The 259072-nt window shown below is 41.6% G+C and overlaps 5 protein-coding genes and 1 long non-coding RNA gene across 28 annotated transcripts; 3 read left to right on the top strand and 3 right to left on the bottom strand.

Moving 5' to 3' along the window:
• The first annotated feature begins 1993 nt into the window (after nucleotides 1-1993).
• Nucleotides 1994-3142, top strand: NEUROD2 (neuronal differentiation 2). The gene has a single exon (XM_046674444.1). The coding sequence runs from the start codon at nucleotides 1994-1996 to the stop codon at nucleotides 3140-3142; it is 1149 nt and encodes a 382-aa protein (XP_046530400.1).
• Nucleotides 3143-27901: 24759 nt separating this feature from the next.
• Nucleotides 27902-31548, bottom strand: LOC124247496 (uncharacterized). Its single transcript, XR_006890751.1, has 3 exons — nucleotides 29807-31548; nucleotides 28783-28885; nucleotides 27902-27954 (listed from the first exon to the last, which is right to left on the bottom strand). It is a non-coding gene; the product is annotated as an uncharacterized LOC124247496 (long non-coding RNA).
• Nucleotides 31549-31887: 339 nt separating this feature from the next.
• On the bottom strand, nucleotides 31888-102484 carry CDK12 (cyclin dependent kinase 12). Of its 15 annotated transcripts, none has more exons than XM_046674702.1 (20): nucleotides 100858-102484; nucleotides 96031-96918; nucleotides 89198-89374; nucleotides 88255-88394; nucleotides 87014-87184; nucleotides 83596-83785; nucleotides 78888-78944; nucleotides 78408-78509; nucleotides 74289-74366; nucleotides 73168-73284; nucleotides 72562-72693; nucleotides 70635-70846; nucleotides 69255-69707; nucleotides 64771-65188; nucleotides 52991-53096; nucleotides 52362-52505; nucleotides 48618-48717; nucleotides 45973-46173; nucleotides 35925-45473; nucleotides 31888-34125 (listed from the first exon to the last, which is right to left on the bottom strand). In XM_046674702.1, the coding sequence occupies exons 1-15, from the start codon at nucleotides 101904-101906 to the stop codon at nucleotides 52997-52999; spliced, it is 4284 nt and encodes a 1427-aa protein (XP_046530658.1). In that variant the 5' UTR covers nucleotides 101907-102484; the 3' UTR covers nucleotides 31888-34125; nucleotides 35925-45473; nucleotides 45973-46173; nucleotides 48618-48717; nucleotides 52362-52505; nucleotides 52991-52996. The 15 variants fall into 15 exon arrangements, with proteins under 15 accessions (XP_046530658.1, XP_046530659.1, XP_046530662.1 ...); XM_046674703.1 differs by lacking the exon at nucleotides 31888-34125 and having other exon boundaries at nucleotides 35884-36019; nucleotides 44733-45473; XM_046674706.1 differs by lacking the exon at nucleotides 31888-34125 and having other exon boundaries at nucleotides 35884-36019; nucleotides 44733-44780.
• Nucleotides 102485-108361: 5877 nt separating this feature from the next.
• MED1 (mediator complex subunit 1) lies at nucleotides 108362-129919 on the top strand. Its single transcript, XM_046675492.1, has 17 exons — nucleotides 108362-108581; nucleotides 110581-110687; nucleotides 112822-112900; nucleotides 114933-114987; nucleotides 115092-115224; nucleotides 115929-115957; nucleotides 118152-118223; nucleotides 119015-119089; nucleotides 119617-119690; nucleotides 120306-120395; nucleotides 121145-121256; nucleotides 121766-121890; nucleotides 122415-122533; nucleotides 123314-123515; nucleotides 124958-125053; nucleotides 125172-125277; nucleotides 126428-129919. The coding sequence occupies exons 1-17, from the start codon at nucleotides 108557-108559 to the stop codon at nucleotides 129672-129674; spliced, it is 4746 nt and encodes a 1581-aa protein (XP_046531448.1). The 5' UTR covers nucleotides 108362-108556; the 3' UTR covers nucleotides 129675-129919.
• Nucleotides 129920-133791: 3872 nt separating this feature from the next.
• On the top strand, nucleotides 133792-236280 carry FBXL20 (F-box and leucine rich repeat protein 20). Of its 4 annotated transcripts, XM_046675495.1 has the most exons (16): nucleotides 134855-135123; nucleotides 184667-184728; nucleotides 191109-191173; nucleotides 202216-202270; nucleotides 205077-205151; nucleotides 206442-206536; nucleotides 207152-207220; nucleotides 219999-220094; nucleotides 222001-222127; nucleotides 223375-223449; nucleotides 226178-226308; nucleotides 229114-229174; nucleotides 230085-230129; nucleotides 232060-232116; nucleotides 233287-233499; nucleotides 235296-236280. In XM_046675495.1, coding segments are annotated over exons 3-16 (1209 nt in total). In that variant the 5' UTR covers nucleotides 134855-135123; nucleotides 184667-184728; nucleotides 191109-191171; the 3' UTR covers nucleotides 235404-236280. The 4 variants fall into 4 exon arrangements, with proteins under 4 accessions (XP_046531449.1, XP_046531451.1, XP_046531450.1 ...); XM_046675493.1 differs by lacking the exons at nucleotides 134855-135123; nucleotides 191109-191173 and adding an exon at nucleotides 133792-134281; XM_046675494.1 differs by lacking the exon at nucleotides 191109-191173.
• An 8629-nt stretch (nucleotides 236281-244909) lies between these two features.
• Nucleotides 244910-254128, bottom strand: LOC124246491 (transcription factor CP2-like protein 1). Of its 6 annotated transcripts, none has more exons than XM_046674662.1 (16): nucleotides 253998-254128; nucleotides 253352-253503; nucleotides 253158-253231; nucleotides 252313-252418; nucleotides 252098-252204; nucleotides 249339-249491; nucleotides 248989-249099; nucleotides 248376-248473; nucleotides 248067-248121; nucleotides 247694-247787; nucleotides 247266-247356; nucleotides 246727-246809; nucleotides 246064-246209; nucleotides 245868-245919; nucleotides 245388-245440; nucleotides 244910-245262 (listed from the first exon to the last, which is right to left on the bottom strand). In XM_046674662.1, exons 1-15 carry the CDS (start codon nucleotides 254078-254080, stop codon nucleotides 245403-245405), a joined length of 1443 nt encoding a protein of 480 aa, XP_046530618.1. In that variant the 5' UTR covers nucleotides 254081-254128; the 3' UTR covers nucleotides 244910-245262; nucleotides 245388-245402. The 6 variants fall into 6 exon arrangements, 3 of the variants coding, with proteins under 3 accessions (XP_046530618.1, XP_046530617.1, XP_046530619.1); XR_006890509.1 differs by lacking the exon at nucleotides 245388-245440 and having other exon boundaries at nucleotides 244915-245038; nucleotides 245117-245262; XR_006890510.1 differs by lacking the exon at nucleotides 245388-245440 and having other exon boundaries at nucleotides 244915-245035; nucleotides 245117-245262.
• Between the last annotated feature and the right edge of the window lie 4944 nt (nucleotides 254129-259072).

The following is a 259072-nucleotide window of genomic DNA, read 5'->3' as shown; positions in this document are numbered from 1 at the left end:
TTTTCTCTGTCTTTCCCTTGGTTTGAATTTCGTGCAGCCACATATGTTGTGTGTGCGTGAGAGTGGGTGGGGGAGGGGCAGACAGGGATGAGGGATGGCATGGTGCCAACATCTACCTATGGGGCTTGGGCCAGGGATGCCCCCCACGCCCACCCTGGGAGGGGGCCTCAGCTGTCCCTTTGTGGCTGAGGAGGTTCTGGGGGCTGGGAGCAAGCATAGAGGTCCCTTCTCTAGACCCGAGGGTCTGGTCCCTGACCTACCTTTGGGGCCTGCAAGGGAGGAAATGGACAGAGCAGAACCCTGCAGGGAGCACAGAATTGGGGGCCACCACAAACCCCCAATTTCCAGCCTTGCCACCTCATTGTTCCCATGTGGGGGGCTCTATATCCAAGGGGGGCAATTCTTCCCACCTCCCTCTCAATCCCTGCTTTCCCTGCGTTGGGCAGGGAGGGGAGGGCGGCAGAGATATTTATTTATTTCCTTTATTTATTTAATTTTTTTTTTTTTTTTTTTTTTGGGGTAGAGAGTGACAGATGGCGGCGGGTCCCGGGGGAGCCGGCTCTCCCCCAATGCAGACGCATGCCAATCACCGTCTCTCATGTGATAGCTGCTGCCCGTGACGTGCCAAGCCCATATGGCCTGGCATAGAGGCTGGTACCCCGCCTGGTAGAGATGCCACACTCGCTCCGCGGTTCGCATGGCGCTCTGAAGACGCCGGCGCCCGCCGCCTTGAGGAGCCGCTGCCCCCGCTCCCTGAAGATGGGGGAACAATGAAATAAGCGAGAAGATTCCTCTTCTCCCCCCTCTCTCTCTTGCCCCCCTCCCCCCCCTCCCCTCCCCTCTCCCCTTGACTCCTCTCCGAGGTAAGTTGTCCGAAAGGGAGCTATATCTGACCTGCCGGTTATGTTTGGGGGGCTGCTTCGGGCGACAGGAAGGTCCCCAAATCCTTTCTTCCTGGGACGATGCCCCCTCATGGGGTGGGCATCGGAGGCGCCCCGGGTTCCCTCTCCCCCAGGGGCTGCAGCTCAGGGGGCTGCGGAGGGAGGCGTCTCTGCCTGCGATGGGCTTGGGGAGGAGGGGAAGAAGGATCATGGAGGGGGGTGGGGTGGTGAAGAGGCTGAGATGGGAACCCCCCATAGTTGTCCCAGAGGAACCTGCGACCTTTCCCCACTACCAAAAGAAAGAGAAGCAAACAAACAAATTTGGATTTTTTCCCGTCAATCCCGAAATACAACGAGATCTGAAGAGCCGTGTGGGAGGGAGGCAGTTTAAAGAGGGGAAGGGGGCCCCTAGCCGCAGGGGAGACGGACGGGTCTCGCTTCTCTCGGTCTCCTCCCCACGCCCGGGCTCCTCAGTCCTCGCCGCCTGGAGCCGGCTCCGGGAGCTGGGGACGCAACGGCTGGAGGAGACCATCCTCCCGCCGCTGGAATTGGGGCTGCGGGGGTGGGGGCCGAGCCGGGGGCGGCGTGCGGCCAAGTTGCAAATTGGATTAGGGAGCGTGGGGGTGAGAGCCACGGGAGCGGCGGGGCAGCCGGGCCGAGGGGCCCGGGCCGCCAGAGCCGCCGAGCGGGGCAGCTGTCCCCACCGGCGGCCGCCCAGCCTTCTTCCACCGCCGGGAGAGAACAGGCATTCAGGGCGAGCGCGCCGCCTCCCCAGGCAAAGAAATCTGTTCCCTACAGCCCCTGTTCAGTCCCTGTCCTGACCTAGAGAAAACCCAAGCGTGGGGAGCGGCCCCTCGTTCAGGCGAGGGGCGGAGCTGGGGCCCAGCGCTGGGGAAAGGGCCTGGGCCGAGATCCCGGGCGGCCGGGACAGGGCTGGGCCGGCTGGCTCTGGGTGGGGCAGGCGGAGGAGGTGGGCATCCGGGCCGCCTGGGGAGGAACCTGCACCAGACTTGGGGTTGGAGGTGGGTTGGGGGGAGGGCGGCAAGACCTCAGCGCGCCCCTTACTCTGCTATCTGTCTTCCCTTCCCGCCCGCGGGGCGCCCTCAGGCACCATGCTGACCCGCCTGTTCAGCGAGCCCGGTCTCCTCTCGGACGTGCCCAAGTTCGCCAGCTGGGGCGACGGCGACGACGACGAGCCGAGGAGCGACAAGGGCGACGCGCCGCCGCCGCCGCCGCCGCCGCCGGGGCCCGGGGCTCCGGGGCCCGCCCGGGCCGCCAAGCCAGTACCTCTCCGTGCAGACGAGGTGCCGGAGGCCGCGCTGGCCGAGGTCAAGGAGGAAGGCGAGCTGGGGGGCGAGGAGGAGGAGGAAGAGGAAGAGGAGGAAGGGCTGGACGAGGCAGAGGGCGAGCGGCCCAAGAAGCGCGGGCCGAAGAAGCGCAAGATGACCAAGGCGCGCCTGGAGCGCTCCAAGCTGCGGCGGCAGAAGGCGAACGCGCGGGAGCGCAACCGCATGCACGACCTGAACGCGGCGCTGGACAACCTGCGGAAGGTGGTGCCCTGCTACTCCAAGACACAGAAGCTGTCCAAGATCGAGACGCTGCGCCTAGCCAAGAACTACATCTGGGCGCTTTCGGAGATCCTGCGCTCCGGCAAGCGGCCCGACCTGGTGTCCTACGTGCAGACGCTGTGCAAGGGTCTGTCGCAGCCCACCACCAACCTGGTGGCCGGCTGCCTGCAGCTCAACTCGCGCAACTTCCTCACAGAGCAGGGCGCCGACGGCACGGGCCGCTTCCACGGTTCGGGCGGCCCGTTCGCCATGCACCCCTACCCGTACCCGTGCTCGCGCCTGGCGGGCGCGCAGTGCCAGGCGGCGGGCGGCCTGGGCGGCGGCGCGGCGCACGCCCTGCGGACCCACGGCTACTGCGCCGCCTACGAGACGCTGTATGCGGCGGCGGGCGGCGGCGGCGCGAGCCCGGACTACAACAGCTCCGAGTACGAGGGCCCGCTCAGCCCCCCACTCTGTCTCAATGGCAACTTCTCCCTCAAGCAGGACTCGTCCCCCGACCACGAGAAGAGCTACCACTACTCTATGCACTACTCGGCGCTGCCCGGCTCGCGGCCCACGGGTCACGGGCTGGTCTTCGGCTCGTCGGCTGTGCGCGGGGGCGTCCACTCGGAGAATCTCTTGTCTTACGATATGCACCTTCACCACGACCGGGGCCCCATGTACGAGGAGCTCAACGCGTTTTTCCATAACTGAGACCTCGCGCCCGCCCCTTTCTTTTTCTTTTGCCTTTGCCCGCACCCCTGCCCCCAGCCCCCCTCATCCCGAGCGCGGGGGCACCCCCACCTACTCTGGCGCCGGGCGCGGGGAGCAGGCCGCCGGTCCTGCGGCTCTCCTGGGCAGCTCGGCCCTCCTACCTGTGGGTGGCCGATCCCAGGGGCCTCGCTTCCCCCAGGGGACTCGCCTTCTCTCTCCCCAAGGAGTTCCCTCCTCCTCTTTCCCAGGGAGTACTTCTCCAGGGACCCCTCTTCGGGCACTCCCTGGAGACACCGCCCCTCCTTCCCAATCCCTACACTTAGGTTTCCTCCTCCCCTTCCTCCCTGAAGGCCCAAAGGCGTTGGTAAGGGGGCAGCTGAGCTGTGGGATACTGTTTTCCTCCTCTCCTTATTATTATTTTTAAAACAGACACCGAGCTGCCAAGGCAGAGAGGAGCAGGGCGCCCCCTCTTTCTTGAAGAGGGCGGAAGTCAGGGCGCCCGAGCCCGGACCTAGAACGCCCTCACCCCTAACCCCTAGTCTCAGCGTTTTGTGATTTTAATTTTGGCGGGAGGGAATGTGGATTGAGAGGAAAGAGAGAAGCCAAGACAATTTGTAACTAGAATCCGTTTTCCCTTTTCCTTTTTTTAAACAAACAAACATACATACAAAAAACAAAAAAAAAAAAGCTAAGAGGCGACGGAGGCCGAACGCAGAGTCCGGATCGCAGAAAAAAACGCAGTAAGAACTTTTAGAAGCAATAAAAGGCAAAAAATACTACTACCAATAATAAAAAGACACAAATATCTATGCAAGGAGGTTCTGACTGAGCCTAGCGGCCCGGCCCGGCCCCGGGATGCCCCTCCCGGCCCGCGGGGCCGTGCCGCCCAGGCGCGGATCTGTGCACTTTGGTGAAGTGGGGGCCGGCGCCGCCCCCTCCCCTCCCCAGGTTCTTACAATCAGTGACTCCGAGATTTGGGGCCCCAGTGCCACTGCCCTCCCCCGCCCCGTCCCCGTTGTGCGTCATGCTGTTTTTTAAAATCCTGTTTCCAAATTTGTATGGAATGGCAAACTGTTGGGGGGGTCGGTTTGGGGAGGGAGGGTTTGCATGAGAGACACACACACGCACACCACACCGCACGCACACGCAGGCCCGGCGCGGGCGTCCCGGGGCCGAGGGAAGAGAGCTCGCCAGCCCCCACCTCCCCGCAGGCACCTCTACCCCTTTTTGGGGTAAAGGTGGAGACCGAGACCTGGGGGCAGCCCCGCCCCTGCCCGACTGTGCCTCGGTGGGTGCCAGGCGCCCGGCGATTTCCGGTGGCTGGAGAGGGAGTTTTTGTCGAGGCATCCTCTCGGTTCTGGCGGACAGGTGGGCGAGGAGAGGGCTGAGGGCTCCTTCTGGAGTTTTCCCAAAAAAGGGGCAAAAGGAAAACCTCTCCGCACCGGAAGCAGGAGATCAGGCGTCCAAATACACGATGCAAAGATGCAAACCCACAGGCGACACACCCACACACTCACCCACACACTCACACGCAATTTTACCTTCCTCTTGTAGCGAAGATGAAACTCCCGTCGGACACCCGAAGTGCATTGCGTGTTTCTGTTCAGTTTAATGACGATTAATAAATATTTATGTAAATGAGATGCAAAGCCGGTCCGGTTTCTCACGGTGGCCTCATTTCATTCCATTTCATTCGGGGGATTGAGCTGGGGCTGGGGGTGATGGAGACACAGAGTCAAGTGACTGTGCAGAGGCCAGGCAGAGGGACCCTGGACACTCCTGGGTGGGAGTCCCACCCTACAAACCCCCTCACACACACCCACTGGGCACCAAAACAGCTACACTTGCCGCCCCTCCCAGACCTTACACAGACTCACACACGCCCCCAGCACAAAGCAATGAACTAATCTCCTTATACTCCTTCAGTTCCCAAAGATGCACACGCACCTCCTTTGAAAACAAAATATCTTTCCATCACTGAAAAATGGCCAAATTGGGAGCAGCCGGTCATTTTACAACCTTCTGCTCACTGTTGCAAAAAATAAGTGTGTAGAGATAAAGAGACAACCATTTGAGCTAGACAGGGATATTTTTAAATAAAAAAAAAAACTATAAGGTCATGAGAATGAAATATTAATGGAGGTAGTCTTTTCGGTCTTAAATTTGTGTTTCAGTGGACTCGGGAAATGGCCTCAGGAAGGTTGAAATTTGTAGGGGTGTTGATGAGATTGGAGGAACACCCCAGAGCTCTATGAGGGGGCCTGAGTCTAGGCACCCGCCCCATAGAACGGAGCTTGGCTTCGCCCTGAGCTTCCGCCGACAGGGCAGCGGGAACCTCTTTGGTCCACCGGGACAGCCTCCTTCCTGTCTGGTGCAGCTCCGGACAGAGGGAAGACCTCAGCCTAGAGAGGCTCAAGAAGGGCACCACAGAGGAGCCTATTCTGTCCAAGCAGCTTCCCACCGCAGAGTAGCTTTACTATTCTCTTTCTCTGAGCCTCAGGGGCAGAGGCAGCTATGAACTGACCTCCCTGAAAGGACGCCCCTCTCAGACACCAGTGTCCACCGGACTCCTGGAATATTTGGAGAGAAGTCTGAGTCCCAAAGACCCCCAACCCAAAACCTGAACACACTTAGAAGTACCGGACTCGGTTGTTTCTGATGCTGCTTACTTAAATTATTTCGAAAACACTTTTGCTCACTAAAGTAGAGATGAGGATGGTACTCGTGCGGTTGGGGCTTGAGGTCAGGCGTGCTAAGGCTTTTAAAGGTTGGATCCAAGATCCCCAAATTAAAGTGCTCTGACAAAAGCGGGAAAGGGGAGGGTAGTTGAAGAAGGAAGCCCTAAATGCGAAAGGGTGGATCGGATTATACTGCCTGGCCTTGAGCTCAGTGGCTCCCGTAAGTGACCACCCCCAAACCCTCTCTGTCTCCCCACTAGAGAGGAGACCCTCCCTCGCCCACCGCAGGACAGCCCCGGAAGGAGCCGGCCCGGGACTGGAGCTGTCCGCTCCCAGGTGCTGACTCTCGGCCAGCCTCGCGCCTTCCAGAGGGAGGCCACGCGCGTCTGGCCCTGGAGAGCCGGGCGCAGCGTGAGGCCCTTTCCAACGTCCTGCCGGAATTCTGGGGCAGATTTCTCCCGCAGTTTTCGGAGAATTTCAGTGGAATCCTTTCAAAATTTCACCTCCTCTGAAATTCTCATTTCATTGCCTCTCTAGAGTGAAATTAAATACTGGGCCCTTCATTGCCAGGATTCACCTCTGTCAGTGGTCTAAGGGGTCTTATAGACCTCTGAATCACTCCTATTCCTAATCCTTCCCCATTTCTTGCGTGGAATATGGAGCTACGCCCTCATTACAGACCCAAATCTGGAGTCTGGTCTGCTCATGGCGTAGGACAAGGCCTGGCAGTGACAGCCGGAGAGAAAAGGAACTCGGCATCCATCCCGAGGAGTGAGTCTTATCCTGCCCTGGGAGCAAGGTTAATTGGGCTTTTCCCCCATTCAGTCAGCTTCCCAGAACCCTCTCTGAGGTCTAGGCTGGGCGACATCCAGGTGGCCTGTGTGTGAGGCCGGGAGTAAAAGACCCTTCCACGTGGCTCCCCTGGCTAGACCACAGACTCCTACACTTTTTTCTTATGGCTACTCCACGCAGCTCCATTCTGTTTTTGAAGCCGATTCCAGCCCCTTTTGAAAGATGTTGATGACTCTTGGGCCACTGCTTTCGTGGCCACCTTGGGCTGGTGGGGGGAGCCTAGGCTCCTTCTGGAGCGGAGATGCAGAGATCCGGAGTGCCTCCACCTCAGCTTCTCATGAAACCCGGCGTCCACAGGAGTCTCCCCTTTCCCAATTCCTGACCCTTCCCCCACACTCCCTGCGCTCTGGCTGCACTCTATCCTCCAATTGCCCCCTCCTCAACACTCAACTTCCCTGACGAGATGGCGAGATGAGCAGGAGAAGAAGATGCGCGCAGACACGCGGCCCCAAACTCCCCCTCGCAGGTCTTTTCCTCTCGCTTGCTCTCCCGCTTGTGCGCACACACACAGAGAAGCTCCAGCAACAGAAGGAGGTGTGTGTGGGGAGGTATATGGATAAAAGGGGCCAGAGCAGTGGGAGGGAGGGGGCAGCGGGGGGAGTCGCAAAGAGGATGCCCTCCTTGCCCTAGCCTGAGCAGCAGGATCTCCAAGCACACACCAGCCGGCTCAGCTCAACCCCTGGTCTGCCAAACCTGAAGGCTGGAGCTGGGATCAATCAGAAGGGTGTCTTCCCCTTGATCTTCTGGCCACCAGCCAAAGCTCAACATTTGGAAATGACACGGAAACAGAGATGTCTCTGAGTCCAGGCCATTTGTCCCTCAGAAGGAAAGGGAGGAGAAGCCGTTGCTGTTTTTCCCTCTCTGCTTAACCCCATTCCAGCCAGGATCTAGATGGTGAGCCCCTGACCCCCAGTGAACCTCCAGTGAATGTCCAGCTCTGATTTCATCACTCAGAGGGACAGCCCAATAAACCACTGAGTACAATCCAGGGAAACTGAACCCCATGGGAGTCAGCGAAAGGGAAACCCTGACACTTCCTAGACTGCACTCGGTTGTATTTTCTTCTCCCTTTTTCCCTTTTATGGGAAAATCCACAAGTCCGTGGATGCAATCATCTCCCACAGAGGTCAGAGATTTTGCTCCCTCTTAGGTGACCTTTACTTCCTCCTCCTTCCCAAAATCTTTAACCTGAAGTTGCCTGCTCCTCAGAGGAATCTGTTGATTTGAGGGGGCGTTGAGACTGAAGGATAGCTCTAGATTCCACAGTTTAGTTCTCAAGGAAGGTGGGAAGAAAGAGATAGCTCAGGCCAGGTCTGACCAGCCTTGGCCTCGACCTCCACTCCCAGTTCCCCCATGTGACAACAGGTTCAACCCAGGACTCTACACCTGACCTGCTCCTAGGGGCTCAAAGGAGAAAGCTTCTTTTTGAGAGGTGTGGGAGGGGGGAATGAGCCTCAGCTGTCACAACAGACTCCCCAGCTCACAGCCCAAGACACCGTTAATTTTCTGTCTTTAGGGCTGGGGTACCCAGGCACTGGCCACAGGCCCAGAGGGGAGGTGAAGACCCGGACTGTGAGAAACCTTGAAACCCTGCTCCTCTCCCAAATCCTGAAGCAGCCTCTGCCTTTCTGTTCTGCATCTTAAAAAATTCCAGACAAAGTTTTCTTGGGTGAAAAAAGGCAAGAAAGGGCACAGACAGCTTGTGAGGTCTGTTCTGCTCTCTGAAACTTTCTCTATCCTAAAGAACTGGTATAGGAGTGCCCACCTGCCAGGGAGTGCCAGCTTGAGAAGGCCAGGCCAAGGTTGGGCTCAGAGGCTGGAGGGCAATGGGTTTCTGGGGGACATGCCAGGGGCGGTGGCGCCTCACCCCCCTAGTGTGGGGAAAGGAGGCTGGGGCACTCAGAGGGGAGAGGGCAAGGGAACCCTTAGATCCTGGCTGAGCCAAGGGAGCTGGGGCACTGTGATGGATGGAGACGCTGCCCAGATGTTCGCTGGGGTGTGCCTCTGGCGTTGCCAACTCCCCAGCCCACTCCAGCACAGGAGCACAGCCTGGTCTCACAGGGCAGACTGGGGCGGACAGGATTTCACACCCAAAGTTTGTGCCTGGTGTTGGGTTATTCGAACCTTTCCCTGGGCTTCGCTCCACTTGTCTATGTCTCATTACTCTTTTTGGAATTAACTGAATTAGGAACGGGTCTTTCCGGGGCGCTTTCACCTGGCGCCCCAGGCTGCGCTGGCCAGGAGGCCAAGGCTAAGAGGTCAAGTCCCGTCGGGCCAAGGGAGCCCTCAATCCTCTTTGGGGACCCGCATGCCAGCTCCTACTCTCAGCCAAGTCTTCGCCAAGGGCACAGCTGGGCGGGGTCTGGGCAGTCCGCCCGGCTTGGGACATCTGTTCTCGCCAGTCGCATTAAAGGCAAGGAGTGGGGTGGGGGGGGGGGGGGCTCAGAACCATCCCCTCAATCCCTAGCCGATGCCTGCTTTCTCGACCGCAGGCGGAGGCAGCAGCGGACACCGGACTCGCATAGTTTTTTCTTTCCCCTTGGGAAAAACGAGAGAATTGGTGTGGGCAAGTGGGGCTTTCTCTCTTGCCTTCATCTTTCCCGCTCCCCAATCAGATACCACATGGGGACTCATTCCTGGAGGACAGCAGGGTGCTCCTGCCCTGCCGGAGCTGCCCAGGAGTCCCCGGAGGCGCTGGCGCCCGGGATACCGCGGAGGCTGCGGGCCGGCCGGATGCGGAACGGATCCCGCTTGCAGCGAACTCGCGCTCGCCTGGGCTCGGAGGCCGAGGCCGGGGCGCCGCGCAAGGGGAGGGTTAAAAACAACTCAATTAATATATCGAAAACATTTGGGTGTATACTAGGGAAAGGGCAGTGCTTTTTGAAAAATCTAAGAACCGCAAAACCCCTAAGCAAAACCAAACCAAAATCCTTAACTACTGATCATTTTGCAGAAAAAAGACAGAAAAATCCCTCAGACACTTCGTCCTTGGTGCCGCCACGAAAAAGCTCCCGCCTGGCCAAGCCAGGCGCCTGGACACCCCTTCACCACCCCAGTGCCCTGGCTCCGAGCCCAGGTCGCCCCCTGCCCACCCTTCACTCGCGCGTCGGTCCCAGTCTGTGCCACTCAGCCGGTGCCCGGTGCCCGGTGCCAGGCGCGGGGGGAAGGCGGGGAGGAGCCGAGGCTCCAGCTTAAATTCCATGGCATCTGTTCATTATTATACAGTGAGGATTTTTATATGGACAGCTAAATTAAAGACAGATTTTTGCCAGAATTGCAGATCCCATAAAAATGATGACACAGGATGGGGGCTTTTTCTTTAAAAAAAAAAAAAATTAAAAAACACAACCCAACAAACCGCAAACCAAACCCCTCTGTGCCCTCTCCTCCGACGTTAGCAGGTTTCCTTGCCCCCTTTGCCCACCTCTTCTTCTTCCACTGGCTCAAGCTGCCCAGGGAGAACCAAGCCCCAGTGGCTCTTCATGCCCAGCCTGCCCACAGATGCCCAGTGACCAACCAGCTCGCTCCCACAGCCACTGGGGCGGGCAGAGGCCGGATGGCCAGGTCAGGTGTGGAGGGTCAGGATGGGAACTGGAGCTGGGAGGGAAGGCCAGAAAGGGGTAGGAGTCAGGGGGCTTGAACTTTCCACATACCTAATTCAAAGGGCAGGCTGCGTTTTTGGCTGGTTGCCAAGGCTTAGGGCAGCGGGTGAGGACCAGGTATGTGAAGCCCTCCATTACGGCACCGGCACCGGACAGGACAGCTCCCACTTCCCCCTCTCTAATGGAGAGGGTGGTACAAGGTTTGGGCACTGAGCACAATCTGCTGAGGAGCGGGAGTTCAGGAATTTTGAATTTCGGAGATTCTAGAATGCTGGAACTTGCACCTTGGTGGTATTCTAGAACTTTCAGGGATTCAGAAATTTGGGGTCCTGTGTGAGGGAGCAGACTTTCCAGACTTCGGTGGCTTTGTTGTCACCACTCATATTTGAGGTTCAGGGATGATGTCAAGGGGCCCTGGGGGAGAGTGAAAAAGACTGGGCAGGCAAACAGGGGAGGATGGAAGGAGCGAGGGACACTCTCCGGGGTTCAGATGTGTCCCCCCCAAATTAGTAGGAGCCTTTCTTATTTTTCTTTCATTAAAAAAATTTTTTTTCAGGGAAGAAAAATAAATATCTGTGGAGTTCTTTGTCCTCCAGACAATTGCTCTGTCTGTGTCTGTCTGTAACTCTGTCTGTGTGGCTGTCTGCTCCTCTCCCTCAGATTCGGAGCTGACAGAATTCATATCAGAAGAGTGAACGCAGGGACATCTGTGTGCGGAATGACTGTGCCTACTCGAACCTGCCAATCGCTCCTGGCACGAGCTGGGTAACAAATGCCTGTTACCTCGGAATGCTGGCGGGTGGGGGTGGGGTGGGGGAGGGCGCCTGGCACCACCCTGGCTGCCAAGCCCTGCCAAGGCCCTCTCCTGCCCTCAGTGGGTCCCGCCCCTTTCCCCAAGTTGGAGGTCCACGGAATTGGATTGTTCATTAATTAGCAGTGATTAAAAAATTTGGGTGTCTCAGCCTGGGCCGACTCGGTGTCCTTGGCCTCCCTAATCTCGATCCCCACTCCCCTCCTGCCCTTCCTCCACGTTTTCCGGATTAACTCCGGGTTTCTGCTGAGGGCAGGCAGGCGGCCAGTTGGGGGTGGGGTGGCTCACGGAATGCAGGGAAAGGGGTCTCTGGAGGGAAGAATTCCACTGAAGTTGCCAGGAGGAGTTTCTGTCACAAAGTGTGAGGGTCTGTGTGGAGGGTTTGCATAGACGCGGCTGGCGGGATGGTTTCGGGGCTGGGCAGAGACACAGAGCAAGAGAGAGACCGGAGATCGCGGACAGAGACAGAAGAGCGTTAAGGCTGAGGAGGCGCGGAAGAAGGGAAGGAAAGGGAGAAGGCAAGAGGCTGGGGCAGTGCCGACCCGGTTCTCTCCGAGCCAGGTGCCTACGGGTTTCGGTCCAGCCGGCTGCCACGACCCCGCGGGCCTCCCTCGCCTCTTGGCCAAGGCATCCGGCCGCGCTCCCTGATCCATCAGAGCGTTCTGCTATCTGGGGTGGGGGAGGGGGAGGGCGCCACGCCACAGCCGGTGCCAGCTGGGGGCGGGGGGAGTTATTGCGAGGAGGGGCGGAGAGCACATCTAAAATTCCGAGACATCTGTTCACCCAGGGAGGAGACGTAGGGCGCAAGAAGGCTGGGCGCCTCCACCCCTCCAGCTCTCCGCGCAGTTCCAGGGGCGGGACTCCCACACCCCCCCCCACACACTCCCCGCCATCCCGTGTCCCTACCCTCAACCACTAACGCTGGCCTGCGGAGGGGAGAGGAAGGGGCACCAAACTTGGGGACTGGCTTAGGGGGTGTGGAATGCGCAAGCTGCTGTCCTACTGGTGGATCCTCAGAAGGGGAGAGTCAGGGCTCAGGGGAGGGCTGTGTAGGGCAGAGTTCCTGAAAGGGAGGGTGTGGAGGGATGTCTGTCAGAATAGATCTCCCTAGAGCACCCACAGACACCCCCCCATACGCATACACACAGGCTCAGCCATCATGTGCACTCATACACACTCCGTATAAATCCTCCCATTCCTGTGAATACACATAACTAGCCCCCTTCACACTCGATCACTTATTCACTCATTTATTATTTTACTGGATACTTGGTCCGTGCTGGGCCTGGGCTAGATACTGGGGAGATACCTTCCTACCCACCAGGAGCTGTGAGCACATTCAGACACCCAAGTGCACAGGCCCACACACTGCCCTCACACTCACACAGACTCTGTTCTTAATGGGAGTGGGACCTGGAAGGAGAACCCAGGACAGGGTCTAGGAGCCCCAACAGGGGGCTCTGGACCCACTTCCCCAGGGGAACCCAGGACAGGGTCTAGGAGCCCCAACAGGGGGCTCTGGACCCACTGCCAGCCACTTGTCATGTTCTTACCTACTCCTCACTGGTGGGGGTCCCTGTCCCCAGGTTTTGCCTGAACAAGCTCCAACCCCACTTCCCACCAAGCCTTGATGGCCACCTCTCTCTTTGCCATGCCCTGGCCTGGCACCTGCCCTTCCACTAGGGCTGCCCTGGCTGGGCCGACAGAGGCCAGGCCTCTCAGCTGGGAAATGTCCATGTGGTTGCTACTTAAAAACTGATTTATGAGGCCGTGGCGGCAGTGGAGGCTTGGCCTGCGGTCCTGGTAGTAATCAAGGGCATATGCCCATCTCGCCTGGCACTGCCCAGCTTGTGAGCCCAGCCCTGGCCTCTGCTCTCCTCCTGGGAAGAGAGAGGCATAAAAGGTACCAAGTGTCCTTTCTTTTCAAGTCCTCTCTCTCCTCCTCCACTCTCTTCCTTTTCCTCCTCCTCCTCTTCTTCCTTTTCCTCTCTCCCTCCTCCCTTTATCCCTCCTCCTTCCCTCCCTCCCTTTCTCTTCCTTCTCTCCCAAGTGGCACGGACCAGCCTGTGTGCCGGGCTGGCGCTCACAGCTGCAGCCCATCTGCTATGATTGAATGGTGACAGTGATGAGACAGGAGCTGGGGGGAATGGGAGGACATGGGGGCTGCCCTGCCACCCCTCACCCCTCCTTGTGCCAGCCCCCACATGCCTCCTTGACCTCCAGAATGAGACTATCCATTTTGCCTGTGCAGGGTGGGGAAATCTGACCCCACTAAGTAGTGAGGGAATGCCTTTCCTTCCAACTAGATTCCTGAGAAGAAGGGGACAAGAAAGGAGCAGAAGCATAGGTAGAAAAAAGGGAAGGGATTGGAGTTGGAAGAACAATCTGGAAGAAATGAACCACATGTCCACATCTATATGCAATAGGAGGGCATGGTGTCCCATGTATGCATGATATATGGCTGGAGCTATCTGAATACAGTGGAAAGATACAGGCCCCAGTGGGGACAGGGACCCTGAACTGAACAGGATGGAGTGCTGAGACTCCGATCTGGGTAGGGAGGCACTGATCTAGGCCTGGAGCACAGCTTTTTCAGGAATCCAGAAAAACATCCTTGACAGCCCCTCCTGGTTGGTACACTGTTCCCTAGACCTTGATACTTTCCTTACCATAGGATTCACCCCAGAAAGTGTCCTGGCTCCCTCTCTTCAGGAATAAACTTGAAGAGCTAGGAAATCATGGTCCTCCATGCTGCCCAAAGGTAGAACCTAGGTTGAGCCTGAGGCTGTAACAAAAGGTCTAGTTAAACATGAATAAAGATTTCCCATTTGATCCCAGTGCAAGATCAAGATATAACAATAGCAACAACATGGAAGCTAACATATATTTGGAGCTTATTATGTATCAGTAACTAACTTAAGCATTATATGTTAGCTGATAATCATCTCAACCACCCTATGAAGTTGGGACTCTCATTATATCTATGCTACAGACAAGAACACTGGGACACACATGCCCAGCTTTTATCCCAGGCCTGGCTTCTTCTCTCTTGGTAGGAAAAAGAGAGAATAATTAGAAGATCAAAAAATTTTTAGAAGATCCACTGTCCTTTCTTTTCCACTTACTCCTCTCCTAATGCATCCCTTCTTCCTCTGCCTGCTCTTCACCCTCAACCCAGTCTCCACTCTCTGTTGAACACCCACATATGTGGCTTTCTCTTCCTGCCACTGCCCACATGCAAATAGATGGAAACAGCTCCAAGAAGGCACCCACTCTCCCCATCCCACCCGTGAGGAAACTGCACACACAGACTTGGCTACATCTGACCCCACCTTCTTTGCTAGGGCAGCTCCTTCTCACATATGTATTCCTGGCCCATGAGGTCTTTCTGCTTGAAGCTCTGGGTGGAGGATGCCATTGTGAATAGCTGCAAGACTAGGTTAGACTTCCAATCTAATCTGGGCCCCAGGGAAGCTCAAGGGAAGCAATATGCTCCACCTGGCATACTTCCTCTGCCCTTTCTCTGGGTCTGTCTGGGTCACTCATGCCCCGTTTCACTCCTGCCATCTGCATCTCCACCCACTTCCTCTTTCTACAATCTCTTTCCTCTTCCCTTCCTTTTTCATCCTGTCATCCATCTCCACAATTCTTTCTCCTCCCCTTTCCTCCCCTTCCTCTTCCTTGTCTTCCCCTTCATACCCTCTTGCCTAGTTATGCCCTTTGGTCCTTGAAAATCCCCCTCCAACCAGGAAAGTGGGCGTTACTCATGTTCCATAAATTTCACAACTAAGGGGCTGCTGGTGGGGGTTCCATCCCTACTAGGCAATCCCACCAGAGGGAAGTTTTTGTCTCAAGAGAGGGAGATAGAAACCCATAATCCGATCTTGTGGATAAGCATTAAGCAGTCACTAAATCCCTGCAATCCCCGGAACAAATCCAGATCAACATTGTTGTCCACTTGCCCAGCACAAATTGGGATAAGAAATCCAAATTGGGGAGCTATTTGCAGGGTCGTTATCAGGCTTTCCTGGTGTCTGTATCCTTCCCTTACTATTTTAAGATCTTCCAGGGCAAGGAGGCACTTGGAAAGGGACAAATGGAGGCCACAGAAACCACATATCTAGGGTCCCTCGCCTGCCATGGTAATCTTACCAAAATCTTTCCATTCTTGGTCCTAAAGGGGAAAGGCCAATAAATCCTTGAGCCTGAGCCTGCACTTCGGCAGGGATAGGGAGCTGAGATCACCTTTCATCCTCACTTCCCTCTCCTAGTCCCAGTGTTCAGGCATTCCTTGGTTCCCCTGGAATCCTCTCAACTCTACCCCTTTCCGTTATCTGTGGATTTTTCCCTCCCTTCTCATCTGTCTCCTCCACTCCTTCTTTCTTGTCCACCCTTCATCCCAGGTCTCCTCCCATCTCTTGCCTGTCTCTTCCTTCTTTAAGGAGGACGGTCTGGTTTCAGCACCACGGACAGAGACATCAGGTGGGTTTGCCTAACTGGCTGGACCGAAACCTATGGAGATCTGCGCAAGTGGTGAATGCCCAAGAGTGTCTTTGGGCGTATGTGAGTGTGTATGTAAGTGTACCCGAGCCTATGTGAACGTGTCTATCTGTGCCTCTCTGGGGCACACGCCTGTGGGAGTCTCTGGGTGCATCTGTGTGTTTGTCTGTGCCGTGTCCCCGCCTGCTCCCTGTGTCCCTGGCTGAGAAAGGGGACGGGATGGGGACGCTCCGTTCTGGAAGTGGGGGAGGCAGCGGGTGGCTTAGTATCCCAGCCGGGCCTGGGGGCGTCATCCTTGCCTAGACGCGCGCCAGGCACCATGTGGCATGTGTGCCAGCCGGCACAGGCTGAGGGCATTCTGCCCGGCATGGTGGTGGAGGGGGGAGGAGGTAGGGGATGCAGGGAGCTGGAGACAGGCAAGAAGAGGTGGGGAGCTGAGCTCAGAGCTCAACTCTGGGGCCAGGCCATTTCCACTCACAGGCACATGCATGAGTAAATGCACAAGTTACTTACCTGTGTGAGGGCCAAGACAACCAGATAACCATTACCGCCCCCCCACCCCCCAACACACACACACATATCCTGAGGGGAATGCACAGAAGGCAGGCTCATTCTGGCTTGCACACACATGCAAATCACCTCGCCCTTTGCACACCAGTTCCTGCACATATGTACACACACACATACACAAACACCTAAGCCATTCTCAGAGGATGGGGGAAGCAAGAATCACCCCTTTGAATTACAGAACAGGACCCCTCATTACATGGGTGGGCACTTCCCTCCTATGATACCAGGCAACCACTCTAAGGGTCTGGTAGCTCCTACAAAAATTGTTCCTTCCTGAAGAAACAGGGAGATTTCCCTGTTCCACAGGCCCTGGGGTTGTCATCAGAGTTGTCTGCTCTCTGCACCCAGGCAAGTCTGGGAGGATAACGCTGCCTCTGTGCTTCATCTAGGAAAAAATAAGTAAGGGGAAAGGGAAAGGCATCCAAGTGGCTCCTCCCTTCCATCACCCATGCAGTCCTCATCCCCCCAGAGAGTCTGGTATACTGGAGAGAGTCCCATATTTCTCACCCCAGTCTCAATACTAACTGGCTGTGTGACCCTCGGCAGGTTATTTCTCAGTGAGATTTAAATATGACAATTTATATAAAGGGCTTAGCTCAAGAGAGTCATCCTTAAGTTCTCACTATTAGTATTGTTATATTAATACTATGAAAAGAGTGGTTAGCAGGATCAGATGAAATAATGTAGTCAAAGCTTCCAGCACAGTGTCTGGCCCACAGTGTGTGCTCAATGAATATGAGTATAGTGTGAATTTAGTGGTGGAATTTCAGGAGTTTAGGCAGTTAAAGGGAGCTGGGACTGACAGAATTATCTCTGCAAACTCAAGAGGCATGCATTTCCAAGTTCAGCAGAGGAATGGAAGTTAGACATCCAAAAAAGCTGAAGAACAAGCTAGGAAACAACAGAGTAGAGTGGTGAAAGGGGACCACCTTGTGATGGGGCATCCAGATCTTCATCCTTTAGGGCCAAGGAAGCCCCTAGAGGGTCTCCATTCCAAGTCCGAACTCTTTATCCACATGTCTTCCCAACCATTTCTTTTCTTGGCTTCCCCATTTCAATAAATGGCAGTACCCAGTTAGTTGCTCAAACCAGAAATCTGGGAGTCGTCTTTGAGTTCTCCCTACCTCTCACTCTCTTTATAGACTCTCACCAAGAACCACTGATTCTCACTCCCATATATACCCCAAGTCCAGGCTCTTCTCTCCTTCATCAATGCTTCCCCCTAAGCCAGGTCACATCATCTCTCATCTGGGTCTCTGCTGTAGCTTCCCATTTTGCCCTTCTCTGATCCATTCTCCCACAGCAGCTAGGGTAATTTTTTTTTTTTTATTAAGATTATGATAGCTAACAACCTTGTGAAATTTCAGTTGTACATTATTGTTAGTCATGTTGTAGGTACACCACTTCACCCTTTGTGCCCTCCCCCCACCTCCCCTTTCCCCTGGTAACCACTGATCAGTTCTCTTTGTCTATATGTTAACTTCCACCTATGAGTGGAGTCATACAGAGTTCGTCTTTCTCTGTCTGGCTTATTTCACTTAACATAATACCCTCAAGGTCCATCCATGTTGTTGTGAATGGGACGACTTTGTCCTTTTTTATGGCTGAGCAGTATTCCATTGTATATATATACCATATCTTTTTATCTAATCATCAGTTGCTGGGCACTTAGGTTGGTTCCATGTCTTGGCTATTGTGAATAATGCAGCTAGGGTAATTTAAAAAAAATATAAGGTGGGCCTTTCACTCTTTGGATTAAAACTCTGCAGTGGCTTCCTTAGCACATAGATTAAATCCAAACTCCTTACGAGCTGGAGCTGGTCCCTGCCTCCCTCCCCAGGATCATTTTCTGCCTCTCTCTCTCCATGCCCCAGCTCACTGGTCTTTCTTTTCACTCTGCAAACACTAAGGTCACCTTTCCAACCTGGGCGCTGGGCTGCTTTCTTGGTCCAACCAATCCTCTCACCTCCCTCCCACTCTTTTCTTGTCTGGCTCCTTTTCTTGGCTTGGCTCCTTCAAGTCTTAGTTTTTTCCCCTCACCCCCATGAGAAACTTTTCCGATGCCTTAATCCAAAGGTATCCATCAGTTATTCTCTAGTTCAGCCTTCTGTTTTTCCTTTAAAGCACTTTACTTAATTGTTGACTTATTTTTTGTCCACCTCTCCTGCTGGTCTGTAAGCTCTCTGAGGGCAGGGACCACAGCACTTGTTCTGTCCCCACAGTAAACTCTGGGCCCAACATGAAGTAGTTACTTAGTCAATGTATTCGAATGGCTGAATTGATGAGTAGTTTGACACCTTAGAAGAGGGAGGGGAAAGGCAAGCACATCCTATACTCTGGACTCCAATCTGCCCCATTAGGGGTCTGTCTCATCTCTCTCTCTTCCTCTCAGGAGGCCTGTCTCCCAGCAGCCTCCTAATTATATTTTACCTGACTAAGAATCTTTTCGTTAAATGTAATTGAAAAATACACCTTTCAAATCATTGTATTAACCTAGCATCCACTCTGAGGCGTAAATAAAGGCTTCCTAGAATCTCCCATTGGCTTGGGGAAAACTGGCTAGGAGATCATCCTTTGCCAACTCCAAATGTGTAGGCACCATCCCTCCTGTCCCCAGAGAAGGTGGAGGCACAGGACCCAGGCTGCCTGCAGTTCAGGCTCAGGGGAAGGAGCATATTCCCCCACTTCTCTCCCCATTGTTGGACTCAGACAGCTGGGAGCAATGCCCAGACGCCAGCCCAGCACTCTCTCTGGGGCCTATGGTCTGCAATATTTCCCTTCCTCATTCCCTCCTGGGCTCCTGCTTCAGAGCTGTCTCAGGTAGGTCAGGAAGAAAGGAGAAAGAAAAGGAACAAATGTTCTCCCAGCACCTTAAATGAGTCAGGTCTGTCCTAATCAGTCTTTGCAGCTCCCTGAAGACAGGCTGAGGAAACTGATGCTGCAGAAAGTTCTGCAATATGGTAGGATTGGAATTCAAATTAAAAGGCCAGGGTCTTAGAACCTAACTAATAATATTGCCTCCTTGCAGAGTCCTGGTGCTGCCCTTGGTGACTGGTGCTCGCCAGCCAGCCCGGCTCTGTTTCCAGGACTCTAGTTCTTCAACTCCTCTGGCTTCCTAAGCCCAAAACTCTGGAGTAATCCTTGACAATGCTCTTTTACTCCCTACACCTGATTGAAAAGCAAATCTGTCTGCTCTGCCTTCAAAATCAATCCAGAATCTGAGCACTTCTCATGGCCCCCCTGCTATCGCCCTGGCCCAAGTCGCTGTCCCCTTTCTCCTGGATGACTACAGCTTCCGCCCTTGGTCCCCCTCAGTCTATTTTTGGTGCAGCAGCCAGGTGATTTTTTTTGAAAGACAGCTTTATTTTGATAAAATTCACTCATTTAGAGCGTATAACTCAATGGTTTTTTAGCATATTCGAAGAGCTGTGTGACCATCACCACAATCAATTTTAAAGATTTTCACCATCCTGAAAAGAAACTCATACTCATTAGCACTCACTCCCCATTTCCCCAAACCCCCTAGGCAACCGAAACAAAACATTACCTTCTCTAAGAAGCTTTTCCTGGCTACCCCATCCAAAACTGCACCTTCTTTCCCCATCCTTCTTTGCTTTATTTTTCTCCTTAGTACATATTGCTACCTAACTTGCTATGTATGTTATGCATTTATTATGTCTATTGTCTAGTTTCCTCACCCCACATTCATACACAAGCTCCCTGCAGGTGGGGGCTTTATTTATAGTAGCACTCAGAGCACCTAGGACAAGACCAGGGACATAGTAGATGATCAATAAACAAATGTTGCATGAACAAATGAATGAATGCACTCAATAATAAAGGTATTGAGATCAAGGATCTCAAAAGTGGCATCCATGCTCTAGGGAAAGGCAATGAAGACCATCCTGGGGTCCAGCTCTTGGATGCCTGGATTTCTCTCCCTTTTCCCTCTTGGTCTTCTTTTCTTTCCTGCTTCAGACACATGTTTCACACATCTCCACCTCATGGGCAACCCTTAACACCAGCTCCCTAACCTGTAGACTTGTCCCTCCTCCTTCTCTCCTCCTGCGCTGACCAGCCCCTGACTCTTCCCCACTCAGTTTTCAGACTTCACCCTGGAGAACATCCAATGGATGGTCTTTGGCAGGCTATTGGGAGGATGACCAGTCTCACTACTGGAGTCCTCCATGAGTGACGGTGCTCCCTTATTGTGCATACAATCTGGGCTAGGCCCTGAGCTGGGTGCTTAGACCAGCAGTGTCAGACAGAACTTTCTGCAAGGATGGAAATGTTCTGTTTCTGTTTGTTCAGTGTGGTAGTCACTAGCTAGTAAGAGATTATCAAGCATTTGAAATGTGGCTAAATGTGACAGAGGAAATGAATTTTAAATTTTATTTAATTTTAATTAATTTAAATTTAAAAAGCCACATGTGGCTAGCGGCTCCCAACTGGGCGATACAGGTTTAGACACGTTATTATATTTAATCTTTACAATTACCCTGGGGAGTATGTACGATTATCCCCATTTTACAGATGAAGAAGAGTGGCTAATCATGAGAATCCAGGTTTGTTGGTTTCTAGAATCTTCTGAGGAACTGTTTCAGGGCCTGGGGTAGGAGTTACATATGTGAGGAGGGCATGGAATGACAGTCAATCATTTTTTCATTCAACAAGACTTCATTGAAACGGCTAACGGCTGGGGATATGCCCACAAATCTTTTATCGAATAACTCCCGGGACACATTTTTATTCCCATTTGACAGATGGGAAAGTTGAGACTCAGATTCAGCAACTACCTGGTCTTCCTGCTTCTTCCCTTGCCTCTCCTGCCCCCTCCCCCAGCTTCAGTCTCTTCTCCCTATTGGAGTTACAGTGATCTTTTTAAACATTTGTCTGATCATGTTTTCCCTCTGCTGGAAATTTGGCCAGGGCTCCTCATTTCACTCCCAGAGAAAACCAAAGTCTGTATCAAAGCCCATGGGACCCTGTACAGTCTGTACCTCCCTCCGTTCCCGCTCAGACCTTGCCTGCGACGGGTCTCCCTCAACCCCTCCAGGCCCCTTCAGGCCCAAGCCTGCCTTATAGCCTGTTTGTTGGCTGCTCCCTGATACCCACACTGTCAATTTCTTCACCTCCTGCAGGTCTTAGCTCAAATGCTACCCTTCCAAATGAGGCCTACACTGACCCCATACTTAAAATAGCAACCTCCACCCCCCAATCTAGATCACTTTTTCATGAACTTTTGCCCCATAGCACTTATTACCTTCTAACATAAATATAATTTACTGTTAAGTTATGTCTGTCTCCCAGCTAGAATGTAAGTTCCTTGAAGGCAAGGATCTCTTTCCGAAATATCCCAGAGCCTCACATGGTGCCTGGCACATAGTAGGATATCAATGAAAATATGTCAAATAAATGAGCAAACTCACCGCAGGTACTTCTGCCTTTGCAGCAAAGAAGGCTCAGATTCTAACTTGAACCCCTTTGTTTCCAAAGCCCAAGTTTTTTCCCTCAAAACCATCTGTCTCTTGCATATTCTCTGCAGCCCTCTCCCCAAGTTCCCTCTCTCAGGGTGACGTTGGGCTGACCAGGACTTCTCTGCCCCAGCAATGTCTAGCCCAGGCAGGGATATGAGTTCCTTTATATACCCTCAGCATGATGCTGAGGAATTCACTAAAACTTGGAGACCCTCCTTCCTTCAAGCCAGGAGCCCTGGGTCTGTTTTTCAGGCTGTGGCTCCAGCAGGTCTCCTCCTCCCACCCCAGACACTGCTGTTCCTTCCTCTCTCTGCTGAGGGGAGGCTGAGCCAGACGGCCTGGTCATCTCCTCCTTTTAGTGGGATGCCCTGGAACCTAGCCACCCCCACCCCACCTCTGGGTATGCAGTAACATAAAGGTGAGTAGGCACAATACTCCCCCATCCCCGGACCCCACGAGGAAGGTGACGAGATATGTCCTCATAGTGGGATGCAGGAGCAGGGGCTCTTTCTTGAAACTGGCAACTTGGGTTGTTTGTGACTATTAGGAAGGATAGGAGTTAGATAGCAGGAGGGACTTCTCAAAAGTTAGGAAATTAAGTAAAGGTATGAAGCTTCTTCTCCATTCAAGGGCTAAGAGAATTAAATGCACTCATCTTCTTGCATGCCCTCCTGTACATCTTCCTGAATGGTCAGTAACAGGTAAAAATGACTGCCAGCTCTCCCCTCAGAGCTCCACAGCTCATCCCTCTCCAACTTCTCTTCTCCTCCACTCCCTCTCATCCCCTTTTCTACCTCCCTCAGTTTGAGGTAACTTGCTGGGGCCAAAGTGGAGGGCCAGCTCCATACGTATCCCAGGGAATATTAAGCCATGTCAAGAGAGAAGAGCTGACCTCTGATGTGTGGCCCAACCGCCCTCTGGCAGTAAGGTGGAAGGAAAGGCTAGGGCTTCAGGCCAGTCCCAGCTCTGCCTGATCACAGCTGTGTAGTCCAGAGAAGGTGGTCAACCTCTCTGAGCCTCAGCTTTCTCATCTATAAATGAGGCTAACAGTATCTGGCCTACAGGATTGTATGAGTTGGACATGGCTTATGAGAAGTTCCTGGCACAAGGTGGGCCCTTAATAGTTAGTGTTATTATGATTATTATTACTTAGGCTTCAGGAGGCCCTCTCTTTCAGCCCCATAGATGAGGGAGGCCCTTTCCCCGCATCGTTCTCCATCTGGACCAGAACAATGGTTTCCTAACTGGGTTCCCTGCCTCCAGTCTCATTGCTCCAATCTAACCTCTCTTTTTTTTCTAAGACTCAATCCAAATCCATCACTCCCTGCTGAAAATTCCTCCAAAGTCCCCCACTGCCTACCAGGACACAGCAATCAGAGTGATTAAGAGTTTGGGCTCTGGGGTCAGACCTGGGTTTGATGCTTAGCTCTGTTGCTTTCTAGCTATGTCTCTTGGGCAAGTTACCTAATAACCCTGAGCCTCAGATTACTCATCTGAAAAATAGGATAACAGCACCCGCTTTGTGTGGTTATTATAATGAAGAAACAAGGCACTTGATATAAAGCATCTGGTACATGGAAGATGCTGGCTCTACCTATTATTATGACAACATGAAAAAGTCATAACTCCTGAGCATGGCATGCAAGGCTGTCTATAAAAGTTAGACAATAGGAAAGACTTCCCAATTTTGAGAGCAGGATTGTCAGAACAAAGCACCTGACCTGCCTGTCCAACCTTGTTTCCTGCTACCCTCCACAAGAACCCCATGTTTTGGTTGGCACTCACCATTCCCCACGTTGAGACTTCTTTCTGAGCCTTTGCACACAGTTCTCACTGCCTAGAACACTCTTTCTCTCCTTGCCCACCTGGTAAACTCCTACTCATCAGTTAAGACCTAATTCAAGCCCACTGTCCTCTGCAAAGCTTTCGCAGATGCCAGAGCAGGTTGATCACTTCTTGGTGCTCCAACATTCCAGTCCTTACCTCTGCTTCGCTTCAGGTTAAGAGCCACAGGCCCGGGGCCGGCCCCGTGGCCAAGCAGTTAAGCTCGCGTGCTCTGCTTTGGCGGCCCAAGGTTTCACCAGTTCAAATCCTGGGCGCGGACATGGTACCGGTCATCAAGCCACGCTGAGGTGGCATCCCACATGCCACAACTAGAGGGACTCACAACTAAAAATACACAACTATGTACCGGGGTGATTTGGGGAGAAAAAGGAAAAATAAAATCTTTTTTTAAAAAAAAGAGCCACAGGCCTTAGGACCAGGCTGCCTGGGTTGGAATTCTAGCTCTATCACTTCCTAGCTGGGTGACCTCAGGCAAGTAACTTTACCTGTCTGCGCCTCAGTTTCCTGATCTGGAAAGTGGGGTAAGGATAATAGTATCTATCTGATAAGGTGTGAGGAGTAAATGAGTTACTATGTGTCAAAGAATTTGCTCCCACACTTGGCACAGAGTAAGTACCCAGTAAGGGTAAGCTGCCATAATTATTATTCTAATTTCTCTTGCCTTTCGGGGCAGGGCTTGGTCTACATGACTGTTTCCGCCACTAGGCTGTGAGCTCGGAGGCTAGGGGCTGGAGCTGATTCACAGGCTGGTGCAGAGAGGACACTTGGCACCTCCACCGGGATGGACAGTCATGAAGACTCTCTTTTATCAAGAGCTTTCTTATTTGTTCCTTAGGATAAACCTATGAGCTGGGTACAAATGTTCTTCCCATTTTACAGATGAGAAAATTGAGGCCCAGAGGTAAATGCCTTAGGACCCTAGTAAGCAAGCAAGTAGCAGAGCCAAGTTCCAACCTGGACCCAGCTGACTCCAATCAACCCCTCTGGGCCTCGGTTTCCCCATCTGTAAAATGGGATGATAGCTGTTCTTCCTCTCAGGTTTACTTTGTGGATTAACATTTGTAAATATGAGAGATATTGAGGAAGAATGGGGTTTGCGTCCCCCATGTAAACTGGGCAATGTTTGTCTAGGATAAAAATAAGAATTTTTCTGGGGGTGAAACTGAGGAGTAGCTGAGACTTAGCCCCAAAGCCCCAGTTCACCCCTCTCTCCAGGGTTTGTCTGGAGCCTGGGGCCAATTCAGCAACCTCCTCCCTTTTCTGGGCCCATTGCCAGCCCCTCCGCCCCTTCCCCCTCACCCATTGCCACTAGAAGACAATGGTGGGCAGGCCCAGCCTTTGTGAGAGGGGTCAGGCCAGTTAATCTTGGGCTGCGCTGGGGAGGGGGACCATGGGAAGGGAGAGAGGGCTGCATGTGTGGACAGACAACAGAGGGCTTGTGAGAGTTGAGGGGACATTGGAGGCAAGGGGCCTGAGGAGTAAAAGCTTGAAACAGGCTTTGGGGAGCGTTTCCTCTGAATGTAGATTTGAGCTCCTATTAAACTTGCCAAAAATTTGTGTTAGCTAATGGATTCTTAATTCTGTCTAAAATGAGAGAGGGAAAATTATGCCATTCATCTTGTATTGGTTTGAAATTACATCTGACACCTAATCGATCATACTGTGGAACATTAACTCTTTGGAAGAGACCCAACTTTTCCTCTCTCCCTCGCTTTCCAGCGCTCTCGAGCCACCCCCCATTCCCTGATTCCTTCTTTTGTATTTCATTAACTAAGCAAGGCTCTGGCTGTCTCTGGGGGTGAGGAGTGGGAGTTAGGGAAAGGGTTCATTTGAATAGAAGGAGATAACCAGGCTCCCCAGTCTTTTGCCCAAGACCAGAGCCCCTGCTTCCAACCTTCAATTGACCTCCTCTCTCTTCCTGCTTTTTCCTATGCATTCTGAGATCTGCAAATGCAGAATGGAAGGCATTGGGGTGTGGGGTGACCTCAGAGCCACCTTGGGGGCACCAGGGAGAGGCGGGGAGCCAGGCAAGGCTGAGCTAGCACCTGGGGCTGGGGTAGGGGCCATGGCGGGGAGCTCACCTGTGACTTGCCTGGCAGATGGGTGAGGAGGAGGAGGGCAGATGACAATAGATTTGCCTCTGGGGATCCTGATGAGCTCTGACTGAAAACCCCAACCCCAGACCTGCTTTTCCAGGAGGAGGACTTTCTGGCAGCAGGGAGAACCCACTGGAGGCCGACAGACCTGGGCTAGGATCCTGGCTTCACTCCTGACAAGCTGTGTGACCTTGGGCAAGTTATGTAATGCCTCTGAGTCTCAGTTTCCTTCTCTGTCAAAGCAGGATAATAACCCTGGCACAGGGCTGGGTTGAGGACTGGAGGAGATAATCCAGGTAAAACTGGGACAGAGCTCATCGCCTTGCACACAGTAGGTGCCCAGTAAAGGTGATAGACTCCAGATCAGCACTCCCCCGCCCTTCGTCTGCTGCATCTCCCCTTCCCTTCCCCCTACCTTCTTCTCTCCCACCTCCAACTCCCTGCCCCTCCCCCAGGGCAAACCTGGGGCTGAGAAGCCAGAAGGTCAGGTCAGGCCATGAGGGCCAGTCAACGTCTCCTCCTAAGAGGACACCCGAAGGAGGCCTGGCCCCTGGCCTCTGCAGGGTTCTCAGCCCTGTTCCTTTCTCGAGCCCCCCTGTCTCCTCCAGAAGTTGTAGGGGTTGCCTCCCACATGAAGAGCTCTCTCAGCAACCCCCACTCTGTCTGGAAGGTGGGGTCTCCTGAGGAAGGGCAGCTCTAGGAGGTGGGGCCGGGAGGAGAGGCACTCCAGTTGGGAGAGAGCCACTTGTTTTTACTCAGTCATCTCTGACCTCTGTCTGTGGATTCCAAAGGGCTCCTGTCCCCAACTTGGGCACCCCATATTTTACCAGGGAGAGGTGGATTGGGCTGGGAGTGTGGCCTTTGTCCCTCAAGAGCAAGGGAGGGCAAAGGGAACCAGGTGGGTGTGAGAGAGGGGAGGGGGCAGGGACATCACCCCCAGTTCTATTCCCCAGGAGGCACCATGGCTTCTAGTTTAGGTTGACTTTGGGCACTGTGGGAAGAGAAGATTCCAGGGCCCTCCAGCTGTATGTGAAGGGGGTCATCATGGAAGGAATGTGGCATGCAGCTGGCCTCTGGTGCAGGACAGCATGGGGAGAGGGACTGAGGTGCCTCTTTCATGGAAATCTGGGCAGTCTCTGGACCCTCTCAGTACAGATATCATTCTCAATAAGCACCCACAAATATCTGAATGAACGAATGTGCAGGTGAAGGGCTCAGGCTGGTTTAAGTGACCAGTTAAGGTCACACAAAGAATCATTAACACCTATTAAGTATCTGCACCAAGTGCAGCAAAGAGTCATCTAGAATGCCCCAACTGTATTCTTGGGCCTTGTGGAGGAGCCCCCAACATGGGGACTAAGAATGACGAGGAAATCTCATCCATTACCCTCATTTTACAGAGGAACCCAGGACTCAGAAAAGGGGTCTAACTGACCAGGGCCACAGGGTGAGGCAGGGCAGCTGACGATGTGAGCCTTTGGCTCTCAATCCAGTGCTCTTCTCCACCCACATCACGAATCTGAAGGGACATTTTCTAGGCCACTTGTCCCGTCCCAGCAGAGACTACACCGTTTCCAGGGTGTGGGCTGGAGTTTTGGGAGGAGGTGAGGGCTGCTAAGAGAGGCTTTCCCTGAAGAGAGAAGAGCAGAGGGGGTTGGAGAGGTTTCTTAACTCCCTCTCCCACCCCAACACACATACACATACAAACACACAGCGGCAAGAATTTTATTTCCAAATGTCCCTTCTCTGGGGAGCTCGCTGTTTCCCTGGAGACGCCTGATGGAGATGCCCCTTCCTGCCAGCCTCCCTGGCAGCCACTAGGCGGCTGTGGCTCCCTCTTCTGCCTAGAAACGCCACAGAGAGGGTCCCACGTGGTTTGTATTAATAGGAAATGCAGCCCAGGCCTACAGGCACTGAAGATGGAGCAGGCCAGGTCAGTGGGTAGACTGATGTTGCTGCTCACAGGGGTGCATTAATCAAGGGCCTAGATACATGTGCTGACCTGTCTCTGGTCACCAGAGGAAAAAAATCCTCCCTGACATCTTTTTTCCTAAACTTGGGAATGTTTTTGTGTTTTTACCTTTAATATGAAAGTAATGCATGACTGTTATAAAGACAATTCCAACAAAATCGAATGAACAAAATCCCCAGACTCAAATTTTTAATTTTTATTTATTTACTTTTTTGGTAAGGAAGATTGGCCCTGAGCTAACATCTGTTGTCAATCTTCCTTTTTTTCTTTCTCCCCAAAGCCCCAGTACACAGCTGTATATCATAGCTGTATGTCATTCTAGTTCTTCCATGTGGGATACCACCTCAGCATGGCTTGATGAGTGGTGTGTAGGTCCGTGCCCAGGATCCGAACAGGTGAACACTGGGTGCTGAAGCAGAGCATGTGAACTTAACCACTATGCCACTGGGCCAGCCCCATCAGACTCAAATTTTAAGATGTCTTTTCCCATAGGAAAGCAATTAGCCTCTGGGTGAAGAGTCCAGGGCAAGAGTCTGCTGTGTTCAGGAAGGAGGGGGGAAGCATCATGACAATGTGGAATGTTCTAGAATCTGGGAGGTCCTCCTGAAGCAAATACCCTAGTATTGGAGAGGCTGACATGTCTGTCTGTCTGTTTTCTCCCCAGAAGATTAGCAGCTTCAGAGTGGAGTTCTTCCCACGCACTCTGTGTTATTTCCACATTCCCACCTGCTGGGTGTACCATGCTGCCCCAGTGTGGTCACCCAGGAAATACAGGTTGGAAGAATAAATTAATAAACTCACAGATGAGGAAACAGACACAGAGATAGACACTGAGTTGCCAGGGCATGTTCACAGACATGATTGCCATGGGTCTGGAAAAACTGGCCTCAAATTCTCCAGCAGCTCCCTCTTTCCCAGGGCTAAGGAGAGCTAAAGGTTGGAGTTAGCCAAAAGGACTAAGCCTATATAAGTCTAGCCCTTGGACAGGACAAGGCAGAGGCACTAGAGGGAGACTGTCAAGGCTTGTAGGAATAGCCGCTCCGCCCCCCCCCCCCCCCCCCCACCGAGGAATAGGAGTGGTGGAGAGCCTGATGTGAATTTAGAAATTAAATCCATGCTGTGCCAATGAGACGGAGAGCAGTTTTGCCCTCTACCCTGACAAGGAAGCAACTCCAGCTGGAGAGTTCCAGGTCATCTTCCAGTAAAGAAGGGATTTAAGCATATGGAAGAGACTTACCTCCTTCAAAGAAAGAGGAGGGATCCACACAACACAGCAGCAGAGATGGAAGCCAGCCCCTCATCTCCCTTTCTCCTTCTTGCCAGAGAATTTAGGTAGGGTCCTGCCATCAACACATTATCGAATTTAGCCATTGACAACTGTCAGGAAGGTCTTAACCCCATTTTACAGATGAATAAACCAAGCCTAAGAAAGGTAAAATGACTTGCCCAGATCACAGACCAAATAGCAGAATAAGAAGACACTCTCATCTCAGGTCTGGCCCCTAGATACTCTTTCCACTGAGCATCACCTCAGCACTTGGTTTCCGGGAGCAGGGGAGGGGTGGGGGTGGGGAAGGGGGGTGGCGGGGCATGATTTCGTGGCCAGACCACCCCATGCTAGATTTGGGGATAGGTTCTCTAACTCACAGAAGCCCCTGACCTTCCGTTGAGCTCAGATCCTTGCCCTGTCCTGTGATTTTGGACAGACCCTGTCTCTGCTTCACCTGAGAACTGTACTTAAGGCGCCCAGGAAAGCATGAGATAAGACACTTGCCACTCGGTCCAGACCCACGTGATCAGTGCTCCTCAAAGATGTCGCTTTTCCCATTTTGCCAAGGCTTATTCTTCTCCCTCAGTTCTCAGTCCATCACTGTGCTCCCTCCCCATCCCAAATGCTCCATATCCTTCTGGGGAAGGCGCAAAACCTTTGCTGAAGGCAGGCCCAGAGACCAGCGGCGATGGGGCCCAGTGAGGGCACCTTGGGCAGGAGCACCAAGCCAGACATCCCGCTCCTCCTTGGGGCCCTCCCCGCCCACCGGGGCCGGGGGGCGGTGCGGCAAAGGCCTGGCTAGCCCTCCCTCGTCACCCCGGCCGACTGCAGCAGGACACCGAGGGGCCAGCAGCCCAAGGAGCGGCTGGGGGCGAGGGCCAGTAAGGGGCCCGCAGATGCCGCTCGGCCCCCCTTCCTTGGCCGGGGCCCCCACGGTGTCGGGGAGCAGGAGGAATCAATCAGGATAATGAAGCCACAGCCTGCCACGCACGGCGGGGGCACTGAGGAGCCGGGGCCGGTGCCAAGTCCGCCAGACGGTTCGGAGGAGCCGAGCCCGGCGCGGCCCGGCGGCGGAGACGGAGACGGCGGCGGCGGCGGAAGCCCGAAGCCGGCCCGCGGAGGCCGGACGCAGCTCCGCGCAGATCCCTGGCAACCGGGCCTTGGCAACCGGGACGCCCGAGAGGAATCTTAAAGCTGCAGCGCCTTCTTTCCTCGCCGCTGCCGCCTCCTGGACCCCAGGAGAAATGGTAGCGCCCAGAAGGGTTAGTGGTGGGAGTCAGGCTCTGTGCCTCTCGAGACTTGGGGGTCCAACTCAGACCCTCACTCGTTTACTTATCAAAAATAGATGGAGCCTAGGCTAGATACTGGGCAGGGGAACGGGCAGTGATTAAAAAATGAACAAGGGCCTGCCAAGAGGAGTTCACAGTCTAGCGCGCAAGGCTGACCAGACTGGCTGAGGTGAGCACAGCCCTGTGAAATCCAGGAAGAAGGGGCATCGACTGGAGAGCTGAGGAGCTGTTACAAAATATTTCTGCAGAACCTGCCTTGCTCCAGGCCGTGGGTTGGATGCTTCTTCCCTGGACTGTGTTATTCCCCCAACAGCTCTGTGAGATGGGTATTATTATTATCATCATTATTGTCATTATCGATTCTGTTTTAAAGATGAAGAATTAGTGGCCCAGAGAGGTGAAGGGACTTAGCCAAAATCTCGTTTTATGTTTTGGACAATCTAGGACTGGGTCACAGGACTTCTGACTCAGGTCAGCTTTCAATATAGCATGATCTCTAGAAGGTTAATCTGAGTGAGGACTTCCCAATACAAATCGTGTAAGAAGTGAGAAGAAAAGGGTAGCTGAAAGAAGAGATGGCTACTTCTCCCTTCTGCTGCCCACTACCCTGATCCCGTCTCCCCTGTCCTCATGAGCAGGTCTGTATGTGGGCAGAGGGCTAGAAGAGGTGACCTCCAGAGGTCCCTCTGGTTCTGTGATTTGATATCTCCTGCCTGAAGTGCAGGCACTGTGCCACCCTCCTGGGCAGCAGTAGTTGGCAGGAGGATGCAAACTGGAGGAGATTCCAGGTTTCTGAAACAAGAGGTCAGGGGTGGTGGGGGAAGATTAGAGGGGTAGTCAGGGGGCTTTGGCAAAAGAAAGCCTGAGTCAATATCATTAAGAAGGCTGGACCTCATTTTCCTTCCCTTGTCCACCTATCTTTCTGTTTCTGCACATCCATTCAGGTAAGAGATTTGTGCCAGGGCCTGGGGTAGGATCAGAGACTGTTGGTGAAGCAAAAATCATGCTGGCTTTGGAGCCAAGCTCATCTGGTTTCAAATCCTGGCTCTGTCACTTATCAGCTATGTGAACTTAGGCAGGTGACTCAATCCCCTTGAGACTCATTCAGTTTCCTCATTTGTAGGGTAGAGGCAATAATATCTACCTTTCAGTGTTATTGCAAGACTTAAATGCAGTGAGAAAAATGTATTTGGGTGTCTGGCACATGGTAAATGCTTAATAAATGGTAAATTTGAAGATGTCTTTACTTATTTTGGTAGTCTGATAACAGCTCCCAAAGAGATGTCCACATCCTAATCCCTGAAACCTGTAAATGTGACCTTATGTGGAAAAAGAGTCTTTGCAGATGGGATTAAGAATCTTGAGATGGGGAGATTATCCTGGCTCATCTGGGTGGGCTCTAAATGCCACCACACGTGTCCTTATAAGAGAGAGGCAGGGCCTGGCCCAGTGGCACAGCAGTTAAGTGCGCACGTTCTGCTTCGGCGGCCCGGGGTTCGCTGGTTTGGATCCCGGGTGTGGACATGGCACTGCTTGGCAGGCCATGCTGTGGTAGGCGTCCCACATATAAAGTAGAGGAAGATGGGCACGGATGTTAGCTCAGGGCCAGTCTTCCTCAGCAAAAAGAGGAGGCTTGGCAGCAGATGTTAGCTCAGGGCTAATCTTCCTCCAAAAAAAAAAAAAAGAAAGGCAGAGGGAGATTATACACACACAGAAGACTGGAAGGCGATGTGAAGACAGAGGCAGAAATGGGAGTGATGCGGCCACAAGCAAAGGAATGCCAGCAGCCACTAGAAGCTGAAAGAACAGATTCTCCCCTAGAGCCTCCCGAGCGAGCACAGTCCTGCCGACACCTGGATTCTGGCCCAGTGAAACTCATGTTGAACTACTGGCCCCCAGAAATGTGAGAGAATAAACTGTTGTTTTAAGCTGCCAAGGCTGTGGTAATTTGTTATGGCAGCCTTTGGAAACTAATAAATATACTTACATCAGAGATTCCATCTTGAGCAAAACCCAGAACCTGCCCTCTAGGAGTTCACAGTCTAGTGGGAAATGAGAGAAGTAAACAGCGCATAGGGATGCCCAGAAGGTGGAAGGGTAAGGTAGGTAAGGCTGTTCGAGTTGGAGTTAGCCAGGTGAGGGGCTAAAGCAGAAAGGGCATTCCAAGCAGAAGAAACAGTGTGGGTAAAGACAAGGAGTAGGAGAGGACAGCGCCTGCAGGAAACTGCCCACGTTTGGCATGACAGGTGCATGGGGATATGGGGGTGGTATGACACAACTGCTGAGGTGGGCAGCAGGGGCAAAGAGCCAAGTAGCTTCCACCCCAGAATGGAATCAATCCCTTCACCCTGGGCTGGCATTGGGCTCCAGATCAGAGAACCCTAGACTGTCAGTACTGACAGTACTTAGAGACCATCCAGTCCAGTCCTGCCATTTCACACATAGAGAAATTGAGGCTCATAGAGAGTAAGGCCGTCCAGGAAATAAGCTAGAACCAGATGGCTGCACTCTGGCCTCCCTCTTGAGCCTGGGTGTCCCATATCTGAAGGTCTCAGAGACGCTGCCTGGTAGTCCCTCTGTAGCCCACTTCCAAAAAGCATAGGCCCTGTGGTCTCAAAACAAAGAGGGGGTCATTTGCATATCATTTGCATACCACTAATTAGATGAGAGAGGCAAATTCACTCAGCCCCTTCTCTTCATGTCCCCCATCGTATCTCACTCCCATCAAGTTCTTCCTCATCCACCTCTTGACCTCAGCAACTCCTCCCATAATTCCAGCCCAGGTCCCACACCTCAAGGCCCCTTACCTAGCCCCAGACCAACCCCTACTGTGTTAAGTGTTTGGTCCTGCTTGGAAAAAGTACCTAGTGGGTCTTTAGTATATCTAGTCTGGTGGAGGATCTTAGAGCAGATTACAGTGGAAAGGGTGGTGATGGGCTTTCCAGCTTGAGGTTTTCTCTGAGAATGGGGAGTGGTGAGCTCTGCCTCCCTGTAGCCCAGGAGCCATCTGAATGGTGCTATGGAGTGGAGGAGGAGGGTGCTCCTTAGGGATCTGGTGGGCAGGTGCCAGCTGCATGCCCCAGGCCTGCCCCAAGCCTCTTGGCTGGCAGCCACACCAGTCTGTGGAGAAGCTGGCTCCTTCCTTGAGGGAGGGGGAATCCTGGAGAAGGTCAGGGAGCATCCCTTGGCCTGGCAGCCTAACATGGGTAAGGTTGAGGTTACCATGCAAGTTACTGTGGATCCTCCAATGGGGACAGCACATCCAGATTCTTGGGGCTATCAACCCAGCCCAGAAAATTGTGAGGCACTGTGCTAAACTAAGCATAGTGTTTCCTAGAGGGTAGGCACTTGAGAAGTGTTTCCTGATAATGGGGGGTCACCTATCTCCTGGAGACAGGTAAAGATGAAAGGGGGTCACAGAGAAGCACATATTCTGCCTCTCTCACCTCCTATTAGCCCCCTCTTTCCTCTGAACCAAGGCTATGCCAGGTGAGAGGTGAGATGAGGTGAGATGTCTCATCTCTCTCCCAGGTGAGATGTCTGAACCTGTCATCTGATAATCACCAGAGAAGGCACCACACTGTAGCCAAGACAGGTGCACAGGATGAGCGCAGGTGCCCTCCACCCCTATCCTGGCAGAGTTGCTGTCTGGCTCTGTCACTGCTACGGTTGACTCCAGGTAGCTGCCAGGAGCTGGGGAATGCTGGTGTATTAGGATTTATGGGAAAAACCTGGGGCACAGCTCAGGCTAGCAACTTGCAGAAACCAGCTTGTTCTGGTTAGGACAGTGGCCTGAATATAGGAGGAAAGACTGGCCTGCATATGTGAATAATTCCTCTCCATGCCTGGGTGATGTGCAAGCTGTGTGTATACGTGCTACAGGGGGCCTCAGCAAGCATCCTGACCTGCACACACAGCTGTGTGCACATATCCCATTGTGCACTAGTGTATGTTGCACATGAGTGTCTTCATGGAGTTCCACCTTCCCTCTTCTCTTCTCTGGGCCTTCTCTTCTTGTTTCCTGGTAAAATGGGAAGTGGAGTAGGAATGTCAGTTTCACCATCCCCAGCCCTGCTCCCTTGTGTAGAGGGTCTCTGCTTCCATTTGCCCGTGACAGCAAGCAGTGGATCCCTTCTTGGTCCTGAGTTGGGGGATCCCAGCTCTTTACTGGCCTAGATGACTCCATCTTGCACCAATTCCTCTACCCTGGTAGCTCCCTCTTCCCCCAACTTAGGCAGTGTCCCATGCCACTTCATCTAGTGTCCAAGTCAAGGGGAGAGATGGGAAGAAGAGGGGGGATGCTATGGGAGTGGGAGTAGGAAGGGTGGATCAGATACTGTTTGGCTTTGCCCAGGTCCCTCAGGAGCACTGCTGCTCATTTAAAATTCCGATTTAAAGCTGAGCGGCTCTTTAAATTTCCACATTAGCATGCCGCCCTGATGCCAGGCCAAGATGTTGGGATGGATTTGGCAGGAACGCCTCCAACAGCAGCAAGCAGCAGCATTTGCCAGCAATAAAACAACGCATGAATAAAAGAAGGCCGGCTTGGCAGCAGCAGCAGCCCAGGTAGCTGGGTAAACCCAGGAGGGGCCCTCGTATTCTGGGGCTCAGAGGCATGAAGGTCGGTGCAGGGGCATGTGCAAATGTAGGCCTCTGTGGCTGTCTTGGCCCTCACCCTCAATCTGTGCCTGCAGTGGAATCTGGGGTGAGGCCCCAGGCAGGAATGGGGTTTCTTCCCTGTGCCTGTCTCATTCCCCTCCTCCCAGGGTTATCTTCTTGGAGGGGACAGATGTTGCTTTTGATGAGGATACAAGGACTTGGCCCACAGCCTGAGCTGTCCTACTTCATTAGGGGCCCAGAGAACAGGTGGGGTCAGAGAGAACAACACTGCCTAGAGTGGCTTCCAGATCCATGACCCCAGGTGCCTGGGTGCTGAGGGGCACTGTCAGGATAAGGGGACTGGGTGAGAGGCCACAGTGAGGACTAGGTATTGGTGCTAAGCTGTGTGGGAGAGATGCTCCGGGCTGGGTGGTTGGCTAGAATGGGGAGTGGCCAAGGAGAGCAAGGGGCTGCTGGGCCTGGCGTAACTTTAACTTCCTCAGACTCAGGAATACTGATTGAGGTCAGATGGCAAGGGCAGCAAAGAGGTCAGATAAAGCCCTGGGCTGAAGGCTGGTAACCACCCAGAGGTCATTTTGTCTACTCCTTCCCAGGGTCTAGAGTGTGCAGCCTCAAGTCCTTTGGGGATCCTGTGTCCCTCTGCTCCGATCACCTGGCTGAGGCTCATCAGCAGCCTCCCAGACATTTCAAGAAACAAGCAGCTTGTCCTGCTCTTACCATCTATCCCTCCCACTTGGTCAAACCAGCCCCTTCCCTGAAGTCAAGGGGAAGGGGACAGAAGGAAACAGAAGGGTGGCAGCAGATGGTCTCTGCAGTCTCAGCTAAGGCAGAAAAGAGGAATTTTCTGCAGAGCACCCTTCTCCAATGGAACTCCTCCCCTCCAGCTCACGAGTGATTTCAGGCCCCAATATGGGGAGAAGTTGTTGAAACTTTGAATTCTTTCATTACCTGGAGAAGCCGGAGAGAAGATAGGCAGGGCCAGGCTCTGGCAGGGCAGGCCCCTTATCTTGGAACTTGGGCTAGTCCTGTCCTGATGGCTTTTCCAGGGAGAATGAGGTGGCCTGACCTCGTAGGTACCCTGTTCTCTGGTCCACACATTGGGGTTGAGTCAGTTCTTGGGTGAGGGAGTGGCTAAGAAGCTGAGTTTAGCCCAGAGAGGTGTTCTTTTGTCATTTATTCATTCATTCAACAAATATTTACCAAACAGCTGCTTTATGCTAGGCACTGTGCTGGGCACTGGGAGCACACTGATGAACACGGTCAGATGTGGTCACTGTCCTTGTGCAACTTTCCATCTGGTGGGAGAAATAGAATCATTATTCAAATGACTGCACATATAAGTGTGAAATAACTGTGCTAAGTGCTCTGAAATAAGGATATATAGTACCATAAAAGTGTATAATTAGGGGACTTGGCTAAGTCTAAGAAGTTGAGGATGAGCTTGCAAAGGAGACAAAGAAAGAGCAGCTAGAGCGGTGGAAGAATTGGCAATGATATCATAGAATCAAAGGAGGAGGTGGTCAGCTGTGCTGAGAGATGCTAAGATTCATGAGACACCTATTCACCCTGACTCCTCACCTGCTAGTTGAGTACAGGTATGAAAAGGCTCTGGCATCATGCCTGGCTCACAGTTGGTGCTCTGTAAGGTTAGCTCCCTTTCCCCCCTCCCCAGGCTGAGCCTCCCTCCAGGGACCCCAGATTTCTGGAGCAAAGGAACTGCCTAGGCTCAGCCTCCTCTGTCAACTTAGGCCCCAAACCTTAGCCATCCAGTCCTCATTCAGGGACTCTGGGCCTCTCCTGCCTCTCCACATTAGTCCCTTCACATGGAGCCCTACCATTCCCTAACCTACTTCCTCCTTTGCATTGGTCTTCCATGAAGAGGGGTTGAAGTCTAGACTTGGAGAAGGATGCAATTCTGGCTCTGCTTCTGGGGCCAAGTCTGAGAAGGGAAGAGAGTTGGAATCCTCAGCAGTTCCCAAAGCTGCCTGGGGTGAATCTAAGTGTCTTAGGTAGGGAGAGGGAGTAGTGGGGAGATAGGGAGGGGGCTGCCCACCCAAGGCGGCGTAGAGCCCAGAGCCTTTTCCATCACAGACATCCCATCTGTCTCCTACAGAAGGCTCGGGTTGGAGGAGGTGCCGAGAAGCAGGGTATGGAGGGTGAAATCGTACAGTCTGTGAGCTAGCACGATGGCAGTGAAGGTGCTGACTGGGGAGAAGGGTAGCAGGTCAGGGTGGGGTGTCAGCAGGGAGAACTAGAGGTCAGAGGTTGGGACTGGAGGTGGGGAAGATTATAGGGACATTGCTACTCTCCCTAGACAGCTTTGTGCTTGATCAGGTCTGGAGTTTTCTAGTAGAGAGCTCAGAAGAACTCCCTCCCTGTGACTGAAAAACTTTGGAAGACACCCACACCTTGCTGGACACACACTGACACAGCCCCTCTTCCTGGATACCAACATCTAGATACTAGGAAACTGGGCATCCTCAGAGGGATGGGCCTCCCACATATAGAAATATGAGAGGGCTCTAGACTTGAAGTGGTCAGCAAGGAGGGGCAGGGCAGAGTATGGGGAATGGAAAATGCTAGCCCAGGAAGCAGCTCTGTTAGGTCTACTCCAGGTCCAGGAGAGCACCCTTGGGAATCCCTGTAGACATTCCCTCCCCACATTCCAAGTTCTAAATTTTTTCTCTCTACCTATACTTAAGAGAGTATGATTCCACAGCTTCCCTACCTACTCCAGTCTTTTCTCCCACTCTTCCCTGTTTGGAAGTTCTTCCTCAGGTGTAACTTTATTTCTTCAGGCTACAGCTTAATCCTCTAAAAGTCCTCTAAAACATGTGCCAAAGGAACCCAAGACAGGCCTTCAGTTATTAAATATAAATAGACAGAGGAGGGAAACTGAATATGGAGAGACAGATATTATATCTCAGTCCCTGCAAGTTATTAGGAAGAAGGCACTAGTGGTTGCTAAGCAACAGGTCTCCATAGAGGACAGATACTGTGTGGAAAAAGTCTCCTCTGACTGAATATTGGGGTGAGAGGGTAGGGAAGGTGGGGGTCAAAGGGCTATGGACTGACAAGCAGGGCTGCTGGGAATGGTTGGTTTGTCCTCCAAGACCATCCCTATGCCCCAGGCCTTGGTAAACTCCACCTTTATAGCCTTCAGGATTGGTAGAAAGAGGAAGGCCTCAGGCACGCCTCCCATCCTGCCAGGAGGCGGGAACCTGGTTTCCATAGCAACCCAGAAACAATCCTGGCCTTGTTTGCTTCTGGCTTCTCTGTAACCCCCTCAGGGAGCACTGATTGCCACAGATACCTTTCTCTGACCCCCAACTTCTGATTTAAGGGGGAGGGCCCTAGAAATGTTAGGGGTAGGAGTGCTACAAAGCTAGTCTCATTTGGCCCTAAAGTGACCTATTAAGACTCTAAATGGGGAGTTACTTTTAGGGGAAAGGGCTTCCAGGTGTCCTCTGACCTCTGCACCTCTTATGGGGCTGCAAAAAGCTGGGCCAAAGGGTGGCATCAGATGCAAATTCTGGGCCCAGGCTTGCTTTCTAAAGGGCTACTACAGACTAGGGTTGGAGGTCAGGAAAAACGTAGAGGCAGGATCTTTTGTGCCCCTTGGCCACCCAGAACACCATCCTCCTTGACCCTAAGTCCACCGACGTCAAGACCCGAGAATGGAGATATAGAACATTAACGTATGTCAAGTATAAGTGAGTGGCACCGAGGGGCATAATCTGTTTTTCTAATATGACCACAAGCAGAGTGTTAGAAGAATTAGGCCGACAGCTGCTGGTTCCTCCCCCACTTCTACCCTCCCTCCTCGCTCTCCCTCTCCCTTCCTCTTCGGCGTTTGCACACACCAATTGCAGCCAAGCCCTGCTCGCGATTTCTCTTAATCTTCCTCCGCCATCCTGCGTTCTTTCCGCAGGCGGTGCTGCGAAGCCGGCAGAGCCTCGCGTCACACCTTACTGCTCTCTGAGATTGCTCCACAGAGAGCTCAAGGAGATGGCAATTCGGCGCTGATGCCGGCTGGCAGCAGTTGGGAGAGGGGAAGGAGGAGAGTGAGGGAGGAGGGGAAGGGGTAAAAAGTTGGCACCGATACCAAGTTTTTCCCTAGAGAGACATGGGGGGGAGGGTGCGCGAGAAGAAGAAAGAAAATGACACAGAGAAAAAGAAACAAGGAATAAGAGGCAGAGTGAGACAGAGAGAGACAGAGAGAGAGACAGAATTAAAGTTCTCTCAGATATCCACATCCACACGTTGGCATCCCTAGCCCACCGCACTCATGACCCTCTCAAGATCACACCATCTAGTTAGGTTCCCATCCACCCCTCTGCCTCACTCACACACTCACACACACACACACACACACACACACACACACTCCCAGCCAACCTGGAAGTCAAAGCGGCCCAGGCATGTTGTGTGTATTCAAGCAAGTGTGTGTGTGTGTGTGTGTGTATGCCTGTATGTTGTCTCTGTTTTGGATCGCAGTAGAATGCAGTATGTAAATGAGATGGTTATTACCGCAATGTTCATCAAGCTGAGCCGAGAAGACATTAATAGCCTGATGAATATGCATGTGAATTTGTTAATTAAGTTAATTATTCTGCTGAAAATGCATTCGTCTTCCAAGGACATTTTCCCAATGATTTTTACATGCTCTAGCCATTAGTCATGCTATATTTTATCAGGGAAATGAGTTTGCTTAAGTTGTAAAAAAAAAAAAAAAAAAAAGAGAGAGAGAGAGAAGAGAAATAGAGAAAGAAAGAGGAAAAAAAAAACAGAGGAAAGAAGAAAACATATTGAAGTTGAGAATGGGAAGGCATCTGAGGCCGGCCTGAAGTTTGAGGCCCAGCTGGGCTTTTGAAGCCTGCCCTCGATTTTTATGGGTATCTCACTCTACAATTTTTTGCCCTTTTTTTGATGACAAACTTTTTTTTTCCAGTGCCAAATTTCCAACACATTAATTAATTGTTGTAGCCAATTAACTGTAGTTGTGCAAATGAGTTTAGCACTAATTACCATGCAGTGCCTGTAATCACATAAAAAACTTGCTGAGAGAGAGAGTAGAAGAGAAAGGAGGAATGGGAAAGGAGTGGTGGCAGAAGAGGAGGGGACCTAGACTAGAGGGGCAGTCAAGGAAAGGGAGTAAGTGGGGGGTCCTGAGATTTCCTGGTTAGGAACCATCTTGGCTCCAAGGGAAGGTAGCTTTCTTCTAGCCACACTTAGGACCTCTGGCAGTCAGGAAATCTCAGTAGGCATAAGAGTTGGTAAAGAGTGGTTTCTCTTTGTCTAAGAATTTCCAACAAAAAGACATTCAGAATGGATATCTCTGGTTGTTTCAACAATGCAATGTAGTCCCTATAAATTGTGAAGGCCTCGGTATTTATTCTCCATGACTGGAATTACTGGGTAAGCATGGTGCGTCCCACTGGGAGAAGATATGCCATTTCTGATGAGCCAAAAGAGATGGAGAAGAGTGATACATGCTCTTGGCCTGGTTCTAAAGCTGTAAGTAGATGGGGAAAATTGTTATGAGTCCACAGCCACTGGAATAGGCCAAGGGAGCAATGGTAACATCAACTATAAAGGAGCTGGTTCCAGCAGGAGGTGGGAGGAGGCAGCCTTTGACCAGACACAGCTCCCAGGAGAGGAGCCAAACCTTCTCTCTTGCAAGTTGGCATCTCTACCATCCATCATGTCTGAGCCAACTCTAGGTTTCCACCTGTCAGCTTCAACCAGTGCCCAGAGGCTGAGGGACAGACCAAACAATTTCTCCAGCTCCTTCTGACTTAGCTGTCCATGACTTCAGTTGGAGGGAAAGTGCAGTGGTAGTCAGCAGTAAGTGTTGGTCTAGCATTTTTGCTTCTACTCTGCTTGCCCCTTGTACCATGTTCCTGACACTGAGCCTGCCCAAGGTTTATGTGTGTGTGTTAATGACCTGTAGTCCCCCTTGCCTCCCCAAAAAAGTGCTACTATCTCCCTTTTCCATCCAGAATAGAGAGCTCACTTGTTGTTATGGGCCTCAATTTCTTCAGACCTCATTAGAGACACATTCAACTTCACATTTTCAAGGACAGCCTTGACTACTCATTCTCTGATAGACACCTAAAGGCTAGCTCCTCCCTTTCTCATTCCAGGTCCCAGGTCTGTGGGCAGATTGCTCATGGGCTCCATCCACTTTAGCCTTGTTCTTCCCTGGCAAGGGGGAAACAATTTCAAAGGCTCATACCGTGTTGCCCCCTGTTCCATGACACTGTTTATCTTCTAACCTATGAACCAAAGTTAGCTGTGAGGACCTCAATTGACCCAGGCTGCTCCAGTATTCTTCCTGCCCCAACATCTCTCTTCTGGTTCCACCCACACCCTCTTCCCAGCAACCTTAAGCAAGGTCTGAGAAGGCCTGGTTTAGTGGAAGAGCCCTATTATCCTGGGTTCCAGGCTCTTTGCCATTTAACAGCATGTAATTGCGAGAAAATCATTTACTGTGAGCCTCAATTTTCCTCATCTATAAAGTGGATATAATCATAGTGCCATGCTTGAAGAGTTAATAAGCTTAATAATTGTGAATATGAAACACTCAACACACCACATAAAATGAGCTACTTCATTAATTGCTAGTGAATACAAAGGGAGAGTACAGTGTCCTTTAACAGGTGAATGGTTAAACAAACTGTGGTACATTCATACCATGGCATAAATAAAAAGACTGAACCATTGATACATACAAAAACTTGGATGAATCTTCAGGGAATTATGCTGAAAGAAGCCAAGCCTAAAAAGTTACATAGTATATGACTTCATTTTTGAAACAACAGAATTTTAGAAGTGGAGGATAGATTAGTGGTTCTCAAGGGTTAAGGAGGGGTGAGATGGGCATGATTATAAAAGGGCAACATGAGGAATCTTTGTGGTGTTAAAACTGTTCAGGTTTTTTTTCCTGCTTTTTCTCCTCAAATCCCCCCAGTACATAGTTGTATATTTTAGTTGTGGGTCCTTCTACTTGTGGCATGTGGGGCACCACCTCAGTGTGGCCTAATGAGACGTGCCACGTCCATGGCCAGGATCCAAACTGGTGAAACCCGGGGCCGCCAAAGTGGAGCATGTGAACTTAACCACTCGGCCACGGGGCCAGCCCCTGTTCAATTATCTTGACTGTAGTGGTAGATATACGAATTTACACAGATAATAAAACTGCATAGAACTTAATACACACACAAGAACAAGTAAAACTGGAAATCTGAATAAGACTGGTGGATTGTATCAACGTCAATGTTTTGGTTGTGATATTATACTATAGTTTTGTAAAATGTTACCATTGGGTGAAAGTAGATAAAATGTACATGGAATCTCTCTGTATTATTTCTTACAACTGCATGTGAATCTACAATTACTTCAATTAAAAAAAAGCTATGATAGATTATTAATGTCTCTGTTGGGTATAGGAGAGAGAAGGGGCTGCCCTTGTGTTTCCATTGCAGAATTCCAAAGAGGAAGATTAAAAAATATTATTCTCATTAGGGTTCATCAATAAAATGATCATAACTATAGAGAGGGGAGGATATCTGTATCTGTTGACCCAATAATTCCACTTCTTAGAATTTACTATAAAAAATGCATGAACTTTTATATCTTAAGATGTTCATTGTGATATTATTTCAATAAAAATATCTAAATGATTAAAAATAGGAGATGAGCGTTATAAATCACAGCATATCTAGGTGATGAAACACTTTACAGACTTTAAACATACTTAAAAAAAATACACCTAGCACAATGCCTGGCACATATTAGACACTCAATAAATGATAGTTCGCTTCACTTTACTGTCATGTTCTGGGTATCAAAAGAGCAAATGTAGGTAAATGTACTTGACAAACTGTAAAGTGCCTGGCAAATGCAAGGTGTTGCTATCCTAATGGCTGTCTCTCCCCAGCTCCATCTTAGATGAAGCTGTACTTCCAGGTAGAAGAACACTGCCTAAGGTGCTCCTGGCTTGAGAGGCATGGGAATGACGGAACTGACTTCTTGGGGAGTCTGAGTCAAGAGATTGGGGCTACTTCCTTTCCAGGAGACTGGCACCCCCCCCCCCACATCATGAAGAAAAGTATGGACATTCTCCCCAGTATATGCACATAAACACATTTGGCCTACAATTTCAGGGGACTCATGGAGTCTTTGAAGCAATTTCAGCCCTGCTGACTGCATAAAAGTAATAGACTATTGCATCAATGGTTGACTAAGCACCCACTGAGTATGAGGCACTGTCCTAGGTGCTCTATACACATTATTTCACTAAATTCTCTCTACAACCTTAAGAGATTGTTTATCTGCATTTCACAGACAAGGAAATTAGGGCTCAAAAAGGTTAAGTGACTTACCAAGGTAGCACAGCTGATAAATGGCAGTGCTGGGACTAGAACCCAAGGCTGTCTGCTTCCAAAACTTGCGATCTAACCACCACACATACATTTAGAAGGGCTGAGGAGGGGTGCACTGTGTGGAAACTGCACAGGGACCTACATCTGGAGGAGCCCCAGAAAAGTAACCCTGTTTTTCCAGTGCCCCTTAGGTAGACTTAAACACATCCCAGGCAGAAGAAAAATCTCTGATGAGAAGTAGGCCCATTCTGAAGTCTTACAGCCCATGAGTAAGTTTTTCCATATGTCTAAGCTCTATCCTTTCTGGTAAAATCTGATCCCTTTTCCTCTTGTTTCCAGTGGGGATGGTGAATATATGATATGGTTCCTCTCCATGAAAAGTCCTACGTCAGGAGGGGAGAGAGGAGCTTCCCCAGTTCTGTTGAGACACTGACTAGGATGCCTCAGTCCCCTTGGTCTCTTGGATCTGCCCTAAGGTATCAAACCAAAAGATGAGCAGGAGAAAATGGACCAGGAAGAAAAGCAGAAAGGAGTAGCCTAACCAGACCAAGAAGACCAGCTTAAAGGATGGCCTGAGTGTCTCTCAGGACCTGTTTTGGGATCAGGGTGAATTTGAGTTTTTCCCACTAGGCTCAGCAGCCAGGTTCATGTTTGACATCTACCTGTGGAGATCTAGCTATGGAGATCTGGCCAGCATCCCTCATGCCACAGCCTCTTGTTTGTCTCAATATGACATCTCTATAGAAAGGAGGGGGCTGGGGGTTCTGCCCCTCTGTATTTACTCCTCTTGTTTCAATACTACCTTGATGTACTTGCCCAGGACCAAGCAGCCCAAATAGGGGACTCAGAGGTGCCCAGGGAAGAGAATTATGTTGTGAGGAGGATGCTGGGATCCCAAGGCTAGGTCCAAAGTTCTTTTCTCTCAACAGGAGACCCAGGAGGGCAACTGGGACCTGAGTCTGGACACACAGATTGGGGAGGGGAGATGTCTTCTCCCTCCTTCCCTCCCTGCTCCACACTATTCTACCCTGCTGGGGCTACCACTGCTCACTTTGGCTTCCCTCACCCCACCTATCCTATGGACAGGAGAGGGTTAAAGGCATGGTATGGGCAAGCTATAAATTTCCCATCAGTGTGGGGAGAGTAGGCCTGTTGGCAGGGAGGGGGTTGGGCTGGGGGGAGGGGGAGCTGGGAAAAAGCCAGGAGGTTGTCTCTAGGTAACAATAAACACTGCAAGCAAGGAGCAGCTGTTACACTTACTCTCTCTGCATCACAATGCTGAAATAACACTAATAAACCAGTGTGCCCAATGCACAGGCATACACGCATTTAGGGCTGGGCCCCAATGCACCCCCTAGGGCTGCCCTCTGCTTCAGGTCAGTGTCCTTGGTGCTGGTGGACATACTAGTCTTGGCCTGGTGGTACTTGTGGGGAGGAGGAGGACTGATGAGTCAGAGTGGCATTCTCAGAGTCAGAGGGTTGGGAGAGGCTGGGGATTCTAGGTTCAGATCCTGATGGCATCACTGGTGGAGAGTTCAAATGGGGTAACTCTTGGCTAGGAATTGGAAGCAAAGGAGGAGAATGAGAGATACAAAAGTGTAGGGAACAGACAACTACTTACCATGTCTTCTCAGATTGGAGGGGATAAGGTGCCCAGGAGTGGAGTTGGCTGAAGGGAGGTAGAAAAAAAGAGGGGCCAAGGAGGTTTGAGAAAGAGGAGGAGCATATGGTATTGAGGAGTGATTCTTCTCTCTCTCCTGGGGCTGAACTCCCCACATCTGCCTACACCCCACCTGGTGCACCCAGGCTCCCCCTCATAGCACCACTTTTATACGAGAGCCAGGTGATGTGTTGGTTCAGTTCAGGACTGAACTCTATTACGGGTGTTCCAGCAAGGTCCTTTGGGCTCCTAATGCTGCAAGGGAGAGCTGGGGGAGTGCAGCTGGTCCCATCTCTCTACATGAAGAGCAGTTTGTCTGTCCCTTTCTCCAACCAAAACTGTCTGTGGATCTCCAGGAGCAGAGAGACCCTCACACCAGCTGGAGAGCAGAGCCACAAGCAATGAAAAGAATAGAAATAGGCAATTGAAAACTCAGGCTATCAGAGAACCCCCTTCCTCTTAGTAAATCCTTCTCTGACGTTACAGGAAGGGTATTTATTATTATGTATCCAGATACATTGGTATCCAAGATCCCTGTTTCCTTTTGCTGAAACAACGAGGCCCCTGGGACTGTGGTTGGAGGCATGAATGGTTCTCTTGGTCCACCTTCTGGTCCCTTTCTGCTGGTGTGATCTCACACACAGTATCCTATCATCCCCCTAATTCAGAAAGGATGGAGAAGATGCACATTGCCAACCTGACCTGTAAGGGAAGAGGAAATTAGCACCTTTGGAGATCTACGGTGTCTGTTTCCAAGGAAGCGAGTACTGAGGTTACCAAGTGGTAACCTTTTCAGGTTCTTGTCTTGTAACAATGCTTTTTTGAAAAAAAAATTCCTAAGTCACGTGGTATCAGCTGGGTACCTAGAGCTCTGGACAAGTAGTGAGGGCAGGGAGGAGTAGCTGTGTCTGCCTAGAAAACTCCTGGGAAGGTGCCCAGCAGTGCTGAGCCACCCCAGCACATGTGCATGCCCAGAACTCTCTGTGCAGCCAATGGATACAGTAAGGCAAGAATAACTGGCCTCTCCTATTCTTTCCTTACTGGGAATCCTCTCACTGGGAATGCTCAGCTTCTCCTGTTCTCTTCTCTCCCATTTCCTTCCCTTCTTTCTAGGGTCTTTTCTTGCCCCACAATCTAGATGAGAGACCTTCATCCACAGAGCTGAGAGTCAGGGAGAAATGGGGTAAAAGAGAGCTCTTACAGGCCTGGACCTCTTTCCTTTCTGTTGCTTTCATGAGCCGCCCCCATTGCTATGAGTCACCAGAATCTTGAGCTCAGCTGAGCTGCCAGCAGCCTTCTTCCTCCCGCCTCCTCCAGCCAGGCAGATATGCACCCAAAGGGCCCTGGAGCCCACTGTCTTCCTACTTGCAGGGCCAGAGCTCCCTCCTTCATCTCTAGGAATCTGCAACATGAAAACATTGAGATGAGTGAGCAAAGGAGTGCAAGAGACCCCAGCACGTGCTCTGTCCTGGAGCAGAAAGCCGGCTGCCTGCACGGCAGAGCAGGATCGCCAGCCAGGAGAGCTGGCACACTTGGGCACACAGCCTTGTCAGCATGTGAGAGGGGGCGTGGGAGAGAACTGGGTAAAGAGGCTGTTTCAGGAGCAGGCATCTCCTCCTGGCTCCCTCTCTGGTCAATGTTTCTTCTCCTTAGCCTCTCTCCTGGATGGACATCATGGCACTGCCACCTCTGAGATGTTTTCTTCCCCTCCTTCATGGCTTAGGGAGCTAGATAGGGCACGTGCATAACAACTTTCAAGGTGTTAAAACAGGAAGTTCAGAGATACAGATCTCTCACCAGCCAGTGGGACACACTGAGAGAGAAAGAGGAAGGGATCCCATAAGAGTAAAAGCTAAACCCTGGGCCAATGCTGAGCTCCTCAACAATTCCTTTTTTTCCAGAGTGCAGGAGATTCTGGGGACTGCTACCTCTGCCTTCCACTTACTTCAAGTCTATCCCTCTTTCCCTGCAAAGGCTCAAGGTTTCTTCTGGACTCCAGAGCAAGCTCTAGGCTCTGACTCCAGGTCTGTAGATCTGACACTTTTAGAGTGTGCCACATACCACTAGAGTGTAAGGCAGGGCTGGTGGGGATTGGAGGAAGGGAGGCCCTGTTCCCTAGAGAAACATCCAGAATCTAGATTGAATCCTTTAAGGGCCTTTTTGCCCTTCCAGTATGCCTCCAATGTTGGACTAGGAGGAGACAAAGGGTGTGAAAGAGGGCCTACAGAAAGCCTGACACCCCCTCCCCTTCTTCTTCACTGCATGCTCTTCTCTGCTGCTCTGTATTTCAGAGGAGAAACAGCAGCTCTGTAAATAGGAGCCATCTAATAAATCCCCCAAACAATACTTAATATGAATGGCCTGCTCTATGTTAGGCAGCCAGACACACAGGTGGGACTTCAGGCCTCAGTTCCCAAATTTTCCCTGTCTTCTCCCCACTTTCAGGCTTCTCTTGATCTCCCTTGACAAGAGAATTTTCCTTTTCAACTCCCTGGCACAGCTCTCTTCTGCTACCCCTCCCCCTGCAGGCCCTTGGAAACAGGGTGGGGAGCTAGATGAATTCTTTCCAGACTGTCTTGGTGAAATGAGAAGGGGCCCTTCTCATTTTTTTGGCAGTAAAGAAGACAGAGAATCAGACAGCCAAGGAGATGACCTTGAGGGTCTAAGGAGAAGGCAGGTTGAGGCTGGGAGGCACTAAAAGAGGCATATCCTACTCTTCCATAGGGCCTCTGGGCATATAAAACAGGGGTACTAACGGCTGGCCCTGTTGCCTAGTGGTTAAATTCGGCGCACTCCTCTTCAGCAGCCTGGGTTCGGTTCCCTGGCGCGGACCTACACCACTCATTTGTCAGTGGCCATGCTATGGCAGCGACCCACATACAAAATAGATGAAGACTGGCACAGATGTTAGTTCAGGGTGAATCTTCCTCAGCAAACAAACAAACAAAAAAACAAATGGGGTGCTAAGACAGAAGAGCAGACAACTCTGGGAGAAGGAGAAAGGTGTTGGGGCTTGAAGAGCATGACAAAGTTTCTACCCACACTGCTTTCCAAGCTCTGTGCCCATCCTTGCCCTGATCCCAACTTACTCTCATGAAATACAGAAAAAAAAAATGTTAAATTTTTTGAGGAAGGAAGAAGATGCCAGGAAACACCACCTTGGGTAACCTGGTGAGAAAGCCCCTCTTCTCCTTTATTCTTGCGCTCCTTAAACCAGTGTCTGAACAGTGAAGGAAACAGGGAGGTGGAGATAGGGACAGCTGGTAACATGCCCTTCTCTCTAGTGTGCACTAACACCACACAGAGCCAGATGGGGCCTGACTAGAGTTCTGGGGCCATGGCACCACAGGAATACAGGGGCATTTCTGACTCAGCATTCAGAGCCTTGAGTTTCATTGTATCTCTGTTCTCAGCTTAGACATAGGACAAGAAGTAAAAGACCACTCTTTGCTACATTTTTTGGCATAATTTCTCTAGCAGCTTATATTGCAACAGGGAAACTTGTAATAAGATCTCAAAAAAAGCTTAATATTTAGTCATCATTGGGGGATTTATTTCTTAGTTAAGGAACCAGGGTAGTTGGTGCATGTCCTTCCCTGTGGACCTTACAGAATATGGTAGAATCCCATGGGAGTTGGGGGGCTGTGGGGGATCTATCTGCTTGGAAGCAAGGGAATAAATGAGATGACCCCTGGAACAGGCTGTATGAGGGCAATGCCCCCCCAGTAAGCACCTGCCTGACTCCCCTGAGTTGCTTCCAAGACTCGGGGACCAGAGACACAAGAGAGAGTAACATCCCACCAACCCTCTTCCCTTAACTTTCCTCTCCAAATCCTACCTACCTACCTTTCCCTGTGTTCCCAGGAACTCTTCAAATCCAGAAACACAAAGCAACTCCAGGACAGGATTCAACTGTTTTCCTTTCTTAAGGTCTCCATTTCCACATCTGTAAAATGAAGCGTTCAGCAAGAGGAGCTCCAAGCTCTCTTCCTTGCAACAGTAAGGTTCTATGATTCATACCTGAAAGGCACCAGGCCTCATTTGCATGCCGTTCTGCATGTAATCGCAACGGCACTTATTTTATGTCTAAACATACAGAAATATCTCTGGACTCTGCCCTTCTCTTCCCTCTTCCACAGTCTCTGGTTCTACAGTCCCTAGCTCTTGTCCTCTCTCTTCAAGAACCTCAATGCTCTGTCTCCAACTTCCATTCACATTTTTACAGGACTCACTGAGATAAGCCCAACTGGACAAAACCCTAGGAGCAAGAAAACAGCCTTACCTAATATTCTGGCTGCAATTTTGGGCCCTAGACCAGAGTCAATCGGTACAGTTCCATCCTTTTTGAAGGTCCTAGCAGTTCGGGGGAAATCCTGGCACCTCTCTCCAGTGCTTCCCCTCCTCCTCCACCTCGCTATTCTCCATGCCAGAACGCAAAGTGGCCAGTGATTGATGGGCCTGGGTTCCCGGTAACCGCACCCAGTGGCCCAATCCTCCTCCCTTACCCAATCCCTCCCCTGTCCCTATTCAGAGATCAGATTGTCTCATGTTGGTCCCTGAGGTCCCATTAATTAAAAATACATCCAATTAAATGGCAGGTGAAAACGTGCTATTGGAGCTCTCCACCCCCCTGCCCCAGCTTGGTATCCCCAATCCCCCCACCCCCCCGCACTTTTAAGGCTCAGCTGTGCTTTGAGCTGAGAAAAAAAAGAGAAGAAGAAAGAGGGAGAGAGAAGAGTAAGACATAGGGGTAGGGATATGAAGGGGGGGACTATTTGAATCTCTGCCAGGGTAGCATGTGCCAGCCTGGGAGGGTGGCACTGTGCCCTGGTGTCTAATTTCTGGAGGTGTGAGTAGGTTCAGTCAGCTGGGTACCCACCTCCATTTCCCTTAAAGGAGCAGAGGGAAATCAGAGGGTGTGGCTAGCTGTGCTGCCCTCATTCTGGGCTTGGTGTGTGAAAGGCAGAAATGTAAATGGTAGAGAGCCCTTAGGAGAGAGTGTGATGTTCAGGGGTTGGGAGAAGCTGAGGCTTCCATTCTTGGTATACCCCTGCTCTTCCCCAAACTGCAAAAAAGATAAAGAAGGGCCGGCTGGGACCCAGGTGGCAGGGCATGGCAATGCTCCCAAGCCAGACTGTGCCTACCCCTGCCCACAGGAAAGCTAGGAAAAGAACGGAAGGAGAGAGGAAGGAAGGAACCATAATTTGGATGGGAACAGATGGGTCAGATAGGATAAAATATACAAGGATAGATGTTTGTGTAGACACTACATCCCCCAGCACCTTATAGGTAAGAGGGTCTGGAAGGACCTGTCCTGTTTCCCCTTACTCTAGGCAAAAAGCAGCAGCAGTAGTGTGAAGTCACCTCAACCTGGATACCTGGCAGGCTGTGAGTAGGGCATCTCCCTTGATGGGCGCTGATCACACTCATTCTCCTCCACACTTGTGGTGTCCCCAGCATTTTGTCAGGTAAGGCATCTGCCCCACCTCCCTCTGCCCCTTGTGAAGCCCTCTGGCCCCAAGCAATGCAAAGCTAATGGGCACGAGAGCTGTTGGGAGAGGAGCTAGGAAAGAAGAGATGACCAAGGGTGCTCTCAGAACCTAGGTGAGAGGGGGGGATTGCTAACCCAGGGCCCCCACCTGGTCTCCTTGGCAGCCTCAATACCTCCTCACTTCACTTTAACGCTAATTGGAGATTTTAATCTGCACTGCTGCTCTGCTCAGGGTGCTAGGGGGGAGCGCCAGCTGTGCAGTAATTCCAGCAGCACCGACTGTTTAATCAAGCTGTCCTCCTGGGGAGGGGCCCTCGGGCATGGGGGTAGGAGGGAGGAGGAGAACCTCTGTTATCTCCCTTAGCCTGTTCAACGTGCAAAGGTTTCTTGAAGACTGAGGATCAGTTGTGGGATACCTCATCTCCCTAAGGACCCCATGGCCACTTGGACCTCTGGCAGAGCCATTACACAGTATGAGGTCAGAATGAGGCTCATGGGCCAAAGAGCCTCACTCCCCATCCTGCTTTCTGACATCTTTTTTTGGCTCAGAGTCCTGGGGTGTCCTCCAGCCACTCAGGCTGCAAACATCCACTAGACCATCTGGAGCTCTGCAGGTTTGTGCAAGGGAGGTGATGGGGGCATAGAAGGCTGAACTTTCCCACTCTCAGTCTTCTCAGACCTCTCCCCAACACTATCTCACTAATGAAGATACTTTTAAGAGAAATAAGAGATTTCTGAGATTTGTAAATTGTAAGAGACTTTTTTCTCTGAAAAGCACAGGTACCCCCACCCTCTGAACTGGAAAGTGACTGTCTTGAAAGCAGGGGGAGAGTGGGGTGGACAGCTGGAGCCTCCTACATCTTGAGGGAAAGAAGCACCTGTGCAAGGTGTTCAGTGTCTAGAGTTAGGGGGCTTCTCAAGTTCAGCTGGGAACATACTGACTTGTCAGGCCACTAGGGCAGAGTCTTCAGAGTCTCAGGCCATTTTTAAGAAAGAACAAGTGGTGCTAACTATTATTCTGGCTTCTGAGGCCCCAGCTCTCAGGCTCTCTCAAAGTGTTTCTGACCCCTGTCTTAGGGAAAAGGTGCCCTGGTTGCCCAAACTCTGTCCGCTAAGGGGCAGGAGTTTAAATTGGTCAGCAGCACCCTCGTGTGGCAGAAACCAAGACTGCAGCTGGCCAAGTGGGCCAGCTTCCTTGAGGAATCAGAAATCCAGGTTGACAGACAGGTGGGCAGGGTTATAAATGTTGGTGCTTTCTGTGCCATCAAGGTACCCCATGCATACTTACTGCTCAACTACTTCCAGGAACATTTCTGTTTTCTAACACCTGCCCAGCCCTCCATCCACCCCATCCTAACTCCAACTCAAGGTATGTGCCTACCAGGGGAAGGAAGCACCTTACCCAGAGCTGGCACTTATTTAGGCCTGCTGCTTGTGCTGTCTGGATTGCATGGGTGAAATGCACTGTTGAGAGAGGAGGCCTAACATCAGAAGGGTAAGCTGATGTTACCTCCAATGGCAGGAGAGGCTCTGGCACCCCAGCTAACTCTCTATAGGTGCCAAACAAGAGCTTCTATCTGAGCTCGAGACAGAGTACCACCTTGTGGTGGGTTCTGCCCTATGGCAATCCATTCTCCACTTCCTGGGGGGTCTGGGAATGAACAGGGACAGATTCTCAGAGCCTGACATCCTTGTCCTTGGGAATGGACAGCAGATAAAACACCTTTCCCTCAAAAGATCCAGGTACTCCCCAAGGATTCCAGGCCATTGGACAGAATGCATGTCTGGGACTTTAGACTTCTAGCCCCAAGAGAAGGGCTGCCTGTCATTAGACCCTTTCCCCAGTCAAATACTATCTTTTTACTGGTTCCTTCTTCCCACACCCACTAAATGGGGGAAATAGTTCTGAACTATAGAGAGGGGATGGAGATTTAACATAAGGGAGGTCTTGCTAAAGATTAGAGCTGGAAGTCACCAAGGCAGAGAGCTGAGTCACCATGGCCTTCCCCTTGTTGGAGATATTTACCAAAGAAAGAAATACTCCCAGAGAGAAATATGACCCTCTTTGGGGTTGGTGGGGAGGGAGAGGAGCATACTACCTGGCAACAAGAAGAGTAGGGCTGGGCAATAGAGGCTGGTAACCTGCCTGATTCTGGGCATTGAGGATGGAGAGAAGCAGGCTTGTAGGCCTCTATTTCTGGTGTCTCGCACAGTGTTTGTACAGATAGGATCTCCCATCAAACCTGGAAAGGAAGCGGAAAAGCTGATGAGAGGTAGTAAGAAGGGATAGCACTGCCCTACCCTGACTCAGAAGAAAAGGAGAGAAAACAGCTTCTTGGGGAAGAAGAAGGCAGGGCTGTGTGTGTGTATGAGGTGGTGGGTAAGTGGGGCACCTGCTGTAGAGGAGAGGCTGAGAGTAACTGATATCAGCATCCCACTGGGGAGGACTGTCCATTAGCACAGCTGGCCAAGAGGAAAGAACAAGAATGAAATGACCACCAATGCAAATAAAGGGGGTTACCCACTCTATCCAGGAGGGAGAAATTGTTAATGAGAAGGTAGAACACCATAATGGGTCAAACAAAAAGATAAGAAAACTCCTCTGAAGATCTTTGGGAATAAGAAACTTCCCTGAGACTCTGTGTGCATGTGCATGTGCGTGTGTGTGTGTGTGTGTTTATCCTTACAGAAGCAAGCTAGAGGTCTCTGATTAGCCTTAGGTCCATACCTGGCTTTAGAGTCTGTGAAAGAGTGAACTTGTCAGGGCTCCGGATGCCAGGTGGCTGATGGACATCAAATTCCTCAGAGGCCATCCCTCCTGCTGCTGCTGCCACCTGTAAAGGAAAATGACAGGTTACACTATACATGAGACAAGGGACCAGACACCAGAGGATTTTTGGTCTTTGACCCAGGGAGCATGGCCTTGATAGATAACAGTGATAGTGATGGTCACCACTCTTCTCATTCCCTCAAACCTGAATTCATGAAGCTCAGAAGGGTTCAGAGGAAGCTTAGGTATGCTCCCAGAGAGAGTTATAACTGTTCTAAGACTCCTACCTCCAGGCAACCAGCTCCCAGTCTGATAAAATAAAAACCATATTTCCAATACTTAAGAGATAAGTTAGGAATTCAACAAAAATAGAAGCTCTGAAACCCAAAATTATAAAGGGTAATGAAGGTTCAAGGTTAATGCAAAGTTAATGCAAGGTGACTCAGAGGAGGCCATCTAGTTTTAGATTAGATCACCAGCTTGAATTCGAGGCTCGCTTGTCCAAAACAGCTTCTTCAAGAAGGGCTTGAGGAAAAAAAAAAAGTGCCTATGAGACAGAAAGCAGGTTTGAGGGGCAGCAGACGATACAATTTGGGAAAGTAAGTCTATCACACATTCCCTAGGTAGAGATGAATTTGTGTGGGGACCAACTCCACATTTCCCCTACGCTATCAATTAGAGTGTGATGGAGAAAATGTAAAGGAGATGCATTGAGATCTATTTCTTTGTCATCAGCAGACAATGCTCATTTTGCAGATTCCCTGCCCCTCTAACCCAGACCGATAACTTTTCCTCTAAGCTGCCCAGTGGTGCCTTCTCCCTCCAAGATTCTGCTTCCAGTTTATGGACTCTTCAGCATTCCTCTCTCTGCTCATTGGCTCTCAGACTCATATGTGTAGAAAATAAGCATTGGAAGTATTGAACTGTAGATACATCTGAGAAAGGTCCAAAGAAGGGAAGGGAGTCTCAGCACCAGAGTAAGATGACTTCAGAACCTGCTGTGCATGTCAGCTCACTGAGCACACTACTTAGGGCTTAGGTCCCTGTGGAACACCACACCACCTTCCTTTTGCCTCATCAAGAGAAAACCGACAACTCAAAATGAAAAAAACAGGAATAGGAGTAGAGGGTTCCCCCACCCCAATTTCCTGTAATCTCAGAAAATATCTCATTTTACTCAGAGTTCTGTACTCCTTTCTCTAATTAAGAGACTCCTCTCAGTTTCCCAGCAGGTGAGATGTGTTTTCTTTCTCCCTTCCTTCTAATTTTGCTTCAGTATAGCTGCATTGTAAAGCAAAGGAGCCTGAGTTGAGATTTAGGGTAAATTCCTCACATTTTCTCTAGGATTTTTTTCTGCTATCCAACCCCCAGAGGTGGTGTCAAAGTGCTCCTCGTACTTGGGGGATAACTGAGGGCATCAGGATCTTTGGCTGTGGCGGCCACTTGCTTCCCAATGAACCAGAACTATTGACTCTAAATAAAAATTACACTTGTACAATTTGCATGTCATTGAAAAATTAGTCTTTGAAGTAAAAATATATAAAGCTTCTTAGTTTTTCAACTAACGGTTTTTAAATCTACCTTTCCTGCTCAATCTGTCCCTCCTCCCTCAAAATCTCACAGTCCTACCTTCCTTGCCTGAGGAAGCTCAGGGCTCTTAGGAGTTGGTGATCTTAAAGTTAGGGGCTCCGTACTCATGAAGGTTAAGATTCTGGCCTCTTAGAGTCTGGTCTTGGATGGCCTCCACTAACTCACTCACTGTGAGACTGTGGGCAAGGCACTTCCCTTCCCTAAGCCTCAGTTTCCTGCTCTGTAAAGTAAGAGGCTGAATTAGGTGACCTCTAGGGTCCCTTTCTAGGTCTGAACACTTAACGATTCTATAAAAGGAGAAGACCCAAGTGCCTTCCCATCAGGAAGTTAGACTTTCCTGTCCTTCATACCTTCTCTTTGGGCCACTGCAGAAAGAAGCATCCCTGTAGATGCCTGCCTTTCTCATGCTGGCCTAACTAAAGGGACAAACAAGAGAGTCCCAGTAGGAGGCTTTCCTTTAAGTGCCAAACTCCTTCTATTACGAAGAAAAGATATTAAGAAGGTGATCTAACTCTAACCCTGAATCTTGATAAAGGAGATAGGAGACAAGGCAAGTATGGGGCAGAAAAAGAGTATGATAAGCTATGCCCCCCCTACACACACCTTAGACTATTTAAGAGTCTGAGCATACACTTGGCTTTCCCTTAGAGAGCTCCATATAAGTAGTGGCTGCTTATCCAATACAACTGTGTGTGAATGGGAGAAGCAAGCAAGGACATGTGTAAACACATCCAGAGCATCAACATAAGTGTCCAATCAACGCACACATACTCACTCCTGTTCTTTCCTACTTTAGGCCTCTACATGCCTTGTAAGAAGCTATGGTGGGAGGGGACACTACATTCCAGTCTTCCCGCTCCTCAACGACAGAAAGGAAGAGGCAGAGACAGGAGCTACTTGGCTTCCTATAAATTGTTTTGTCCTTCCTCACAGCTGCAATCAGAAGCTAAGGGCTCCCGCAGGCCTTGTTCTGATCTGCTGCAGGCGATGGAGGGTTTTTGAAACGGAGAGGACTTGGCTGCAGCCCCGTTTCAGCTGCCATTGGGGCAGGCTAATGGGCTCATTCGGGAAGACCCCCACCTGCCACACTAAAGAGTCCCCCGCCGACCCCCTCCCCAGTCCCAACCCAATTAATAAATGGGGGCTCCCACTTTATGGCTCTGGGAGCAGGAACCAGAGATACAAATGACCCCCAGGGAGGAAGAGAAAAAGGCCTTCCAAGAATCAAGCCAGAGAATTGTGCATCCACAGGCACACGCTGCCACAGGCTAGTCATATCCCATTTTCAAAGCATTAAAGGGGAAGAAATTGGCAAAAAACTGTATTTTCCTTCCCAGATCTGGAGTGGGATAGCATTCTTGAAGTCTGTGGGTACACCCCAGCAATAAACTTTCACCTGGTTCTCCAACCTGAAAAGGGCAGAGTGCAAGTGCCCATCTGGGCACACAGCACATGCTCCACTATTTTCCAGGGGCAATGCCCCCTCCTAGACTCTCCAATACTGAACACAGACACATCCCATCAAGTGGTTTTACATTTCTACTTCTTAAAAACAAAGCAGCTATCTCTTTCCAAGATCTCATCACCATCAACAGCATACATACGTCCTGGGGCCATCATCTTCAGGCTTTTATCCCTCTCCTCACATCCAAACTATCATCAAGCCTTGCTAATTCCTATAGACCCCCTTTCTTCTCATTCTCCTTGTCCTACTCTAGTGCAGGCCCCCAGGACCTCACATCTGGACAAGAACAACAATATCCTAGCAAGCCTTCCTGTTTCCTTGACCCAGTACAGCTGGAAAAGTTCTCAACATCATATTCATCTCATCATGTTCTGCTCCCGGTTGCTGCTTACTGAATCAAATTCAAATTCCTCATTCAGGCCGAGACTGCTCCCCCAACTTCATTTCCTAACATTGCTTTCCCATACCACACTAACTAGTCCATTCACAGTCCTCTACACAAAACACACATAAACCTTCTTCCATAAGTTTTCTTCCTCTGATCACCTTCCTCTCTTCTGTTCCATGTCCTCTATCTTCATTATCTTCAAAGAATCTTTTCTGGTTAACTCCAATTTTTCTGATTATTCTTTTGCTTTGGGTCCCTCTGTACTAGGTTACTATTTTATTTTTTAACCTGCATTAATGTGCTGACTTATAAATACCGATTTCCCACTTCCCATTCAGGTATAAGACTCATCTCTCACTAGACCCAGAAGCTTCCTAAAGGTGGCTCCTCCCCTAATCTTCCCCAGAAGTTGCCCTGTACTCAGGACATGACTCAGCTAATCATATTATTGCTCCCCACTGAGGCAGCCCTCATGGTATAACTTTTGGGATATCATATCAAACAACTACAAGGAATACAATCTTATTCTGTCAATTTTCAGGCTGCCACCTGCCTCTACCAACATTGAACTTGGCACTGAGTCTGTCCAAAATTACAAATTGTTTCATGACTTCAAAGTGTGTTAAAAACAAAACAATATCCCCCAAAACAAGCACGGTCACCAAAAGAAGTTGTTTATCTCCTTGATTCATAGTATATAACCACTATTTTCTTTGAAGACCCCTTAGAATGAGAAGCCCCATTTTGCTCCCTAATTCTAAGATTACTCCCATACTCTCAGGTCAAGACCTGATTTTCTAGAATGCAAGTCAATCCCAGAGCCAATAGTAATCTTGTTCCCTACCAGGCCTGCCTCTAGACTGCCTTTGACCATCACATTTTTGCAAGGTCTCTAGGAATAGAGAAGTTATTCATGAGTCTCTCTCAACTAGTGAGTACTTCCTTAGATTAACCTCACTCTCAAATGCTGACTCTTACTTCCTCCAGTTTAGCCCTGTGTGGTTAGACCAGAAAAAGTGATCTGCCACTCCCCTTTATCTCCTACAAATTGCTCAAGATAATAAGAGGGATTTGCCCTTTATTCCTTCTATCCTTTAGCCTCAAGGTGCTTAAGAATCAAGATAATAAAAGCAAAGCACAATGCTCGACACATAGTAGGTTCCTGATGATGTTAGTTTCCGTTCTCTCCCTTCTTTCTCCCAACACCATAGGTTTCTCAACCTTTTAGGGCCCATTTTTTCACTGGCTAAAGATGGCACTGAACTAGACAAACTAATGTCCTTTTGTAGCTCTAACATGTTGTGACTCTAATTCACATATTTTGGTTTGTTTGCACTTCTATGCATTGCCTTCACTTGGATCTAAAATGAAAGGGAGAGGAATAATACTAGTTTCCAGGTTGACCTAAAATACATAAAACCACTTGCAGGAGTTTTAAAACTCAAAAAATACAAATAATTTTTTAACGTAATGTATCCGTATCATTCCCTCCTTATTCCTGAATTACTCTCTTGAACTATGTAGATAGCAGTGCTAAGCAAAATGTCCCTATGTAAGTTATTTGCTTAATACAATATAGCTTCCCTAGCGAAAATGTCTTAAGAGCATCCTCCTGCCTAAGGGTTCTAGACCCATCCTCCAGCCATAAAGGTAACACTACTGTAATCGAGGGGCATCCCCTACTCACAGTAATGCTTTAATGGGGCCTCCCTGAAATGAATCATGAACCATTAAGTCAATTATCCCCTAACATTCACTAGCCCAAACATAACTCTTCCTTCCACTCCATCTCTCTCTCTCTTCTTTATAAGCAATTATACCCTAAGTCTGTTTGTGCAGCCCAGCTACCAGGCTGCTCTAGTTCTCCCTTCTTCCCATCTCCTTCTTATATTGCTTCATTTTATATGAGATCTTTGGTTCCCTAACAGAAAATTTAAATACTGGTACAAGGCCAAACTCAGAAGTTCCTGAACTTACAAAAGGGATCAGACTCCTAAGCTTTCTCTAAGTCTGAATTCAGCCTCTTTTCTCTAGAGCTGAAAGCATTCAAAATTGCATTAGCCTTGGTAGGGAGGGTTGTCTGTCTACAAGCTGATCCTCACCCAAGGTGAGGCATTGTTGTAGTTCTGAGACACAGGGGGAGAAGGATACTCTCCTTGAGACAACCTACCAGATTGGCTTCTTAAGGTAAAGAAAGGACACCCTCCAAGACTCAGGCTTTTTTTTTCACTTAGCTCTGACTGCTACATTGTAGCCTTTTTAAGCTCTCCATGCTGCCTCCCTCAGGGATAGTTTCGCTTGGATAAAATGTCCTTCATTCCTTTAGAATTATCAACATTATCTTCAGTTTACAACCATCCTAGAGCAAAACATCCAAAAATCCATCTATTTTCAGGTCTTAAGGAACCTAAGTCTAAGTGAATTGACATTTCATGGCTATACTCTCTCATTCCAGAGAAGCATGCTGTGGCTGAGGGATGCATACTGAGTAAGCTTCACTAACAAATACCCATCTAGAGAGTATTAAAGACCAAGTTCATATCAGCTTCTTTCTCTCCGCCTTGGACTACTAATTTTTGAGACAGAGATATAATGAGAGCAATCCAGTGGCCAAAGTGTTTTGGCACCCTACTTATTAATCACCAGGGTATCAAAGCAGCTCTCATCTGCTTTCTAATGGATAGCAGAGCCCTCTTCTCACCAAGCTTTACTTGTCACAGACACCATCTGCAACTGAGCTTAGAAATGTCATCAGCAAAAGCAACAGTCTCAGGATATGAGGGATGAGGATGAAGAAGTGAAGGTTGAGACTCTCTGCCTTTCCTAGACCAGCAAAAAAAAAAAAAAAAAAATCTCCTGTACTCCACACAACATAAATTAAAAGCTTCTTTCATAGCTCTCAGCAGTAATAAAGCATGGTTATTTTGCTTTCTCCTTCACCTATCACCCCATAAGTTGAAGATCTGGAATAGATATTTGTCTTCTGAATTGCCTCCCATTACCCTTCAAAACTATGAAGCAGCAATAACTCTATATCACCTGCAGGGTTAAGCAATCAATACCTCTGATAGGCCTAAAGCATACAAGTTGGGTAGTGAGTGGGGAGAAGGGAAAAAAATAGGAAATGAAAAGAAGTGGGTGGACACATTAGAGACAGCTACATACAGCGAGGAGTGGTAAAATACCACCAGTAATTCCTTCAGTTGTCATACTTCACCCAAAGTCTATCAACTCTTGAAGTAAACTTGAAAGTATTCCTAAGGCTATAGGAACACTAAAAAGTGTCTCTATAGATGAGAAATGCTACACCTGGACAGTAAAATTAACCAGAGTGTCCAGGAATGCTCACCTTGCCTCTCAGGACCACAGAAGACTTAGCAGTTTCGCCTCTCCCTTGGGATGGTTGAACATTTTACTCACTTGAGGAACTCCCCACTTCCATTCCACCTAGCTCTTCAGGATGACTAAGTTGTGAACAGAGAAGTAACTCAATACTTAAAAAACAGTCAAGCTATGGGGCAATCTTTAATAACAATGGAAATCCCAATTCAGCACCATTAACTGTTAACTTCTTTGAGGCATTAACCGTACCATACAGTTAAGGATGCCTGTCTGGGAAGATGGTGCCTAAGAAATTTAGGTATTGCACAGCACGGTTTCTAGTTAGAAATAGCCTTGGGTGTGAAACAGAAACAAGTCCAGGTTAGTTAAGTCTCAGCCTTTAGGCCTAGAATTGAAGACAGCCACTGCTATGACAACACTCTCTAGTAGGTTGAAGTTCACACTCGTAGTCATGAACTTGCAATATATGAAGACTGAAAACAAATTCCTTTTCTCTGGAGGCTAACCAGGAACACAGGATTCCAGGCATTGGAAAAATCTTGAGCCCCCCATTCTCCTTCTGGGTAAAGACATGACAGCCCTCAGGCAAGTGAACATCACACTTAAACTTTGGGGATTCCAAAAACAGGCTGGCAACCCTCATCATTACTTTTTGAACTCAACTTCTAATTTCCTTGTTCTATTGTATCCCTTAACCTTGTACGATTGCTCACCCCACTCACAACTTCCTGATACCTATTCTCCCTTCTTCCTGTTTCCTGATGGATTTTATCTGCTCTCTGCCTACTTAGGTCATAACTAGCAGGACTGCAGCACATACAAGGGAAATTTAGTTCTCAGTATCCTAAACCATGAAAAAGGGAAAGGAATCCTCTCCTCAGGCGGAGATAGGAAATATTTTGGAGATAATAGGAAATTTACCCTTATAAACAACTTTGACTCACTTCCTGGATTGGCAATGCATCAGGAAATCTCAACAGAGATAGGAACACTAATCCGAATGCTGACCCTACTCATGGTAACATAGGAACTGGTGGGGGCTAGAGAGTTATGGTTTAAGAGACTATTCTTTGGTCTAAACAGCCTCTTACCAACTTTCCTTGATGACAGTTGAGCTCAAACCCACTTACCTCTCCTTTCAGGAGGAGTTGGGGTACACGAAGCTCAACTCTTGATGGCCTGGCACTATCATTATTTGTGTAACTGTTTTCTACTTTAAAAAATCACATCTTACGGTTTTTCCCAACTCTTTTTTTATTTTCTAGTTCCTAGTCTAGTGTTCCGAAGCACTTGTTCAAACTCTGAGACCTACTCTTTTTTTTTGGTAGTTTCTAAGTCTACGGTGATTCTGAGACAAAGGACCCCTAAGATAAAGTGGAGGAAAAATGCCCTTTATACATAATTAGATCTGCTCAGAGGGTACAAATTAAGAAGTAAATGCAATGGAGCAAAAGTGGTATAGTAACAGGAAATATTTAATTTTCCAATCTCCACTTTCCATTTTTATAAACTGAAAGAAAAAAATTTAATATATTACAAAATATCTGTACATAGACAAGGTACACCCGATGGGGGGCAAAAACAAGAGAGAGAGAAAGGAATACAGTGTCAGGAACCTAAATCAGGGAGAATGAGGTGGCAACTGACACTTTTCTGATGCAGCACTCTCTCTCAAAACCTGCTGGTAACCATTTTAGTACTGTAACTATATATGCATATTATATATATACACACACACACACAAGTGGTTGGGTAATGTCTGTGGCATAAGCTAACCGAAGTCCTACTTACAAATTTGTGCTAACTGCCCTGCGTTTAAACATACAGATCTGATGTTGTTTTCAAATCCTTATCATTCCTATGTATAGTGAAGAAAAAACTAAGGAAACTGGGGAAACTGGGTCAAGCAAATTTGTTTTCAAAACCACAAAAATGATCATGGTCAAACCAGTTTTGCCTCTCATTCATGAACAGAATCAGATTTCTCATCTGTTCAAAATAACGTATTTAATGCACGTAATACCTCCCATTGTACAATAATTAAAACAAAAACAAACCCACTTTTGAATATAATTTGCTTTGTAATTTTCTAATAGTCAAGTTGAAATTCTGCCAAACCTTCACTTCCATCACATTTATAGATAACACAGCTGAAAAATTAACAAATACCTTTTCTTCCTCCATACAGATTCCAGGATATTTAAGTGAGTTTCTTTTTTCCTCTGCTTTTAGAAATAGTCAAAATTACCAGGCTTTTTTTTTTTTTCTTCATTTTAAAGGTTAGACTCCCAAAATGGGGTTGAGGGGTGAGATGGGATCATACATACACACACACACGTGCACACACTCACCCCCTTCCCTAGTAGTAGGGATGGGGAAATGGAGACTTAAGTATATTATTTAGAATATTTGGCATAATTAAAAATAAGAAGTTGGAAGAGGGAGGGAAAAACATTATTGATGACTGCTGATAACCAAAATACAATTAAAATATATAGAGAATTTTATTTATTTTGATGGGAAACCAATTTTTTTCACTGGATACTTTCGAAAGTATCCCAGGCTTAAGTTCTTTAATCAAAAACAGAGAGTGGGGCCCAATGCCTTAAATTCAAATATTCTAAAATACAAAAGCCCATGTCTGAGGACTAAGAAGTCAACAGACAAAAGGTTCAGATGAATTTTAATGCAATTTACCAATAGCATGTCGGTGAGCCTAGTAAATTTAACTGGACACACTGTTATAAAAAGCCATCAATGCCAAAACGGCTAGAAGGTTCTCTTTCTGATCAATGTTTGGCCCTGAGGGCAAGGTCAGACCAAAACCCAGAGAATAATAAAGAAATACACACACTGGATATCTACCTATTTCAGTAACAAGGGAAAATAGTCTTCATGTAAGTATCTGAAGAGGATTCTTCTTTCAGTTCCTTAACATTCTTTTTTTTTTATTAGTGCACCTTTCTCTTACAAGTAGTTTTTATTTTTTAATATAAGAACTTGGCATTGAAACACGAAACTTTACTTGAGTTCTGAAAACTATTCTCCAAGATGCTGAAGCATGTTTGCCCTCTTTGTAAAAGGAAGCTAACCTACATTTCACAAAGGTCTAAGTCTGTGCAGATAATTTATATGAACGTGTATGTTTTTAAAACACATTATATGCTGGTACTCACATAGAAATGGAAGCCAGAATGAGAAGCCTTCCAAGTTATCCCACCCTGAAAGCCTTTCTCTTTTCCATTTCCTGTTTATAATATGGCAAAATTCTTGCCACGAAGTCATAATTTAACCCCTTTTACCAAAATCAAAACCAAAACCAAATCTCTCTCGAGGAAAAATCCCTAAAAGAACTGGCAGGATATACATGCTAAGATGTGTATATGTCAATACTGTTCTTTCTCATGGTCTGCTCTTTTAAAATTATTTTTTAAAAAAGGTCTCAAGTATTGATATAGCTTCAGAAAAATATCCACCCTAAACTAGGTTACATTTTCATGTATTTTCAGGATGTCTTTTTTTCTCTTTGACAATATTACAATGCACTGTTTCAAAGTTTTTTTTGACATAAAAATATATGTGTAAACAGTATGCTAACTGCTCTTATTAGCCCTCTAGGTATGGAGGCATCATCTCTAACCCCAGCTCAGCAGCAATGTTCTAGGCTGTCTGCATTTATAAATCTTCACCATCAGAACATGGTTTTAAAAAAACAAAAAACATTTTAGAATTGAAGAGTTACAGAGAACAATATAGGAGTTTGAATTTCCTTTCCTTTATTTAAAAAAAAGTAAAGAATTATCCCAGGTTCTTGGGCATCTCAACGATTAATTTTTTCCAAACAAATGCCTCAAAAAGAGAAAGAGAGAGAGAGAGAGAGAAAGAGAAACTCTATAAAGATGGGGTAAAAATGGGAAGAGATGGGGTAAAGTCTACCTACTTGCCCAAGAATGCCACTTTCTACAACCTGCTTCATGTGCAGGGAGAGGGGGCATGTCTTTTGTCAAAGTGGAGCAAACTTTAAGGATGAGTAATTTATTTGGAAAAAAGGTATGTTCAAGATGCTCAATGGGGAAAAAAAAAGAGTTCACTTGAGAGCAAAAATGTGAGATGGTGGAGAGGAAGGAAACATTTATTTAAATCAGCCAGTCACTCTGTTTCCCTTATAACAAAAACCTAAGAGCAGCTCAAATTTTTTGAACACTATTCTCTTTAAAGAAGAACAAAACAACTAAATTCAAAAGAAAGAAACCATAAAAAACCCCCAAAACTTTAAAAACCTAGAGAGCCTCTCCTGAGCCATCTCAAAATTGAAATCATTCTCTTTTTCCTTCTGCTCAACAAGTGCAGGCAATGAACGAACTAATAAAACATTTACTTTTCAATTTAATGACCCTCTCCACATTCTCTACTTATATCTACTAGGTAGAGTTGAAGTAAATGTTCTGGCTATAGCCCATCAAGGGGGAACTGGTGCCAAAATCATTATTTTTAAGTCGCCTGCTAGTAGCAAGTGAGCAAGGAATATAATGGACAGCTTTGCAGTAGCCAAATGCAGATGATTACCTTGCTCTGGCAAATGATTTCATTAAAGGTTCAGAGACCTGGATGGAAGAATGGATAGGGAAAGAATCTTTCAGGACACTGAAGTCTCTGGGCTAGTAAGGAACTCCTCTCCCTCTTCCCCCTCTTGGCGGGACTCTTGTAGGCCCCCGATAGAGTTTTCCGTAAGAAGAAGACTGAGCTGGGGCCCCCCAGTTAAGGCCTGCTCCTGAGCTGCTGGCCCCAGTAGGTCCTGGCCCCAGCTCCCCATAGTTTTGCAATTTGGTCTCTGCATGTACCACAGAGTTGCTGCTTCCCTCAGCCTTCAGGAATGGTTGCCCGACCACTGAGGGTAATGCTAAGGGGACCCTGGCAAAACGGAGGTCCTGGTCCCCTGGGAACTGCACTGACCCTGTGCCCTGGTAACTGCTGGACTCCCCAAGGTGGCTCACAGAGCCTGAGAAGGTCCTGTTCTTCACCAGGGTCTGGGCCAAGGATTCTGTCAAGGCTGGACCAGAGTTGCGTTCGTCAGTGTCAGTGGCACTGAACCCTGTTTCAGGCCCATCAGTGTTTCCATAAGTCCTGTTGGGATGGGGTCGGGTGGAGTATTCCATTGATCTCAAGGCCTGGTGCTCATGTGGCAGGTGGCCAGAAGGCTCTGCTTCAGGCTGGGTTAAAAGTTGCAGCAAGGCGGCTGTCACGGCTGGGTTCAACTCCTGGGGGGCGCTGGAAAGATCGCCTTCAACCAGAGGGGGTGGAGGTGGCGGCGGTGGAGGTCCGGGGGGCTCAGGGGGCCTCTTCTCTGGTGGAAGAATGTGAGGAGGACACGCTGTGGAAGGGTTACTTCTTTTAAACACCATCTTATAAATCACATGTGATTATAAACACAAACACACACACACACACACTGCCCAACAAAAACAAATATCAATACAAGTAACCAAATATATATAAAGAATAAAATCGTGGGATCAGAAATGGCAATTTATAAATAAAACCAAGTGATTGAAAGTAAAACAGTTGCATTCTGGATCTAACAGCTGGTGTAACAAGATCGTATGTTTCAAATGATTGTCCTGATTTTTGTCTGAGATTTCCTCCATTTCCTTCCTTAAGGAACTGTTCTAATATGTAGGCTGTTGGCAGCCTCCCCGCCCCTTTATGCTGTTGGATCAAAACATTAATGAAAATAAAGAAGGAAGATGAGAGTGAACAATACACACATGCTGTGGTCACATTTCTAGGACATAATCTTGCTGTACAATAGGAGACCTTGCATGGACTTAGCTAACACATTTTACAGAACATTTAACACCTGAAATGGAACTTAAATAATATACAGGAGAGAGGAAATAAAGTAAAAACCTTTCATTACCGTCATGTATAAATATACACTTGCTTTTCCACACTTCAGTCCCCTCTCCCCATAATCACATTCTGAATAAAGGGACATTAACCACCATACTCTCATTCAGCCTCCTATGTTACAGTAATTATAAAGACTAAAGTAACCTTCTTCTATCATAATTTTCTATGTTGTTTTCCAACCTCCTGCATTTTTCCACGCTATGAAAAAAAATGACTATAGCAATGTCATGCAGAATGGGCTGATGATAAACATCTGTTTATCCTGGAGCCAGTGACAAGAACTGAGTATTCAGAAATGTATTAAATACTATATCTTTCCAAAGATCTTTGTCTTTTTTGAACCACTCCCCAGACATTTTTTCCCCCCACTGCTGGCTAAATTTGCCTAAGCATGGTAATCATTGTCTGATAATGAAATCCTGTCAAGGCAGGAGAGCAGAGATGTAAAATGGTGTAAGTTTGAGGACACACAAAATCAAGTACAGTCAGAATAGTGCCTTTAGAGTTGCGAGTCACTCTGCTGAAGAAAAGGTTTAATGTTTTGAGATATCTTCCAAAGGAACAATTTTTCTGTTCCCTGTGGAAGCATAGTTTTAAATGTCCATATAGCCAGTAGTTTATTGTCTGAGCTAGTGATAAAAAGTTATTACTCAGACAAGCTGAAAATAGTTTTTAGTTATAATTTGATATTTTGATAGCATATTTACCACAATTATATTTTGTAAAGACAATCAGTAAAGTAAGTATGCATTTTCTTGGCGTGCAGATGAAAACACTACAAAATTGTAAAATTGTGCAGTGGAAGGATGAGGTCAGGTGCTATATGTAACACACAAGTAGGGTGACCAACAGTCCCAATTTGCCCAGGACTGAGGGGGTACCCAAGTTGCCGACTTTCAGTTTTAAAACCAGGACAGCACTGGGATGAGCTGGTCATCCTACATAAAGTACCACCCAGGTTACTTAACAGATTGGCTGGTTGACTAGGTGGTAGGGAAAAGTAAATTTAAGGACAAAAAACTAGCTATGGAAAACTCACAACTTGAAAAGTAGACATCTTGAAAAAGGAGAGCTAACTGGACTATAAATCTCTATAGATTTCAGAGCTTTTTGCTGTCAACACTACATATCTCACTACCTAAGAACATCACAGTACCAGTTATTTTTTAAAAGTTTTGGACTATACATGAAATGGAACACCAGAGTTTGTTTTAATACTGAGGGCCAACAACTTTAAAAATGCCTAACTATAAAAGTGGGCAAAGCTAAACTTATATTCTTCCAGCTATACCACTTTTCATTTTTAAACTTTGCCTTTTAGCTAAATAGCCTAGTTGTGTTTCAAGAGAACTAATTCTTGAGCTCAAATTCTTTCACATGTATAAGAGGATGAAAACTATTTCAAAGTAGCAAAAGCACATGGATTATAAAGAACTATTAAAAAAAGGTTAATAAAACTTCTGAAGGGAATTAAAAATAAAGATCACATCGAAAAAAAATCATACTGTTAAAAGATTTAAAGTGTTAACAATATTGCCAATCCTTAACAGTCTGTAATAACAGACGAGGGACTAATGAAATGTACAAATAACTTAATTCAATCATAACCCCTTCCCAACAAATACAGAGTAGCTGAACAGTAGCCAAAGTGATAGATTTTCACCTTCTTATTCAGTCTGCCCTCTGGTGGAAATGCTAATGAACAGTAAAATAGCCAAATAAAAGGCAGCAGGGGAGAAACAAGAACAGGAGAGACATAGGAGAGACACCAACTGGATAATCCAGGGGTGACTGTAATAATTAGGAGCAGCATTTTTACTCTGAAAAGTAAATCCAACAATTTATGACCATAGGCCAGGTCTTAATTTTAGTTCAATTTCATTTTGACCAATAGCTTGTCGGCTCAATTATTGGGTGAATTTCTTTCAATCACTATGCTATTTAATTTGAACCATGTCTTTTAGGTGTTTAATTATAGACTTTTTTTTTTAAGATTGGCACCTGAGCTAACAACTGTTGCCAATCTTCTTTTCTATTTTTTTCCTGCTTTTTTCTCCCCCAATCCCCCCAGTACATAGCTGTATATATTTTTTTAGTTGTGGGTCCTTCTAGTTGTGGCATTTGGGACACTGCCTCAACGTGGCCTGACGAGCAGTGCCATGTCTATGCCCAGGATCCGAACCGGCGAAACCCTAGGCCACTGAAGTGGAGCGTGTGAACTTAATCACTGGGCCACAGGGCCGGCCCCGAAGAATTTTTTGGGGGGGTGTGGCATATGAGATATGAGACTAAGAGGCCTGCTTTAATTCTAGACCAGCTTTCTCTGTTATTCCATGTTCCAGAGTCTCTTAAAAACAATTGAATCAGTATCACAGAGTAGCAAAGTGAATTAGGAACACGTTAAAAAGAAACACACTAAGAAAGTACATGAGTTCTAGCTCTGCCTCTGCCAATAATATGTTTCCAGCAGTGGGACCATAGGCAGGCAGGCTTATTTAAACTCCCTGGATCCTAGATTGTAGTTTTCCTACCTGTAAAATGGATAATTTTGTTATCTTCCAGTTTTAAAAGGCTTTACATATGAAAAATAACTTACATATTTGACCCTATACCAGTGGAAATAAGGCATATACTTTATGGAACATCCCATATGAAATGTGAATGCAGGACCCTAAAGTTGAACGTTAGTGTACCTCGTCAGCCCTTGTGCCTCTTCTCATTCCCCAATTCACAGGGTCTTCATGGATAGCGAAAATTTCCACGTAGTTGAAAATACTTTCAGATAAGTAATGATCTTACAAAGACTGTGAATCAGAATTGATTAGAAAATTTAAACTTCTTTTCCCTCTAATAAATTGCATACTGTGATAATGTGAGATCAAGGGTATAACATATTTTCTTTTTTCTTTATATTATATAATGCTCATTTACTAATCTGGGGTCCGCTCAATTATTTCTTTCAGGAATACAGATTTAAAGAAATCATTTTCATATGCTATTATATTTTGGAAAGGACATGTATGGTATTAATTATCTACTTAGAAATATTCCCAAATTATTCTTCAGGAAATTAACAATATTTTATTAGGCTTTTCTTGACTGTATCTTTCAGGCAAGACTCTGGTATCCAGCATCCACTACACTAAAGTACAACTGATTATTTGTACAATCTGTTTGTTTGGAAGGCAGACTTTCAAATGCTAGTACTAGTTGGCCACCATACACACAGTGGTTCAAGATGTATCACTAGTTATGAATGCGGTTTCCTTGGGTTAGAACACAGGGGTTTACTTACCTACGTCCTAGGAAAAGGAAAAACAATCAGTATATAAAAGGTGCTTTGAGAAGCTTTGAGACTTAAAAGAAACTGGGCAAGAAATACATCACTTGGTGCTATGGTCTTCTGTAGACTAGGTTACAGAAAAACTGAAAACGAGGCCACTGATGTGAAAAAGAAAATGTTAAAGAGATTTTTAAGAGGATCAACAGCACCTGAGCTTAATGAGATTCATGACCGGTCTGTTTACCTGCTGCCTCCTCCTGTGGCATTGTGGGAGTTCTTCGGGGCCCCTGTGACCCACTGTTCTTGTCACTGTTGTTTTCCTCCAGGTTGCCTGATGGCTCCTGGGTTTTCATCAGCTGACTCAAGAGAACTGCCAACATATTCTGCATGTCAGCTGGTGTGCTTGAAGTTTCAGGGGTCGTCTGTTCTGCTGAAGGCTGGACCACCGGGGCAGGGGGTGCCTCCTTCAAAGATTCCTCTGGGGCCACAGGCTCTGAGTTCTGCTGCTGAGAAGTGGCTTCTGTTAGGGCACTGATGGATTGGTTCAAGGCCTCCAGCTGCTGCTGCATCTCTGGGTTGGAGTGGATATTAAGCAGCTGTGCCATTTGAGGGATGCTCAGATCAGTTTGGCTCTGCAGCAGGTTCAATAACACTGCCAATTCACTTTGATTCAACTGCTGTGTGATGTCACCAAGGCCTGTGGAGACAGTGGAGCCAATATAAGAGGATGAGGCAAGGACCTCTGCCTTCTTCAACTGGCAATAGCAACTTATAATAGCCAATGAAAGAAGTTTCATTTTGCATGTCTCATTTTTCATGCCTCAAATTGTCATGACACATTCTGCTATTTTTTAGATTTTTGCTTAAAAATACAGAGACTAAGTAAAACATCTCTGTATTGTGAGTAAAAGTGATTTCGTTTTACCTATATTCTTCAAGGTCAGTGATTTTCAACCCTTACTATACATCAAAATTACTAGGAGAGATTTTAAAATTCAGATGCCTCAGGTCTTATCCCTAGAGATCTGGCAATTGTTTGGAGGTGTTTATTTTTAAAGCTTCTTAGATGATTTTAATGTGCAGCCAGCATTGAGAACCAAAGAGAGCCAAGGAAAAGATATTTGTAGTTCAGAAAAATTGGTAGTACCATAGGAGAACTACTTTCTTATAACAGTTCATTATTACACAGTTTTGGATATATTTAGATGAAAAAACAGTCTACGGAACTAATTACATTTACCAATTGTGATTTAACATGATTAGATTCTAAGAAGGTCTTATCAAATCTAACATAAACAGGGCTCCAAATTATGTGTTAGAGAGCCATGGGTGAAATAACCCTAAATTAAATTTGGCTTACCTAATTCACTGATGTATGCCATACATCTAATTGAGATACAGTGTTCCTTATTTCAGGAAAGTAAAATAATCTATTGTAGACTTTCTAGACCTCATGTACAAAACTTGGTTTATCTCCTTCTCCCCATAATGAAGACACCAACTTCTTTATTAATGCTTCAGTGGCCAAAAACTAAAAGACATACACACAAATCCTTGCACTTGACCTTCAAAACCTGCAAAAATGTGCTTAATAAAAGCACAAAGGCTCCATCCCAGCACTGACCTATTGCATCCCCAGCCCCAGGCTCCACCTTGCCAGGAGCAGGCTGAGGTGGTGCTGGGCTGCTGTTCTTCACAGGCTCAGCACTTGTCCCTGAGGTTGTCTCTTTTCGAGAGGCTTTGGATGGAGGTGGCTCTTCCACTACAACACCACTTTGTCGCTGCCGTCGCCGTTTCTTACTCCATAATTCATGGCAATCCTGCCAGTGCGGGAGGCTGCAAAAAGATAAAGCAAAGGAGAAATGCGTGTGGGAATGTGGTGGTGAGTGACTGGAGGAACAAGAGATTAAAATGGGAAGGCAAAGAACAGTGGGAAATGGAAAGGATAAGGAAAACATAAAAATAACCAGCAAAGTTAGTAAATAGATAGTAGCAGTATAAAAGGAATCATGGCATATGGTAGTCTGAGGAAATAAAAGTCCAAAAGCCCAAAAGAGGTCTACAGCGAGAAATGAGGATCTTGCTAATACCAGAGACACACCTGCCACATAAACGTCATACTCCAGCCAAACAGTTAAGTCTTATAACCATTCTTGCTTGGCATAACAAGAATAAAGAACTTTATTGGTCAAATTCACTTGGGAATAAATAGGACAGAGATGACTGGCTTGTCAATATCTACAAAAAGTCCAGGCAATGTGGTGATTTACATCCTGGAATCACATAAGCATATCATGATTAAATCACCTCTGTGTGAAATCCAGTTACGTGTTATTTGGTCTGTGAGAACCAAAACATTGGTTCTTTTATCTTTCTGCCCACTGAATGCCATGACTGGATATCTTCACTGGTGAGTTTATTAGATATTTTAACATATTCAATATATTTCCAGACTTCCCCACACTTAATAATACAAACAGTCCTAGTAGGTCAAATCTTACCACAATAAAGATTATGATAGCCAAAATCTTTCTATAACAACAGTTCCCAAATTTCAGAAGGAGCTTATGTATTTCAAGCCACATTCACTGTATCAAAACTCTAGTGCAGTACATGAATTTGGACATTTCTTTGGAACAACCAGATTTGTAATTACTACCTACTCATGTACTAACATCCTATCCATTTCTTTAAGATACAGTCTTTCTGCAAGAAACACCCAAAAACTCTGACATGAAAGCTATAATGCTCTCAGTGATAAATTCAAAGATAAAAGACTTTTCATCTGCCAGAATGAGAGATGTGAGTGTAGAACATCTGGGGATCCTCTAGAATATAGGAAATTCATAAGATTCTCCTGAAAAAGAGATGCATTCAAAGACCATATTTTCTACATCAAAATTCAGGACATGAGGCTGGCCCTGTGGCCGAGTGGTTAAGTTCGTGTGCTCTGCTGTGGCAGCCCAGGGTTCCATCAGTTTGGATCCTGGGCGTGGGCATGGCACCGCTTGTCAGGCCATGCTGAGGCGGTGTCCCACATGCCACAACTAGAAGGACCCACAACTAAAAATATACAACTATGTACCAAGGGGGCTTTGGGGAGAAAAAGGAAAAATAAAATCTTTAAAAAAAAAATTCAGGGCATATGACATTACAGTGACACAAACTATTAAAATCAGGATCCTCCTCACAAATGTGGGATACACACGGTGACCACAGACACACGGGATTCAAGCAGATGGAACAGTTAAGAGCAAAAACTAGAAGGAATACTTTCAAAGAGGTTGTATAGGGCAATAGGCTGGGGATCCAGGGACAAAAGATGATAGCTTGAGTCAAATTAGAACAAATATCATACTAATCTATTCCTTGTTTAAAAATAAAACATAAAGCAACAAAACAAACCTCTTATCAACCATAATATTCAAGAATATCTCTCCATTTAGGACTTGGCCACTTGCAGTTCCTTTAAAAAACCTATTATTTTGACTTTCTCATCTCCTCAGGCCCACAAGGAGGTTTAGGGTCACTATATGGCCACCAGCACTTACTCTGGAGGATCCATTTTGCTGAGCTCGACATCTTTAAGGAAGTCACTCTGTAGGGTCTGTTCAGCTGTGCAACGTTTGCTAGGATCTAGTGTCAGCATGTGGTCCAGTAAATCAAGTGCTGCTGAAGGAATGCTGTGGAAATAGAGAGAGAAAGAACAAGTTCACAATGACCCCACAGTTCTTAAATCTGTAACCTTGTGTCAAAGGTCTCTGAATTTCCAGTTCCACATAAAACTGTGGAAAGGGAGTTGGAAGCTGGCTAAACAAGCAAGCAGATTGGCTTCCATAAAGGATTTAATAAATGTTATAATAAAGGTAGAAAACATGAAGCCAGCAGTTTTCTTTTTGTCTTGGGAAGATCAAAAGGACTGTAAGAAAATTTATATATTGTTCAAAATAAAATGGTTTTCCATCATCTAAAGCCTTCAAAAGAGAATATTATGAAAGGGCTATAATAAAATTCACATATTGCTCAAAAATAAAATGTTTTCCTGCGAGGTGCTGCCATAATAAATTGGGACAACACTAACTCCCTAGCCCAGGAAAAAGTCAAGTCCAAACACCAGCCAAACACAGAAACTAGATGTACATTTTTGCCAAACTCACAAAGAGAATTCTTCTCGCAGACGCCTTCTATATTGCTTCTTCGGTTTCATGGTATTGAAGTAGGGCAGCTTGATAACATCAGGCCACACAGCTGGACAAGGGCTACCACAGAGTCGACTGAAAACAAAGCAAAAACCAAGAACGAGGAAGTGAGTGAGTCAGTATTATGAATTCTGGAGGTTCCAGAAGCAGAAATTGTTACCTCCTGGGGTCTAGGGAATCTTGGCTTATTAAATTAGTGGGCATGCAGAAAGGTAAAACCTGACCTCACTGCTTTAAGGACAGAACAGAACAGAAAGAACTGGTTACAAGATAGTTAACAGAAAATACTGGCACAGAAGTCCAAAATGTTCCACATGTTTGGTTTCATAAAACATGTTTTTAATCTTCCACAAAGGTTTTCATTACCAATTTTGTTCTGTTCAGTTAGTATTAATTTCAAAGTGCTGAGCTGGTCCTTTAATGTCCCTACAGGGAAAACTGGCAGAAGAGAGCCTAAGACTGGAAATTTTGATGGAAAATTGCATTTACTGCATAACAAATAATGACTTATATACCACCTTTAAAAAAGTTTACATTAGCCTGTTATAGTCTTCCCTTTAATCTTATTTAAAAAAACCCAACCAAACAAACCCAAATTCCATCCCAACCACAGGCCTTCCTGAAATTCTCTATTATAGGATCTAGTTCATTATTATCTGTTTACATGCTGTATCACTTACTAAACTCTGGGCTCTTTGAAGGCAGGGACCTATCTTATTTATCTCTGAATCCTGAAGTGTAAAGACAAAGGAATTTGTCACAGAATAGGCTCAATAAATGTTTGCTGAATAAATCTGATTTTAATATAACGTAACAATGGAACTATCCTGAAAAGGCATTCTTTTATATGAAGGACTAATAAAAAACATGCTAAGTAAGACCTAAAAAGTAGGAGGAATACAACTTCTTTACATAAACAGCCCATAACAAAATACATGGTAAACCTGATTGAGTGAAGAGAAACTTACTTGGACATAAGGAGCATAAAATCATTTAGAAGACTGACTGAAAAGTGTTAGAAATTAGATGATGAGATTACCTATCACACCTGGGCACTCAAAGCACATGCACAGCTGTACCTGATCAGTTCTAGCTGAGCCAGTTCCAGATTGGCTTGAAAAATAGGCTTCTTTGTGAACAGTTCCCCAAGGATGCATCTAGAAAGAGTACAATTGAGAGGTCAAGGGAGAAATCCCTGGAGCCTATTTAAAGTGTGTCTCAATAAACTTTTATAGTATATTTGGCTGGATCCAATATACCATGTTGTAAATTAGCCCAAAACTGCCGTGTCTGAGTTTCATAAAAGAAAACGTTTCTTGCGGCGAAAATAAACAGTACTGTATAAAGGATTCAAATTTGCCAGTAGATCAACTTTTGTCACCTATAAAGCACAGTCTATAAGCAGAGAAAGGGAGTCAACAATCTTTTTTCCACCAATTCCATTGTAAATTAAGATTAAAGACCAAAAAAACCCCAAAAACCCCACACTTCAATTTTATGAGGATGCTTAGCAGTTCCTATAAAGAGAACATTAGCTTTTTTCATTCATTTGCTCTGTAGAATGTGCACTATACTATAGCCCTCTTGGCACTGTACATGTAAAGAAAAGTTTATTGCCATTAGCCAGGATCAGTTTCAATAAGATTTTCAAATACATTATGCCTAAACACTTTTACCATTTTCAAAAGGCCTTTCAAAACTATATTGACATATTTACATAGTCTCCAAGTATCTCTCCACAGATTACTTATTAATTACAAAAGGAAAATTAGTAACTATTTAGTGGAGAAAAAAGACAACACCTTAACCAAGCAACCAAAATTAACATCAATGACAAGCAAATAGGGTTCATGTAAGTACAAATGTTAATACCTTGGAAAGAACACTTATGGAGTATTCCAGCCAAAACTGGTCTGTATTTTTCAAAAATGTAACTGTCATGAAAGACTAAGAAAGGCCAAGGAACTGTTCCAGATTAAAGGACGACAACTAAATATAATACATAATACTGGACTGGATCATTTATCAGGTGAGTTATTGTTTCCAGGACATTACTAGGGTACTAACAAAATTAGAATATGGATTGTAGGCTAAAGTACTCAATTAAATAAAGACAGTGTATCAACATTAAATTTCCTGAATTTGAACATGGTATTGTGATTATATAAGAGAACATCTGTGTTCTTAGGAAATGTACATTAAATATTAGAGGGAAAGAAGCATGATATATACAACTACTTTCAAATAATTCTGGAAAAAATATGTGATAAAAATATAAACACACATTTTCTCTTTGTATATATTCTATGTTGTATGATAAACATACATGCATATACATATATGAAGTTATATGAATATAAAATATATGTGACTACAAAGGAGCACATGGAAACTTTTGGAGGTGATCATTATCTTAGTTGTGGTGATGGTTTCACTGGTGTATATAATATGTCAAAACTTCTTAAATTGTACACTTTAAATATATGCAGTTTATTGTATACCTCAATTTAAAGGTTAAAAAAATTTAGTGCATCTGGATAAAGGTTATACTAAATCTCTTTGTACTATTCTAGTAACTTCTCTGTACATTTGAGATTATTTCAAAAGAAATTTAAAACAAAGGAAAAAATTTACATGAATGCTCTATACTTTTTCATACGTCTGAAATATTTCATTTTTTAAAAAGTGGGAAAAGAAAAAAATGGACAAAGAAATCTCTTCTCTGGACTGTGCTTTGAAATAAGATTTATTTACAAATACTCACAAAATCAATGTTGATATAGTTTTACTTTGAAATTTTGTAGCTTGACTAAATTTGAGAAAGCAAAACAAACATAGCTTTTAAAGTTATTAGCACCTTTTTATTAGCATTTGTTAACCTGAAATGACAAACTCTTACTTCTATTATTCTCTTAAACCTTATCCAGAGATAGAAAAGTAAAAAGCAAAATTTAATTCTGTTTCCAACATTAACTGCCAAATCAAATTCCAAATACAGTGTTGTCACAACTGGTAAAATAAGAGGCAGGAAAAAATCAACCAACCAACCACCCCAGCTGGGTTTTCAGAGTCTAGGTATAATTTGTTGTACTAGTCTTTTTAGTTTCTCCCCTGATTTTCAAACTGAACGAGCAGTTTTAACCATCAATTCTCTATAAAGAACATAACACAAAAATATCTTCAGAGGGACTACCATGGATCACCAAAGCAGCAAGTTCACATCAAGTCAAGCAAAATCTCAATTCAATGAGTCACTGGGCTTTAGAGAAAGTCTAATTTTCTATCATTTTAATTTCCAATTGTGTTTTTGTGTTTTTTTTTATTTCAATTTCCAGTCCTTTGGTGGGAAAGACATCATTATGTAATCAACACTTTGCTATTGCACTGAGGTGGCAGGTTGCACAGACTGAAATAATAGTACCAACAGAGCTATGAACTTTCCCTGTGTGTCTTAATGGGGCGTTAACTTTAGAGCCCGGTTGTGACAATTTAAATGCTAATACTGTTAAAGCAAATAGTCCAGAACACAAACATACCCAGCTTGAGTCAGTAAAATTTAACTAAAGCTTCATTTGAGTAGCGTAGGCCACCACAGAAATTACGCTCTCTTTCTCCATCACCCTTTTGAATTTTGAAATAAAACCCCTGCAGTACTTTTAAAGACTGACATTAATAGAGGAGGCAAAGAATGGAAAAAAGGGACATGTTCCACTGGGAAGTATATATGTCAGAACCCTAAAGTATGGAGATCAAGGACAGCGTGTGTATACATAAAGCATAAGAAACAATTAACTAACACAGCCCATTTTAAAATGTCTATGTCCCTTAATACACAAACTGTGGTCTCTAAATACCATTTTCCACTAAAAAAACTAAGACTCCTGAGAGAAATGGCCAATTCCAGGTCTAGGGCAGGAAATGAACAGGATGAGCCTGGAACCAGAAAATAAGGAAGACTATCAAAGACCACTATGGTTGTGTCAAAAGGACTCGAGAATTAATCCGAATAAACTCCCACTGGCCAAAGACTGAAAAGTTTGAACAGGAATAGGAATGATAACCATAACGGATTAAAACAGAATATGTTTAAATCCATGAGTTGATAATGAAACTAAAAAATAAACCCCAAAGACCCTCTCTTTGGTCATCTTTGGAGGATGCTAGGAAACCACCTCATTATCTAGAAAACTGGTAAATAAAATGAAAGAATTAAACCTTTATCCCTACCTTTTTTATATCATTTGGACCTAGGGTTAACCAATAGATAAGTTATCTTTATTCCAGGAAGGAATGATATAAGAGTAGAGTTTGAGAGGGAGAATGATATAAGGAACGATATGTGATGGGGAGAATATTCCCATCACAAAACCACCACAAATGAATTAAAGGATGTGAATCATTAACAGCTGATAACATTTTAAAGAGACAATTGTGTATTATGAAAAGTGGTGCGTATATGTGTAAATTTGCCCTGACAGGGATGACTATTTTCTTAGACATTGTTTAGGATTGCCTGTATAAGGTGATAATAAAAATCAGACTAATTTATAAGGGTCTGTTTGTTTTTAAATTCTCAACAGATAATGTACCCAGTTACTGCCTGTACTCTGGGCAGAGGCTCCCATTTCCTCCTACCCCAAACCTGGATATACCATTGACAATATAATCTGTCAGAAGTACTCAAAACCACTTGTAAAGTAGTTTCAGGGTAGTGGGTGGTTAGGAATCAAACTTGAATTCACCCAAAATTTACAGGAAGTAAAAAGGATAGAGAAGCATGCTAAAAAAACACCAGGAGGACACAATCAGCAAAATCCAGACTGTGGGAAACTCTACTGGACAAATGACCCAGTTTCTTCTAAGGAAATTTTAAGGAAGGGAAGAAAAACCCAAGAGAGATGAAGGGAGAATCTACAACTAAAACACTTGAGATAGTCAGTTGCAATCTATGGACCTTATTTGAATGTATTTGGATCCCAATTTAAACTAACTTAAAAGGGAAATATTAAAAAAAAAAAGCGTTGCCTCTGATATCAAGAAATATTCACCAGATTTCTCTGAAATCTTGCTAAAACTTTACTTTCATCCTTTCCAACTTAAGGAAAAGCTGCAAAATGCCAATGCAGAGAGAAAATAAGATACCAGTTCAATAACATGTGAGTTACAAACAAAAGAAAAAGTGCAGAAGAGAGCCTTACCCACAGCTCCAAACATCTATGGCTGGTGTATAACGCTCCTCTCCCAGCAGAAGTTCTGGAGGTCGGTACCAAAGAGTAATGACTTTGTTTGTATAAGGGCGACTGAAATGCAAAACCAACCATGACATAAATTTACAATGGCTTCTGATGAAATATCTGTACAATTAAATGCAAATAGAAATAGATGCCAACTGAAGATAGGATTGTCAAAACAGCTCCACAGCAACCTAACAGTTCAAAAGTAAACTGGACAGAAGTAGGAGATGTAGAAATAACTTCCATTCCAATTTGGGTTGACTTATTTCAGTCTAAGGCTGATTCAAGAATTTAGATAGAATTTATTGTCTAAAATCTAGGTGATAACACATTTAGAAAATTAGGGAACTCTCACAGTTATTGCAACTTGCAGAATACTAGGATATCCAAGAATAAAAAGGATTCTTTCTTATTGCCCACATGTAATTTTGATGAATGCCTCACCTCTCTTCAGAGTTATAGAGCCGAGCAAGTCCAAAATCTGCCAGCTTGATTTGCCCACTGTAAAACAAAAACAATTATTTTCATAAGTAACAGCAGCAGCCACTAAATTACACTTGTAAAGTGAAGTGCTAATTTAGGAGGTAAAGGAGTTACAAAAATGAATTTTAACCTCTCCTCTCTTAGTTCTACTTTTAAGGGTCACTCTCCCAGATTAAACCTCTTTTGTCTACTCCAGTTTACAAACACTTGGGGGTTTTTTTGGACTACTACTGTATTTTTGGATTTGATTCCTTAACTAAAATTTTTTTTTATTTCTTGACAAACAACAATGGCTGGAACCTGACAGATTAAATATTTATTGTTGGGGAAAAAGGGATTAGGCTGCTTTAGACTACGAGAGACAGCCAAATCCAATTCATAATCCTTTGACTGATTCTGGTTTGAACAAACTAGCTATACAAAAGATATTTCTGACATAACGGAAAAAATATAAGGACTGAGTGTTAGAATAGGTAATTCTGTCAGAGTATTTAGGGTCAAATGTAACAACGTCTGTAATTTACTTTAAAACAACGAAAGCAGAAAAATAAAAAGGGAGCAAATACAGTAAAAGGTTAATTGTATGTATATTAATTCTTAATTAGTGCCTCAATTTTTTCTTGTAACTTGACATTTTTCATGATAAAAAGCAAACCACAACAACACTGTGGCTATAACAGATTTTTTCAATCAGGGAACACGGCTTTGATCTGAGCAAACAATTTTTATGATGAATGAGGCCCCCTTCTACCACCATACTGCCATCACTTCCTATATCTTAGAGGGGTTCTCAAACTTTAATATGAAATAAGAATAACCTGAAAAGCTTGTTAAAAATTTGCTGGGCCCCAATCCCAGAGATGCTGATTCACTAGGTCATGGCCCATGAATTCAGAATTCTAACAAGCCCACAGGTGATGCCAATGGTTCTGGTCTGAGAACCACACTTTGAGAACCACTCCCTTAAAGGGATCACACTCACATTTCACTCTAAGTATTCTGTCTTTGACAGTGATGTCAAATAATATTTTAATAAACCACAACACAAAAGGTTGGGAAACTATTTAAAAACCATTTATTAACTATCTGGAATAATCACATTTATCTAAATTCTTGTTTAGCCTATATATTCACATTTACAGCTAGTGTTATCTCTTGGGGAATGAAAAGCCAACTCACTCTTTGTTAAGGGACTGGGGATATCTCAGGTGCCCGATATGTCAGATCAGGCAGAAAAGTGAATAGAAGAAAAAAGGGGCTAAGCTAGGATGTGCTGTTCAAAGTATGAGCAATGGAACAGAATATTAAAACAAGGTAACTACTAGCAACAAAATTTTACATTAAATCAACGCTTATCATTCCTAGTAAAGGCTTTGGGTACCTTACCCACTTGCCCCAAACATCATTACATTTTTAAGTTCAATTTATAAGCAAATTCTGAGAAAAGCAAAAAGGAAAGGAATATCTGACTTGAACCCTACACTGGGACAAAAAGGGTTCCTCAAATTTATTGTCATTATTACTCTGAGAGCCTGAGATGATCCAAGACTCAAGGCACATGGTATGACTGAAAGTTAAGATGGCAATAGTTACAGAAAATTAGGCTAGAACTAAACATCACTAGTACCTAGTATATTTCCTAATCCATCCCCTCCCTCACTCTCAGTAAGTGACCTTGTCTTCACTGAAAACAGAGGTCACCAAGTGGGAGCTACTTAACATCCTATCTTTCACCTACAAACTTATTTACATCTATAACCTTTCTTTCTTCTTTTCCTTTGATTACAGGAAAAAACACGTCAATCTCTTTCTTCAAGAATAATCAATACCTATATCTGTGGCCACTACCACCTGTGGCCTTGATCCCGTCTCCTCTAGAACTTTGCTCCTTTAAATTATTTTGGTTCTTTCCTGAATCTTCAACTTCTCCCTCTCTATTGATTTTCTTTTTCCTTAGCATTTAAATATGCTCAAACCTCTGCATCCTTAAATAAAAAATTAATAAAAATAAAAAATTAAAGATACACCTACTAATACCTTCCCATTAATTGTGCTAACCACCCACTTACCCCACATCGTCATCACTAACCTTTTACTTTTCAGATTCTCTTCTTAAGTTTTATAATGTCTGCGTCACCTGACATCTGTGACCACTCACTTCTTAAGCTTGCCTATTTTGCATTCATGGTATTTCCTTATTTTCTTCCTATCTCTCTGACTATTCCCTCAGATTCCATCTTCTGACATTTTTTCTACACTTGATAACTCCCGAATCTATACTGCTAACATGGAACTTTCATGTGATCATATGCCTATTAGATATCCTGGATATGTAACAGACATAACCAAAAGGGACTTACTCTTCACCCCACACATCCAGCTCTTCCTTCTGTATTCCCTATACTGACCAGCGTGACACCCATCTAGCTAGTTTCTCAAGTCAGAAATCTGTGAGTTATCTTAAAATACTTCCATTCATTCCCCATCATTCACTAATTCACCAAAGTCTACTGATCTACTAAGTCCATCCTGTCCTTTACTACCAGTGCCTTGGTTAGGTCAAGTACTGACCATTTCTTATGGTGTTCTTAATAGGTCTCCCTGCCTCCAGTCTATAACCCATATAGTGACCACTTAGTGACTTTTCTAAAACAGGAAACTAATTGTGTCTCTCCTCTATCTAAAATAATTTGGTCTCATTTACACTGGAATAATTAAGATATAATGAACATCACAGAGCCCAGCCCTGCTCTCCTCCCGCTCTCATCAACTGCCTTTTCTTCCTTGTCCAGCTAAAGACTGCTTACCATTCTCTCCAGGCCATCTGACCCAGAAGCCTCTGTGAAGACAGAGCTAAATGAGGAGCAGAGGATAGAAGGATCAGACTAGACCATGAGACTCTTACGTCCTGCTTAACAACCTGAAGAGGAACTTCAGTTTAGTCTAGAACCTCATCAGCTTCCTGAATACGGCAAGTCAGGGACAGGGAGTACCCTGACCCAGCAGAAAGAACACCAAGCAGTTATTCCCTAGCCTGAGACATCCCCCTATAGAGGAGCAAAAGGAAGAGAAAAAAGCATATGAAGACTATAATCCAGAAAGCTACAAGCTGATATCCATCATCATTAAGTTTGCGAAGTATTACTACGATGAATGTACATTAACCAAGCCCAGCTTTAATGATAATTGAGGGTCATAGAGATAGTGACAGAAAGGAATAATCTTTTAACATCATGCTTTGTCTCACAGAGGTACTTAGGCATATATATATATATGTGTGTGTGTGTATGTATGTGTGTATGTATATCTATATATAATTTAAAATAATGCATTGATTGCACAATTTAAAAACAAAAAATTAACCAACCAGCACACTTCAGTGCCTGACACCTACAGAGAAAGTTTAAGCTCCTTAGTGAGATATACAATATCCTTAAATTAGCTCCTTGCAGTTGTCCAGCTTCATCTCATGCCATTACGTGCTTGACTTTTCTTGCCCTACCAATACTGACCTGTTTACAGTTTTCCAGACATAATATGTTATTTTCACATTTATGTGCTTTTGTCCATGCAATTTCTTCTGCCTAGAAGCTTAACCCTCTATTGTCAGTCTTTCTGATAAATTCCTATTTATTCCTCATGATTGCATCTTCCCAGGAGCTCCAAAATTCAAGGAAAAAAAAAGGGCTTAACAAATGTTCAATGAATTGAGCAATATATTTGTTTAGCTCTCCTACTAAACTCTGAGCTCTCCAGTGACCAACCATTTCATGTGGGACTTTCAGTGCTAAAACCAGGATAGTCTTGGATGACCCTGGATGTTGGGGTTGCAAAGACAGGAAGTATGTAACAATCATTCCATATTCCTATCTAGATAATGTTTGTTAAATAGAATTGAAGAGAAATGTTTAAAACAATGGGTGAATCAGACAAAGATGGCTGTAAACAGCCCAAACACCTAAAGAACCAAACACTGCCCTGATTTCAATGGTACTAGATTTGCAATTTATTCCTCAATAGGTAGGGCTATTACCAAAGACTAGTGCGCATAATACATCTCATATCACCAATGCATTTTAGGCAAATAGCCAAAGAGGAAGAAAGCAGATGATAAAAACTTCTGAAGAATTAACACTGTTCATTATCAAATTCCTATCTGTCTACACTATTAAAACATGGGAGTAAGGTACTGTGCAGAAAAGTCAATCATCTAGTACACCTGTGTTTACTCTGAAATTTGATAACTGAGAAAGTCTCAGGAGCAGCTAAAAGAGCAGGCACATTTCTCCCCACTAAACAAGGGAGAGTTTCACTAAGAACTCAATATGTGTTTGAATTTGCCTAGGACCACAAGAATATTAATCATTCACTATGACAAAAAGCTTTCTGAATATTCTTGTAGAATGTGAGTGATGCCCTAAAATGTTTGTAATTAAAAAAACCTTTACAATCATCCTACCTCTGTTAATTCCTTACCAACACTGAGTCTGGAGACTCTGCTAATCAGAGTATCCCTATCACAAGTGTTTCCCAAGGTACAAACATTAGATGTATGTAAACGCAAAAAACTGCAATACTGGGTCCACCTATAACCCCAATTAACTAGCTGAAAGTAAGTGGGTCAGAAGAGAGGGAGAAAATGCTTAACCTCATTTGATTACTATGTTACCTGTTATTCAGCAAAATGTTAGAACACTTAATATCCCGATGCAGGAAATTCTTTTTGTGACAATAATCCAATCCTTCCATTAGCTGTTTCATGAATGACTTGATATGGTCCTCAGAAAAGTGCACCAAACCAGATTCTAGCAGTCCCATTAAATCGTGGTCCATATACTCAAATACAAGGTAAAAGGCACCTACATAAAATGAAAGAAAAAGTTAAAAATAAGAGAAAAGGGATGCTGGAATGCCTCAAATTTTAACATAACTTTGGAGTTGACCATAAGGCTCTCGAACAACTGCTTAATTTTCTAGATGAAGAAACTAAAACTCAAGAGTAGTTGAATAACTTGCCTTTTCTAATAATAAATAACAAAACTACTATTTAAACTAATCTTCTGACTCTTAGTCCAGTGCTCTTTGGACTACTTATATCTTGAGGGGGACAACTGCCCCCCATCAGCTTATATTACTAATCTTTTAAGATCTAAGTCAGTTGGCAAATTACAGACCTTGGGCCAAATCCAGTATGCTGTCTGTTGCTGTAAATAAAAAGTTTTATTTGTAACACACAACCATGCCCATTTGTTACATATTGTCTATGACTACTTTTGTAGAAGTCTTTACTTTAGTTAATAGGATTCACATAATATGCCAGGGGCAGCATGGTATATTTAGTATAAATTATCAGTGAAATTCATAGTATTTAAGAATTGAAAGAAAGGTAAATGATTTAATCTAACTCCCTAAACTCAGAAGTAGATAAAAAGAAAAGCATGCTAAGAGAACTGTAAAAGGTTTGAAATCCACACTATCTTTCTACTTTTGGCAGGGAGCATGATAGAGGTCAATATTATAACATAAGAAATACTAGACCTAGTTAGACAATGATCTGTCCAGTCTAAAATTCTAACAGCCTAAAGGCAAGGATTCTTAATCTACGGGGTAAGGTTCAAGGACTCTTTGAACTCTCTGAAATAGTATGCAACATTTTAAACATATTTTTTCGAAGAGAGGATCCATAAAATGTTGAAAGAGATCCATAACCCCAAAAGGTAAGGCACTGCATTAAAGGAATACCTTAGATTTCACTAAGACCTCAGGACAAAGGACACAAAAGGACAACTCAAAAAAGAGAAAATAAGTAAAACTGCTAAGTACATTAAAAAACTCATAAGTAATATTAGGAATGGAATCCAAAATAATGACACCATCCTTCACCTATCAAGATGACAATATTTTTAAAAGATATATTCAATGTTAGGGAGGATAAAGTGGGATGGGCACTCACTGGTGGGAGATAAATTACTACTGTCTTTCTTAAAAGCAATCTAACATTAAACATGAAAATCCCTTTGACCAAATAATTCTACTTCTAAGAAACTATACTAATAAATAAATCAAAATGCAAAGGTTTATGTACAAAGATGCTCAATGCAGTGCTATTACAATATTTTTTTAAACTGGCAACTAATTGCTCAACAGGGACTGGTGAAGTAAATTTGGATTCATCTATCTTTATGCACAGTCATTAAAACATGTTAATATGGGAAATTGCTTATGATAAGTTATAAAACATAAATATACTTTGATCTCAGTTATGTTAAAATAAATATAATATATATAATATAAAGTACTAGAAAGAAATATGCCAAAATGCTAACACTACAGTGGTTTTCTTTTTTTGGTGATGAAGAGTCACCCTGAGCTAACATCTATTGTCAATTTTCCTCTTTTTTTTTTTTGCTTGAGAAAGATTAGCCCTGAGCTAACATCTGTGCCGATCTTCCTCCATTTTGTATGTGGGTCACTGCCTCAACATGGCTGACGAGTGGTGTACGTCTGTGCCCAGGATCCAAACCTGTGAACCTGGGCTGCCGAAGCAGAACATGACAAACCTAACCATTACACCATGGGGCCAGCCCCATATGGTGGTTTTCTATGAATGGTGGTATATTGGGACAGAGTGAGAGAGAAGCAATTGCCATTTTATTTTCCTTACTCTTCTATATTTTCAATTTTTCCTCAATAGGCACAGATCATATCCATCCATTCATTTATTATTATTTTATGACTTTTTAAAAAAGAATTTAAACAGTACATGGTAAATTGTTTAAATAGTACAGAATGGCATGGATGAAAAGTAAACCCCTTTCCAGAAGCAACAAATTAACATTTTCTTGTGCATCCTTACAGAAACTAGCTTTACACTATATTATTTTTATAATTAGAAAAAGGACATACCCAGAAATAAACCTAGTATTCTTAATCCTATTTAGATCTATCATAAACTTACCTAAATACTGTTGAATAAATAGAATTTCCTTTTATTTGCTTTCAAACTACTTCTACTAAACTGAAGAGGTACTACTTCCCTAGTGCTAATATCTTTGAGGCTCCGTAATTAAGTCCAGCTTAACTCCATCCATTACCTTCTTAATTTTATGTACTTCAATCATATTCTCTCTTAACACTCCAGACTATATTTACAGATGCCATCTCGTCACGGTGACTGATCACTAAACCTTCAGTTTTTTTTTTTTTTTTAAAAGATTGGCACCTGAGCTAACAAATGTTGCCAATCTTTTTTCCCCCCTGCTTTTTCGCCCCCAATCTTCCCAGTACATAGCTGTATATTTCTAGTTGTGGGTCCTCCTAGTTGTGGCATGTGGGACGCCGCCTCAACGTGGCCCAACGAGCGGTGCCATGTCCATGCCCAGGATCCGAACTGGTGAAACCCTGGGCCACCAAAGGAGGAGAGCACGAGCTTAACCACTTGGCCACTGGGCCGGCCCCTAAACCATCAGATTTGCTTTATAAAAGTAGGTTGGATGTCATATATAGACTACTTCAAACATAAGTATGGAAACAACAAACAATTTTATCCCCCAAACAGACAAAAGTTACAAATCCAGGAAAACAAACCACTATGTAACCTGAAGATTGTTTTAGAAATAGCTGCTTTGAATTCTAAACTCTATCAGTGCAAACCTATGTAAAAATACAGATGTATATAAACAATAACCAGAGGGGATGATGTAAAAATGGGAGTAACTGATAAAACTGACTTTTAATTTCCATTATTGTCATTATAATTTGCTTAAAAAAAAAGTTTAAAACGTTGGTTGGAAGAGGATCTCATATTGTTTACATGCTGGCCTTATTAAGTGTTACTGTAGACTCTAATTTTAATGATTAACAATAATTTCTAAAAGTATAAGAGTACACTGATAAAGAATAGATATTTTGTAAAATAAGCACTGTTCAGCAGAAAGCAATCTGCTAACATCTTAATTCTGGTATGGATTCAAGAAAGAAGTTGGACTTTAGTACAACCTGTTAAAAAACAGAAGCAGGCAAACAAGCTAAGAAAGGAAAATAAGATGTACTAAACCACCCTAGAAATGTGGTTTCTTTGGTTGTACCTTTGTCCTTCTTGAAATCCAGTGCATCTTGTTTATCTGTGACAATTTCCTTCATGTTAACAACACTTCGGTGGATTAGCTGACGAAGGATTTTGATTTCACGAATGGCTGTGATTGGGAAGCCCTCTTTCTCATTGTCTAGCCTCACCTTCTTCAGGGCCACCAGCTCTCCTGTCACAACAAATTCAAACTGTTACGTTATCAATTAACATTTTTTTGGTCACTATCATGAGCCAGCCAATACATGTTCTCACTCTGAAAGACAGACGTAATCTTTTCTTTAATGCTATATGTGAGATACTTTGTATCTTTAAAAAGAACAACCCTATATTCCCTTTCTTAGCTTTGATTTTTTCTGAAGACTTGAAATTGCTTTTTTTTAAAGATTGGCAGCTGAGCTAACACCTTTTGCCAATCTTCTTTTTTTTCTTCTCCTTCTTCCCCCCCCCCCCCCCCCCCAGTAAATAGCTGTATATTCTAGCCGTAGGTCCTTCTGATTGTGCTATGCGGGACGCCACCTGAGCACGGCTTGATGAGCGGTGCCACGTCCATGTCCAGGAACCGATCTGGCAAAACCTTAGGCCATTGAAGTGGAGTGCGTGAACTTAACCACTCAACCATGGGGCTGGCTCTAAGACTTGAAATTTTTAATTCAGTTTTCAGTTGGGCCTAAAAACTTTGGATTATTAAAATATACCAATAATTCAACTACTTCACTTTATCTTAAAGGATTAATCTCTCACCAAACAAGGAGCAACCTAGATATTTTATTTTTACTCTCTCTTAAATTCCCAGCAAGCTTATTATAAAACATTTACAATGGACAACAACAACAAAGGAAGGTTTTTATTAAAACAATTATTATTATTTTCGTCCTCCCCAAAGCCCTAGTACATAGTTGTATATTCTAGTTGTAGGTCCTTCTAGTTCTTCTACATGAGCCAGAGCCACAGAGCATGGCTACTGACAGATGAGTGGTGTAGTTCCGCACCTGGGAACTGAACCTGGGCCACTGAATCAGAGCGCATCAAACTTTAACTGCCAGGCCATTAGAGCTGGCTCAAAAAGAAAGGTTTCTACACAGTAATACTATTACTCTTTTGGAAAATTTCAGTCTATTTAGGAACTTTTGGAAACAAAATTAGCACTCAAAATTTACTTTTATTTTTGAACCCACTTAAGACATTAGAATTGCTACATTTTTAACCTTCTGACATCTAGAATTCTGTGGCAGTATTTACCTGTATCTTTGTCCTTGGCTTTATATACTTGGCCATAGGTTCCCTCTCCAATAATCCCAATAATGTCAAACTTGTCCACGCAGCGTTTCCCCCAGTCGCTTTCTGTTTGTCTTCTTTCTCCATAACGAGGACAACAAATTCTAAAAAGGCAAAAACAAATAAAGTTAATGTAAAAAATTAAGTCTATTCAAAGAAGAAAACAGAATTCTTTTACAATGATTTCTGTGGCTCCTGACTCTTTCAGGAATTTTTTAATTGAAAAGGTAGGAATCAAATGATATGAAATAAATAGTTCAAACAGTCTCTTACAGTGGCTAAGACACAGATTTTTTGCTTCAGGAAGACATAAGATCAAATAACAGATTTGCTACTTCCTTTCTGACTTCTCATGAGTATTGGCTTCCTCAACTATAGAATAGGAAAAGAATACCTACATCATAGGGTCACTAAGAAAATAAAATATAAAACTTTGGCAATGATAAGTGCTCAATAAATGTAACTATTTTTATCATTAAGAGAGGAATGCTAACAATCAGAACATCAAACTAGATTCCACTACATTTATGGCATGGCAACTTATGTGGTTTAGGAAGAAAAAACAATCCCACATCTATTAATTTTTCATTAATGTGTACATAGTTGACACGCTGAATAAAAGGGCTTTTTTCTTCTTTAATACTCTATTATGAACTCAAAAAATACAATGGGATTAATGTTCAGAGTATATTTGGATTTTGGAAATTACTGCTTTTCTAAAAAACATAGCTGGGTATCCATAAGTGCAGATTAACAGAACTCCCAGAAAGGCTTTTATCCATTAAAATAAAATGAAAGATATACATTAGGACTAACCCTACTGGTGTAGATAGAAGAAAGTGTGAGATTTGGGCCCAAAGGTAAGGAAGAAAGCTGTAACTAAGCATAGGTCCCTCCAAAAACTCACTTTGGTCTCTTTTTATATGGTTGCTGAGGTGGTGTGATTGCCTTTGGTTCTGGAGAGTCTGGGGGAGATGGATCCCCACCAGGGAGCTCTGGAGGGAGAGGGAGGTCCATGAGTAAGTGACGTGGCCTTTGTTCCTTCTCTTTCTTCACAGGTTTTGAAGGTAGAGTTTCTTTTGGACTAAACAATAGAGAGGAAGAGAAGAAAAAGATCAAAATTACCTAGAGAATATGCAAATAAAACTTTTCAAAGATTGTAACATCTGGCTATTAAAAGATTACAAAGATTTTACTTTTAAGGGAAAAAACTCTACAATATAACATAAAGATATAGAGTTTATCACAGCTAAAATACTCAGATTTTGCAAAAAGAAATCCATAGTATATTAAAGAAATGATTAAAAATTTGAGATATTACTTATAGGTCCTTTAACGAACTCTTTCTTTAATGTCCTTCTTAAGATTCTATTTGGATTTTTACTGAAATGAAATAAACTGTAGGAAGTAATCTTAAATTCATAAAGTACCAGTGCAACTCATGGAGTCACCAACCTACTCTATATTTTAATCAGCAAAAATTTAAATAATGAATGAAAGCTCAACAGTGTAACACTACTATATTACTAAAGCTATGGAGAGAACTTGGAAAAAGGAAATAGTAAGAAATATAGCTAAGCTGGAAATCAAAACTAGTGAAAAATATATTGACTTAATTTTATTGGTTTGCAAGCAAAAGGCAACCATATCTGACCAGCCAAAATGGATAAATAACCCTCAAACTAAAAATCTAAGGAGAAAGAGTCCAAGCAACTATTTCAGAATCATTAAAACAGCTGGTAAGCAGAAGGCCTCTCATGATAATCAACAAATTATAGTGGGGGCGGGGGAGGATGGCTTTCCTAGAATAGGTTAGAAAAGTCAGTTTTCAGATCCAATTTTTTAACCATTTCTATTTATGAGTAAAGGAAGGATTTTGCGCCATGCATGTCCTCATAAAAGACAGTGCAACATACTAATTCATGCCTACAAATAAAACCATGCTAGATAGTCTTTTCTATTCCATCACAGTGTCAGAAGGTTGACTAGGATCTGAGAACTCTAACTGCAGTAGGAGCCTCCTCCACTTTTTTGACAAGTGGTTATAAAAAAATATATCATTTCATGAATACTTCCATAAAACCATAAAGAACAGATCTATTCCTTGCAATGTATCTTTTTAAAGCAAATCGCTTCCCTTTGTATGTGAAACAATCTCAAAATTTACTACTTCCTAACAATTTTCATCATTTTAATCTCCTGTAAATCAGACAGAACAAGAGAATCTAAATTAGTTTAAACCAAATCAACCAGAAATGGGGTAGTCGCTAGAGTGCAAAATGATCATCTGAAACTTTCTGTTAAATTACTGATAGTGACGAACACACAACATTAGAATAATTTGCACTAAGATTTTTCTACTCTGGGAACAAAGCCTATCATCAGAAAACTCTTGAGTCAAGATGCAATATAGATTTTAAAAATTTCTCCAATTTTAAGACATTTAGGGAAAGAAAATTCTTAATTTCTCAACTACTACCGTCAGAATATTCTCTATAAATGTCAATTCTTAATGATTCAGAAATACATTACTTCTTGGTTCTGCTTCACTAGAATCAAAGGATCTGAATTCTCACCATCATTTCATGTAAGTTCAGTATATGTTTTAAATTAGGTCTTGTTTTCTCCAATGTTTACTTTATGGGTTCAAATATAGTTTGCTACCGTGAAAACATGCATTGCTTCTGAAAAATTACATTTTTAGCATGTTTATTTCAAGAAAGAATGAGTGTTTGATAGGATATGTACTACCAGTTCAGAGCACACAAGTTGAATAGCGGTCAAATCATGTTTCAACAAAGTCCAACCAAAAACCTTGAAATACTGTCCCATAAAATTGCAATGCTGAACAACATTATGGTCTTTAGCCTTTAGTGTAGGGCACTCAGCTCTTATAGTGCTGAGGACACATGGCAGATGCAGAGAGGGTCCAACATAAGGGAGCAGATGCTTAACATCAAAGTCATTATTTGAAGACTGAGTACCAGGAAGTGTTGATCTACCTTATCAATATCATTACATCCCAGTTCCCCATTTATACCCGTAGACGGGTTCACATGTGGTGAGTAGGTTGCATAATGCTTGAGTAAAGTAATTTAAAAAAGCACAAAAAAAAACCCCCAGTTGCCAAGCTCCAGGACTGCCCAAATTTTAGAATCTGGATAGTCTCTTGGAATTTATGATGATGAGATTTAATCTGTAGGTACAATGTAAAAACCTCTAATAAAAAGTGTTTACTGTTAATAAAGAATATGAATTTACATATGAACTGTTCTAAAAAATTAGATAATTTTCAAAATTTAATAGCATAAACTACTTTAAATATGATCATTTATCCCCTTCCCCTTAAAGCAGGTTGTTTAAAAAGTGATTTATTTTTACAAACTTCTACTAAATTTTTTTTTTTTTGAGGAAGATTGGCCCTGAGCTAACATCCGTGCCCATCTTCCACTACTTTATATGTGGGATGCCTACCACAGCATGGTTTTTTGCCAAGCGGTGCCATGTCTGTACCTGGGATCTGAACCGGCAAACCCCAGGCCACCAAAGTGGAATGTGTGAACTTAACTGCTGCACCACCAGGCTGGCCCCTCTACTAAAAATTTGAGTTGAATACATTAAAAATGGAAACCAAGTATTCTATAAGCAAAATCCTAAACCAAATTTGAATGCTCACACAGATCCTTTCTTTTCTTCAAAGCTCAATACTTTAAAGACATAGTCTTTAAGAATAATGTAGACTCGGGGCCAGCCCTGTGGCCTGGAGGTTAAGTTCAGAGTGCTCTACTTCAGCAGCCCGGGTTCAGTTCCTGGGCACAGATCTACACCATCCACTGGTGGCCACACTGTGGTGGTGACCCACATATAAAACAGAGGAAGAATGGGGCTGGCCCAGTGGCTCAGCGGTTAAGTTCGCACGTTCTGCTTTGGGGACCCGGGGTTCGCCTGTTCGGATCCCAGGTGCGGACATGGCACCGTTTGGCAAGCCATGCTGTGGTAGGCGTTCCACATATAAAGTAGAGGAAGATGGGCACGGATGTGAGCACAGGGCCAGTCTTCCTCAGCAAAAAGAGGAGGATTGGCTGTGGATGTTAGCTCAGGGCTAATCTTCCTCAAAAAAATTAAATAAATAAATAAATAATAAAATAAAATAAAAAACAGAGGAAGACTGGTACAGACGTTAGCTCAGGGTGAATCTTCCTCAAGCAAAAAGAGGAAGACTGGCAACAAACGTTAGCTCAGGGCAAATCCTCCTCAGAAAAACAAAAATAGAAACAAAAGAATAATGTAGACTCTGCTGAAGTTTAATTAACTCCAAATGAACCAGGCTATCAAAAACAAGTAAAGAAGAAAAGAAGATTTGAAAAGCCCTCGGTAGTTAACCGAAATTTTAAAGAAAAGTATACAGATCATCTTCTTAAAAGCAGGAGATCCCCATGAATAGCTATGTTCATGAAGAATGTACTGTATTGAGGTGTGTTTGGCAGCCTTTGCTTCCTGAAATCAAGAATTGTAGATCACGAATCAGAAAGGCTATGCAATACCATTAGTTAAATTCACTCTTGCATTTGATACCTGAGTAAATATAATATACTCCTGCCCAATATATATGTCTGAAAGAAAAGTTGCATTCTTTTCTCAAAAGAACTTTAAAAGAAGACAAATCCTCTAATACATGCTTTATATCATCCATGTCCCAACTGATTTCTTAACCAAATGGCCAGTGTCATTTCATACAAGCCCTGACCCTGGCTCCTTCAGCAGTTTTACTTATTCATTCAAATAACCAATATTTACTAATTGCATTCTGTGTTCTCTGTTTAAAAGCACTGTAGGCAATAAAAAGATGTATAAGTCACATTCTCAACATTTAAGCTGCTCCAGTCTCACATGAGAAAATAGAGAGGAATGTGAGTTCTATGTGAGACTTTCAGATTTCTTCCTGAAAATTTTTCTTACATAAAAATTATTTTTTGGGGCTGGCTCCATGGCCAAGTGGTTAAGTTTATGCGCTCTGATGTGGCGGCCCGGGGTTCGGATCCTGGGCGCGGACATGGCACCGCTCGTCAGGCCACACTGAGGCGGGGTCCCACAGCCCACAACTAGAGGGACGTGCAACTAATGATATACAACTGTGTACAGGGGGGGTTTGGGGAGATGAAGCAGAAAAAAAAGAAAAAGATTGGCAACAGTTGTTAGCTCAGGTGCCAATCTTTTAAAAAAAAAAAATTATTTTTCATGTGAAAGATAGGTGCAGCTGGTACATGGGTGTAGAGTGCACCAAAAATAAACAAATAAATAAATAAAATAAAGACAAAAATCATCTTGAATTTAAAATTAATAGATAGTGAAAGAAATCTTCATTTCTATTTTTCTACCTTTAATAATTTACTTGTATGTGGAAAACTCATAATCACCACACATTTAAAAACAGGTACAGGGACCAGCCCCGTGGTTGAGTGGTTTAAGTCTGCACGCTCCATTTTGGGGGCCCAGGGTTTCGCCGGTTTGACTCCTGGGCGGGGACATAGCACACCGATCATCAAACCATGCTGAAATGGTGTCCCACATGCCACAACTGGAAGGACTCACAACTAAAAATACACAACTATGTACTGGGGAGCTTTTGGGAGAAAAAGGAAAAAAAAAAATCTTAAAAAAAAAAAAAGGTACAGGGGCCACCCCAATGGTGCAGTGATTAAGTTTGCACATTCTGCTTCAGTGGCCCGGGGTTCCCTGGTTCAGATCCCGGGTGCCAAGGTACACACCGCTTATCAAGCCATGCTGTGGCAGGCATACCACATATAAGCAGAGGAAGATGGGCATAGATGTTATCTCATAGCCAATCTTCCTCAGCAAAAAAGAGGAGGATTGGCAGCAGATGTTAGCTCAGGGCTAATCTTCCTCAAAATAAAACAAAATAAAATAAAATAAAAATAAGTAGAGTGGACTATGAAATAAAAGTTACACTTTCAGAATCAGAATTGATCTATAAAAATAGCTTTGTTCACTTCATTTTCTCTCATATACATTCTTAAAGACAGCCACATATAATCAAATAAACACTGAACGGTCTTATTTTACCCTTCATCCCCAATCTGAACGACAGAAATCCCTATGAGCCTTCTATAAAATCATTCCACATCTGGAAATCTGCACTCTTCACTGACACATGGTAGGGAGGTTCAAAAGTTATTTGGTTAGCCAAGCAAACATTTAAAAATGAAGTTTCTTAGCCATACTGATATTGTTCTAGCCACTATGCAAACTAATATTTAAAGCGGTTCCTATGGGTAGATAATGGCCTTAGGTCCCTTTGCATAATGCTCAACTGACTATTTTTCCAACAAAAACTATAAAAACACATAGCTTGTATCTATGAGAAGTATACTGTGTACCTCAAACACATTTTTCTACATAAATTTCAGGTTCTATTCTTCTCCTTTGTAGTTCTCAAGACATGGCAGAATTACTAAATACCTATTAATATTAGAAAGAGCATGTAGGATTTTTCTTTAAAATCAGATTTACCACTATGAATAGTAATGGAACCATTCTATTAAATACTCTTGTCTCCCCCCCCCCCCCCCCCCCATTTATTGCACTTGCACCTTCTTAAGTCTGGAAAAATACAGACCTAAAGGGCTGAAATGTATTGCCGATGAAATTACTGATGTCACTTGGAAAGTAACAGAGGCTTGGGAATTGGTCTGGGATGTAAGATCAGTGGTACTTATTTTTGTGCTTACAATGAAAGTTTGTTGCAATTAATGAAACCCATGTCCTAGAGAACAAGAGGGCAGGATCTCAGTAGAAAAAACAGTAACACAAAGATTGCCACGGTGTACATCACTGCTAAATTAGGTTTGTTTGGTGGTACTTGCCTAGATAGTCTTACCAAGAAATTAAACATATTTCCTAATGCCTTCCATAAAATCAGATTCGTGCTTCGTAATCATTTCAGTTCTCAATACTCAGAGGACTCGTTAAAATTAGAGCTCCTCCCATCATTCCATTGTGAATTTATATTCTAATCAGCAAAGATTCTACATATCGTTCTTTTGCTTCTTACAGGATAATTTTTTTTTAAAGCAGCACTTAAAAAAAAAACCTGGTTTATTTTTCTCCTGGATCAGGAGGGGGGAAAAAAGCTATAAAAGATATTTCTGGGACCACTGAGGATATTTAACATTGTTATTTATATTATGCTATTTATGATTATTATTATATTAAATCAATGATAAGTTTTTATATCTTTTATATAAAGATATTATAATTATGTAGGAAAATGTCCTTGTTAAGAAAGACATGCTAATGAATTCAGAAGTGTTACGATATTAACAGTTAAATCAAATGTGGCAAAAAGTTAACAATTGGTGAATGTAAGTGAAGAATATAAGGGTGTTAACTGCATTATTCTTTTAATTTTTCTACTGCTATTAAAATTTTCAACATAAAAATTTAGGGAGAAATATGCTGATTTTTTAAAATTGCAATCAAAATTAGCCTTATCAATAAACTTATGACAAAAAGGGCTACTACAGCTCAAACTGTAATTCTCTCAAGTAATAATGTCATAAATAAGGACTTTTCCACTGAAAACCAATCAAAGGCATTTCCTATTCATAAAAGCATTCTAAACAGCCATGCATTAGAGCAGTTTTGACAAAGTTTGAGAACAGAAAATGTCTTACACTTAGATCAAGACGGCTAATTTTCCCAGTTAAATATGGGACTTACCTATCCATGTCATCATCTCCCGGTAATAAGGGTGGGAGGGGCAGAGGAGGCAACGTTGAAGTTTTTAAGTGTGGAATAGCAGCTGTTAAAGATACTTGAGTCTTCACAGAAACCTGTACAGGGGGCTGAGAATTTGCCTGAGAGGACACAGCAGATGTCCTTGGGTGAGAAGAAGGGGGCAAAGTTGAACTACTAGAAGCAAGAACCTGACTAAATGCTGGCTGGGGAGGAGGCAGAGGTGGTTGCTGTGGAATAGCTGGTAGTGGTGGCAAAGGTGGCAAAGGGGGTGTCTGAGGTGGAGGGGTAGTAGTTGGTAAAGGAGGTGGAGGAGAAATAACTGTGGGGAGAGGTGGAGGGGTCTCCTTTTCTGATGTCTCTGTCTCTTTTGGAGTAACAATCTCCTCTTTCAATGCTACGAGTTTAGAGTCTCTTATTCCCTGTGCTTTCGAATCTTTAAGAACAGGATGCTTCTCAGAGTTCTCATCCAACTTTACTTTCCCTGTATCTAAAGAATTTTTGACCTCTGTGTTTAGATGTGTTACATTCACCGGTTCAGTATCTGGGGCAGATTTTTCCACTTTTACACCTCTGGGTAACTTTTTAGATTCCAAGCCTGAATCCTTAGACTCTACTGAACTGTTCTCTTTTCTAGGCAAAAATGTAGGTGAACCCTTGGATTCCTTTCCATCCATTTTTGCTGCTGCAGCAGCAGCTGCTCTTTCCTTCTTTTTCCTACTGAGTTCAGCTCCCAAGCTGGAGTTCAATGGAAGCCTGACAGGTGAGATACTGGAATGTCGACTGCGTGACCCGGATCTCTTCTTTTTACTATGAGAAGATGAGTGTCTTGAATATGCGGGACTTCTACTTCTAGACTTCATAGATTTCCTACTGGAAAAAGAAAAAAGCAGTTTAAAATGGATAGGCTACAGCAATATGGAGGAAAATAGATCAATTACACAACCTATGAAGAACTATAACTTAAAAAACCCACTTTGAGTAATTTAGTAATCTTAAAAATAAATTAGGTGCCATTAAATAACAATAATAATAATGCATCAATATTGCTTCATTAATTATAACAAATGTTCCATACCAATATAAGATGTTAATAATAGGGGAAACCGGGTGCAAGGACATATAAGAACTCTTTGTACTATCTTCACAATTATTCTGTAAATCTAAACTGTTCTAAAACATAAAGTTTATTTAAAAAATAGATTAGAAGGAACTAAATCCTGCATGACAATATATTTCAATCATATAACATTAACAATTATTCACTATTTATTCAACTGAAGAAAGATGGATAGATATTTCTTCCCCACATTGGAAAATATCCATATTCACAATGATTACTTTTTAAATTTTGGTTTAAATCTCTAATAAAGTGAAAACATGATAAAAAATCATAGTTTACACTAAAGGTGGGTTATGTCAATCAGGAAGTTAAAAGTAACTAGCATGCTTCACTAAAACCTAACTTTTTTAATTAGGAAAAGATTTTGTTTCTTGTATCCGCAGTTTATAATTAAGTTGTGCCTATACTAAACAAACCCCCAACATTTACAAGAGTTAAGACTTACAAAATATATAAACTGGAGAAACAGTCTTACTAAAATAATTTATTAGACGTTCTCAAAACTATGACGGCTTCTGGTACTTTCAAATATAAAATGATTTCCAATCAGCTATTTAGGGACTCATAAAGCAAGGTATTATTGTCTGTTCAACTTATTTTATTAAGGAAGCAGATTGGGAAGTAAAACCTGGGATGCAGATTATTCTAAATTGAAACCCAACCCTCATTAATTCTTTTTGCTCTTTAATAAAGCCTAACACGCTCAGGCCTCAATGTGAAGGCGGAAAAAAAATTAGCACTAAAAATGTGACTGGACAAAACATAATTTGCCCAGTAGTCTAAAACAAATTGTTCCCATTCCAGATCTTCAATCTCTCTCTTTATCTTCGATCATTAGTAAGACTGACATAAATCAAAATGTTTCGAAACAAATAGCATATACGTGTAGGGGAAACAATACACATGATGTTAGCCATTGTTTTCTTATACCTATACAGCTTTTTGGAAGTTTGCTCCAAAAAGTTAGTTAAAATACAGTCATTATTGGAATCAAATTACTCAAAATAACGATAACAACATAAACATGAACATGAGGATACAAAATATTGAAAGTAGTTAAGTGGATTTACCAAATATCCACTTACCCTCAAGAAAACTAATACTTCTCTTGTAAATAACTGGCTGAAACAAGAGGTTTTCTCTGATTGAATTATAGCTGGGGTAAAACTAATATCTCTATCCTAGGAAAAACTTCTAAAAAACCAAACACTAAGTAATGTCAAAGACCATGCTCTACAAACCATTGTTTCTTTAATATTTCGGCATGACTAAATCTTCCTAAGAAACTCTGCTACAGACCCTTCAACTTCTGAACAAAAGCCTACTGTTAATAGGACATTTGGATGGCCATACACTTATGGCATTTTTAGTAACACATATGCTGTATTTGAGGTCCAGATCCACTCTTCAAGGAAAAACAGGTGGGGGAGAAGGGACAACAAATAGATAAAGGCAGGCAATGATAAAAAATTTGTCTTTAAAAAACAAATGTTATCTTTCCCCTGAATTGTTAGGTTCCACCCACTGGAAAAGAAATTGCTATTAATCACTACTAATTTGCTGGGTGCAAAGATCTTGCATTTCTGCCAAAGCATTTTCAGTCTTTTAAAACAACATTGCTTAATTGTGACTGTGTCTCCCAAGGAAAAAACACAGAGAATACCATAGAAGGGATCTGTATGTTCCTCTACTCTCACTCTATGAAATTAGCATGCTTACTGTTTGGAATTCCAATCAATGAAGAAAATATGCAATGCACATATACAAACATATAATGCTCTCTTGTAAGCCAAATAAAATGTGCATGTGACTCTGGGACCATTACATAGTGTTTATATTTGCGTCCCATACTATCATACTATGTCTCCAGTTCTTTCTTTCTTTCTTTTTACCACACTGCACTAGTTCCAATGAAGTGAGTAGAGGAATAGAGAACTTGAGATATAATCCAAAAGGATCATTGCAAAGCAGTAGTTCTTACTGAAATTCGTGGTAGTGTTTTAGCCTCAACATACTTCTTTATTCCCAAACTCCACAACAATAAAAATTCTCAGAAGAGCTTTAATGAAACTACTCCCTCAAGAAAACAAATAGCCTGAGAATATTTCTTAGGCTTCCTTAAAAAACCAAGCAACTTTCCAAATGGTACTCTTAAAACTCATCCATTTTACTATATGTAAATTTTACAAACCCTCACTCCTCCAAAAAAAAAAAAAGTGAGCTCTAGCTAACGGTATACATGCTAAAGCCTTTATCAGTGAAGTAAACTGATGTGCACAACTTACTTTGAGATGAATCAAAAGATGGATTGATAGAAAGATGGATAGATATGATAAAACATATAGCAAATATTAATCATAGACTCTAGCTGGTATATATATGGATCCTCATTATAATTCTTTCAATTTTTCTGTGTGAAAAATTGTGTAAAAATGGGGGGGAGACTAAGGAACTTCAGACCCTGACAGCTAGGAACCCTGCAGCTTGATGAATTCAAACTAGTTTATGAATAATTATAACCTTAAGTCAGCAAAATTACTCATAGTGACATATAAAAGACGTCCATGGATTTTTTTCAAATTAGCATTTCTCTACTAGTGTTCAGCAACATTCTCCTCACTCATGGACAGAATTTACTGAGTGGCTCCAAGTAGCAGGCACTGTGCTATGCACTTCATATTTACTAATTTAATCCTCACAACTCTAGAAGTAGGTAGTTATCGTTCCGATTGTACACACGAAGAAACTAAGGCACAGAGAAATTAAATTATTTGCCAAAGGCCACAAAATAAGATTAAGATTCCACTCAGGTATAACTCCAAAGCCCAGGTTCTGTTTTTTTCGGACAAAAGTTGAGTCCATAAAGAAGGAAGTACATCTCATCATCTAGAAACAAGAATACGGTTTTCCATAGATAATTCACTCCAACAAATAAATTTCAAACTAACATGGCTTTCTCACAAAAATATCATGGTGAAAGCACTATTATCATGTTTTTAGAGAAAGATTTTGAAAACTGCCAGTGGTCGCAGGGTAGGTCAATGGCAGTGCTGTAAAGGAAGTCAAATTATCCTTGGAAGCAATTTCTGCTAGTCTATCTCATCAAAAGGAAAAAGGACTAATCAGCGGAATTTCCACTAGAAACATCAGTTAAAAGAGAGGAGTTATCAAAACATCGTCATTTAGGAAACAAACTTACAGGTTTGGAGACTCAGTGGACAGCACAAATGATCGATGGCCTAGGCAAATAGCCTCAAGATAACACAAATGAAAATAGGTAATTTCTTACATCTCCAGTCAGATCCAATGACGTCTAAAGCACTAATACCAAGGTGATTTTTAAAAATTTAAGACAAAGCAACAGAAAATAGCTAGATAAGCTCTGGGAACCAGTATCAACTCTATGTACTCAACAGGCAGAAGCCCATGACTTTTCACACACAGGAACTCACAAGCGAAGATCCCACCACTGGAAGTACCTACCTTTAGTAATTTTAGCCATGTGAACTCTCCGCTTCTCAAAATCTGGGTTAAGAGACCAGATTCACCTACTTGAATGACTAGCCGTCAGCAAAGTGTTCTAGTCAATGATGAACACTGGGGTCTTCAACAAAATGTTAACATGACCAGTTGCTAGTTCCTCATAACCCACCCTAAGTGAAGAAAGGAGTGTTAGCCAAACAGCTCACCTGGGGAGCGGGCTCCGACTCAGAGACCGTTTGCTCATGAAAGGGCTGCTGGAGCGCCTTCGACCGTAGGGACTGGGGGATCTCCCGCTGTACGAGCCGCTCCTTTCATAGCTGGACGAACGTCTCCGGCTGTAAGGACTCACAGACCTCTGTCGCCTACCGTAGGGACTGGGGGACCGGGTGCTGGACTGGTACGCCGAAGGCTCCTTGTAAGGTGGGCTGATGGACTGCCTCCTTGAGGTACTTCCAGGACTCTTCTTGTAGGAGTCATAATTGCTAGAGGTGTGAGATCTCGGGGGACTAAGGTCGTAATCTTGGCCATAAGACGCTCCTGAGGGGCTATCATCTTGCTTGGGGCTGTCAGACCATTTCCGGTGGGGGCTCCTGGACCTCCGTTTGGGGCTGTCCACTGTTTTGTAACTTTTGGGTGTTTCCCTTTTCCGATGACTTTTACTCCGGTCTTTGTGCCCAGACTTCAGCTCCCGTTCTTTCCGGGTCTTCTCCTTATGGAGTTTGGAGGACCTCGACTCCTTGTTGCTGCTGCTTTTGGACAGCTGTGCCTTCCCGTGGTCATCATTCTCCTCATTTGAACGCTTCGAACTGCCTGAGATCCGGTCCTTCAGCGATCCCGACTTGCTGGAGACTTCCTGGTTTTTTTCTTTTTCTGTCTGTTTAGTTTTTAGTAAGTCCCGGGAACGTCTGTGCTGGTGGTGACGATGTTTGTGCAGGCGGTCACTCCGATCAGTTCCACGACGTTCATCATTCTCCCTCCTGTCTAGTTTGAAGGCCATGTCGTCAGAGAAGGTATCTGAATCAGAGCTGATGTCGTCATATTCCACCAAAGGTTTGATAACTGTACCCAAAGGTGCTGCTTCGGCGGTCACCAACCCCATGTCTTTGGAGTGCTTGGACTTATGCCGCTTGTGCTTCGACACCAAGCGGTGACGCTCTCTGCTGTTGGAGCTGCCACCTCCCGATGACGGCTGCAAAGTTCCAGAAGCTCCTCCAGTCCCGTCCTTCTTGCCCCCATGTCTCTCTGGATTGGGCATTCCCTTTCCCCTGGCCTCAAAAAGGGGAAAAAGTTCCCCAGCACTACAAAAAGTAACCCCCACCCTCCCCCCCAACCCCTACCCCACGCCTACCAAAGCGCCCCTAGAAGGGGGTGGGGAGGGAAGGGACGGTAGCCCAGGCTCCTCCTCCCTCCCGACTCCTCAGCACCCTCCTACATGAGGTGGGGGGTGAAGGAGCCGGGGAAGAAATGAGAGTTCCTCAGCAGTGGAGTTGCGAGACAACGGGTAGCTGCTCAAGTCTGTTTCCCCTCCTCCCCCGGCCGAGCCAATCCTCAGGCCCGGGAGCCGGGGAGGTCGAGGAAGTAAGAAGCCGACGGCCCGGGGCTGCGGGGCCGACTCCGGCTCTGGGGCCCTGTGAGGACTGCGCGGGCCCTTCCCCTACCCGGTAGCCCGGCTCGGGGCGGCTTCCTGTCGCTGGGGTCCCGCGGCCTAGATGCCTCACGCCCCCTTTGTCCCTCGCTCCTGAGGGAGCCCCTTTTCTTGCCTCTGCCTCACCTCAGTACCTCACACACTCACTCGCTCCCTCACACAGACTCACAGTCACACACTAGGTTAAACCGAAACGGCACTTGGAAGAGGGGGGGGAGGGGGCAATCCCAGGAAATATCGCGAGAATCCGTTGGGCTCTCGCGGTATTTCGTGCTTCCCTTTCACCTCTCGCCACTGTTGGTCAAAGAACGCGAGAGCAGGTCCTGAGTAAGAAACGCGGTCCACCAGATTCTCGCGATAAGCTCCCCGCTCCCTATTTGAGCAAAGCTTTATTGAAACGGAGCCAGCAGGGTGTTTTTTTTTCAAACTTTATTGATAATTCATTGAACAAATACTCCGGGTTCCGGCGCAAACTAATTTTTGCATACTTTTAACAACTCTTTTAACTACTAGAATGAAAATATTGTTAACAGGAAAAGGCAACTGTGGGGACATTTCAACCCAAGTCCCTAAGTATTAACAATGCTTTCCACTTATAAAGTGTGTACTACGTGCAGTATCTCTAATTCTCGTACTACCCTGCAAAACACAATATCCTCATCCCTATTTTACAGATTAGGAAACCCAGACTCAGAGAAGTTAAACAGTTTAGGGTAACAAAGCCAGTCTAGCAAGTACCAAGGATAAGATTCAAATTCATGTCTGACACTAAAGTACAAGCTCTATCATTGTGTGGCACCGCCTCTGTCCACACTGCTTAAAATCTAAGAACTTGAAAGCTCATAACTTCTTGGGATCATCTACGGCTCTTCTGGAATCATTTAGCCTTCTATCTTCGCACAAAAGATTACAATTATGAACAAAAAAAGCATAATATTCTTGAATAAGAAAATATAGTATCTTACACTGCCGCTCCTTTTTTACTTTTCAAAACTCCTTTGCACACATTAACTCATTCCATCTTCACAGCAACCCTCTGAAACAGGGTTAAGTGAGAAAAGAAACTAAGGCACAGAGAAGTTAAGTCACTTGTCCAAGCTTCTTCATTCTTTTCTTCAACTCATTTATCTGTGAGACTCTAAGGCCCTTCCCTGTGTAATAGGGCCCAATCAGGACCCTCAAGTAGGATATAGACAATATAGTCATACCACAAGATAAAAGATGATAAATGTCATAAGAATGATACAGAGAACTGTGCAGGTTGAAAGCAGTTTGGGAGTGTTAAGAAGAAGCTTTATATAAGTAGGGCATTTGATTGGGGCCAGGAAAAGTAGATAGGATTTGTATAGGCAAAGAAGGGGAGATCAGCCAGTAAATTAGGAGCTTGATACATTCTAAACAGAAGAATCTGCTCTCAAAATCATTCCCTGAAAATGTTGTTACTTTTGGTCACACGGGTACCAAAAAAAGTTTTTTACCTAAATGTTTGAGTCCATAAATTTTTTTTTTAAATTACTGTTTAATTTATTTTGTCCAGTTTTCTACTTGGAAGGTCAACTATACCTTTATCAGTTAAACATAAGTTGCAGTAATTTATTTTTATTGTATTTGTTTATTTTTATTTTTGTGAGGAAGATTGGCCCTGAGCTAACATCTGTTGCCAATCTTTCTCTTTTTGCTTGAGGAAGATTGTAGCTGAGCTAACATCTGTGGCAATCTTCCTCTCTTTTATGTGGGACACTGCCACAGCATGGCTTGATGAGCAGTGCTAGCTCTGCACCCAGGATCTGAACCTGTGAACCCCAGGTGCAGAAGTGGAGGGTGTGAACCTAACCACTATGCAACCGGGCTGGCCCCATTGAGTCCACAAATCTTGATTAAAAATAAAAACAACCACATTTTTCATGACAACTTTTTAATGGTCTATTGAAGTAAAATTAATGCTGTCAAGAAACAAGAAAAAAAGAATAAAGTACTGGAACTCAGGTGTGGTAACTCCTCACTGATTGCTGCAAGAGGGTCTGGATATAAAGGTGTCCACCCTTGTCTGACATGATAGCAGATGGCATGAGTTTAATGGGTCAGTTAGATGAAGTGACTGGCTCATCTTATTAAACACTGGCATGAGGTCATCAAAATTACTCTGATTTTTTCTGTCTTTTAAATGAGATCAAGTTTTTGACTGGATGCACCCATACCCACAGTAAAATGGAAAAGTGGGAACGGCGGAAGGAATTATGGTGATGTGTCAAATAAAATCTTGAGGAATAAAATTCATCATCCAAATTAAACAGCAGCAATAGAAACTTCCTTAATTATCTGTTTGTTGCCTGTTGAAGCAGAGTAGAGACCCCTAATGAGTAAATGAATGAAGGTTTTTACTGAATTTTTGTCTTATGTTTCTATAGCACTTTTCAATTTTCCACAGAACCCTTTCAAGCCTGTCGATAAATATCAGTTGAACAAATAAATAACCTGGTGAGGTGGCCAGAATGGGGATTATTAAATGCATCTATTAAAAGCTGAAACTGAGACTCAGAAGGAGTAGGAGCACGTTCACACTAAGTGTAGCAAGTGCCAGGGACAGGGACAGCTCGCTCTTTAATCCTGAACCAGTACTCTTTCTAGTGCACTACACTTTCTCTTTTCAGTGGAGAAAACTCTACTCTAACGTCAATTATTTGTCAACAGACCTGGAAAAAATTCTATTCCAGGAAATCTCAGATTGTGTCCAAATTTTTAAATACAAAATCTACTGTAAGCTGCATGGATTGGTCCAACAACTAATGAAAATAGTGCTTTCGTAAAATAAAGGTTGCTTCACTCTACAGAAAAACTTTGAACTCAGAAATTCCAGGACTGTGCCATTTGCTTTATTTGCATGACCTCCCAGGGCAAGGAGTCAGGGCAACAGTGTGAACCCCAAGGTGATCAGTCAGGTGATGACTTTACTTTTTCTGTAAATCCCCCAAAGCAGGCCAGAAAGATTCTCTTGAGGCTGTACGCAAGAGGAAATATTTAACTAAAGTTACAATAACTTCACCCCGCCTCAGACTAATTTGTTAGTTTAGATTTTAAAGAGTCTTCTGAAGTCTCCCTCAAAGATCAGTCCCTTAAAATTTGCCCATTGTCTCCTTCTTGCCATATAGGAAGATTGTTCCTGTGTGGGCCTTGAATGCTTTTCTTGCTTAAATGACACATCTCTCCTTTTTTTTTTTTTTTTTTTTTTGAGGAAGATTAGCCCCGAGCTAATATCTGCTGCCGATCCTCCTCTTTTTGCTGAGGGAGACTGGCCCTGAGCTAACATCCATGCCCATCTTCCTCTACTTTACATGTGGGATGCCTACCACAGCATGGCTTGCCAAGCGGTGCCATGTCCACACCCGGGATCCGAACCAGTGAACACCAGGCTGCTCAAGCAGAATGCAAACTTAACTGCTGCGCCACTGGGCCAGCCCCAATATCTCTCCTATCTTTACTTCTAGAGTACAAATTTTTCAACGATGCCATTCTGCATTTTCAGATGAGAAATTCTAACTTCTCATTCTATTCTGTGACCAAAATTTGGTAAAGTTTACTCTATTTTCAAGCTTTATAAGGTTTAAAATTTCTAGCTACACTTAGAACAGACATTATTATTTATTTGTACAGAGAGTTTCCATGAGGAAGTGTAGCTGTGTATCTAACATTGATATTTTTGGCATAATAATAAATTTTTAAAAAATTTTTGAGTACCTGTGATGAGAGTAACCATCATATTTTTCAGAACTCTAAATCAGGCAAGCCCATCAAGGGCTAGGGCTGTGTTTTCATGTTTATATTACCAGCTCCTAACATACAAGAATTAGGACTCCATAGATGCTTGCTGAATGAAGAGCACTTTGTTTAACAACAGTGAAGGCAATAGCATTTAAAATATGAACTATCTTTGAAAATTCTCACTTGGATACATGCTCTCTATACTTGATCAATTTTAAGCTTGCTAGATTTATATTATATAATATGTGGAACATATTTTTATACTAAGAAATAATCATTGATTATCAGAAATTCAAATTTAACTGAGAGTTCCGTATTTTATCTGGCAACCCTATCAATTTATCCCAACAATATGCACTGAGTCTCTGACATGTGTCAGGAGCTGGGCTAGGCAATGTCACTGGACAGCAGTGAAAGAAACAGACGCAGTGCAGCCCTCCTGAAGTTGACATTCTAACAGGGAAGACAAGCATTAAACCAATCATCACGCACTTAATTAATTTTGATAGTCAAAGTGCTATTAAAGAAACACTAAGAGAGGATCTGATCAAGTCAGGGGTTAGAGAAGGCTTGCTTCTCTAGTTAGAGGAGGCTTGCTTCTCTAGTTAGAGGAGGCTTGCTTCTCTAGTTAGAGGAAGAGACATTTAAATTGGGATCTAAATAAGAGGGCCTTAATGAGGTGATGAGAGGCGGGTTGGGGAGAGCTTCCCAGGAGTTAAGAAGGCCTGTTCAAGGACCTTGGGAGAGGAAAGAGTGCAAGAATTTTCTGCACAGGAGAGAAGGCCAGTGTGGCTGGGGATTGGCAATGGGAGAAGAGCTGGGTCTAGCAAGGCTTTGCAGGCCCAGTAAGATTTGCCCACTAAGCCCAGGTACAGTGCTAGGTAGTGGGAATTCAGAAACAAGCAGCAATTCCTGCCCCAAGAAACTCACTACCTAGTGACTCAAGGGAGTGAGGATAAGAGGACTAGACAAGAAATAAAATTTGAATTCTACTTTCAAGGAGCATGGTTATAGATTATCTTTGTGGCAATAAAAACATGGTCCCAGGGGCTGGCCCCGTGGCCAAGTGGTTAAGTTCGCGCGCTCTGCCGCAGGCGGCCCAGTGTTTCGTTGGTTCGAATCCTGGGCGCGGACATGGCACTGCTCATCAAACCACGCTGAGGCAGCACCCCACATGCCACAACTAGAAGGACCCACAACGAAGAATATATAACTATGTACCGGGGGGCTTTGGGGAGAAAAAGGAAAAATAAAATCTTTAAAAAAAAAAAAAAAGGTCCCAGACATTTCCAAAGATTTGTTCTTATTAAATTTACACTGATGTGCCTGCTCACCTGAACTACAGTTATCTGCAGGAATGGCTTTGAAGGATGTTTGAATAGCATTTTTGAAATGTGAGGAAAGTCTGAAACTAGAGAGCCAGCAGAAATCCACTCCTTAGAATCCTTGCTGCAAACTACGTAAAATCCAACTTTTCAGCAGTTATTTTCAAGGAAGTATATGGTAAAAAAAAATTTTTTAAAGTAGTTTTTATTATGTTAACATCTTTCACCTAATGCAAGCACTGTTGTATTCTAGCCTGGTTCTTCAGTTCTATTGGCCATGAACTTCTCAGCATTACTCCAAATTTCTCTTTGCGAGGATTTACTTATACGAGAGATATGACTACACATCCTTTGTGACCTGTAGAGTACGAGCTAACCTGCTTGTTTTCACTACGATTACAAAAAAGGGACACAATCAATTGTTAACACCTTTGGAACCCTAAATATAATTAATAGAATCGGATGCTCTGCTGCAAACAATTTACCTTAATCCAAAACCTCCCAGATCTTCAAAAATATTGGAATTGCTTAAGAAATGTGTCTGAAACTTAAAAAGAAAATTAGCAAAGAGGAATTAAGCGTACCGGGCTGGCTTGGAAAGTGGTGTTACAGATAGCCAGTATCTTTTTTACGGTATAATTATTCCATCTAGTATCTCAAGAAAGCGTATTATCTTCAGTAAAATATTCCCGATATCAATATTCTTCGAAAAGCTAGTTTTTCAGTAAAGAGTCAGGTATTTTAATTTGCGACCTGCTTAAATTCCAAAACGAAAACGCCAGGTCTCGCAGATGAGCCGAAGGCCACCCGGTAACAACCTCCAAACCTAGCAGCAAGAGTCAGAGACAAACGAGAGGGAAGACTGGATTGGAATAATCTCGCGAGAAGCACCGTATTAACCATTTTACGCGATATTTTGGTGCCCAGCCCTTTTCCTCCCTCTCGCAGGATCACGGTTAATCTCGCGATCTTTGGCAAGTTCCGTTGGGGAAGATGGCGGCGGCCGCGAGCACCCTTCTCTTCTTGCCGCCGGGGACTACAGACTGAGCCTTCCCGGGAAGAGTGGGGACTGCTGGTGCCCTGCGTCCCGGGAGCTCGAACCAACTTGGTTTCCCCGTTATTGGTGGGGAAGGGCTTATCCTCTTGCGTAGGACTCAGGCCCTCCCCGCTGTCAGGATGAAGGCTCAGGGGGAAACCGAGGGTGAGTGACTGAGGGGGAATGCAGGGGGCGGGACACAGTTGGGGGGAGCCAATCTGTAAGAGGAGGGGAGGCCGATGCCCCTGCGGGAGCCGCTCTCCCCCTGGCGCAGAGTCCAGGAGGCGGGATGTGTGTGTTTCAGATTCTGATTGTGCCTTCACTGGTGATGGAGAGCTCCGACTTTGGGGTGATGGGGGCTCCCAACTTCTGTGAAGGTTTCCGCTATAGCTAGGGACAATCTTTTGGGCCTCAAGAGCGTTTTTAGTCTCAAGTGATGGGAGACCAGGCGAGTGAATCTAAAACTTGCTTACAGCTCAAGAGACATCTGAATAATGACATAAAAAAAAAAAATAATGCAGAGCTGTGTGTGAAAGTGCCGGAGGATGTTTTGGCCTAAGTGAAATGATTGGATCCTTAAGATATTAAAAGCCAGCAGTTTCCTAGAATGTCACAGTGTTCAGATCTTGTGCTATTGTATATTTTAAAAATGCACTGAATTTCTTCCTTTCAGTGACTTGACTAACTCAGAACTGCTGAAGAACAACTCTTCTGTGAAACCTTACTTAGATCCTCTAAAGTTCCACATTCCAGCTTAAATGCTTCCTTAGTATTTTGGACATAGTTCTATTAATACAGCTTACTATATTATTATTTACTCATCTTCCCCACTTTATTCTGAGGTTTGTAGATCGGGGATCTTGCATTACTCATCATTGCATAGTCCCTGGCACATAATAGTTGCTCAAAAAGTGTTTGATTTGAGCATTTGTGTAAAGATATCTATCATCAGGCTTCTCAAGCAAAATAAGGGGGGGTGTATTTTGAAGGAGAGGAAAAAGAAAGGTATACTCCTTGGGTGTAGAGGAATGACAAGTGTAAAATGGAAACTCGATGAGGCAGGAATTTTGTCTAGTTTGCTCACTGTTGTATCCCCAGCACTTAAAATAGTGCTTGAATGAATGAGTCTTGAAAATGGGAATTGCCCAAAGTGTGTCCAGAACTATAAACTGACTGAAAGAGCCCCAAACCAGTTTTCCAGAAGATGAGGGAATTGCGGGAAGATGTTTGGATCTTGATTTAGAAGATGGCACTGCCTTAACTCTGATTGCTGACATTCCATTCATCTTTCAATGACGTGTTTTCTGTAACATCTCTGCAACTAGTTAGGAACTTTTCCTCCTCTGAATTTCATTAGTAATGTTTCTGTTTTTAAGAGCATATCTCCTTTTGCTTTTTGTGATGGTTATTTCCACGTTAACTTGTCCACACCCCCTCACAGATGTCATCTCAGGCATATTGTGTGTTTTTGCATTGCCAGTGGTTTCCAGCACAGGTCCTTGCTCGTACTGAGCAGTACGAGAATTAGAGGAGGGTTGGAGGGTGGAGGAGGTTTGTTCATATGCCTAATTCAGACGCCAGTCTTTTCTACCTTTCTCTTAGCTCTGCTAGAAACTCATCCTTTAGTCATCGGCGTCTTGCCTGTCCATATTGTTTTAATTCGAATTCAAATAGGAAAAATCTGAATGGCAAATAAAGCCTGTTTTCTTGATAATGCTTATAAATTGATCTCTTAAAATTATGTCAGAAAATTAAGAAAGTCTGTATTTTCACACTGAAACTGAACTAACCATAGTAAGGCCATGTTCAAATGTATGCTGTACATATATCATGCAAGGGATTTCATGCATATCATGAAATGATTGTGCCACTAAATTGTAGTCTCAATCCTGAAACATAATTAGAGATGGTTCTTTTTTTGGTTCTCGTTAAAAGTTTGAATAGAAAGCAGTCTCGTTCTATGGTGTTCGTTAGAATAGACCCATAATTTGTGTGTCTTCTTATCATTAAAAATAAATTCTTTGTATGTTTTGAAGTAAATGATGTTGAAAAATATTTTAACTGAGTTTTTACCAGGATGAAGAATGGGGGTTTCATTTGTGGGAAAAACTGTGGAAGGACTTGAAAGAAGAGTTTCTAATTATATTTCTGATTTATATCATAGAGTCGGAAAAGCTGAGTAAGATGAGTTCTCTCTTGGAACGGCTCCATGCAAAATTTAACCAAAATAGACCTTGGAGTGAAACCATTAAGCTTGTGCGTCAAGTCATGGTGAGGACTGTGGTGAAGTGGATAAAGTGTTGTGCTTAGATAATTTTTTAATAAGCTAAGCTCCCTGTGTAGGCTTTTTCAAAATAGTTATTATAATGTGTATTCAGTTTTATTTATCATAAAATACCTGAGTATATGGTGGCTATCAACTTTAAGAGTCTGCCTAAGAGGGAGGTATATTTATAAAATTGTGTTAATTGTGAGTTAAAGTACCCTGGGTTACTTTAGGCAAAGGTGATGAGAGATACACCTATAGAGAGACACATGATAGACTGGTGTAGAGAGACTTATTCTTCACTTCCTGTCAAATTTGTTGATTCTACTGTGATAGTACTTTTATTGTATTTCTACTACTAGTAGAGTTTGCAATTTATTCTTAGCTTCACCTGTTCACCCTGTCAATGTCTTTCTCTACAGTACTACTTCTTCCTGAGTCATTTACCATATGGGGAGCCCCAGTTAAGTGAAAGACAAGGGGTGGTGGTAGGATATTGAAAGTTCATCCACATGATTCCAGTGGTAGTCAGATAACGTAGGAAACCTTTACTTCTATGATTTGACCTGGGCAATGGGTGTGTTCATTTTGTGATAACTCATGGCTCTCTTAAGCTTCATATACTTCTCTGTATATATATTGTACTTCAGTGAAAGTACCCCTTCCTCCCCACTAAATCTTACTTTGGGTCCAGAGTAAGTTCAGTTTAGTAGATTTATTAGTGTTTAAAATAGTCATATCAGTATAGCACTTGCAAAAGAACTGAATTTGTTGTCAAAGACCTATATTTTAGGCTTGACTCCAGACCTACATGACTTTGGATGAATTATGTAATCTCTCTGAGTCTCAGTTTCCTCATCTAGAAAGCAGATGCACACAATACCAGTTTTTTTGTAAGGATCAAATGAGACAATGGGTATCAAAGTGTTGTGTTGCTAAAAGATTTCTGTAACTGTAAATTCTACAAATGTATGTGTATCTTCTGGTTCAGAATTGTGTATAGAAGGTATTTTTTAAAAAATGTCTTAAATAAAAGAATGGCAATTTTTCCAGTCTGGGAATTCAGAGGTTGTCATTTTTATACCACAAGGCAGCCATATTCTAGTTTGAAATATGTTCTATAAATGATGTTGCATTAGAGAGACATCATGAGATAGACGAATTTCAGGTGGCTACTAAGACCGTCTCTTGAGATACCAGTGTCTTGGTTTGGTCACCATAGCTTCCACTGTCTACTTCTCACTTTTACAGATTCAGAATCCTAATTTTATTGGAAGAGCTTTCAAAAACTGACATACTAACAAAATCTCAGTAGATTAACGTGTAAATCAGAATGCCAATTTATTAATTTACAACAGAGGGTTTATCTTTCCAGTTACCGCAATACTGGTATCCATTGTCCAGAGCACCCCTTTGTCTATTCAAGGTACAAGGGAAGCCGGATTATTAATTAATCAGATGTTTGTTTTGTGAGGGTGGAATTAGAGCAAAGAGAGATGGATTTAGGACATGGAAAAGGCTGAAAAACTACCCAGTTATTATAAAACTGTTCACAGTTCTAGGGACTGGACTGTTGTGCAGAGAGAAACTTCTTCCTTGGATAGGGTTAGAAAAACTATGCCAAATTTTTTGCTCTTTGAGAGTCCCTTTTCTGGACTACATATTTGTTTCTTAGAGTCAATCTAGTTTGACCAAGGTCTAGTTGTATTTCTTAGATTACATGCAAATCACCTTGTTGGATTTCGGAATTGCCAAATCTCCTAAGCCACCCATTTAAGTGCCTAAATCTTAGGATATACTTAACTTCTACAGAAGGCTGATCTTACTTATTACATTTTGATTCTTCCTAATTTTTCCTGCAGGTTATCTTATTTTAGATCTGGGAATACCTTTTCCTACCTTAATGTATATAGATATGGATGTATCTATGGATATGAACTTTTCCTTCTTTGGATGGATGGACAGAGCAACAGTTAAAAGTCTATAGACTAGAGTATGTAGAGAATATAGAATACAGAGACTATAGCATATTGTCTATAGACTATCCTGAAATATTACTAGTAGGATAATGTGCATGTTTACCTGAAACACTGTTGGCTTGGTTAATTTTTACCTCAAATATTTTCCCACTTAATACAGGAGAAGAGGGTTGTGATGAGTTCTGGAGGGCACCAACATTTGGTCAGCTGTTTGGAGACATTGCAGAAAGCTCTCAAAGGTTTGTAAACATCTTTGAAATATGCTGATTTCTTAAAACCGCCAGTTTAAGAAAGACTGTTTTATACTTACACTAGAAATATAAATTGAGGTAGGTCAACTTTCTATGCTAGGTATTGCTCTTGCTTTCATTATGGAGTTGAGATGAGCTCTTATCTGAACTTCTGAAACATTTGTTTTTGATCCTATTTTGTAGGCTGGTAGGGACTCAAAAGATAATTGATGAAGGCTAACTATATGATAGCAAGGAAGAGTTCCCTTTTTTTTCTTCACATGTTCTCTTCTAATTAGAAGATGGACATTTTAACTCTAAAAGACTGTTTACGGACAATGTTTTCAGGAAAGCAAACAAAATTTAAATCATGAGCTTGATTATTCATTGATTACTACTTCTATCTATTTTAGGGGGAAAATGAAAATAAAAACAGATTTTACTCTGATCCACCACAAATGGAGCTGATTCAGCTGAATATTCCTTTTTTTCCTCCAATTGTGGTAAAATATACATAACATGGAATTTACCACTTTAGTAACCTTTTAATTTTTTTGGTGAGGAACATTGGCCCTGAGCTAACACCTGTGCCAGTCTTCCTCTATTTTGTATGTGGGATGCTGCCACAGCATAGCTTGATGAGTGGTGTGTAGGTCTTGGCCTGGGAGCTGAACCAGTGACTCCTGTGCTACTGAACTGGAGTGCGTGAACTTAACCACTATGCCACTGAGCTGGCCGCCTAATCACTTTTAAATGTACAGTTCAGTGGCATTAAGTACATTCACATTGGGCAACTGTCACCACCATCCATCTCCAGAACTTTTCCATCTTCCCAAGCTGAAACTCTGTACCCATTAAACAATAACTGCTCATTTCCCCCTTTCCCCAGCTCCTGGTAGCCACCATTCTACTTTCTGTCTCTAAGAATTTGACTACTCTGGATATCTCATATAAGTGGAATCATACAGTATTTGTCCTTTTGTGACTGACTTATTTCACTTAGTGTAATGTCATCAAGGTTCATCCATTTTGTAGTATATGTCAGAATTTCCTTCTTTTTTTTTTTTTTTTTTTTTTGAGGAAGATTAGCCCTGAGCTAACTGCTGCCGATCCTCCTCTTTTCACTGAGGAAGACTGGCCCTGAGCTAACATCCATGCTCATCTTCCTCCACTTTATATGTGGGACGCCTACCACAGCATGGCGTGCCAAGTGGTGCCATGTCCGCACCAGGCATCCAAACCGGCAAACCCTGGGCCGCCCAAGTGGAACGTGCAAACTTAACTGCTGTGCCATCGTGCCAGCCCCTCCTTCCTTTTTAAGAAAGCTGAATAATATTTTATTGTATGTATATACCACATTTTGTTTATTCATTTATCCATCAGTGGACCCTTGGGTTGTTTCCACTTCTTGGCTATTGTGAATAATGCCACTATGAACATTGAGTATTGGTTTTGATGTTAATCTTCCTTATTCTAGCATTAGCAGATAAATGTTTCTTCTCTCTCTTTTTTTTTTTGCTGAGGATGATTGGCACTGAGCTGATATCTGTTGCCAATCCTCCTCTTTTTGCTTGAGGAAGACTGTCCCTGAGCTAACATCTGTGCCAGTCTTTCTCTGTTTTGTATGTGGGACGCCGCCACAGCATGACTTGATGAGTAGTGTGTAGGTCTGTGCCTGAGATCTGAACCCACAAACCCCAGCTGCTGAAGCGGAGTGTGCAAACTTAACCACTACACCACTGGGCCAGCCCCTAAGTGTTTCTTCTTTAAGTTAAAGATAACTTGTCCCAAATAAGTAATGAAAAAGGGATAGGAGAAAAGTCCAATAATGTTTTTGAATAGATTTTCTTTTGACCCTTATTACTGCCTAGGTCACAGCTAAGCCTCACTAATGAACTTTGTGCAGATTATAAGCATTTTAATTATTGAATGTGTTTATGACTTTGGAAGGATGGTTCTACTCCTCAGCATATTTCTCTATTTGAAGAATATAATTTATTTGGAGCATCCTTTGTGATTTCCTTTTTTCACCCTTTCATAGTGACATCTTTACCAGCAATGACTGACCGTTTGGAGTCTATAGCAAGACAGAATGGGTAAGTAGTCTATCTCTAGGCAGAAATGTTTAACTTAGTGTTGACTTTGGGTGGCTTTATTTATGTGTCCTCTATTAATTTTTGTTTTGATTTGTTCCTGCTAGACTGGGCTCTCATCTCAGTGCCAGTGGCACTGAATGTTACATCACGTCAGATATGTTCTATGTGGAAGTGCAGTTAGATCCTGCAGGACAGCTTTGTGATGTAAAAGTGGCTCACCATGGGGAGAATCCTGTGGTATGTGTTGTTGATATTTCACTGGAATCTGTGGGGTTTACTTAGGGACATTAATTTTAAAATGAATTGTTGGGGTTTGAAATAGTTTGGGTTTAGGTTTTTTCATGAGCCACTGTAGAGATGATGTGATGGGCTTATGACGTCAATAGCTATAGAATGAAATTTAAAATAACATGGGTCCATCTCTGACATCATCCAAAGGCTTTGACAAGTGGAAACACCAGATGAACCCTTTCCATTTCATATCAACAAACATGAGCCGCAATTGAATAGGTGCTGAGGATACAGAGATAAATAACTTAAAGTTCCTGTCCTCAAAGAGCTTATAATCAAGAAGGACAGATACTCTTGTACATAGCTAATGTCTTGAAAAATCCTTTAATGGAGATGAATTAAAATGTATGTAACCAGACAGTTGGATATGAATTCTAAGGATCGCATTAAAGAGCGGTCCTAATGTCTTAAACAGCTACTGAAAGTTGACTCATTTATAAACTATTTGATATATTTTGATCTTCATTTCCTGCCCCAAACCCATGGTCTACCAAGTAGGAAGAAGATGCTTTTTGATATCTTAATTTAAGGACCTTGTATAGTTTAATTTTTCTGTTATAAAGCATGTACTAGTAATAAAAGAGAAAAATTTAATGTCTTCAAAAGTTGTAAAGTAGTTTAAAGTTTTAACATAATTTCTTTAATTTCAGAGCTGTCCAGAGCTTGTACAGCAGCTAAGGTGAGCAAATGACATTTATATTCCCTGATATTGGCAGACAATGCTGTTCTTTATAGCTGGGTTTTGAGGCTGGTCAGAAGTTACTTTTCTGAGGAACAAATTTATTTTCTTGGGTCAAGATTTTTCAGAGTTTGTACTTCTTCACTTTTAGAATTGACTTAGCTTAAGTTCTCATCCTGCTCAGTCTGTCCCAGGGTGTCTCAACCTTGGCAGTATTGACAAATTGGATTGGAAAATTCTGTGCTCTAAGGGGCTGCCCTCTGCATTGTAGGATGTTTAACAGCATCCCTTGTCTCTCCCACTAGCTTCCAATATTATCTCCTGAGTCGTGAGAAATCAAAATATCTCCAGATATTGTCAAGTGTCCCCTGCAGAGCCAGAGCATTCCTGGTTGTGAACTACTGATCTAGCCTTAGGAATTCTGTGTGGAACAAAAATAAATGGAACCTAATTACTGAATCAGAAGGCTTGAGAAAATTGAGTCCTTATCATGAAAAGAACTCTTTTTTCACTTTAATTTTTGAGAAAAATTGTTTTACACTTCAGGTATATGTGTGATAAACTCCCAGCGTTGTAAAGTGCTAGGCTTGAAGACAGTCTCTTTTAGTAGTTAATGGCTTTTTCCATTGGCTTATCGTTTCCCTTTGAATTGAGTGGAAATTTCCATGCTTAAATTTAAACCCAGAATTAACTTTCTGGGAATTTGAGAAAATGATTACATCAATTTTATGTTTTAAATATAGTGAAGTTCTCAGATACACACAGAGATGTCATAGAAAGAGTGTTAATATTGAGGAAATAAATTTTACACTCAGCTTTCTCAATGATTGGTTTAATGGGTTTATAGCCAAATGCATCAAATTTGAACCAGCTTTAAAAAAATTGCAGTGCAATATAAAAAATAACCTTTTTATGATTTCATTGAATCAATAAGTCTAGCAAAGATGCATTACCAAAATAGTTTAGAAAGCCAGTATTTCAAGTTCTATTCTGGAGTGGGAGACTGCACCAACTTATGAACTGGTGGTGTTCTAGAGCTAATTTGTAAGCATATTTGGCAGTGGGCACAACAAAAAGAATATTAGTTTTGGGCCGGCCCGGTGGCATAGTGGTTAAGTTCATGTGCTCTGCTTGGGCAGCCTGGGGTTCACCAGTTCGGATCCCCAGTGCGGGCCTACGTACCGCTTATCAAGCCATGCTGTGGCAGGTGTCCCACATGTAAAGTAGAGGAAGATGGGCACAGATGTTAGCTCAGGGCTAATCTTCCTCAAAAAATTAAAATTAAAATTAAAAAATTAAAAAAAAAGTATTAGCCTCTACGTGATGTTTTTAGTCACTTAATGTTGACAGTAATTTTAAGGTAGGGAATACATTTTGCTGCTGCTCTTGTTTCTTTTCACTATCTTCATGGCACTTTGGGCATTAAGTGTTCAATAAATGCTCAAAAATGCCTGACCAAGTATCTGACATTATCAGGGCAATTTAGCTTTCAAGAGACTTTTTTTTTTTAAGTTCGAGAGTTAGAATTGTTGAGTTGGATTGGATTTCTAAGCCTGCCCACAAAAGCCTGTTTGATTAAGAATCCAAGCCTGAATAGTATTGGGTTCTAGGAGGCCAGGGGTCATGGTGGTAGTTTCTTTTTCCTGGGGCATGTCTAGTCATAGGAACATTTTGGACTCTGCAGTTTGCCTCCACAGTACCCATCCTCTTTTCTCTAGGTGTCCCACCTCTCTCCTAGAGCTCATTTTCCCTCTCTATGTTGCGATATACATGCAAGTGCTTTATCTTCCCAATTTATTTACTTCTTTTTCCTCTCCAATCAAAAGGTTTGTTTTCTTCATGACATCCAATCATCTCAGTTACATATTAAGAGGAAAAGAAAGTGATTTATTTAAACCCAGGTCTCATTACATTGGAGTGAGTTATTATGTGAATTATCAGGTCTTTTTGACTATCTTTTATACTGCTTATTAGCACTTTCATCAGAAAAATGGGGCAGAGAAAGGAAAACATTTCATTTTCTTTTGCTACTGTTGATTGATTCTAGAAAACTTTGGCTGAGGGAAAAAGAATAAAGCAAATTATTAAAATTATTTTTATATAGCCATGATTTTTGGCACTTTGCTGTTAAGACTGAGTAGTAATTGTATGTTTTATTCTCCTCCCTCTCCCCTCTTTCCTGAACTCCTTATAGGGAAAAAAATTTTGATGAATTTTCTAAGCACCTTAAGGGTCTTGTTAATCTTTATAACCTTCCAGGTGACAAGTAAGTATTTCTACTTTTTGCTTTTGTTGGAAAAATCAGTATAAATCTGTAAACCATTTTGTGCTTTGAAATTTGTCAATTCTGCCTATCTCATTTGTGATTTCTACTCATACCAACAATATATAGCTCAGCTTCTAACTTTATGCCTTTTAAAAGTATTTTAAATAAACAGTGTCTGCATTGATGGATTATAATGCTAAAAGGTAGACTATAATCTTGAGATTTCCTCAACATATTAATTTCTAGGCTGAAAGAAATTAGTTCTTGTGGAACTGCATTGTCATTTTTATTTTTAACCTACCTGGGATTCTGTTAACTTGCTTGGCTCTTTTAAACAGAGATAAAAATTAGCTTTGATAGATCACTATTTTTTTTTTTAACATTAAAAATCTTTTTTTGGGGCCAGCCCCGTGTCTGAGTGGTTAAGTTTGTGCGCTCCACTTTGGCAGCCCAGGGTTTCGCTGGTTTGGATCCTGGGTGCAGACATGGCACTGCTCATCAGGACATCTTGAGGCGGCTTCCCACATGCCACAACCAGAAGGACCCAAAATTAAGGATATACAACTATGTACTGGGGGGGTTGGGGGAGGAAAAAAAAAAAAAGAAGATTGGCAACAGTTGTTAGCTCAGGTGCCAATCTTTAAAAAAAAACAAAACAAAACTTTTTTTTAATGGGTATTTTAGTTGCTTCCAATATAGACTTGTCCTTTAGGCTTTCTGTATCAGTGTTTGTGTTTGTGTATGTATATCTTTCAACTATTTAACTCTTATTCTCTTCTTCTACTCTCTAGCAAACTGAAGACTAAAATGTACTTGGCTCTCCAATCCTTAGAACAGGATCTATCTAAAATGGCAGTTATGTATTGGTAAGACTGGCTAAGGTGTAAATTCTGTATGACCCTTCTGAGTACCTTGTTCTTAAAGTTTTTCATCTAAGGGGTTAGTAGGGTCCTATTTTATTTATTTATATTATAGATAAATATGTATCTATATTACATCTATATTATTACACATCTATATTTTACCTATATTATAAATCTTGTCCATCTCCTTTTACTTCCCAAATGATGACTGCATTCCATTTTCTGAGTATCAGTATCTCTAATTTATTGGTTGATATTCCATAGGTTTTATCTAAAGACTTGTCAAATCTGGCCTCCCATCTGATAAATTACAGTCCGGTCGAATTTTTGTTCACCATATTACATATTGGTGTATACCTGGAAATAATCCCTTCACTTTGAAGGTGAAATACGATTGTTATATTCTCAATTATAGGACAGAGTCGTTAGGATAATATTACAAGACTTTTAAGAGCTGAACTCCTTATCACATTGTGCACTAATACCTTGAGGGCTTAAACAGAAGCAAGCATGGATCATTTGTCTTGCAGGAAAGCAACCAATGCTGGCCCCTTGGATAAGATTCTTCATGGAAGTGTTGGTTATCTCACTCCCAGAAGTGGGGGTATGTGATCCTATTTTGCGTATTTTAGAAAAATGTCTAATTCTAGTTGAGGGGTCATTACTAAAAATTTCACCTGGGGGGGCTGGCCCGGTGGCACAGCGGTTAAGTTCACACGTTCCACTTCGGTGACCCAGGGTTCGCCAGTTTGGATCCCGGGTGCAGACATGGCACCACTTGGCATGCCATGCTGTGGTAGGCATCCCACATATAAAGTAGAGGAAGATGGGCATGGATGTTGGCTCGGGGCCAGTCTTCCTCGGCAAAATGAGGAGGATTGGCAGCAGTTAGCTCAGGGCTAATCTTCCTCAAAAAAAAAAAAAAAAAAATTCATCTTGGGTTTATAAGGAGAGGGAGAAAATTAACAGTAATTTATATATTTTTAAATAATTTCTAAGGTGTCAACATCTGCCGTCTCCCAGTTTTATTTTTTTAATGTGAAGTAAATTGTTGCCAGTAGAATCAATACTTATGCTTTTCTCATATTTCATAAGCTGCTTTGGAGCATGAGTCCTCATATCAGTGAAACTATTTTCTTGTATATAAGTTTATAGAAATGGGAATGTTTTTATTTGTGATTTACCTGATAAAGATGTAGTGATGTTTTATTTTTCATAGGTCATTTAATGAACTTGAAGTACTATGCCTCTCCTTCTGACCTGCTGGATGATAAGACATCATCTCCCATCATTTTGCATGAGAATAATGGTAAGACTTTAACCATAAAACAACTGAAGGTTTCGTTCAGTGTTTAAAACATATTTTTAAAAATTTCAATGCCCAGCCTGCCTGTACTTTTTTGGTTTGCTACTCCCTATAAGTTTGCCATTCCTACCACAGTTTCGCCTGATACACACACACACACACACACACACACACACACAGTCTGTTTCTCTCATATGTATATACACATATATGTACACATACATACATAATAATAAAAGTTTAATAGTGCTTTTGAATAAGTAAATGAGTGAATGAGAAGATATAAACCATCTGAATTGAAATAATCCCCTTTAGTCATTACTTTAAAGGTGAAGAAATTAGCTAGCTTACTCAAGAGTTACAATAATGGATGTTATTTTCTATTTGTATTTTAATTTGCTAAAACATAATGGCCTAATACCTCATTTGGTTCCCTTGTAGCTTCAATCATTGACTATCCTGTAATCATAATTCTATTTTAAATGCATTCTGAAGTTGGAAAAGATAGCATTGGTAATGAGTCTTTTAAGAAAATTTTTCCTTGGACTGCATTGTTTCTGGTATTTTTTACTGACAGAAATATTGGTTGGTTACAAAGGTAACTTCTAGCATTTCTAAGTCACATAGGTATTACAGCATCTGATAAATTAGGGCTGACAAATTATGCAGAAGTTAGCCTGTTTTTTTAAAATGTTAAGATCCTTATAATTTGTGTTCCTTTGGAAAATACCCTTTTTCTTTCATATTCCCAGTTCCTCGGTCTTTGGGCATGAATGCATCAGTGACAATTGAAGGAACATCTGCTATGTATAAACTCCCAATTGCACCATTAATTATGGGGTCACATCCAGTTGACAACAAATGGTAAGTTAAATATAATTCTAGGGTAGCGAAGTCCTTTTTTCAACTTCAAGCCCAGTGTGAAACAAGTATTACTTTCTCTTGGCTCTTCCCCCACTTGTCTTTCTAGAGCTTGGCTTTTTGTTTTATCCACTTAATTTCTCTTTTCAGTATCTAAAAATTGTTCCCCTCTGAAGTCTGCCCATGGAACACATTCTCTATCCTGAGAGAGAATGAAGAGAACTGTGCTAATTCCTCTGGTTTAATGGTTGCTCATTTTTTTGTTATGGAACATATGTTGATTTGGAGTTAATGGAGAAATAACTAGAGAACATGCCTCAGGATAGATGTTTGATTAAATACTTTAGGGATAACAAATATGATGTTTTGGAATTGGGGGAAGAAAGTTCAGAGAGTGAGCTTTTTGATAGGCTTTGTATGTGTTTATATGATACAGACATGTCTAAGAATGGGTGTTTAGATTCTTCATTTTCATATCAAGTCAAAATCCAACCACCTCCTTTTTTTTGAAGGACTCCTTCCTTCTCCTCAATCACCAGTGCCAACAGTGTTGATTTGCCTGCCTGTTTCTTCTTGAAATTTCCCCAGCCAATCCCAGTATCTAGAGCATTTGTTCAGAAACTACAGACCTGCACAGGTGAGTTTTAAGCATTAGGAGTTAATGCTTACTATAAATGTGAAAAGTAGGGCCGGCCTGGTGGCGCAGCAGTTAAGTGTGCACGTTCCGCTTTGGCGGCCCGGGGTTCATGGGTTTGGATCCCGGGTGCGGACATGGCACCACTTGACAAGCCGTGCTGTGGTAGGCATCCCACATCTAAAATAGAGGAAGATGGGCGTGGATGTTAGCTCAGGGCTAGCCTTCCTCAGCAAAAAGAGGAGGATTGGCAGTTGATGTTAGCTCACTCAGGGCTAATCTTCCTGAAAAAAAAAAAAAAAAAAAAACGTGAAAAGCAAACCTCAAAATCAGATTATCTCAGGTGTCTTTCAGTCTTGGCAGGCCTCAGAAAAGAGCTGATGGGTATAGATGTCTTGGTGCTTTGTACTAGTTAAAGCTTAGTAAGTACTTTTTGAATAAATGGATGAATAAAGTCATGAAGGGAAAACTGAGCTGTCAACCTTTTGATCTTATTGTGATCATTATATTGATCCTTGTTTTTCCAGGAATTCCATTGTTTGAAACTCAACCAACTTACGTACCCCTCTATGAACTGATCACTCAATTTGAGCTGTCAAAGGACCCTGACCCCATACCTTTGAATCACAACATGCGATTTTATGCTGTAAGTAAGGCCCTGAGGATTGTTGTAGGTTATGTTTGGACGCAAGATCAGAATCTTCCTTTATAGGATTACTGAGGTCAGGTAACATTCTTTTGGACTATTAGATCATATCCAATTTTCTCAGTCAGGCAGGAAATTACTCTGAAACATACTGAAGAGAGCATGAGCTTCCAAGTCAGGAAACAACAATGTATATTTCATTGTTGAAATTTCAGATGCAAGTCTTTTAATGGTATTCTGAGCTTTTATAAGCTTATAAGTAGGTGTTAAGAATCCTTACTGTTTAATTCTTTCAAGTGTGATGAGTTTATAATCTGGGAAGGTCCTTCAAGTACATACAGAGAAGAAAGTGCTGGAATGAATAAAGTAAGGAAGGTTCAGTTTCCAAAACCTCATCTGGACTTGAATTTGTTTGACAATTGCCTAGATTAAAGTAGCAGTTCCCAAATTCAAGCTGCATTATACTTATATAGGGTGTTTTATTAAAAATACAGATTTTGCACTATGGTTCAGGATCCTCTTTTATACAGATTTCTGATTTTTTGTGTTAGCTAGGTTAGGAAACGAATAGCAGAACATTTACAATAAAGGGGTCTTTTCAGCCAAGTGAGTAATTGGTATTTATAACATCAGCTGACCAAAGAATTCACTATGGAGTTTTATTATTCACCAAGAAATTGCTGCTGATTTTTGAGACGTAGATTTCTTTTCAGGATAGTTTGTGGTTGGAGTACAATGGGTGAGTAGCCAGAATTCATTTACTTTTTTCTTTTTACCCAGGCTCTTCCAGGTCAGCAGCACTGCTATTTCCTCAACAAAGATGCTCCTCTTCCAGATGGCAGAAGTCTACAGGGAACCCTTGTTAGCAAAATCACCTTTCAGCACCCTGGCCGGGTTCCTCTTATCCTAAATCTGATCAGACACCAAGTGGCCTATAACACCCTAATTGGAAGCTGTGTCAAAAGAACTATTTTGAAAGAAGGTACTGCCTTTCCTTTTGATATACTTACTGGTATTTGCAAACTGCTTACTCTAGTGGTTCTCTAATTTGGTGGCCCATCATTATCACCTGTGGCACAGCTTTTAAAAATACAGATATTTGGTTTCCATAGCCTGACGAACTGAATTAGAACCCCAGTGGAGGAGTTGAGAATCTAGTTTAAACTCCACAAATAATTTTGATGGAACCAATCTGTAAATTGGGATTTGGAAGACGACTGGTTTTTTGCAGTGGACTTACTCTTTTTCTTCATACAGTAATATAACTGGGTACCTACGGGCCTGAACTTTGCAGCAGATATATAAGGTAGAACTTGGGATGCTGTAGGAAGAGAGAATTTCTTGATATCCAAATTTTAGGTTGTTAGGACAGTGCTTCCCAGCTTTTAGTTCTGAATATATTTCCTTTCCCCATTCTTTGGAGAACTTAATCATATTGTTTGAAAAGGGATGAAACTTGTGCCCTTTTCTTTTTCTCCCAAGATTCTGGAATGCTGATGTTTTTCAAACACAGTTTGCTGTTAGAAGCCTTGATGTGAATTTTGGCTGCTCTAGTTAACCATAGTTAATTTTTTACCTTAGTTGTAAAGCACTTCGGTGATAGGGATGTATCAGTGCAAATGGAAGGCAAGAAGAAACAGGGAAGGTAAATCAGGAGATATCTTTTATGGGAATAAGAATTACTTTGGAAATGAGAAATTTTAGAGAGTTGGAGTAATAACACAGGGCATATACAGGTGTGCTTATGGCCCTTCTATTTCACATATTGAGTGCAAGGAGAATTCTCCAGATAGCTTCAGAGCATCTAAAAATGAGGTTTAATAAGGTAGTTATGAAGTTAGTCCTACGGAGATGCATACTTTTTTCCCAAGAAAGTATATCATCATTATCTCTGGGCTGCTACCATGTTTGGCTTAGGAACCTATGATGACAGATATATATGTGTATTTGGCATAAATATATCATTTTAGATTGTAGCCCTTACATCCCTGCTTATCAAACTTTGGGTTTCCCAGCCAACAGCTGCAAACACTGATAGAAAGCAGGGTTTATGGCAGTGGTTCTGGATGTCTGCTTATCAAATAGAATGAGAAATTCCTCTTGGCCATATTTATTTTCAGAATTCACTTTCAGGGCAGGTTGTTTATATCTGCCAAGGTCTTTAACAATTTAGGGATTAAATAACTTTATTTTAGAAAATTGAAGTTTATATGTTTATATATATATTTATAACATAAACTGGCAGATACCTTGTAATCTATTCCTTCTATCTCCTGTAGATGACATAGTAGATTTTGTGTGTTAAATAATGTGTGGGATTTAGTTTCCAAGGAGGGAGAGAAAGAATTTCAGTCTGTGTACTTAGGGATTATTTACTTGTCTCAAGTCTTATATTATTTTATGATCCTTTTCTTTGCTTTTTAGATTCTCCTGGGCTCCTGCAATTTGAAGTGTGTCCTCTCTCAGAGTCCCGTTTCAGCGTATCTTTTCAGCACCCTGTGAATGACTCCCTGGTGTGTGGTGAGTTGTGTGGGTGGCTAGCACTTCTCTCAGGGCAGCAGTTTGGTCCCTTTACCTTTTTATGAAAAGTCCAAAGCTGAATCTATCTCAAATACCTCCTATATATTTTGTCTTCCAGTGGTAATGGATGTGCAGGACTCAACACATGTCAGCTGTAAACTCTACAAGGGGCTGTCAGATGCACTCATCTGCACAGATGACTTCATTGCCAAAGTTGTTCAAAGGTAGCACTGGCCCTTTTCCATCAGAGTCCTATTAAGAGGTGTATAAGGAGTGCTGTTTTCAGTATTAGAGTGAATTGAAATTTAGGAGGAAAGCATTTAGTCACTGCTTTGAATTCATCCTTCTCTGCTTTCAGACTCAAAAGCAATATGAGCTTTGGTTTTTTAAATACCATTATGAGAATAATAGATAGGTAGGTAACTTCAGGCCTGGCATTAGGGTTCTTTTAGGAGGGAGAGAGCTGAAATAAGATATAGGTCTTTTTTCACTTATTCTCTGTGTCACTTTTTAATGTGTAACATGTCAAATGGCAGTATGTGGGAAGATACTTAAGGCAGTCAACTTCCCAGGAACATTAATATGTAACTTTGAGATTTTTCTAGAGCTGGCACTAGTGGCCTGTTTTGTAAATAAATTTTATTGGAACACAGCCATGCCTGTTCATTTACATATTGTCTTTGGTGGCTTTTGAGCTAAAATGGCAGAGTAGTTGGGCAGAAACTATATGATCTTCAAAAGCCTAAAATATTATTCTCTGGCCCTTTAAGAAAGGATGGCTAACATGTTCTAGAGCAAAATGTTTTCAAACATATGTTTATAAATATAAATTTGTAAGATAAAAAGTGCTTTGCTTTAAAATAAGCAAGATTTCATAACAGTAGTAACATTTTTCACCCAGCTTAGGGGTGATCTAAGCCATTAAAGTTTAGAACTTAATAGGTCGAGATTTTTCTAGTGGTTCATTAATTAAGATAAACCATATATCCCATTAATCACATATGAAGCCCCAAAAGGAGGACATTTTTTACTGAATTCATTATTACCAGTTTTCTTTTAGTTCAATATGATGCCTGATTATTTGGACTCTTGTTTGGTTGGTTGGTTTTTGGTGGTGCTTCAAAAGAGAAAAGAGGTTGACAATTGCCTGCTGGTCCAGATTCTTTTTAGAATGAATTTACCCAAAGCTCTCACATTTTATAGAACTGCTCCTGCCTTTCAGGTTATTTGCCTTACCTGAAAACTGCTTACTGCAAACCTCTGATGGCATATCTAAATCCCAGGCAAAATTAAAGCCTGTTTTCCCAAATGAAAAATTGCCTTCGTTCATCAGCTAGTGCAATGTTAACTTTTTTTTTTCATCTTATCTTACAGATGTATGTCCATCCCTGTGACGATGAGGGCTATTCGGAGGAAAGCTGAAACCATTCAGGCCGACACCCCAGCACTGTCCCTCATTGCAGAGACAGTTGAAGACATGGTGAAAAAGAACCTGCCCCCGGCTAGCAGCCCAGGGTATGGCATGACCACAGGCAACAACCCAATGAGTGGTACCACTACACCAACCAACACCTTTCCGGGGGGTCCCATTACCACCTTGTTTAATATGAGCATGAGCATCAAAGATCGGCATGAGTCGGTGGGCCATGGGGAGGACTTCAGCAAGGTGTCTCAGAACCCAATTCTTACCAGTTTGTTGCAAATCACAGGGAACGGGGGGTCTACCATTGGCTCGAGTCCGACCCCTCCTCATCACACGCCGCCACCTGTCTCTTCGATGGCCGGCAACACCAAGAACCACCCGATGCTCATGAACCTTCTTAAAGATAATCCTGCCCAGGATTTCTCAACTCTTTATGGAAGCAGCCCTTTAGAAAGGCAGAATTCCTCTTCCGGCTCACCCCGGATGGAAATGTGCTCGGGAAGCAACAAGACAAAGAAGAAGAAGTCATCAAGATTACCACCTGACAAACCCAAGCACCAGACTGAAGATGACTTTCAGAGGGAGCTATTTTCAATGGATGTTGACTCACAGAACCCTATCTTTGATGTCAACATGACAGCTGACACGCTGGATACGCCACACATCACTCCAGCTCCAAGCCAGTGTAGCACTCCCCCAACAACTTACCCACAACCAGTACCTCACCCCCAACCCAGTATTCAAAGGATGGTCCGACTATCCAGTTCAGACAGCATTGGCCCAGATGTAACTGATATCCTTTCAGACATTGCAGAAGAAGCCTCTAAGCTTCCCAGCACTAGTGACGATTGCCCACCCATTGGTACCCCTGTTCGAGATTCTTCAAGCTCTGGGCATTCTCAGAGTGCCCTCTTTGACCCTGATGTCTTTCAAACCAATAATAATGAAAATCCATACACTGATCCAGCTGACCTTATTGCAGATGCTGCTGGAAGCCCCAGTAGTGACTCTCCTACCAATCATTTTTTTCCTGATGGAGTAGATTTCAATCCTGATTTGTTGAACAGCCAGAGCCAAAGTGGTTTTGGAGAAGAATATTTTGATGAAAGCAGCCAAAGTGGAGATAATGATGATTTCAAAGGATTTGCATCTCAGGCACTAAATACTTTGGCAGTGCCAATGCTTGGAGGTGATAATGGGGAGGCTAAGTTTAAAGGCAATAGCCAAGCTGACACAGTTGATTTCAGTATTATAGCAGTGGCTGGTAAGGCTTTGGGTCCTGCAGATCTTATGGAGCATCACAGTGGTAGCCAGAGTCCTTTATTAACCGCTGGCGACTTAGGGAAAGAAAAGAGTCAAAAGAGAGTAAAGGAAGGCAATGGCACCAGTAATAGTAGTCTGTCAGGGCCAGGGTTAGATAGCAAACCAGGGAAGCGCAGTCGGACCCCTTCTAATGATGGCAAAAGCAAAGATAAGCCTACAAAGCGGAAGAAGGCAGACACTGAGGGAAAGTCTCCGTCTCACAGTTCTTCTAACCGACCTTTCACCCCACCTACCAGCACAGGTGGATCCAAATCTCCAGGCAGTTCAGGAAGATCTCAGACTCCCCCAGGTGTTGCCACACCGCCCATTCCCAAAATCACTATTCAGATTCCTAAGGGAACCGTGATGGTGGGCAAGCCCTCCTCTCACAGTCAGTATACCAGCAGTGGTTCTGTGTCTTCCTCAGGCAGTAAAAGCCACCATAGCCATTCTTCCTCCTCTTCCTCGTCTTCTGCTTCCAACTCAGGCAAGATGAAAAGCAGTAAATCAGAAGGTTCATCAAGTTCCAAGTTAAGTAGCAGTATATATTCTAGCCAAGGGTCTTCTGGATCTAGCCAGTCCAAAAACTCATCTCAGTCTGGGGGGAAGCCAGGCTCCTCTCCTATTACCAAGCATGGACTGAGCAGTAGCTCCAGCAGCACCAAGATGAAACCTCAAGGGAAGCCATCATCACTTATGAATCCTTCTTTAAGTAAACCAAACATATCCCCTTCTCATTCAAGGCCAGCTGGAGGCTCTGATAAGCTTGCCTCTCCAATGAAGCCTGTTCCTGGGACTCCCCCATCCTCAAAAGCCAAGTCCCCTATCAGTTCAGGTTCTGGTGGTTCTCATATGTCTGGAACTAGTTCAAGCACTGGCATGAAGTCATCTTCAGGGTTAGGATCCTCAGGCTCATTGTCTCAGAAAACTCCCCCATCATCTAATTCTTGTACAGCATCCTCCTCTTCCTTTTCTTCAAGTGGCTCTTCCATGTCATCCTCTCAGAACCAGCATGGGAGTTCCAAAGGGAAATCTCCCAGTAGAAATAAGAAGCCGTCCTTAACAGCTGTCATAGATAAACTGAAGCATGGGGTTGTTACCAGTGGCCCTGGGGGTGAAGACCCAATGGATGGCCAGATGGGAGTGAGCACAAATTCTAGCCATCCTATGTCCTCCAAACATAACATGTCAGGAGGAGAGTTTCAGGGCAAGCGTGAGAAAAGTGATAAAGACAAATCAAAGGTTTCCAGCTCCGGGGGGTCAGTGGACTCGTCTAAGAAGACCTCAGAGTCAAAAAATGTGGGGAGCACGGGTGTGGCAAAAATTATCATCAGCAAGCACGATGGGGGATCCCCCAGCATTAAAGCCAAAGTGACTTTGCAAAAACCTGGGGAAGGTAGTGGAGAAGGGCTCAGGCCTCAGATGGCCTCTTCCAAAAACTATGGCTCTCCACTCATCAGTGGTTCCACTCCAAAGCATGAACGTGGCTCTCCCAGCCATAGTAAGTCACCAGCATATACCCCCCAGAATCTGGACAGTGAGAGTGAGTCAGGCTCCTCCATAGCAGAGAAATCTTATCAAAACAGTCCCAGCTCAGATGATGGCATCCGACCACTTCCAGAATACAGCACAGAGAAGCATAAGAAGCACAAAAAGGAAAAGAAGAAAGTAAAAGACAAAGATAGGGACCGGGACCGGGACAAAGACCGAGACAAGAAAAAATCTCATAGCATCAAGCCAGAGAGTTGGTCTAAATCACCCATCTCTTCAGACCAGTCCTTGTCTATGACAAGTAATACAATCTTATCTACAGACAGGCCCTCAAGGCTCAGCCCTGATTTCATGATTGGGGAGGAAGATGACGATCTTATGGATGTGGCCCTGATTGGCAATTAAGAACCTTACTTTTTAAGACAAACATGGCCAGAGAAAAACTAATTAAGGTTGTAGGCAAGCCACCGTAAGGGGTGAGTGAGACAGGTCTGATTTTGTGTTTAAGAATCTTAAATGGCATGGCTTTGACAGTGAGCTGGGTGAATTTAGAAAGGCATAGCCAGACCCTACTAAAGAGACCATGGGGTTTGATTCTGGTTTTGAAGAATCACTTGTTCCTTTGCCAGGAAAAAAAAAAAGTTAAAATACTTGCTTATGAAAGGGAGGGGGTGGGAGGGACATAGGGAGAGGGAAGGGTGGGAAACAGTTTTGTGGGAAATATTCATATATATTTTTTCTCCCTTTTTCCATTTTTAGGCCATGTTTTAAACTCATTTTAGTGCATGTATTTGAAGGGCTGGGCAGAAAATGAAAAAGCAATACATTCCTTGATGCATTTGCATGAAGGTTGTTCACCTTTGTTTGGGTAGTTGTCCATTTGAAGCATGGGCAAATGAAGGACTTTGGTCATTTTGGACACTTAAGTAATGTTTGGTGTCTGTTTCTTAGGAGTGATGGGGGGAGGGAAGATAATTTTAGCTATTTATTTGTAATATTTTAACCCTTTATCTGTTTTTATACAGTGTTTCTTTCTATTCTTTGAGGTTCAGGGTTCAAAATGATGGGAGGTGGAAGAGTAAGGCTTATTTGGTGGTAGTGAGCTTGTAGCTTGTGCTGGTACTGTAGTATCAAGCCCAAGCAGATTAGTCAGGCCCACCTTTGGAGTTAAGTAGAAAAACCAAAATGGTATTTTTGTTTTAGGAGGTTTTTCATAGGGTTCAAACATCATAGGAACATTAGGAGTTACCTCCCTGTGGAGGTATTGATTTATAGTCTTTTTTTTTTTCCTTTTAAAAAAAGCTGGGCTAGCTTCTTGGGATATAAACATGTTTCAGATGCAGTAAGGTTTAATGTGGGACAGCCTCCCTGACCCAGTGGCATAAAAACCATTACAGAATTAATAGTTCTCCTATTTCCACAATGTGCCAAAAGTCCACATCCCAGCATTTTGTTTGTAGGAGAACTGATGCCATTCCTGAGAGCTGGGCTCCTTGTTTCTCTTCCTCAGAAGGAGAAGGAGTCCAGACTTTACATCACTCCACTGTATGCTCCCTTAGATAAAACAGTAAAATATTTGCAGCCATAGTTCACTTAAAATAATTTCAAGCTCACTTGAAGTAATGGGGGCCTGGAATGCTAGGTGGGCATGAAGATAAACCCTTGCTACTATGTAGCAACACAATTGGACCTTTTTGGAGGAATAGGTCTGAGTCTGGATTCTGGGGGACATCAATAAGAAGCCTTTCTCATAAATATAGAAATCCAGGAGACCACTTGAGTGCAACACAAGTTCTCAGTATTTGGAGGGTCCTCTCAAAATTCTGCGGCCTTACTTTGATTTTGACACCTGCACTGTGCCATTCCTGATGATTCCATTCAGGATCTGTATCAGCAGGACGGGGCACGGTCCCCAGCACAACTCTTCTGGATTAAAAAGAAAAAAAAAAAGCCAGGTGATTCATTTGTGTGTGTGTGTCATAAATGGAGTGACTTCATCAGATATTGAAGAAGAAGAATTCTATATTCAGCCTCTTCTGCAGGTTGGAGTTAGCATAGAGTTGGAAAATCAGCTTTGGCTTTCTCTCCTGACTGTCTCTGATATCCTCTAGTGTTCTCCCTTTTCTGGTCATCAACTCTCAACAACTCTGCCACTTTTGTGTCCCAAGGTAATAAGAAGTAGGAAATGAAACATTGCAAAGTGGAGCAAGAAAAGTTATCGGTTACCGTATCACAGTCAAATGTCTTGGGTGACACTAAGGAGGACGTGGGCAAGGTGATACCAGAGTGCTTTATCTTGTGATGCTGATACAGTAGCAGCCTCTCAGACATACAACCAGGTTGGATTTCTCACAAGTTTCTCACCTAGTTTTGAATCCTATCCCATTGGTTTCTGCAGGAAAAAAAAAAAACAAAAATGTTACATGGTTTTTAAGTTTGTTCTGGGTGGGGAAAATCTTATGGGGAATGTACTACATAGTATCAGGGGCTCAGCTCCCCCAAGCAGAGCCAACAAATACCAAAATGAGTAAACTGGGAAGCTTTTTCTCTCTTTCTGTCTTCATCCCAGATCAAAGAATCCCGAGTTAGGATCTGGATGAAGGATAAGCCCCTGAATTGTCGATGGGCACACCCCACACACTGACCCAGCATCTGAACTTGCTTAACAGGGAGCCGGGGCTAAACTGCTTCACCCTGCCTGAGAACCAGGGAGCACTGCATTTCTCCACAGGGTGGAGGAGAAGAGGCAGAATAAACCAAGCCTGGGACACCTCCCTCCTGTCTAGGTGTACTCATTCTCCTGTTTCAAAAGACGGCAAGGACATGAAGTCAACTTCTACCTATCTTCTGCTGCTGGTGTCTTATGTATTCTTAGTTTGACCTGATTCCTCTTTTGTCTTTTGGCTTCATGTTAGGGGTTCTTGGTTAAAACCTGCTCTGATGTACATGGAGATTTGAGGTTCAAAATTAGTGTGTTTTAAAACAAAAGTATTGGGGGGGGGGGGGTGGGGGGATGAAGCAGGATTTAATTGCCAAAACCAGGCTTGAGGTTGATGACTCTTGGAAAGATTTTCCTTAAGGCCTAGGTCTGAAAATTTAGTGCAGCAATATCATGAATTCTCAGAAGAAACCCTTTCAGGGAGCCAGTGAATCATATAGTATCTAGTTGAGTCACTTAAAGCAGATGCCAGTATATGAAACTCATTATTCACAATCCCTGGGCAATCTCATTTTCTTCATCATTTTTTCTTTTCAAACCCCTTCCCCCCTTATTTCTACGCTTGAGTTAGTTTTTTGAGGGGTAGGAAGTATTTAACATCTCAGAAGCTAGGTTGGGAAACGGGCTCAGCTGTAAAAGTTGGGCTTTGAATTTTGAGTTTTAAAAATGTACATCAGGAGCAGTTGGGGAGGGTCTTTTCTAAAAAAAAAATCTTTCCAATTTGGTTTTCTGTGCATATGGCCGTTCTGTAAATACTTTGGGGTTTTTCATTTTTTTGAAAGTAGACAAAATCTGTGGGATTTTTTTCCCAAAACATTACAAAAGAACCTGTTTATTTACATGCAAATAAATTTCTTTGATAAAAAGTAATATGTCTACGTGTAATAAATTAACCTTTGAATAATTTTCATTTATTTTGCTTTAAGAGTCCAACCAATCAAAAAAATTCAATCAGAAAGCAAAAGTCTTCTCTGAGTATTGCTCGAAATAGGTTAACTGGAAAGGATAACTGACATAGGGAAACAGACCTGTGAGTTTTCTTCAGTTGATTTATCTGCTCCAGCCAATTTTACTATCTTTTGCAGGCCTTAGTCACCAAATTCATCAGTAGTTCTTGCTGGGAGACAACTGCTCTTAGATGAGAGAACTAAAAGGCTGTTTTTATATGGCTGAAGTGAAGCAATTACATTAAAAGTATCTGCGACAGAACAAGATTTTAACATCTAGACTTGGGTTTGTGGGCCTGAGAATGAGTTTCTGAAACTAGGTTCCCTTCCTAGGAAGCCCTTTCTAGGATAAAAACCGAAATTTTCTTTTAAAAAGTGCTTGAAGAGTTGGGTTATAAGCCTTCCAGCTAAAACATAACCATTTTTAAAGCTCTCCAGCACTAGCTGCTCTTAAATAAGCTCATCTCTTAATCAGATTCTTAACAAGACAGTCACTAGAATTGCGAATTAAAAGAGGTATGAAGCCAAAGTCATATCTGCGTTGGAATACAACTAGGGGCAGTGGTCCTGCCAGGACTGCTGGAATTTATGACATAGCTCTTAATATTTTATCTTTGGTGCATGATTCTGTAGGTTGTCGCTCTTTTAAGGGTAAACTCTTATTCCTTAATTCATGGTAATTCGATCATAAGTTTCGAGACCTTAAGGGCTGCAGTTGCTAAAGTATAAAAGTATGATGATAGACGCTAGCTTCTATAGACTGAGCCAAGAAGTCAGATGAATGTCATAGTTTTAGCTCGGCAACCCCCCGCCCACTCGTTCAGACACGCTTGTTTCTCCCGCCAAAGTGGCGTCAGGATCAGGTTCTCACCAACCAGAGCCCTGATTGGAGGACGGAAAGGCACTAGAGCCCATTGGGCGCCAGCGGCGGTCGGGCGGCGAGGGGCGGGGGAAGCCAAAGGCCCCTCTGCCTCGCCCGCCCCCACCTTCACCAAAGTGCGCCCCTCCCCCAGCTAAAGGAATGGTCTCCCAGCTCCAGCACTGCACTCCCTGACCCCAAGGCTGGAGGTGCGGCCTCACTGGATATACCCGGAGCAGAGGGAAGCGCAATTATCCCCTTGCTCTCCTGATCCATGCACAGGGAGACCCACGCCCCGCAGCGGCCCCCCAGGCCTCCCTGCAACACCCGGTAATGCAATCCACGGGGGCGGGGGAGGCGGCGGCATCGGCAGCAAAGGCGGCGGCAGCAGCAGCAGCAACACTGCCCCAATCTAGAGACAACCAGAAAGAGGAGGAAAATGGCTCCGAGCAGGGACCGCCTGCTGCACTTTGGGTTCAAGGCGACAGTGAGTGACAGGGGAAGGGAGTTGGGTGGCCGGGAAGGACAATGTATGCCAGCACAGGCTACCGGGGAAGAAGCGACAAGACTTATGGGGTTGGGAAGACAAGCCAGAAAGCTCAAGTGCTTGCTGGGTTGGTGCGTGCTGTTTGCTCGCAGAGGGGAGTAGAGGGGGCCCCAGTGCTGTGTGCAGTTGTCTTGCTCTCCTCTCTCTCACCGGTCCGCGAGCACGCGCGCACTCGCACCCGCCCCACAGCCCCTCCCAGACACAAATACACAGACATATAGGCACTTCCCTGCCTCTCCTTCTCGCGGTGGGCTTGCGTGCCTTGGAGGCCAGAGCGGGCTGCGCCGCCGCCGCCGCCGCCGCGCTCCGGCTGTTCCCGGCCGGACGGTCGCGGGCTGCGCCCGGGAGTGGGGGAGGGGTGGTCCCGCGCCGCCGCCGCCGCCGCCGCGACCGCGGCCGCCGCGCGCTCCTCCTCCCCCCTCCCCACGCAGTCCCTAGGCCCGGGCGGCTCTGCCCAATGAGGAGCGGCGTTGCTGGCAGGTGGGGAGTGTTTTTGTTTTGGGTTGAAGTTGAGGCTGAGGAGAGAGCAGAGCTAGCGACGAGCAGTCGTCGCCGCCGCTGGGGCCGCGGGAGGTGGAGGAGGCCCCGCCGGAGTCGAGAGGTCTCCCCTCCCCGCCGACGGCCCCTGCCCGCCGCTCCTCGGCCTCCTCCGGGTGCCGGAACTCCTGGGCCTGCCCGGGGCCCCCGTCTTTGCACTCCGCACGCCGCAGCGCCCGGCCACGGCCGCACCCGCCGGCCCCATGAGGAGGGACGTGAACGGAGTGACCAAGAGCAGGTTTGAGGTGTGAGCTTGAGGGGGGCTAGGGCGGCGTGAGGAAGACGATTGCTGCTCTCGTGCCCCGAAAAATTCGCTCCTACAGAGCCTCCTCCCTTGCCTGGCGCCGTCACCCGCCGACCGCTGGGGCTGCCAGACTTCTTTCCCCTTTTTCGCGACCCGAAAGCCCAGGGCAGCCCGGCTTCCCTATCCCTCCGGGCTGGTCGCCTCCTGGTTCTTGCCTCAGCGGGCCCCGGCGGGGGATTAGCTCTGGCGCCCTAATTCCCCCCTCATCCCCCCTCACCCCCCTCCCCCCGTATCACTCAGTTTTCCATTCTTTGTACAACCCTTGGCTTGACTCCCTCCACCCGGCAGAAGCAGCATCACAGCTCCGATCGATCGGAGCCGGCTTTTTTTCTTTCTGCCACCTTCTCGAAGCGTTTCTTCCTGAAGCGAGGGGGAGATGATGGGCCAGGGGGCCATTGCTCCGAGTTTGAGAGACCTTGGTTGAAACTAGGGAAGTGGAGGTGGTAGACTGGGATGGTGGAGACGACCACGGGTTTTCGGTGCTGTGTTTGGTTTGGGTATTGTTCTGATACTTCCTCTTCTTTCCCGTTTAGTCTGTACTTCTGTAGCTCATTGTTTCTGGAACTCTTAGATGTGTACAGGCTTTGAGATTGGGACGAAGGTCTGAGAGACTTCAGAAAATCCATTCAAGTATGTTTGTCTCTAAAACTTTTCCTTCTCTGGCAAGCGAGGTTTATAGTCTTGGAATTGAGGAATGGATGTAGAAATAAGAAAACATCTGAAAGCGTCTTTAGAGAGTAGTTACCGTGTAGGGAAGTAATTCCTTTGGGAAGTGAAGTATTGTATTTACAGATGAATTATGGTAGTACGGTAATAGGCAGGTGGGTTTATTTAGGGGATAAAAGAGAGAAAGAAACTTCTACAACACGAAGAGTAAATGTTACCTGGCCTTTTCTGGCAGAGAATCAGGCTGATCTGGGATCAGTCACAGCTCAGTGTACATCTCACTTGGTGTTTTTCTTCATTTCCATTTGAAGGATGAAATTGTAAGACAGTGAGACACAAGTTTCAGGAAACTTGCCAACTAGGTGCAGAGGGTGAAATTGTTACCTAGGGGTCTTCAGTTTAGTCTATTCTTTGATTTCTTTTCATGCTTATGGGAAAAAATATTTTAATTTATCCACAAAGATAAAGATAGGAAGTTTGGGGGAGGTTTAAATTCAGAGCTACAGTATTACTCTTGGCAGGCGAAGAGTGGAGAAAGTCAAGGAATTGTTCTCCTTAGAGTTTTCATATTTAATTTAGCGGGAAGAAAGTGTTATAGTAGATATGATTTGGTGTTTAATAGAACTTTATGTTGCCCTAATGTAGAGAGGCCCAATAAGCTTCATTGATGGTGGTTTCATATTCAATACTACTGTAAAAGTCCAGACTGTCATTAAAATTACTGAATAGACATTTAGCAGTTAGGACTCTTGAAAGGGAAACTCAAATACTGACGATTTGAGTGAGGGATAGCCGTTTGCTATTGCAGTCAGCTCTTTATTTTGCTATTCACTTTTAGGTTGTGTAACTGTTGGAAAGAGTTCTTTTATAGTACATGCTTTAAAATTGCACTGTTATATCCTATTTTTATAACTATCTTATTTTTTAATTTGTAGTTTGTAGTGGTGGTACTAAAATAATAAGAAAATTTATTGCTTTATTAAACATATTCATTAACCTTGATTGGTATGTAACTGGCACCTAAGGTTTCTAAACGTGTCTGAGAAGATAAAAAAGAATTAAGAGGAGGAGGGAACCCCCTTGTACATTGTTCATGATTAAAGTGTTTATTTATAAACCAAAAGCTACTCTTTTATTATGATGTGAGGTATTCCATGCCTGAATACAAATGAGAAGGGCTGGACATGATGTATGTTAATGAGTTTCATTATCTGAGTATTTCTTAAAATCATTTACCTCTTTGCTGACCTAATTTACAGGTAGCAAAACAAACTCTTTGGTCTCTTATGAAGTAATAAACTTACTGCTAATTCAATGAAAACATTTAAAATACTTAGTTTCAGTGGATAAATGACGTAGATAAAGCAGGCTTTTCATATCTAAAACATTTACATCAAATTTTTTTAATTCTCAAAATTACAGGATGCTTTTTAAAGGACGATAATTTTATGGGTGTAAGTGGATAGCTGATCTCTGAGAATTTTTGTGAATGCAGGAAATTTTTATAGCAGATAAATAATTTGAAAGTAGTTATGATTCATACAAAAAGTGAAAGATTTTCTTTTTCTTGGCCACATTGTTTTTTAGAGGGAAGATAACTGAAGCTTATCTTTTTATGGTTGATTCATTAAAATCTTTTTGTAAGGAATATCTGTGTTTTATGCTTTTGGATGTTGTAACTGGAGGCCACACACTTTAAATCTCACACTGAGGGGTAGAACTGTAGAAAAAAATTAAGTAAAATCAAGGGAGAAGAGTATCTGTTAGCCAGATGTGGAGCATTCTGTGGAATGACCAAAGTAGATGACTGTTGGATAAAAGTTAAAAAGATGTAGAGATATAAAAGTTATTGTTCTTTGCTGTATCACTTTTGCATTAAATCTATGCAGTAATAACCCTTGTGAGTTAACATAGTGTGCTGAATTGTTTGCTTCTTAATTGAAATTCATCATTCAAATACTTTTTATTAAATTACTTATAGTAAACTTAGTTTTGTGGCAAATTTTGATAATTTCCTTTCAAATTGAGTAACGGTTCTTGAAAGCCAGGCACTGAGCTAGATGTTTTACCTCAGTTCCTTCTGATTCTCAGAATTCTATTTTACAGTTCAGGAAAGCTAGAGACTGAGAACTGTTCAGTTGTACAGCCAGTAAGTGGGGGAGCCGAATTCCAATCTGCATTTTTTTGACTCCACTCTATCATTCTGCTCTGTTTTTAGCATAACATACCATAAAATGTGTGGAAAAGAGCTTTCCTGAAGTTCTTTATCCAGTGTATTTTATTTTGTCTTTGCTATCAAGAGAATGAAGCTATCCTTCATTTAGAGTACTTTAAACTCTGCTATCTTAACGCTCAGTGAGATTAATGACAGATGTGTAAATATCTAGGCTAGCCCTTGAATCAAGTTTAGATTTTTTTTTCAGTTAAGCTTCTCTAGTTTGTCATACTCTTAGTAGCTCCATTATAAGAATAGTGCTACTATTGGAAGAAAAATTCTGTCTGGGGTTTATTAAAAAGTCTAATATTTAAAAAAAAAGATTATAGTGATAACATTAATTGACATTCAGATAATATTTTAAAGTAGACTCACATAGTTAGGAAAATGATAAGCTTCAATTTGGGTGTTTTGAATCCCTCTTAGTTATTGTGTTTCATCATACCTCACTGCTGCTCTGCTAAATTTATAATATTACAAGCCTGTGAGGTTAGGTTGTAGTATTTCTTTGCCTGCTTCATTTAATCAATCCACTTTGCCCAAAGTAAGAAAAATCATCAAATGTGGTATGGCGGAAAGAACATACTGCGTTGGGAGTTGAGAAATGGATATTAATTAATCTTGATTTTTGCCACCAACTGACTATAACTTTGGTCATTTCTTTTCACTTGTGTGGTTTGGTCATTTCCCTCCTTTGCAAAACAAGAGAGTTAGAATCAATTATTAAGGTTCCTTTTGTTCCAGAATCCTTTGAATTTGTAATTTTTTAATAAAAGCAGTGGACCATATTTCCTTGGCCATTTCTTCTGAAACAGCCACTCCAATATTAGAGTTTGTAGACTAAGTTGCACAGTACTGTTAAGGCTGCACTAATGACCTTTGTTCTCCCTTATGGTTTTATCTTCTAATCTAAAGAACATTCTGCATAGTAAATATTCCAAATTGGTGCATGTAGAAAATGTTATATATTTTTCCATGGGTGAAAGTCCTTTGTTTCACTCTGTTTGAAAGGCCTTGCAGTGGGAATGAGTACTATTAAAACTAAGGAATTTTGTTTTTAACACTTTAGAGATTGGTTTGAAAGCAGTTATTTAATGTTATAGAAAATCCAAATTAGATGTCTAGGCTTTTTAGGCCCATTCGGACAATCTGTCCTTTTTGAATATTGATGTTTCTTTATTGTATAATCACGGGTCCCTTTTACCTTTTGAAGCATGGTACCTTATATCATGTACTTATCTTGTAGTCATTCCTTATTTAAAAATCAACAAATGTTTGTATTTTTCTACAATCTAGGTACGTAGTTGCATATTTTTTAGTTGTGGGTCCTTCTAGTTGTGGCATACGGGACGCCGCCTCCGCCTGGCCTGATGAGTGGTGCCATGTCCGTACCCAGGATCTGAACCGGCGAAACCCTGGGCCTCTGAAGCTGAGTGCACAAACTTAACCACTCGGCAACGGGGCCAGCCCCAGATGTAATCTATTTCTACATCAAAGATTTTCATTCATTAAATGAGTATTTCTGTTAGAAGTGTTCACACTTTTAGAGTCTTATATTCTTATGTTTTAGGTCATTTGTCACTTTTAGCTGTTAGTGTCAGTGTTGTTTTTTCATCTTAATTTTTAAAATCCTTCTATTTTCATCCCCAGAGTTGTCTTTTTCCAAATCTTTGTCTCATTTTTCTTGCAAATTAATAAGTACTTTTGTTACAGGCCAAGGATTCCATTCCTATCCCTAGCCCTTAGATTGCTGTTTCCCAACTGGTGACAGATTGGAAACTGAATTAAAATTTTCAGTAATCTAACTAGTGCTGTGGTTTTGGAAGGGTATTTTTAGATGTTCAAAATAAAATATTCCGTTACACGAGGAAAATCCAAGGGAGGGAGGAAGAAGAAAGAATGCCCTTAAACTGACCAAATTTAGCTACTTGTGCATAGTTGTCTTTACACTGTTTTCCTACATGATCTTCCAGACTTAGTGAATTGTTAGACCCCCACCCAAAAATTGACTCAGAAATGAAGGTGTCCAACTGTGGTTTTATAGTTTTATGTCTTAATGCACTTGGACCCATTTGATAAAAAATTTTAACTTAATAGCAACAAACAATAGGTGGTGGTATTGAACTATGCAATAGCATTGTGCTTGCTTCATCTTGCTTTATTATATAACTTGAAAAAACAGAGGTATGTATTCAAATGTAATAAATCCGTAACAAATTTACATTAGCTTTTGAAGACGTTCTGTTAAAAGAATGGCTTTGCTGGGTAGTTATTTTGAGCACATATCAAATAACTATTTAGCAGGCATGTGAGTTATAGCTATAGATGAGTAACCTCTTTATTCCCCAATCGTGTTTCCTCCAGTTTGATTTTCTGACATTCTGTTGACTTTAATAAGCCTCATATCTGATGATTGTAATGAGGTGGAAAGATAATTGATTTAATCCATTTTTGCTTACTCTCTTAAGTTGCTGTGAGGTTAAAGTCACCTATTAAATTATGGTAGACAAGGACTTAGTCAGTTATGAAACAAATACTGGCCATTTCTTGTGTCATTTTTGTCTTTCATCCCAAGAATTTCTAGTAAAAATTAAAAAATGGAAATAGAATACTGTGTAAATAAGTAGTAAATTGATCTTGCATTACTTTGGTGCTAAGACAGTAATCTAATAACATGAAGGTGAAGGTTAGCAATATATCAAAGGCCTGTCCAATTTCATATAATCAGGTGTACCAACTATTATGGTATTTGTTGGTAAGTGTGACTTTCTGATCAACTGTAGGATACAAGTAGCTATAATCTCATAATTATTTAAAAATAAAAAATGGAAAAACATTCTCAGATTTATTTATAGTTTGCAATGATAAGAAGAGGTTATAGGTATAGCTATTCTGGATCCTTTACTATCTGCAGAGTGAGGGAATTTATGTGGCAGGTAGGACAGGCAAAAAGAAAATAGTAAAATTTCTAGATTAGGTAGGTTTTTAAATGTAGAGTACCTGTTCTTATGCGTATGTTACCCTTGGTTGACAGTTTAGGCCTGGAGAAGGTCATTGCCAACTCACTGTATCCTGAATTACAGTTACCAACAAAGAGCCAGTTTTGTTTTGTTTTTTGTTTTTTAGAGGTGGGTGGAGTGCAGAAAAAGAAAAGGGATTTGCAGTTCCTTGCAAATTAACAATTTAATGATAACTATAAATGTTAGCTGCAAGTTTTTCCAGAGTCTCTGTTAGAATATGTCATCTTTTGGGCCCGGCCCCATGGCCAAGTGGTTAAGTTTGCGCCCTACGCTTCAGCGGCCCAGGGTTTCGCCAGTTCGAATCCTGGGCGCGGACATGGCACCGCTCATTAGGCCACGTTGAGGCGGCATCCCACATACCACAACTAGAAGGACCCACAACTAAAATATGCAACTATGTATTTGAGGGATTTGGGGAGAAAAACCAGGAAAATAAAGATTGGCAACAGCTGTTAGCTCAGGTGCCAATCTTTAAGAAAGAAAAAAAAAGAATATGTCATCTTTTTTTGTCATCTTATTTTTTGAACCAGTTCATCTATATCTTTTATTGTTCTAAATTTGAAATTAATTTGAGTAAGGAGAGAATGAAAGCTTTAAGGTGATGTCTTAAGGATCTCGCAAAGGGAAATAGTTCAGTTCTGAACTATGAAATAAGTACTCCCATATATATATATTTTTTATACATATATGTATGTGTGTGCATGTGTCTGTATGTATATGTACCGGTATCTGTGTGACCTTGGGTAGGTTACCTCCCTGGACCTCCATTGTCTTAACTCTAAGGTTCCTTCTAGCATGGAAATTGGGTGATTCTCTGTAAATAAATCTCCCAACTTGCTGTTTGTTAAAGATTAGATACTCAGTTTATTGCCAGTGTTCTTAACATTTCTTTGCTTACAGCTTCTAGGAAGGACAAAATAGTTGGACTTTATGTTCTTAACCTATATTCGGCTTTGGATTCCTGCTTGTTTTTGCCCTGAATTCTAGTAAAAATGGAGGTGGACACTGGAAGAAAAAACTTGCAATACATATGTCTGTCTGAATGAACACCTTTGCAAAGGGAGTGAAGAATGGCTATTATTGTGTGATATCTTGGAGTTTAGTGTGCTGTAATCCAATTTCTCAGAGTTTATGGAATTTATATATTTATGTACATGGAACCTATTGAAGAACATTAGCTTTGAGGTCTGAGTTTGAATCCTGGCTTTGCCACTTAGCATCTATGTGACTTTGAACAAGTTATTTAATCTCGCCGAGTCTCTAATTTTCAGTATCTAAAATAGGTATAATACCTACTGCACTAGATTGTGAGGATTAAATTCTATTATGTTTGTGTACCATTTAGCAAATTGTCTACCATACAATAAGGGCCCCATAAATGATGACTATCATTATATTACTTTGTGGAGTATACTACACAATAAGCACTCACTAAGTGATGACTATTATTATATTACTTTGTGGAGAAGTGTTTTTAGGTAGACTTTGTAAATTATTATTTTAAATGCTTTAAAGGAATTTACTATTTAAAGGAAAAAATCTGTTATAAAAGAAAGAATATAAGTAATTATCTTTTTATTCATCTGATTCAGTTTTGTATATTGGGTTTATTAAACAGGAATACCTGTGAATTTTAATCAATCTAGTTGAACAGTAATAATTTAGCAGTGTTTCAATCTGGACTTATACTGCAACTATTATTGTATTCATTGTTAGGCAAAGGTGGATAAATGTCTCCTAAGATGAGAATCTGGCACCAAATTGTAAGTTGACATTTAAAATACTAGATCAGTCAGCTTTTACCCCAGAAACTGCTCATTCTTCCCTGTCTGATTTGTAGAAAATAAAACTATGGCATGACTGAACACAGACAAGTAGAGATGCAGAGGCCCTAAGTGACATAAATTTCATCTGAGCTCATCAGTCTCTGGTCCAGACAGAGAAGTTTGGCCTAAATATAGGAATCAGGATCTCAAGAGACCTAATGTTGGCACTACTGTGAGCTCACACTGAGCCCTGGGGAAAAACTACTTACCTCTGTCTTTAGAGTGCTAAAATAAGATTTTCAATGTTTCTTTCCGTATCTTATTGCAAACTGAATTAATGTCAATTAAAGATTAAACCTAAAACTCATACTTTTTAGTCGTGCTGGCTGGGTTAAATGGACATTATTGAGGAGGAATAAATGAAAGTAAATTTCATTTATTGCAACTGAATTCTGTACTAGAGATAAATAAGTAACAACCCGAATCATCAGTGAAGATTTTGCATAATACTAATCCCTTGAAACCACTGGCATTCACTGTATGGGAGTAGATCTGGGCATGCAAGTTTCCTAGAAGTTCTTTAAGAGATAGTGATGTAAATTTCTGTTAAAGAAACACTTGGATAAGGAGATACGAAGGTAAATTTGTTTGCAACCTGAACTCCATGGGAAAATAGATTTACATATCATGAATTTGACATCATAAAATAAATACCTCTTCTCTCGGATTTCTGTCCTATCCTAAATGCGCCTTAGAAACAAGGTGCATTATCTGATGTACAGCACCTAAAAGATAGTTATTTTACGACTTGTACATTTTACATGATCAAATACATTTTTTCACTGATGAAGCCACCACACCACACTATAAGACCTCTCTGGCTGCCAAGAACAGATGTGTCCAGGAGCCCAGCAAAGCTTATCTGTCGTTGTCTGGTGCTCAGAAAATCTCAGTATAGAAAACCAAGGCATGCTATTGGTGGGAGTTCGGTTCTGTTCACAATTTATTTAGCGCTAACTATGTGTCAGATAGAGGTACAAAACTGCTCCAAAACATTGTTTTTGCCTCAGGGAGTTTGTAGTCTAGTTTGGAAGAAAGATACATGAGAAAGATAATTTAGTGGGTTCTCTTTTAAATGCAGTGATAGGTAAATGGGAGAATGAGATAAAAACCAATTTTATGAAAAGCATTCATACCTCCTGTGATCCTCATACTGCCATATAAGATGCATTACACTTTATTTAGTGCTTTTAACAGAAAACAAAATCCGTTGACCCTGCTTTTGAAAAATATTATCACTTTACTGTCAGGTGTAAGAATTGATTTTTAAGAATACAAGTATATGAATTATTTATCCTTATCTGTGACATTCTCTCCATGGTTACAAGGGAAAAAATTGGCAGGTTTTTATTAATAATATCTTTGGTTTTACTGATGCATCTTTAAGGAAACAAAACAGTAGCACTATTAATGACACAGCTAATCATAGTAGCTGCTCATATCTAAAGCAGAACATTCCTCAGAGATTTAAGCAGAAATTAAACAAAGTTAGAAAAAGAGTAACGGGAAAGTAACTCACCACTTGTTCCAGGAAATGGTATGTAGTTATACACATAGTGTTCCATTTGTTTCTAAGGCAAAGTATTAATCTTGTTAAGGAATTTATGAATGACTCTGCATAATGCTCACCCTCCCATATAGTATGTACGGCATCCTACTAATGCCCCTTCAGTAGGACAGATATTTTGAACTATCTTAAATAATAAATAGTTTTACACATTGAAGAGCATGTTTCCACTTATGATTTTGTTTGAACTTAAAAAAAAATAGGTAGATGTTATTTCTCTATTTTATAGATAAGAAAGCAGATACTTGGAAAGGCTGTTATTTTCCCAACATTAAATAACTGAGTATGAAAGCCAGAACTTTAATCCAGTTGACTGGAAGTTTGTTATACTTGCCTCTAGGGTATACTAACTGAGAATGGGTTGTTTTGAACAATTCACCCATTATTCTCTTGATCCATAGCAGGCATTTATAAGATGTTTGGCTAGGATTGATTAACCCTTGAGTTTGCGGCCGTAGAATTCAACGAAGTTTAATTGTGTGGGGACTGCAAAGTATGGGAATTGAACCCTTACTTTGGCTTATTAGCCATACTTTACTAGCCAACTTAAATAATTCCCCTAAACAATCATGAACAAATATTCTGTATAAACCATACCAAGTCATAAATTCCTTTCAGATACCTGTGCAATAAATCACAGTTGGACCAAAAGCTATTAGTATATTATCCATGTATGTTGACTAAAACTAATCTGATTACTATAATTCTTCCTCATGAAGACTAGGGGTGAGATATTAAAAACAGTTTTATACTAAGTATTTGTAGAATCTTGAATATAAGTTTATGAGGCTTCATATTCAGCGTTTTTCTAAGTTTTGTCCTTAGGTTTGATTTATAAAGTCTGGGCAGCATTTTATTCAATTTTACATAGTATATTAGTAAAGATGAAAGGTAGCAATATACTACTATTGAGTTAAAATTAAAATTTAGGTTGTAGTATTTTATGACTAAACAGACATTTCTAGGTAAAAGATCAAGTAGGTTTAGTAGAATCAAAATAAGTTTTTAATGTTAGATAGATACCAAGAAACACGATTACCATCTTCTAGAGTGTTTAAATTATTTATGTCAATAATGTGAAGTTTACATTTAAAATGATCCCATCCATAAAATATAAGGTGTGCTGGAGTTATATATTCAAGTGAAATATGTAATTAACTCATACATTACCTTTTTAGTCTTGATAATACTAAATACCTACCTAGATCCAGTTTTGTTCCTCTAGGCTTTACATGTTCTGGCTGTTGTCCAGTGGCTGGGGTTTTGTCAGTGTTCTCTAGCAGCAATGTTGTTTCAGAGATGAATTAACATGAGAATGATAAACCACAGGATTCAGGGCAGCATCTTTCTTTCTTTCTTTTTTTTTTTTTTAGATTTTATTTTTCCTTTTTGTCCCCAAAGCCCCCCGGTACATAGTTGTATATTTTTAGTTGTGGGTCCTTCTAGTTGTGGCATGTGGGACGCCACCTCAGCATGGCCCGATGAGCGGCACCATGTCTGCACCCAGGATCCAAACTGGCGAAACCCTGGGCCACCAAGAAGCAGAGTGTGAACTTAACCACTTGGCCATGGGACTGGCCCCCTCAGGGCAGCATCTTGCTAGGAACTAGGGGAGTATATACATCCTCCACACTACCTTAATTGGAAACAACATTAATCTTCTGGGGAATTCGGCCTGGATGTACATTCAAGTTAAGGGCCACAGCCAGCTAAATAGTATTTGTAGGTAGTTGTTATGCTTAATGCCAGTGGTACTCTTGAAAAAGGAAGTGATCAGATAGAAGTCTAAGAAAAACTTAACCAAGAACTAGCTCAGTAATCTTTCTTGTAGCCTTTATTTACTGCAGCTGAGTCGGTTTGCAATCTCTGTGAAGTGTTACCATTATTTCAGCCAATGGAAACTTTAGCGTCAACCTCTGGCTGTCCTAAAGTAGCCTCAGGTTCCTCAGTTTCTGTTTCAATGACATGTCTTTCTTCTGCCCACTTCTTTTTTGCACAAAAAGGCAGTTATAGGAATAGGCCTGTGGTCTAATTTGGGGCTGGAAATGGAGATTAAATTGTTGCTTTAGTATTTGTTCTTGGAAGAGAAGTTAAAGTATAATTTTCTGTTCACCTTGAAGTGAGTTTCAAGTGAAAAGTATTTCCTCCATCCTTCCATTCTCCAGAGGTATCCTTTTATAAATTATGTGTTTATTATTGTTATGTATGGTTATGTTCATATTTTATGAACAAACAGGACTATACTAGATGTATGGTTTAGCACTTTGCTTTTTTCTGGGTTTTAAAAAATATATATATGATTCTTTTTAATGCTTTTTTGTTGGTGAGGAAGATTGGCCCTGAGCTAACATCTGTTACCAATCTTCCTCTTTTTTTTCTCCCCAAAGCCCCAGCACATAGTTGTGTATCCTTGTTGTAAGTCATTCTAATTGTTCTATGTGGGATGCCGCACGGTATGGCTTGATGAGTGGTGTATAGGTCCACACCTAGGATCCGAATTGGTGAACCCTGGGCCGCTGAAGCGGAGCGTGTGAACCTAACCACTTGGCCACGGGGCTGACCCTTCTGCTTTTTAAAATTAAAAGTTTTAATTTACATAAGCAATACATGAATAAATTTTTATTTAAGAAATTAAAACATTCAAGTATGATAAAAATTCCCCTTTATACTATCCTCAGTCTTGTTCCTCTTCTCTCTACCCCTCTCCATCTAAAGGGATAAGGACCAATTTTAAACTTGCTGAATATCTTTGCAAGTTTTTCTATGCTTTTTATTTTTATTTTTATGGGGGTTTTTTTTGGTGAGGAAGAGTGGCCCTGAGCTAACATCTGTTGCCAGTCTTCCTCATTTTGCTTGAGAAAGATTGTCTCTGAGCTAACATCTGTGCCAGTCTTCCTCTATTTAGTGTGTGGGATGCTGCCACAGCATGGCTTGATGGGCAGTGTATAGGTCCACACCAGGAATCTAAACCTGCGAACCCCAGACAGCTGAAGCAGAGCTCACAAACTTAACCACTATGCCACTGGGCTGGCCCCCTATGCTTTTTATATAGCATTAGTTTTGTGTTTGTGTGTTTACATACTTAGCCACTTACTGTGCCTGTCATTCTGAAACTTGAACTACAATATGTCTTAGAGACTTGTTAGATATATTTCTCTTAACAGCTACATAGTATTAATATTCTAGTTTGTATAGCTAGCGGTTAATGAAGTTAGGCTTTCTCCTTGGTATTACTAACAAAAATGCAACAGATATTCTTGTACATGCCTTCTGAGGTACATATACAAGTTTTCCTTTATGATAAATATCAAGAAGAGGGAGTTCTGGGTGATAGGGAATATATGGTTTTTAGGCTTATTAGATACTGTCAGATTGCCTTCCTAATTTATATTTTGGCCAGTAGTATGTGAGTAAACAACTTTCACCACATCTTCACCAACGTGACGTTTCCCAACTTTAAAATTTTTCAATGATAGATGAAAAATTGTTTTATTGTTTTATTTTGTATTTTCCTATTACTACTGAAGTTGAATGTCATCCTGTTTTAGTCTTCATGTTTTGTTTTTTTATGTGTGTGTGAAGAAGTTTGGCTCTGAGCTAACATCTGTTGCCAATCTTCCTCTTTTTTTTTGCTTGAGGAAGATGGTCCCTGAGCTAACATCCGTGCCAGTCTTCCTCTACTTTGTATATGGGATGCTACCACAGCATAGCTTGGTGAGCAGAGTGTATATCCATGCCTGGAATCCGAACCTGTGAACCCCAGGCTTCTGAAGTGGAGCACATGGCCTTAGCCACTGTGCCACCAGGCCAGCCCCAGTCTTCATGTTTTATTGATCATTTATATTTCTTCCAGAAATTGCCTATTTTATCCTTTGTCAAGTTTTAGAAATTGGGCTTTTATTTTTACTCCCTCTTAGACATTCTTTTTATTTGTTTGTTTGTTTTTTTCTTTCTGCTTTTTCTCCCCAAATCACCCCAGTACATAGTTGTATATTTTAGTTGTGGGTCCTTCTAGTTGTGGCATGTGGGATGCCACGTGAATGTGGCCTGATGAGCAGTGCTATGTCCGCACCCAGGATTTGAACCAGCGAAACCCTGGGCCCCTGAAGCATATGGCGCGAACTTAACCACTGGGCCAGCCTCTCCCTTAGACATTCTTTATATCAGATAATAACCCTTTGTCTACCTATATATTTGCAAAGATGTTCACGAGTGGGCTTGTCTCTTAACTTTGTTTAAGTTTGCTTTTTGTGTTTATAAAAAAATTGTCCCTGGGCCGGCCCCATGGCCGAGTGGTTAAAGTTCCGCATGCTGCACTTCAGTGGCCTGGGGTTCATGGGTTCAGATCCCAGGTCTGGAGCTACTCCACTCATCAGCCATGCTATAGGGGCATCCCACGTACAAAATAGAGGAAGATTGGCACAGATATTAGTTCAGGGCTAATCTTCATCAAGCAAAATGAGAGGAGGATTGGCAGTGGATGTTAGTTCAGGGCAAATCTTCCTCACCAAAAAAAAAAAAAAACAAAAAACCCATCCCAAGATTATATTCTTCCCTATTTTATTCTAGTATTTCTTATAGTTTTATTACATTAAACTTTTTTTTACATCTAAGTTTTTAATCTACCTGGAGTTTATTTTATGAGTTCTAACTGAACTTTCCCCTCATGTTGATAGCTGGTTGTTCTAACATGATTTAGTCTTTTTTCTCCTCGCTGGATTTGAAATGCCATTTCTATCACATAACTATTTAAGCGAATTCAGAGGTCTGTTTTCGAACTATGTTCTGTTTCTTCCATCTATTTTTTTACTGCCAGTACCACAATTTTAACTAATTGGCTTTATACATTAATTTAGGGAAATTGACATCTCTTTAATATTTTACTTCTCATTCATGAACATGATATTTGTATTTATTCAACTTTTATCAGCAGGTTTTTATGGAGTTCTTCCTTTAAGATCTTACACAGTTTTGTTAGTTTTATTTCTACATACTGTATAATTTTTAATATTATTACAAATAGGTTTTTTTTCTGTTACATTTTCTAATCATTAATTCACTCAGTGTATATTTGTTGAGTTCTTTCTACATGCCTGATATTCTTATAAATGCAGAGGGTATACAAGTGGACAAACACAAAATTCTACCCTAATGGAGTTTAAAATTTAGTGAAGAGAGATTGGCATGAAACAGATAAAAAAGTAAGTACATAATATGTCTGATGCTGATAAGTGGTATGGATAAAAATGAAGAGCAGGAAAAAGAGGAAAGGAGCTGGGCATGGTTCATGTTTTACACAGAACGGTTAAGGAAGACCTCACTGTTAAGGTTAACATTTGAATAGACTTAAAGAAATGATGGAGCAGGAAAAAACCATTACAGGCTAAGGAATGCAAAAATGAAGGTGGGAGTCTACTTGATGTATTCTGGGAACAGTGAACAGGGTGAGGTTGGGTAACAGTGGTAGGGAGAGTCAGAGAGTCATAGGTGAGAAGCGGGGGAGTGAATGGAAAGTAGAGCAGATCATGAATGGTCTTGTTGGCCCTTTTAAGCTCTGAATTTTATTCTGACGAGAAGCTATATAGATGTTTGAGCTGAAGAGGAACATAGTATAATTCATGTTTTGAAAGGATCACTCTTGCTTTGTGGAGATGTAGTATATAACTGGCGTTCAAGGCTCTTGGAGTAATCCAGAAAAGTAATAGTATTACTTTGTATGAAGATGATTGTGGTGGAAGTGTAAGAAGTAATTGGATTCTGGATATATTTTGAAAGACGATCTGATAGAATTTACAGTCGTTAGAAAGCTGTAAAGTTTGTGTTTTGATTTTTGGGTATTCATTTTTGTATCCAGTTTGGATACTCTCAGCTACAAATAATAGCAAACCTTTTTAGTGGCTTAAGCAATAAGGTGTTCGTTATCTCACATTATAGGGAGTCCAAAGGAAAGCATGTTCCAGGATTAAGAAACATGGTTTAGAGTGGTGGTTTTCAGACTTCAATTTTGTGTAACAGTTACCTGGAAAGCTAGTAAATCACCTGGGTCCGTGAATTTGCATTTCTAAGAAATATAAGGGTGATGCCTAAGAGACTGACTTGGAGCATAATAATTAGAAGAACTTTAGTGTTTGAAGCACAACTGTAGAGCCAGACTGCTTGGGTTCAAATCTCAGCTCTGCTATTTCCTGTCTATATTTGAAATTTTCTGGCATATCCATCTTAGGGGGTTATTTTATTGTTCCTTTCTGATTTTATTGTATAATATGTGATATTAGTAGCTTGTATGATTACAGGTTTTTAAAATTTTCTTTGTGGTCAAGTACATTATCAGTTTTTGTAAATGTTCTATGTGTTAGAACAAAGTAGGATTTTCCGTTTATTGAAAGCTTGGGTTTGATGTGTAAAAGAAGATCACAGACACAGAATTTTAAAATGACCCACAACTAGAAGGACCTGCAACTGGGATATACAACTATGTACGGGGGGGGTTGGGGAGATAAAGCAGAAAAAGAAAAAAAGAAGATTGGCAACAGTTGTTAGCTCAGGTGCCAATCTTTAAAAAAAATAAAATTGAAAAAAAATAAAATAAAATGAGACTGCCTTTTGAAAGGACTGCATTGCAGAAAGGAAGAAGAGAAGTGCTTGCCAGTCAAAGGCTGGAGAGCAGAATACTTCCTTTTCTTAATGTGTGAAAATTATGGTCTTTCTTTTTATATTTGAATATGAAATTGTGATGGACCAACAGGAGGAAGGCCTCAGGACCCTTAAGTAGAGGAAACAAAAAAAGATTCTTAGATGGAGGAGGAAAAACCTAGTGATGTTTAGCAGCAGAGGGGAGGTGGACCTTGTGTTTGGAACTTACGAAATTTTAGAAAGGCTATTTAAATTTAGAAAACTTCAAAAGGGATGATGACACTTTTGAAAGAGATCATAATATTTGTCCAGTAAAACATTAAGGATCTGTTATTTTCTTAAGATTTTATCATTTTCTAATTACTGACATGCAGTACACTGTCTAATGGCAAAGCTGATTTTTTCATCAGTTCACATTTTGGCTGAGATCACTGTTTAAAGCAGTGTGACCTTGGAATATATTTAAGCTCTGTACCTCAGTTTTCTTATTTATGAAAAGGAAGTAACAATAGAATCCTTCTATCTAGGGTTACTGAAAGAGTTAAATGACATAAAAAGTGCTTAGAAGGGTGCTGGGTGCACAATACGCATTTAGTAAATTTAAGTTATTGTTATTATTTGACTCAGTTCGTTACACATATCTGTTAGATCAAGCTTGTTATATGTGTTATTCAAATTCTCTAGGTCTTTATTAACTTTTTGCCAATTTTGTCTCTTGGTTTCTTTAAGAAGAATGTTAAAGTTCTCTGGCCGTGTCTAAATTTGTTTATTTCTTCTCACAGTGCAGTTTTTGCTTCATATATTTTGAAGCTCTGTTGTTAAATATGTAAACTAAAGAATGCTAAATTTTTCCTGGTAAATTGTTTCTATGTCTAGAAAAAATATATCCCTCTTTGATTCTTAATGATTTTGTTCTTGAATTAAACTTTAATAATATTGATATAATAAGTAGTTTTATTCTAGCACTGAGTTTATTTCTTTGAGTTCTCGCTTTCTAGATTTTGGACTGGTAGTTCTTTATGCTGTTTTTTGATCTTCTGTGCTTTAGAAAAAGTTACTTTAGGGGCTGGCCCCATGGCCGAGTGGTTAAGTTTGCACGCTCTGCTGCAGGCGGCCCAGTGTTTCGTTAGTTCGAATCCTGGGCGCGGACATGGCACTGCTCATCAGACCACGCTGAGGCAGCGTCCCACATGCCACAACTAGAAGAACCCACAACGAAGAATACACAACTATGTACCGGGGGGCTTTGGGGAGAAAAAGGAAAAAATAAAATCTTAAAAAAAAAAAAAAAGTTACTTTATTGAATTATTGTCATTATTTTAAATATTTCACTCAACTTTTTAGTGCTCCTTAGTTGCAGGGTTCATGAGAATAATCTGGTCATCACTCCTTTAAGCAGAAGCAGAAGTACCTGGTTCAGTTTTCTTCTTCTGAAAGTAGATCCTTTTAAAAAATCCTTTTACTGTAGACCTCTGGGTGGTGAACTCACCTAATTGCTCTGTATGTGGAAACGTCTTTTTTCCCCTCATTGCTTGGGTCAGCTGGGTACAACATTCTCAGCTGTAGTTACTTTCCCTCAGCACTCTAAAGATACTCCTCTGTTGTCTTCTGAACTCTATTGTTACCGAAGAGAAGTCTATTGTAAATTTATTTTTGTCTTTCTTCTTGAAAGACCTCTTTGAGTACACATTTTTATATTATATTTTTTGTTGAGATATAATTCATGTTACAAAAAGGTTCACCCTTTTATAGTGTATAATTCAGTGGCTTTTAGTATATTCACAGATATGTGCAAACTATCACCACAGTGTATTCTGGAACATTTTCTACACTTCTGAAAGAAACTTGTGCCCTTTATCTATTCCCTCCTTACCCTACCACCCTCTTGTTCTAAGCAACCACTAATTTTCTGTCTCTGTGGATTTCTCTTTTCTGGGCTTTCATATGAATGGAATCATACAGTATGTGGTCTTTTGTCTGGCTTCTTAGTGTAATGTTTCCAAGCTTTATCCATATTGTTGCATGTATCAGTACTTCATTCCTTTTTATGGATATACCGCATTTTGTTTATCCATTCATTTGTTAACTGATATTTGGGTTGTTTCTACCTTTTGACTGTTGTGAATAGTGCTGTAATGAATATTCTTAGGAACAAGTATGTGTTTGAAACAGTTTTCAGTTCTTTTGGGTATATACTTAGGAGTGGAATTGCTGGGTTATATGGTAATTCTGTATTTAACATTTTGAGAAACTGCCAAACTGTTTTCTACAGCAGCTGCACCGTTTTACATTTTTACCAGCAATGTACAGTGGTTCAGACTTCTCCATATCCTTACTATCAGTAGTTGTTCTCCCTTTTTTTTAAAAAATTATAGAATCCTAGTAGGTGTGAAGTGATATCTCATTGTAGTTTTGCTTTGTATTTCCCTAATGACTAATCATGTTGAACATTTTTTCATTTGCTTTTTGACCATTTGTATATCTTCTTTGGAGAAATGTCTATTCACATTATTTGCACATTTTTTTAAATTGGGTTATTTATGTTTTTATTGTTGAGTTGTAAGAGTTCTTTATTTTGGATACTAGACCCTTATATATGATTTGCAAATAATTTCTTTGCATGCCTTGTAATTTTTTGTTTAAAACTAGACATTTTGAATGTTAAAATGTGGCCACTTTAGAAATCACATTCTGTCCCCTCCTGAGTTCATTGATGCTACTTATTATAGTAGTATTGTTTGTTTAGTGTCTTTTCTAAATTAATTCTGTAAAGTCTCTATTCTTTGTCATGTCTGGCCACTGAAATCTCTGTTCCATTAGCTTTGTAGTCAGCTAATGAATGTACAGAGATTCCTTAAATGTCTGGAACCAAAAATTCAGTCTTTCCTGAGGGGCTCTTTGTACATGTTAGGGCATGTCTTCAGCGCACAGCCAGGCAGTTTACAATTGTGCCTTAGCCTTCACTTCCTGCTTCTGCAGAGCCTCCAGATCAGCCAGAGGTGACACTGCTTAGGGCCTTCTCAGGTCTTTCTTGAGCATGTGCACAACCCTGGGCATGCGTGTGTCTTCCTGGATTCCCAGGAATATATTAGAGCTTTTCATTGCCCTTATGGCCATCTTGTTCTCTGGCCTGTTTCTGCCGTTGGAGCTTTTCATTGCCCTTCTTGACATCTCATTTTCTGACCCTTTTCTGCCATTGGAGATTTTCAGTGCCATTCTGGACATCTCATTCTCTGACCCTTTTCTGCCAGTGGAACTTTTCAGTGCCATTCTGGACATCTCATTCTCTGATCCTTTTCTGCCAAGCTTTTTAGTTGGTCTATTGTTTGCCCCTACTGTTCTCTGTCCTTCAGGCAGCAGTGACTAAAACATTTGCCTGTAAAAGTTTTGGACAAAGTAGGATAGTTTCTTTAGCACTAGGCCCCTTTTGAGTAGGACAAAATAAAGACAAGCCTTTTGAGCTAGTCTTCCAGAGAGCGACAAGACAGGTCAGGACAAATAATTACAACACTTTGAAAATGAGATCTGTTCTGGTTCCTCAGTTACCATCAATGCAAGCTGTTATTTTCAAGGCTACTGCTCATCTGGGGATTGGGGTAAGTTAAAATGCCACAAAACTCTCTCTTCTTACTCAGATTCAGCCTTTTTTCTTGAATATGCATTCCTTGGGTTGTTGCAAGTCTTCGGTTAATTTCTAAATATTTTGCCAATCTTTTGGTTACTTTTTATTTTTTGAGGAAGATTAGCCCCGAGCTAACTGCTACCAGTTCTCCTCTTTTTGCTGAGGAGGACTGGCCCTGAGCTAACATCCGTGCCCATCTTCCTCTATTTTATATGTGGGATGCCTACCACAGCATGGCTTGCCAAGTGGTGCCATGTCCACACCCGGGATCTGAACTGGCGAACCCCGGGCCGCCAAAGCAGAGCATGCACACCTAACCGCTGTGCCACCGGGCCAGCCCCTCTTTTGGTTACTTTTATGGAGAGGTGGGATTTCAGAATTCCTTATTCTTCCATTTTCACTGATATCACATCTGAGTACACTTCTGAACTGAGGTTTTTGAAAAGATGCAATTCTGGTTCCCTAATTTTGAATTACTCCAATTATGTACTTTCTCAATTTCTAATTTTTGTTCTGTGGAAGAGTGACCACACCACTAGTTTGGCCATGTCTTCTCCTAATTATTTTTGTGTGCTACTTATTTTTAACCACAAGAGTCACTGATGATGATATACTAATACGGTGAATAGGAGTGGTTATTGTCTCAGTCCTGTATTACAGAAAGGTAACTTCAGATAACAGCTTAGATTCTACCCATTTCATTTGAGTTCATCTCCTCATTGTAAACTGAATTATTTTCAGTCTTAGGTTTATAGTATGTATAACTAGCTTTTAAAAATCCTAGAGCATACAGACAAAAGCCAGAAATAGTGACAACGATTGAACATATTGTAGAGGAAATTTGGCAAGGAAAAACATCTTGGTTATGACATTAGTTATAGTCTAGCAATATTGATATGTGGTTGCTGTGACTTGTATCATAAGTATAACCTGAAATAGTAAGAAACCGTAAAATCTTACTTACTTTTAGTTTAAAGAAAAAGTTAGACCTTCAGACAGTCAATCCAACAAATATTGATGTCGTGGCTTGTCATGTGTAAGGTACTGTGGTTAATCTACCTTCTAAAAACTTACAGCCTAGTGGATTAGAAGACAGTTAACACAGTAAGCAAAATTTAAGCTCTATAATAGAACTATAGCAAGTGCTACAGATTATAGGAAAGTAAGAGTACACATCTGCGTAGGCAAGGTAGGGATTTCTAAAGAGGTCTCAAATAAAACATCCCTTATTTTTGCTGAAGTTCTGAACAAATGGAGAAAACAAGAGTGGCAGATAAGGGCTAGAATGTCACTTTTGTTACTAACAGAGACCAGAAGGATACAGCTTTTCAGTGTGTGAGCCAAATTGTGTCTTTTAACTGAAGTCCTATTTACGCAGACCCACCTGGTTCCAAATAGTGCTATACTGGATCTAGCCTCCCTCCTCAGGGGAGAGTCTGGTCCTAAAGAAACGGAGAACACTGCTCCATGCCTTGAAAAGGTAGAAACACAGAGAAGAGCTAAGTTTGCTCTTCATTCTTCTAAGATTAACTAGTCAGGTAGGTTCAGATAAGTCACTCTGTCTCTGTAAGTAAAAAAGTAGAGAGAAGCCAGGGATGTGTTTAGAGAAAAATTTTCCTCATGAAAATCTGAAGTGGGAAAAACGCATTCCACTCTTAACAGGATCAGAGAAACTTTCATGGAGGATATGAAATTGGGACAGAGCATTAAAAAATGGGTAGATTTCTAGGTAGAAGATAAAAGCCTAGAGATGAGAAGGTATAGGCTCTGTTTGAAAAGAAAGTAGTCTGATTAAACCAAGCATTTGAGTTCTTGATTTCACTTGTGTTATCCTTTGGGAATTAATTATCAAACGTAAATGTTTAGCCCTTGTATAGTACTTGGCTCATTTTCAAGGCTATTTGACTTAAAAGATTACAAAAATCACCCCTTTCTGGTTTTAAGATAGCAAAGTAAAATTATTTCCAGTCTCTTTTGAATATCACGTAAAAACAGGAGTATAAACTCCATCTTTGAAACAGTGAGACACCTGTAATCCTATTTGTATGAGAAGAAGGAAAGCAGAAAGAAATAGTAAGTGACCTATTGAAGAGACTGTCCTTTCCTTTTTAAGTAGTCTTGGTTCCTTTTTTAAGTATTAGTTCACTATACATGCATGGGTTTATTTCTGGGCTCTTGATTCTGCTCCATTGGTGTATGTATCTGTTTTTATGCCAGTACTGTACTATTTTGATTACTATAGCTTTGTTAATGTAGTTTCAAATCAGGAAGTGTGATGCCTCCAGCTTTTTCTTCTTCCTCAAGATTGCTTTGGCTATTTGGGGTCTTTTGTGGTTCCATATGAATTTTAAGATTATTTTTTCTATTTCTGTACAAAATGCCATTGGAATTTTGATAGGGATTGCATTGAATCTGTAGATCACTTTGGGTAGTATGGACATTTTAATGCTATTAACTCTTCTGATCCATGAACATGGGATATCTTTCCATTTGTGTCTTCTTTAGTTTATTTCATGAGTGTCTTACAGTTTTTATTTACAGATGTTTTACCTCTTTGCTTAAATTTATTGCTAAATATTTTATTATTTTTGATGCTATTGTAAATAGGATTGTTTTATTTTTCAGCTAGTTTGTTTTTAGTGTATAGAAATGCAACTGATTTTTTAATGTTGATTTTATAACCTGCAACATTAATGAATTTGTTTATTCTAACAGTTTTTTGGTAGCGTTTTTAGGATTTTCTGTATATAAGATCATGTCATGTACAGAGACTCTCTTCTTCCTTCTGATTTGGATGCCTTTTATTTCTTTTTCTTGCCTAATTGCTCTGGTTAGGACTTCCAGTACTATGTTGAATAGGAGTGGTGAGGATGGACACCCTTGTCTTATTTATGGTATTGGAGGAAAATCTTTCAACCTTTCACTATTGAGTGTGATATTAGCAATGGACTTGTCATACATGGCCTTTATTATGTTGAGGTACGTCCCTTCTATATCTAAATTGTTGACAGTTTTTATCATGAAAGGATGTTGAATTTTGTCAAATGATTTTTCTGTGTCTATTGAGATCATATTTTTATCTTTCATTCTGTTGTGGTGTATCACATTGATTTGTGTATGTTGAACCATCTTTGCATCCCAGGGATAAATCCTACTTGATCATGTTTTATGATTCTTCTAATGTGCTATTGAATTTGGTTTGTGATTATTTTGTTAAGAATTTTTGTATCTATATTCATCAGGATATTGTCGTAGAGTTTTCTTATAGTTTCCTTATCTGGCTTTGGTTTCAGGGTAACACTGGCTTTGTAAAATGAGTTTGGGAGTGTTTTCTCCTCTTCAATTTTTTGCGAAGTTTGAGAAGGATTGGCATTAATTCTTGCTTAAATGCTTCCTAGAATTTACCAGTGAAACCATTTGGTCTTAGACTTTTCTTTGTTAGGAGGTTTTTGACAACTGATTCAGTCTCCTTACTCGTTATTGATCTGTTCAGATTTTCTACTTATTCATTATTCAGTCTTGGAAGTAGTAAAAGATGAACTGATGCACATTAAAATTTTGAAGAATTTATTTGAGCAAACATAGGTTCAAATTGCACAGCATCAAACCAGAAGACATTTTAGAAGGGCTCCACCAGCAGGAGCTAGGGGCAAGGTTTTTATAGATAAGATGCAGAATAAAAAAGTAAAGAAATTATTTAATTGGCTATATCTTAAGCAGTTGCCTTATTTGGAAAATTGTTCATAGTAATCTCTTATCCCTTGTATTTCTGTGGTATCAGTTGTAGTATCTCCTTTTGCATTTATAATTTTATTTATTTGAGTTATCTTGGTTAGTCTAGCTATAGATTTGTCAGTATTGTCTTTTCGAAGAACCAACTCTGAGTTTCATTAATCTTTTTTATTGGTTTCCTTTCTCTATTTCATTTATCTCTGTTCTAATTTTTATTATTTCCTTCTGCTAACTTTGGACTTACTTTGTTTTTCTTTTGTTCCTTGAGGTGTAATATTTGATTATTTATTTGAGGTCTTTCTTTTTTTTTTTTGTAGTTATAAACGCCTACATTCTTTCCTCTTAGACCGGCTTTTGCTGCATTCCATAAGTTTTGATATGTTGTGTTTCCATTTTTGTGTGTCTCAAGATGTTGTTTGATTTCACTTCTGATTTCTTCTTTGATCTATTGGTTGTTTAGTAGTGTGGTTGTTTAACTTGCATGTATTTGTGAATTTTCCAATTTTACTCCTGTTACTGATTTCTGATTGCACACCTGTGATATTGTGATTTATAATAAATATATATTTTGGTCTTTGTCCATGATTCCTGGCTTACAACTCCCAAAAACCTTGGAATTTCGTAAGTGATAAGAGCAATGGGAACATCTTTTGTTATAATATTTGGTCTTTTGTTTTCAGTTCAGAGCCATAAAGGTGAAATGGTGTCTTGTTATTCCTAAGAAGCCCCTTTGAACCACACCTGAGTTTATGTTAATAAGATGACTATTGGAAAGTCTCTAGGTAACCTAAGGATGGAGGCTGGTTTCCAGGGGAACCAACCATGACAAGAGGGTTGGAACTTTCAGTCTGACTGTCCAGTCCCCACCCCTCCACCCCCTGGTGCCTCCATTTCTCTGGGAGGAGAGAGGAGCTGGAGGTTGAACCAGTTACCAATGGCCAATGATTTAATCAATCATGCCTATGTAATGAAGCCTCCATAAAAACCCAAAAGGACAAAGTTTAGAGATCTTCTGTATTGGTGGCATCCATATGCCAGGAGGGTGGTGCACCCCGATTCTTATGGGGACAGAAGCTCCTGTGCTCAGAACCCTTCCAGAACTCAGCCTATGTACCTCTTCATATGGCTGTTCATCTGTATCCTTTATAAATAAGCTGGGCAAATGTAAGTTAATGTTTCTGATTTCTGTGGGCTGCTCAAATGAATTAATTGAACCTGACTGAGGATTGTGGGAACCACCCAGTTTATAGCCAGTCAATCAGAAGCACAGGTATCAACCTGGGCTTGAAATTGGCATCTGAAATTGGGACAGTCTTGTGGGACTGTGCCCTTAACCTGTGGATATGATGCTATCTCCTGGTAGATAGTGACAGAATTGAGTTAAATTTGTAGGACATCAGTCAGTGTCTACTAAGGATTGGAAAATTGCTTGATGGTGTACATCGGAATACCATTGTGATCAGGAAAGATACTTGATATGATATTATTTCTATGTTATTGAATTTGTTGAGATTTGTTTTGTGGCCTAAGATATGTTCTGTCCTGGAGAATTTTCTGTGTGTGCTTGAGAAGAATGGGTATTCTCCTGCTGTAGAATGGAATATTCTGTATATGTTTGTTAGGTCCATTTGGTCTATAGTGTTGTTCAAATCTTCTGTTTCCCTATTGATGCTCTGTCTGCAGGTTCTATCCATTGTTGAGAGTAGGGTATTAAAATCCCCTGCTATTATTCTATTGCTGTTTATTTCTCTTTTTAGTTTGGTTAGTATTTGCTTTATATATTTAGGTGCTCTGATGTTGGGTGCATAGACATTTACAATTGTTAAATCTTCTTGATGGAGTGACCCCTTACCATTATATAATAACCCTCTTTGTCTCTAGGTTTCTTTATTTTTATTGTGTTTCTTTGGTGGTGGCAAACTTTACATCATCTGGTTCAAACTCCTTCTCAATGAAAGAATCTACTCTATGGCGTCCCTGATTTTGGGAAGGCTGGCTGACCAGTAATGCTCACAGCTTTACAAATTTATTTAAGCCAAATCTGTCTTAATACGAATTGTTTTCATTCTTCTAGGTTGGCTATCTGGAATAATATAGAACTACTTGATTCTGAAGGACAATTATGTAGATATCAAATAGCAACTGTAATGTTCTTCTATTCAAGACTTTGAATATTCCTCTTATCTTTAGCATTTTTCTTAAGACTTAATTTTAGAACCTCTCGGTATCCTGGGATCCATCTTCTAAATGATATTTAGTGAGTTTCCTTTCTCAAATGTGATGTTAGTTATTGACAACCACTCAGAATATACAGTAGTTTTCTTCCTTGGTCTGGTCCTTTGCTTCCCATTAATGTATCCTAAAATTATAAGTTTTTTGTTTTTTGTTTTGCTTTTTCTCCCCAAATACCCTCAGTAGATAGCTGTATATTTTTAGTCGTGGGTCCTTCTAGTTGTGGCATCTGGGACGCTGCCTCAGTGTGGCCTGACAAGCAGTGCCACGTCTGCATCCAGGATCCAAACCAGTGAAACGCTGGGCCACTGAAGTGAGCGTGCGACCTTAACCACTCAGCCACGGGGCCAGCCCCAGTTTATTTTCTTTTAAAATTTGTTATAGAAAAATCACAAAACTGACTCATGATAACCTAAATTCCCTAAGTTTTTTGTGAAACCAGGTTTTTTCTTTTGTATTTGTGTAACCAATAATTGCTTAATCTAAATGAAAGATTTTTTTAACTTATCCCTGTTTCGTTTCCTCTTGATACTATGCTTTTGAAATCATGTTGAATCCTGATTCTATTATCCAAAGTAGTGTTTATCCTAATTAATTTTGTAGTCTGCACAAGTTACTATACTTATGATTTTATCCGAGATATCTAAAACTAGTGCATGAGAATTTTGGTTAAACATGGGATTGACTCAATTCGTTTATTTTCTTTCCTTTTCAAATACCACTAGCATTATAATAAAGGAATAAGAGTCATAAGACCACAGGGACTAAAGTGAGTGGAAGAAGAAATTACCCTAGATAAGAAATTTCAACTATTTTTTAGATAGAAGAGTGTTAAGTGATTTAGCCATGTGGAGAAAGGTACACCCTGAGTTGTCTGCAGAGACAAGCAAGCAAGTTTACTCAAAAAACCTCGTAAAATACTCAACACTTGGTAGCAAAAAGTCTCTGAAAAGACATGGATAAGGCTTGGGATTAAAAGTAGGTAATGGTTGAAAGTCTTATATGAGGTGATTGAATCCTATGCCAACTACTTCTTCCCCCTCTAGAAAACTGGGGATTTTTTCCTCCAAGAAAATGGAAACTGGGGGTTCTGCATCCAGGAACATCAGATATGCATGAAGAGGATAGGGGTATGGAGCCAATTAAATGAAAATCTGCATACAGAATGATGGGTCTTTGAAATTGCAGTGAGCTTTCATTTAGCTTTTTAATGCCATGAATAGGAATGGACAGCTAAGGATAACCAGATAGTTGAGGAAACCCTCCAAAATGAGAGGCCAAATAAACAAAAGAGACAAAGCAGAGAAGAGAGGGGAAAAACCAGGGGGTGGGGTGGAGGGAAAGAAGGTGTATTAATCTCTCAGACATGAGATGTTGCATCTTCAAAAGAACAGGATGCTATTTTGAAAATCTTTCAACAAATAAGAAATAACTCTTGGAAATTAAAAATGTTATTCCCCCCCCCCAAAAAAAATTAGTGGGAAGATTGGAAGTTAAGTTAAAGCAATTTCCTAGGAACTAGAACCAAAAAAAGTAAATGAAGGAAGTAGGAAAAAAATAATTTTAAAAATTAAAGATAGACCAAGAGGTCCAGTATTGTACTAACAGAAATTCAAAACTGAAAAGATAGAGAAAATAGTGAGAAATGGTACCAAAAAAATCTTCCTAAGTGTTTTCCAAATTGAATCATAGATTTGCAAATTGAAAGAGTTCAACGAATAATAAAAAAGACACAGACCAAGAGACTTGATCATGAAATTTCAATAAACTGGAGATATAGAGACTATATTAGAAGCTTCCAGAAAGAATAACTAGAGGTTACATTCAAAGGACCAGTCAGAATGGTATTACATACCACAGCAGTAACATAAGAAGATAGAAATGCATCAAGTCTTGTCTTCAGATACCTTCTGTGGAAAGGATTTCCAACCTATAATTTTATTCCCAGCCAAATTATCAATCAAATGTGAGTCTAGCATAAAGATATTTTTAGACATGCAAGTGACTCCAAAATTTCAGTTCTCATGAGCCTTTTTTCATAAGTTGCTAGGGGATGTGCACTTAAATAGCAAGGGAGAAGATATTGGGTCCAAAAAGCAGAATTCAATCAAAGACAAGAGCCAAGGGAGAGCCCAAGAATGACAGCTGGGTGGCTAGTCTAGAGAATCCCCCAACAGAGTGAAGCAAAAGAAAGAACAAAGGGTTCTGTGAAGATATGGCTTCCAGAAAAAAGCGGTATCTGCTGTCTTTGAACATATGGAAAATATGACAGACATGAGACAGATGTTGGAGCATTCGAGGAAAAGTTACAAATATATAGGAAGTAGAAAAACATGAGTAGTCATTGATTTGTAGGGAGAAGTAGTGCATAGTCCTATTGTTCTACTTGGTTCAGCACTGAATAGTGTCTGTCCAATCCTACATTCACGCTGACTCTGTGATGTGATAAAATTACATAGAGTGTGGAGGGCAGGGGTAGAGATTGAAGCTAAATGCTTATATTCCATGCCAGTATGTCAATAGATAATAACTAAATTTGATAAATCAAGCATGTTTAGAAAAATAGAGGCAAATATCAGAAAGAAACCCTAGAAATTTTGAAAGGGTGTAGGAATAGGTTTGACTCTGCTATTTTTCCAAAGTCCTTTTGTCTTGGTTGACTCTGTATAGAAAAATTCAAGTGAGTTATATGGCATACTTCCAGATATTTGTCAATTAATTAATACCAGCCAAATATTGTGTATCTTTTGTTTAGCTGTCTTGTTCGTAATAGCACCACTGTGTCGTTCATATCATGTCCTAAGAAGACTAAATAGATTTCCTTGATCTATTAACTTAGTATCACTTTCCTTAATGATTTTCTTACCAAGTTATTTCTTCCCTTCCACTTAAACAATCTTTGTTCTAATTTAACATATTGTTTATTTTGGTTCCTTTTAAATCTAAAATATTTCTGGCATGCAGTTAGGATAGGTAGGGTACTGTGTACTTTGTTTCTTATATTGTCTAAAACAGGGGGATGCTTTTTCTACAAATGAGGAACATGGCTATATTAAAATACTGTCGCTTTGGAAGTGTTTCCATATAGTAAGATGAGTTAGAGTGTGTGTTTGTGAGTGAATTGTAAAATTACTGACATATGTCTTAGAAAATTCTGCAGATTCTGCCAGTTTTCACTTTCTGGCACATCATCTAGAACTTGTTCATGAGGAAGTCAAACCCTGCATTCCCTTCATTTATCAACCCCCTGTGGCATTTTGGAATATGAGATTCAATTAAATGCTTGCTAATCCTGAGTCAAATCTCATTATTGCCTTGCAGTATTAACCTCTTAGTTCTTTTGTGTGTATTTAGATGGGCTGGGGCTGGGGGAAATGGAGGAGGAGGAGGACAGAGGAGAAAACGTAATTATGTTTCTACTTTGAATTTTCAATTCTTTCATTTCATAACGTCAAAAGAAATTTTCAGTAGAGCATGGAAGATTTCCAGGATTGAGCAGCACCCAAAGTGAGTTCCAGTCATGTTCGTTGGTTCATCAAAGTTCATGGAGTCCTCAGGGCCCAAAAATGTTGCTGGGGAGAGTTAAAACTGAGTAAGTGAAACAAATATTCAACAGAGAACAAAATAAAGTGTATACTTGTTTTAGACCAAGAACAATGAATTGGCAGTGGATATAGATTGTGGTTAAGTAAACAAGACAGAAGTCAGGATAAAAGAAAGCTTGGAATATTGAGTCAGACGTCTGAAGGTGTCCAAAGCAGAAGGTTTGACCTATTAAGTAATGTGTCTTTTCTAAATGTATCGCTTTCCTTGGTGTTTTTATCTAGGGATTTCTTTGGATACATTTAGTCATGAGATGGTAATGCACTGGCAGTAGTTTTCTTCTAAAAAGCAGTTATATTTCTAGTAGGGACAAGATGTTGGGTGGAGGAATTAGAAATTTATTTTGTTTTAGGTTTATTTAGCCATATGAAAATGTTTTTCCTCTTGGATTCTGGCAAGAAAACTAGCCAATTGGAAAAACATCTGGTGTTGGTTGAGTGAGGGAATGGCATAATCAGTAAAAATTACTTATAGGAAAAAGTAGTTTAAAAACTCTGCTGCTTCAACTCCAGATTTTTCTTTATGAAAATTCATTCTTAATCTGCCTAAAATTTTCCTCCCACCGAAAGATTTGATCTGTTTTGGGCTACCTGTGTATGTGTCAAGTTTTATTCAAATCTATGAAATTTGGATCATGAGTCATAAACTTTTTAAATGTAGAGCCTGTTTTCTTAGCTTTTGCTGTTAACAACCACTCTAAAACTTAGTGGCTCAAAACAACTAATTATTCAGCCTGGCAGTTCTTCTGGTGGTCACTGGAGACAGTCTCATGAAGCTGCAGTCAGCTGGTGGCTTGACTGGGGCTCCAGGGTCTAAGATGGCCTCAGTTCAGTCTGAGACCTTGGGGTCACTGTCAGCTGATACTTGTTTTCTGCATAGTCTCTCATCATTCAGAAGTTTAGCCTGGGTGTTCTTACATGGTGACAGGAGTATTTCAAGAGGGTAAAGCTTCAGTGTCTCTTAAGGCTTAGCCTTAGAAATCACACAGTGTTAATTCCACCACATTCTTTTGGTCTAATTAAGTCACCACGTCAGCTCAGGTGCAAAGGGTAGGAAAACAGAGCCTACTTTTTGAAGGGAGGTGCAGCAAAATCCTATTGCAAAAGGACTTGCCATAATGGGATAAGATTCAGTTGGAGTCTATTATTGTAAGGTTCTACCAAGGTCTCCCCTCTGGCTCTAATGATTGATTTTTATCACATGCAAGATATCCCCTCCCAAGATGTTCAAGGTCTTATCTAAAAAAAGATAAAGGTGAAGAACTCTTAACTTGTTATCTCTCAGATTCAGAGGTGGATGAGGGTCCTCATGTGCAGTTCCTCTTTTTTTTTTCCCCTTCTTCTCCCCAAAGCTCCCCAGTACATATGTGTATTTTAGTTGTGTGTCCTTCTGGTTGTGGCATGTGGGATGCCATCTCAGCATGGTCTGATGAGTGGTGCCATGTCTGTGCCCAGGATCCGAACCAGCGAAACCCTGGGCCACTGAAGCGGAGTGCACGAACTTAACCATTCGGCCATGGGGCCAGCCCCTCATGTGCAGTTCCTCTTGATCCAGAGACCTGTGAACTAAAAAGAAAAATTATTTGTCTCATACATGCAAAATACGTTGTTGTCACAGGGATAGAATAATAGTAATAGACATTCCTCCTAAAATAGGAGAAGTAACAGGAGGCACATAGCAGTTATTGGTCCATATCAATTCTGAAATATGGCTGGGCACATGTTGTCAGGGTCACCTACTCCAGGAGCAGGAAATGTACCTTGATTGGGGCCCAGTTCTGCTACCTGGGAATGGTTCCCTAACTCATTGTTCTCTGGGATTCTTGGTATCGAATTCTTGGTTCTTAATGCTGCTTTCTGAGAGGTCTCTCCTTTTACATAAGAATCTCTTATGAGCCAAGTAGCTTTCTCACATACGTCCTTCCTATAGAAAGTTGGGGGCCTAGAGGACTTTTTTCATTTTGAACAGTCTCTTCCTTTTAATCTAACTGGTACAGCTCCTTTAAAATTTCTGGGATTTTCTATGAATCTGATTTGTGTTATTCCATGTCCCAAAAGTTACACCATTATAACTCATTTTAAGACAAAATTCTCTCTACTTTGGTTGTGTCAGGCTACTATGGGATAGTTCCCTTAAGCTTCTTAGAGGCCTTTTTGTCTAGTTGAGAAAGACAACAGAGGCATGGCTTTGAAAATTCCTGAGGTCTTAAAAGGAATTTAAAGCCCCACCCTTGATCTGATATTTACCCTGAGGGTAGTTCTCATTTTGAGAATCCTATTGGCTTGAGAGACAGAAGATGAAGGATAGTATTATTTTCCAGTCTAGCAAGTTCCAAGCCCTCTATATTCTAGTTTCCTCTATATTTATTTGCAAACTGTGCAGTTCTGTCTTTAGTGTATTTCTTACTCTACCATGTACAGTTAAAAGAGGCCAGTTGCCACTTTCAAAGTGGCTAATATAAATATGTTCAAAGACTAAAGGAAATCAGGTGTAAATAATTAAAGGAAATTATGATGACAGTGACTCACTGAATAGAGAATGTCAATAAAGAGATAGTAATTATAAAAAAGAACCAAATGGAAATTTTGGAGTTGAAAAATAGAGTAACTGAAAAAGTCACTAAAGGGACCCAGTAGCAGATTGGAGATCACAGAGAGAAATCAACAGAAATTATCCAATTTGAAAAAAAGAATGAAGCTAACAGAACCTCAGAGATCTTTGGGGCATCAGTTGTATCAACATGTAATAAGAGTCTCAGAAGGAGATTAGAGAGAGGGAAAAATGTTTGAAACAATAATAGCTAAAAATTTCCCATATTTGATGAAAAACATTTATCTCCCCATCCAAAAATCTCAACAACCCCCAAGTAGGATTAATACAAAGAAATCTACATCTAGACACATTTTTATCGAGCTGTTTCCATCAAAATACAAAGAAAAAAGTCTGGAAAACAAGACAAAAGCAATTCATGATATACAAGGTATCAGCAGTATAATTAACAGCTTACTTTTCATCAAAAACGATGGACGCCAGAAAGCAATTGGTCAACATTCAAAGTGTGGGAACAAAAGACTGTCAATTAAGAATTCTATATTCACATCAAAACACACCCTCAGTAAAATGAAAAGACAACTAAAGAATGTGAAGGGGCCGGCCCAATGGTGCAGCGGTTAAGTGCACACATTCTGCTTCAGCAGCCCGGGATTCGCCAGTTCGGATCCCGGGGGCAGACATAGCACTGGTTGGCAAACCATGCTGTGGTAGGCGTCCCACATGTAAAGCAGAGGAAGATGGGCATGGATGTTATCTCAGGGCCAGTCTTCCTCAGCAAAAAGAGGAGGATTGGCAGCAGTTAGCTCAGGGCTAATCTTCCTCAAAAAAAAAAAAAAAAAAGAATGTCGAAAGTTGTTTGCAAATCATATACCTGATAAGGGTCTAATATCCAGAATACATGGAGAATTCTTACAAGCAAGGTACAACAAAGCAACCCAGTTTTTAAAAGGGCAACAGACTTGAATACACCTTTCTTCAAAGAATATAGACAAATGGCCAACAATCACATGAAAATATGCTCAAAGTCATTGGTCATTAGGAAAATGCAAATCAAAACTACAATGAGGTAGCACTTCACACCCACTAGCATGAGTATACTTAAAAATGGTGGGGGAGGGGAAGGAAAAATATGAAGTATTGGTGATGATGTGGAAAATTTGAACCCTTGTACATTGCTGGTGGGAATGTGAAATTGTGTAGCCACTGTGGAACACAATTTGGCAGTTCCTTAAAAAGTTAGGCATGGAAATATCATATGACCCAGAAATTCCATTCCTGCATAGCTACAAAAAGAATTGAAAACAAATATTCATAAAAATGCTTATGTACAAATAGTGTTCATAGCAGCAATACAGTATTCACAATGTCCTAAAGGTAGAAGCAATCCAAGTATACATTGATGGGTGAATGGATAAAATTTGGTGTATCCATACAATGGAATATCATTCAGTCATAAAATGGAATGGGTTACTGAGACATGGTACTATATGCATGAACCTCAAAAATTTTATAAAAAGTGAAGTAAGCTAGACATAAAAGGTCACATATTGAATGATTTCATTTATGTGAAATATTCAGAAGAGGGAAATCCATAGTGATAGAAAGGAGATTAGTGGTTGGCTAGGTCCTGGAGTGGGAGGATATGGGGTGACAGGTCTTAGGAGTGGTTACTTGATGAATACAGGGTGTTCTAGGGGGTGTCAAAAATTTTGAAATTAGAGGTGGTAATTGCAGAACATTGTGAATGGACTAAATGGCACTAAACTGTACACTTTAAAATAGCATATTTACTCTCAATTTCCCTTAAAAATAATTCAAAAATATAAAGAATTTCACATGAATTGTATATCCAGTGAAGCTATTATTGAAAAATTTAGGCAAAATAAAGACATTTCCAGATAAGAAGACACACAGAATTTGTCGTTAGCAGACCTGCCTTACATGAAGTACTGAAGGAAGTCCTTCAAGCTAACAGGATATGGTTCCAGACAGTAACTTGAAGAAAAAGCACTATAAACAGTAATTACAGAGGCAAAATAGGGGGCTGTAAATAAAATTTTCTCTTTTATTAGTTTAACTGAATTAAAAGACAATTGCAAAACAGTAATTATAAAACTGTGTTGTTGGGCTATTAAGATAAATATGTAACACATGATAATAACAGAAATGAGGGGAGAGGAAATACAGTTCTGTTGGAGCAAAGTTTCTATATTTTACCAGAATAAATTAGTAGTAGTCTAAAATAGACTGTTATAAATTTAAAAAACAAACACAAAGGAATTACAGTGATACACTAGAAAATATCTATTTAAAACACAAGAAGACAGTAGAAGAGAAATGGAGGAACAAAAGACATGAGACAAATAGAAAAGAAAATGAGAGACGTATCCAGCTAAACCAATAATTACATTAAATGTGAATGAGTTTGATACTAAAAAGGCATGGATTGTCAGACTGGATACAAAAACAATAATCTGTGTAGAAGAGACACACTTTAGATTCAAAGCCACAAATAGGTTAAACATAAATGAATAGAAAATGTACTACATACTAGCATTGAATAATCCTAGAATGAAATTAAGAATACAATTCAATTCACAGCGTGAAATAGAATAAGATACTTGGGAATAAACATAACAGAAGCTTTAAACAGGAGTGACGTCAGCATCATGGCAGAGTGATCTTTCCCGGTAATCTCTCCTCTCCACCATACAACGAAAAAGACATTCATACTCCAACAGAAGACATCCAAACACAACACAGAAGATGTCTGAGAGACCCATGAAGACACATGATGGAGGGCAGAGAGGCTGGAGCACCCCTCAGAGGAAGTGGAACGGGGTAAGCGGAACTTTCCTCCCTACCCAAAAGACTAGGATCCAGGACCATGGGCAGCCTCAGAGAGGGAAAGAATGGGGGAGGGGGGAAACGTTTGCCAGAATGTCAAAGATCCCCAAGGGCCCTCGCAGCCTAGGGGGAGGCCGCTACCAAGGTGAAAGCTAATGTTGGGGTGACCTCACCAAGCCAACACCCCAGGAGAGCAGATAGTGAGGGCAGAGCGAGAAAATCCTGAGAACACACAGAAGAAAGCACCCCTTCCCCCAACCCGCCTGGCGCTAGCTCCAGTGCCTGGAATCTTCACAGAATGCAGAGGGCTCAGAATATGCGGCTCTTGACCCCCACCCAGTGGCGATAGGTGGTAACTGTGACCAAATAATACCATGATGCGCAAAAACAGAGCCTCGCTCTCTAGCAGTATCAAAAATTATGTTAAATCTCCAGACCAGAGAGAAAATGAGAAGTACCCAGAAATCAGTCCTGAGGACACAGAAATATGTAATCCAAATGACGGAGAATTCAAAATAGCTATCATCAAAAAACGAGTTAATAGAGAATGTAGAGAAACAGTTCAACAAGTTCAGGAGCTACTTCACAAAAGAGACTGAAACTATAAAGAAGAATCAATCAGAAATATTGGAGATGAAAGACACAATGGAAGAGATAAAACAAAATATGGATTCCCTGAACGCTCAAGCAGACATCATAGAAGAGTGAATCAGCATAATCGAGTATAGACATGTTGAAATACTCCAGATAGTGGAGGAGAGAGAACTGAGACTAAAAAGAAATGAAGAAAGTCTCTGAGAAATATCCAACTCAATTAGGAAATGCAACATAAGAATTATGGTTATTCAAGAAGGAGAGGAGAAGGAGAATGGAGCAGAAAGCTTGTTCAAAGAAATAATAGCAGAGAACTTACCAAACCTAGGGAAGGAAATGTAAACCCATGTGAAAGAAGCTAACAGACTCCTAAATACGTCAGTGTAAAAAGACCTACTGCAAGGCATATAGTAGTGAAACTGGCAAAAGTGAATGACAAAAAATACTAAGGGCAGCAAGGCAGCAGAAAATAACCTTCAAAGGAACTCCTATCAGGCTTTCAGAGGATTTCTCTGCAGAAACCTTACAGGCTGGGAGAGACTGGAATGACATATTCAAATCTTTGAAGGACAGAAACTTTCAGCTAAGAATACTCTCCAGTGAAAACATCCTTCAGATACGATGGAGAAATAAAAACTTTCCCAGATAAGCAAAATCTAAGTGATTTCTTAGCCACAAGACCCCCACTATAAGAGATCCTCAAGAAGGCCCTCATAACTGGCAAAAAAAGGGAGAAAAGTGTTACAAAGCACAGAGTAAGGAGATAAATATGTAGACAGAATCATAAAACTGTAGCTAAACATCAGAACAGATTAGCAAATACTCAAGAATAGCATTAAAGTTAAAGGAAAGGAAAACACCAAAAACAAAGATTGTCTTGTCATTTTAATCACAAATTCACAACACAAGATGGAATAAGATGTGAGAAACATAACTTAGGCGGGGAACAGAAAAGGGACTGAATCGGTTTAGTCTGAGGAAATAAGAGGCCATGAGAAAATGGACTATCTTTATCTACGAGATTTTGAATGCAAACCTTATGGTAACCACTAAACAAAAAAACAGAACAGAGACACAAATAATAAATAAGGAGAAAACAGAAGTAACATAAAAAACTATATAACTCAATTGATAGACCAAAATACACAGGATGAGAAACAAAGGAAATGCAGGAGAACCAGGAAACAAGTGATAAAATGTCAGCATTAAGCCCTCATATATCGATAGTCACCCTGAATAAACATAAATGGGTTGAATTCTCCAATAAAAAGACAGAGTGGCAAGAGGGATTAAAGAACAAGACCCAACAACATACTCCCTCCAGGAAACACATCTCAATTCTAATAACAATCACAGGCTCAGAGTGAAGGGATGGAAGACAGTACTCCAAACTAATGGCAAACAAAAGAAAGCAGGTGTCGCAATACGTAGATCAGACAAAGTAGAGTTCAAGATAGGTAGAGACAAAGAAGGGCAGTATATAGTGATTAAAGGGACACTCCACCAAGAAGACATAACACTTATAAATATCTATGCACCCAACACAGGAGCACCAGAGTACGTAAAGCAAGTATTAACAAACCTAAAAGAAGATATTAATAATAACAGAATAATAGTAGAGGACTTCAACACTCTACTTGCATCATGGATAGATCATCCAGACAGAAAATCAACAAGGAAACAATGGAATTAAGTGAAAATCTAGACCAGTTTGACTTAGTAGACATATATAGAACACTCCATCCAAAAACACGAGAACACACATTCTTCTCAAGGATGCATGGAGCATTCTGAAGGATAGACCATATGTTGGGAAGCAAGGCAAGCCTCAATAAATTAAGAAGATTGAAATAATGACAAACATCTTTTCCAATCACAGTGCTATGAAGATAGAAATTAATTACAAGAGAAGAGCTGAGAAAGGGACAAAGATGTGGAGACTAAACAGCATGCTATTGAACAACCCATGGGTCATTGAAGAAATTAAAGGAGAAATCAAAAAATATCTGGAGACAAAGAAAATGAAAACATACCATACCAACTCATATGGGATGCAGCAAAAGCCATATTAAGAGGGAAATTCATCACAATACAGGCTCACCTTAACTAACAAGAAAAATCCCAAATAAGCAATCTCAAGCTATTCCTCACTAAATTAGAAAAAGAAGAACAAACAAAGCCCAAAGTCAGCAGGAGAGAAATAATAAAAATCAGAGCAGAAATAAATGCTATTGAAACAAAAAAGGCAGTAGAAAGGATCAGTGAAAGAACGAGCTGGTTCTTTGAGAAGATAAACAAAATTGACAAACCCCTAGTCAGACTTACAGAGAAAAAAAGAGAGGAAGCTCAGATAAATAAAATTAGAAATGGAAGAGAAATAACAGATAATGCAGAAATAGAACATGTTGTAACGAGAATACTACAAAAAGCTATATGCCAACAAAATGGACAATCTAGAGGAAATGGATAAATTCTCAGACTCTTAAAACCTCCCAAAGCTGAATCAAGAAGAAATATATAACCTGAATAGACCAATCACAAGTAAAGAGATTGAAACAGTAATCAAATCATCCCAAAAAATAAAAGCCCAGGACCAGACGGCTTCCCTGGAGAATTCTACCAAACTTTCAGAGAGGATTTAATACCTATCCTTCTCAAGCTAGTCCAAAAAATTGGGAAGATGGAACAGTTCCTAACTCATTCTGTGAGGCCAACATCAGTCTGATAGCAAAGTCTGACAAGGACGCCACAAAAAAGGAAAACTATGGGCCAATATCGCTGATGAACATAGATGCAAAAGTCTTCAACAAAATATTGGCAACCCAAATACAGCAATACATCAAAAAGATCATACATCATGATCAAGTGGGATTTATACCAGGGACACAGGGATGGTTTAACATCTGCAAATCAATCACTGTGGTACACCACATTAACAAAATGAGGAATAAAAACCACATGATCATCTCAATAGATGCAGAGAAAGCATTTGACGAGATCCAACAGCCATTTATGATAAAAACTCTTAACAAAATGGGGATAGAAGGAAATTACCTCAACATAATAAAGGCCATATATGACAAACCCACAGTCAACATCATACTGAATGGGGAAAAACTGAACGCCATCCCTCTGAGAACAGGAACAAGACAAGGATGCCCACTACCACCACTCTTATTCACCATAGTACTGGAGATTTTGGCCAGAACAGTTAGGCAAGAAAAAGGAATAAAAGGAATCCAAAAGGGAGTGAAGAAGTGAAACTCTCACTGTTTGCAGACGACATGATCTATGTAGAAAACTCTAAGGAATCCTTTGGAAAACTATTAGAAATAATTAACAACTACAGTAAAGTTGTAGGGTACAAAATCACCATACAAAAATCAGTTGCATTTCTATACTCTGGTAACGAACTTACAGAAAGAGAACTCAAGAATAAAATTCCATTTATAATCTCAACAAAAAGAATAAAGTATCTAGGAATAAATTTAACCAAGGAGGTGAAGGACTTATACAATGAAAACTGTAAGACGTTATTGAAAGAAATGGATAATGATGCAAAGAGATTCCATGCACAGGGATTGGAAGAATAAACATAGTTAAAATGTCTGTACTACCCAAAGCAATCTACAGATTCAGTGCAATCCCAAGCAGAATCCCAATGACATTCTTCACGGAAATAGAGCAAAACATCGTAAAATTCATATGGGGCAACCAAGGACCCTGAATTGCTAGAGCAATAGTGAGAAAAAAGAACAGACATCTCAATCCCTGACTTCAAAATGTACTACAAAGCCATAGTAATCAAAAAGCATGGTACTGGTACAAAAACAGGCACACAGATCAGTGGAACAGAACTGAAAGCCCAGAAATAAAACTGCACATCTACAGACAGCTAATCTTCAACAAAGGTGCCAAGAACATACAATGGGGGAAAAAAAAAAGATTTTCTCTTCAATAAATGGTGTTGGGCTGCTGGTGGGAATGCAAACTAGTGCAGCCACTATGGGAAACAGTATGGAGATTCCTCAAAAAATTAAAAATAGAACTACCATACGATCCAGCCATTCCACTACTGGATATCTATCCAAAGAGCTTGAAGTCAGCAATTCCGAAAGTCCTATGCACCCCAATGTTCATTGCAGCATTATTTACAATAGCCAAGACATGGAAGCAACCTGAGTGCCCATCAACAGATGAATGGATAAAGAAGTTGTGGTGTACTACTCAGCTGCAAAACAGAACAAAATCATCTCATTTGCAACAACATGGATGAACCTTGAGGGAATTATGTTAAGTGAAATAAGCCAGTTAGAGAAGGATAATCTATGTATGACTCCACTCATATGAGGGGTTTAAAAATGTGAACAAAGAGAACAGATTAGTGGCTACCAGGGGAAAGGTGGGGTTGGGGGTGGGCACAAAGGGTGAAGTGGTGCACCTACAACACGAATGACAAACATTAATGTACAACTGAAATCACATAAGATTGTAACCTATCATTAACTCAATAAAAAAAATTTTTTTTAATTTCAAAAGAAAATGGTGTTGGGAAAACGGGACAGCCACATGCAAAAGAATGAAAGTAGACAGTTATCTCGCACCATACACAAAAATAAACTCAAAATTATCTAAGACTGGAAGATATGTCCTGAAACCATAAAACTCCTGGAAGATAATATAGATAGTACACTCTTTGACATCAGACTTAAAGGGATCTTTTCAAATACCATGTCTTCTCAGACAAGGGAAACAAAAGAAAAAATAAACGAGTGGTACTTCATCAGACCAAAGAGCTTCTGCAAGGCAAAAGAAACCAGGATCAAAAGCAGGAGACAACCCCAATTGAGAGAAAATATTTGCAAATCATATATCCGACAAGTAGTTAATCTCCATAATATATAAGAAATTCACACAACTAAACAACAAAAAAACAGCCCAATCGAAGAATGGGTGGAGGATATGAACAGACATTTTCCAGAGAAGATATACAGATGGCCAATAAACATGTGAAAAGATGTTCAACATCACTAATCATCAGGGAGATGTACCCACTATGGAAAACAATATGAAGATTCTTAAAAAAATTAAAAGTAGAACTACCATATGATCCAGCTATTCCACTTCTGGGTGTTTATCTGAAGAATACGGAAACACTAATTTGAAAAGATATATGCACCCCTTTGTTTACTGCAGCATTATTTCCAATAGCCAAGATATTGAAACAACCAAAGTGTCCATCGATGGATGAATGGACAAAGATATAGTATATCTATACAATGGAATATTACTCAGTCATAAAAAGAATGAAATCTCACATTTGTGACAACATGGATGGACCTTGAGGGTCTTATGCTAAAAAATAAGTCAGATGGAGAAAGACAAATGCCATATGATTTTGCTCATGTGGAATCTAAAAAAAGCTCAAAACAAATGAACGAACAAAACAAAATAAAAACAAACTCAAAGATACAGTGAACAGATTTGTGGTTACCAGAGGGTCATAGAGTTGGGGGGATGGGCAAAATGGGTGAAGGGGGTCAATTGTATGGTGACGAATGGTAATTAGACTTTTGGTGGTGATCACTTTTTAGTGTATACAGAAGTTGAATTATAATGTTGTGTACTTGAAACTTACATAATGTTACATACCAGTTTTTACCTCAATTAAAAAAAAATGATTTTGAAAAAGAAGAACCAAATAACAGGGTTTAACACTGCCTGATTTGAAAACTTACTATAAAGTTGTGGTAATCAAGACAGTTATTGGTTTCATTATTATTTCATTATTATTGATTCATAAAGATAGATACATAGATTAATGAAACAGTATTGAGAATCCAAACATAAATGCTTACATTTGTGGCCAGTTGATTTTCAATAAAGGTAATTCAATGGGCAAAGAATAGTCTTTTAAACAAATGGTGTTGAAACAATTAGGGTATCTACCTGGGAAAAGATGAACTTAAGTTCTCACCTCACACAGTATACAAAAATTAATCAAAATGGGTCATGAGCCTAAATGTAAGAACTAAAACTACAAAACTTCTAGAATAAAACAGCAGATAATCTTTATGACATTTGGTTAGGCAGAGTTCATGTATATGACATCAAAAGCATGATCCATTAAAAAAATATATAAATCGGACTTTATTAAAATTAAGAACATTTGTGCTTCAAAAGATATCATCAAGAAATAGACTTTACAGCCCAAAGAATGGGAGGAAATATATGCAAATCATTTAGTAGATAAAGGGCCTGTATATACATAGAACCATTAAATGTGTAAAGAGCTCTTAAATCAGGTAGTAAGAAGACAACTCAGAAAAATGGGCAAATAACTTGAATACACATTTCATCAAAGAAATCATTTGAGTGGCTAATAAGCACATGAAAAGATGCACAACAGCATTAGCAACTAGGAAAATGCAAATTGAAACCACAAATGCAGATTAATTTTAGACTGGCTAAAATTAAAAAGATAGACAATACTAAGTGATGGTAAAAATATGGACAGCCTGGAACCCATGTACATTGCTGGTGGGGATGTAAGATGGTACAGCCACTTTGGAAGCCAATTGAGCAATTTCCTTAAAAGTTTAAAATAAAGTTACCATACAATACAACTCAGCAGTTTTCCACCTTAGATTCTGTCCATGAGAGATGAAAACATGTTTCAACCACCCAAAGGCTTGTATGAGAATGATCATAGCATTATTATTCATAATAGTAAAAAAAATTGTAGCAATCCAAATGTTTGTCAGCTAGGAATGAATAAGCAAGATATGACCTTCTGTGACGCTGGAATACTATTCAGCAATAAAAAGGAACAAACAACTGGTACATGCTACAACATAAATGAGCTTCAAAAACATTATGCAGGGGCCAGCCCCGTGGCCGAGTGGTTAAGTTCACATGCTCCACTTCGGCGGCTCAGGGTTTTGCCAGTTCGGATCCTGGGCGCGTACATGGCACCACTCATCGGGCCATACTGAGGCGGCGTCGCGTATGCCACAGCTAGAAGGACCCACAACTAAAAAAAAATAGCACATCTGTGTACCAGGGGCTTTGGGGAGAAAAAGGAAAAATAATATCTGTTAAAAAAAACCCCAAAAAACTATTATGCAGAACAAAGGAAGTCAGGTGCAAAAGATGACATAGTTTGTGTTTCCATTTTTTAATATGTCCAGAAAAGGAAAATCTACAGCAACAGAAGGTAAACTAGTGGTTGCTTGAGATTAGAGATCAGCACATGGATGATTGCAAACATGCATGTGGAATATTTTTGGGGTGATGGAAATTCATCAGAAGTGAGTTGTAATGGTTGCATTGCACAGCTTTATAAATTTACTAAAAAGTATTGAAGTGTGCGCTTAAAACCAGTGAGTTTTATAGTATGTGAATTATACCATAATAAAACTGTTTAAAAATGCTATATACAGATGAATTTTCTTTTTATTTATTTTTTTTTGAGGAAGATTAGCCCTGAGCTAACTACTACCAATCCTCCTCTTTTTGCCGAGGAAGACTGGCCCTGAGCTAACATCCATGCCCATCTTCCTCTATTTTATATGTGGGACGTCTACCACACCATGGCTTTTGCTAAGCGGTGCCATGTCCGCATCCAGGATCCGAACCGGCAAACCCTGAGCTGCCAAGAAGCAGAACGTGTGAACTTAACCACTGTGCCAGCTGACCGGCCCCCAGATGAAATTTCTTGATGATGAAAACTTAGCAATTATTACAGCTTTTTTTTTAAACAAGAAATTTAGTGTAACTCATATCCTGTGAAATAAATGGGCCATAAGCTCTCTCTCCAAACTTTTGTTTCTTCAGATATTGTAATTGTTATTTGTTGCAATGATATTCAATCTGTTACTGTGGTGATGTCATTTGCATCTTATTTACTAAATTTAGGGTAACATTCATTTTATTAAATGTTTTTATTATTTTTTTCAAGGCACTCGAGATATAAAGAGGAAAAAACCATAGAAACCTACTGGAAATTTACAGTCAAAAGAGTATTTCCAGATTCCTATAGTATAAATAACATTCATTGGTTTAGCAATTTCTAGGCACTGTGTTGGTTGCTGACTATACTGTGGTGAACTAAACAGACAAGGCCCCTTTCCTCTCAGAACTTATGATCTGATATATGGGACGCCACACCAGCTCAGGAGTGATATTCTGAGCTTTGAGGTTCTTTGGGGTTATTTTTTAAAGATTGGCGCCTGAGTTAACAACTGTTGCCAGTTGCCAACTGTTGTCTTTTTTTTTTTCCTGCTTTTTCTCACCAAATCCCCCTAGTACATAGTTGCACATTTTTTCTTTTAGTTGTGGGTCCTTCTAGTTGTGGCAGGTGGGGTGCCACCTCAGTGTGGTCTGACAAGCAGTGCCATGTCTGCACCCAGGATCCGAACTGGTGAAACCCTGGGCCACCTAAGCAGAGCATGCAAACTTAACTACTCGGCCACAGGGCCAGCCCCATCTGTGGGGTTTCATAAGAGAAGAAACAATCACATCCAGTTAAGGAGAGTGAGGAAGGCTTTATGGCATAGGTGGCATGTCCAGTGGACATTAATCTATTTCTAATGAAATAGTAGGCAAGTTTGGTTGCATGAGTGCTCTAGAGAAAATAGCATAAAAAGCACAGAGCCTGTTTGAGAAGAGGCAAATGGTCCTTAGTTTTATTTTATTTTCTTCTTATTGGTTATACCTTACTATACAGCCGTGTGTTGCTTAATGATGGGGATACATTCTGAGAAGTGCATTGTTAGATGATTTTATCATGTGTAAGTACATCATAGAGTGCACTTACACAAACCTAGATGGTCTAGCCTACTGCACACCTAGGTTATATGGTGCTAATCTTATGGCACCACCGTTGTGTGTGCGGTCTGTTGTTGACTGAAACGTTGCTATGCAATGCATGACTGTGTATAATTAAAAGTTGCTGTGAATATCAAATGCACTATTATTTTATAAGCCACAAAAAATGCTTTTGATTTTAAGATGCTTCCAAATTTGAAAATGTTAAAATGTGGAAAAATTACCTTAAAAATCTTTTTTAATTGTGGAGACATACATATAACATAAAATTTGCCATCTTAATCATTTATTTTTAATTTTTTTTAAAGATTTTATTTTTTCCTTTTTCCCCCTAAAGCCCCCCAGTACATAGTTGTATATTTTTCGTTGTGGGTCCCTCTAGTTGTGGCATGTGGGATGCTTCCTCAGCGTGGTTTGATGAGCAGTGCCATGTCCGTGCCCAGGATTCAAACCAACGAAACACTGGGCCGCCTGCAGCGGAGCGCACGAACTTAACCACTTGGCCACAGGGCCAGCCCCTCATCTTAATCATTTTTTAAGTGTACAATACACTAACAGTGTTGTGCAACCAATCTCCAGAACTCTTTTGATCTTGTAAACTAAGAGATACCTTTTAATTATTTTTATTTTTATCTTGAAGATTAGCCCTGAGCTAACATCCACCACCAATCCTCCTCTTTTTGCTGAGGAAGATTGACCCTGAATTGACATCCGTGCCCATCTTCCTCTACTTTATATGTGGGACATCTGCCACAGCATGGCTTGACGAGCATTGCGTAGGTCCGTGCCCAGGATCCAAACTGGCAAGCCCTGGGCTGCTGAAGTAGAATGTGCGAATTTAACTGCTACACCACTGGCCAGGCCCCCAAAACATACCTTTAAAATAAAAAATATATTAGTAAATTTAGCAGCATGTATCAGAGACCCAAATTAAAAGTGACTTAAATATGATGGAAGTTTATTTTACTCTCATGTCAAGTCCAGAGGCATGGTATCTCTGCAGTCATCTCAGGCTTTTCCTAGTTTTCTACTAGTCTTTAAAACTTGGCCTTCAACTTCATGATACAAAATGGAGTTCAGTGATCCTAACCACATTTGAAGCAGCAGAATTAAGGAAGGAGTAAAGGGGCACATCCTCTCTCTTTAAGGACATTCCCAAAATTGCACACATCACTTTTTCTTACATCATATTGGCCAGAACTTAGTAACCTGGCCTTATCTAGCTGCAAGGGAAATAAAATCTTCTTTCTACACAGCCATGTGCTAGCTAAAAATTGGGAATTCTATTACTCTAGAAGAGGAGAGTGGATATTGGGGATAACTAATATTCTCTGCAAAAATACTCGTTAAATTTTGTATTGTATAAAACTTGAATAATATAGGTCAGATCTTTTAATTTCCTTTTTGGAGTTAGTAACTATAATCAGCAGGGGTCACTGTTGAGCGAGTATTTCTTTCCTATTTCCTTTGTTCAGCCTGTCATTTCTCATCCAGATCCTGGATTTAAAGCCTCTTGAATTGGTTTCCTGGGTCTTGTTTGTGTGCTATGCATTAAAATTTATCATGTTAGTAAACTAATCTTTAAAATGTGCCAAAGATTTAAAAGCTGATCAGGCTAAAATAGCAAGAAATCTTTCTCACTATTCAGGAACTCTATTAGATGATGTAATTATAATTTATAAGAAGTGGTTTCAAAGTTATATTTCTCAGGTATGTAATTTACAGAAAAAAATTATAGTTTTATACAAATCAACAATCAACGGTAATGCATGACAAACCAAATCACTTAGATTTTTAAAAACCTGAATATTTAAGAATGTCCCTAGAAGACAGGGCTATTGCAGTGTCTGTTTACTTGTTTAGGGGATGATGTCCTACCTTGAAACACATAATAGAGAACAACCTGTTTGCTCTCATGTTTTTCCCCTGACTACATCCTTGTAATTGTTTGTGGATAGGTTACAAAAATACATAATGATATATTTCTGTGTTAATATAAGATGAAATTACCTAAGAATGTCAAACCTTTTAACAGTCACTTCCTCTACAGCGATTGTATCTAAAATCCTTCGCAAATTTATTGTAATTCATTATAGCCTGGATCTAATTGGTTTTGACACCTTGTATATTTTGCATGAGAAACCTAGAGTTTGGTTCAGCTGAAATGGTAAAATATCTAAAACGTATATTCTGTTGCTTCTGTGAAATATTTGTTTTACAAACAATACCATGAACTGGAGCAGAAGTCATTTCGGGTTTCTAGAAAACATCTAAAATTATTGTGTGTCTACCTCTAGGGTTATTTTCTAAGCTCCATTGCTCTGTCACTTCAAATAATAAAATATTCTGATTATCTGTTAGAACTGTAATTTCTTGAGTCCTAAGAGTCTCAGTCTACTTTATCTGGTTCACTGGTTCTCAGACTTCAGGAAACAACAGCATCACCTGGAGGGCTTGTTAAAATACAGATGGCCCCTCATTCCCTCTGCCTCCCCTCCACCTCCAGTTTCTGATTCTGTAGGTCTGGGGTATAGCCCAGGAGTTTGCATTTCTAACAAGGTCCTGGTTGATGCTGATACTGCTGGTCAAGTGACCACAGTTTGTGAACCACTAATTTTTTGTTTTTTATGCTGAGGAAGATTAGCCCTGAGCTAATATCCGTGCCAGTCTTCCTCTGTTTTGTGTGTGGATCACCACGACAGCATGGCTGATGAGTGGTGTAGTTCTTTGTCTGGGATCTGAACCCACAAACCCAAGCCACTGAAGCAGAACACACCTAATTTAACCACTGCACCACAGAGCCAGTCCCTGAACCACTGATCTTATTCTTTCTTGCAAACTTGGAGTAGGGTGCATATGTGCAGAAGGAAAGGGAGGCATATATAAATCTAGATAGATGTCCTCTACACGTGGTGTTTCCCAAATCCTCCCCAGAACACTATTCCTTTTTCTCTTCACGTACCTTCATGTTCCCACAGAGACAACAGCATTCAGTCTGCATAGACTGAAACAAGGAAAGGAATTAGCTGCTAGGTATGATTTTTGTTCCCTTATAATCTATAGTTGTAGAAGACATGTGAACAACATGTAGCAGGTTTATACTTTTTATTGAATTACTGTGTGTATTCAGGTGAGCACAGTACCTTACTAGGTGAGATATGTGGCATTTACTTTGAGCAGACAAGATAAAGAACTTACCATTTCTAATATAAAAATGGTTATCTTTTACTTTTTGTGATTTGAGTTTGGCATAGTATAGTAGATTGAGTGTTTACTGATATTATTCTGTACTTACAAACCTCACTTTTTCCAAAGATCTCAAGTTTAAGATATATGTTGTGGGGGCCAACCCTGTGGCCGAGTGGTTAAGTTCACGTTCTCTGCTTCGGCAGCCCAAGGTTTTGCCGTTTCGGATCCTGGGCGTCAACTGAGGTGGCATCCCACATGCCACAGCCAGAAGGACCCACAACTAAAAATACACAACTGTGTACCAGGGGGTTTTGGGGAGAAAAAGGAAAAATAAAATCTTTAAAAAAAAAAAAGATATATGTTGTGTGCAAACTCTGAAAAGTGTCCCAGGTCTCAATTTTTGGATACTTTATCTTTGCAAGGCATTGTTATTTATGTCATCAACCCTTGATAATTTAGCTTTTTAATACTTAACTCTTGCATGCATTCTTTCCTACAAGTGTACCCAGAGAAGAATGATCATAATGGTTTAGCATCTTAGAAACCATGTCATTTGAGAAAAACTTAAGCTTGTGTAGGAGGAGATGTGATGGCTTCATTTTGAAAGACTGCCTTATAGAAGAGGGATATGATTTCTTTTTTAATAGCTTCCACTAATGGGTAGAAATTGTAGGGAAGCAGATTATTTTTTGATGTCAGATAATTTCCTAAAACATGTAATTGTCAGGCAATAGCATTACTTCCCTTTTAAGTAGTCTGCTTGCTGCACTAAAACTTGGTGGATGATCCTACTTTCCATCACCAAGTCCTTTTGCTTCTTTAAAAATCATTCTTTTCTCCACTTTTGTTTTCATTTTCACCTCCCTCTCCCCCGTAATCTGACAGAGACCTGTGTCATCTTTTACTTGAACTATAATTTCAGTATATTCTTATCTCCTTGCTACCAGTGCAGAGTTTGATTTCTTTAGGTTTGTCTTCTCTACAGAGTGCTTTTAAATTTCTAGCCTGGTATATAAGTTTCTTTCATGACCTAATCCCACCATCCACTTAACTGTTCATTTATTAGATTTATTGAGTTTCTACCACGTATCAGGTTCTGTGCTCAATCCTGGAAATACGATGGCAAACATGAAAGGCGTGGTCTCTGCCCTCACAGAGCTGTCCATTTACCTGGAAGGTAGGTTATTATAGTTAGAAAATGTTACAAGTAATTACTCTTTAGATATCTGAGATTGAGGGGGAAGTACATTCCGTCCACTACTTCCCTGCCCTTCTACTTCCCCTGCGTTACTTCTTCTACTTTGAATCATGAAATGCCAGGACCTTCATGTATGACTCCAAGATTTTATACATCTTATCTCCTCTTTTTTCTCTAACTTCTGGCCGTCCTTTAAGACCCAGTTTAGATAACACCTTTGGGCAGAATTAGTTGTTTCATCCTTTGCTATCATATACCTCTTGTCATTTATCTCTAATAGTAGTAAAGTATTTGCTTATTTCTGTGTACTTCATTGTACAGCAAGAAGCATACAGTTAACGTCTTCTTTTCTTAGTATCTCATTGCCTGGAACAGGGCCTGATGTTGACAGGGTGTTCAGTAAATGTTCATTGCATGAAGTCAAAAGGCATCTCTGTAATACTTAGAAGCAGGCACTGAACGTGTTTCTCTCAGCTTCGGTGACGTCTATTTGCCATTTTTGCTGTGCTTTTTACTGGGTATAGATATGTAGTTTTTTTATGTAGGGTACTAGACAAGCTTACAGTTATGATCTCCTTTGTGGGAAAAATGGTGGCTCTGTTTAAAAGTATCCATTGTGAGTTGTTTGGTTAGTTTGTTAAATGATCATTTGTGTGTATCAAGAATGCATATGCTGGTGGGTATGAAGCATTATTAATGGTTTTCTGCATGATATATAAAATTCAGAAGAGAATGTTCCCTATTCTAGGTTTCTGAGCACCTCCTTGAACAAGTAAATATGAGTTAGATTTTGGGGAATCACCTTATCTTAATGGCATTTTTAAACTGTCACTCTGTAGTAATGTGATTTTAAGCAAGTAAACCTTTTGTCAGTTCCCATATATGTAAAAATGAAGAAATGCATGAAAAACACTTAAAACAGTACCTGGCACATAATTTCATCCTTCTGACCACTATTAGTTCATTTTTTCTAAAGAGAGGGAGCAAATTAAATGTCTCAAAGATGTTTTTCAGCCTGAAGAGTCTTAGAAAATATGACTGGCTTGTAATATCTACTATATTTATTCACCTCTCTCCTACGAGGATTGCCTCTAAACTGTTGAGTTGAATATAGTAAAATGTTAAGTCACACTTGACACAATGATTTTATTTTTGCAGATGTTCTCAAATAGTGATGAAGCTGTAATCAATAAAAAACTTCCCAAAGAACTCCTATTACGGTAAGTCTGACTGCTAATTTTATGTTGTTGTTTTTTGTGTATATAGTATTTCCCTGTTTAAAAATTTTTAGACTTGTTCCTTATTTTCATACATGTATGGTCCAGATTATCTGAGTTTGTAAATTTATTGATTCGTTTGCTAAACAGTCTTACTCTATATTTTCTTAGATATGAATCAGATTTTGAATGTTTGATTTAGTAACAATTTTCTCCTACCCAATTTGTACCTATAGTATATGATTTTGTTAACTAATTTTCCCTTTGCCCTGTTTGTGTATATAGTGTGAAAGAAGTAGTATATTTTTACTTATTTTTAATATTTTTAATATTTTACTATTATAAGTAGTACTGATTTTTTTGAAGAGTGATTCTAATCCTTCCCTTCCCCCCACTTCCCATTCCCAATATCAAAATGTGTCTGTGAAGTGACTTATATTTGCAACAAAATATTACATATACTGAGGCAATATGTATGTAATATATATTACATATATTGTATAGAAGAGTTATAACACTTTATTTTAAAGATAAAAGGCAAAAGTTACTTGAAACTCTTTCCTTTCCTGTGTTACACTTATGATTTTACCATCCTTATTTTTAATATGTATAAACTACATTTGGGATCACCCATAACATAAGACACACAGCCCCCAATTTACGTACATCTGACTTAGGCATCAGCTAGGAAGAAGCAGGTGTCAGGGGAGTTATTTTCAGTGCTCATTATTTGGGCATTTAATCATGCCATTCTTTGTTCACTTATGTAGAATATCATGACTGAAAAAGAAAGGTACCTTCACTTTTGTAATTGTTAGAAGTCAATAAGTTATTGTGCTCAGGAACATCTACTTCTTGCTCTTAGCTGCTTCTGCAGTCTAGCCCATAACCAGCCCAATCCCTGTTTCACGATGGAAAATGTCTGCCCTACTGCTGGTAAAGAGTATTCCTGGAATTCCTAAGTATTTGCTTGACTGAGTCCTCCACTATGTTGCAAGATCCTTGCAAGCAGGGACTGTATCCTGTAAATCTTTGTGTAGTACCTTACCCATTGGAGATACTAAGGAAAAATAACTGCATTGAACTTGGAATGGATTTTTCCATGGAAGCAGTGCATACATACATACTGGTTGACTATAGTTGAAATAATAGCAATACACCCTAGACTACCCAGAGCCCTTGGAGAATATATCCTGAATATCTTGAGTAATATCTTGAGTATCCCTCAAATTTCAGCAAAATTTTAACCATCTTAAAGAGAAATATTTTTTAAATCGATTATGTTCTTCACTGTTACCATAAACCTATTACCATACATACTTTAATTTTTTTATAATGCCGTTATTTTGGATATTAAACATTATTTTGTACTAAAGGAATTTGCCTTAAAACTCACTAAGATTTAGAGAAATTATTTGAATCTTTGGTAACTGGCCACGCATTGTTATAGTTTACATTTTGTATTTAATTAGAGTTTTTCTGTTTTTGCCATGAAACCCAAATTCCTTACTATGGCCTGTAAGACCGCTAATGATGTGGCAGGGGAGTAACATGATCTGGTTTATATTTTTCAAGGATTAGTCTTGGTACTATGTGCTGACCAGATTGAGGGATAGGAGTGGAGAGCAGTAAGAAGGCTATTAAAGAAATCTAGGCAAGAGATGGGGGTAACATAGATAACATTTTCTGTAGTTCTTCAGACTGCAGCATTGACTACCCCTGTTCTTTCTAGCTTTAGTCACTGTTTCTTTTTCTTTTCGTTCTTTGACATGTAACACTATATTAGTTTCAGGTGTAAAACAGTGATTTGATATTTGTATGTATTGTGAAATGATCACCACAGTAAGTCTAGTTAATATCCATCACTACACATAGTTATAAAATTTTTTTTCTTGTGATGAGAACTTTTAAGATTTATTCTCTTAGCAACTTTCATATATACAGTACAATACTATTAACTGTAGTCACTATGCTGTACATTACATCCCAGGACTTATTTATTTTATAGCTGGAAGTTTGTACCTTTTGATTACCTTCACCCACCTCACCCCAACCCCCCAACCCCTGCCACTGGCAACTACCAATCTGTTTTCTGTATCTATGAGTTTACTTTTTTGTTGTGGTTTTTTAGATTCCACTTATAAGTGAAATCATACAGTATTTGTCTTTCTCTGTCTGACTTATTTCAAGTAGCATAATGCTCTCAAGGTCCATCCAGGTTGTTGCAAATGGCAAGTTTTTTTCTTTTTTATAGCTGAAATAATATTCCATTGTGTATGTATTCCACGTTTTATTTATCCATTCATTCATTGATGGACACTTACGTTGCTTCCATGTCTTGCCTATTATAAATAATGCTCTAATGAACACAGGAGTGCAGATGTCTTTTAGAGTTAGTGTATTTGTTTCCTTTGGATAAATATCCAGAAGTGGAATTGCTGGATCATATAGTAGTTCTATTTTTAATTTTTTGAGGATCCTTCATACTGTTTTCCTTAGTGGCTACACCAATTTACATTCCCACCAGCAGTGCACAAGGATTTTCTTTTCTCCACATCCTCGCCAACACTTGTTATTTCTTGTCTTTTTGATGATAGCCATGCTAGCGCATGTGAGGTGATATCTCATTGTGATTTGGATTTAGTCACTGTTTCTGACCTCATTCTAGTACATATTGATGAGCTGTCAGATCAGTAGTTGCCAGACAGATGGTACTGCAGGGGAAGCTGAATGTAGAAGAATTCCTGTATCAACCAGCTTTTGCTACCACAAACTCCTAAATCTCAGTGGCTTTTCTGCTTACCTCTACATGAGGTTGGCAGTGGGTCCCCTTGGCATGAGGTTGACAGTGGGTCTGTTGCACTTAGCTTCTCATTCCTGAAAGACTAAAAGAGTAGCCTCTATTTGAGGCTAAGAGTGAGGTGCACAGAGACCAAGCCAGATCACCTAAATGATTTTAAAGCTTCTACTCAGATGTGGCATACATCATGTCCACTTACATTCCATTGCCTAAAGCAAATTACATGTCCAAGCCTAACATTGGTGGAGTTGGGAATTATATAGGAGACAGCGTGTGCGAATATATGTGACTAGTACTGCAATTTACCATATAGACACACACCCATATACGAATCTTCTCTCTTGATTCTGCCTGTCCTCCTCACTCTTCAGCATTGGTTACAGTGAAGAGTTACATAACTATGTGCTAGCACTACCTTTGCCACTTAGCACACTACCATGCCAGGGTTTGTGAGTGGGAAGAAAAGTTAGGAGTATCTGACTCTTTCTCTAGGGTATGGGAAAAAGTAGCCATGAGTTAACGGGTTGGAAAAAGGGGGAGACTGAAGAAGGATGGTATGTGACTAACTTCTCAAGTTGGAACACTGAAGATATTTTTTTCCACAGCAGCATTTTCATGAATGATAATTTGGTTCTAATTTACATGTTTTATATTGGAACTGACCCTTGTGCACATTATGGTTTAAATTGGCTGCTTTCTAAACTAAGCAGGGAGCCTGTATCAACCAGCTATGGATTGTGATATGACTTGATTTCTGTGAGGAAATGAGCTTGAGTTCTCTACTTACTGATGAGAACATATCCCTTTCTAAATTGGAGACAGAGTGAAATTGATATCCTAGGAAGGAAGGAAATTATTTGACACCATAAAACGTACTATTTGTAGATGCATTTAAGTATATAGAATGTGGATTTTGTTAAACCATTAAAGCCAAGTAGGAAAGAGGCTTTCTTGATATCTTGACGTTACACTGAACAGGTAACAGTTGATCAGTGTAAATATCAATAAATTCAAGCTGGGGTGTTTATAATTTATTGAAATTCATTGAATGTGATATTTTCTTAAAAGGTTAAATTTTGTTTAAAGTATATAGGTCATGACTGGAAACAGCAGATGCCCCTGGGAAGGGAAAATTGGGTAATTGGAAGATAGAATAGAAGAAAAACTTACTTTTCATTATGACTTTCTGTATCTTTCTTTTAAGATGTTCTTATTTTTAACTCTTAATTTTGAAATAGTGTCATACTCACAAAAAATTACAAAAATAATACAAAGAATTGGAGAATACCCTTCCCCAAGTATTAATATTTTATGTAAAGAATGCAGTTATCAAAATCAGGAAATTAACATTCATATGGTACTATTAACTAATCTACATGATTAGATGATATTGATAACTGTAAAAAAACTTACTCAAATTACTTAGTTATCCCAGTAATATCGTTTTTCTGGCCTAAGATCCAAACCAGGTTTGTTGTTACATTAAGTTCTCATGCTGCTTAGTTTCCTTTAATCTAGGACAGTTCCTTAGTCTTTCTATATCTTTCATAATCTTGGTATTTTTGAAGCGTATCAGTCAGTTATAGAATGTCCTTCAATTGGGTCTTGTCTGATATTTCATCATGATTAAATTCAGGTTATGCATTTTGGCAAGTATACTGTAAAAATGGTCTTGTGCCCTCCTCCATGTGTCACAACAGGAGGCACATGATGTCAATTTGCTTATTACTGATGATATTAACTTTAATCACTTAGTTAAGATAGTGTCTTTGTTTCTCCACTGTGAAATTATTTTTCTCTTTGTAATTGATAAATATCCTGTGGGGAGATATGTTGAGACTATGTAAGTGTGCTGTTACTCATCTTATTTTTGTCTGCTAATTTTAACATCCATCAATATTACCTGAAGCTGTTACCACTGTCATGTTTGTCAAGATTTTCTGTTTCCATAATGCTTTCTACATTTATTTATTAGAATTCTCCTGTAAGGAAGAGCTTTCCCTTCTGTTCCATTTACTTGTTCAGCTGTTTATAGCAGTATAGACTCATGGATACTTGTTTTATTCTATGAGTTATATTGTTACTTACTTCCTTGTTCTCCCTTTCTGTGTCTTCTCAGTTTGTGTGTGTTTTGAATTTCATACCATGTCTGTGTATTAGCTATTTTAAAAATACAGTTTAATAAATATGATACAATGTTTGGTTAGATTTTAAGTTACATATTACATCATTAGATCCAGCATATATTAACCAACAGGAGAAAAATTGTGTTGTTGGGATGATACTACTTCCTTGTAAATGCAAGGCCACAGCCAGGTTACCAATGAATTAAGCAAGTGTTCTTGTTTCCTCTTAAGTTTTACTTACTTAAACAGACTTACTGATTCTCTTGCTTCCCTTTTGAAACAAAGTTCATTATTAATGCTCTATCAAGATGGAATCTACTGTTTGCATAATGTGAAATTCAGTTAGTAGGATTGATAGTGCTCTCAGAGCAGAACCATATGCATTTATTTAGGAGTACCTTTTGAAAAATGAAGGTCCGTGTTTATAAGACAAAGACTTGTGTATGTTTTCCAAGAGCTACTGCAAAGTGACTTGTTTCTTAAAGATTCCTTCTGAGGATGATATTGATAACTGTAAAAAAAAAAAAAAAAAAGACTGCTTGAGCCCCCACATGTCCTTTTAGCTATAAAACAAAGTGCAGTTTCAGAATGAGGATTATTATTACTTATAAGAATCTGAAATTTTTTCATTATGTTTTCATCTCGTGGGGGTGTTGGGTCATAATTATCATGTAATATCTATATGTGAGTTAGTGAGAAATGAACATTCTGAACTTTGATGGAAAGAGTGAATTGGCTGGGGTTATTTTTTGTCTAAAATAGATGATCATACTGTGTTGGGCGTACCCAAGACTACTCCTCGGGTTTGGTGGTTTACTGGGAAGACACACAGGACTCAGCATATAGTCATACTCATGGCTATGCTTTATCACAGGGAACGAATACAAAGCAAAATTAGCAAAGGGAAAAGGTGCACGTGGCGAAATAGGGAGGAAACCAAGCGTAAGCGTCCAAGAGTCTTTTCCCAGTGGAGTCACACAGGATGTGCTTAAATCCTCTAGCAACAAGTTGTGACAACAAAAGTAAAATATTGTAATATCAAGGAATAGTGGAAACCCTCCCAAAATCCAAGTTCTCAGGTGTCATCCAAGGGCCAACATTGCAGGCAGGCCTTTCTAAGGATAGGCTTGCTACATTAACTCTTTTCTGCACTCATCCATAACATACTCTATTTGAAGAAGCTTACGATGTTGATGATTTCTAGTAGCTTTTCTTTCAGTTTAATTGCCAGGAGTTCAGGGTGAATAGGAGTGTGTGTATGTTTTGAGGTTTTTGTATTTTGTCTTTTGCCTGATGATATACAGAAAATAATGAGTTTGGAAGTTAACTTTGGTTAGTTCTTTTTTTTTCACATTAGTTATTTAAAATATAGTTCATTTCTTCCTCTCTGTTTGTATTCAGTTTTGGGTTTTTCTCTCCATCCTTATTCAATATATTTATTTGTTTGTTTTTAGCAGATAGGTAACTTGGCTGTACCCAACCTGCAAACTTTGTCTCCCCTGTTGTGGGTGGCCCCTGAAATGTAAGTTCAGTTTCTTTACCCTTAGCTGCTTGGGATCTGCCCTGTGCATGCAGTATTCAGAGGTCAGTCAGAGATTTGAACAGAATGTGTACCCCCTCACTCTGGCTCTCTCCTTTCTCCCCTCCCTTTCTATTGCCTGTGGTTGCTCCAAACTCTGTTCTCTGCTTCCTCTTCACAAATTTCTGTCCAAGTTCTAAGGACCCCAAGTATAACATGCTTGTAGGATAAAAACCATTAAAAAACTGGAAAGTCTCTTTTTGTTCCCTCTTCTCCTTTAGTATCTACCTACATTTGGTCACTCTCCAATGCATTCTGCTGGTTGTTTTTTATATTTTGTTTTATATTTGTATTCCTCTGTCTAACCTAAAGAGAGTCTAAATAGTTGTGTCTGGATTTTTTTAAGGGTGTGGTAACTGATTTTCTTCTACCACATTAAAACACTGAATCAAGTAATTTCAGTTATACTGCATTCAGGGAATGACTATAGGCTGTCAGTTTTATACAGCATGTTGAGTGTGCACTAAATCAAGAAAAGTCACACTACAATTATGGAATGCTAGCTAGACTAAATTTAAAGATGATGAAAACTTAGAGCTCTGAAAAAAATTCAGAACTGCATTTCCCAACTGATAATTTATTTTTGTTCTATTTCAAGATCTTTCTAGAGCAAATTTATTCTAAGCGTCTTAACATGTAATAACTGTTTATAATCCTTCAAAAATAGTCATCCTGAGAGAATTCTTTTTAAGTTTTCAGTTATATTCTGCATACTTTTTAGAGGCAGCATTGTTTTATAGGCAATCAAGAACTTAGCAAATATAATCATAAAATCATGAAATTAATATTTTTCATTCAATTCTCCTACAACTATGTCTGTGTTGTCCTTCATGCTATATATGGCTGTTAGCCACATTTTGTCATGAAATATTCATACTGGACATACTGAACAGGGCACTGTCAGAAAGCAGTCTGAGCTTTGTTATTACCATCTGGGTAATAATGAACTATATTAAATAGCCTCTTTTGCTAATATTTATATATGGAATATTTAGAGTCAGACATTGGCAAATAATGCTGTGAGCTCAGCATACTACTTAACCTGTCCTGCTTTTGTTATTGTCTCCAGAAAGGAAGGAATGGAGGGAAACAGGCAGGCAAATATGATACAAAAATACAGATTTAAAAAAAAGAAAGAAAATACAGATATGCTTCCAAAAATTGAGTTTTTAAAATTTTACAAGTAGTTATTAAATATTTTTAATTAAAGTATTTTTTCTTTCTTGCAAAAGAAAAATATATTCTAAGAGTTTATGTACACACACCCGCACATTCACGTTTATATTTATTTCTGTATCTATGTATATTGAAAACTGTGTTCCCACTGATATCTCCAATTCCAATCCAATACTATGTCATTCAGTCTGGTTTTCTCCCTTTCCAGATTTGTAACTCTCTTCCGTGACAGTGAGAAACCTGACTTGCGTTATCCTTAATTTATTTTATTTACTCAGTCTTCCTGATTGTAACCAATCTCACACTGCTGATACTCTCTCTCTCACACAAGGATTCCTTCTTCACCTCATTAGGTTCAGACATCTCATACCAGGACACCCCCTTCCGCTTGTGTGGACACCCTCCTGTCTTGCTTGGCTTCTGAAACCCATGCTGGGTTTCTCCTCCATGTGGATGACCGCCTCACCAGCTCAGCCTCTGACACCCCATGATAGGTCACTGCAGTGTGTGAACACCCTTACTTCTTTCAGGCTCCAGCTCTTGATGCTGAATCACCAACGTGGATGTCCTTCTCAGCCCCCTCAACCTGCGACACCCCATGCCAGCCTGCCCCCTTACCCAGTTTGTTGTCCATTATCTCATGCTAGGCCATTCTCCTCATGGATACTCTCCTTACTCATATAACTCAACATTTCCACTCCTACACTGAAATATAGTGACACAAAAACTTGTACATGAATGTTCATAGCAGCATTATTCATAATAGCCAAAAAGTGGGAACAACCCAAATGTCCATCAACTGAAGAATGGATAAACAAATATGGTATATCCATACGATGGACTATGTTTCAGTCATAAAAAGGAATGAAGTACAGATAGGTACTACAGCGTGAATGTATGATTAAAAACCTGCATGGGCTGGCCCCGTGACCGAGTGGTTAAGTTCCCATGCTCCACTTCAGCAGTGCAGGGTTTTGCTGGTTCAGACCCTGGGCGTGGACATGGCACTGCTTGTCAGGCCATGCTGAGGTGGCGTGCCACAACTAGAAGGACCCACAACTAAAATATACAGCTATGTACTGGGGGGTTTTGGGAGGGGAAAGCAGGAAAAAAAAAACCCAAAACCCAAAACCTGCTAAGTGACAGAAGCCAGACAAAAAGGCACATACTATATTATTCCATTTATATGGACTGTCCAGAACAGACAAATCCATGGAGATTGGGTTGCCAGGGGCTGTGCCAACGGGGGGATAGGGAGTGACTGCTAATGGGTACAGGGTGTCTTTTGAGGGTGTTGAAAATGTTTTGAAATTAAATAATGATGATGGTTGCACAGCATTGTGGATATACTAAAAATCATTGAATTGTACACTTCAGGAGGGTAAATTTTATGATATGTGAATTCTCTCAAATATATATAATTTATATGAATTTTATCTTTAATTTATAGTAAGTATAATTTATAATAAATTTGTAATAAATGTAATAAAATATACAATTACATAGTAAATTTTTATTTATATTATAATTTAAAACAAAAAAATTCTGCCCATATGATAAAAAGCCTGTGCTTCCTTTTATGCTGTTGTGGGCATGTTCATTGATTCTTCAGTCTTATCTCACTCTTTCTGACTCACCTGTATCAAAGGTTTTGTGGACTTTTTCTTTGATACTGGCCCCTCTTCCCTTAGGTGCAATTGGTCTCAAAGATAGCATGAAGGGTAGACTAATTTGTAACTTTTTAAATGAGTGATTTGTATTCCTCTGTCTAGTCTAAAGAGAGTGACCCCCTCCCCTCCCTTTAGGCATTTCTTCATAGCCATTATTTAAATTATTAGTAATTCCCTCTGGTGAACTGAGATTGAAGAGGGAAGTATTTCACTTTTCATACTTTGGGGGTTTAATTTGTTTATTCAACAGAAAACATTGCTGAAGGCAAGGAAAACAAATAGAAGGTTAGTGGAGTAATCTTTATTGGGTGAAAATGATTGCATGAACCCCATGGTAGTGGTAGGTTAGAGAGAAAATGGATTCAATCAAGACATTTTTTTTTTAATGGTGTGCTTTTTGGTGAGACAGATTGGTCCTGAGCTAACATCTGTTTCCAATCTTCCGCTTTTTTTCTTTCCTCCCCAAAACCCCGGTACACAGTTGTTTATCCTAGGTGTAAGTCATTCTAGTTCTTCTATGTGGGATGCAGCCAAACATGGCTTGATGAACAGTGTGTAGGTCCACACTCAGGATCCAAACCAGCGAACCGCAGGCTGCCAAATTGGAGCGCAGGAACTTAACCGTTTGGCCATGGGGCCGGCCCCGAAGAGATTCTTAAGAGTTGGAATTAGCAGTATATTTGCTGATTGATTTTATGTGATGCTAATGGGGGTATTGAGAAGGAGTCAAAGATGATGCCCAAGTTCTTTGCTTTCTACTAAGTGGATGGTGGAAACACTCATTAAGATAAAGAAAAATAGAGGAGGAACAGAGGTAATGGGAGGGAAATAGTGAAAATGAGTTTAATTTTGGTAGTTGTGGATATCCAAGTGAGATGTCAAAGGCAGCTATATATACAGATCTAAAGCTTAGCAGTGTGATATATATACATATATATAGTAACAAAAGCCATGAAAGACTAAGAGACTGTATTATATTATCTCTTTTGGATTTACCAGTACCCATGGGAAATAAGGAAACCAGGAGGAAACACAAAGTCTTTCAGACACTGAAATATAGAGCTTTGGGGACAAAATGTCTTATAGCCTAGTGGCTCTCCCATAGATTGGCAGCCTTTGGGTCAGGTGTCCATCTAGGTTCAGTCAGGTACGATCTTGGTGTCATCACCTGGTGATTGGTGTGGTAGGAACTCTTTAGGAAAGACCTGTGCGTTGCAGATATTGAGGTTTGGCCATATGTCCAGATAATTGTACTCTTATACATTCTCTCTTGGCTTGAACATTCTGTATTAAAGTAGTTGAAGTCTTATGAGTTAGCAATATTTTGTGTATGTCTTAGTCTGATGTATATGTAAATCAATATGTCAGTAAGCCTGGAACCTATTTGATTTTTATTTACTAATTTAATTTGTCTCCAAAGCATTTGAGGTGGTTTAAATCAGGAGCAAATATAATAAATACAAATAAATTATAAGGACCATGAGAAATGTAAAGAAAAGTAGAAAACCAAAGCCAGAAAGGAAACAGATGCACCCTTCTAAGAGCTTACATAGTTGCTATAGATGGGTCTCAAATTTAGCTTTAAACTTATTGGTAGCATAAATGAAATATCATTCTTAACAGAAGAGAAGAGATATACATATTACTCCCTAAAAATGGAGCTCTTCCTAGCACTAGTTTCTAACAGAAATTTCTCAAATGAGAGTCTACTTAGATTTGGTGAATAACTTCCATAGCAAATTCAGTTACAGATTTCATATGGTCAGATTTTGTAGTACTCTTTATAACAGTTAAAAACGAAATAGGGGCCAGCCCTGTGGCCGAGTGGTTGGGTTCGCACTCTCTGCTTCGGCCGCTGGTTCAGATCCTGGGCACAGACATGGCGCTGCTCATCAGGCCATGTTGGGGCGGCTGGAGGGACCCACAGCTGAAGTGTACAACTATGTACTGGGGGTATTTGGGGAGAAAAAGCAATTAAAAAAAAGAGAGATTGGCAACAGTTGTTAGCTCAGGTGCCAATCTTTAAAAAAAATAAAATAAAATAATAAAAATTAAAAACACAAAATAATATCATCTAAAAATGCATGCTTCTGACAGTCCTGTTGACCCAAGGTTGCTTTCAGCTGCAAGTGATTGAAACTTCAACTCAAATTGGCTTAAACCGTAAGGGAGGTTATCTCATATAAAAGGAAATACAGAGATAGATCAGGCTACCTACAACCCAAGGTTAATTGATTTAGGGGATCCTCAGTGTCTTTAGTATTTTCTGTCTGTGTTCTGCCAGAAACAGCATCAGCTTGGTCCTAAAGCTGCTTTTCCTTTTGGACACAGGATGGATGCTATCAAATACTGGATCAGCATGTGTCTTTGTTCACTCTGAGGGCAGAGATGGGCTGGCATTGATACTCCAATAAAGCGTCTTCTTATATCTCCTTAGCCCAAATTGGCTTAGGCCTGAACCAATCACTCTGACAGGTTTAGACTAATTATCATGGATGAAATGGATGTTGGAGAGTCAGTCACTGGTGTCCACCACAGACAGAATGTAGCATACTTAAAGGAATCATGAATGTCCTTCAGATGGTCTTCTACAACTATCACTTCTCTTAGTTGAACTTTTCATAGCATTAGGGTAACGCAAGGACTAGATTTCTTATGAGGTCCCATAGTAGAAATGTTCTTAGTTGTGGGTTGATGATTGATTCCTATACTTCAAACAAGGTAAACAGGTAATAGATTTGTCATCCTTTGATGAAAAGTAAAAAGCCTAACCATGACTTTACCCCAAAAAAGAACTATCTTACTTTCACATTGAATTTATTTCCTTAATTTGAAGTTATTTCCAGCATATAAACAAATGGTTAATGAATTCCTCAAAATTCTATACCACAGATCATAGCTAAGATGATTTGTGCCTAGAAAATGTTCATAGAAGGTGTTATTGCCAGTTGCTCAACATGGTCAAAGAAAACCTCATTAACGTTCCTATACTGCCTCTCGTTTAGAGAGAGAGAACTTCCTAGTCAGCTCAGTCTAGCTAATAATAAAGTAGTAGTCACTTGTACACCTAAGGAACTAAATGTTTTAGTGTGCTACGTGAGATTACCAGATGTGAATAGGTTAGGTTTGCATCATTTCTGCTGAATATAACTTGGTTAAAATAGTAGTTAACTCTAAGTAGCTGGATAACAAGACCAATTGTCTGATATGTCCTCTCCATATTTGTGTCAAAAAGATCATTTCAAAAACACATAGGGAACTTATTTTTCCAATTCCTTATGGGCAGGCATGTGCATCTGCTTTATTTAAGAGCAGTTTTGTATTGAGATTCAAGTTGAAAAGGAAGGAGGAGCCAAAGCACAGCCCTAATTTAAGAGGTTAAAGATTGTCTGATCTTGCAGAGATTGTGTCTGCCAGCTGTTTCACTTAGGAATGTGGAAGATATCATCTTTGTGTTCACATTAATAACCAAGTGTATATAGAGAGCTCTTATAACTTAATCTATAACTTGTTCTTGTCTAAAGAGTCAAAGCTCAAATAAGTCCATGATAGCTACAGGTAAGATACACTGCTTTTAGCAGAGTTCTCCACAAGATCATGGATGATAGCCGTAATGTCATAATCATACCTAAAGTCCTCTTACTTAGAACAGGGGCTTAGTAAACCTACATATGTCATTTGGTAATAAAGACGCTAGCATACAGTTTTAATGAACAAGTCCTGCAAACTGATGGTCTCTTGTGAGGAATAAGAAGCTTGCAATTTTGAAAATGTATAGTTTCTGCCAGAGAGTAGACAAGTATTAGAACTCTAAATTCAGAGCAGGCTTTAACACATCGTGCAGCCAAAGATCTTTAGCTAGTGCCTTAAAAAAAATTTTTTTTTAACAAATAAAATATAAATTACTCGTGAACCCAGCACTTTTTAAAAATATAAAATAATGGGGGCTGGCCCATGGCTGAGTGGTTAAGTTTGCACGCTCCGCTTCGGCCGCTCAGGGTTTCGCCGGTTCGGCTCCTGGGTGCGGACATGACACAGCTCATCAGGCCATGTTGAGGCGGCATCCCACATGCCACAACTAGAAGGATCCACAACTAAGATATACAACTGTGTACTGGGGGATTTAGGGAGAAAAAGCAATAGAAAAAAAAAAAAGGAAGATGATTGGCAACAGTTGTTAGCTCAGGTGCCAATCTTTAGGGGGACAAAAGCGCTAAAATTTAAAAATTTAAAATTTAAAAAAATAAAAATATAAAATAATAAACAAATGACTTCCTTATCCCTGCTATCTCAATACTCCCCCCCAGAAAATCCTGTTCTCCCCCCACAAAGGTAAGATATATGTAGATATATGATATGTACAATATTTACATGCATGTGTTCATGTATACGTATTGTATGTTTTTCAAAAATGAAAACATAAACACTGTTCTGCAACTTGTTTTTGTTTCTGGCATTTAATAATTATTGACGTCTTTGTAGGTCAGTTCTTGTAGCTCTACCTCATTCTTTTTAAAAGCTGCTAAGAACGATGTAATAGTCCTTGAATGAATGTACCATAATTTATTTAAGCATTTTTTATTGGTGTGTATTAAGGTCATTTCTAACTTTTTGATATTTCATATGATGCTGCTATGAACATTCTGATAACCATCTTTACTCATACTTTTGCATCTACAGGACGTAGTATGTATGCTTTTTATTTTAATAGGGGCTGCCAAATTATTCTCCAAAAAAAATTGTGCCCATAGGTAGCCCCATGATATAAATGAAGTTACCCATTTTGTTATATCCTCTCCAGAACCACTCTATGTTTTTTAATTTTTTAAATAAAAAAGAACTATATTAAGAGGTATTGCTCAAGAAGGTTTAGGATATTTGTCATTAATACTGTGAAGCTAAGGGCTGGCCCCGTGGCCGAGTGGTTAAGTTCACACACTCTCCTTCAGCGGCCCAGGGTTTCACCGGTTCGAATCCTGGGCATGGACCTAGCACCACTTATCAGGCCATGCTGAGGCAGCATCCCACATAGGTCACAGAGGGACCACAACTACAATATACAACTATAGACTGGGGGGCTTTGGGGAGAAGAAGGAAAAATGAAATCTTTTAAAAAAAAGACTGTGAAGTCAAAGAAAGTTGGGAATAAATCCTTTTTGCAGAACCATACTATGGGTAACCATATCCCAAAATCTTCTTTCAATATTGATTTTAACAGCCAGCCCCATGTTCTTCTCCAAGGATTTAGTATTAAGGATCTGGGATTTTTTCTTTTTTTGTACAGTAGTAAGACCCTGTGTTCTCCCACATGATGTCTCAGAAATCTTGCCAAGGTCTTTTTGCTTCCTGATATTCCTTATCAAGAGTGAGGAAGTTGAGGCCTACTTTGCTTAAACCTGGGCAACCTAAAGCGAGGCCAGTTTTTTAACCATCTCTTGATAAGAGGTGGGCCAGGACTTTTATTGAGGAAATCGAGCAGAATCCTTTGACAATAGCACACCCTTCATGCCATCTCAGTTTTCTTAGCTCTTTGATCTTAACTATTCTGATTATTGCCATCAGTATCCTCAGAGATAATTATAGAAGGTTGAAGTTGGAGAAAAGGGCACTCTAACCACGGTCTAAGGTACCTAGCCTAGATGATGAAAAGCAGGAAAGTGCAGAGTATAATGTAGTTTAATATTCTGCCTATCATGTGGAGATAACATTTCCCTTTGATTTGTCCCACAAATACATATTTATAAGTATAGTGATGCTTTTATTTAAGTTAATGTTACCATATTTGGAAGACTAAATACTCATTGTGGGCTCTCCCCTCAAAAAGAATCTCTCTAGCTAACCCTGGCAGCCTGTCCCACCAAGTCTTATATTTGGGTTTCTAAAGATAATTATCTGTATTGTTGAGTACGTAAAATAAGGAGAAGTCAAAAGTTACTAAATAATAGCAGACATTTAGACAGACTCTTGTGGAGTAGTAGGAGGGATTTAAGCACTGAGGCTTATCAAATCCATCTTACTAGGGAGCCAAATCAGGACTGGAAAGACCAAGCTCTTATTACTTGAATACAGGAGCACAGTGAATCTATTTGTCTTCTCTCTCTCTTTTTAATGTACTATAATGTCAAAATCCAGACGAAAAGCTAACTCTTTGAGATCTTGATATTTAGAACCCCAGTCAATATTTTAAGAATAGAATTATGTGTTGGCATGTGTGCTTCAGGGAGTCTCCTAGGTCTGCATTTGACCTCCAGCCTGATGTTTCATGTCAGTGTATTGTGCTTGCTTTTGTAGAGAATCTTTCTGTTGAAAGGTACTGAATTCTAACTAGGATGGTCACCTATAAAGCTTCTCACCTCTGCCCCCCATGTATAGTATTATATTTATACAAATTGTTCAGGGATTAGTGATGATTTGGCAGAAACAGGATCTTGAGATTATGGAACTCCATAAAGGTACTATATAATGGATGACAAGAAAAAGCCGCAGCATTTCAGCAATGCAAGAATGTTTGTTGCATTGGATAAATTTACTGTTTCAGGAATTGAGGTACCCAGATTGAGGATATATATATGTATTTGGGAGTAGAGTTGGTAATCAGTATTGAAGAAAATGGGAGATTCATGCTATTAAGGCGAGCCGTCAGGGTGGTAACAAGGCTGCCTCAAAAGAAAAAGAAAGACATCCAGCCTTTCCATCTATGGACAGATGTGCCAAATGTGGTATACACATACAATGAACAATTACTCAGCATTAAAAAGGAAGGAAATTCTCACACATGCTACAACATGGATGAACCTTGAAGATATGCTAAGTGAAATAAGCCAGTCACAAAAGGGAAAATACCATATGATTCCACTCATATGAAGTACCCAGAGTAGTCAAATTCATAGAGAAAGACATTAGAGTGGTGGTTGCCAGGGGCTAGGGGAGGGGGGAATAAGGAGTTATGATTTAATTGGTACGAAGTTTCACTTTGGGAAGATGAAAAAGTTCTAGAGATAGATGATGGTGATGGTTGCACAACAATGTGAATGTACTTAATGCCATTGAACTGTACACTTAAAAATGGTTAAAATGGTAAATTTTATGTGTATTTTATCCAAATAAAAAGAAGTTTTAAAAAACTAAGAATATTTCAAAAATGCACATAACTTTCTGTCTGATGAAATTATTAACTCAGATTATTCCTAGTTCCAAAATGTGACTGATAGCCTCTAATCACTAAACAACAAAATTTTGTTCTTAAGCTAACTCAGAAGCTTTTTACACTTAAAGTAATCAGAGATTAGAAAATCTAGCCTTTATTCTTCTCTAGATTAATGCTTCCTGACCTCCATTTTGTAACACTCCAGGTTATCTCAAGGAATATTATAAAATTCTTTAAGCACAATAACTTTAGTTTACTCAAATCTTTGAAGTACATGCCATATTGTACTTTTCGCCACTTGCGAAAGAGCTTAGCTTCTTATTCAGATCAAAATGACCTTAAAAGGTGTTCATGAGTAAGGAGGGCTGTAAGCAGAAGTGACTTATTCGCTCTGCTCCTGCTCTGCCTTGTTTTTGCAAGTGGCTTATAGTGGAGAGAGTTATCAGGCTTTAAGCAAATAAATTATTTCAAATAATAATGCTTCAAAATGAATGTTCAACCTCTGTAAGACTGAGAAAAATTCTAGGCAATAAATATTTCCTGACATTGATGTGTTAAGTGAGTTTTATAACTTTTATAATCACTATTTTTTAGGTGTTACAATATTATTATATCCTTTTTTCTTCATAACCATAAAATTCTTTATAAAGATATCCCTTCCCTAGCCTATTTCTTTTGATAACCCGAAGTGTGAAAATTGGTTTTTTACTTAAAATATTTTTAACTGATAAAATTTTTTTTTATCATCCCTTGACGTAAGTAGTTGAACTTGTCTGGTACTTACACATACATTATCAAGTGAAAGATTACTTTCTTCCCATATGTTTTATATCGGCAGTATTATCTTTGTAAATTGCTCCACCTTTTTTTGTGATTGTTTAAAAGAACTTCTGCCTTTTTTGTGTGTGTATTAACATAGCCAATTATTTATAGGCAAAAATCAGGAGAAACTACTTTATCCTATAATAAAGTTTGTCTCCATCTCTTTTTAGGATATTTTCTTTTCTGGATGTTGTTACCTTGTGTCGCTGTGCTCAGGTCTCCAGGGTAAGAATGGTTGACACAATTACAGGGGACCCCTTCCTGACACTGACAATATCAGCTTCTGTAGTAGGTGAACCGTTTACTTCAGATGTTAGCCGTGTGTTGTTATGTTTCAAAGGATGTTGTTTCACCCATGGCATATGCAAACTCGTGGAATTCTACTATATGTACTGTCTCTAACTTTAATCTTTTGGAACTCTTGACTATTTGTATAATACAAACAGAGGAAACATTTTCAGTGAAAAAGCATTAAACATACAAATTAAAAAGTTAGGCTCTGCTCAGAATTGTAGTAAGATAGTGTTCATTATGTTTTCCTGGTTTATTTTACGCACTCTCTCTCTCTCATACACACACACGCACACACACACACACACAGAAGGCTGTTGAGGGTCTAATTCTCATGTTACCTCCCTGTATTCTCTCCTCAAAAGATAATAGCCAGAATTCAATTTTTTAAAAATTGTAGGGGCCGGCCCTGTGGCCGAGTGGTTAAGTTCGTACGTTTAGCTTCAGCGGCTCAGGGTTCAGATCCTGGGTGCGGACATGGCATGGCTCATTAGGCCATGTTGAGGCAGCGTCCCACATGCCACAACTAGAAGGACCCACAACTAAAATATACAACTATGTACTGGGGGGATTTGGGGAGGGGAAAAAAAAAAACGAAAAATTGTAGAGCAAACCAGATTTCATTTTCAAAGTCGGTTTCTACAATACATTTAATTACCCATTTTTGTTAGTTGACTTTGCTGTGACAAAACAGTGAAACATCATAATCTTATTTGCTGCCACTAATAGAAAGAATAGAATCTCTGTTGTGAGTAAATTGCTTTATGAACCATTCCTAGTCTCTTTTCTAATACAGATACATAGTAATTAACTTAATAAAATGAATACCTACAAGTATCATCTTATAAGCTGGCCTTTTTGCTTGCTCATTTAACAAATATTATTGAGAACCTACTATGTACCAGATACAATCTCAGGTGCTGGATATGTAATATTGGTTATCTCATAGAGTATTGTGTTTATCTTTGTAGGTGGACTCAGTTTTTCCAAATTACCAACACCACCCCCCCTCAAGAAAACCCATAAAACTTTCTGTAGAAAATTCACCATGTCTTACTACATTGCATTTAATGTAATGTCTGCATCCTAAAAACCGTACTAAATCTGTATATCAGCTATTTTGGAAACAATTAGTAGTATTTTGATGATTTCTATTCATGACATTTCTGTCTCTGGCACTTGAATGGTTGCTCTAGACAGGGCTGGTACAAATGAGTGGGGTTTCCTTTGTGTCTCCATAATGTAGCCAAGGTCATCATTGGGAAACTACCCAGACTAGTGTCTAAACCTGTTTGGTTGCAGTGTCTCATCTCAGGAATGTTGATTTGAGTGAGTTTTAATTGTTATTTTCATTTGCAGTTCCTTTTTCCTCTTAATATGTTTTAACTTAGAAGAAAGAAAAGCACAGTGCCAATTTTCATTAAATCTGTATAGTTGGTCCATCAGTAGTTATCCTGTTATTCTCTGTACTTGAAGTATATAATTAATCTGTTTAAAAAAAAAACACGCAACTCTAGAGAAGAACCTGTCATTCCCAATCTTAGTCTCAGTTTGGCATGTTTCTTGCGTCTGGCGAAAGTAGTGTAAGGAAATGAGAACTATCAAACCAAATCAGAGGTATATTTAGCCCAAGAATCTAGTAAACAAATGATCTTTAAAAGTTTTATATGTGTCTCCCATGGCTAGCCATTCAAGAAACCATTGGAAAGCCACAGAAAGAAAAGTAACATTGAACTCCTGAGAAAAACTTAAAGATTTCTAGAGTAATAACTATTTACCCCTACAATATTTCTCGCTGATTATGTGACAGTTACCCTGTGGCTTATAAGTGTATCCACAATTTCCTTTTTAGAATTTCAGTATTGAATCTGTGTTTTAATTTGTTGTAGTAAGAGATGATATTCTAAGTTTATAACTCAACAATATTAAGACTTTTTTTATACTTTAAATTTAATAGGGAAAACTTTTAAAGGCTTTCTGATTGAAATACAGAATGATCTACAACAAATTAACTCTTACTGGAGTCATTTTTCACCTAATCCTAAAAAGTTGAAAAGCTTAGAAACTTTCTTACCTCCCTTTAGCTTACCAAAGAAGTGTATGAGAAGTCTTAAACTTTCACTGTTCTAAAATTACCCCTGAATAAAGTTGGAGGGAAAGGTGACCAACTGGAAAACATGCCTGAGTGAGTGAATTGGTAGTGAGGAAGGCATTAAGGTTCTGTTATGTGCATGGAGAAGTGATGGTATCTTCTCTAAGTCCCAGGTCACCAACCAAGTGATACTATGGATAGCAAATATATATCGAACATAGCAATATTCGTAGTACTGTCCTTTCTTTGGTTTCACCCTCAACTTATTCCTAGTTGAGGGATAGAGTAACAGACTTGATTTTTTTCATCAGCTGAACTATCTCATTTTGAGATTAGAAACTAGAATCTTCCAGTTAGAAAACAGTTTCTGACTATGCTGTTTATCACAACCTGTCCTTTCCCCACCCCCCTAATGTAAGATCTTTCATAGTTGCTAGTTTCTATAACCCCTTCATTTATGACATAATCTAATTGGAGAATTAAGTAGGAATCAGAAATAAGGCAGACCTTTTGGGAATTAATGGTGGGGAGGTGAGAAATTTTTTGGTAGGTTTCATTCATCAGTAGGTTGATTTATGAATGTGAATTTTGCTGTTTTTCCCCTTCGTTTCAGCTTCTGCTCATTCTGTCTCTTTTTCTTCACAATAGGCCTGGAATGTTCTGGCTCTGGATGGCAGTAACTGGCAGCGAATTGACCTGTTTGATTTCCAGAGGGATATTGAGGTATAATTATGTGGTGTGTGGCCCCATTTCTCTTGTTAGAATGTAATTACAGCATGGCACAGATTAGCCCCAACCATATAAATCTCCTTTCCCTGGAGAGGGAAACTGTTAATTTCACTGCATCTGAACTTCGTGGGAGCCTGCAACGTTCCCAAGAGCTTGTTCAGTTTTTGAGAATTATTTTACTCAAAAAAGACTAAATTATTTAGTTCTAATAGGACTAAAAAAAATTTTTTTTTTTTGCAGTGGAAATGTGAACCTGTGTTTGCTTATTTTAAGGAAGTCTTTTGGTGTGTGTTTATTGAAGAATAAGTAGAGTTAACAACTTGTTGGGGGATGGTATTTGCATAAGTTATTCTTGAGATGAGCGTTTTGGTTCTTGGGGAGCCTATGGATAGTTTTTTATGGAGAATGAAAAAAGAATAAAGCCAAAATCATTTATTTTGCTAGGGAGAGATTTCTTTCTTTTCTCACTTCCCACATATTTCATTGCTTAGTATAGCCTATTATCTCTGAGATGGAGAAGCATAATGGCTTAAGCTTAAATTATTCTAACCTGAATTTGAGCTCTGTGGTCTTTGGGTTTTTCATCAGGAGAGTGGAAATAATAGCTTCCTCATTGTGTTATAAGGATTAAATGAGATTTAGATTTAGAATTTTTTTTTAATTGGGTTTTTTTTTTTTACATTCCAGTGAAACTTAATTGTCTTGAGGATTCATGTAAGAAGTTTAGAAAGAGCTTCAATGAACCTTTCATTATTTTCAGAAAGTGCTTTTAAAATAATACCCACTGACATTATGGTGGGTTTTTTTTTTTCACATTTCTCTAATCCTTATGGATGTAAATATTTAAAGCAACATGACCCACAAAATCATTAAACAAGCTTTCATTAAGTGTTCATTGAGTCTCTGATGTGTTTACAGTATTATAGTAAGCACTTTGGAAAGGATACAGAAATAATAAAGAGAGTTAATGTCCTTCAGTAACTGCGATATAACCAGGAGGGCAGTCTACATTAATATGGTGGCATAAGAGAACTACAGAGCACCATTTCTTAATACAGTGTATCTGAAAATTGAACAAAATAACAACAGAGGGTTTAGGTATGTTTTCAAGTAGATGGGTTAATGAGGAAAGCTTTCTTATAGTAAGTTGAAATTTTCATAATTAATTAGGTCTTTAAAATGAACAGATGTCATCCTTGTTTACAAATTAATAAAAATGAGGATATTTTCTTTTCAAAAACAATGCGGTGGCTTATCTTTCTGTTTACTTGTTCTTTTTTACAGGGCCGGGTAGTGGAGAATATTTCCAAAAGATGTGGGGGCTTTTTACGAAAGTTAAGTCTTCGTGGGTGTCTTGGCGTAGGAGACAATGCATTAAGGTAAGAACATAACTACTGATTAACTGATCATCTTGACTCTTAAAGTGAAGAATAGTATCTCACTCAGAAAAGGCTAAAATAGTTTTTATATTCCTAGGCTATTCTGAAAAAATCAGATTCCCTGTATCATAAATGATTGTTTTGGAACCTTGAGTAAATTCTTTTTTAGTTTGTTTACTCAAAGTTAGGATAATTTGGGGGCCAGCCTGGTGGCATAGTGGTTAAGTTTGCATGCTCTACTTTGTTGGCCTGGGGTTTGGAGGTTAGGATCCCAGGTGCAGACCGAGAACCGCTTATCAAAGCCACACTGTGGTGGCATCCCACATAAAATAGAAGATTGGCACAGATGTTAGCTCAGGGCCAATCTTCCTCACCAAAAAAAAAAAAAAAACAACAACAACAACACACACACACAAAAAGGATAATTTTAACTTTGGTTGACAAAAAGATCAATGTTTAAAAGTTTATAGTTGAACATTAATTTGTTTGTAATTGTGAGCTACTTTTGTACCAACGTCCAATATTACCAATAACATCTTTTAGTATTATTTTTTTAATGCCTTGAATTGTGCCCATTTAATTTCACACCTTTTACTTTGTTTCTTTCCTGTAAAGGACCTTTGCACAAAACTGTAGGAACATTGAAGTACTGAATCTCAATGGGTGTACAAAGACTACAGACGCGTAAGTATTTTGTTTTAGAAGGGTAAGTCACAGTCCCTTGTGTCCTGCCTCCGTTAGCTTTAAATACAGGCTACTAAACACATTTAGCAAATTTCATTTTGGTTTTATAGAGGAAAGAGATTTTAAAAGCTGAAAGTGACATTAAAGTAAAAATGGAATAAGAAACTTATTTTGGAATCTGGCCCAAATCCTAGCTTGATTTTTTTTTTTTTAATATTTTATTTTTCCTTTTTCTCCCCAAGACCCCTGGTACATAGTTGTGTATTTTTAGTTGTGGGTCCTTCTAGTTGTGGCACGTGGGACGCCGCCTCAGCATGACTTGATGAACAGTGCCACGTCGTGCCCAGGATTCGAACAGGCGAAACCCTGGGCTGCCGAAGCAGAGTGCGCAAACTTAACCACTTGGCCACGGGGCTGGCCCTCCTATCTTGATATTTCAAGTGAAACTTCAAAATTGTAGTCAGTGAATATGCAGTAGAGGTACTAATAATACAAATTACTAGGACTACTTATATTTCAGTAAGATACTAGGAGCTATCATTCAAAAGACAAAGTAAACAGATAATTCTATAAAAAGATGTAAAATCTTAAACACAGGACTAAACATTGATTATGATAATCAATATTGAGAGCATTTATTATTATATAGTATGTGTGCTGCTGAAGAGAGCACTGAGAGCATTTGTTAAACGACTCTTTAAATATTTTGCACTGTGTCTGTGTCAGTCACAATATGAAAGAAATAAAACATAATCCTGGGGCTGGCCCTGTGGCCGAGTGGTTAAGTTTTCACGCTCTGCTTCGGGGGCCCAGGGTTTCACCAGTTCAGATCCTGAGCACGGACATGGCATCACTTGTTGGGCCATGTTGAGGTGGTGTCCCACGTGCTACAACTAGAAGGACCCACAACTAAAATGTATAACTATGTACTGGGAAGGTTTGGGGGAAAAAAAAGCAGGAAAAAAAAAAAAGATTGGCAACAGTTGTTAGCTCAGGTGCCAATCTTTAAAAAAAAAAAAACCATAATCCTTTATTCTTGAGAGTTTATTGTCAACAGACACAATAGACATAAAAGGTAGACATGAAAAACATTCAGCCCAAAGATATATATTGATAATAACATATATCAAATAACATTTAAATATTATGTAGGAAAATTTTTGCTTATCATGAGGTGAAGCAAAGCCATTGAAGAAGCATGTTTACACAGAGAGGGGCCAGGATTATTCACTGAATCTTCCTGTTCAGAAAGGCCTCATGAGATCTTTAGAATTTGAACAAAGGGAAGTGGAAGACACTCCAAGTACAGGGTACACATTGTTTATTTTATTCTTTTCTTTGAGGTTGCAACACTGTTAACTTTTAATATAGAAAGTGTCTGAAAGACACTTATGGCTATTAATTCTGCTAACAAGTATTACTCCTATGGATTGATTTGGAAACCTCTAATGTGAGAGACAAATTTACTACCCTCCCCCACCATGACTTATACCAGTAGCCCTTCATTTACTTTAGATAAATTACCTGTTTATTTTTTTTCCTTTGAATACTTAATGTTACAGAGATTGGGAATTTGACTGCTTGGTATCTAGAAAAGTGACATATTATTTACTCTTTTTTCAAGGTATCTATCTCAGATACCAAAAATACACTGGCAAAAATATAAATGATTTATATACGAGGCTATTAAGTTTTACTGTTTGTAATAACAAATACTGCATTATTTTTAATAGCGAAAGACATTAAACAACTCAAATGAGTATCAGTAGAGGACTGGTTAAATAAAAGGAATGAGGAGAATCTCTGTATAGTAGTCCAGAGTGATCTCCAGTACATATTGTTAAATTAAGAAAGCAAACTATGGAGGAGTTTGTATAATAAGATACTTTTTTGTAGGGCCGGGGAGATAATACAAATATATTTCCGTATTTACTTATATTTTCAAAAAGAAACAGTAATTAACTATTTAATCAAAAACTGATAAAAATAGTTACTTATGGGGGAGAGAGAAGGCATGAACAAGCAGGGATGAAAGGGAGACCTCTGAATATCATGTTTTATAATTTTACTTTAATAGCCATGTAATTGTTTTACATAATTAAAACATGAATTAAGGGCTGGCCCCATGGCCAAGTGGTTAAGTTCATATACTCTGCTTCAGCAGCCCAGGGTTTCCCAGTTCGGATCCTGGGCACGGACCTAGCAGCACTCATCAAGCCGTGCTGTGGTGGCATCCCACGTAGAAGAACTAGAATGACCTAGAACTAGGATATACAACTATGTACTGGGGCTTTGGGGAGGAAAAAAAACAAACGTGAATTAAGTCAAAAAGAAATCAAAGCAGTCCCTAAAAATTGAAAACAAAACACACAAACCTAACCATGTCAAGTTGGAGCTATAATCACAGAGAGAAAAATTACTTCTACTGACTTTTGATTTCTTATGAAAAATTTTAAACATTCCAAAGTAGGCAAAATAGTATAGTAAACCTATCACATAGCTTCAAATTGATAATTGAGAAATTAATCCCTTTATGGCTCATCTTGTTTCATCTGTACCCCCACTCACCTACCCCTTCTTATTTTATATTATTTTGAAAAAAATCCTAGACATCGTATTATTTAATCTGTAAATATGCATTTCTAAAATATGCATCTCTAAAAGATAAAAGCACATTAACTTTATCACTCCTACAAAAAAAATTTAATATCTTAAAATCGTTAAATAACCACTGGTCAGTGTTCAGATTTTTGCCTGAACTAGTGACATTAGAAATGCAATATTTTAAACACAATATAGAAGAAAATTATACAAACTTTAAAAATCAAAGACAGAGACTTCTGCTTTTGACCATGATGATAACTGCCCTCCTGCTGTAAACAACTATAAAACTGTACAAAACATAGGAAACAACCAGTTTGAAATGTTAGACAACATGCAACACAGGACTGAGAAACAAATGAGGTAAGCCATATGATTACCCTGGCTTTCAGCCTGATGGCATTTTCCAGATAATGGCACAAGGAGAAGGAACGCAAGAAGAGCACAAAGTTCTGGTTGATTTGAAGAGAAAGAGATCAGAGTTCAGGGAGACCAGAGTGGCTGTAATTTCTGTCTAGAGAAGGGGGACCTACTCAGAAAAGGTCTACAGAAATCTACATAGATTTGGCTGAATAGTAAACTATGTATGCACATATTGAGACCCCACAAAGCTGGGCAAAGAACATCTAATAAGGAAAGAGCAATTACTGGGAAACTGTAAACTGAAGAATTCCAAGAATTTAAATAAGGCTTGGAGAAGTTCTAACTACACAAAATGGAGAAAGCTCGTGGAACACCTTGGGACATTTAGAAAGAGATTTCAGAAAGCTCGTTCCTTGGTAGTAGAGCTGAACTAAACCTGCCCTAATAATGATTAAAAGAAAAAATTTAGGATCAGATTGAACCACAACTAACTTAACTGCCTGCCAAATCAAAACTCAACATTCTTTAAAGAAGACGACAAAATCTAGACACTCAGAAATGTAGCATACAGAATTTACATCATTTAGTCGACAATTACAGTACATGCAGCGAAGCAGGAAATGATAGCTGAAGAAGAACCAGAAGAAAAACCTGTCAATAGAAACAGACCTAGAAAGGACAGAGATTATAAAATTGACCAAAAAAGAGTTTTAAAAAAGCAGTTACCAGGGCCAACCTGGTGGCGTAGTGGTTAAATTCACACACTCCTCTTTAGCGGCCTGGGGTTCACCAATTCAGATCCCGGACACAGACCTACATACCGGTTATTAAGCCATGCTGTGGCAGGCATCCCACATGTAAAAAAAGTAGAGGAAGATGGGCATGGATGTTAGCTCGGGGCTAATCTCCCTCAAAAGAAAAAAACAAGTACATATATGCTCAAGAATTTAAAGAAAACTTAAAGATAATATGGAGATTAAGAGTAAAAGGATGGGAAAAGATATACTATTACTAATGACAGGAAACTTTACTGATTTTTTTTATATCAAATGATGTAAACATCAGGAAAAAGGGTAAATGGAAAAGATATTAAATAGTATCCTCCTCTTTTAGTAAATGGTTAAACTAGTAGACAAAAAAACAGTGTAAAGCTATAGAAGTCTTGAAAACACTTTCAGTGAACTTGTCCTATTTGACATTTATGGAATGCTGTACCAAAAAGCACCCCAAAAAGCATTCTTTTTTTTTTTTTTAAGGTATGCTTTTTTTTGGTCCTGAGCTAACATCTGTTGTCACTCTTCCTTTTTTTTTCTTATTTTTCTTCCCAAAACCCCAGTACATAGTTGTATATCCTAGTTAAAAGTCCTTCTGGTTCTTCTGTGTAGGATACTGCCACAGCGTGGCTTGAAGAGCGGTGTGTAGGTCCACACCCAGGATCTGAACCGACAAACCCTGGGCCACCAAAGTGGAGTGCACAAACTTAACCACTACACTACCAGGCCAGCCCCCAAAAAAGCATTCTTTTGCACTTGGAATATTCAATAAGACACACCAAATAATGGTTGTAAAACAAATTTCAATCAATTTAGAAGGCTTGAAATCATGTTGAGTGTGTTCTATAGCCTCAACAAAATTAATGTAGATGTCAGTAATACTTATCTATAAAATTTAAAAATTAAGTATTACACTTCTGAATAACCCATGGGCCAAGGGATAAATTACAAAGAAAATTAGAAAATATGTTTTGTTATGTGATAATGAAAACACAACGTTTGAAACTTGTGGAATCCACCAAAGGCGGTGCTTGGAGCAAACTGTATACCTTTAAATGCTTACATTAGAAAAGAAAGATTGAGAGTCAAGGCTCTAAATCTAGTTTTTAGAAAACTAGAAAAAGAAAAATAAATCCACAATAAGTAAAAGGAAAGAAGAGAAAAAGTAATGGTGGAAATCAGTGAAATAAAAAATAGGCGTAGAGTAGAGAAAATCCGTGAAAGCAGAAGCTGGTTCTTTGAAATAGAATCAGTAAGCTTAGGGGGCCGGCCCAGTGGCATAGTGGTTGGGTTCCCATGCTTCACTTCAGCAGCCTGGGGTTTGCGGATTCAGAACCCTGGGCGAGGACCTACACACCACTCATCAAGCCATGCTGTTGTGGTGTCCCACATACAAAATAGAGGAAGATTGACACAGATGTTGTTAGCTCAGTGACAATCTTTCTGAAGCAAAAAGAGAAGATTGACAGCAGCTATTAGCTTAGGGCCAATCTTCCTTAGCAGACAAACAAAAAAAAAACATTAAGCTTGGTCACCTTCTGTCTAGATTAGTCAAGAAAGAAGACATTAATTGCCAGTACCAAGATTGTAAAAAGAAATATCACTATAGACTCTACACGTATTAAAAGGTTAATAAGAGAACATAATGAGCAATTTTATGCCAATAATTTGACAGCTTAGATAAAATGGATACATTCTTTGAAAGACACAAATTACCAAAACTGACAAGAAGAAATAGAAGATCTGAATAGCCTTATGTCTTTAAAAATTGGATTGATGATTAAAAACCTTACCACCAAAAACAAAAAACCTCTAGGCTTAGATAGCTTCAGTATTGAATTCTATTGAACATTTCAGAAAGAAATGATATTAATCATAAAAAAATCTTTCAAAAAAATGAAGGAGGAGGAAGAGGGAAGACTTTCTAACTCATTTTTTGAGGTCGTCAAAAATCAGACAAGAATTACAAGAAAAGGAAACTACTGGCCAATGTTCCTCATGGACATGTAAACATCCTTAAGAAAATATTGTCAAATTGAATTCACAGTATATGAAGAGTCATAAATCATAATCAATTTGGATTTATCCCAGAAATACAAGGTTGTTTTAACATGCAAAATCAGTATTAAGTTCCAACTTGATAAAAGATCAAAGAAGAAAAATCGTATGATCATTTCAATAGGTCCAACAAAAGTATTTTACAGAATTAAATACCCATTAATGGTAAAATCTCTAAACAAACTAGGAGAAGATAATTTCGTCAACCTGATAAATTTTGTATATGAAAAACCTCCTACTAACATCATATTTAATCATAAAAGACTGAACACTTTCTCCCTAAGGTCAGAAACAAAGCAAGGTCTTGGGTCTACTACATCTATTCAACATGATACTGGAAGTCCATTTAGTACAATAAAGGGATGGGGGATGGCATGCAGATTGGAAAGTAAGAAATAAATGGCATGATATGGTTCAAGTGAGGAAACATGACAAATAGGCAAAGATCAATGTTGTAGCTACCTACCAGCATGGGACAATTTAAAAAATTTTTGAATATAACATGGTAACATCTAAGAACATAAAATACTTAAGGATAAACTTAAAAATATGTGCAAGTCATATATACTAAAACTAGATTTTTAAAAATTAGATCTTAACAGTTCTCATCACAAGAAAAAAACTGGAGCTGTATGTGGTGATGGATGGACTTATTGTGGTGATCATTTTGCAATATATACATATATTCAATCATTTTGTTGTATACCTGAAACTAATATGTCAATTATATCTCAATTTTTGAAGTATTTGCATGTGATAAAAGGACAGTATAATGACAATAACTTGTTAAATAGAGAATGTCAGTAAAGAGATAGAAATTGTAAAATGCAAGCCAAATGGAAATTCTGGAATTGGAAATATAATATCTGAAAAATTCACTAGCAGTCTCAATAGCACATTAAAGATAATAGAACAAAATAAAGAGATGTTGGTCAAAGGATACAAACCTGTAGTTATAAGACAAGTTCCAGGGATCTAATATATAGCATGATGACTATAGTTAACAATGCTGTATTGTATACTTGAAAGTTGCTATGAGAGTAGATTTTAAATGTTTCCACAAAGCGACAGCAAAATGGTAGTTATGTGAGGTGAAGAATATGTTAACTGACTTTATTGTGGTAAACATTTGATGATGTATTTGTTTAACAAATCATCACATTATACACATTAAACTTGCACAGTGTTATATGTCATTATATCTCAGTAAAGCTGGCAGGGGGAGGATAGCACAACAGATAATCAGTAAACTTAAAGATCTGTAGAAATCATCCAGTCTGAAGAACAGAGAGAATTAAAGAAAAATGGACAGAGCCTCAAGAGACCTGTTGGTCAAGAGTACCAACATTCGTAAAATGGGAATCCTAGGTGAGAGGAGGGGCAGAAAAAAAAATGTGAGGAATTAGTGGCAGAAAACTTACCAAATTTGATGAAAAATATTATTCTGCAGGTCTAAGAAGTTCAGTGTACCCAAGAAGGATAAAAACAGATATCCACACCCAGACACATTAGAGCCAAACTGTTGAAAACTAAAAACAAGGAGAAAATTTTGAAAGCAGCAAGAGGAAAATAACTCATATACAAGAAATATATGATTAATGGATAACCTAATCATAAACAGTGGAAGCCAGAGCCACGTGACGTGTTCAGTGGACTGAAAGGAAAAAAGAATTCTCTGTCTAGCAAAACTGTCCTTCAAAAATGAAGGCCAAGTTATGACATTGCTATATAAACAAAAACGGAGAGAATTTGTTGCTAGCGAATGTGCCTCATAAGAAATACTAGAGGAAGTCCTTCAGGATGAAAGGAAATAAATACCATACAGTAACTCAAATCCATAGGAATTGGTAACTGAAGAGCATCAGAAGTGGTAAATATGTGGGTGAATCTAAGACTCCGTAACTTTCTCATATCTTCTTTTAACTTCTTTGGAAGATATAAGACTATATAAAGCAATAATTATAACACTGTGTTAGATTTATAACATATATAGAAGTAATACATGAAATATATTTGAACATATGAAAATAAAAGCACAAAGGTGGGAGCAGGGAATGGTGATATATTGGAGCAAAATGCCTGTTTTGTGAGAATTAAGTTGTTATTCTGAAATAGATTGTGGTAAATTAAGATACGTATTGTAATCTGTGAGCAAACTAAGAAAATAACTCAAAAAAAAAGTAAAAAATCAACAGAGGAATTGAAATGGTACACTTAACATAAGAAAACGGTAAAAGAGAAACAGAAAAACAAACCAAAAAAAGCATGAAACAGATAGAAAAAGGATAGCAAAATGGGACACAAAATCCAACCATATCAGTAATTCTATTAAAAGAAGACAGAGATTGTCAGTATGGATTAAAAAACACGACCCAACTATGCACTGTCTACAAGAGACATACTTCAGATCCAAAGACAGAAATAGGTTGAAAAGTAAACAGATGGAAAAATGCATACTACGCAAATAGAACACTCCACCCAATGAATACAGAATAAATATTCTTTACAAACAGACTTGGAACATTCTCCAGGATAGAGCATAGATTGGACCACTAAACAAGCCTTAATAAATTTAAGAAGATTAAAGTCATATACAATGTTCTCTGACCAGAACTAGAGAATTAAAACTAGATATTCATAAGAGAACAAAATCTGGGGAAACCCCAAGTATTTGCAAATTAAGCAACACACTTCTGAATAACCCATTAGTTAAAGACAAAAATCACAAGAGAAATTTTAAAAATATTTTCAACTGAAAGAAAATGAAAAGCCATCAAAATTTAGGGGATGCAACTACAGCAGTGATAGAGTTCTGAATTCCTATGTCAGAAAAGAGGAAAGAAAGCTGAAATCAATAACAAACTTCAACATTAGGAAATTAGAAAAAGAAGAGCAAACTAAGCCCAAACCAAGAAGAAGAAGGAAATAACAAAGATTAGATTGGATATCAGTGAAATAGGAAGCAGAAAAACAGTAATAAAATCGATGAAACCAAAAGCTAGTTCTTTGGAAAAAAATCCAAGGGCCGGCCTGGTGATGCAGCGGTTAAGTTCGCACGTTCCGCTTCTCGGTGGCCCAGGGTTCACTGGTTTAGGTCGCGGGTGCAGACCTGGCACCTCTTCGCAAAAGTCATGCTGTGATAGGTGTCCCACGTATAAAGTGGAGGAAGATGGGCATGGATGTTAGCTCAGGGCCAGTCTTCCTCAGCAAAAAGAGGAGGATTGGCAGTAGTTAGCTCAGGGCTAATCTTCCTCAAAAAAAAGAAAAGAGAAAAAAATCCAAAGAATTTGCAAACCTAGACTAAGAACGTAAGAGAGAAGACACAAGTTATCAAAAGCAAGAATGAAGGAGAGGACTTCAAAAATATCATGAATAACTTTATGCCAACAAATTAAACCTAGATGAAATGGACAAATTCCTGGGAAGACACAAATTACCAAATTTGACTCAAGAAAATAATAGACAATCTGAACAGATCTATGACAAGTAAATTCAGTGAACAATTTAAAATCATCCCACGAAGAACAGCCCGGGCCCAGATGGCTTCACTGGTGAGTTCCAGCAAATACTTAAAGAAGAAATAATATTGATCTTCAAACTGATTCATGAAAAAAGGAAACACTTCATAACTTACTCTGTGAGGCCAGTATTCTTCCCATAGCAAGCCAAACAAAGACATCACAATAAAAGGAAATCCACTGATCAGTATCCCTCAGGAACACAAATGCAAAAGTACTTAACAAAATTTTAGCAAACTGAATCTAGCAACATATAAAAGGATTTTGGATCATAACCAAGTGGGATTTATCCCAGAAATACAATTGTGATTTAACATCTGAAAATTGATTAATGTAATATCTCATAGTAATTAGTAGAATAAAGCAGGAGTCAGCAAACTTTTTTTATATGGTGCTGAATAAGTAACTATTTAGGCTTCATTGGTCATACAGTCTCTGTCACAACTACTCCGCCCTGGTGGTGTTTTACAAAAGCAGCCATAGACAATACATAAACAAATGAGCATGGCTGTGCTCCAATAAAACTGTTTCTGGGTGCTCGCTTCTGAATTTCATATAATTTTCGCATGTTACTAAATAGTATCTTCTTTTGATTTTCTTTAAACCATTTAAAAAGCGTCAAAACCATTCTTGACTTGTGGGCCACATACAACTGGTGAGATTTACTGCCCTCTGGAATGAAGGACAAAACCACATGGTCATCTCAGTTTGATAGGCAGCCTCTAAAATGGCCCTCAAATAATCCCTGCCTCCTAGTATTCACACCCTTGTGTAATCTTTTCCCCTTGAGCATGGACTGGACCTAGTGACTCATTTCTAACAATAGAATACTGCAGAAGAGATTGGATGTCGCTTTGGAGATTAGGTTACAAAAAGACTGTGGCTTCCGTCTTGCTCTACTTTCTCTCGGGGCTCTGGCTCTGGGGGAGGCAAGCTGCCCTGTTGTGAGTAGCTCTGTGGAGAGGCCCGTGTGGCAAGGAACTGAGGTCTCCAGCCAACAGCCAGCAAGGACCTGAAACCTACCAAAACCCAAATGAGTGAGCTTGGAATTGGACCTTCTGAGTTCTGCCAACAGCCACCGAAATGAGCTTGGAAGGGAATCTGCCCCCAGTTAACCTTTGAGATGATTGCAACTGTGGCCAATACCTTGATTGCAGCCTTGTGAGAGGTGGAGTCAGAGGCATCTTGCTAAGCTGCCTGTGCCTATATTCCTGACCCCAAAGCTGTGAGATACTAAAGATTTGTTGTTTTAAGTTGCTCAGTTTTGGGGTAATTTGTTATGCAATGATAGATAACTAATACATCATTAGATAAAGAAAAAGTGCATGACAAAATGCAACATCCATTCATGATAAAAATTCTCAGCAAAGTAGGAATAGAAGGGAATTTCCTCAATCTGATCAAAGGCATCTGTGACAAACCTACTGCTCACTTAATGGTGAAAGACTGAGTGCTGTACCCTAACATCAGGAGAAAGACAAGAATGTTAACTCTGGCCATTTCTGTTCAGTGTTCTATTGGAGATTCTAGCCAGTGCAGTAAGTTTGAAAAAATAAAAAGAGCATAGGAAAGAAGTAAAACTGTCTTTACTTGCAGATAACATAATTCTAAAAGAAGTGCCAGATAGCTACACTGGAAACCAGAAAACATTACTGAGAGAAATTAAAGAAAACATATCAAGAATATATAGGGAACTCTCGCGGTCAATAATAAGGCAACCTAATTAAAAATGTGGTAAACACTTGGATAGACATTTCACCAAGGAAAGAGACGAATGGCTAATATAAGCAGAAGAAAGCATGTTCATTACAGAATTGTAAAAGTCATAATACGATTACACTCTATACCCAATAAGATGACTAAAATCAAAGAGACACTGCCAAGTGTTAGCAAGAATGTGGAGAAACTGAGACCTTCATTCATTGCTGTTGGGAATGTAAAATGATACAGCCACGTTGGAGAACAGTTTGGCAGTTTGTGAAAAATTCAAACGGGCCGGCCCCGTGGCCGAGTGGTTAAGTTCGCGCACTCTGCTTTGGCGGCCCAGCATTTTGTCAGTTCAAATCCTGGGCACGGATATGGCACCAATGCTGAGGTGGCTTCCCACATGCTAAGGACCCACAACTAAAAATACACAACTGTGTACCGGGGGGCTTTGGGAGACAAAGGAAAAATCAAATCTTAAAAAAAAAAAAGTCAAACATAGGGGCCAGCCCCATGGCTGAGTGGTTAAATTTGTGCACGCCACTTTGGAGGCCCAGGGTTTCGTCAGTTTAGATCCTAGCCTCACTCATCAAGCCATGCTGAGACAGCATCCCAAATAGCACAGCAAGAAGGACCTGCAACTAGAATATACAACTATGTACTGGGGGCTTTGGGGAGAAGAAGAAGAAGGAAAATAAAAAGGATTGGAAACAGATGTTAGCTCAGGTGACAATATTAAAAAAAAGTCAAACATAAGCTTAGTATAGGACCTAGCAATTCTACTCCTAGGTGTCTACCCAGCAGAACTGGAAACAGTACCACACAAGGTCCTAAGAAACATCAACCAAGTAGAATGTTTGGCTCTTATTTGGATCTTAATTTGAACAAATCAGCTTGACAAAGGCATTTGTGAAACAATTGGGGAAACTTGAACAGAGACTGGATATCAGACACCAAGGACTTAAGTCCTGATCTATTAGAAAAATGTCCTGAAATATTTATAGGTGAAATAATACGTCTGGGATTTGCTTTAAAATACTGGAACAATAAAAGGAGGGGAAATAGATGGAATAGTAATAGTAGAATATTGATAAATGTCAAAGCTTAATAATGGTATGTGTGTGTTCTCTGTTATTCACTCTTGTGTATATTTGAAATTTCCCATAAGTTAAAAAAATTAAACCGAGAACCTGACCACTGTGGGAAAGGGCCTTTAAGAAATTCATAAAGGAAAGTAGATAGTAATATTACATAACTTAGCTTGTTGCAGCCCAATACTGGTCCATCCTCTGTATACCTTGCAAAAACGCAATTATCTTGTTACTGCTGTGCAAAAGGTTATCTTGAGCAGAGATTTAAGTGAAAGAGCAGAGGCAGAGCTTTCAGTCTTCATATTTCACCGCTTGCTAGCAGGTACTGGCTAGCTTTCTGGTGTTCCTGGATTTGCAGAGTGCATGCAAATCTCTTAGCATGTCTGTAGTTTGCTTTCAGTAGCTGTTAACATTTCCAGATGATAATCAAGCACCATCTTTCCCTCATGCAAATTCTCATACATAGCACAGCTCCTTTTTATCCTGTGTGAATGACATCTGCCTCTTATTCAACGTGAAAGGTCCCGGGATTTATAATTGCTTTTATTTGGGGTATGGAAATTTTACAGTTCTTATATACACATACGTGTTTAATGAGAATTGTGTATGATATACTAAGGATGTTTTCTTATTTGTTTATTCATTATTTTCTCCTTTTTCCATTTTTCAGTACATGTACTAGCCTTAGCAAGTTCTGTTCCAAACTCAGGCACCTTGACTTGGCTTCCTGTACATCAATAACAAACATGTCTCTAAAAGCTCTGAGGTAAATTTCTTATAACAAGAATGTCCAATTATCAGAACAAATAATTTTTTTTAATAACTGAAAATTGGAATTGAAGGAAACTATGTGTTAGGGATATATACTGTAGTTCAGAATATGTCTTTTATTTTATCACTTGCCCAAATTACAGGACACATTCAGGGGATTTCTGAACAGTGTAAGTACAGTTTATACATGAATGATTAGATTTTTATGAAGGCTTGTCCTGATCTACTCCCCCACCCCCCACAAATGGCACATATTATTATAGCCTAGTGATAAAAGCAGTGCTCTGGAGTCAGGTTATCAATCACATACTTTGAACAAATATAATCCTTGTAAGCTTTTCCTTATCATCTCATAGGATTATTATTATTTGATAGTATTAGACCAACCCATATAAAGTTGCCAGTATTCAACAGTTTTTGTCTTCGTGTGGTTCAACCTAATATATATAAAGTTCTTAGCAGAGTTTCTGCCATGTAGTAAGCACTCAATAAGTTTTAATTGTTTCAGTGTTAATGTATTTTTTAAAGTACATTACAGAAGATATATCTTAAAAGGAGAATGAAATGCCCACTCTCTTTGTAACTTTATTTTTTTGTCTTCCTTTTATAAATGATTGTGGTCCCATGTATTGGTTACATTTAAGAATAGTAAGAATTAAGCTATTAAAAGAAGAAATGTAGATTTAGTTAAGTTGAGTGTAAGTAATCTAAAAGTGTGGCTCCTTCTTAGACTTTCATTGTGAATATTGAGCACATATGTATCTAAGGCTGTTGGCCATGTAGGATAATATAACAACATTTATAGTTTATAAAATATTTTCGTATAAGTGATCTCATTTATTTGAAAACCTTGTGAGGTAGATAGGACAGACACTTTATAGATAAGAAAATCCAAAACATTTTTGAATGCGAGGTACTGTGATTCAGCCGTAGAATATAACTGAATAAGATATTGTTGCTGCCCTTAAGTTGCTCAGAGTCCAGTGGGAGGAAAAAAAAACCCCTAAGCATGTCATCATATTGCAGTGTGACAAGTGCTGTGATTGAAGTGAGTATGTCAGTTTGGGGAGAACATAGATGGGGCTACAGCTAACCTTGGATTAAGAGAAGTTTGGGAAGGTGTCCTAAAGTCACGCTATTAATGTTGAAGAATGAACTTGAACCAAGATCCCCTGGCTTTATTTTGTGAAACAATTAAAGCACTGTTTTCCAAAGAATGTTGTAGAGCTCAGGATTCTTCCGTAGTTCAAATGTGAAATCAGAGATCAAAGATGAAGCTAGTATTTGATAGAAGGCAGATAGTGAATACAATATATCCTATATTGAGCCTGTGGAAAAAGTAGTCTACATACTTCCTAGATAAGGGAAATTTATACATCCTTGTAATTTTTTAAGTAAAATTTTAAATGTTTTTGTTATTACTCTAATAAATAATAGATTTATTTGATAGAAAATCTGGGTTTGAATCTAAACTCTTTAGTTACTGTTAACCTGAACAAGTCACTTACTTTACATTTCCTATATAGAGACCTTTTAAATATGTGATAAGTGCAAAAAGGATATATTTTGAAAAGTATAAACCTCCATAAAAATCTAATATATCTGGAAAACAAGATTGTGTTTGTGCTTGTTGGTTAAGGTGGATTTGAGATGGCCCTCCGACTGATACAGTCCCACATGAACACCACAAGCATTGATAAATCTGCTTTTTTTGTTGTTGTTATGGGATTACCTATGTTCTAAATCTGCGTTAAGTAGATTTATGTATATGAATATGTATGTTCTTCTAGCATAGCATGGGGCTATATCCATTCCCTGACTAAATAGTCAATAAAATAAGAATTTGGTGCCTTTGGAATTGGATTTAGTCGTATGTTTGTTTCATTTTGTTTTTTGCTAAGTGAGGGATGTCCACTGTTGGAGCAACTGAACATTTCGTGGTGTGACCAAGTAACCAAGGATGGCATCCAAGCACTAGTGAGAGGCTGTGGAGGGCTCAAGGCCTTGTTCTTAAAAGGCTGCACACAGGTAATACTCCATGTAGTGTTTATGAATGATAGAGGAACCATAAACTTTGTAGATAGCCCCAAGATGTTAGCTTGAGGGATATGTAGTTGTTACATATTATTGACCAAAGATACATACTTACTAAAAATTTGTTTTCCACAGAGTAAAAAAATATAAGAAGAATTAACATCTGACCAAAGAGAAATTTTTGAGAGGAGGCCAGATGGGGAGACAAAATGATACTGAGCATGCACCATAGTCAAGAAGAGTTTCATGCAGTTTAATCTGAAAAGGAAAACATGCCATGTTGTCACTGCCTGAGATCTTGAACTAGATAGGCAAGGAAGGTAGTCTTGGCAATTTTCACTAGTTGTTTAACCACCAGGAGCTTTTCTTAAATGTGCCAAGTATACAGCAACCTACATTTTACAGTGTTGATGCTTATTTCCAGTCACATTACAAATCCAACATATTTTGTCATTAAAAATTTTACTATCTCAGTGTTTTACAGTGAAAAAGAAAAAGTGACATGGTAGCATCTGGAAGGAAGTGGTCAAGAGTGGGTTTAGAAGTGACTGACAAAGTAGGCCTAGGCTCTTATTACCTTAATTTATTAATGGTTACTAAAACCAGGCCTTGGATTCCATTAAAAATGCCTTCATTCTTTCACCGTAATGGGAGGAGCTCCATTGTTTGAAACAGCTTTGGAAGTATGACTGCCTTAAAACAACAGCTTGAGCTTCTGGTTATTTATGGAATCCTGAAAAATATTGATTGGAATGCATCGTTATAATCAATTACTTGCCATCTGTTCTCTGCACTGTGCGCATGGCACTGATCTACCAGCAGCAGATAAGCTATGGATGCCTTTCTCAGCTCCTGCTCCGGAAAGTTTCTTTTCAAAAGACTTTATAGGGAGTGTAGAAATGTGAAAATTATTTTAGTTTCATAATCCCTTAGCAAAACGCTGTGAGCCATGTTTAATTTATCAGAAGAAAAATTCATAAACGTTAGGCAGTGTTTATCTTTTCCTTGATTTGGTGATAATAGGAATTTGATGTGGTCAGAACTGATGAAAAATACTGATAACCATACTAATCATGTGAATTACACCTTATGTGATCATAGTTCATTGTTTCTGTTTCCTTGTTCCTTTGAAACTTGGTTGGCTGTTTAGAATATATCGATCAATGTGTACACTCTTAAATCTTTTTTCCTTTGAAACAGTGTCAGTAATCATTTTTTCTCTTTCTTTTTAATCTTTCTAGCTAGAAGATGAAGCACTGAAGTACATAGGTGCACACTGTCCTGAACTGGTGACTTTAAACTTGCAGACTTGCTTAGTAAGCCATCCTTCGCACAACTCTTCCGTATTAGTAATTCATTTCAGTAATATTACTGTAAGAGTTTCTGTCATCAAGACGATGGGTTTTTCCATTTCAACCCAGGGGACACAGTAAACACACAGATGATTCTTTACATACTTGACAATATGCACTCCTGAGGGCTTTGACATACATTAGATAGAGGGTAGCTTATGCAGAATTCCACATAAGCTAACTGCAACTCCACCCCTTTCTTTTTGACTTAAGAAAACTCTACTTTTTAGAAGTAAATTACTCACAAACTTCAGTATTTAAAATATTTTTGGTAAATTAATTGCAATCATACCAATTAAGACCTATTAGTGGACCGTAACTATTGGGAACCACACTGATTTAAACAGATGACAAGCAAAATGTACCGTTTAAATTATTTTCAAGTAGTATTTGTAGTTTACATTTGGCTTGTTTAGACTATCAGCTTTTTTGTGTCTATCCCAAAACTCCTGAATTTTGCTCAGAGAACTTGCTGAAATTATTCAGGGTCTTAGAACATTGACAATACACCTGTAGCTTTTCTGTCTTGCCTTGAAAATTACATATGTGTTACCTTTGAGTGAGAGCCTCTCATGGCAATGAAAAACGTTGATAAGGGTTTTTGCCAAGGCTTCTGCTTATTATACCCTCCCCTTCTTGTTTGATCACCTAAAACCTGAGGGTATCGTAGTTGTTTAGTTTAAAGGTGATACAGAAAGGGCCACATTTTGTGCAGTTTCAGCTACCTGTTCTTCCAGCCCTTAAGGGATGGTGCTGATAATGATCTGTTTAGGAGGCTCCTGAGACTGAGTTAAAGGAATGACATTTCTTTTTAATTCTGATTCCCATAGTTGCTAACTACTAGACTTTGCCTAATTTCATTTGTGAAACCAAAATATTTGGCCTGCGAGAAAGAGCTTGGAGGATTCTTGTAAATGAAACCATCAGTTTACAGTGATAGGAAAAAACTGTTTGGGGCATCTTCAGATTTTATTTATATACGGTCATGCATCACTTAACTGTGCGCATACATTCTGAGAAGTGCGTGGTTGGGCAATTTCATTGTTGTGCGAACATCATAGAGTGCACTTAGACGAACCTAGATGGTATAGCCTACTACACACCGAGGCTATGTGGTACTAATCTTATGGGACCACTGTTGTGTGCAGTTTGTTGGTGACCGAAATGTTGTTATGCAGTGCATGACTGTACATATACACATACTCTGTATACATGTTACATATAAACTCATGCATACAAATACATATATATCATGCCTACCGTTTGCCATTTTAGTTTTGTTTCCTTTACTCTTCCAGCAGATAGAAATCACAGTTGGTAAGCATAAAGAACCAGTTCTATCATATGTTTATGTTACTGTTTCCCTTCACCCAGATCTTAGGGCATGAGTCATTTCTTCTGTACAGTATGATGAAATGATTCTCAGCATTCATGAGACTTCATGTTCCTGCCCAGAACTATTGAAGTAACCAAAGTACATTCTTGATCCATTTGCTTTTTTTTAAGCAATTTGAAAACATGAAAGTTTAGTAAATTTTACTCTCTTTAAAATTAAAAATATCGGTGATGTGACTTTCCTCATCTTTGTTCCTAGATAATCCCTTATAGACTTTAAAACATTAAGGAGGCAGCACAGCCCTGCAATACTTTCTTAATATTGTGTGACACAAATTCCATTGGCTTGCTAAATATGTGCGTTTATTGATTGCTGCTTCCGCCTTTACATATCAGTTATCCTTGTTTAGTAATAACAATACATCACATCTCTGTGGCACTTTTTTAGGTACTTCCATATGTGTATATACCTCATTAATTTATCCTCATGACAGATCTTATATTTGCCTTAGTATCCGTTTTTTATTTTGTTTCAGTTGTACAATATTGAGAACGTGCTGATTTAAAAAGTGAATATTTAATGTTTGATTTTTTTTTCACTTGTCCTTACAACCTAAGGATACTGTGTGATTAAACAAAGATGATAGGAGAGATTTATTCTGAGACTTATACAAAATTAATGAACCTAGCTGGACAAATTGAAGTTCTGACCCTATCCAACATGTTAAGATGTTCATATGTGACATCTTTTTTTTTTTTTTTTACTGTACATCTTTGTGTATTCTTTTTTAATTTTAAAATGATTTAAAATATATAAAATTCTGTGTGGGTTGGACACAACTGTTTTTCTCCATAAATTAGGATATTCTTTATCATATAAAACTAAAATATGGAAATAAATGAGTCTTTTGTTGATAACGAGATTGCAGCTTCATCCACAAGTTGTTTCATTTTTTCAGTAGCTTAATATCATTATCAATTTTGAACTTAAAAATGTGTTTGTACTATTAAAATACTGCTGTTCCTACCTGTTTTCTAGATTTTAAAATCATTTAATTGAATCTACACCATGATGGGCCCCATACTGTTCCCAGTCCCCTTAGGTTAAAAGAATCCCATATAGCTTCTTCCCTTTACACCACAAATGAGCACAGATTTCTGTCGCAAACTAAATCCAAAGGAAGTGAGGGGAGGAAGAGACAAAAATGTGTTCATTTTCTTTTAGTTCTGCTACCTGATTGATATTAAATCTGCTTTTGTTTCTTTTGGGTGCTTATTTTTGCGGAAGTAACTTTTTTCCTTCTTTTTCTTCTGCTAAGTTGCTAATATCTATGGGATTTTTTACTCTTGTTTTTAGCAAATCACAGATGAAGGCCTCATTACTATATGCAGAGGGTGCCATAAGTTACAGTCCCTCTGTGCCTCCGGCTGCTCCAACATCACAGACGCCATCCTGAACGCTCTAGGTCAGAACTGCCCGCGACTTAGGTAAACATTTCTTGTTCAGCTCAAAAAAATCAGGGGAAAGAAACAGAGGCCTCCTTCACCCTATTTATTCCTTGGAACCTGGAATGTTTAAGGTAGATACTCCAAGGCCATTACCTTTTTAGATGCCCACTACTTGCTTTGTACCTCATTTGATTACATGTAATAGGCCTGAACCAAGGGGTAATAGTCCTCATTTTCTGTATCTTGCTATCCATACTAGAACAAAATCAACATTTTTTTCCATGACTTGAGAAAAGAAATAAAAGCATTTTCTCTTATTAATGCCTTCATATAATGCCTTTCTGAAGAAAGTTCTCACCCTGTGGCCATGTATATTGTAGTAATGATGCCAGGTACGTAGCAGGGAGTATTTAAAAGAAAAAACAGCCCCGCAAGAGAATCTCCTTCGTGCTGATGGTCTTTTAGAACAAGGCTTATTTCTCTATGGCTTCTCCTCTCTGCCTAAATGTAGGATTGGCTGAATATTTACTAAGATTGCTGGGTTACCACATACATGGTATCAAACCCATATTGATTCTATAAGAATGCACAATACACTATTTTGTAATAAATAAGAATGATCCCCATGTATGTCTTTTGTTTTTTAAAAACAAAACTTTTATTGTACTTATTATGTGTTAGCCATTGTGTTAAGTGATATGCAAATATTAGTTTATTTAATCATCATAACATCATATAAGCCCTGTTATTATCTCCATATGAGAAACCAAAGCACAGAGAAGTCAAGTAACCTGTTCAAGCTCTTACAGCTAGTAAGTGCAGGAGCAAAGATTCACACTCAGGCAGTCTGGCTCTAGAACCCATGAAACCACTTCTGTTACATATAACAATCATTGTAAACCAATAAAACTTGCTTAGGGGCTGGCCCGGTGGCAGAGCAGTTAAGTGCACATGTTCCGCTTCGGCGGCCCGGGGTTTGCCGGTTTGGATCCCAGGTGCAGACATGGCCCCACTTGGCAAGCCATGCTGTGGTAGGCGTCCCACATATAAAGTAGAGTAAGATGGGCACGGATGTTAGCTCAGGGCCAGTCTTCCTCAGCAAAAGGAGGAGGATTGGCAGCAGATGTTATCTCAGGGCTAATCTTCCTCAAAAACAAAAAAACTTACTTAAAAACTTTTTTTTTATAATCACCTGGCCATGGGCCTAACCATAATTATTGAAAGAAAATTTGCCTACAGTATCAAAATTCTTTTACTAGATCATAGACTTCTTGGTCAAAATTAGTAATAACAAGCCTAGAGCAAAGTACTATTCAGGCGCTAAGGAGGTAGCTAAACTCCTCTCTAAAAATATTTCACTTTACCTTTTTCTGTTTTAAAGAGAGCAGTGTTCAGCTCCATCCTCCTTCATGGTTTTTTGTTTGTTTTTTTAAGGAAGATTAGCCCTGGGCTAACATCTGCCACCAATCCTCCTCTTTTTGCTGGGGAAAACTGACCCTGAGCTAACATCCGTGCCCATCTTCCTCTACTTTATATGCAGGACGTCTGCCACAGCATGGCTTGATAAGCAGTGCATAGGTCCTCACCTAGGATTCGAACCGGTACACCCTGGGCTGCCAAAGTGGAACACGTGAACTTAACCTCTGCACCACCAGCCCGGTCCCCTTCATGGTTTATTTTATTGTTAGAATAGAAAGGCTTTCAAATGTGATACTCAGAAGTTGGGTTTCGGGTCTGGCCCTGTGGCTCAGTGGTTAAGTTCTCGTGCTCCGCTTCGGCAGCCCAGGGTTTCACCCGATCGGATCTTTGGTGCAGACATGGCACCGCTCATCAAGCCACGCTGAGGCGGTGCCCCACATAGCACAAGCAGAAGCACTCACAACTAGAATATACAACTATGTACTGGGGGACTTTGGAAGAAGGAAAAAAAAAAAGATTGGCAACAGTTGTTAGCTCAGGTTCCAATCTGAAAAAAACGCAAAAAAACAGAAAAGTTGGGTTTCAGTCAGATCATGATTTCCCATTAGATAGAGCAATTATTTCTAATTGATTGTCAATTGATAATTACTTCTTATACTTTAGCTTTATTTTTTTCAACTTCTGTAGTAAGTGATTTTTAAGCAAACATAAATGTTCTTTGGTACTGCCATGCGGATGCCACCAAGCTTTTCACAGAAAAGAGCTACTTTTGATTCCCTGGTCTTGTGGTTATTTAGGTTGGTGTTTAGCAGTTCCTGAATAGGAGAGTGGCTGCCAGCTCAGCTCCCCTCTCAACTGGGCCTCCCTGGGAGTCTGTGGGAGGAAGCAGAAAGCTTACAAGTATTTTTTCATGCATATGGATTTCATATTTGGGACAGGCCTGTAATTAACCAGTCCCTTCATAGCGTTTTTAAAAGCTATTTAAATCCAAGTGAACCTACATGTAAAATAGGGAAAGAGAATAATTTTATTTTCAGATTAACTGAATCAGACAGATTAACTGAAACAGAGTATTTATCTCCATTTCCTTTGTTTTCTAGGAGCAGGCTGCCCTCTGGGGGTAAGCAGTATGCAATCAAGAAGGCTTTTAAATGCATTTCTCATGCGTTTTGGCATTAACTACAAGCTTCTATTATTATATTCTTCTGATTACATCACCCTAAAATGTGGTATTTTCAGGACCCCCTTATGACGACTCCATGAAAATGAATGGCAAGATCTGTATACAGACTTGCTTAGCTGTTAATGTCACTCTATATTATATAGTCCTTAGGGAATAAGAGGTTGTTTTCTTAAATTCATGCTGTTTTAATAAACCCAGTTTTCAGGGACCAAGGGCTTGACTTTCGCTTTGTCTTTTTACAGAATATTAGAAGTGGCAAGGTGTTCTCAATTAACAGATGTGGGCTTTACCACTCTGGCCAGGGTAAGTATTTTCTCCGGGTTCTGTAGGTTTTGTTGGGGATTTTTTATGTCAGAAGAGTGAGCAATGAGGGAAATGTGGAATGGCAGCAGAGTCGAGGGTGTGGGATGTAGGGGAACTTCTCTGTGCTGGTGTTCTGAGCGTTGTTATGCTACAGCTCCAGGCCTATAGAATACAAACTGCTCTGGAAACGCAGGCATGCGTTGTAGAACATGATGCTCCTTCGTAAGACTTGATTTCCCACATTTGCATAAGATGATAAACTAAACAGGGACTTCTAGCGCTTTGTGAAAGAAACTTACTTGGTTATTTGGTATGTTACTGGTGGATGAGAGTAATTTTGAAATAAACATGTAAGTCTGTTTAAATGGAGAAGTTTTCAGAGATTTTCTGTATTCACCAGAAGATTTTAATTCTCAGAGTGGTTTATAAATCACTGTATAATAGTAGTATTTAAAATTATACTGTCTTTGACCAGTGTGATGGAGCATGGTTGAGGACATTTGCTTTCAGGCAGATGGATGGAATCCTAATTGAGTTGGGGGTGGCACATGGCATAATTAAATGAGGATATAAAGCTTACCTTCCACCCTTCCAAAGAAATCATTTTCATTAAATTATTTATGGTTGAAAGGATCTCTGTATCAGTGCAGTGTTAGTGTTCAGCATATTTATTCCCTTGGACTTCTAGGATGTTACATACTTTAAATGTGGAATAATTGAGAAATTTTTCTGTGATCAAGGCCTTTTAGAATGTGTAATTAATGGAATAAGACAAGTGACATTAGAATGACACCAACTCTGAAACTTTTAAGATTTCATCAGTATATTTAATACTACTACTGTGTTTTCTGACCTTAAAATTTTTCCCATGTTTTAACTGTACTATAATGTTTGGTTTTGTATTCTGTAGAATTGCCATGAGCTTGAAAAGATGGACCTGGAAGAGTGTGTTCAGGTAAGCTTAGGGATTTTTACTCAGAAATACAGTATGATAGAAACTTAGATAAAATGTGCACATCAGACCGTTCCCTACCCTAGTGTAGTGTAGTACCTGGCAGCACTGCTGACTCTCCGTTTGCTGAGGTGTTGTCCAGGCATACCAGGCAAAGGTGCTCGTGACATATGTGTTAAAGAACTAGAAAAATAGAATCAATAAGGTTGCCATTGAAAAGAAAGAAGACCAAAGCATTTAAGCCATAAAGATGCTATGACGTTTTCTTAGACCTACAGGGTTATGATACTAGTAAATAATTAAAGCCTCATCACACTGATATATAGCACTGCCCTTTTTTAACTTAGCTGGATCCTGGACTCCTTACATCATCAGCCCTGGAGACCCAACTCTCTATACCATATACCTCCTTATCAGCAATTTCTTTTACTACCAATTTTAAGAGCTTTGAGATTATTAGTTGACTTGGGAGAAACTTTGAAGGGAGACTCTTTTTTTTTTTTTTTTGAGGAAGATTAGCCCTGAGCTAACTACTGCCAATCCTCCTCTTTTTGCTGAGGAAGACTGGCCCTGAGCTGACATCCTTGCCCATCTTCCTCTGCTTTATATGTGGGATGCCTACCACAGCATGGCTTGTGCCAAGCGATGCCATGTCCACACCCAAGATCTGAACCGGCAAACCCCGGGCAGCCAAAAAGCGGAACGTGCAAACTTAACCGCTGTGCCACTGGGCTGGCCCCCTGAAGAGAGACTCTTAAAAAGAAGATGGAGTAATGAATTTTTTTAATGGTAAAAATAAAGAAGAGAAGATACTGTAGTAACTATAGAGGTTAATTTTTTCTGAATTTGTTATCTGGACACTACTTAGCAACTATTCTTCCCCCCCCCCCCCTTAGTTGTACTTACTTTTGAGCTTTATTTTTGTTTATTTATTTTTTGAGGAAGATTGGCCCGGAGCTGACATCTGTTGCCAATCTTCCTCATTTTTTTTTTCTCCCCAAAGCCCCAGCACATAGTTGTATATTCTAGTTGTAAGTCATTCTCGTTCTTCTATGTGGGATGCCACCACAGCATGGCCCAACGAGCAATGTGTACCTCTGCGCCCAGGATACAAACGAGCGAACCCCAGGCTGCCTAAGTGGAGTGCGCTAACTTAACCGCTTGGCCATGGGGCTGGCCTCTATTAGTTCTTACTAAACTAAAACTTGTTCACATCCATCTATCTCTTGCACATGCCTGAGTGTCCTGTGTGTCCCTTCCAGTGTTAGTCCTCCTGAGGGATGTGCACACATCTGCCTACCCCAACTCCCCACCTTCTGCCGTTTTGTAGTCCCTGTGAAGCTATGTATATTATAATCATCATCATCATCTCAGGGTTGAAGAACTGGAAAAGAGACACTGATTGACTTTCCATCCTAAGATAACTATAAAAGGCTGCTCTTCCTTCCTGAATGTTCATAGTTAACCCAGATTTCAGCAGCCCCCTTCTGCCACCCTTGGGAAAAAACTGATAGACCGGTTATCAATCCTGTGTTGTGGCATGGCTTATAAAATAGAGGCCAAATATCTAAAAATATGAGGATGTTCCTACAGTTATTTTTTTCATGGAGCAGTGTCTTCTGATTCTTTTCTGTGATGGTTCTAAGCAGGAAGAACAAAGTCTAGTGGTAAGAAGTTACAAGAAAACAAAACAGAATTTTCAGCAGACCTATTCAATGATGAAGACTAGGGATGACTAGATGTGTTCAAGCCTAGTCTGGATAGGTTCTCAAAGAACAGGTTCAGATAGCCGATGGGATTTCAACGTTAAGATTCTGTTTTTTGATGATTGATACCAGGATATCAGGCTAGAATATGTGTAGTCAGGAATGAGGTACAGTCCATGAGGTTTTTTTTGAATTATGCCTAAAATAAACTTACATGTTTCTTTCAGATAACAGATAGCACATTAATCCAACTTTCTATACACTGTCCTCGACTTCAAGTATTGGTGAGTTTGACTTTGAAAGTTTTATGTGTTTATTAGATTTAATCAAAACCAGGCTCTTACTTTGCTCTTAGTGTCTGGCTACCATTTTGGGAAAGCATATGTCTCCAAATTGCCAACTTACAGAAGACCAAGGGAAGACCTGAGTGAAGGAGAAAACTGAGATAGGAATGGAAAACTGACTTGGAGACTATGAGTTCTCCCTCCTACATGAATGAATGATATTTAAATTTCCAGAGATCCAAGGGACAAGAAGGCCAAAATACAATTTGCTTCACCTTGGGACCAAATGTTCCCATAAAACAGAACCAATCAAGGCTTTACTATGGGGAGTTCTCTGCTACTTTCCAATAACACTGTGGGAAAGCATTCTGGTTGACTACAGTCATGCATTGTTTAACAATGGGGATACATTCTGAGAAATGCATCATTAGACAATTTCGTCATTGTGCAGACATCATAGAGTGCACTTACACAAACCTAGATGGTCTAGCCTGCTACACACCTAGGCTCTATGGTACTAATCTTATGGGACCACCATTGTATATGCGGTCCATCATTGACTGAAAAGTCATTATGTGCTACATGACTGTATTCTGTATCTAGGCTCATTTTTGGTGTGTTTGGTGGCACTACCAAAAATTACAGTACTATCCAAAATTAGATCAAGCGTTCTGTGTTTCACATGGAGGAACCAGGGATTTAAGGAAAATTGATAAAGTGAAGAGATTTATGTGAAGAGATCACCACACCTGACAGCTGTAAGAATCATTTTCAGATAATTAACTGTTTGGGCATGCTCCTGTACCAGGTATTCACTATTTAGTCCAAATTCCAAAAATTTTGTGCAGGAAAAGCTTGAGCTCCACTTGCCGCTATAGAGAAGAAAATGTTAATTTGTGTGTGGCAGGGATATTTGTTTATGAACTGTTTCACAGTCATTACATGAATTCACAAAATATGTTTAGAATCACACGCAGAAATGTTAGTCATTTATTGTCAGAAACCCAGCGACTAATACTGCTTTCTTCATTTCACCACATGGATCTAGTGATGGCTCCATAGACATCAAAATCAAACCAGAAAGGTCTCCTTTCTGATTGTACACAGGCCTCTGACTCGAAGAATGCCGTAAGATATTTCAGTGTCCTTCTTTGCTCTGTTTGGCTGCAGAGTCTGTCTCACTGTGAGCTGATCACAGACGATGGGATTCGTCACCTGGGGAACGGGGCCTGCGCCCACGACCAGCTGGAGGTGATTGAACTGGACAACTGCCCCCTCATCACAGATGCGTCCCTGGAGCACTTGAAGAGCTGTCACAGCCTTGAACGGATAGAACTCTATGACTGCCAGCAGATCACACGGGCTGGGATCAAGAGACTCAGGGTAAAGATGGCTACGTCACTCTCCAGCTCTTGTGTTCTCAGCACCCTTTCCTTCTTTGTTTTTTGGGATTTTTTTTACTCCATTTCTTATTTCTTTCTTTTTTTTTTTTAGATTTAGATTCCTGATTTTTATATTTACTTGGACATTTAGCAAAGAGAAAAAAAAATGGAGATCAAACTGAAGGGTGGATAGTTTTTACCTGTTGTTCCAGATGGAAATTTAGTAGGAAAATACCCATGGAAGGGAAGAAAAGTAGGTCTCCTCCCAGCAAATTCTCTCCAGTAATGTCCAGGGCCTAATAACATGCCCAGAGTCAAAAAAAAAAAAACAACATGCCAGGTTTTGGTTCAAAAGGAATAACAAAGAAAATATTTAGTCAAATGGGATTTAAGAATTTTTTCTTTTTAGATTGGCACCTGAGCTAACAACTGTTGCCAGTCTTCTTTTTTTTTTTTTCCTGCTTTTTCTCCCCAAATCTCCCCAGTGCATAGTTGTATATTTTAGTTGTGGGTCCTTCTAGTTGTGGCCTGTGGGATGGCACTTCAGCATGGCCTGATGAGCGATGCCATGTCCTCGCCCAGGATCTGAACCAGCGAAACACTGGGCCACCAAAGCAGAGCACACAAAGTTAACCACTCGGCCACAGGGCCGCCCCAGATTTAGGAATTTAATTTGTATTTCCTTTCACATCAAACCTCTTTCCTGGGGTTCTTATTTTTCAAGACAACAAATGGATCGAGTAGTTTTTTACCCTTTTTTTGCCCCATCGTCCATAATAGACCCATGCATAGCCAAATGGATGGAAGACAGGTTGCCAGCAAGGAGGTTATAAACAGCTGGATGAATCTATATGTTAGATTATTTAGCTCAACAGACGTTTATTGGAACATCTGCTTCACACATGCTGTGGGAAAGGCACTGTGCTTTAGTTAGGCCCTTACAACCAACCTCTGAAAAATCGATGTTGGCCATATGGCATCTGAGCACATAAAGGAGCACCATGCCTCTTCCTGAGTTCCACTTGGCCTCAGTTCCTCCTCTCCCTTCACACCTAGAGGACTGAGATAGTAACTGCAGTGGAGAAGCCTTGTGGCCGTATTTCTTCTACAACAGAAGGGAAGGAGAGCCACGGGAGAACCGGAGCCTCTTCCCGGGCCCACATATACTAGGGTTCCTGCCTGGCTGTCAGGAATCTCCTCCCTCCCTGAATCCTCAAGAGTCTTTTTCTGTTCTTCCAGTCACTTAGTGCTTTTCCACTTCAATTTACCTATTTATGTGCATATCTAGACTATAAGTTCCCTAAGAGCAGGATCTCCATCTTGACCATCTTTGTACCCCTCTTATGTAACTACCACAGTGCCTTGAACATAGTAGGAATTCAGAAACTATTTATGTAGTAAAAACCAGAAGTATGTTGTTAAAAGAGGATAATGAGGTTTTTTTAAATATCTGAAGAAACATTGTCCACAATGATTGGAAAAAATATTATTTTGGGCTTATATAGTTTCTTCCGACTCAGAATGCCTTTGGAACAAGTTAAGAGAGTATAGTATGATGTTTTCCCCCCCAGTTTTATTATTATGGAAGCACATGCCAAAGTTATAATGAGCTGATTTGGTCATTTAGAATAACCTGGGATGGTGCAAGGTAGAACCCAGGCCTCTCAACATCCTGACTGGTGCTCAGCCTCTTCCCTGCATTCATGTCCGCTCAGCCCATCAGTGTTTTTTCTGAAAAGCAACATTGCTCTTTCTGTTTAAGCCCTCTTTCTTAGTAATGTTTCTGTCTTGTTTCAGACCCATTTACCCAATATTAAAGTCCACGCCTACTTCGCACCTGTCACTCCACCCCCATCAGTAGGGGGCAGCAGACAGCGATTCTGCAGATGCTGCATCATCCTATGACAATGGAGGTGGTCAACCTTGGTGAACTGAGTATTTAATGACACTTCTAGAGTTACCGTGGAGTCTCCAGTGGAAGCGACCCCAGTGTTCTGGGCAAGGGTTACAAAGTGAGGGCAGTGTCTAGATTCCCAGAGCCACACATGCATACACATACCCACCCTCACTCCCACCCACTCTAGCTCTGTGACCAGGGGACTGAAGTTTGTGCTGGCTTTATCAAGTGGATTGGTAAAACTTAACCATTCCTGTTGGACGTGCCCAGAAGAAAACCATAGGCACGGTAGAGGGAAGGAGGTATTCCAGCAAACCCAGTGTTACTGCTACTGCAGTTTTCTTTGTTTTCTTAGGGGGTTTCTTTGGTGATTTTGGAATAGCAGCTGCAGTCCTCCGGAGTCAAGGAATGCATAAAAAAATATATATGTTGTAGCCAGGGACCAGGAAGAAAATTTCTTTGCATCCTATAAATGGTAGCCATCCACTGTGAGATGACTACAGAGCTTCTGTGCTTCCTTATTCCCATGCCAACATGCTGAGCATGCTCACAAAGAAGGCTTGTCCATTCCTCCTCTTGTGTTTTAGTGTTTGGCCCAGAAGTTTCCTAAATGGTTGCATTGAAATCACTGTGGGCCAAATGTGATTACTTATTCACGCAAATTGTCACTCTCTGTAGTACACTTGTGCACCTGTCTTTCATTCTCTGTTGCTCCCTCCTGCACTCTTGCTCAGTCTGTCACCTGTTGATAGTCTGCTTACTCACACTCAATTGTTACTCATTTGCTGCTGTTGTGTTTACAGTTTGCATTTTTGATGATTAGTTGGGGTTACCAAACATTTTTAAAAGAGACATTATCAATAAATATTTTTTTAATCCTAAAAATTTTGCCATTAGGGGACCCTGCCTGAATCTTTGCCAGTCTGAAGGGAAACTATAACAAAAGCAAGAAAAGTTATGAGAAGAAATTGAGCTAAAACTATTTTGATGAAAACAAATTGCCTTTTGGTTTCTGTTATATCTTGTGATATTTGATAATACGCATGATATGCCCAGTATTGCCCCTGCACATTTTCCTTCCATCAAACGCCACTAACTTAATAAGGAGAGAGAAGTGCATTGTTAGTAAAGGGTAGAATGGCAGATCCCAAAACTGAGTCTGAAAGCCCTTACCACTCAAGCTCAGACATGTTGTGTGTTCACTGAAATCTATGTGTGATCAGCGGCACCTCTGATCTGTGTTTGTGAGGTTGTTTTGCATTAGCACAAGTGCTGCTAGAGGAGCTGTGCAGTCTAGCTAGTTGGTTGTGGTCCCCCCTCCCCTTCAGCCTATCATGGAAACAAGAATGACCCTATAACAGCTAGTCAGCTGTATGTTAGTGTTGATAGCATCATATCTAATGTTGGAGCCTCAAAGGACCAGAACCTTTTTAGAACCTGTAAACCATATTTCTTGTGCTCCAGACTTCCCCGTGAATGAAATACAAGGGTAACCAGGTGAAGGCATTGGGGCAGCAGAAAGACAACATTGAGAGGAAGTAGGGGATTCAGTGTCTCGGCCCAGCCTGGTCACCAGAGCTGAGGGCAGGGCATTCAGTGCTCATGACTCAAAGGGTTGAAGAAGCAGCTTCCCTCTCCCCCTAAACAGTTATGGAGGATGAGGGAAATAAAATGAGTTTCTAAAGTACAAGAAGTAGATTTCTAAACCACAAGGTTAGAAACCTTGTGTGATTTTTCATAGGATGACTTTTTTTTGATCTTTTAGGATGTTATTGTGCAGTCCACCATGATCTTAGATCATCCTCTGCATGATCCAGGCTGTTAAAAGGCTTGTTTTAATGCTGCAGGTGCTGGTTCTACCAGCATATGTAAGAATAAAGTGTGATTTATTTCTCCACAAGCAATCAGATGAAAGGGTCCTAGAAATCTGTACTTCCCACCGTTATTTAGCATGTTAAATTTATCTTAAATTCTATTTTATTATTAGGCCCTTTCAAAAGCTCCAATTACTTGTATTTTTTATTCCCCTTGCCCCTTATCCTCTTTGCCAATTAACCATATAAGGAATATACTTTTTAAAAGTGAAATTCACACTCCTGGCTATATCCTACATATATGAACGTAGACAGATGCACACGGACTTCCAGATATGGTTAATAATATTCAGATGCCCACATCACTCATTCAAACAAAACTAAAGAGAAATATTTAGGAGCCATCTGCTCTAATGTTTAAGTTATTTTTTATAGTGCCTGAACAAATTGACCGTAAAACCCTGATTGATTAGTGTGTGTAGATTTGAATTGCCCAATAGTTGAGGCTATTAAGGTGTTTCTTTACTTAAAAATATATATGTTTAAAAGTCCCTATTCACTAGTACATGAATGTCTCAGAAATGCTGTTCCTCTACCCAAAGAGTGTACCCACATGCAAGTCCACGTGGACTTGCCCAGGCAATGTCTGCCTCTGGGCCAAGAACAGAGTCAAGTGAGAAAATAAAGGCCCTAGAGTACGCAGCACTGGCTTGTGTGTGGTCAGGCAGGAGCCTTGTTCCTTTCTCAAGAAAACCGCAGGCCCATCAAGCTTGGAAGGAAATAAATTTTTATGCCAATCTGCAACCTATGCCAGGTGATGAAATGTACGAGGACTTTGAGAACGCAGAACATGGTAAGTTTTGGTCAGGTGAAAAGGGTCCTGATATCCGAACATAATGTTCCTGTCTCAACATCAGGGACGTTTTTGAAAATGCAATAAGGCTTCACAGGTGTAAAAACTCTGCTTAGGAAAAGCTTAGGTCTATTTATCTGGCTCCAGAGCCCCTCCACAATATGCCTCCTGTAATGAAAAAATACGGTTAACAGAGAGAAGAGATTTGGGATAAGTAAGAAGATACCCTCAAAGCTATTGCCAAAAGCCTGCAGATAGCCAGGAGGAATTATTGTCTTGTCTCTGGAGAAAGTTACTAAACATCCAGATCGTCTCTTTTCTAAGCAGCCTTTTCCCCTTAGATTTTCCAGCATCGTTTGTTTGCTACATCAGTATCTTTTATATCCTCTTCGTCAGACCCATCAAAGTGATTCCAGCTTTTTTTTTTTTTTTTTTTTGCATTGACTTCTCCCACTTCCTTCCTGCACCCATCTATGCCCTCTCCTTAAAGCCTCCATCTCTCTCCCAATGATGCTGCTGATTTATTCTCAAATGTCTCTATGTAGCTTCCTCTTGGGGCCCTTGACCTGATCTAGGCAAACTATCCCAGACGGCCTTAAATTGAGTAACTGTCCTGTGGCTCAGGCCATTTTTCCCTGAGTGGTCGTTGACGTTTCCTTACTGAATTTGAAGTCAAACTGTTAGATAGGAGGAGTGAGGGGATCTGGTGGCATCCTTTTTTCCAATATTTGGAACATGAAAGCACTTTGTGCTTTGTGTAAAAAATGTTCGCTTCTCCCATTCTCCTCTTTAGTGGATGTAAAAATATTTGTTAAATTGTTTTTTGTGAATTTCCACATCCATTAAGTTGATTTAGCAGATATGTAAGAAATTTTACATATTCCTTATATCACACATTAGGAGGGAAACCTGATAAATATTTTCATGATGCTTTATTTTGGGCTTTCCAAACTGTTTGCAGACTTTGATACAGCTATAACACTACAGCAGTCAGGTTCTTTTATTTCTTCTAATTGCCTTGTAAAATGCATTGTTACTGGTTTGATAGCCCACTAATGCCATCGAGGGCTAAACAAAGTACACGATGGAAACTCTCTTGGTTTGAAGTTGTTAGGAAATGTGAGAGTGTCCCTAGAAAGAAGAGGGTGGTTTTCTCCCTGCCTGTGGGCTGCATAACCTTAGGTGGTGTTTGGAGAGGAGGAATGCTTGCAAATCATGGTTGACCCTTGGCCATTTAATACTTACTGTACCAAAAGTCACAGACTGCTCATGACAGTTGTCACCAGTGAGAGAGGAGGAGTTTAAAGGAAATTGGTCTGTTCTGCCTTTTCCCTCCTTGTATGCATGATTTAAGGTTAGATTTCTGTCCCCATTGTGCATCCTGGATGACAGACTCTTTCAGTGTTATGCTTTGAGCTTCCGGAACATTTTATAAAAAGATTGCCTTCTCTGTCTGCCTACAGTTGTAGGATCTTTAACCACGTCAAGCCCAGGCAATGTGAATCAGCTGAGTCTTGTTTGAGACGAGGAGTAGGATGTTTAGTTGGAGGTCTTGAGGCAGAACCCTCTCCCTTATAATGATCTTGGTCCAGAGAACTCTAAAGCAGTAGGAGGGTGAGGGGAAATATGGAGTCTCAGCCTCTCCTCACCTTTATTTCTATCATAAATTTTAAATGTAAGATTGGAAGATACAGAAAGCTTTTTAAGACCGTGTCAATAGGGTATAATTAACCCAGGTAATTTGGAAATAAAATTTGGCTGTATTTGCTGTATCCAGACGCCCTAACTTATCATCTTGTTCTCCAGCAAAGAACATGCTGCTCTAACCTTGTCCTCTTACTTGGGACAAACTTTCCACCTGCCAGAAACTACCATTTGAGGCAAGTGAGTTTTCTGCACGAAGGGCTTTTGCAGCTCCCGCTCCTCCCCCAAGGCAAGTCTACCTATTTTGTCCATTTTTATTCTTAGGAACATTAGTTCTGCGTCTCTGAAGCCTTTGATCCTTAGGAAAGTCAGTAAGAACCTCTCAGCTGAGTCTGAGTGAATCTTTGGAGCCCACGAAAGCTACACTTAATTTTCAGCAGAGAAAAATTTGTTGGACAAGCTCACATGTGGAATGTTAAGAGAAATTCCATAATGCACTTCTTCCATCTCTGCCTCGTGTGTTTTTTGAGTAAACCCTTCGTAGAATTTGGTTCACAGGTGTTGAGTCTCAGGCTTCCTCAGCCAGGGTGGTTTGTTTTAGGAAAAAGAACCATGAGCACCCAAAACTGTATCAATTGGCCCTTTCTATTTTCTGTGTTTTTCAGTGTCTTGTTTTAAAGAATTGAGGTGGGGAAATGGTAGATGAGATTCAAAATGAAGGAGAGAATCAGTTCTGGAACTGGGGTACTTTGCTTCAGGTACAAGCATCTGTGCTGAATTCTGTAGAAACACCTGCCTCACGGGTGGGTCGATTCACTTTCCTCTCCTTCTCATGAACTCCATGCCCTTTTTACTGGCAAAGAGGGCTTCTACTTTCCAGACACCTAACCAGAGTCATGAGGTGGAGATTGGCACAACTGAAAGAACCACCATTGCTTCCCAGCTGCTGCTGGGCCTGGTTTTCACTGAGGCCAGAGCAGGTAGGCAGTAAATGAGAATCCCCACCCCAAGAAGAGATGGGAGAAGAGAGGTGTCCAGACACATACCTTTTCTCTTCTGCCATACCCCAAGAACCCAGGGAAATCTTTGAAGTGATGTCTTTTTTTATTAAAGTCCAAGAAGGAAAGTTGGCCCCACTAAGTTTCGCTTGTCATTGCCTCTTACTACTTATTATTCAAATCTATACCACACTGCTGCTCACACATGTATGTGTTTCTTACCTTAGCCTAACCCTTCTCAGCCCCTCAAGTCATTATTCTCGTTTGTTTTTCTTTTTTTATGGCACTAGTGAATGAGAACCTAAAGTCTTAGAAAATTGTAACTTGAAAAGGAGTCTCTAACTGGCATGGTTTGATTAATTACCTTTTACCCCCTGAAGACATGAATGATTTTCTTTCCTAGTGCTATATAATAGATCTGTAATAAGTGAAACCTTTGCTGCTACTTTCCTGGGTTTACATTGGTTTTTTTCTTCCCTTAAGAATAATTTATCCGTGCTTCTCTGATGACTAATTTCTCATAAGTGCAGGAAGAGGTGAGCCTGAGATTTCTTCTCTTCCCTCCTCACTCTAGCCATAAGTTACACGTTAACCTGTAACGTGTACAAGCTCCATGCGGGGGCACTCATCAAAGCTCCATGTGTCTTTTTCTCACTGTGCTGCCGCTCTCAGAGCTGGCCGCTGAGGATCTGTCACTGCCCAGTCCGAAGGGGTACTGTACCGGGAGAAAGGCCTTCTTAATTTTGCCTGTCTCCATTCCTGTTGTGTGACTTAACCTTCACATGCCTCCCACTCTGGCCGCCTCCTTTTTACTCCTGGGAGTTGTTTCCAAGTAACCTGCCTCGCATTTCCCAACTGCTCTCCTCACCTTTGCCCACCTTCCAGTGCCCCTGAGGGCACAGACCTGAGAAAGTGGTCTGTGCAGAGCTCAGAGAACTGTGAGGACTACTCCTGCCTGTTAGACTCTGCCTGGGGACAGAGATGGATGGGTGAAGGGTGCTCTGAGAGAAATTTTTATCTTCAAACCAGGCTGTTTCATCCCTGCACCACCCACACCACTCCCCTTAGAGGGTAAAATGCAGAGGATGGTTGACTGGCAGAGTCTGACCCCACACACTGCCGTCTGGCCTAAGCCTTCCCCAGCTACTCGGCTCACCCTGCGGTGCTTCAGTGTGGGAGCTGCTGCTTGCTTGTTTCTCCACCAGGCCTGCCCCGGTGCTTAGCCAGTCCCTGGGGCCAACACAGTTCCCTATATGGTGACTTAACACCAGGTTCCATTAGCTGTCCAGCTGACTGTTTTTCCACCCAACTCTTTTGGCGCTTGAGGATGGGGGGGAGGGAGGGTTATTTAAAAATAAATAAAATCCAAGGTGGCAGTAGAGGATTCCTTTTGCTTTAAAATCTTTGGACTAAAAAAGAAATGTTTTTTATATATAAATATATAAAGTAAATTGTTATGTAACTATTATTGTTTCCTGTATGTTCTAATTTTGTTTTATGATGTAATTAAAGGAAATAAGCTGTGAAGACTTTCCTTCTTGCCGCGGAAATAGCCTGACTTGGAGCTGTGATTCTTAACTTCTTTGACCCCTAAAACTACGAAGGCTCCTGAGGCTGAATGAAGGGGCTTCTTTTTGGCATCCTTATTTTTTTTAATAGCCTTTAATTAATAATTTATTTATTTAATAGCGTCTATTTAATACCTTTTTAATAGCTTTTATTTAATACTCCGAACTCCACTTGTCTATAAAAAAAAAAAGGGAAAACAAATCAGTTTCTGAACACCTTTGTCTTAATTAACTTGATAGTGGCAGTTCAACCTGAGTCCCTTCTCTGTGCAAAGCATTGCCCTTCCCTGGACTAGGAGGGAGTGGGGATGGAGTGGCGTGACGTCGGATTGCCTGACTTCCACCTGCCCATATGACCTCGGCCAGTCAGCCTTTCCATCTCAGTTCTTCATGGGTGAAGTGGGGATAACAGTACCTACTTCAGAGTTGTGAAGATTAAAAGAGATGATAATGCACATGGTAAACACTCATGTTACCTGCTTTTATTCCCTTCCTTTCAACAAATATTTCAGTATGTAGTTTGTGCTAGAAGCTCCTAGATTGAGAGATACATAAAGGTTAATGGAACAGAGCCCTTATCCTTTTGGTGGAGATGAGCCGTGGAGTCAAATCACTGTCCTAAATTGAAATCTCAGGGTGTCTCCCCTGCCATGAGACATGCTGCAGAGCCCTGTGGAATGGTAGGTCCCACCTGAAATCCACTCATCCTGCATGAAATCAAGGCCTGGTCTGGACTGGTCATCTGGTGCCTACATGGTCCCAGTGCAAGCAGCTGCCTGCTCAGTTGTCCTTACTGAGTCAGTAGTGGACGTGAGGGAGGCATGTTCTAGGTCTTTGAACTTCAAAGGATAAGCAAACTTGCCTTTCCCCCATCCACGGTTAACCAGTTCATCCAAGCGTTTAGAGCCTTCCTCCTTCCTACACCCCCTAGCCAGAGGCCACCTGGTTTTAAGACTCACTAAAGATGATCAGTAAATGATAACTGAGGTAAATAATCAATAGGAATTAAGCAGATTTTTTTTTTTTTTTTTTTGCTGAGGACGATTCACCTGAGCTAACATCAGTTGCCAGTCTTCCTCTTTTTTAAATGTGAGCCACTGCCACAGCATGGCTACTAACAGAAGACTGGTGTAGGTCTGTGCCCAGGAACAGAACCCAGGCCACTGAAGGGGAACACACCGAACTTAACCAGTAGGCCAGTGGGGCTGGTCGTAGCAGATTTTCTTTTTTTTTTTTTTGAGGAAGGTTAGCCCTGCGCTGACATCCACCACCAGTCCTTTTTTTGCTGAGGAAGAGTAGGTTTGAGCTAACATCTGTGCCCATCTTCCTCTACTTTATATTTGGGACGCCTGCCACAGTGTGGCTTCATAAGCAGTGTATAGGTCTGTGCCCAGCAAACCCCTGGCTGCTGAAGCAGAGCATGCAAACGTAACTGCTATGCCACCTGGCTGGCCCCCCAGCAGGTAATTTTTAAGAGGGCATCTTGGCCTGTCCACTCCTTGCATGTGGGTTTTCCCTTTTCAATATGTTTGAAATTTTTCACAAAATTTTGAGGGAAGGGGATGAAAAAATAAAGACCAGAAGAAGATACGACCCAGTTATCACTTACCTTTTTTTTTTTAGATTGGCACCTGCACTAACATCTGTTGCCAATCTTTTTTTTTTTCTTCTTCCCAAAGCCCCCAGGTACATAGTTGTATATTCTGGTTGTGAGTTTGTGGGATGCTGCCCCAACATGACCTGATGAGTGGTCCCATGTCCGCACCCAGGATCCAAACCAGCGAAACCCTGGGCTGCCGAAGCCAAGCGTGCAAACTTAATCACTCTGCCACGGGGCCGGCCCCTCTCTTACCTTTTTTAAAAGCGCTTGATTTAATATAAAATTGGTTTTCTAAATAGGAACACAAAGAAATCAGTTTCAGGTGGATTACAGACTTAAATGCAAAATTAAAATTTAAACTTTGAGGGGCTGGCCCTGTGGCCGAGTGGTTGGGTTCGCGCGCTCCGCTGCAGGCGGCCCAGTGTTTCGTTGGTTCGAATCCTGGGCACGGACATGGCGCTGCTCATCAGCCCACGCTGAGGCAGCGTCCCACATGCCACAACTAGAAGGACCCACAACAAAATATACAACTATGTACTAGGGGGCTTTGGAGAGAAAAAGGAGAAAAATAAAATCTTTAAAAAAAAAATATTTAAACTTTGAAAAGTATGCATAGGAAGTTATATTTATGACCTTAATATAGGGAATGATTTCTTAAGACCTAAAAATTAAAAGATTAATAAATTCAACTATGTTTTTTAAATAAAGCCCCATGGCCTCAGTCTTCAAGAATAATTATAGTATTTCCCAAGTCTCTAGAGCAGAAGTTTTAAAATAAGCACAGTGATTTGATAGTTGAATGGTCTTTTGAAGGCTTTAGTGATTAGTTCTTGTGCTAATTGAAAAAAGATCAGCCTAATTTATTTATTCCTCTGTCCCAGACTCTGTCCCTCGCCCCAGTTTATAGTTTAAGCAGAAGCAAGAGGACTCATAACACCAAGAAAGTTGAACAACACATTAAAAATATGTATCTTTTAAAATTAACTTTTAATTTACAAAAGGAAGGGATAAATAAAATTTTAAATAAACACGAATTAATGCACTCAGTGTTGAGCAGCACTGTTTGGGGCAGAAGCTCCTTATCCATATTGCCAGGCTTTTTGCCTCACTTGGCCAGCTCAGCTCAGCTTGGGAGGCTGTGTCCTGGGTTCCAACAGCTGTTGCTGCTGAGCAGAAAGAAATATGAGCCTGGGGCTGCTTGCCTCCTCCCCAGGGGTAGGACACATGATGGTTTGGCTCTTCACCTGGAGCCCGCTGAAGCAGCTGAGGATTTTAACAAGGCTTCTGGTCAACAGCTCCAGAGAACCAGGCTGGCATCCGTCGCCTCCTCTTGCAGCAGGGTGCCCCTGGGCCTAGGTCAGAACCAGGTAGTAGCCATCTGGATTCTGCACTGAAAGCAGTAAAAAGGGCACCATTGAAGTGAGGCAGGCTCCCAACCACTGCTACTCTACCGCTCCCAAACCTCCAAGCCACCTGCAGTGCATCTGCCACACCCACGTGTTCTTCCACCCTCACCTGGAATCCACCTCTTTAGGAAGCCTCCCTGTGGCCTGTAGCACAGCAGGCATCTGAATAACCAGAACCACAAGTCAGGTGCTCTGCGCCAGAGAATGTCCAGCAAGCACCTACCCTTCTGCCTTGTATGGTTTGGAGCGGGTGGGCAGGGGGCCTTACCTTCCTCTCTAATAACCTGCCTGACGTAGAAACAGGCATTTTTTTTCTCTCATGAGAATGCATCTACTCGGTCACATTTTTCCTGAACAATAAATAGCTATCTTTTAGCTGTCTAAATCTCTGTCCCTTTAACACAAACAAAGCTGACCTTCAGCAAATGTTTACCATTTGATTGGGACACTGCTCCCTGCTTCCCCCCACACACACATACACGCGTGCACCTTCAAGGAACCTTTTAATTTCATTAAGGAGACAATATAAATACAACCTTACCCTTTCTAGGGCCTGCCAGATACACTCCTCTCCCTCTAAAACCCCTACCTTTCTTCACTACAGCCACGAAGTATGATTCATCCTTAAGATTCTGAACCACCTGCAAGGGAGAAGGGGTCACTAAGACAATTCTGTTCTTAGAGCCAAACAGAATAAGCTGGGGCAGGGAGAGGGAAACTGGGCATGAGGTAGAAGAGTGATCGAGGCCTTTGTGGGGTCTTGTAGGGAACCGCTGCCCATTTACCTGGTCATTGAGGAGAATGAGGATGCCCCCAGGGCCCTGGTGGAAGAGGCGGTGGATCTGATTGGCTGGGAGAGCCAAGAGCTCTGCCAGTTTCCCCATCAGCTCCACAGCACTAAGTTCATTCAGAGAGATCTCTTGATAAAAGCCTGGGGATGTGGGCAGCACAGAGGCAGGGTCAGTGGGGGAGAGGGCCCAGAGGGAGCCCCAGATACCAGGAGGAAGGAGGGGGCAAGGTGACAGCCTCATGGGGGGGGTGGGAGGGAGTAAAGAAGGAAAAGGCTTGTACATCCACTTAGTCCCCATCCCTATTCCTCACCTTTGGGAAGACCTCAGATTGAGGGGAGCCCCAGTTCAAAGAGGAGATGGGACATCTACATATGAATGACTGAAACCCAGATACAATAACAAAATTGTAATGTTCTAATCCCACAGACTCATGGAATGACAAAATCAGATGGGTCTAGGGAATAGAACATGGTGGAATCAACCCAGGGAAACATCCTGGAAGGAGAGAGCTAATCTGATCATGGAAGACAGGAATGCCAAGGAAGACATCCTAGGTGCCAGGAACCATGGAGCATCACCCTCTCCCCAGGCCAGAAGAGGTTTGATGCAGCCACACCTGAATTTCTTGTCTGCTGGAGAGAGAGGCTCGAGCCTTACCTGAGTCGGGGTTCTCAGCAACCTCGTTCTCTTGCCTAGAAGCCTCTTGAGCCACATATAAAGTCAGCCGATGACGGATGGGCCTGGGCCAGGAAAACCGTCTACGTATCAGCCCTTCATACCTGAACTAACAACTCCCACTTCTAACCGTCATCCCTGGGAGAGACCCTGCCTCCTCCCGAGTGTCTAGGGGGAGAGGTCACCAAGCATTCCTTCAGCATTTAATGAAAGCTGGACCCTGGGGGGAGAGAAGATGAGAAAAATCCATCTCTGTCCCCAGAAATTGATGCAAATGGGATACCTACATGAAGAGGGCACAGGAGCCTAACATTTTAGCCCAGCCCTGCCATCCTTGCTCTATGACCCCAGGCAGGTCACTCTCCTTGGGCCTTAGTTTCTTCCTCTGTTAAAAGAGGGAATGGAACTAAGTGGTCTTTAAGATGCCTTCCAGCTTGAACGTTGTATGAAACAGTACCACTAGCTGAGTTGGTAGGTGCCACTAAAATGGGGAGGGGACCCTAATTGGCAGTGCCCAGCACCTGGCTCTAAGAGTATTGAAAAGGCGGATCCCGTCGGCAGCCCCGCAGATCTGGATAAGGTCCTGGCGGGTAAGCTTCAGCAGATCCGTGCCTGCAGGGTCAGACAGGGCCAGATTGGGGGAAGAGACCTGGGATCAAGCAAGGGTGGCAAGGGACACTGTCCAACATTAGTCTGTGAATGGCCTTAGTATGTCCAGACATGGGAGTCACACTTGGATTCAAATCCCAGCTCTGCCACTTGCTAGCTTTGTGTCCCTGGACAAGTTATTTAACTTCTCTGAGCCCTGTCCACAAGGGGTAGTGTATAAATTGCATGGGATAATACATGAGAAGAGAGTCTAGCAAGCCAGGACAGAGACAGGCTTCCTGCCTGACTGTCTGGCCCTCAGTCCCCTATTGGTTTGGTCCCTGCCAGACCCGAGCCTCACCAGTGAAATTGGCCAGCATCCGGCAGTAGGCGGAGAACCGATGCCGATGCAACCACTGCTGCGTCTCTAGGATGGAGGCTCCAGGGTTCAGATCCTGAGGCATAAAAAGGACGGTCCAGATAACACCATAGACCCACGGACTGAAAACAAGGGGGAGGAGAAACAGCCCCTGCCGTTGGGGACCAGGTCTGAGAGGAGAGGTTCATCCTGCCACGGGAAGTGCCCATTCCTATCAGGGAACAGTTTTGCGATTTGTGGCCATACCACGTCTGTCCACCAGGGGGCAGGACCACCCTTTTCTGGAGAGCGAGATGAAGCCGCTGAGAAGGCTTTCGGATAGTGGGGTCGAGAGGGTTGGAAAGGGAAGACTCACTTCAGCTAGGCTGCCCACCAAGCTGTCCAAGGCGAATGGTGGTGAGGAGCAGAGCCTGTGGGGGAGCAGAGAGTCAGGGGCTCGGCGGAGGAGGGCAGCCAGTCTCCCGCCCGCCACCGTTCCCCAGGCCTGCCGTGGGATGCAGAGCCTGTTGGTGCATCTCACGTCTTCCCCAGAAGGCACAGGGCTGAGCCTCTTCCCCGCCTCAGCCACACCCGCAACCCTGCCCTTTCCCCGATGCCTGGGCCGAGGAGCTCTTCCCCTCACTCTCACCCCAAGGGCTGATAGGAGGTGCTCATCCCGCCTCACCTCTCAGGCGACAGGAGCTTGCAGGAGTAGGGGGAGGTCAGAGCGCGAGGGCTGAGAGGTGAGTGGGGCGCTGCACTGGGCTCTGGCCACGGTGGACACTGTGGGCAAACATACAGCAAGGTCGGCCTGGACGGCCCGAGGGCCATGGTGTCTGTGGGCGCACCTCCCTCCATCTGTCTATTAAGAGCTGACAAGAGACCTGCCTTGGGCCAGACTAGGTCCCTGCCCTAAAAGGAGACCCTGACGAGTAGACCAAGTTTCCACACAAAGGAAGAGAGTAAGCTAGCCTATAGATCTGTCTGGGGGAGTTGGGGAAGGCTTCCCGGAGGAGCTAGCCAGAAGCAGCAGCAGGATGGGGGTGCTCCAGGCAGAGGGAGCAGAAGTGAGGTGGTGGCGACGGCAGGGCACAGGGGAGGCAGCCTGGAAGGCGTCAGCTCCCGGAAGTCTTGAACAACACAGTGCAGTTTGTCCTTGCAGGAAACGGGTGGAATCACGGTGGGGCTTGATGATCCTGGAGTAGGCGCAGCCCTTGAGGCCTCAGTTTCCCCACACGCACGGTGAGGCTCTTTTCTCCAAACTTCCCCTCCTGCCCCCAGCACCGCAACACACACACCTCCACGAAGACTGTGCTCTCACGGGCGACCTGATACTTGTCTCTCTCATGCAGAGGCTGTTTCTCAATCTTCTCCCGGTCAGTTTTCAGTTTCCGGTCAGCTCCTTTGGGCTACAGGAGGGTGACAAGGAAACCCAAAGGCCCCTTCTTTATCGGCCCACTTCTCATTACAAAAGGGGATCTAAGAAGGGAGCAAGTCCCAGCCCTCCGTGTGCAGAGAAGGAAACAGTCCCGGAGACTGGGACCACAGGCTGAGCGTCCACAGCAAAGCAGGGCCAGAATCCACACAGCCAGAGAGGCAAGGTGACAGCCCTAAGAGGGAGGGGAAGGGGCCCTGGTGCTGCCGGTACCTTGAACACCTTGATGAGGCAGCCAGCCGAATGCAGGTGCTCGGGCGCAAGCTCCTTGTCACTGGGCTTGAAGGTGTCGATCCGGAGGCGGAAGGAGACTCCTTTCTCGCCGCCCTTTTTCCGCGGAGTGAACTCAGTACTGATACAGTGAACCTGAGGAGAAAAAGCCACGGGAAAGCGGGGTGACTCCAGGTCCCACCCACCTTCACGAGATTCCACCTAAAACCTCTTACCTGCCTGTCACCTGTCAGCCACTTACCACACCAACTTTCCATCCCCAACCAGTGTCTGTTTTTAAGCCTCACTTTTTAGGTTCTTTCCCTCGTTAGAAGTCCTTCAGTGGCTTCCCATGGTTAGGGGATGAGAAGCAAAGCTCCTGACCCTGGCGTTGGAGCACCTTCCAGAGTCAAGCTGAGCCTTTCTGCAAGGCTGTTCTCTCCCAGCCATCAGTGAGCCCGCGGACCTAGCCAGCCACATCCTGACATCCTGACCCGCAACGCGCCTGCAGAGCTCTCCCGAGAATCCTTTCCCTGGAAAGCTCGTCCTGCTCACCTCTGCGCCTTCCAGGGTAGGGCTGTCAGTGGAAATGCGGCATGCTCGGTTAAATTTGAACTTCAGATAAACAACAAATAATTTTTTAGTGCAAGTATGTCCCAAGTATTGCATGGGACATACTTATAGTAAACTTATTTATTTATTTATTTATTTATATAAAATTTAAATTTAACTGACTGTCCTGTATTTTATTTGCTAACTGTGGCAGTCCACTCCAGGAAACCTTGCTGGCCCACACCTCACACCGCGGGCAGCCTCTGTGTTCTGCCTGGTCCCGGGATTCCGAGAGCAAGGAGGGTCTCCCCGTCTGTTCACACCTGCTGCCCCCACTACAGCCTCCCACAATCCTGTGAAGACAGTTTGAGAGTCTGACTTGACAGGTGGGGAAACTAAGGCTCAGAGAGATTACGTTACCTTGACAAGGTTCATGCTAGGAAGGGGTGGAACTGAAATTGTGCCACATCTGCCTGACACCTAGTCCAGGTGCTTAGACCATGGCGGGCACGCAAAAAAGGAACTTTCATGTGACTTTTGACAGTATTGTTTGATTATAAAGAGAAATCTATTCAACATAGGAAAAGTGGAGAAGACCAAAAAAGTATAAAGAAGGATATAGACCTCTCCCATCCTTCCCCTTCTCCACGATAGCCCTGTCAACAGTGCAGTACTGTCTCTGCCCATCTTTTCCCTGGGCAAGAAAACAGAGAAAAAAAAGACGTGTATACACACACTTTTTATACATATAAAATAGAAATCAAACTTTAAATACAAGTTTGTATTCTGCTTTTTCTTTATTTATAGGAAAGCAGTTTCTCTTGTCAGGAAATATTTCTCAGAGACATCATTTTAATGGGTACACAATTTCCACTGTAAGCCTCTACTAAAACTTATTTTAAAGTCAATCCTCTTCCCACAGGCATTTTGATTGTTTAAAATCTTTCAATACGAAAAAGAATGCTGCCATGAATAGCAGGTAAATAGATCTTTGTGTACTTATTGAACGCTGCTATAGGATAAATTTCTTGAAGTGGAACTGCTGGGTAAAAGAGTATGAACATTAAATTTAATAAATTTTGCCCAGGTGCCACTCTGCCTACAGAATGGGTGCACCAATTTGCATTCTCAAGATATGAGGATGTCTGTTTTTCCAAATCTTACCAATAATAGTTTTTTAAAGTCTTTGGTAGTTATATATATGTAATTTTAATTAGCATTTTCTTTCTTTTTTTTTTTTTTTGAGGAAGATCAGCCCTGAGCTAACATCTGCTGCCAATCCTCCCCTTTTTGCTGAGGAAGACTGGCCTTGAGCTAACATCTGTGCCCATCTTCCTCTACTTTATATGTGGGACGCTTGCCACAGTATGACTTGATGAGCAGTGCCATGTCCACACCCAGGATCCAAACCGGCGAACCCCGGGCCGCCGAAGTGAAATGTGCACACTTAACTGCTGCACAACCAGGCCAGCCCCTTAATTAGCATTTTATAAGGTAGAACTGCCTACATTTATTGATAATTTGTATCCTTCTTTATAAATCGCCTCATATATCCTTTTCCCACTTTTCTATTGAGGTTTCATGTATTTTTTCTTATTGATATAAAAACTTTCTATATATTTAGGATATAACACATTATATGTCATGTGGCAATTATTTTTCCCATTTGATATCTCCTTTTAATTTTGCTTACGTATCTCAGACCACTAATTTTTGTTTTGTTTTGTTTTTTGCTGAGGAAGATTAGCCCTGAGCTAACATCTGTTACCAATCTTCCTCTTTTTTTACCTTGAGGAATATTAGCCCTGAGCCAATCTCCCTCCACTTTATATGTGAGTTGCCACCACAGCATGGCTGACAAGTGGTGTAGGATCGCACCTGGGATCCGAACCCACAAATCCAGGTTTGCCAAAGCACAGCACACCAAACTTAATTATTATGCCACACGCCTGGCCCAGACCATTACTTTTCATGAAACTAAGTTCTGTCCTGTGTTTGGCAGTTTCTTCCATTGCTTGATGTTTCACAAGTCCTTCTCTGTGGTGAGATTCGATCAATGTTTATCCATATTTTTCCTCAAGGTGCTTTATGGTAGTGATTCATTCTTGTTGTCCCCTCACCCCTACCCACACTCACCTTCCTTTCCCACCTAGGCTGCTGCCACTCCCATCTGACCTCCAGCCTCCTCCCCGTCCCAGCTTCAGACTTACCTGTAGGAAGATGGAGGTCCTCTTGGTCGGGTCCCAATGAAACTCCACCGTGTTGAGTTGTGAGGGCAGGACTTGGGGTTCTATCACCCCCACGGACAGGGGCACATCTGCAGGCACAGGGTGGCAGGCAGGGAACAAAGCTCAGCTCTCCCCACCCACAAGGGCTTCCCAGCCAGAATGCGGCCCTAAAGGGACCCTGCTCCCTCCCCACTCACCGATGTCCAGGATGCGGTCCCCAGGCCGGCTCCACCTCCACCCATCCAGCTGTTGCTGCTCCGTGTACTGCAGGCGCCGGTCATGGAACACCACACGCGCCACGCTCTGCAGGGACAGGAGGGCACAGCTCACAGGTCAGAGGGTGCCCGGGCATTTGGGAACCAACTCCCACACCTGGGGTAAGCCAGCCATCCCACCCTCTCCCCCAGCTTGCTTCCCACCCCCAGGGGCATACGAACTTAAAACCTCTAGATCCTGTCCAGATCCACCTGCCACTCACAGGCTGTGAAACTGGGGAGGTAACCTAGAGACCCTGAGCCTCAGTTTCCCCATCTGTAAAAAGTCAATCCCTTCCCACTCTTAGTCACCCTACCCATGTCTTTTCTTTGCAGCACTTATCAATTTGTAATTTCATGTAATCTGTGTAATTACACGTTGTCCCACTCAGTAGAATGCAAGCCCGCTGAGGGAGGGAACTACCTGTTTCTTTCTGCTGAATCTCCAGCCCATAGAACAGTTTCTGGCAAAGAATGGGAGCTAAATAAATCATTTTTTTGAGAGAAGGAATCATGCGTGTGAATAACGCTATGTAAACGTATTTCTAAGTCCCAGTTCTGCTACTTACTGGCTCTGTGTCCTTGAGAAAATGCTTAACCTCTCTGCGCCTGTTTCCTCAACAATTCCTGCCCATCACTGAGCTGTTGTGAAGGTCAAATTAAAAGTGGACTTGAGAGAATTCCACTTGACAAGTGGACATCACGATGGTGACATTGGCTTCCTGCCCAGAGGGACAGTCATGCCCAGCCTTTGCCAGTTCTGGGGCCAGGGGGGCGGATGCACCTACCTTCAGCAGCCGGGGGCACTGGGTGGCATCACCCAGCTTGGGGTTCCAGAGCATCTGCACCTCATAGGACTGGCCTGGGAGAGATTAAAAGGCTGTGTGAGCCCCACTCTGACGGGCAGAGGCAGTGCTTGCCACTCCCAGACCACCCTGGGCCCGGTCTTCCAAGCCCCTTTCCTTCCCCAAGCCCAGCGAACCCTGGTTCAGGTAGGTGAGGGTCTCCTCTCCTTGCTTCACTGCCGGCGAGGTGGCTGCACAGAGCACATACTGGAACGCGGGGCAGGGAGGCTCCGGGCCGGGGACGTTGGGCAGCTCTTCCTGCTTCAGGTAGGGCAAGGGCAGGGACTCCCTGCCAGGGAGAGGAGGGCACCGCCTGCTTTCTGCCCCGTCCACCCCACCCCCAGGGAGCTTGGACTCTCTCTGCCAGCTCCTCCCTCCAGGGAGCCTGCATTTCCTGTAGCAGGCACCCCAGCAGCAGCCAGGGCCTAAGGGGCCCCCAGTCAGCTCCTCTGGCCTCTGGGAGAACTCCCTTAAGAGGCAAATCCTAGATATTGCTAAACATCTGCAAACATCTGCCATCAATTACTTGTTTGCAACGTCAGGACTTGCATGATGCCCAGTAAGTGCCCCCCAAAAAGTGTCCTGAGTGGGCGGGCGGTCAGGGTGTTTGAGACCTCCCAGGACCCACTAAACTCCAGGTACATTCAACCACTTCCCCACCCAAAAAGGAACCTGAGAGCAGGAAGCCCATCTCCCTTGGCTTGAAACAGACAGCCCTACCATGTTGACCTCAGTTCAGACCAGGGTCTTTGGTGGGGCTGCGGAAAGAGATCTGGCCCTTACCTGAGCAGGCTGCTTGGAGGTCCGGGGTACAGTTCCCCAGGACTGGGCCACAGGTGCTCCGGTTGGTTGTGCCAAAACAACATCTTAGAAAGGGAGCAGGGCCAGCTGTGTGACAGAGAGCTCTGCACTGGGTTGGGCTGGACCCACTGGGCCGCCCGCCCGCAGCCTCAGCCTTTATACACAGAAGCACACGCACGACAGGGTGGAGCAAGGCCTGGGGCCTCCTATTGGCTGAGCACCCAGGGCTCTAGGAAAGTTGGGAACCATTAGGCAGCCCAAGCTGGCAGGACTCAAGAAATGATGTCCCCAGGGCTCCCCACCAATCATTAACTTGAGGGGGAGATGGTGGTGCTGCAAAACAAAGTCACAAGGGTGAATATACACTCCCCCACCTTCCCCAAGAGGCCCAGGGACAATGAGAGGGCACCGTCAGGCTTCAAGATGGGCTCCAGACCCATAAGCCATGCAGAGCCCTGGAGACCCACAGCCCTGGACCCCTCACACGACCCTGTAAGAGGAGCCTGTCCACTCCAGGGGACAGGACAAGCAGACACACAGCATCACATGGGCCTACAAAGGGCCTTTGCTCCCCACTGGCCTCCCTGCTCTCTCCTATTACACACACACACGCACACACACACAGGTGCAGTGACGGCAGGACACCTGTCCTTTCACTGGGGGCTGCCAGGCTAGGAGACTAGAGTTTACAGAACATAGTCCAGCTTGCTGTGGAAACAACTCAGGGGGCAGCACTGGGAGGGAGACCCCACCTGTGGGGAGGAGGGGAGCATGCCTGGGAGCGCCCCCTCCTAGGGCAGTAGAAGGAGAGGAGCTCCAGTGGGGCTGGTTTCTTTGTCTCTCCTCTCCCTGGGACATGAGGCGGCCTGTGTTTATGGACAAATACAGTCTGTCTGGGGGACAGCTTCCTTCCCCATGCTCAGAACACTGTTGTCACTGTACACAGGCAGCCCCGGGCCCCTGCGCCCACCCCCCACTACTGTGTTTAGTATAAACAGACCAGGAGCTTGCAGAGAGCAGAGGCAGGGCTATAGAAACATGGCTTGACTTCATGTGACCCTCGCTATCCCGGCTGTGTGATTCTGGGGGGCCTGCCTGGGAGAAAGGGAAAGCCAGAGTGCCCCTCACACACCGGGCAGGGTACCTCCATCTCCAGGTATCTGGGCCTTGTCCTGTACGCGCTTTCTCTTTCCATGAAGCCAGACAAAGTGCAAGGGGGGAGGACAGGGAGGAGCCCGGAGGGAATGGGAAACACTCCAGCCAGGGACACCGAAGGAGTCTGAGTCCCCAAGAGCACTGTGATAAGTTACCCCAAGACTGAAGGGACCCATCTGTTGCCCGAAGTTGGATTCAAGGCCAGGAGGCCCCCAAGGAACCCTGCAAGGTGGTACAGAGCGGGGAGAGTAGAAGGGGTGCAGGTGGGGCTTGGGCCTGGCCGGGGGTGGGGGGTGGCAGGTGTGGGAGTGGCAGTGGGGCAGAGGACATGAGGTAGAAAAAGAGACGAGGACGCCACAAGGAGCTGGTCCTAGAGTGCGACTCTAGCTCCCGGGCCCCCACCCGCTCGCCCTCCACCCCCTAAGCTGTCTATAGCCTCCCCTTCCCGCCCTCAGTCCACCTCTCCGCTTCTCTGGCTGCTCCTGCCTCCTTCCACCCGTCTCAGAGTCTCTGTGCTTCTGTCCCTGTCCAGACATTGCTGGGCCTGTTCCTGGTTGTCCTTGGCCCCCAATGTAAGGAAAAAAGCCAGGGCTTGAAGTGGATGGAGCCGGCACTCACAGCCCCCTACTCCACTCTTTCGCTCTGCCCCCTGGGCCAGGCACAGCACAGGGTCTGACCAGAGGCCTTAGGAATCTTCTGGTCCAGCCTTTCACTCTCAGAGGAGTCTCAGGCCCTGGGGGGTATGATGCCCCCATGAGGCAGGGTGACTGCCCAGACTCCATCTCTTCACCTTTCTGAACCCACTTTCCTCATCTGTAAAATGGGAGCAAGGCCTCCCTCCCACTTAGTGTGGCAGTGAGGATTAAAGGAAATTCTGTGCAGTTGCTTCTTATTCCAGGGTTTCATTCTCAGGAGCTCCCCTTCAGGGGAGCAGGGACACCACTAAGGACTCCAGTGTCCCCACCAGAGCCCCGTCCTAGCTGTACAGACCTGACTGTCCCAGAAGCTTCCCCACACACAGATAATTTCAGCGATAATTTCTTGAATTACCAGTTTTTTAAATGGATTTTTCCCATCCCAAATGCTTTGTCATTTTCTAGGCCATGGCTTAACCCAATCCTAATAATATCCTTTGGGATTCCCTAAGCCAAGGAAGTAACTTTTTATCTGTAAAAATTGCTGAGAAATAACGATTCAGTGTCCTTCTCCTCTAACCAAAATGTTTTGTTTTATTTCATTTTCTATCCCCAGGCAACATTCCAATCTGGAGGGTTGGAGAGTGAGGTTTACCCCTCCCTCACAGAAAGAGGGGCTGAGAGGAGAAGAGTTTCTCATTCATTCATTAATTCATTCAACAAACCATTATTGAGCACCTACTGTGCGCCAGGCTCACGCTCTCTCTCTTCCTCACACTAGTGTGTGGGACCTGGGGCAGGGGACCTGGGTGGATGGAATCCTGCCCCACCCAGGGCTCGGGCACCCGCTGTTACCCTCACATGGGTGGTCAAAAGAGCTGGGCCCCAAGTTCCAGGCAAAATAATTTTAAACAGGAACATATGAGAACACACACATGAGGCTGACAATACTATGTGTCAATCTGTGTGTGGTCAGTGTGTCTGTGTACACAAATGCCACCACCCCAGGAGGGTGGTCTTTCCTCCCAGCAAAATGTCTGTAGGGCAGAGACAGCTCCACAGGTCACCGCATGAAACAGCGCCCCCTGGAGTTAGCACGTGGCCCTGGCTCCAAGCCCCAATCCTTCATCCCTGAGAGTCCCTCACAACCGCCAGGAAGTCTCACCTCGGAAAGGCGCTCTCTGTTCACACATCGGACACTGCCCGCTTCTTAACCCTTCCTGCAGCCCAGTCGGTTGGCGCTGATGTTCTCTATGTCCTGGCTCTGCCCTTCACCAAATTCTGCCCTAGCAGTCAGCTGGTTGTGCAGTCCATTCTTTGTGTACTTTGTTTAATGTCTGCTTTCCCTTCAGAGTGGAAACCCCCTGAGGGGCTAAGAGAGGTGTGCTGGTGTTGGGGTTAAGAGTATGTTTCTTGAGACGGACTCTGAGTTGAAGCATAGCTGTTTCACTTCAGGCGAGTAACTTAACCTTTCTGAGCCTCATGCTGCTACTGTAAAAAGAGGATGATGAGAGCCTCCACTCCATAGGGCTAGAGTGAAAACTGAATAAGATAACAACTGAGCCCTCAGGGAACGCAGGTGTCTTTTTCTCCATGTGTCCCCAAGTGCCTAGTACATCATAGGTTTACTTATTTAACAATTAAAAGTAGAGGTTTATTGGGGCCAGTCCACTGGCATAGTGGTTAAGTTCGCACACTCTGCTTTGGTCGTCTGGGGTTCGTGGGTTCAGATCCCGGGGGCAGACCTACACACCGCTCATCAAGCCATGCTGTGGTGGCGTCCTACATACAGTACAGAGGAGGACTGGCAAGATCTTAGCTCAAGGACAATCCTCCTCAAGCAAAAAGCAGAAGACTGGCGATGGGTGTTAGTTTAGGGCCAATCTTCCTCACACACAAAAAGTATAGGTTTATTTACATAACACTTACAAATGTAGAGGGTCTGATTATTTCGTAAACAGTATGCTCAGTATGACTTCAGAGTGCTTTTCAAACAGTCTGCCTTGTGAGGTACATGCCATTTGTTTCTACTATTCTCTTATTGCCTCCCATTCTACAGATGGGGAAACTGAGGCTCAGAGAGGTTAAGTAGCTAGATCAAGGTCACAGAGCTAGGAGGAGAAAGAGCCAAGGTCTGAACTCAAGCCATCTGGGTCACAGTCCTTGCTCTTAATCACTGTACTATGCCCTACTCTGCCGGATAAACATGTGTGGAATTTTAAAACGAATCTCTAGGCAACATTCCAACCTGGACAGCTGGAGAATGAGGTCTACCCCTCCCCCCAAAAAAGAGGGGCTGATGGGGGACACGTTCCTCATTTATGCATTCATTCATTCAACAACTCCCAAAGAAGTATCAGACCCAGGAACCTGGATTCCTATGATCACACAGTGACCTCAGGCCTTTCTGAAATCCAGCCTCTCCAGCTGCAAAATGGGGACAAAATATTTTCTGTTCCATTCCTGGTCTGTGAGCCCTGAAGATGAGTAATACGAATGATAGAGGCTGGGCTGCTGTGGTTTTGATAGATGAGGGGGTGCCAGTGATGGGGCAGGACGGGCTGGAAACAGGATTTGTGGTCTCATGAAGTGTGGCTATGATAGGGATCCTGCTTGACTGGGGAATTCCCTTGTGGAGGCTGCAGGAGGGAGGGCAAGGTATTACAGGCAAGGGACGCAGCTTGCCCTGAGGATTTAGGGTTGTACAACCACCCCAGGAGGTAGGATAGTCCCCAGTTACAGACTAGGAAACAGATAGGTAACTTGCTCGAGGTTACTAGCTCGTAAGGAGTAGGCTGGCACCTGAGTACCTCACTGCCCTGCACGCCTGCTGTCCACCCAGTCAGCCTGGCCAAGACACAGGACTCCTTCCTGTCCATCCCCGCAGCAAAGCCTTTGGCCAGAAGGAACCTAAGAGCCCACTACCCTGGCCCTCTGTTTCCAGTTTGCTGCCCTTGGGAGCCAGAGGAGTCTCTCTAAGACACAGGAAGGACCATTCCCCTGTGGAGACCCCCCATGGCCTCCTTTCATTCTCAGCACCATTCTCAAGCTGGGCTGTGGAAACCCCTGGGTAACCGTGGCCTGTCTTCTAGGCATCAGTGGCACACAGAGGTTAGTGGTTAAAATCATTTTTTGGTAGGAAAACCAACATGGATATTCTTGGAGTCGAATGCAAGGCTTGCACCGACATTTAATGTAGAGCCACGTCTTCAAATTCCTTTCAGAGTCTGGGTGCACCACTTTGCCTCTCCCCCTACCCTCATCCCT

The sequence above is a fragment of the Equus quagga genome, chromosome 11 (assembly GCF_021613505.1).
Source record: "Equus quagga isolate Etosha38 chromosome 11, UCLA_HA_Equagga_1.0, whole genome shotgun sequence".
NCBI classification, from domain to species: domain Eukaryota; kingdom Metazoa; phylum Chordata; class Mammalia; order Perissodactyla; family Equidae; genus Equus; species Equus quagga.
The sequence above is the reverse complement of the archived record's forward strand: the minus strand, read 5'-3'. Positions and strand labels throughout refer to the sequence as shown.

What these genes read in the sequence shown, in the direction of transcription:
- NEUROD2 (XM_046674444.1), top strand. Translation starts at nt 1,994, where the DNA reads ATGCTGACCCGCCTGTTCAGCGAGCCCGGTCTCCTCTCGGACGTGCCC.
- MED1 (XM_046675492.1), top strand. Translation starts at nt 108,557, where the DNA reads ATGAAGGCTCAGGGGGAAACCGAGG. An exon ending in AGCTTGTGCGTCAAGTCATG is followed by an intron (nt 110,688 to 112,821) that starts GTGAGGACTGTG and finishes CACTTAATACAG; the next exon opens with GAGAAGAGGGTTGTGATGAG. An exon ending in TCTATAGCAAGACAGAATGG is followed by an intron (nt 114,988 to 115,091) that starts GTAAGTAGTCTA and finishes TGTTCCTGCTAG; the next exon opens with ACTGGGCTCTCATCTCAGTG.
- LOC124246491 (XM_046674662.1), bottom strand. Translation starts at nt 254,080, where the DNA reads ATGTTGTTTTGGCACAACCAACCGGAGCACCTGTGGCCCAGTCCTGGG. An exon ending in GATGCTGGCCAATTTCACTG is followed by an intron (nt 247,357 to 247,693) that starts GTGAGGCTCGGG and finishes CTGACCCTGCAG; the next exon opens with GCACGGATCTGCTGAAGCTT. An exon ending in CGTGGCTGTAGTGAAGAAAG is followed by an intron (nt 245,441 to 245,867) that starts GTAGGGGTTTTA and finishes CTGGTTATTCAG; the next exon opens with ATGCCTGCTGTGCTACAGGC.
- CDK12 (XM_046674697.1), bottom strand. Translation starts at nt 101,906, where the DNA reads ATGCCCAATCCAGAGAGACATGGGGGCAAGAAGGACGGGACTGGAGGA. An exon ending in AGCCAAGGACAAAGATACAG is followed by an intron (nt 87,185 to 88,254) that starts GTAAATACTGCC and finishes TTGTTGTGACAG; the next exon opens with GAGAGCTGGTGGCCCTGAAG. An exon ending in AACATTTTGCTGAATAACAG is followed by an intron (nt 78,945 to 83,595) that starts GTAACATAGTAA and finishes TTTGTTTTACAG; the next exon opens with TGGGCAAATCAAGCTGGCAG.
- FBXL20 (XM_046675493.1), top strand. Translation starts at nt 134,234, where the DNA reads ATGGCTCCGAGCAGGGACCGCCTGCTGCACTTTGGGTTCAAGGCGACA. An exon ending in ATTTCCAGAGGGATATTGAG is followed by an intron (nt 205,152 to 206,441) that starts GTATAATTATGT and finishes TCTTTTTTACAG; the next exon opens with GGCCGGGTAGTGGAGAATAT. An exon ending in GCTTTACCACTCTGGCCAGG is followed by an intron (nt 229,175 to 230,084) that starts GTAAGTATTTTC and finishes TGTATTCTGTAG; the next exon opens with AATTGCCATGAGCTTGAAAA.